This window comes from Sorex fumeus, unplaced genomic scaffold, assembly GCF_029834395.1.
Source record: "Sorex fumeus unplaced genomic scaffold, SorFum_2.1 ptg000009l, whole genome shotgun sequence".
Lineage (NCBI taxonomy): Eukaryota > Metazoa > Chordata > Mammalia > Eulipotyphla > Soricidae > Sorex > Sorex fumeus.
This window is the reverse complement of record NW_026606066.1, coordinates 35,363,712-35,594,085: the sequence shown is the minus strand read 5'-3', so window position 1 is coordinate 35,594,085 and position 230,374 is coordinate 35,363,712. Positions and strand designations below refer to the sequence as shown.

At 37.8% G+C, this 230,374-nt stretch overlaps 1 protein-coding gene and 1 pseudogene across 2 annotated transcripts; one reads left to right on the top strand and one right to left on the bottom strand.

The window, feature by feature from the left end:
• Positions 1–31,459: 31,459 nt before the first annotated feature.
• On the bottom strand, positions 31,460–188,176 carry PPP1R1C (protein phosphatase 1 regulatory inhibitor subunit 1C). Of its 2 annotated transcripts, none has more exons than XM_056110211.1 (5): positions 188,065–188,176; positions 186,412–186,472; positions 107,749–107,786; positions 105,543–105,603; positions 31,460–31,659 (listed from the first exon to the last, which is right to left on the bottom strand). In XM_056110211.1, the coding sequence occupies exons 1-5, from the start codon at positions 188,143–188,145 to the stop codon at positions 31,571–31,573; spliced, it is 330 nt and encodes a 109-aa protein (XP_055966186.1). In that variant the 5' UTR covers positions 188,146–188,176; the 3' UTR covers positions 31,460–31,570. The 2 variants fall into 2 exon arrangements, with proteins under 2 accessions (XP_055966186.1, XP_055966187.1); XM_056110212.1 differs by lacking the exon at positions 31,460–31,659 and adding an exon at positions 104,794–104,890.
• Positions 183,199–183,278, top strand: LOC130019856 (uncharacterized; annotated as a pseudogene).
• Positions 188,177–230,374: the final 42,198 nt, after the last annotated feature.

Genomic DNA, 230,374 nt, shown 5'->3' with positions numbered 1-230,374 from the left:
CTGGAATAGCATGGCAAAACCTGTTCTTGAAACCACCGGACCAACCTTCATCTGCCCCCAGGGTTTTGAAGCACTAATGCATCAACTTCCATAGGATCATCACAATGCAAGTCACATGTTATCTACAATCCAAGCTAATGAATGCTTTTAGCTATTGTTGAAGACAGACACCAAAACTGAGAATGGAATTTGCCATCTGGTGTATTGATTCCGTCAGGATATAAAAAAATTATATTATAGACCAAGGGATTTGAGACAAGAATTGTGCATGTATCAGAAAAACTTATGAAAATTGAAGCCCGCATTTTTCTGTACAGATAGCATTATTTGATGTGACTTCATAATTTTACTATAAAGCAACAAACTTCAACTCTTGGAGACTCTGCTTCCTTGTCAGTTTTTGCCTGAGCATGTGCAAAGTCTTTCCTTTGCTCCAAACCGAAGAACTACTTTTGTTTGTTACTAGATGATAAGAAAGCTCAAGCAGGGTTAGATGATATAAATTTCAAATGTATAAACTTGCCAATGATTGTGAGATGAAGTGAATTTGTCTTTGAGAGAGGTAGACGCTGAATGGAAAACTTCAAAAGTAGCATCAAAGAGTAAAAGTGATGGTACATACATCCTAATGAGTTTTCTGTTGCACCTGCTTCCTTCCTGGGTTCAATAATGCTAAGCAATATTTTATAAATGAATATAATCAGAAGCTTTTAAGTCTAAATTATGGGATTTTATAATTCATAACTTGGATTTCTTTTAAATGTAAGCCATATTCTGTTTTCGTATAGTTATGCATCATAATTTAAGATCCGTTTGTGAATAGATTGTGTATAAATGCTTTTAAATGTTCTGTGAAAAAGGTCCTTTGCTCTTGCTTCACCTGAATTTTGTGTAGAACTTAAATAGTTTAATTGTGTCATAAACATTATAATGCAATTGATATTTTAAATGTAAGCCGTAAAGATTAATCTCTAATGATATGCTAGTGGAAGATTTATAGATATTTATATCATGGTGATTTGTGCCCTTTAAAAATGGGCTTTTATTTCTATTTATGAAGAACCTATAACTACTATTTTTAGTGTCTTTTTTTAAAAGTAGTTATTAACTGGCTATAAAATATTCGCTTTAAAAATAGAATATACTAGGAAATATAATTCCTGTTGTTCTCATTTGAGCCATTGTCTTTTGGTGAAGTTATAGAATCTCTCTAGGGAGAAATATTAAAAGCAGCTTCTCAATGATCATAAAAACATTATCTACTTTGTTCAAATTAATACTTTAAGATCTATAGCCTTGTTAGTGAAAATATAGGAATATAAGGAGTTCATCAATTTTTTGCATATGGGCTTTTACCTAATTTTCAAGGTTATGTGATCTAAAGAGCACTGTGACTGAACTTCCAGAGGGAGTGTAAAATCATGCTCCATTTTTTTTTGCAAGATTTGTCGTGCTGCTGATCAACAATTTAGTTTCCTAATCGCTTTCTTCCAACTTTCATCCTGCTTTTGTCCGTCCCACTTCTCTGCCTTTTGATTTATTCCTTCCCTTCCTCTATGTGACACCCATTAATGAGTGTTAATGAGCAAAAATAAGAAAAGAGACTGCAATTGACCATCCCTTCTGCATGTTGAGTCCATTCTGAAGGGAAGAATTGATGAGTCAGGCTGCTGAACCTTGAATTTCCTACTTTGTATTTTTATCTTAAGCTACCCGACATTTTTCTTATAATTTCATATACATTTTCACACTTTAATTTTTAACATGACAAGATATAGTTACTGTGTTTTATTTGCTGTAGCTCTCTTTATTTCCTATTATCTATGGTTGTAAATAAATCATACTTGAGGATTACCATTGTGAAACACTTTGTGTCTGAAGTTATTTGGTTTTGTGGGACCTTGAAAATTTGGGTAAATCTTTGGGACAGGGTTTGGGGCTTGGAATTGAATCATTCCAAATTTGGTGGTGGGAAAGTGTAATGGTGATGGGATTGGTGTTTGAATATTTAATGTAATCAAATATTGTAAAATAAAATAAAACAGGTTTAAAAAAAGTTGGGGAAATCATGGACAACCAGTAAGTACACTGCCTGAAAATTCAAATGGGGCTTTGTCAGAAAGTGATTTTCATTTTACTAAAGGAATGTCCACAATATTGAATTTATTTGCAAGTTCCTGTCTAGATGCATAGCACATTTAGAAATCTAGAAGCCTAAATATTTCCTCTAAAAATTGCATATGGATGCTATAATCTGAATACAGAATAAACTAAATGCCACATATAGAAGTTAGCAAGAATAAATAAAATGTACCTCTAAGTAGTAAAGGAAGAAAATGATACTCACAGTTTCAGGGCTCCATAGGAAACTTCTTAAAATAAGTGGTGCATGAGTTGGTTCTTCCATGATAAATAATAATAGAAATTCATGTTCACTGCCTATTTCATGTGTACCACCTCTGAGTAAATATTGAACAAATTTTATCTCAGTAGCACTGTAGCACTGCACTCCTGTTGTTCATCGATTTGCTTGATCGGGCACCAGTGACGTCTCCATTGTGAGACTTGTTGTTACTGATTTTGGCATATTGAATACTCCATGGGTAGCTTGCCAGGCTTTGGCATGCGGGCAGGATACTCTTGGTAGCTTGCCGGGCTCTCTGAGAGGGGTGGAGGAATCAAACCTGGGTGGGCCGCGTGCAAGGCAAATGCCCTACCTGCTCTGCTATCACTCCAACCCCAGAGATATTGCATCCAGAAATATAATTCGAGAATTATATCTCTAATTCTCAATAATACAGAAAGACACATATTGATATGTATAAGGATTGCCCCGAGTTTCCAATAAAGAAACTTGTCTAAGACATGTCATTCTTGGTGCGGGGGCAGAGGCGGAAAGGAGGGGGCACACACTGAATTTTTTAGTTTCAAGGGATTTTTTTCTTTTTTATTGCTTTTATGTGTGGAAGGAAAACCTGGAGAAAAGAAGTCTCTGAAAAAGACATTGTGAATGTAAATCAGATAATATCTCAGTCAGGAAGAAGAAACAGAGGATTCAGTTAATTAAATTAAGAGTAATTGGGACAGAGCAAAGCCTTGTCAGGAGTGATTCCTGAAAGCAGAGTCAGGACCAAGCACTGAGTTATTGGGTGTGGTCCAAAGCCCCAAACAAAAGAGTAATTGGGACAATATGTGAAAAACTTTTTTAGGCTTTCTCTCCTTGATATCGTAATATTCCCAATTAAAATTTAAAATTTACCTAGCCATCTTATAAATTGTTGAAATGTTATAACTGATTTTAAAATGCTATTTAATGTGTTAAAAATCACATATTTCCTTTGGAAGGTATATCAAGTCTTATATATCTTCTGTTTAATTATCTAAATATTGTACATATCTAAATATTGTAAAATTTACTTGTTTACCAACAATTTGGCCTAAGATATGAAAACAAAAATTCAGGAGAAAAACATCTGATAATCTCTCACTTTACATACCTGTAATTTCTTTGGAAGTAATCCTAAATATTTAAGATATAAATTCTTATGTGAACCAACAAGAACATTTAAAACTATATAGGTCAATGTAAACTTTAGGCTGTTTGAGTAGTATCTGTGGTGGTTGAAGATCTTCCACTACATCTAGACTGACATATTTTTATATCTGATAATTATAGATAAAAATATTTAATGTTTATTCATCTAATTTTAGCCCCACTGCTGCATTACATTGATTTCTGATCATTTATTTTATGCCTTGATACTACTTTATGAGGAATTTTTGTCCAATTCTATGGATAAAAAAATAGACGAGAAAGAAAAATATAATTTATATAATATCAGGCAGCTGTAAGTAGACGATCCCAGATCTGAAAATCTCCCCAGAACCCAAGCAATATTACAGAAAGTAAGTGCTTGCTTTACATGTGGCTAACCTGACTTTGAGTCTCTGGCTCCACATATAATCCTCAGAGAACCACCAGGGCTCACTTCTCAGCATAGAGGGATAAATAGCCACCGAGTACTGAGTGTAGCCCAAATTGCCCGCCCCCAACCCTCCCCCAAATCTTATTTGGGCTGCAGAGACAATATCATGCAAGGCAGTATGTGCAAGTCAAGAGACTTGTCTTGCACATAGTGAATCCAGGTTTAAACTTTAGCACCACATATGATCTCCTGAGTACTTCAAGTGATCCCTCAGAACTGAGCCAGGAATAAACCCCAAGCATAGCTAGATGTGGCCTCAAAACAAAGAAATTCCAAACCATTAAACAAGACTGATTTTTATCATATTACATATATCATCTCTTCTCCATGCACCCTATTCACTTTCTTTTCTATTTATTCCATACGTTCCCTTGTTTCTGAAAATTACCATACCTAGAAGAAGGAATCTCCAGTCACCACTAGGAGTTCTGGTGGAACAATTGATAGATGGGAAGATAGGATTTAGTCTGTGCAAGATGAAGAGAGGGGTGGAGGGGATCGAGCAGAGAAAGATAAGTGATGGTAATAGACTATATCAGATATAAAAATGTTTCAGTTTAGATGCAGTGGAAAAAGCAAAACACAAGTCTTAGTTTATAGTAGTAAAGAAACTTCACCAGCCTTATGAGACCCTGCACAATCCGGGATGGTGGGTAGGGGGAGTGTAATTCAGCCTTATGTTGACCACTGAGCAAACTTTAGCTTTATGATTATTAAAACAGTAAATCAAAATTATGCTCACTGCTGCCATGAAGGTATATAGTTACCATGACAACCCATGCAAGTGGTTAAATATGATCAGCACGTCTGACAGTGTGTATTTCAATCCATTTAGGAGAGTTGAAAAGATTAGGAAAGATGAGGAGTCTGAAACCATTATAAGAGGCAAAAATAGGTCTTCCCCTCTGGGCCCCACTCCTTGTACATGTGGGAGTGTCTATTCTCCTTTCTCCTTTCTCTACTTTCTCACTATACTTTATCCTGAGTGAAAACTAGCTTTATTGTCTCCTCTCTTATTTTATTTATTTATTTACTACTTTTTGGTTTGGGGAGCCACACCCAGTGGTGCTCCGGGCTGTTCCTTGCTCTGTGCTCTGAGATCACTAATGATGAGCTCAGGAAACCATACACAGTGTCATGCTTGGATCAAGCCCAGGTAGACCACATGCATGGCAAATGCCCTACCTGTTGTACTGTCACTCTGACACCTATTTATCATTTTTTATAAATTCTTTAATTGAAACTTTGGTACATATACACAATGGAATACTATGCAGCTGTCAGGAGAGATGAAGTCATGAACTTTGCTTATAAATGAATAGACATGGAGAGTATCATGCTAAGTGAAATGAGTCTGAAAAAGAGGGACAGACATAGAAGGACTGCACTCATTTGTGGAGTATAAAACAACATAACAAGAGGCTGATACCTAAGAATAGTAGATACACGGGACAGGTAGATTGCTAATGAAATATCCCTAGCCCTCACCCACATCTCATCCTAATGCTCGCCATCTTTTTTTTTTCTTTTTTGGGTTACACCCGAAAAAGCTCAAAGGTTACTCCTGGCTTTGCACTCAGGAATCATTCCTGGTGGTGCTCAGGAAACCATATGGGATGCTGGGAATCAAACCCAGATCAGTTGTGTGCAAGACAAATGCCCTACCCGCTGTGCTCCAGCCCCCAACGCTCACCATCTTAACCATCACCCTCAACCTTATTCTAAACTTGACCTTCAGCCTAATCAGAAATTTAAACCCTGGCCATAACCCTAATGCCAACCTTATACTAAAACCTACTCCTATCCCTAAACCTTGCTTTAGCCCTCCTTTTTAGTCTAAATCTTATCCTAACTCTTACACTAATAATGATTTTAGTCCTCACCCTCAAAAATATCCTCAACAAGTACCCTAGTCTGAACCCTAACCATAATCCAAATTTATACTAACTTAATCTTAAAACTAGCCTTATCTCTAACCCTAGCACTAAACCTTCCATAATCCAACCAGTAATTCTAACCCTATCTATCCCTAACCCCACTTCTAGCTCTAAGCCTAACACTAACACGGACCTAAACCTAACTGTAACACTATCACTAATCCTGAACCTCACCTACAACCTTGATCTCTCTCTTCATCAAAATCCTAAACGTAATCCTAACCTGAACCATTATTGTACTGTTAACCACAGAAGTGATCCTAGCCTAGAACCTCCCCTAAATATAACCTTAGTAAAACAACTCGGAACCCACCAGACTTAGAAGTTTTTTACTTCTAACCCTAACTAACTCTAGCACTAGTCCTAAACCTAGTTCTAACCACAACAAAAACCATAACCCTCACCTAAACCCTAGACCTAATCCCAACTTTTATAAATGAGCAGGTTCTTACCCATCATAGTAAACCTAACCTGAACCCTAACTTCAAGGTAAAACTCTAACCATAATCCTAACTCTAAATGTAATTCTAACCCAGACCCTAAAGCTAAACTTAATCCTTATCCTAGCTTTGACCTAACACTAAACATTGTCCTAAACTCAATAGCGTCACCCTTTTTTACTTAACACTCTCATGGCAGAAAATTAAACTAAGCCTAAACTCTAACCCCAACACTAACCTTAACTCTAATATCTTAACCCTTTCCTTGCCTTAGCCTAATCCTAACAATTACCCTAAATTTAACATTCACCACGATAATAATTTTCACCCCAAATTTCTATGGCCAAATTTCTATGGTCAAACATCCACCTAACCCTAACCCTAACCCATGAGGACTAGTAAATCAATATTTTATATAACTTTCACCCTTTTACCACTTAACAAGTGTTGAGTTGAAAAGAGGATAGAACACATATTCTCAACATTTTATATGCATCAGCTTTACATGGGGGAGCTGAAAAATTTACAAATTATTGAGCCCAACATCTGGAGATGCTATACTAATACTTCTGAGCAGGTCCCTCGGTGATTCTGATTCTGAATACTTTGGATATCTCACATTAAGAAACATTGACCCACAGGAAAAGCTTATACTCCTTTGCATCAAACCCTTCACAGTATAGCCTCGGCTTTCTTTTCTTACAGCCATAACCATTCATTGCTTCTGTCATGTCTTTGCATGCAATAATACATCTGCATGAGGCTTATTATGCCTTAGTCACCTCCACCTGTCTCTTTCCCTATTCCTCTAAGTTTCAGTGCACAAGAAAGCCTTCCCACAAGCCACTTTTTGTGACTCTGATCAGAAATTTCACTTTTTTCTTTTTGGATAAACACTGACAGCTTATTTCTCTGTGCTGGAAAAATATCACCCTTTTGTACAGTGTTTGTTGCTAAATTTTAAGGTAAATAATTGAGTTCTAAACACTGTTATGTGTCTAGTGAGTATTTGTTGGATAAATAAATATAAATAAATGAATAAAAGCAAGAAAAACTCTTGTCTTTTATGTAGGACTGGATGACATCGTTAGTTAATTCAAAATGAGGCTCAATTTTCAGGTGCTTCAGATCTACATAATCCTAAAAAATCATTTGTGCCTTTTTCTCTAAATAGGCATGAGATTGCATTAATTCTTTTTTAAAATTTATTTATTTATTTTATTTATTTTTATTGAAACACCATGAGATTCAATAAAAAATTCAATACAAGCTTTCATGTTTGAGTTACAATCGCACAATGATCAAACATTCATTCCTCCACCAGTGCCTATTCCCACTACCAACATCCCCATTATACCCCATCTTACCTTCCCTTCCCTTGCCTCCGTGGAAGACAATATTCCTCATATTCTCTCTCTACTTTTTGTTGGACATTATGGTTCACAACACAGATACTGAGAGATTATCATGTTTGGTCCATTATCTAGTTTCAACACACATTTCCCATCCCTTCTAATTCCTTCAACCATCATTTTCTTAGTGATCCCTTCACTATTCCAGCTGCCTTCTCCCCTCTGCTCATGAAGGAGGCTTCCAACTATGGAGCAAGGATTGTTTTAATTCTCAATAGTGTACTAAAGGCAAACATCTCTTTTTGGGTTTTCTATAACATTCATGGATTATTAGTTGGAAACCACACATGTTTTATATTAAAAATTACCTCAACTCATATTTTGTATCTGGCAATTGTTATCTGTTAACTTTTATTTCTTTCTTTTATTTTTGTGTGTGAGGCATAATCTTGACTGTACTCAGGGCTTACTTTACTCCTAACTCTATGCACAGCTGTAACTCCTGGCAGAATTTGGGGAACCATTTGGAGTGGTGGGGATTGAACCTAGGTTTGACCACATGCAAAGGCAAGCACCCTTGCTGCCATATCATTGTTTCAAACCCAGTCTTTCTATTTCTTAACCTCTAAATATAAAGACTTTGATAGAATGTTAAAATAATAATTAATAATAAATATCTAGACAGATGAGGCATTAGTTCTATAGTAAATTAATATTAATCTTTATTCAGTTGCCATTATTTTGTTTATTTTTGGAAGGCACAAAGAAAAATTTGTGCAAATTGATCTTTTATCAACTTTAGACTATGCCACTTAGGTAGGGTCTTGGATATAATTCAGTTTTCTTATCTATGGGATGAATATAAGAAGTGTATTTTGTAGGATGGTTGATAAAATAAAATAAAATGGCCAATGCAACTTGCTAAAGAATTGAAACCATAGAACAAGCTAAAATAATATGAAATATAAATTTAATTTTCACTGGATCTCCATTCTTTCTTTGAACTTAGTTCATGCAAGAACATAGTGTTTTTGAACTTCAGTGGCAATATCCTAAAATTCCACATGATGGGGAGACTGCTCCATGTAAAGAGACCAGTAATTCTATTGTTACATTATTATCACTGACTTTTTAGCATGTATGTCTTTGTTTGATGAGCAGAGAGGCAAAACTACATATAGATATATTATACACATAATCACATTTACATTTATACATGATATATGAATATACGTTTGCGGCTATGTGACATCTTATTATCTAGTTCTTACTCTGGAGAACCTGGCTGGCTACTGAAAGTATCCTGTCCACACATCAGAGTCTGGCAAACTCCCCGTGGTGTATTCAATATGCCAAAAACCAGTAACAATGATGGGTCTTATTCTCCTGACCCTGAAAGAGCCTCAAATGTGGCACTTTCTAAAATCTCAGGGTCAGGACAAAGGAGAGATTACTGGTGCCTGCTCGAGGAAATTGATGAACAACAGGATGACATGATATAGTGATATGAATATACACAGAAAGATACATTTGTATATCACATGGCCATTTTGCTCGAGCAGGCCCAGTAACGTCTCCATTGGAGACTTTGTTGTTACTGTGTTTGGCATATCGAATACTCTCGGTAGCTTGCCGGGCTCTCCGAGAGGAGGAATCGAACTCGGGCCGGCCATGTTGGCCGTGTGCAAGGCAAATGCCCTGCCACTGTGCTATTTTAGGGAAATATTTTTTGTTCTTGCTTTTGCATTATACCCAGCTGTGCTCAGGGCTTGCTTCTTCTTCTTCTTTTTTTTCTTATTTAATCTTATTTTTAAAAAGCTGTTCACAGTAATTGATGACTTTATTTATTTATTTATTTTTTGCTTTTTGGGTCACACCTGGCAATGCTCAGGGGTTACTCCTGGCTTTGCACTCATGAATTACTCATGGCGGTGCTCAGGGAACCATATGGGATGCTGGGAATCGAACCTGGGTTCGCCGCATGCAAGGCAAATGCCTTACCGACTGTGCTATCGCTCCAGCCCTAACAGACTGAAGAAAAAAAAGATGATCATTTTAAAACTCAGCCACTGCTACAAAAATCCACTTTGACTTTCAGTGGTTTCTAAGAATAGAGAATTAGGTGAAAATGTGAAAAATAACTATAGTCCACTTTCTTAGACTACACTATTAATTAGTCTGCACAGTACATGAAAATGCATGCTATTCTGTAGGTAACTTTATTCCACATAAGCATTGTCAACATATATCAAACCTTGTCTTGACCTTAAGAGAGTTTTACCCACAAGTGTGAAATCTTCATTGTTTCTTGATAATCTTTATTGAGTGCTAGTACTATGTTAATATTTGGGGTTTTTTTTCCCTAGAAACCAATGTTCTAAGGATAAAATCCAAAGACAAGTATGTTCTGGTTTATTTATATTGTGGAGTAAAATTTCTTGCCAAGTGTAGTATGTGTTATAAGATCTTTACTATCGAGCATACTAAAGTCTTTGGATAGCTGCACTTTTATTCAGAGAGGTCTTAAAAAAAAACTTTAATAAGTATTATCAAACACTGTCCTCCCGTTGTTTCATCAATTTGCTCGAGTGGGCCCAGTAACGTCTCCATTTTGAGACTGGTTGTTACAGTGTTTGGCATATTGAATACGTTTGAGGTAGCTTGCCAGGCTTTGACGTGCAGGCAAGATACTCTCAGTAGCTTGCCAGGCTCTCCAAGAAGGGCGTACAAATCAAACCCGACTTGGCCGGGCTGGCTACACACACGACAAATGCCCTACCACTGTGCTATAGCTCCAGCCTAATAAGTACTGTAGAGTAAAATTTTGTCAAGCTAAATGAGACAGTGATTAGCAAATTGATTCCATATTCCTTGGGAGATCAAGGTGTGCTAAGTTCAGAAAATTAAATCTGTGAAATATGACTATAAGGAGTATATGTGTATATTGGGTAAAGGAAAGAATTCGGTTAACGTGAAGCTGATTGGTTCTGAAATGAAATAAATAAAAATTACTGGACAGAATGAATGTAAAGGAATATTGAGGTTATCTTTTAAGGAAAGAAACTGTATGGTCAAACTACTGTTATAAGAAAATCCTTAAATTATATCTGCAGAATTGTTCTACTATTTATTTGGAGAGGCCAATGAAAAGGGTCTTAGATGTACCAGACTCATGTTGTAGTGCTCTCAGAACATTGGAGACTTAAAAAACATTCAAGATTTTCAACATGGGACTAAATGAATTAAACAAAATATTTTTAAACTGTGTATACTACTTCTAGAGATTTTAAACTTCTTTTGATCCCTGACCCACAGCAAATGGAGTGATTGCATCTTATTGTGACCAAAGTGAAATATCTGTATTTTTCTCTTACCATACAAGCATGTATTAATGCTTCATGACACTACGTTGGTTGCATAAATTCAGACAGGAACTCTTTCTCCTCTCTGTTGTAGGATCTACCCTTCACACAGATAGGACACCATAAGATGCAGTTATGGGACACCAAAACTTTTTACATGGAAACAGGGTTAAAAGTAAGTTGGTTTAAACAACAGGAGCAGGTCCATTATAACAAGTTTTATTACAAGCACCCTACAAACATCATGGAGACCTTTTTTTAAAAAATTTTTTATTAGTGAATCACCATGAGGTACAGTTACAACCTTATAAACTTTCACGCTTGCGTTTCAGTCATACAATGATCAAGTACCCATCCCTCCACCAGTGTCCATTCTCCACCACCAATGATTCCAGTATCCCTCCCCCCACTCCCCCACCCCACCCAGCCTCTGTGGCAGGGCATTCTCTTCTGTTCTCTCTCTCCTTTTGGGTGTTGAGGTTTGCAATAGAGGTATTGAGTGGCCATTGTGTTCGGTCTATAGTCTACTTTCAGCACGCCTCTCCCATCCCAAACGGGTCCTCCATACACCCTTTAGTTGGTGCTCCCTTCTCTATCTGAGCTGCCTTTTCCCCCAGCATGTGAGACCGGCTTCCAAGCCGTGGAGCAAGCCTCCTGGTACTTATTTCTACTATTCTAATGTGTTAGTCTCATGGATGCCTTAAAGGCAGGCTAACTCAAGTCTGGAAATAGTTTTTGCTATGGAAAATTAAAAATGTTTGGATGTACAGGTCTGTAATGATCCAACAGCTTAGACTCTGCTCTCAGTGTCAAGAAAAGTCCTGGAGACCAGAGTCTCTTCACTCCTGGAGAGGGTTGGGATGGACTCTCTTCCCTCTGCCTTAACACTCCTATAGAAGTTGAGAGACCTGAGGCCACCTCCAGATTGTCACATCTTGGATGTGACGTAGCCTGGATAATCCTGACATGGCCAGTAAAAAATATTAAAGCCTTCACTAATGTTAGACAACTGCTCTGTTTTTAGCCAATCCCTAGGACCTCTCAGTAAATAATGAGATGCCCCAAATGAAGAGTTCTCAATCTTGCTGTGTTTATGCAAAAGAATAATTAAGGTATTTTAAGACATCTGGAAATTTTAAAGTGACGGTAGAGAGAAAACTATGTTTCTATAACATTCTTTTTCATAGAAATCATATTGTAGTTCTATAGAAGTGACTGAATAAATGTATAATGGTAAGCTTAATTTATCCCCTTGGCAATGATTTACTGGATTTACTGAAGGTAACAGCCTGGTTCATGAAGGGACTCAAAGAGGCATCCATATGCTGCCACTAGTGTGATCAGAACAGTGAAAGTCAGAGGTTTTCGAGGAAAAACTTCATCTGAAAAAGCAGATTTGTTCTGTCTTGAGCCTGGTAATAGGTTGAAGGAATTCCAAATAAATATCTGTCGTAGAATATAGGAGTCCATTAAATCCCTCTCAGAGATGGGAGAAATGCTGGTCTGAAGGACTTTTCCTGACACTGAGATCAGGGCCCAGGCTGTGGTCAGTCATTGCAGTTATGTAGAGCTTATATGGATCTGATTCTAAATATTCTTTGTAAGTTCTGTAGCACTGTAGCACTTTCCTCCCATTGTTCATCAATTTGCTCCAGCGGGCACCAGTAATATAGCCATTTCGAGACTTGTTGTTATTGTTGTTAGTTTTTGGCATATTGAATATGCCATAGGGAGCTTGTCAGGCTCTGTTGTGTGGGAGGGATACTCTCGGTAGCTCGCCAGGCTCTCCAAGAGGGGCAGAAGAATCAAACCTTGGTCAGCCAAGTGCAAGGCAAATGCCCTACCCGCTGTGCTATCTCTCCAGCCCCTTTATAAGTTTCACATATACACACGCAAACACACACACACACACACACACACACATATATATATGCATACATTTGTATATATATATATATATATATATATATATATATATATATATACCCGAATGATTTTTAACAGCTAAAATAATCCAGCAAAGTATGGGATAGAAATCCCAAAACTATTGAAGACAGTGCAGCCCTCAAAGAAATAGTTATACACTGTCATTTGGCAGGTCCTTTTAACCACAGATTTCTTATTGGACTCAAAGTTCAGCACAACCAAATATCTTGTTAATCAGAGACAAGTGCAGCAGGAAATTCAGGAATATGGAGATATTGTTTTGCCTCACCCCAAAAAAGAATTCCAGCCTAGTATTAGGGTCTTACTGACAACTTGGAAAGTTGGATTCCCTACAGATCAACTGTTACCTAAGTGGAAGGAACCTTGTCAAGTTATCCTGAGCACTCCCAAAGCTGTGAAAGTTAATGGAATTGCTAGTTCATTGGGCTGGAGCGATAGCACAGCGGGTAGGGCGTTCGCCTTACAAGTGGTCAGCATGGCCGACCCGAGTTCGATTCCTCCGCCCCTCTCGGAGAGCCCGGCAAGCTACCGAGAGTATTCGATATGCCAGACACAGTAACAACAAAGTCTCCAATGGAGACGTTACTGGGCCCGCTCGAGCAAATCGACGATCAACGGGAGGGCCTTTACCTTTACCTTTACCTTTCCAGGATAAAATCAGTTCCATCTATACCGAGCTGTGATAACATTTAGACAGAGAACAAGTCAACATATTCCTGTGAACCCAGAACTTAAAACTTCTTTTTAAGAAAAACTAGAAAATACTTCTCACCTAAAAGCTAAGCATTATGCCTCTTAATTAAAACTGATCTTAAGGATAATTACTATCATGCCGCTGACAGAAACAGGGTCTAACATATTTCACAGTGAGACCACCAGTGTGTAAAAGAGAGAAATAAAAATGATGCTGAGTTTTCTAAAGTAGCAAACAACTCTACCCTCCCGTGGATATACAAAAGGCTTTTATACACCTCCAGTTTTTTTTTTTTATCATGTTCTCATTTCTTTTCAGACTTTCAGACTGACAACTCTGAAACCCAATGAATCATTGCTTGGACCACATTTAAAACTAGGATAGTGAGGGATTTCGTCCCTTATTCAGGTAGAGTCTATAGTTCTTTGTCAGTATGGAGAAGCCCCCCAAAATGGACCTCTATTTCCCTGTTAAAGATTTAAAGTGGTGAAATCTCTAGTGGAGGATATGAAGCAGGTAGGCATGTAAACAGGGAGGGTCCCCCTTGATAATAATTTCTTGGGAAGTAATAAAACCAACATTCCAAAGGCTTAGTTCCTGTGGACTCAGGGACTAAGGCCTGATAAGACCTTAACCTGGAGCCAGCAAAGACCTGGAGAGGGCTGAACCTCTTTCGAGGGAATAAAGGCTGGGAAGGAATTATAAAAGAGCATCAACTACTTCCAACTCAATCCTGTGGCAACCACCTAGCAATACACTCTTACCTAGATAGAAAGCTGCATATAGGGCAACTCAGGAAAAAACCTATAAAAGTCAACTTGAACAAGGAAATAAACACATGTTCTGCCTGTGTCTGTGAGTTGATGCTGATGTGATTCACCCAAGCACATGTGTCTCCCACATCTCTCCTCTTGATATGTGCACTTTCATCTCTAACCATGGAGCATGTATGCATGTACTGAGGCTCTCTCTTCATTCTGGGGAAACTCATGTTCTTTCTTGAACACAATATTGCTCTCTCTCTCTCTCTCTCTCTCTCTCTTTCTGTGTCTCTATGTCTCTCTCTGTCTGTGTCTTTGTCTCCTCTCTCCCTCCAAAACTTCCTCAAAACTTCCAAATAAATTCTGTTATGCATTTTAAAAACATATATGAAATAGTAAAATGAAAACAAAAGCTTTATTGCTCTATTGTTCATTTTTCTACTCTGATGCTTAAGTCAGAAGTTTATATACAAATATAGACTGTAATGTAAACTTGTGAAATTAAATTGAATCAGGGCCAGTGGTAGAGATACACAAATAAACAAATAAATATGATGGAATTAGGAAAGCAATAAAGTAAATGTACTTGATAACCTCCCTATTGTAAGAGAAAGCACATATTTTAAATTAGAAAGCTAAAACTGATGCATAAAATTTACTCAAATGAAGTATCACTTTAGCCAAATGAATCAATTAATATTTCCCAAAAACATAGTATAATTGTCAGGTAACAGTATAATTAGAAAAAGTTTAATAAAGGAAAAGTTCCTATAGAATATGTCAATATTTATATATAATATGTGTAAGGAACTTTGACAGTAATCTAGAAGGAGAAAATAATACATTATGATAGAGTTGGAGGTGATGGTGATTGTGGTGTTTGCTTTGTGTTGGTATTTTTCCAAGTTCGTGTAGAAGCATAGCACTGACAAGTCAGCTTCTGGTTGTTATCAACCCATTTTGCACCTGGAAGAGGAAAGGAAAATAACTACTTCAGAACTTAGTGGAATTGTTCCAGGGAATTTAATACCATGTCACATAAATCTCTGTAAAGAAAAAAATCTGGTATGCAGTACTTAATAGTAACAAGACGTGTACTAGAAGACAGTAAATTATTCAATTACTGATTTGTAGAGGAAATTTTTCCTGTATAAACTTAAAATCTTTTTTAAAGTCCTTCAAAGAAGGATTGTGATATTGTAGATTATTTTTTAAGATTTGTAAGACAGAAAACATAACTGGTACAAGCTATTACATACACATATGCATATATACATACAAATAGACACATGGGTGTATATTCAACTCAAACATTTGCTCTGTTGGATTTTTCACAAGCAAAGATAACTCTCCCCTCCTTTTTTTTCTAACTCCAGATTCCCTGAATACTGCTTGTTTGTCTGTTTCCATCTTGTCTTTTCTTCTTTGTTATTTGCCTGCAGTTTCTGAAATAAAATCAGAGAAAAGAAACTTAGATCTTAGAGGAAGAAGGAACTTCGCAATACCATCTAGTAATTCCCTCATGGGATCATTCTTTCCATTTTTACTGATCATAAAACTGACCCCAGGTGTAACTTAAGAACTTGTCCAATGTTACATAGTTAGTATAAAGAAAGACAGGAGGACTCACTCCCTCTACTGCATCCCATTGTTTCATTTCCTTTCAGGAATTTATCATTCTCTTAAATAACTTCCCTTATTTTTTTTAATTAACATGTGTATTAAAGTAAACACATATAATTAGTCTTTGAAGATTTCAAAGATTATGATGATAGTGCATTTAAGAGTCCTATCTTATTAGTATCTGGATCACAAGTATTGAAAATATCCTGCATTCTCTAGGTATTTGTTCATGTCTATTAAATTAGAAATTAGAATATTGTTTCATTTCTTTTTTTCCCTTTTTTTTATTAGTGAAACACCATGAGGTACAGTTGTAGATTTATAATTTTTGTGCTTGGGTTTCGATTATACAATAATCAGATACCCATCCCCCCACCAGTGCCCATTTTCCACCACCATGGATAATATCCCCCCCACCCCCATCCCCCCATCCCCTCCTGCCTCTGTGGCAGGGCAATCCCCTGTGTTCTCTCTCTCCTTTTGGGTGTTGTGGTCTGCAAAAGAGGCATTGAATGGCAAACATGTTCAGTCCATAGTCTACTTTCGACATGCATCTCTCCTTCTGGGAGGATCCTCCAAACACCCTTTATTTGGTGCTCCCTTCTCCATCTGAGCTGCCCTTTCCTCTAGAATGCCCGGCTGGCCACTAAGCTATGGAGTAATCCTCCTGGTGCTGATCTCAGCTATTCTTGGGTATTAATCTCATATTTTGTTATTTTATATCCCCCAGATGAATGCAATCTTTCTATGTCTATCCCTCTCTTTCTGACTCATTTTGTTTAGCATGATACTTTCCATGTTGTACCACTTGTATGTAAATTTCATGACCTCATCCTTTCTAACAGCTACATAGTACTCCATTGTGTAGATGTACCAAAGTTTCTGTAACCAGTCATCTGTTCTTGGGCATTCAGGTTTCTTCCAGTTTCTGGCTATTGTAAAGAGTGCTTCAATGAACAAACAAGTGCAGATGTCACTTCGACTATACATTTTTGCTCTCTGGGATATATTCCCAGGAGTGGTATTGCTGGGTCAAATGGGAGCTCAATTTCTAATTTTTTGAGAATCGTCCATACTGTTTTCCAGAGGGGCTGAACCATTCGACATTCCCACCAACAGTGAAGGAGTGTCCCTTTCTCGCCACATCCACACCAGCATCGGTTGCTTTTGTTCTTTTGGATGTGGGCCAGTCTCTGAGGTGTGAGATGGTATCTCACTGTGGTTTTGATCTGCATCTCCCTGATGATTAATGATGTAGAGCATTTTCTCATGTGCTTTTTTGCCATTCGGATTTCTTCTTTGAGAAAGTTTCTGTTCATTTCATTGCCCCATTTTTGGATGGGGTTGGATGTTTTCTTCTTGTGGAGTTTAACCAGTATTTTGTAGATCCTGGATATCAACTACTTGTCAGATGTGTATTCGGCGAATATCCTTTCCATTCTATAGACTGTCTCTGTATTTTGATCACTGTTTCTTTGGAGGTACAGAAGCTTCTTAGTTTAAGATAGTCCCATTTATCTATCTCTGTTTTCACTTGCTCGGCCAGTGGCGTGGCATCTTTGAAGATACCATTAGCTTCAATGTCATGGAGGGTTTTGCCAACTTTGTCTTCAATGTACCTTATGGTTTCTGGTCTGATGTTGAGGTCTTTAATCCATTTTGATCTTACTTTTGTACATGGTGTTAGGCAGAGTTCTGAGCCCATTTTTTTGCATGTAGGTGTCCAGTGATGCCAGCACAATTTGTTAAAGAGGCTTTCCTTACTCCACTTCACATTACTTGCACCTTTATCAAAGATTAGATGATCATATGATTGAGGGGAGATGTCAGTGTATTCAACCCTGTTCCATTGGTCTGCAGTTCTGCCTTTGTTCCAGTACAATGCTGTTTTAGTTATTACTGCTTTGTAGTACAGTTTGAAGTTCGGGAGGTTGATTCCTCCCATATTCTTTTTCCCAAGAATTGCTTTAGCTATTCGTGGGGGCTTATTGTTCCATATAAATTTCAATAGTGTTTGCTCCATTTCTTTGAAGAATGTCATGGATATCATTATAGGGATTGCATTGAATTTATACAATGCTTTCGGTAGTATTGCCATTTTGACAATGTTAAGTCTACCGACCTATGAGCAGGGGATATCTTTCCATTTCCTCGTGTCCTCTTTTATTTCCTGAAGTAGCGTTTTGTAATTTTCTTTGTACAGGTCCTTTACTTCCTTAGTTAAGCTGATTCCTAGGTATTTGATTTTCTGGGGCACAATTGTGAACGGGATTTTTTTTTTCATGTAGCTTTCCTCTCTCTCACTGTTTGTGTATAGGAAAGCCATGGACTTTTGGGTATTGATTTTATAGCCTGCAACTTTACTATACGAGTCTATTGTTTCTAGGAGTTTTTTGGTGGAGGTTATTGGGTTCTCTAAGTATAGTATCATATCATCTGTGAATAGTGAGAGCTTGATTTCTTCCTTTCCTACCTGAATTCCCTTAAGATCTTTTTCTTGCCTAATCGATATTGCAAGTACTTCCAGTACTATATTGAACAGCAGTGGAGATAGTGGGCATACTTGTCTCGTCCCTGATCTTAGAGGGAAGGCTCTCAGTTTTTCCCCATTGGGGATGATGCTTGCTGTAGGCTTGTGGTAGATGGCTTTAATTATGTTGAGGAAGGTCCCCTCTATACCCATTTTGGCTAGGGTTTTCATCATAAAGAGGTGCTGGATCTTGTCAAATGTTTTCTCTGCATCTATTGATATAATCATATGTTTTTTATCTTTTTTTGTTGATATGATGGATTATGTTGATTGATTTCCGAATGTTAAACCATCCTTGCATCCCTGGTATGAATCCTACTTGGTCATGGTGTATGATCTTTTTGATAAGTACTTGGATTCTATTTGCTAGTAGTTTGTTGAGGATCTTTGCATCTGTGTTCATCAGGGATATCAGTCTGTAATTCTCTTTCTTTGTGATATCTCTGTCTGCTTTTGGTATCAGTGTGATATTTGCTTCATAGAAACTGTTCGGAAATGTTTTTGATATTTCAATTTCGTGGAAAAGCTTAAAGAGGATTGGGGTAAATCCTCTTTAAAGATTTGGAAGAATTCACTAGTGAATCCATCTGGGCCAGGACTTTTGCGCTTGGGGAGACTTTTTATTACCATTTCAATTTCCTTGCTGGTGATAGGTCTGTTCAGGTATTCCAGGTCTTTTTGGTTCAGCCTTGGGAGTCTGTAGGAGTCTAGGAATTTATCCATTTCCTCGAGGTTTTGATGTTCCATGGCATAAAGCTTCTCAAAGTACTCCCTGAGGATCCCTTGAATTTCTGTAGTTTCTGTTGTAAAAACCCCCTTTTCATTTCTGATTCGGTTTATTAGGGTTTTCTCTCTCCCCTTCTTTGTGAGTTTTGCTAGAGGCTTATGGATCTTGTTAATTTTCTCGAAGAACCGGCTCTTGGTTTCATTGATCTTTCAGATTGTTTTTTGGGTTTCCATCTTGTTAATATCTGCTCTGAGTTTTATTATTTCCTTTCTCCTGTTTGGGTTGTGGTCCTTTTTTTGGTCCTTTCCCAAGCTCTTAAGCTGTGAGGTTAGTTTACTTATGTGTGCTCGCTCCTCCTTCCCAAGGAATGCTTGTAGAGCTATAAACTTTCCTCTTAATACAGCCTTTGCTGTGTCCCATAAGTTTTGGTAACTCGTGTCCTCATTTTCATTCGTTTCTAGGAATCTTTTGATTTCTTCTTTGATTTCCTGTCTAATCCACTCGTTCAATAGCGCACTGTTTAATTTCCAGGTGTTTGATTTAGTTTTCTGTTTGTGTGTGTGATTTACTTCTAATTTCAGCACATTATGGTCTTAGAAGATTGTTGATACAATCTCTATCTTCTTAATTTTATGGAGGCATGTTTTGTGGATCAGCATGTGGTCTATCTTGGAGAATGTTCAATGTACGCTTGAGAAGAATGTGTATTCAGCTTTTTGTGGATGAATTGTCCTGTATATATCTACTAAGTCCCTTTCTTCCATTGTTTCCCTCAAATGAAGTATGTCCTTGCTAAGCTTGAGTCTGGTTGATCTATCAAGAGGTGACAAAGCAGTGTTGAAGTCTCCCACTAGTATTGTGTTGCTATTGATGTCTTTTTCCAAATCTATGAGTAGTTGTTTTAAGTACTTTGCTGGTCTCTCATTAGGTGCATATACATTTATTATTGTAAGTTCTTCCTGTTGTACAGATCCTTTGATCAATAAGAAATGGCCTTCACTGTCTCTTATGACCTTTTCACTCTGAAATCTATGTGGTCTGATATTAGGATGGCTACCCGAGCTTTTTTCTGGGAGCTGTTTGCCTGTAGGATTGTTTTCCAGCCTTTGACTCTGAGTCTGTGTTTGCTTTGACTATTGAGACGTGTTTCTTGCAGGCAGCAGAATGTTGGGTTCAATTTTCTAATCCATCCTGCCACTCTATGTCTTTTAATTGGTGCGTTTAGCCCATTGACATTGAGAGAGATTATTGTTATGGGATTTTGTCCCATTGCTCTGTTGAAATTTGGTGTATTTGAGGGGACTTTCTTGCCTTAAAATAGCCCATTTAGTTGTTCTTGTAACCATGGTTTTGAGTCTATGAAGTTCCTGAGCTGTTGTTTGTCTGTGAAACTGTGTGTTGTTCCTTCTATTATGAATGAGAGTCTCGCTGAGTAAAGTATTTTTGGGGAGGCATTTATTTCATTGAGTTTTTTCTCTATGTCCCACCACTGTTTTAGAGCCATGAGGGTTTCATCAGAAAAATCAGCTGTGAATTTTAAGGATGCTCCTTTGTAAGAGATTTCTTTCTTCGATCTTGCTGCTTTCAGAATTTTGTCTCTGTCTAAGGTTTTGGTCATTTTGATCAGAATGTGTCTTGGGGTATTTTTATTCGGATTTCTTCTAGCTGGTACCCTTCGGGCCTCCTGAATGTGGTCACAAGTTTTCTTCAGCTCTGGAAATGTTGTAGCAATGATGTTTTTGACAGTTTCTTCTTCATCAAGGTTTTCTTCCTGTACCTCTGGGACTCCAATAATTCTTATGTTATCCCTCTTGGCTTCATCACGATCTTCTCTTGCCATCTGTTCCCGAATTGTGAGTCTCTTTTCCATTTTCTGCTCTTTTCTGGAAAGTCTCTGACCTTCATCTTCGAGCTCACTGATTCTGTTCTCAGCAGCTCTTACTCTGCTGCTGAGGCCTTCCACTGAGTTTTTCAATTCGCCTACGAGATTTTTCAGGTCTGACATTTCCGATTGCATTTTCCTCATTTCTGCCTTCAAATCCTCTTGTCTTCTATTGGCGTTGCTTTCCATTGTTTCTTTTAGTTCCCTAAGCATCCTAAGTAGATCCCTTCTGAATTCCTTGTCAGAGAGGTTGTCTAACACTACAGTACTGTTGGTGTCATCTGGGCTAGACTCTTCAATAAGAAAGTTTGGTGGGCTTTTGCGTTGCTTTACCATTGTGAGAAGTGTGGTTTAGTCCTTCACGTTCACTGTTACTATTCTGTTTGATATGCAGTGTGAGTTAAGATAGGCTTATGAGTTATTGGCTACTGTGTTTCTAGTGGCTGAGCTAAACTAGAGAAGTTTCCATCTAAGAAGGTAGCTTATGGTTCCTATGGCATATGTAGTGGGAAAATATTTCGCGGCCGCATTAGCGGCCGCGACTCCGGAAAGAGTCTCTAGGACTGGGCGAGGAGTTGGGAACATCTACTGGTTGGAATGAGGAGCCGTTCAGCTTTGTTGCCCAGAGCTGGGCTTCTGTGCCCGTCCCGCTATTGTTTCATTTCTAAAGCGATGCTTATCATATAAACTACCATATAAAATAGTATAGAATTTTGGATCTGTATTACCATACTAAAGTTTTATCATAGCAATTACCTAATTTATTCATTTTTGGTAGAAAAATTATCAAGAAAGTATTGTTTTTCACTCTGTGACATGCATAAGTGGTCTGTACTTTTTTTGGATGCCCTGAAAAAAAAAATTCCTGAATTCTACTCATAGGGAAGCATATACTACAGTCCACTCAGTACATGTTCATGCTTCTTCTATAATTAAAAAATGAAAACTAGATTTTTATACATGGATAAAATATTTATTTTCCTTAACTCTTTTGAAATACTGTTTGGTCGTGAGACACAGCTCTGTCCCCAACATATTGAGGGTTTCTGAGGTGACTTTGCTTCTCTGCTATAGTTTTTTCTCTTCTCTTACACTTATTCTTTGCTTACTATGGACTAGATTCTCTTGGCATGATGAAGTTCAACTTGAAAATGTTAAGAAAAATGAAAAAAAAAACTTATTTACTAGTACCCATGAACCTCAATTCCAGTCCTAAACACTTTATTGCATGATATAAGCAAACTTTTACACTCCTGTTTGTTGAATTTTCTTATTTGTTGCCAAATCCTTGTTATGAAGAATAAGGAATAAATAATTCATTAAATACTTCTAGCATTGTGTTGCACTTAGAATTCTACCATATTAATGGTAGTTATCACATTATTTTCAGATTCACTATGATCATTCCCTCAAATTAGCATCATTGTTACTAGGAGTCAGAGATATAGAGACAAAATGCTTTCAGATTCTAGAATGGAAAACAAAATTGAAGATGAATCTAATATAATTTTAAACTATTTTTATGGACCTTTGCTTAATTTTTCATACTTTCAAAAATTCACCTATTTTTCTCTTTAATTTGTTCTGTTTATCTTTTTTCTATAGAGCAAGTAACTCTAGACTATAGATTAAGTACACATTATCTGTATACATTAAGTAAAAAATAATGTAATAGGCTACACCACTGTCTGTGTCCACAGAATGAAAGGGTCTTACAATATTTCATAAGAAAATTGTGTAGCTGAATGATAGAATCTCTCAAAATGCAACCAGGGGCCAGGGAGATGATAGTATAGTGGATAAGGTACCTGTCTTGCATTAATCTGACCTGGGTTTGATCCCTTCCTCTACATATGGTCCCTGGAGACCCTCAGTGTGATTGCTGAGGTCAGAGCCAGGAGTAAAATATGAAGAGTCAGGTTGGCTTCCAAAAACAAACAAGCCAGCAAAAAGAAGCAAGTAGGCTCTTATGCACACACATAGATATTTTTCATTTGATTAACACAACACTGAAATATAAAACTATTTTTCCCAGGCTATGGTAATTATGTGGTATGTTTTCAAAAGTTTACTCTTTAATAATTTATAATGCAATTGAAAACCAAAGATGTTCACTATTGTTTTCCTAAAATTCTTACTTTTGATAGTTAATTCTCTAGCTATTATGTTGTTATGATATTTAATTCTTGATTTTTTTAAATGAATTTCACATTTTAGCAATGTAGACATTTAAAATAATTACTATATCTACTGGAGCTTTGGGGATTGTTTTATTTGAATCAGGAGCAACAACTCATGATTACTTATGGACATCAACATCCTAATATAGTTGGCATATTTTTTCAATTATTCAGCTTTTACTTACATTGCTCCTATTCAATGCAAAGTAATATTTTGTTATTATTATTCTTCATTTGCTTGTTTTGGTACTCAGGGTTTATCTTAGCTCGGTGCTCAGGGATCGTGTGACGTGGGGGGTCATATATTGTGTCTGGAATCAAATAAGAGTTGGTTGTAAACAAGGCAAATGCCCTACCTATTGTACTATCTTTCTAACCCTAAGTAATGTTTTATAGAGTAAAAACCACGAATAAAATTTAATTACAATTTAAAATTAATATTGTATGGAGAAAGATGTACAACATATTTTATTCATATGTAGAAGATAAGGAAATAAGAAAAATAAACAACTGAAACAGAAACAGATTCTTGGGGCTCTAGTACAAATTACTGACTACCAGGAGGGAAGGGGGAAGAGGAGTGGTTAAATCAAACAAAAGGGGTCAATTATATGGTAGAGGATGCAAACTTAGCATTTGTTTTTTAAATTCAGTCACTGTAAAGTTAAAAAGTTACTTATGATTGGGTTCCAGGACTCTAAACTTTCAACACTGATCCCTTCACTAGTATTCACTTCCTCTACCAATGCTCTCCCACCCCTCCCACCTACCAGTCTGCTTCTATGAGAGGTTTCATATATATATATATGAAATAATGAAAAATAATAATATATAAACAATATATCTAATATATAAATGTAAGATAAAATAAATTATATAACATAAATTGATGCATAATATATACTATATATGCTGGAGCAATAGTATAGCAGGTAGGGCATTCGCCTTGCATGCGGCCGACCTGGGTCCGTTTCCTCCATCCCTCTCGGAGAGCCTGGCAAGCTACCGAGAGTATCTTGCCCACATGGCAGAGCCTGGCAAACTATATATTATGCATAAATTTATGCTATATCATTTATTATATCTTATATTTATGTATTAAATATATTGTTTATATATTGTTATTTTTAATTATTTCATATATGTATATATATATGAAACCTCTCATAAAAGCAGACTGGTAGGTGGGAGACAAATAAATATATATGTACTATATATATATTGTATAAATATAAATAAATACAAATAAAATACATGTTTAACTAATGTCTAAATAAATGTATATATGTGCATGTATATGTATATGCATATGTATATATCCTGCATATGAGAGAGATTATTCAGTGTTGGGCTCCTCCCTCTGGCTAACTATACTCAGCATGATACTCTCCAGGTTCCTCTATATAGCAGCAAATGAGGACACAAACTCAATTTTTATTGGTGATCAGAGCCCAGTTTTTTCATTTTATATTATATATATACATATATATATATATAAATAGTTTCGGTAACATGGTTAAAGTAGCTTTAACTTTTATGGTTTTGAAGTTGGGAAAAATAGGTAGCATTTAGTCATATACTTGAGACCGCTGAATGATATCATGGTGTTCTCATACCTAGATAATATAGGTAGCACTGTAACACTATCCTCCCATTGTTCATCTATTTTGCTGGAGGGTGCACCAGTAACGTCTCCATTGTGAGACTTGTTGTTACTGTTTTTGGCATATCAAATATGCCTTGGGGAGCTCGCCAGGCTCTGCAGTGCGGGTGTGATACTCTTGGTAGCATGCCAGACTCGTTGAGAGGGAAGGAGGAATGGAACCCGGGTTGGCCGCGTGCAAGGCAAACGCCCTACCCACTGTGCTGATAATATAGGTAAGTATAAATAAACACCATGAGACTCCACACCAGGCTGTGAGAGGCTTCCCCACCCCAAGAGAACCAGTCCCCGCAGCTGACCTCCACAACCCAACCACCGCCATTCTCCAGGCTGCTTTCTGAATGCTCAGGTCAAGCCTCAAGCATGAATGAAATCCCACAGAACCTTGGATTCTGGACTTGATGGAACCCAGGAACACAAATCCTCTGCCTGCTTCCCCCAGTTTCCAGTGACTCAAGGATTTCACCCATAAGCCACACCCTGCTTGAACCAGATAATCTCATTGGCCACCTTCCAGAACTCACAGATGCTCTTCTCAGACAGGAGTATAAGATGAGGCTTCCAGAACCATGCCACTGACTCCACGCCAGGCTGTGGGAGGGTGCAAGCCCTCCCCACAGCAAAGCGACCCAGCCCTGGCAGCCGACCTCCACTACCCAACCACCTCCATGCTCCAGGCTGCTTTCCGGACTGGACTGCATGGCTGCAAAGCGGCCATTTGACACATTATAAGACACTTTCTACCCATTTTCCACAATTATTATACCATATCTGATGGGGTTTAGACAGTAGGCAACAAATCATACAGAAAAATATATAAATATGTGCCTCTTGGTGAGCCCGACAAGCTACCGAGAGTATCCTGTCCACACGGGCAGAGCCTGGCAAGCACCCCCGTGGTGTATTCAATAGGCCAAATAAAGTAACAAAACAGGTCTCATTTCCCTGACCCTGAAAGAGTCTCCAACTGTTGGGAAAAGACGAGTAAGAAGAGGCTGCTAAAGTTTCAGAGCTGGGAAGAATAGAGACGTTACTGACGCCCTCTCAAGTAATTTGACGATCAACTGGATGACAGTGATATAGGGACAGTGAAATAAATAATGTTCACACTGAATCATTGGAGCTCTTTGGCTGGTTTGGATTGCACTTGCATTTATTCAAAAGTAAGGGAGAAGGACAGAACCTTGTCTATGATGTCGAAGAGGAGCATGCATTAGATAAAGTTTGGGCATATAGTCTCAGGTTCTTTATTACTCACAATAATAGGCACAGATTATCAAATGCTCACTGTGATTGGCTTATTATTTTAATGCATTATCTCACTTATTGTTCACAATAACCTAGTAGAAATGATATACACATTTAATAAATAAAATGATTCTAAGATTGGAGAGGTTAAAAGTGGAACAAAGTCTCAACGGAACTGGGAACTGGAATCCTCTACCCATGTGTCCCCATGTCTCTGGCAACTCAGCAATCATGCCCATAAGTCACCTCTGGCTGGCGCCAGATAATCTTGTCATTGGCCATGATCCAGAGTCACATGTCTTTCTCTCCCGGAAGGGAGTATAACATGACACATGTCATAACCATGTCGCGTGACAGGCTGTTTCACTCAGACTGTCCCAGAGTAGGGTGGGTGAAACCTCCCAATGCCCCAAGAGACCCAGCCCTGGCAGCCAAAAACCTCCAGAACTCGTTCTCTTCCATACTCATATCCACTCTCCACACCCTTGGGCCAAGCCTCATCCATGAGTGAACCTGTTACTGCACTGAAGCTATCATATCTCATACAACTAACTCATACCTCATACCACTCATAACTTAAGAGTACCACACCACATTTGATGGGGTTTAAAGTAGGAGGCAACCAATCTTAGAGGGAAATATTTTATATATATATATATATATATATATATATATATATATATATATATACACACACACAAGGCCCAACATTTAACAACATGTTAGTGATCTCTTATAGAAAGACTTAATTGCCCTTGATGAAATACAAAAATCTTCACACTCCTTTCTCTAAGGAAACTTTTGCAGCATTTTCAGTGGTTTTTCATAACAAAAAATACAAAATAACTTATTTCAGTTCTGCTTTGGGGCAGGGGTTGGGGTTCAGGATGGAAACATCCAAAATATGGTGGTGGGAAGATATAATGATGGTGGGACTGGAGTTCGAATATTAAATGTAATCAAATATTGTGAACTGTAGCACTGTAGCAGGGTCCTCCTGTTGTTCATTGATTTGCTCTAGCGAGCTCAGTAACATCTCCAGTGTGATACTTTGTTGTTACTGTGTTTGGCATGTTGAATAAGTCACGGGTATCTTGCCAGGCTTTGCCGTGCAGGCGAGATACTCTCGGTCGCTTGCTGGTTTCTCTGAGAGGGGTGAAGTAATCGAACTCGGATCGACCAGGTTGGCTGCATGCAAGGCAAACAACCTAACTGCTATGCTATCACTCCAGCCATCGTGAACCACTTTATAAAATTAAATTAAGTTAAATTTTTTTAAAAATTTAATTAAAAAAAAGTAAAAAAAAGTCAATGTGACTCAAAACCAATCTACTAACTACTATTAAATTATAAATGCAGGGGCTGGAGCGATAGCACAGCGGGTAGGGAATTTGCCTTTCACGTTGCTAACCCAGGTTCGATTCCCAGCATCCTATATGGTCCCCTGAGCACCACCAGGAGTAATTTCTGAGTGCAGAGCCAGGAGTAACATCTGTGCATTGCCGGGTGTGACCCAAAAGCAAAAAACTAAATGTATAAATAAATAAAAAATAAATTATAAATGCAGTTTGGTAAAAACAAAGATTTTATTTTGGTTTAATTTGCTTTTATCACAAAGTTTATCTGCCCACTCAGGCTACTTAGGCAATCCTTTTCTTGAAATGGATTTTGTTGTAAACTGTAATTGTGTTAAAAGGAAATGGAAAAGCCATTTTCTCAGGTGGTTTCCTTCAAATTTCTGAGATAGCAAATGCATTTCCCCAGGAAAAATTAAGCCTTTAATTGTCATCCCTGTGTATTAAGTGTTGATAACAGAAGAAATCAGCATTTCTTAAAGGAAACATACTTCGGATTTTGATTTATTTATGTTTTTAAGAATGGAGAACAGAGTATGAGTATTCCAAAATCTTGTTACCTGTGATTCAGATGATGTTACAAAACCAGTCAAAGTTTTTGTTTCTTTTTGTTTATGAGTACTTTAAAAAAATGTTTGGGGGTCTCACTTGGCTGTTCTTGGGGTTTACTCCTAGCTTTGTGCTCAGGGATTATAGGACTATATGTGGTTCCAGAAGTGAAACACCAGGGATAAGTAAGGCAAATGCCAGAGTTGTCTCTTTAGCCCTTCTAAGAGTCCTTTAGAAAAACTTTATAAAAGTTCTGTTTTCACACACTTTTCTCTAAGGAAACTTTTTTTGATCATTTTTAGTCAATTATTCATAACAGCAATACAAAGTAAATTATTGAATATCTGCCTTTGGGGGGCTGGAGCGATAGCACAGTGGGTAAGGTGTTTGCCTTGCATGCAGCTGACCCGGTCGGCCCAGGTTTGATTCCTCTGCCCCTCTCGGAGAGCCCAGAAAGCTACCGAGAGTATCTCTCCTGCATGGCAAAGCCTGGCAAGCTACCCGTGACACATTTGATATGCCAAACATAGTAACAACAAGTCTAACAATGGAGACATAACTGGACCCGCTCGAGCAAATCGATGAACAACAGGAGGACGGTGCTACAGTGCTACAGTGCCACCTTTGGGGCAGGCTTGGGTGGTGGTGGGTAAACTCAAAATAAAGGTGGTAGGAAGGTGTAATGACGGTGGGAATGGTGTTGAAATATTGAATGTAATCAATTACTGTGGACAGCTCTTTGAAAATAAAAAATTTAAAATATAAATAAAATTTTAAAAGTTCTGTTCAAGGAAAATTAAAAACAATTTTATCATTTTGTTTTATTGAGGTTTATATTTTTAGCACCATAGAATATCTCAAGGGGTTTCAGGATGTTTTTCAAACATAAATAATTAGAAATAATTTAAATACTTGCTTTAATCAAGTATAGGGAGGGGCTTCTGAAATAAACAACCATAACAAGTGGCCTAAAATCTCCTGAAATTTGGTGGTGAGACAGGCTTTAACAAAGAAAATAAAAGCAGGACAGAGAGAGAAAGGGAAAAAGGAAGAGATGATACAAAACCAAGAGAAAGGAAGGAATAAAGCAAAGAGGGAAGGAAGAGAGACAGAGGAGTTAGAAGAGAAGCATATTCTCTCATACACAAGATACTACTTATTCAAGCTTGCATTTATTTTCTTGGGGAAAACATGCAAGGAAAATTGTTGCCTCTGTTGCATTGTCTTTTAAATTTACCGGTTTACCTGAATCTGTCTTATGAAATTTATATTTACAGCTGGGGAGGAAAATAGCTCAGAGTTCTGGAGCACATGTTTTACATACAGAGAAGGCTGTGTTCTGTGCCCCAGCATTGCATGACTTCCACCATCACCAAAGACCCCTGAGGAACAAGCTGGAAATAGCCCTACAGACTACCAGCTGTGATCCACTGCCATCCCAAATAAATAAAATAAAAATTAGCATTCATAATGAACAAAATTTTTAATTATGTGAATCTAGATTTAAAGATTCCATAGTGGATTTTATACATGAAACTTCCCCTGTTTTCATTCTCTCTTAACTTAAATTTAAGAAATATTCTCATTTTTTTAAATTCATGAAATAGTTGAACCTCATTAACATCCATAGTTGTGGGAAACAAATTGGGTTTTCATGCATCCCCATTAAATTGTGTGATATAAAAATTTCACAATGGAATATAATGAGAAATCAATATAACCAAAGAAGTAATTTTAAATGACTAAAGGCAATATTCAATAAACATATATTTTTTAGAAAACCTTGCTTTAAACTCATTCCTTATTTCTTGGATATTTCTGTAGTGTAAAAGTTATATTTTCTTTACTTCCATATATCCCAAGAAAGTGCCTGCCCAGCGTAGAAGAAAGAAGACAAGATCTGGAAGTAGCATAGGGTCATGAAGTTTGGGATCCATTGTGGCATAGAGATAAAGTATCTGCAGATGTAGAAACCACTTAATATCCAATGTTACTTTAAGAATGGGAACCACACTACAACAATCACACTAAAACTTTAACTGTCGGTGTATAAGGCTGGGGTAGATGGGAGGGAATCTAGTATAAATGCAGTGAATGAATGAATGGCAGACAAAGGGTGGTGGGACTGGAAGGAAATATTATATGCCCATGAACCTACTGAAAACAACTATGCATGTCAAAGTTCTTAAATAAAAAATATTTATAAAATAAAGTATCTTCCTAGAGTTAAGCAACTGAAAAATAATTTCTGAATGAATGAATGACTACATGAACTAACAGGATTTCTAAGGGCTGGAGCGATAGCACAGCGGGTAGGGCGTTCGCCTTACAAGCGGCCAACATGGCCGACCCGAGTTCGATTCCTCCGCCCTTTTTGGAGAGCCCGGCAAGCTACCGAGAGTATTCGATATGCCAGACACAGTAACAACAAAGTCTCCAATGGAGACGTTACTGGGCCTGCTCGAGCAAATCGACGATCAACGGGAGGGCCTTTTACCTTTTACCTTTTATAATAGAAATTGTATAAAGTGCTAATGAGTTATTAAAATTAAATAGGAAATAGCTGCTATTTCAAATAGTAATTGAATAGTAGAAGAGAAGAGATTTGGCATATTTTATTTCAGATTAAACTTTTTCTTTTTAATAGCTAAAGAAATTACCAGCAAATATGCCTCTCAACAAGAAAATGAAGAAGATTCTTTGGTCCTTAAGTAATCAATTAAATATTTTGTTGAAAAAAAAGATGATTATTGTCTAAACATTAATGTGTTCTGGCCATATTCGTCAAGGAATTGGATATTTTGTTGTCATGAAAGCAACACTATGTCCTGCTCTACAGAGAGATGCATGGTAAAGTGGATCTTAACTTAAAAGTTCCATTAGATATTATTCTGTAAGTTAAAGCCATACAGACACTCATGACTAAATGTATTTATTTTTCACTTTTAAAGTGATTTTATTTAAACTTGATCTCAGAACGCAAACCAACAGTAGGATATCAGAGTTTAAGCTTGGCAGTATTAAAGTAGGAACACTTATATTTGCAAAATGTCTACATTATTAAAAAGAAAAACAACACTGGAAAATAAATGCTTGTTCGTTCCTTAAAGGTAATATGGATCAATTTGTACTTAGTTCTAAAGTTCAATCAATGATGTCTTCCCAGAGGTGCAATACTACTCTGTGTGTGTGTTTGTGAGTGTGTGTGGGTGGTGTGTGTGTAGAGCAGAATTGTAGAAAGCTTCTGGAAGTTGAGCAGTGATGCTTCATGGGAGATTCAGAAAAGTTAATAGTTCAGTTATTCCCAGGAAGCTTTCTTGCTGCAGACCCGAAATTAATGGTCCCAATGCTCATCTCTTTCGTTTACTCCTTCTTCTTCTTCAGGAAATGTTGATTCATTCTGGCCTTTCAGATGTTTAACCCCTGCAATTATAAAAATTATACTCAAGTTAAGTGAAATTTATTTTTTACAAACTCGCTGCTTTTTTTGCAAGAGACAAAATGAGTGCAAAGTTTTTCTAAGTGTATGTATACGCACTTTTCCTCAATAATTTCAACCGTGTAATCCTATTCATTGAAGAAGGAAAACGCACCCAGCCAAACTTTCATTAGAAACAGTCTATCTCTTATAATTAAATCTTCTCTATAAAGAATTGCATCACAGTCTATTAAAAAACCTGTTAACTTAAAATATGTTCACAAGCTCTTATTATAAATCTGATATATCATTTAGATCAGATATTTCTTTTGGCATCCCTAAACTCTTTTACAAAGAGAACCATTGAAACCCCTAGGAACAAAGGGGTATGTGTGCCACTTCTGTAAATTGTAAACAGCAGGTTCAAGAACTGTTAGTCTGTTTTAAGAATTAGAACATACCCATTTGATTATGAAACTTCTGTACTGAAAATTCTTCAATACCTTCTTCTACAACCCACGGAAAGGAACATACTGGCTTACCTTTCCAGCTGTATAGGTTTCTCTCATCTTCTCTATCTTTACATATTTGGCCTCATTTTTAAGCAGCCCTTGGTGCTCCCCCCTTTTCAGAGGAATTCCTACTTTAACTATGTAACTGACTCTATTATAGACTTATGTGATCACTTCAGGCTCCTTCAAGCCTCCATGCTTTTCTTCTTCATGTCTTGCTGCCAAATATTATCTTCCTACTCTCCTACTTGATAACATCCCACTAACTCTTCTAGTCTCAGCTTGCCCCCCGTGGGCAGGAGTCCCCTTAGCTTCTTAAGTAGCTAGACCTTGTTCCTTCTTTCCTCACTGTTCTTGGATCACTTTCTCTTGTATCAATTACCTTATAGAAACTTACTTATTTGCATATTTTTCGGATTACAAAATTTCTTGATGTCACAATTAGAAAATTTCATTTTGAGATCACAGTTCCTGGCAAAAATAGGCAACCAACAGCATTGCTGCATAAATGATAGATAGAAATAATCAAGCAATAATTCACGATATACCTATCTCGGTTCCACAAAAATGTATCTTGGGATTAAAAAAAATTAAATTCAAGACTGGAGTGGTAGTATCTTAGGTCGGGAGCTGCCTTGCACATAGCCTTCCTGGATTCAATCTCCACACCCCAAATGGTCCCCATACCCCTCCAGAAGTAATCCCTGAGCACAGAGCCAGGCCTGAGCATTGCCTGAGTACTGCTAGGTGTGGCCCAAACAGTAAAAACAAAAAAAGTTCAATCCATATTTGAAGGATAAGTTAGAAGCTAACTATTAAAACAATACTCCATTAACTGATTTTTATTTCACTTATGTCTATTAATAAAATAGCTGGTAGTGCTTAAGTGATGTTTACTGTAATTTTATATACATTTGATATTTAGAAAATAAATTTATATAATTTAGTAAGCAATGGGCTGGAGCGCTAGCACAGCGGTAGGGCCTTTGCCTTGTGCGTGGCCAGCCCAGCTGAGCGGGGTTCGATTCCTCCGCCCCTCTCAGAGAGCCCGGCACGCTACTGAGAGTATCTCGCCTGCACGGCAAAGCCTGACAAGCTACCCGTGACATATTCGATATGCCAAACACAGTAACAACAAATCTCAAAACAGAAAATGGAGACGTTACTGGGCCTGCTCGAGCAAATTGATGAACAGCAGGAGTAAGCAATACTGAAAACAATTCTAAATAGGATTGAAAAATTAAAGAAAATCACTACTAGTGTTTGCTGTGAAACTAAAAAACTGAAAAATAAAGTGCAAATTTATGTGCAGTGCAGTCAGGGAAACTCAGAACACTATTTGGCAAAAAATAACTTTCCTGAGCTTATTGAATCATCTTGAAAAATGATTCCATCAGTATTCCACCCGCACGGAAGAGCCTGGCAAGCTATCCATTGTGTATTCGATATGCCCAAACCAGTAACTACAATGGGTCTCATTCCATCAGTTGTAATATTTAAATACATTAATTCAATCTGAAAACATAGATCAGTCACAATTCAATTGAACAAATGGTAGGATTTATTTTTGCTACTAAGAAATGGAACTTATGTAGTTTATAATAATCTTATGAAAGGAAGATGTGTAGTAAAGTTTTATATAAAGAAAACAAAAGATTTAGCAGAGGCAGAGATAGATCAAAGTACAGTAATGCATGCCTGCTGCAATAGGCAGAGTCCCTCTCGGGCATCGCAAGATGCACCACCAACCCGAGAACTACAGCGAGTGGTCCCCAGTACTACTGGGGCTCAGAAGAAACACATCACTCAATCCAACTATCAAACTCTCTAGCCACACAAGTGGAACCAGTATGACTGGGAGTGAATCTAGGGCCTTCACAGACTAATTGAGTACATGTCACAACCGAAAGAAATAGATTCAAGTTCTAAGGAGAAAAGAATTCACTGAACATCCATCCAGTGACTCACTCTGCTAGAGACTAATAAGTCAGTTAGCTGCACAGAAACTCTGCAAGTACCTCTAGTATGAAATTTAGACTCTGAGAAAGTAAGTAAGTCATTCAAGATTAAAAGAACTTTGAAATTTTTTTTTGTCCTTTGGGGTCACACCCAATGATGCTCAGGGATTACACCTGACTCTGCACTCAGGATTTACTCCTGGCAGTGCTCAGAGCACTATGGAATTTCTGAGATGGAACCCTAGTAGGTCACAAACAATGCAAACGTCCTACCCACTATACTATCACTCCAGCCCCTAAAAGAACTTCTAAGAAAAATTTTAAAACCTCATAGTCCCTTAATATATATTAAGGGAATGAATGAATCAATCACGCATTAATTATCATTTTGACAAAACTTCAGCACATTTTCATCATTAATTTTTATACTTAGACTTTCCTATTATTCTCTAGGTTTTAGCCTAGGTTTACACCTGTGGGTATTTCTCTGAAGTGCCAATTTTTGGAAAAGTAATTATTCAATAAGTTGCTACTTTCTTTTATGAAATTGTCTGTACCTCCCTATGTTTGTAAAGGCTAATTAACTCCCAAATGTCTCTTTTTTAATACATAAGACAACTATAGAATGATAAAGTTATATTCAAAATGTGACCCCTAGGCTTGAACACATTTTACCTAAGAGCCCATTAACCCTGTTTTATTTTTTTTACAACCATGTGGATATAAAAACAAATACACTTAACTTGTCAACTTAAAAAAATTCTTGAATTTATTCAAGACAATTTAGTTTACTGGGTTGAATAATTTAATAATAATGCTATTTTATGCACAAGAAAGGTCACACATTTAATAAATAATAAACAAACCTCCAACTTATTAAACCATTAATGAACTATTTACTTTTCATAGTTGAATATAGATCACCTTGCTTAATTTATACACTTCACTTGATCACTTGACTGCCCGTTAATCATCGATTTGCTTGAGTGGGCACCAGTAATATCTCCATTGGTCCCTGTCACGAGCTAGTGTAGCCCAATGGCGTCTGTTTATTCTAGGAACATGCAGAGCCTCAAACCGATCATTCAGGGTCTGATGAAGAAGTCTGACCATCTGGTAGGTGGGCGGCCATGCGGTCTTTTGACATCCCGTGGAATCCAGTCAGTAACAGCTCTAGTTCAGCAGTCGTCTCTAAATGTCATTACGTGACCAGCCCATCTGATTTTTGATGCCTTGGCAAATGAGACAGCATCCCTGATTCTTGATTGTCAACGAAGCTCCGGATTCTTTCTCTCATTTGAGTGAAACGTGATATTCCAAGCATAGCTCTTTCGATTCCTCTTTGGGAGACCCAAATAGTGTTCTCATCCTGTTTGCGTAGGGCCCAGGTCTCTGAGGCATATGTTAATGCAGGAAGAACAGTGGAATCAAAGAGATGTGCCTGGAGCCGGAGGTTCTTCATCCTCTTAGCTATTTCTTCAACGTTCTTGAAGGCGTTCCAAGCCGCTCTCTTCCTCCTGCGCAGCTCGGGTGCCAGGTCATTTGTCATGTTGACTTCTCGACCTAGGTACACATAGCCTTTGCATTCGGAGATGGTCGTTCCGTTGAGAGCGAGTGGGGTGTCAGGAACGAGGGGCTGTTTCTCATAAACATTGTCTTCATAAGAATCAGCTGTAGTCCTACCTTTCCACACTCACGGTTGAAGTCGGCCAGCATTTGTGCCGCTTAGCTAATGTTTGATGTTATTAAAACAATGTCATCAAGAAAGCAGAGGTGGCATAGTTACCGACCATCTATCTTCACTCCCATTCCTTCCCATTCCAGTCATTGCATGATGTTCTTGAGGGTGGCACTGAAGAGTTTCGGTGAAATGGTATCACCCTGCCGAACCCCTCTCTTGACATGGATGATTACTTCTTTGTAGAATGGTGAGATCCTGGTAGTGAATTCGTAATACAGCTCACAGAGGATCCTGATGTATTGAGTTTGAATGCCTTGATTGGCTAGGGCGTCAATGACCGATTCCATCTCAACAGAATCAAAGGCCTTCTTTAAATCAATGAACATTAGACAGAGCAGCATCTTGAACTCCCAAGAAACCTCAATGAGCTTGGTTATCATGTGGATATGGTCAATGGTGCTGAATCCTTTGCGGAACCCGGCTTGCTTGAATGGTTGTCCTTCATCTAGTGTTCTGCCAATCCTATTTAGGATGACTCGAGTGAACAACTTGTAGATGACAGACAATAGGCAGATCGGGCGATAGTTGCCAATGTCATGAATGTCTCCCTTCTTGTACAGTAGTACAGTCCTACTGGTTTTCCTTTGGGACGGAACCTTGCATTCGGACAGGTAGTGTGTGAAGAGACGAGCCTGCGTATTGATGAGTACTGATGGCAGGTTCTTCAGGTGTTCAGGTCTGACCTTGTCTGGGCCGGTGCTGTTCGTTTCTTTACTGGTGAAATGGTGTGTTGGATTTCGGAAGGGAGAACATTGGGAACGACATATCTATCCTGTGGAATTTGGTATGTCGGCAAGTGGACATGGCTATCGAAGAGATTTGAGTAGAAGTCATGGATAATCTTCTCCATTGCCCTTCTGGAAGATGTGATAGATCCATCAGAACGTTGGAGGGCAGTCATCTTGGTCTTGTAGCTGGCGAAGGACAGGCAGGCGTTAAGAATACTTTCCCCAGCTTCTGCCACATCTACCAGCACTTCTGTTCTTCTCTCTTTGAGGTCTTCCTTGATTGCATCTCTGCACTGCTTTGCAAGCTCAAACGTTCGCTTTCGGTTGCCTGAGGCATGTGCCAAACCACGTTGGTGAATAAGCTCAAGAGTTTTCGAAGACAGGCATTTTTTTGTGGCTATCTCTCTCTTGGCGTTCCTCGCACAATCATAGAGGTGCTGAACCAGTTGATCGTATTCCTCATCAATGTTGTCAACAATGGCAACTTCTCTTGTTGCCGCAATAGTGCCAAAGAGAACATGTGATAAAAGAGGTGTCGGAGGCATCAGTGTCCTTGTTAACACAAACTTGGCCATGAGCATTGATTCATTCGAATGCTAACAACCCGAATCGAACATTTACATTTGAATAGATGTGGCTCACCGCCTGCAGTTTCTATCTTCGTTGTCTATGCACCAACATCCAATTCTGATGAAGGAGAAATTGAGAAGTTCTACATGAAGCTGGAGAAGTTCTATAAAGAAGACCACACCTTCTACAAGATCATTGTGGGTGATTTTAATGCCAAGATAGGACCGAGAAGATCAGCTGAAGAACTTCACATCGGGACCCATGGCCTAGAATGGAACGAACAGGCTGAGAGACTGTCTGAGTTTATCAGACCAAGACCATCCACGGTAACTCAAGATTCCAGAAGGCTGAATCTAAACGTTGGACGTGGGAGTTTCCCAGTGGACGATTCCACAATGAAATAGACCACATCATATTCAATCGACGGTTTTGCCTGACTGATGTCGCTGTAGTCCCAAAATTCCAAACGGGATCGGACGACCGTCTCCTTCGTGCAAAATTCTACTTCACAGAGTGGGGAGAAAGGGCTACAAAGTTTAGAAAGAGAACTCCCAGAACGACCACCAACTGGGAGCTCGTTGGCACTATTGCGGCAACATAGGAAGATGCCATACAACACTTAACAGATATTTTAATAAAATAAATAACAAATACACAAAAACTCTTTTAAATAACTCTCATTTTGAAGACCTTAGAAAGTAAATATTTAAACTAGATTTGGTTGGGACTTTCGCTATTTTGTAATGAATGTTTTAATGAGGCAACAATTGATAGCATGGTATTATCAAGATGGTCTATATAACATCTTTGCTAAAGCACACATTCTTAGGTTCCCAAAACAATTTGCACTAATCTCATCTTTTCAATGAATAATTAATTATTGGTTATTTTTGTTTGTAATATTATATTTTTATTATCAGCAATATTTGTTTGGTTACAGATGTAATAATATTGATATTAAAAAACAAAATCCGCCTGATCATTTCTTTCTTCTTATGCCCTATCTTATACCCACAAACAGATACTTTATGTTTAAATTTTATTTAAATCCTCATTTGACGCTTTATGATTTTGGAGATGTAGGAGATATATTGGTCCAAGGATGTTGATGAAATTCTCAGATCCTCCAACAGTGCCAAATGCTAATGAGCATTATGAAAGTACCTCACCTGCACAGTGGCAGATACTGGGTACAGACATAACTCCTGGAGCAAGTAGAGACTCGACTAGCCCTGCATGCAAGCAGAAGGCAAAGGGATTTCAAAACAATAAAATAGAAGTGACTTTTCCCAGTAGCAAAACGAACACACAAGTAAAGAGCCCAGATGAAGGAATGTATGTTGGAACATTATATGACTGAAACCCAATAATGAACAACTTTGTAACTGTGTATCTCACTATGATTCAATTTTAAAAAATTAAGAAAAGAAAAGATAACATATACAAAATCAGTGTATGTTGTATGAATATGCAAAGGAATGGTAAGAATAGAATTGAAAGTAAAAAAAACAAAGTAAGTAATAGAAGAAAACAAAATAAATAAATGTTGCCTCCAAGTAGGATATAATGCTCACGTTCCTCTCGATTCTGGAGATCAGGAGGTGGGTGATGTTACGAAGAGAAAGAATGATGAATTATAAATAAATAATTCATATAGGTAGACTTATATTTCACCAAACATGGGTCAATATGTTTATGCTTTAGTTTACAGAATAACAAGCTTATGAAATTTGTGAACCACACAAAATTAGGAAGAAAAGCACAACTAATGAATGACAAACCACAATTGTAAGAGATTACTCAAAAGATGACCTAAGCAATGCAAATTGGTATAAATAAGCTCTTATTTTAAAGATTATTTTATTTCTTGAAAATAGAGAATACATTTTATTTCTTGAAAATATAAAAAATAAAGCAACATAGATTGATAATGTTTGGGGGTTTCAAGTGACCTCAACATCAAAATGACCAGGCAGAGCAATCTGATTCTGTGAACAGAGATCCTGATGTCATTGGTAGCAGCAGTCATTCATTTAAGCCAGGGAACTACTCTTTCACCAGAAGTTGGTCAGAAACTAGAACTTTTATGGATTATGCAGCCAAATTCTGGGTTCTAGATTTAAAGAGTGTTATTGAAAAGGGTAATTGGAATTTAAAATAGTCAAAAAATCAATTTTCTAGAAATATTAAGTCTATAATATTTGGCATATAGAAAATTAACAGAAGACAAAAGAAGCCGACTTTAAACTCCTGAAATATTAGGGGCAAGGGGGCCTGTAGACATTCCAGGAGTTAAGTGCTTGCCTTGCTTATGGAAGACCATATTTCAATCCCCAGCACACGTTTTCTCAAACATCACCAGAAGTGCTCCTTGAGCACAGAGCTAAGAGTATTTCCTGACACTACCAGATCTGGCAAATTCAAACATTAGCAAACAAAACGATTGGAATAAAAGGTGAAATTGATCTATGTAGCCCCTGAGAACAGAAATAGGGTCAATGGCTGCAATATATGGAGCAGAGACAGATTACAACTAAATATAAAGAGTAAAATCCCTAAATTCTTTGCTTTTTCAGTAATAAACATGTAAGTGAGCACACTATCGCTGTATGTGTGTTCAAGTTGAAACTAAATTTTGATCTTTATTGTTCTTGGGAGTGTCCCTGTGGACTAATGACTTTACTGAGCCTGAGATGTTGTCAATGCACAAAGGAGATGCTCTGCTATACTGAAACATTTGTTCTGCCTTGAGAACCACAAACACCAAGAAATTAATTATGATCCCATATGACATAAGCAGCACCTATCCACATTTTAAAACTCACTCACTCTGAGAGTAACACTGTAGCACTGTCCTCCTGTGTTCATTGAGTTGCTCGAGCAGGTCCAGTAATGTCTTCATTGTTAGACTTGTTGTTACTGTGTTTGGCATATCGAATACATCACAGGGAGCTTACCAGGCTTTGCCGTGCGGGCAGGATATTCTCGGTAGCTTGCCAAGTTCTCCGAGAGGGGCAGAGGAATCGAACTGGGTCAGCCACATGCAAGGCAATTGCCCTACCCACTGTGCTATTGCTCCGTGCTATCGCCACAGAGAAGCCTTTTAAACAAAAGATGCTTGGAAGACTGGGGAAAGTAGCAGTGAAAAATTAAAACTTGATCCCACACCTTACAAAAAGGTCAATTCAAAGCGGATCAGAACAGAATCAAGTACACTGAAAAACAAAATAGGCCAAGTGCTCCAAGATTTGGACCTCAGTTGTCTTTACTGATATAACATTGGCAAAGGCAACAGAATCAAAAATAAACAAATGGGACACATCAAATTAAAGAGCTTCTGCAAGGCAAAATAAACATGGGTTTAAAAAATAAAAGACAGCTAACTAAATGGGAGAAAATGGGAGAAAATATTCGTAGTCAATATATCAGTTTGATATCTAGGATCTATAAGGTACTCAAAAAAATCAATGGGGCCTGGAATGATACTACAGTGGGTAAGGTGTTTGCCTTGCATGCGGCTGATCCGGATTTGATTTCTAGCATCTCATATGGTCCCCTGAGCACCACTACGAGTAATTCCTGAGTGCAAAGCCAGGAGTAAGCCCTGTGCATTGCCAGGTGTGACCCAAAAACAAAAAAAAAAACCAAACAAACCAAAAATCAACAAAATAAATTCAAAAACCCTATCAAAAAATGGGGAGAGGGAATGAGTAGGCACTTCTGAGGAAGACTAACAAGTTGCAAACATGCAAGTAAAAATTGTCATCACTTATGACTAGGGAAATCCAATTCAAGGCGACAATAAAATATCATCTCACACCAGTGAGAATGGCACATGTCAAAAACATGGGGAACAACCTCTGTGTGTGGGGATGTGGTGAAAAGGAATTCTTCTCCCCTACTGGTGAAATTTACGTTTACTATTCCATTTTGAGAGTAGCGAATGTAAATTAATTTTTTTAATTACATACTTTAGTTTTTACAAATCATTTAAAAACCCTTCAGAAAATCTTTGGTTGGATTTTAGAAAGATTTTAGCCACTTTAAAATTCTATTTATAGTTGCATTTTTTACAGGAAGGAAATTTCAGTTTTCAAAAAGAGATCTGTCAAGTCTCCAATCCTCAATTAATTATGAATATGAACCATAATCATTTAAGGAATAATGTAACTTGCTCAAATTCATGCAGCAATCAATGGCTCATCTGGGACATTAATCTGGCTCCTAACTTCTATTGAAGCTCTTCATCTGGGTGACTAATAATCTTTCACCATCACTGACCTTTTCCAAAGTTAGAATATGATTAGAAATTTTAAGGAGATGGTTTTTGTGTGTTTTTTTTAATTCATCAAATTATTTTTAAAAACCTTACAGAATGGATAAATTTAGATATGGATTTTAAAATTTGTTTTTATTAATAGAATTTGGAATTAGGTATATGTAGAACTTAACCTTGCACATAAACACTTCAATAAAGAACCGTGTTACAAAAAAAACATTTAGATTAATAGAAGAGGCAACATTTATTGCTTTTAGGCTTAGATTTGGACTGGGACTTTGGAAGACATGCAGTAATATATGGTTTAGTCTGAGCAAAGGGGACATAGAAGTCATCAAGTTGTTTGACTTAAATATAATAAATCCCCTACTGTGTGTTGAGCATGAGAGTAAAAACTATAAATCAGATAGGAATGTAATTAACAGATGATAGTTGATCGATCATAAATGAATTGAATACAGTTAAAATGTGCTATGAACAACTTTAACAAATAATAAATTTTTAAATTTCTGATATGACGAAGAAGAGTAGGAGGAGGAGATACTATGGACAGCAGCTTAATAAATGATTAAAATTGTTAAATTATCAGAAATAAGAACTTTGATTTTGATGTAGAAAAACTACTTGAAAATTATAAATAAGAGGTATTAGTTTTCTTTGAAAAGGCATAATTCTGGTATCTCTAGAAGGTTGCTTTCAACCTATACAAAAACGTTTTACAAAACACTACTTCAATAAATAAGAAAGGACACTAGGGAATTGAGACACATCCCTGCTCATGGATAGGGAGGATTAACATTATCAAAATGTCAATATTCCCCAAAGTACTATACAGATTTAATGAGATTCCCATCAGGATACCCATGACATTCTTCAAAGAAATAGACAACACACTCCTGAAATTCATATGAAACAATAAATCCACAGAAATAGTTAAAGCAATCCTTGGGATAAAGAAGATGGGTGGCATCATGTTCCCCAACTTCAAACTGTACTACAAAGCAATGGTAATTAAAGCAGCATGGTATTGGACTAGAAACAGATCAACAGAACAGAGTTGAATATTCTGTCACAGATTCTCAACTACATGATCTCTTAATCTTTGATAAAAGAGCAATAAACGTGAAGTGGAATAATGAAAGCCTCTTCAACAAGTGGAGCATAGCTACTTGCAAAAAAATGAACTCTGATCTCTGTCAAACACCAGGCACAAAACTCAGATAAAAGTGGATTAAAGACCTCACTATCAGACCTGAATCCATAAGGTACATGGAGGAGAATGTAGGCAGAATCTTCCATGACATGGAAGCTAAAAGCATCATTAAGGATAAAACATCACTGATCAAGCAGGTGGAAACAAACATAAACAAATGGGACTACATTAAACTAAGAAGCTTCTGCACCTCAAAAGAAACAGTGACTAAAATACAGAGAGAGCCCACAGAATAGGAAAAATTATTTACCCAATACTGATCAGATTGGGCTTATCATTCAGGATATACAAGACACTTGTAGAAAAAAAGCTCCAACCCCATCAAAAAATGGGGAGAAGAAATGAATAGAAAGTTTCTCAAAAAAGAAATTCAATGGCCAAAAGGCACATTTAAAAAATGTTCTACATCACTAATTATCATGGAGATGCAAATTAAAACAACAATTAGCTATCATTTCACACCATAGAGACTGGCACATATCAAAAAGAACAAGAACAACCAGTGCTGGCTGGATGTGGAAAGAAAGGAACTTTCTTTCATTGTTGGTGGGAATGCTGACTGGTCCAGCCTTTGTTGAAAACAATATGGGCATTCTTTAAAACACTAGAAATTGAGCTTCCATATAATTCTGCTATACCATTATGTAAATATATCCCACGGGTTCAAAAAAAAAAACCCACAGTTGAAATGACATCTGCATCTATATGTTCATTGCAACATTGTTCACAACAGCCAGAATCTGGAAACAATCCAAGTACATCAACACAATGAAATATTATGCAGCTGTTAGGAAAGATGAAGTCATGAAATTTTCTTATTAGTGGATAGCCATGGAGAGTATCCTGTTAAGTGAAATGAGTCAGAAAGAGAGGGACAGACATAGAATGACTGCACTCATTTGTAGAATATAAAATAACATAATATGAGATACCCAGGATAGTAGAGACAAAGGCCAGGACTATTGGTCCATAGTTGGAAGCTCGCCTCATGAGCTTGGGGAAAAGGCAGCTGGAATAGAGAAGGGTCACTAAGTCAATGATGGTTGGAAGGATCGATCAGGATGGGAGATGTGTGCTGAAAGTAAATAAAAGACCACACGTGATAATCTCTCAGAGTCTGTATTGCAAAGCATAATGCCCAAAAGCAGAGAGAGAGAGAGAGTATGGGGGAAATTGTCTGCCATAGAGGCAGGGGGAGTGGTGGAATGGCGGGGGTGATACTGGTGACATTAGTGGTGGAAAATGTGTACTGGTGGAGGGATGGGTGTACTATCATTGTATGACTGAAACTCAAATATGAAAGCTTTGTAACTATATCTCACAGTGATTCAATTAAAAATATATTTTTAAAAAGAAAGATGCTTTCTTGATTATTGAACCTGCAAACTTTATCAGCATAAGCATGCTAGATAAATATATGCAGTGAACATAAGTCAACCCATAACATGGTATAGTAAAGTCCCTTAATTAAAAAAATAACTCTTAGATTGAAAATGTTTTATATTGGCTCACTTATCCAGGTACCTGCCTGGTCGCAGGGCCCCTTCCTAGGGCTGCCCGTCTAACTAGATCCCCTGAGAACGGCCGGTTTTCATTACTCACTAATGTGGCCATGAGTTCTTCTTCCCCTACATATTGCATAGGAACCATAAGTTACCCTCTGAGATAGAACTTTCGCTAGGTTAGTTTAACCACCAGAAACACATTAGCCAATAATTTATTAAGCCCATCTCAATTAATTCCGTATCTTAAACAGAATAGTAACAGTGAGTGTGAAGGTCTAAACCACACTGGTCACAATGGTAAAGCAACGCAAAAACCCACCAAGCTTACTTATTGAAGAGGCTAGCCCAGAAGACACCAACAGTAATGAAGTGCTAGACAAACTCTCTGACAAGCAATTCAGAAGGGAGTTACTAAGGATGCTTACGGAACAAAAAGAAACAATGGAAAGCAATGCCAATAAAAGACAAAAGGATTTGAAGGTAGAAATGAGAAAAATGCACATAAAATTACAAATGGAAATGTCAAACCTGAAAAACCTGGTAGGTGAATTGAAAAACTCAGTGGAAGGCCTCAGTAGCAGAGTAACAGCCAACCCAGATTTGATTCCCTGCATCCCATATGGTCCCCCAAGCAAAGTCAGGAGTAATTCCTGATGGGGGTATGATGCCACCAGCAGCTCAATCTGTACCTGTGAAGCTAGTGCATCAGCAGCCTGATGGCATTGTCAGACTTTCAGATACCCCAAAATTGCTGCTGTGCCTTTGGCCAGACCCCAAAAACTTGGGGCAAAGTTTACCAGGAAAGTAAATGGCTAAAACTTAGGTATATGGGAGACACACCCACAAACCAACTCTGGCTCAGCTATATAATTAGAGGCATGGCCTCTCTGGTTCCCGATCGAACTGCTTAACAGCCATGATCCTAGAGACTCAGAAATGCGTCCTGTTCCGGCAGTAGGTTACTGGAACTGGGCCAATCCAGGTGAGAATAGGTTTTGTGCCTTGGCCTGTTCCCCCTGGTGGCCCAGTGATTGCCATCCTCCAGAGGCCACAGGATAGTCAGGTTTGGGCCTGCAGTGACAAGACAAGCAGGGCCTCACCAGATGGGGGTGAAACCGGCCCTTTCCTCCCCATCCCAACGAAACCCCTAGTTGCCACCTACAAATGGCCTCTCTGGTTCCTGATCAAGCAGATTAACGGCCATGATCCCAGAGACTCAGAAACAAATCTCGAAACCCAGCGGCTTTTGGCAGAAATTCATCTGGACCGCATACAAGGTAGCCACCACCTCAGAGCTTATTGAAAGCCAGGTATGAGCTGGTGGTGACGGGGCAACTGCGGTCTAATGGGAAGGGAGACAGTACCAGCTCGTCCTTCACACCCTACCGAGGTCACGAGTTGCCCCCCCCCCCCCCCCGCCCCGAGCAGGTCTCCGGCAAGGCCATGGCTCCAGAGGCAAAAGAACTTAATCCAGAGCCCAGCAACTTGCGGCAGAAAATTTGAATGGACCATGCGTTAAACTATGGCACCATACCTCCCCGGAGAGAAAGGGTGTTGCTCCTTTCTGCCTTTTTTCCCCCCAGCAGCAAGGTGGCTGCCACCTCAGAGTATAGGAAAGCCAGGTATGAGCCGGCGGTGACAGGGTAATTCAGTCTCATGGGAAGGGGGGCAGTACAGGCTCATCCTTCACGCCCTACTGAGGTCACGAGTTGCCCCCCACAAGTGGCTCTCTGGCATGGCCATGGCTGCAGAGGCAAAAGGACTTAATCCAGAGCCCAGCAGCTTGCAGCAGAAAAATGAATGGACCATGCATTAAACTACGGCACCTTGACTCCCAGGGAGGGAAAGGGTGTTGATCCCTTCCACCTTTCCCCGCCACCTCCCCACCCCCGGCAGCAAGGTGGCTACTGCCTCAGAGCAGATTGGAAAGCCAGGTATGAGCCCGTGGTGATGGGGCAACTGCAGTCTCATGGGAAGGGGGGCTATACCAGCTCATCCTTCACGCCCTACCGAGGTCATGAGTTGTCCCCCATGAGCAGCTCTCCAGGCACAACCATAACACCAGATGCACAGAAACCAATCTTGTAACTATCTGGCTCCTTGCAGAAATCCAAAATCATTAGATGACATTATATGATTCTCATACCAGCTATAGAAAACAAAGTATTATAATGCCTTTTCAGCAGTTCTGATTGTTGGGTGGGGGGGATTCTAAGCAATGATGGTGCTTCTTTTGTCGAAATAATGTAATCAATGTAGAGAAGACTTAAGTAGAAATCATCTGCCTCACAGGCATTGGGAGGGGAGGGAGGGGGGTATACTGGGGTTCTTGGTGTTGAAAAATGAGTACTGGTGAAGGGAAAGGTGTTTGATCATTGTATGACTGAGACTTAAACCTGAAAGCTTTGTAACTTTTCCCACAGTGATTCAATAAATAAATATAATAAGGGAAAAAAGGAGTAATTCCTGAGTGCATGAGCCAGGAGTAACCCCTGTGCATCGCCGGGTGTGACCCAAAAAGCAAAAAAACAAAAAAAAGCTGGGGTTGTCATCCTAGTATCAGACCACATTTATTTCAGATTGAAGAAAGTCAGAAGAGACAGTGAAGACCATTTCTTATTGATCAAGGGATCTGTAAAATAGGAAGAACTTACAATATTAAATGTATATGCACCTAATGAGGGACCAGCAAAGTACTTAAAACAACTACTCATAGACTTGGAAAAAAACATCGATAGCAGCACAATACTAGTGGGAGACTTCAACACTGTATTATCACCTCTTGATAGATCACCCAGACTCAAGCTTAGCAAGGACATACTTTAATTGAAGGAAACAATGAAAGAAAGGGATTTAGAAGATATATACAGGATACTTCATCCTCAAAAAGCTGAATACACATTCTTCTCAAATGTGCATGAAACATTCTCCAAGATTGACCACATGCTGAGCCACAAAACATACCTCCATAAAATTAAGATGATAGAGATCGTACCAAAAATCTTTTCAGACCACAGTAAATCACACACACAAACAGAAAACTAAATCAATCACCTGGAAATTAAACAGCTCACTATTGGACAACGAGTGGCTTAGAAAGGAAATCAAAGAGGAAATCAAAGGATTCCTAGAAATGAACAAAAATGAGGACACAAGTAACCAAAATTTATGGGACACAGCAAACGCTGTGTTAAGAGGAAAGTTTATAGCTCTGAAAGCATTCCTCAGAAAGGAGGAGTGAGCCCACATAAGTAATCTAACCTCACAGTTTAAGAGCTCGGAGAATGAGCAACAAAAGGAGGACAATCTGAACAGGAGGAAGGAAATAATAAAACTCAGAGCAGAGATTAATGAGATGGAAATACAAAAAAAAAAAGACAAAAGATCAATGAAACCAAGAGCTGGTTCTTTGATAAAATAAACAAGATCAATAAGCCTCTAGCAAAACTCACAAAGAAAGGGATAGAGAAAACCCTAATAAACTGAATCAGAAATGAAAAGGGGGTAATTACAACAGAAACTACAGAAATTCAAAGGATCCTGAGGGAGAACTTTGAGAAGCTTTATGCCACGGAACACAAAAACCTCGAGGAAATGGATAAATTCCTAGATTCCTATACCCTTCCAAGGCTGAACCAAGAAGACCTGGAATACCTGAACAGACCTATCACCAGCAAGGAAATTGAAATGGTAATAAAACGTTTCCCCAAGCACAAAAGTCCTAGCCCAGATGGATTCACTTGTGAATTCTTCCAAATCTTTAAAGAGGACTTACTCCCAATCCTCTTTAAGCTTTTCCACAAAATTGAAATATCAAAAACACTTCTGAACAGTTTCTATGAAGAAAATATCACCCTGATACCAAAAGCAGATAGAGATACCACAAAGAAAGAGAATTACAGGCCGATATTCCTGATGAACAGATGCAAAGATCCTCAACAAACTATTAACAAATAGAATTCAACGACTCATGAAAAAGATCATACACCATAACTAAGTAGGATTCATCCCAGGGAATCAAGGATCGTTTAACAGTCGGAAATCGATCAACATAATCTGTCAATCAACAAAAGGAAAGATAAAAACCATATGATCATATCAATAAATGAAGAGAAAGCATTTGACAAGATCCAGCACCCATTTATGATAAAAACTTTCAGTAAAATAGGCATTGAGGGAACTTTCCTCAATATAGTCAAAGCCATCTACCACAAGCCCATGGCAAGTATCATTCTCAATGGGGAAAAAACTAAAAGCCTTCCCTCTAAGATCGGGCACAAGACAAGGTTGCCCACTTTTGCCACTCCTATTCAATATAGTACTGAAAGTCCTGGCCATTGCAGTTAGGCAAGAGAAAGATATCAAGGGAATACATATGGGAAAGGAAGAGGTCAAACTATCACTATTTGCAGACGATCTGATACTATAATTAGAAAACCCTAAAGATTCTACAGAAAAGCTCCTAGAAACAATAGGTTGGTTTAGTAAAGTGGCAGGCTACAAAATCGACACCCAAAAGTCCATGGCTTTCTTATATACAAATAACAAAAGAGAGGAAATAGACATTTAAAAAACAATCCTATTAACAATAGTACCTCACAAAATCAAATACCTTGGAACCAGCTTAACCAAAGAGGTGAAGGACCTATACAAGGAAAATTATGAAACACTATAACAAGAAATAAAAGAGGACACTAGGAAACGGAGACACATTGCCTGCTCATGGATACGGAGAATTAACATTATCAAAATGGCAATACTGCCCAAAGTGTTGAATTTGTATAGTGCCCCAAGCACTATACAAATTCAATGCGGTCCCTATCAGGATACCCATGACATTTTTCAAAGAAATAGACAAAACACTCCTGAAATTCATATGGAACAATAAACCCCCACGAACAGCTAAAACAACCCTTGGGGAAAAGAAGATGGGTGTCATCACCCTCTCCAACTTCAAACTGTACTACAAAGCAGTAGTAATTAAGACAGCATGGTATTGGCTAGAGTCAGACCTGTAGACCAACGCTACAGAGGCGAATATTCTGTCACAGACCCCCAAATATTTGACCACTTAATCTTTGACAAAGGAGCAAGAAATATGAAGTAAAACAGGGAAAACCTCTTCAACAAGTGGTGCTGGGAAAACTGTATAGCTACCTGCAAGATAATGAACGCTGACCTCTGTCTAATGCCAGGCACAAAAGTCAGATCAAAGTGGATTTAAGACCTCAATATCAGACATGAATTCATGAGATACATAGAGAAAAATGTAGGCAGAACTCTCCATGACACTGAAGCTAAAAATATCTTTCAGGATGAAACAGCACTGACCATGCAAGTGGAAGCAAACATAAACAAATGGGACTAGATCAAACTAAGAAGCTTCTGCACTTCAAAAGAAACAGTGACCAAAATACAGAAATAGCCCACAGAATGGGAAAGAATATTTACCCCATACCCATCTGATAAGGGATTAATATCCAGGATATACAAGACACTTGGGTTGGCCATGTTGGCTGCTTGCAAGGCAAGCACTCTACGCACTGTGCTATCGCTCAAGGGCTGGAGCGATAGCACAGTGAATAGGGCATTTGCCTTGTGTGCAGCCAGCCCAGTCAAGCTGGGTTCGATTCCTCCGCCCCTCTCAGAGAGCCCAGCAAGCTACCAAGAGTATCTCACCTGCACGACAAAGCCTGGCAAGCTACTTGTGATGTATTCAATATGCCAAACACAGTTAACAACAAGTCTCACAATGGAGATATTACTGAGCCCGCTTGAGCAAATTGATGAACAACGGGAGAACCATGACAATGATATTAGTTCTGGTTTGGAGTGATAGCACAGCAGGTAGGGCATTTTCCTTACATGCAGCCAACCCAGGTTTGATTCCTCCACCCATCTCGAAGAGCCCAGTAAGCTACTGAGAGTATCTCGCTCGCATGACAAAGCCTGGCAAGCTATTCGTGACATATTCAATATACCAAACGCAGTAAAAAGTCTCAAAATGGAGACTGGGCCCGCTCCTGCAAATCGATGAACAACAGGAAGACAGTGTTTTTTGTTTTTATACAAGATACAAGAAAAAACCTTCCAACCCCATCAAAAAAATGGGGAGAAGAAATGAGCAGAAGTTTCCTCAAAAAAGAAATACAAATGGCCAAAAGGCACATGAAAAAATGTACCACATTGCTAGCCATCAGGGAGATGCAAATAAAAACAACAATGAGATATCATCTCACACCACAGAGACTGACACACTTTCAAACGAACAAAAGGAACCAGTGCTGGTGTGGATGTGGGGGAAATGGGACACTCTTTCACTGTTGGTGGGAATGCCCACTAGTCCAGCCTTTCTGGGAAACAATTTGGACAGTCCTTCAAAAACTAGAAATTGAGCTTCCTTATCTCACTGCAATACCACTTCTGGGAATATATCCCAAGGATGCAAAAAAGCACAGTAGAAATGACATCTGTACCTATATGTTCATTGCAGCACTGTTCACAATAGCCCAAATCTGGAAACAACCCAACTGCCCTAAAACAGATGACTGGTTAAAGAAACTTTGCTACATCTATGCAATGGAATACTATGCAGATGTCAGGAGAGATAAAGTCATGAACTTTGCTTATCAATGGATAGACATGGAGAGTATCATGCTAAGTGAAATGAGTCAGAAAGAGAGGGGCAGACATAGAAGGACTGCACTCATTTGTGGAGTATAAAACAATATAACATGAGGCTGACACCTAAGGATAGTAGATACATGGGACAGATAGATTGCTCCACAGCTGGAAGACTGCCTCATGAGCAAAGGGTAGAAGGCAGCTGGAATAGAGAAGGGATCACTAAGAAAAGGATGGCTGGAGGAATCGGTCAGGATGGGAGATGTGTTCAGAAAGTAGATAAAGGATCAAACATGGTAACCTCTCAGGTCTGTATTGCAAACCATAATGTCTAAAAGTAGAGAGAGATTATAGGGAATCTTGTCTGCCATGGGTGCAGGAGGAAGGTGGGAAAGGGGGAGTATACCAGGATATTGGTAGTGGGGAATGTGAACTGGTGGAGGGATGGATGTTTGATCATTGTGTGATTGTAACCCAAACATGAAAGCTTGTAACTGTCTCATGGTGATTCGATGCAATTTAAAAAAAAAGTAAAAAAAATAAAAATAAAAATAAAAAAGGAAAATATTTTATATTCCCCCAAATTTCTTTATATATAAAATGTTTTGTTATTCAATTATAATAAATAATTTTAAAATAGTATGCTGTGGATTACAGCTATTAAATGTTAATTTCATTCCAAAGCTAAACTCATGCTGTGAATTTACTTTATCTCTTTACTTGGAGAAAGTCACACATAGACTGCAAATTTACTCTTTGTACTAATATAATTACTGGACGTTAATATAAATTTTAAATCAACACATAATTATTTCACAATTCCCCATTACTCAGAAAGACAGTATAAAGAATATGCTTCTCTTTCTTATTGTACACAAAAATTGGGAATAAGGGCAGTACATTTATGAGTGTTTGTAAGTATTTACAAGTGTTATATATTTGTGTATGTTTTACCCATCATGAATTTGACTAAAGCTGTTGTCCAAGAATTAAGGTTAGGGAAATTTTTAGCAAGAAAGAAAGAAAGAAAGAAAGAAAGAAAGAAAGAAAGAAAGAGAGAGAGAGAGAGAGGGAGGGAGGGAGGGAGGGAGGGAGGAAGGAAGGAAGGAAGGAAGGAAGGAAGGAAGGAAGGAAGGAAGGAAGGGAGAAAGAAAGAAAGAAAGAAAGAAAGAAAGAAAGAAAGAAAGAAAGAAAGAAAGAGGAAGTAGGGAAAAGTACTTTTACACACTATTGTTTGAGGTATGAATTCAATTAAAGCCTTTGGAGAGCTATCTAATCTCACTTATCAGAATGTAAAGGGTCAAGACTTCTATCAGATAACTTTGAGGTTGATTCCAGGCAAAAACATATTTAAAATTATTTTTGCCAGAACCTTGCTTCTCAGCCTTTGATGGGAATCACTTTGATAAGCTGAGTGACTTTATTGCCTTCTGTAGTTAAGTGTTCTTCTAATATCCCGTTTTTCTTTTGAAGCTAATGAATTCCCCACGAGTTCAGAAGTAGAGTAAAAATTTTAAGCCTACACTAATGGAACTAAACAATGTTGGGCAATTTTACTTTAGAAAGAGACAGAATGGCTCCCTGCCCTGCAAGACTTGACTGCTACGGATTGAACACAAGAGCATACAGAAATAAAAGAATGCATCAATCACCAGGAGTCAGTGGTTACTCTGAAAGCACTAAAAAATAACAAAAGACGAGTAGCATTTAAAATCAGAAGCAAACGCTGTCTGTATTTTTTAAGTGTTGGCACAGCAAAATATACTTTATAGGCATTTTAGAAGATTGTCCTCCATGCAGAGTAATTTTCTATTGCAGCAATAGTCATTTATAGGCCACCATTGCCAGTGCCTAATCACATATTCCCTCATACTTTTATGATTCTTAGTACACTGAGAAAATGTATGATAACAGCAATAACTTACTCAAGAGTAGAGAAGATCATGAACAGACAAAAAAGAAGGAATGAATCATAGAGTTATTGAAGATATGATTGTCCCACGGAACTGGACATTACTTAAAATTACTTGGTTTGAAGCAGGCAGAGCATGATCAAAGAATAGCAATAAGTTAAGAGTGTCACTAATGAGAGGAATGGTGGATTGCTGTGAAGAAAGGCTCAAAGAGATTAAAGTAAGCATAGAAGAAAAGGACTCAGACCATTACTCTAAAGTATATTCAACGATACAATCCCATTGGTCAAGAAAATGGAAACAAAGATAGACTAAAGGGACTACATCAAACTAAGAAACTTCTGCACTGCAAAGGAAATGATGACCAGAGTAAAAAGATACCTCACAGACTGGGAAAAAATAATTGCATATCAGTCTTCAAGAAGCACTGGTCAAACTTTACAAAGGAAAAAAACCCCATAAAATCATGGGGGGAAAAAAAATTTAAAATAAACATCCTCAAAGAAAACATACAATGAACAGCACATAGCAGCAAAGATAAAAAAACGGCTGGAGGGTCACACAGCTCCTGGAGAATTCTCTGGGCCCCATCTAGAGCCGATATCACCGGAAGGTCCCAGATGGGGTAGGTGCTGTCTCCCTGCCTTCGCCAGATGGAATCCCAGTGACCACGAGCTTCTACAAGCATGGCTCTGGTATGGGGGTACCAGGACTGTTTTCCAAACTGCAATGGGGCTGCCCTGCCTCCCAGGCAACCTCTGATTCTGGAAGTCATGCCTACAACCTACCCTCAGCACCATCTTGCAGCACACAGCAGTGAAGAAAAAAATGGCTAGAGGACCCCACAGCTCCCAGAGAATTCTCCGGGCCCCATCCAGTGCCAATATCACCAGGAGGTCCCAGATGGGGTAGGTGCTGTTTCCCTGCCTTCGCCAGATGGAATCCCAGTGACCATGAGCTTCTACAAGCATAGCTCTGGCATGCAGGTACAGGACTATTTTCTGAACCATGTGGCTGCTTACACAGCCACGTGACATTTCCTGTTAAGTAAAGTGATCAATAGAAAGTAAATGATCTAGCATTTGTCCCTGAAAATCAGGATTGAGTGCTGATGGGAAAATCTGGGCAAAAGATAATGCCCAACCAAAGTACATCTGGACTGTTTATTTAACTATGTTGCTATGCCACCCGGGTAGGGGAAGGGTGTCTGTCCCTCCGCCTGTACCCCTTTGTGGTGGCAACATGGTGACCTGCATCTTTTAGAGCTTAATGAACAGCCAGGTATGAGACTGCATTGATGAGGCACGTGGGGCTTCATGGGATGGGGGTGGAATCGGCCCTGCTTCTCACCATGACAATGCTCCAGGTTGCCACCCTCAAATGCCTCCACTGGCTTCTGACCAACCATGATCCCAGAGGCACATATACCAATCTTGGAACCCAGGGGCTTCTAGCATTAATCACTCTGGGTTTATTACTAAAATATCAGAAATCCAAATTCACGTGGCTGCTATTGTGGCCACACGACATCATATGCTCTTCATAATCAGCAACAGAAAACACATTTTCTAATGATGTCTTTGTGGCACGTCTGAATGTTGGGGAAAATTCCAGATAACAATGTTGGGTCTTCTGTCGTAATATTGAATGTGATCAACAGAGAGAGAGAGAGAGAGAGAGAGTAAAGTGGAAATCTGCCACACAGGCGGGGGGTGGGTGATGGGGGTTATATACAAGGAAGTGATCATCCATGTCAAGAGAGGGGTTCAGCAGGGTGATACAATTTCACCAAAACCCTTCAGTGCCACCCTCGAGAATGTCATGCGATGACTGGAATGGGAAGGAATGAAAGTGAAGATAGAAGGTCGGCAACTACACCACCTCCGCGTTGCTGATGACATTGTTTTAATAACACCAAACATCAGCCAGGCGGCACAAATGCTGGCCGACTTTGACCGTGAGTGTGGAAAGGTCAGACTCCAGCTGAATTTCATGAAGACAATGTTCATGAGAAAATGACTAGTTCCTGAGGTTTCATTTGCCCTCAACAGAACAAACATCTTCAAATGCAGCAGTTATGTGTACCTACATCGCAAACTCAATATGACAAATGACCTGACACCTGAACTGCGCAGGAGGAAGAGAGCTGCATGGAATGTCTTCAAGAGCATTAAAGAAGTGGTTAAGAGGATGAAGAACCTCCAGTTCTGAGCACATCTTTTCAAATCCACCATTCTTCCTGCACTAACATATGCCTCAGAGAACTGGGCCCCACGAAAACAGGATGAGAACACTAATTTGGGTCACCCAAAGAGGAGTTGAAAGAGCTATGCTTGGAATATCACATTTCACTCAAGTGAGAGAAGGAATCTGGAGTTCTGACCTTTGTGAACAATCAAGAATCAAAAATGTCTTGTTTGCCAAGGCATCAAAAATCAGATGGGCCAAACACGTAATGTGATTTAGATATGACCACTGGACTAGAGCTGTTACCGACTGGATTCCATGGGACATCAAAAGAATGCATGGCCACCCACCAACAAGACGATCAGACTTCTTCGTCAAAACCCTGAATGAATGGTTTGAGGCTCTTTGTGTTCCTGGAGTGAGCAGACATCATTGGAATACAGTAGCACTCTACAGGGACGAATGCCTTTCCACACCTGGCACCTGCTCAAGCAAATCAATGATCAATGGGATGACAAAGTGATACAAGTGATACAAGCAAAAAGAGTGGCAAGAAATATTTAAAGTATTGAAAAGAAACAGACTACAATGTTAAATTCTGTACACTATACACTAGTCTTCAAAAAAAAAGGAAAATAGACTTTTCTCAAAATCCCAAATTTTGTTGAACTAATTTATAGCCAATAGACCTACCTTATAAAAGTATTGAATGCAATTCTTTACAGTGAATAGAGTAATATGTATGTATCAAAAACTCAGATCTACATAAATAATGATTAGTGAAGGAATTAATTGAAACAGGAGTTGCAAAAACAAAGTCAAAACATAAAATTCAACCACAATTTTGGTATAGGAGCTCTGTCCTTCCTTTTTTTGCAGTCACCTGTCAACCTTGTGATCACTAAATGTTTTGAGACTTTTGTTTTTGGACCACAGCCAGTGTTGTTCAGGGACTATGGCTGGCCCCGTGCTCAGTTCTGACTCATGGAACTACTCAGGGGACCATATGTGGTGCTGGGATTGAACAAGGATTGATAGAAGTGACTTCATGCAAGAAAAACATCTGACTGTCCTCCTTTATTTCTAAAATTATTTCTGAAGACTGGTCACTAAAAAAAGATGATCCACTATACTCAGTGCCACCAGGTTAATGGCAATAATGACCTCTCACTCTAGATATTTCTTTGCTTTGTATTCCCCAAACTGTTGCCCTCTGCTACTCTCTGGAAAAAAACTACAGGATGAAGCCCAATTTCCTATAAATGCAGTGCCTGAAACTGGATAAAGTAAACACACTGACAAAGTTTACAGTCATGTAGGAAACATTGCTATCAACTTTTAAACAGTTTTTAAGTAAATTTTAATCATTCCTGAAAGTTCTACTCCATTTTGTTGTCTAAGTTGTTTATTTTTCAAAGCTCAACCTGTTGGTGCTCAGCCAGGAATTGTGGAGCACAGGGGACAGGAGGGCAACAACTAGAAGTGCTGGGATTATTTTAAGAATAAGACTGAGGGACTGGAGAGATAGAACAGCAGTTAGTGTGCTTGTGTTGCATGGAGACAACCTAGGTTGGATCCTCAGCATCCCATATGGTTTGCCGAGAACCACCAGGAGTGATTCCTGATTGCAGAGCCAGGAGTAAATCCTGAGCATTGCCGGATGTGGTCTCTCATGCCCCAATTCCCTGCCTCTCTTCCCCACAAACAAAGAATAACATTGAAATGTTTGACCATTTGACCTGCAGGCATTAAGATGTTTTAGTTCAAGTTCTCTCTTCCAATGCTTCCCTCTCTTGCTTAGCCAAACTGATCTTTATACAGTGACCTTGTCATTCATGGGATATTCTCATCTCTGCTCTCCACTCAATTCCTCTTCCTCCAAGGGACCCAGACAGTTTATTTCTTTAGCTCATTTGCTGTAAGATCTCTCCTCCATACTATTTCAGAGAGCAAGCCTACACTTATTCCAAAACATCCCATGGTTCTTTCCCTACTCTTTTCACTTACCATGATTTACTTTATTTTTTTTCTTGCTTAAATAATATTTACTAGTCCCTAGAATTATACTTATTTGCAGAGTTGTCCTCCCGCTAGAATATTAGCTTTATAAATTCAGCCAATAGTTTTATTCAGACTAACAGAGCCTAAAATAATGCATGAGTTTAATTAATTCCCAAACATTTTTAATTAAAGAAATGGCTGGCTTTCATTTAAATTTTATTAAAAATATTTCCCCTTCAAAGTATAAATAATTTTCAACTGAGTTTTTAAAAAATATACACAAAGGAAATTTTGTCTTTTCACTTTGATTCATATCTATGATAGAGAAGTACGCAATAGTTTTAGTCTGTGATTCATTTATTCTCATTTTGTTTTTATTTATTAGCTTATTTGTTTTTGGCTTTTTGGATCATACCAGGCAATGCTCAGGGTTTATTCCTGACTCTGCATTCAGGAGTCACTCATGGTGATGATTAGGGATCATATGGGATGCCAGGAATCGAGTCCAGTTAGGCCACATGAAAGGCAAACTCCATACCTGCTATTACTCTGGCCCCTATTCTCATTTTCTTATACTAATTTAGATTTCTAATCTAGACCCATTTAGCAAATTACAATATGAAATTTAACCTGGTGCTAAAAACCTCACGTAATAAATTTTAGAGATGAAAAGAAATGGAGTGGTCTTCATTATATGGTATTGCTGTGATCCCCAAGCACAATGAATCAATACCAGTGAGGATATGCCTTATACAACACTGCTTTTGTAAGTGGATCTAATTAAGTATTTCAGACTCATCAGTGATTCTCCCGTTACTTCAAAGTTTCTTTGATTGAAAATTGAAAATCCCAATGAGTAGATAGTTACATGCAGTAGATTTCATTATATTTCGAATCTGTGTGTGTGTGTGTGTGTGTGTGTGTGTGTGTGTGTGTGTGTGTGTTTCCTGTTTTCTACTGCGGAGGGGCTCTGCCTAGTTTGCTCAAATGCCAGTTGCTCTGTTGTAGTCAACCTCTACCAAAGACCTTTAATTCACACTCTGAGATTTGCAACAGTTTTATGGTAACCTGGCTTTTCTGTTCAGGTTTCCTATTATTCTCTTAGGCATTCTTATTCACAGGCAGTTTATCCCGCTGGCCATTCTTTTAAATAATAGCAATTCATTGTACTGGTGAGGGACTCACTGACCTACTTTCTTCTTTGATTTGCAGTCTGACAGTCTGTTTTACTTATCTCCCATATATAAAATCACAATCTCTCTCATTTTTTTAACATAGCTCTTATAAAGTCCTCCCTTTAAATTGGCTAAAATTATTTCTTTTATTTCTTCTTACTCTTATTCAAATTTTCGCTTTATCATGAGTACTAGATGTAGGGATTGACGTGATAGTACAGCTGGTAGAGCGCTTGCCTTGCAAGCTGCAAATCCAGGTTTCATGCCAGGCATCTTAGATGGTCCCTGGAACACTGCCAGGATTGGTTCCTGAGTCCAGAGCTAGTGGCATCCCTTGAGAATTGCTGGTGTTACAAAACAAAAACAAGCAAACAAAATGAATATTTGATGCAAAAGATCAACAAATGCTCAGATTCTATAATGAGTAGCAATTTTGTATAGCTTACATGGAAAAAGGTATCAATAAAAAATTTTTGCCTAAAATGTGATATCCATTATTTCACCCTAACATTGTAATGATTGAGAAAAATAAAGCTTTATCTACCTCAGGGACTCCAGTGATTCTTATATATGTAGTCATGTAAACTAATGTTTCCTCAGTTCCTCAGTGAAAAGAAAACTAATTACTCAGTCAGCAAACTACCTTTCATGAAAAAGGAAATATGGAGAAAAATAAGTCTAAGAAAATAAAATTATAAACCATGTAACATTAAACATATACTTTTTATGTCAATGGTTTTTAGACAAGGAGACAAGTGATCAGCTGGGAATTTGGGGAATGATGAAGTTGACACTTACATGAGGGAAGTAATAATACACAGTGGCCTTTGATTCTCTTGTTTCCTAGGACTCAGAAGCGTCTTCCCTTTCCCAGTAGTTTACTTTTCCTTAACAACATAAGAAATAAAGCAATATTTCAATAAATTTGCCTATTTGCCTAAAGTAATTGAATTTGGATTTTGACATATGAATCCCAAAACCGCCTGTTTAATCTAATGTCGTTGTTTTATTTTTTTCTCTGAAATCTCCCTTTGCAATGGGAGACAACAAGATGAAAGGGATGGCCATGTGGATATTCCTTTTTATCCCCTTTAAAGGCTTACAGTTTTGAATGAAAGTTCTGAGGATGTGAGAGCCACATAAGATAGAGAAAGTTTCATCCTTTCTCTGGGTTATTCTTGAAAATATATCTAAAATTAGATTTATTACCAGAAAAAAAGTCATTTGAGATATTTTAGGTTCCTTCCCCACCCCCTAGCCCCCAAAGTAGTGATTATCTCCCTATAGGAGAATCACTCTTGGAAGGACAACTATCACAGACTTGCAGGTTAGAGATTAAAGTCTTCATCCATTGCTTCATGCTTTTCTTGGTTCTTGAGGTAACGATGCTTGTACTCAAAGCCTTGAGTATTTATGATCAGTTCTCATGGTGTGAATTTGAAAATAACCAAATAAAAAATGTGTTTGCCGGAAGAAACACTATGTTCACAATTGTCCCTACTTATAATGTTTAAAATTTGAGACTTTTTTTAAATAATAGGTTTTTTTCTCTAACAAGCTGTGAAGAAATTATAACAGATTTTGACATATATTAAAACAATTTCCCAAACACACTAGTTTTCTAAACAAGCTCCTTTTATTTACCTATAGAGGTATATTTTTGTATTGTTAATAGATTTATGAGACTTTTTGTATGTTTTATATATATGGTGCTACTACACCAAGCCAATAAATAAGCTAATTTCCCTTGATCACAGTACATTGGATACTCTCTACACTTTCAGCCCATTTCCTTCCCCTTTGATAACATCAGTTTTACAGTCAAGGTTTAAAAGTTTGTTTTGGGTGAATTTTGTTCCATCGCTTTGAGAAAAAAATTTCTTTGTTTTAATACCCCCAAAATTTTTTTAAGTTTCCTCTGACCAATTTATTTCAATTTGTCTTTGAACATACAAGTAAATGGGATTAATAATTATTGAAGCTATATATTTTTGGTTCATGCCTTTTTTTTCTACTCACCTTTGTGTCCTTGCATTATTATCAAAGCAAAACATAAGTAAAAATGAGGTTTTGTTTCAGCATGTGACTTACCCTGAAATCTACTTTAGGAATACCCATAGTTCCAGTAGAGGACTACTGTGCTAAGCTTATCAGTATTTAGGATTAATGTTATCATAAAGGGAACCACCTAAGCCGATTGTTCTGTTTTCCTGATTCTAATTCTATGACTCTATTTGATAATTAGTGACATATTATTTTGTTAGCAATGTAAGCTTGATAATTATATGTGGTACTTTATATGATTAAAATACTTTTCAATTTTAAGTCAAAAACATACATATCATAATATTATTAGCATAACTCTGTACAGTGAGGAGAACTGCTGCTATTTTTCTCATTTTATTGTGCCTGTCAATACTCAAATGAGAAGTCAAGATTTCTTGGCAAATCAAACAAATGTCAATCTAGTATCAAAAATTCAAATCAAACTAGTATCAAAAAAGTCAAACAAGTATCAGAACTCAAAGTTCCTGGGTTTTAGACTACTTGTCCCAATATGATATTTAATTTCTCTTTCCATTTTATGTTAATCTCTCATTATTCTACTACTAATTGAGAATGCTTCCCCATTGTATTGAATTCAAAGTATTTAATTTTAATGATTTTTTGACTGAAGAACAAAAATTCCCTACTTCAAATTGTGAGTAAAGTTAAAATAGTCATTCTAATTTGGATATCAATAAAGACCATACTAAACAGAGACAAGTCAAGAAATCAGAACTGTGTATCTCATATCACAGTATGTAGGTAAGTCCCTATTGTCTGCCTATTTATAAGACTGATGCTACTAAGACATATTTTTCTAGGGTATCACTAAATCTGCCTTCCACTCTGCACAAGGCTATTTTCACTTGGGGCGCCCCAGAGGGGGTTGGGCGAGAGCCTTCCCCACTCCAAGGAACCCATCTCCGGCAGCCAACCTCCACTACCCAATCACTGCCACATTTCAGGCCTCTTTCTGAACCTTGCGACACATCATAAGACACTTCCCACCCACTTTCTGTAATTACCATACCATGCTTGATGGAGTTCAGACAGCAGGCAACAAATCATATATATATCAGAGAGCCCAGCAAGCTACTGAGAGTATCCCACCCGCACGGGCAGAGTCTGGAAGCTCCCCGTGGAGTATTCAATATGCCAAAATCAGTAACTATAACAGGTCTCATTTCCCTGACCCTGAAAGAGCCTCCAATCGTTGGGAAAGACGAGTAAGGAGAGGCTGCTAAAATCTCAGCTCTGGGACGAATAGAAATGTTACTGGTGCCTGCTTGAGTAAACAGACAAACAATGGGATGACAGTGATAGAGTGATACAGTGATTACTAATTCTGAAGCATTTTTCCCATTTGTTATGGAAACATCCAAAGCAATCCAACATCTTCTGAACCACTTTCCGTACCAACATTATTGCAAAATCGCAAATGACCTTAGTTGCAAAGTTTTGTCTAGAAAATATTATCACTAAAAGATTGTACGAAGACATATTATATATGTTGAACTGTCAATTACAAGAATCAATTTTTTCATGTTTTTTAGGGTCAAATAAAATAGCTTAAATGTAAAGCACATAACTTGCATACAGAATCCTAGATTCAATCTCCAGCACTGTGTGTTCCCCTGAGCACTTGCTAGATGTGGTTCCAGTGCCCTTCAGCACACTACCCTCGTTCTTTGGACTGAGTAGCACTGGATATCTGTGCCAGAGCACTAACTTCTATATCTGGGGACCCCAGAAAACTGTTCAGGAGTCCCCACTTTGCTATAAAACCAAGCAAACATTTTTATGTATTTTTCTAATAATTCTATTTAAGGTAGCTGATAGCAATCTTCTGATTGTTTTATATACTTGTTCTTAAATTAATACTCTATGCAAATAACAGCAGACTAGTGCATATTAAGACAAAATAGCAAGTACCTTTTTGTTCCAAATTGAATGTCTTCCTAAGAAGCCATATCTAGCTAGCCTATTTGAAAAGCATCCAAAATTAATGAGCATGTAAAAAGTTTTTCCATTACTCATAAATTTCCAGATTTCAAAAAGATTTTATGCCCCAAAATATCTTCATTGGGCATTTTGAATTCCGTTTATTTTCCTATTAAAAAAGACATAAACGTGTGGGAAATTTTGTTTTATTTTCCTAGACTGTTGACAAAGTACCCAGAGGAAAAGATCTACATTCAAATTTTGATAATCTCATTTATACTGGAGGTTGGGATTTGGAGTTTTTGCTCTTAATTATCATTGAGGATTCAGAGAAAGAGATGGGTTATTAGGCATAAGAAAAGAAAAGAAAAGAAAAGAAAAGAAAAGAAAAGAAAAGAAAAGTTCTGCTTTTGTAAGAGAAACAATAGGAGGTGAACAGTGTTGAAGGAAGAGGGGCCTTAAGTAGGATCACATGCAGAAAAAAGAGATGTGAAAAAAGATAGGAATCATACGAATTTTCAGAGATTACCTAGAAATGTTTGATTTAACCCTGCACTCAGTTTATTTTTTGATATTATCAATAAATTCTACACTGCTATTTAAATCTGATCGCAACAAACTTGCCCAGAGAGACAGAAAGAAGAAAATGGAAGGGAAATAATCTGCGTTTTATGAAAGTTTTTTTTAGGAAGTCTGTAATGTGTTTTACATAGAAAGTTTTAGAAATATAAAATCTAACATGTTTCAAGTCAAATCAAACTGGCTCTATATCTGTGATCAAATGAATTTTAAGTAAAAGTAGGTGGTGCCAGAAACAATTTCATCAGATCTCACAGGCTCCAGGGAAAGAAGAAAGGGTGAATCAGGCACTTTGAGTCTTAAAGTAAATAAACTTTTATAACATTTTATCCTTATGTCAGTTCATCCAGAAATGGTGTGTGTGTGTGCTTGTGTGTGTATGTATGTCTATGTGTGCATCAGAGTGGTACCTATTTCTATATCTTATAATTTAGTATATATAGGAGCTAATGTGTATTAACTTTATCTATGTCTTAAGCTGATTGATTAGTGTTTTAAGTATACTAATCAGAACTAGAACTCCAAAAAATTAGAACTTGAAAGATTCTAATTGAATTTGCAACTATATTCTATAGCTGAACACTTATTGATTGATGTAAATTTCAAGAAATAATTTTTCTCCAGAAAAATGAGTGGTATTGGCTAGATACTTTGAATGCGTACCTTGTATTTGCATGATAATATTAAAAACACTATATTTTAGATTAGAACATAATGCATTCTTCAAACTGACTCCATGTGTAGTCTTTGATTTCTGATTCTAATTAGAAGTTTAAAATAATCTTCCTATTAAGAAGTTGTTCCTTTTTGCCTTAAGAAAACCTTAAGAAAACTTTATAGAAGTTCTGAGTTGGAGTACTTGAAAACACAGATGGCTTCAACTAAACTTGAAACTTTCATAATTCTAAGAGTTGAGAGAAGCTGTTTATTAATAAATGTTTGCACCTGAGGCAAAATTAGGAGTTCATCATGATTGTTTTCTGAAAGAAATATAGTGCAGTAATGGAGGCTGAAATACAGAAAGCAAATAGTCAAGAGCTTGGTATATTTAAGGAAAAGGAAGTGGGCCACTTAAGACAGAAATTGAGTGTTTTTATTTCTTATTTTCTTTGGCATTAGAACAGAAACTACGGAAATTGAAAGGATCATCAGAGACTACTTTGAGAATCTTTATGCCATGAAACATGTGAACCTAGATTAAATGGATAAATTTCTGAAAACCTATAACATCCTAAGACTGAACCAAGAAGATACAGAATACCTGAACAGACTTATCACTATCAAAGAAATTTAAAATGGTAATCAAAAGTTTTCCCCAAAACAAAAGGCCAGGCCCAGATGGATTCATAGTGAATTCTTTCAAACCTTTAAAGAGGACCTACTCCCAATTCTTTCAAGCTTTTCCAGGAAACTGAAGAGACAGAAACTTTCCCAAACAGTTTCTAAAGACAAATATCACTTTAATACCACTTTAATACCAAAAGCAGAGAAACCATGAGACAGAGAGAGAGTGAAAAGGAGAGAGAGAGAATTATAGGCCAATATCCCTGATGAACACAAATGCAAAGATACTCAATAAAATTCTAGCAAATAGAGTCCGACAACTCATCAAAAAGATTGTATGCCATGACAAAGTAGGATTCATTGTGGGGATGCAAGTATGGTTCAATATTCGCAAGTCAATCAACATAATTTACTGTATCAATAAAAGAAAAAATAAAAACTACATAATCATATCAATAAAAGCAGAAAAGTTATTTGACAAGATCCAGCACCCATTTATGATAAAAAATAAAACTCAACAAAATGAAAGTTGATGAAACTTTCCTCAAAGTAGTCAGGACCATCTACACAAGCCCACATCAAGCATTATTCTTAATGGCGAAAAACTCAAGTCTTTCCCTTTAAGATAAGGCACAAGACCAGGGTGCCCACTCTCGCCGCTCTTATTCAATATAGTACTGGAATTACTTGCCATAACACTTAGGCAAGAAAAAGATATCAAGGGCACCCAGATCAGAAAAGAAGAAGTTAAGCTTTCACCATGTGCAGATGACAAGATACTATGCTTAGAAAATCCTAAAGACTCTACAAAAAAGTTCCTAGAAACAACAAATTTGTAAAGTTGCAGGTTACAAAGCCAATACACAAAAGTCCATGGCTTTCTTATACACAAATAATGAAAAAGAATAAAGAAACATTAAAAACGTTCATACACACACAAAAAAAATCACAATTGTGCCTCATAAAGTCAACTACCTTGTAATGAGCTTTACTAAAGAAGTTAATGACCTATATAAAGAAAACTACAAAATGCTATTTCAAGAAATAAAAACGGACACAAGGAAATGGAGACATTCCCTGCTCATGGATCAGGAGAATTAACATTCTCAAAACTCAAAACTTCCCCAAAACACTATACAGATTCAATGCACCCCGATCTGTAAAGATACACATGACATTTTTCAAAGAAATAGACCAAACACTCCTGAAATTCATATGGAAAAATAAACCCCTTGAATAGTTAAAGCAATCCTTGGGAAAAAGAAAATGGGAGGCATCACTTTCCCCATCTTCAAAATGTAATGTAAAGTGGTAGTAATTAAAACAACATGGTATTGAAATAAATACAGACCTGCAGATCAATGGAATACAATTGAATATCCTGATACATTACCTCAAATATATTATAATTTAATCTTTGATAAAGGATTAAGGAATATGAAGTAGAGCAAGGAAAGCCTCTTCAACAAACTGGGAAAACTGGGAAGCTACATCTAAAAATATGGACTGAGACTTCTGTCTAATGCCATGCACAAAAATCAGATCAAAATGGATAAAGACCTCAACATCAACTTCAGACCTGAATTCATAAGGTACATGGAGTAAATGTAGGCAAAACACTCCATAACATTGAAGCTGAAGGCATCTTCAAAGATCAAATATCATTGACCAAACAAGTGGAAGCAAAGATATGTAATTGGTACAATAACAAATTAAGAAGCGCCTGCACCTCAAATGAAACAGTAACCAAGACACAAAGACAGCCAATGAAATGGGAAAGGTTATTCACCCAATACCTTTCAGATAAGTTGTTAATATCAGAGGTATTTAAGCCACTGGTAGAACTTTACAAGAAAAAAAATCCAACCCCATCAAAAAATGGGGAAAAGAAATCAACATAAGTTTCCTTAAATAAGAAATTAAAATGGCCACGAGGTACACGAATAAATGCTCTACATCACTAATCACCAGCAAGATGCAAATCAAAATAACAATAAGGTGGTATCTCCCACCACAGAGACTGGCATACATCTAACCAGTGCTGACAAGAATGTGGGAAGAAAGAGACTTTCATTCATTGTTGGTGGGAATACCAACTGGTCCAGACTTTGTGGAAAACAATATGGACATTGCTCAAAAAGCTAGAAATTGAACCCCCATTGACCAAGCAATACCACTTTTAGGAATATACCGTGGGGGCCCAAACACACACAGCAGACGCATATTCTCTACACTTCTCTGTTCATTACAGCACTATTCACAGTAATCAGAAACTGGAAACAACCCAAGTGCCCAAGAACGAATAACTGGATAAAGAAATTGTGCTGTATCTACCCAGTGCAATACTATACAGCTGATTGGAAAAATGAAGTCATGAAATTTTCTTATAAATGGATGGACATGGAAAGTACCATGCTGAATGAAATGAGTCAGAAGAATATTAAATGACTGCACTCATTTGTGGGACATTAAAACAAAATAGTATGAAGTGTGAGACTAATATCTAAGGCCAATAAAAAGGGTAAAAATGTAAAAAGTGTCAGGAGGACTGGCAATAGTTGTAAACTTGCCACAAATATTTGGGGGGTCAAAGGGCAACTAGGATAGAGAAAGGAATAGTATGACAATAATAATCAGAAATGATCACTCTGGACAAGAACTGAGTGTAAAAAGTAGCTAAAGAGATATATATGATAACCTTTTAGAATCTATATTGCAAACCTTATTACCCATGAGAGATAGAGACAGAGAGAGAGAGAGAGAGAGAGAGAGAGAGAGAGAGAGAGAGAAGAGTGCTTGCCACAGAGGCAAGCAGGGTAAGGGGGTTGGCAAGGGGGAAACTCGAATCATTGGTGGTGGTGGGAAATGTAAACTAATGAAGGGACGGATATTGGAACATTATATAACTGAAACACAATCGTAAAGAACCTTGTAACTGTGTTCTTCACTGTGATTCAATTTAAAAATCAAAAATAGAGAAAATAAAGAAAAAAAACAAACAAAAAATAAACAATGATTTAGGAAGTAAAACAAATGTAATTTTTAAAGACTTATGTTTCCTATTGCTTACTGTATTAGTAGCAAATTTTACCATTGAATCAGAATATTATGCAGCACAGTTATGATGATCGTAGCTAAAGTAAAATGCCATCTGGTTAGTTACCTTGAATATTTTTTCATGTTTGTAATACTTTGTGCATTACGAATACTATACAGCTGATTGGAAAAATGAAGTCATGAAATTTGCTTATAAATGGATGGACATGGAAAGTACCATGCTGAATGAAAGGAGTCAGAAGGATATTAAATGACTGCACTCATTTGTGGGACATTAAAACAAAATAGTATGAAGTGTGAGACTAATATCTAAGGCCAATAAAAAGGGCCTTAGATGAAATCTCATGAAATCGTTATGAAATCTCATAACGAATGAGATTTCATCTGTAGAAATAACTTTTTTCTGCTTATGTTTAAGTAAATTCTTACATTATATAAATTGTGAAACAAAATACAAAATCATGATTGTTGAAGAAACATATGAAATATTTATCAAAAACTGACAATTTTTTTAATTTCCTGGAAAAGATCTAGCTTTTCCAGCCAGAATGTACGTATATCTAGCAAATATTCATCATCATGCAAGCAACATTTGAAATACAAACATACTTTTGGTAGTTGAGCCAGCTAAAAGCAATTGAGAACTAATCTCTTTCTTTTGCTATCCTTCTACTGGTTGGGAATGATCTTTAAGTATTTGGCTTTCTACCTATAACATCACAACAGAATTTATTATTGAAAGTGCTTTCCTTGGACTATTTACTTGTACTTAGTTTGAGATAATCTAAACAGCTGAGATCTATTTCAGGATTCTCTGGCTCCAGCTGTACATACCTTTGAAAAGAAAGGAAGAAATTCTTGTTTAGAGCTGGATTTTCACTGTAGTTACAAATTTTAGTTTACAAAACCAAGACATAACTGGTATTCCTGCACAAGGCCAGTTTGGCCTGACTGTCTAGTTGAATAGAAAAAAGCTCAAATGCTTATAAAATCTTTTCCCAGAATATGGGACTTTCTCACTCTATTAAAAATGTCTAAAGTTTCAAATCAGGTTGTGTTAAAATACTATAAATTAATTTATTATTTTTTCTTTTTTTGTAGGAGTACTGCTATTTATTCAGCCGCTGATTAGCTGATTGAATTGTGCATGAACTCCACCTTACTTTTTTTTTTCTTTTTCCATTTTTTATAGCGATAGCACAGTGGTAGGGTGTTCGCCTTACAAGCGGCCAACATGGCCGACCCGAGTTCGATTCCTCCGCCCCTCTCAGAGAGCCCGGCAAGCTACTGAGAGTATTCGATATGCCAGACACAGTAACAACAAAGTCTCCAATGGAGACGTTACTGGGCCCGCTCGAGCAAAATCGACGATCAACAGGAGGGCCTTTACCTTTACCTTTTTACCTCCATTTTTTATAACTTTATTTATTGAATCACCGTGAGAGCAGTTACAAAGCTTTTGGGTCTAAGTCTCAGTCATACAATGAAACACCCGTACCTTCACCGGTGCCCATTCTCCACCACCAAAAATCCCAGTATACCCCCATCCCACACCCTCCCCCTGCCTGTGGGGCAGATGATTTCTACATTACTCTTTCTCTACTTTGATCACATTCACTATTTCGACACCAGACCCACCATTATTTAAGATTTTACCCCAACACTCAGATCTGCTGAAAAGGCGACAATAGACAATTTGTGTTCTATTGCTGGTTATGAATAACATATGATGTCGTGTGGCTGCAGTAGGGCCATGTGGTTTTGAAATTCTGAAATTTTAACACTTAAATCTGGAGGGATTTCTGCCAAAAGCCACTGGGTTTAGAGATCTGCTCCTGAGTCTCTGGGATCATGGCCGTTGAGCAGCTTGATGAGGAGCCAAAGAGGCCATTCGTGGGTGATGACTTGGGGTCTCACTGGGGTGGGGAAGAGAGACCCGGCTCCACCTCCCCTCCATCCCGTGAGACCCAACAAGTTTCGTCACTGTGGGCCCAAGCCTGACTGTCCAATGGCCTCTGGAGGATGACAGCCACCAAGTCGCCAAGAGGGAGCAGGCGGAGGGACAGCACCGATTCCCCCCTGGGGGGGGCCAGCAATAGTAACGTACTGCGGGGTCCGGACACATTTCTGACAAAAGTCGCTGGGTTTCAAGATTTGTTTCTGAGTCTCTGGGATCAAGCCCACAAACGGCCTCTCTGACTCCTCATCAAGCTGCTCAACGGCCTTGATCCCAGAGACTCAGAAACAAATCTCAAAACCCAGCAGCTTTTGTCAGAAATGTGTCCGGACCCCGCAGTACGTTACTGTTGCAGGGCCACCCCGGGGGGAATGGGTGCTGTCCCTCCGCCTGCTCCCTCTTGGTGACTTGGTGGCTGTCATCCTCCAGAGGCCATTGGACAGTCAGGCTTGGGCCTACAATGACGAAATTTGTTGGGTCTCACGGGATGGGAGGGGGGAGGTGGCGCCGGGCCTGTCTTCCCCACCCTAATGAGACCCCAAGTCATCGCCCACAAACGGCCTCTCTGGCTCCTCACCAAGCTGCTCAACGGCCTTGATCCCAGAGAGTCAGAAACAAATCTCGAAACCCAGCGGCTTTTGTCAGAAATGTGTCTGGCTCTCCCAGTATCTCGCCAGGACCCACACCCTCTTGCCAACCGTCACCCCCATAGCACTGAACCTAAGCTTTCCATCAGGAGTGTGGACCCCTAGCATTGCCCCCACCCCAACCCCACCTCCTGGATCTACCCGTCAGGCATATTTTTTAAGCCTCTAATCACAAAACCACGCGGATGCTAGCACATCTGCATGAAGAAGTTTCTTTGTCTGCACCCTGCATTTGAGGTGCTAGTTAACCCAGGTCTCACATATATCTATCAATAAGCAATGGCAACACACAAAGAGGGCCTAACTGTTGCGGCAAAAACATATAACAACACAAAAAAAACCTCCAAAATACAAAGTTCACTATGGTATAACAATGCAGAAACTTCCCAGTTGCTAGCCCAGATGAATAAAGCAGTAATAATGAACTCTATAACCTAACTCTCAGATAAGGAACTAAAATGAAACTTTTAAGGATATACAAGGAGCTTGAAGCAATGGAACATACTGCTGATAAAAAATACAAGAGGATATGAAAGTAGAGGTGAGGAAAATGCAAAAAAAAAAAATGCAAGCAGAAATGACAGGCCTAAAAAACCTAGTAGGTAAAATGGAAAAACTCAGTGGAGAGCCTCAGAAACAGACAAACAGCTGCTGAGGATAAAATCAGTGAGTTCCAAGATGAGGTGCAGAGACTCTCCAGACAACAGCAAAAAATGGAAAGAAGCCTCAAAATAAACCAACAGATGTCAAGAGAAAATCAAGATGAAGCCCAGAGGAATAGCATAAGAATCATTGGATTCCCAGGGGGATAGAAAGAAAACCTTTATAAAGAAGAAACTGTCAGACACATATTTGCTGAGACATTCCCAGAGCTGAAGAATCACATGTGAATATATTCAGGAGATTCAAAGGATACCGGCTAAAAGAAATCCAAGTAAAGATACCCCAAGTCACATCCTTATGAGAATGACAAAAACCATAGACAGATTAAATTCTGAAAGAGACAAAATCAAAGAAAGAAATTGCCTATAAAGGATCATCCTTAAGAATCACAGCAAACCTATCTGATGAAACCCCAAGAGCCCAAAAACAGTGGTGGGATATAGTGACAAAACTCAATGAAATAAATGCCTCACTAAAAATATTTTACCCAGCTAGACTCTCATTCATATCAAAAGGAATAACACACAGCTTCACGGACAAACAATAAGTCAGGAGCTACTTCATAGCCTCAAAACCATGGCTACAAGAACAACTAATAAGGTTACTTTAAGACAAGATAAGCCATACACCGAACTTTGGCAGAAAAATGGGACAAAACCCCATAACAATAATCTCTCTCAATGTCAATTGTTTTAAATGCACCAATTAAAAAGACACAGATTGACAGGATGGATCTGAAAATTGAACTCAACATTCTGCTGCCTGCAAGAAACTCATCTGAACAGTCAGAGCATACACAAAGAGAAAGGACGATAAACAATTCTACAAGCAAACAACTCTCAAAAATGCTGGAGTGGCCATACTAATATTAGACCACATAGGCTTCAGACTGAAGAAGGTTACAAGAGACAGTGAAGGTCATTTTTTAAAGATCAAAGGATCTGTACACCAGGAAGAACTCACACTCCTAAATGTTATGCACCTAACGAGGAACCAGTAAAATACTTAAAATGACTGCTCATAAACTTGAAGAAAGACATTGATAGCAACACGATAATAGCTGGAGATTTCAAGAACACTTTATCACCTTTTGATAGATCAACCAGACTCAAGCTTAGCAAGAACATACTTTATTTGAGGAAATAAATGGAAGAAAGAGGTTTAGTAGGTATATAGGCCATTTCATCCCCCAAAAGCTGAATACAAATTTTTCTCAAGTGCACATGGAACATTCTCCAAAGACAGACCACATGCTGAACCACAAAACATACCTTCATAAAATTATGAGGATAAAAATTGTATCAATGTTTTTTTCAGACCATGATACACTGAAAATCACAGTGAATTAAAAAGATAAGCAGAAATTCAAACCAAACACCTGGAAATTAAGTAACTCACTATTAAAAAAAAGAGTGGCTAGAGGAAATCAAAAGATTACTGGAAACAAACAAGAGTGAGTTACCAGGCATGAGTTACCAGAACCTTTGGGACACAGCAAAAGCTGTGTTAAGAGGAAAGTTTATAGCTCTACAAGCATTCCTTGGGAAGGAAGAGTGAGCCCAAATAAATAAATTAACCTCTCAGCTTAAGATCTTGAAGAATGACCAACAAAAGGAGCCCAAACCAGCCAGGAGGAAAAAAAATAAAACTTTGAGCAGAAATTAATGACATGAAAACCTAAAAAACAATTCAAAAGATCAGTGAATCCAAGAGCTGATTCTTTGAGAAAATAAACAAGATTGATAAACCACTAGCAAGACTCACAAGGAAAGAGAAAGAGAGACCCTTAATAAACAGAATCATAAAGGAAAAGGGAGACATCACATCAGACCCCACAGAAATTCAAAGGATAATCAAAGATTACTTTGAAAAGCTTTATGCCATGAAACTAGACAGCCTCTAAGAAATGGATAAACTCCTGGACTCCTATAGTCTTTCAAAATTGACTAAAGAAGACTTGGAATATGTGACTGACCTATCATAATCAAAGGAGTTGAAATAGTAATCAAAAGTCTCCCAAAAAATAAAAGCCATGGACTAGGTGGATTCACTACTGAATTCTTCCAAACCTTTAAAGAGGACATACTCCCAATCCTGTTCAAGCTTTTCCAAGAAGCTGAAGAAACAGAAACTCTTCCAGTTTCTATGAGGCTAATATCACCCTCATACCAAAAGTAGACAGAGACACCACAAAAAAAGAAAATTACAGGCCTATATCCCTGATGAATACAGATGCAAAGATCCTCAACAAAACACTAAAAAATAGAATCCAATGACTCATCAAAAAGATAATCCACCACGTCCAAGTAGGATTCATCCTGAGGATCCAAGGGTGATTTAGCATTCACAAGTCAATCAACATAATACACCATATCAATAAGAGGAAAGATAAAATATATATGATCATATCAATAGATGCAGAGAATGCATTTGGCAAGATCTAGCACCCATTTATGATAAAAACTCTCAGCAAAATTGGAGCTAAAGGAACTTTTCTCAATATAGTCAAAGTCACCTACCACAAGCCCACAGCAAGCATTATTCTCAATGGGGAAGAACTAAGAGCCTTCCATCTAAGATCGGGAACAAGATAAGGTTGCCCACTCTCACCACTTCTATTCAATACAGCAGTGAAAGTACTTGCCATAGCACTGAGTCAAGAAAAGGATATCAAGGGCATCTAAGTAGGAAAGGAAGAAATCAAGCTACCACTATTTGCAGATGACATGATACTATACTTAGAAAACCCTAAAGGCTCTACAGAGAAGCTCCTAGAAACAACAGAGTATAGTAGAGTGGCAGGTTAAAAAAATCAATACCCAAAAGTCCATAGCCTTCCAATATACAAATAATGACAAAGAAGAAAGAGACATTTCAAAAATAATCCCACTCACAATAGTGCCTCAGAAAATCAAGTACCTTGGAATCAGCTTAACTAAAGAGGTGAAGAACATATACAAAGAAAATTACAAAACACTACTTCAAGAAATAAAAGAGGACATAGGAAATGGAAACATAGCCCCTGCTCATGGATCTGGAATAATAAATTGTCAAAATGGCAATACTCCCCCAAAGCATTTTACAGATTCAATGCACCTCGATCTGTAAAGATACCCATGGCATTTTTCAAAGAAATACACAAAACACTCCTGAAACTCATATGGAGTAATAAAGGTAAAAGGTAAAGGCCCTCCCTTTGTTCATCGATTTGCTCGAGCGGGCCTATTGGAGACTTTGTTGTTACTGTGTTTGGCATATCGAATACGTCATGGGGAGCTTGCCAGGCTCTGCCGTGTGGGCAAGATACTCCCGGTAGCTTGCTGGGCTCTCTGAGAGGGGCGGAGGAATTGAACTCGGGTTGGCCATGTTGGCTGTGTGCAAGGCAAACACCCTACCACTGTGCTATCGCTCCAGCCCTGTGCTATCAGGCTGGAGTGATAGCACAACGGGTAGGGCGTTTGCCTTGCACGCAGCCGACCCGGGTTTGATTCCCAGCATCCCATATGGAGAAATAAAGCCCCACAAATAGCCAAAGCAATCATTGGGAAAACGAAGCTGGGTGGCATCACCTTCCCCAACTTCAAACTGTACTACAAAGCAGTAGTAATTAAAACAGTGTGGTATTGGAATAGCAACAGGCCTGCAGATGAATGGAACAAAGTTGAATATTCTGACACAACCTCTCAAGTATATTATCATTTAATCTTTGATAAAGGAGCAAGAAATATGAAGTGGTTCAAGGAAAGCCTCTTCAACAACTGGTTCTGGGAAAATTGGACACCTACATGCAAAAGAATGAACTCAGACCTCTGTCTAATGCCAAGCACAAAAGTCAGACCAAATAAATTAAAGACCTCAATATCAGACCTGAATTCATAAGGTATATGGAGGAGAATGTAGGCAGAATCCTCCATGATATTGAAGTTAAAGGCATCTTCAACACTGACCAAGCAAGTGGAAACAAATATAAACAAATGGGACTACATTAAACTAAAAAGCTTCTGCACCTCAAAAGAAACAGTGACTAGAATACAGAAAGAGCCCATGGAATAGGAAAAATTATTTACTCAATATCCATCGATTCGATTCCTCCGCCCCTCTCGGAGAGCCCGGCAAGCTACCGAGAGTATTCGATATGCCAGACACAGTAACAACAAAGTCTCCAATGGAGACGTTACTGGGCCCGCTCGAGCAAATCGACGATCAACGGGAGGGCCTTTACCATTTTTTTTTTTTACCATCCATCAGATAGTTGCTTAATATCCAGGATATACAAGACACTGGTAGAAGTTCACAAGAAAAAACCTCCAACCCCATCAAAAAATGGGGAGAAGAAATGAACAGAAACTTCCTCAGAAAAGAAATTCAAATGGCTAAAAGGCGCATGAAAAAAAATGCTCTACATTGCTAACAATCAGGGAGATGCAAAGAGTGAGGTATCATCTTACACCACAGAAACTGGCACACATCAATAAGAACAAGAACAACCAGTGCTGGCTCAGATGGGGGGAGAAAGGGACTTTCATTCATTGTTAGTGGGAATGCTGACTGGTCCAGCCTTTCTGGAAAATAAAATGGGCATTCCTTAAAAACTTAGAAATTGAGCTCCCATTTGACCCAGCAATACCACTCCTAGGAATATATCCAGGAGTGTAGAAAAACTCTGTGTTTATTTGTAACTTCTTTCTTTGTGCTCTATTGATTTGTAAATATTGTTTTTCTCTTCTCCTTAATAAGTCCTTTGCATAGTTTAATTCAGAGTAATGTCCTTTTTGTACGGACAGGAGAAGACAGTTAATACTGTGCTTTTGTAACTTGGGAGTTAATGACTCTGAGTGATATTTACCTCCTGGGCATCTGTTCTTTTGACATAAGCCTCATTTGCCCTTACTTCATAGCATCCCCAAAGCAGGGTCCAGACGAAGGACTGGATGGACCCAGGGCAAGAGGTGAGTTATGTGCTACTCTGGCATTGAAGTGGGCCTGGCCAAAGTGCCATCTAAGTTATGTGTCATGGGCAAATTCTGTCATGATCCAAAAAAGTAATAACTAGATTTGGACCCTGCTATGGTTAGAAAAGATTAATCTGGCCTGAGCACTGTAGGTGTACATTAATTATAGACCTCCATGTAAAAATAAGGGTTAACTGCAGTAATTGACATGAAATATAGCAAAAATAAGAATATGGACTCAATACTACAAACAAAAGAAAACTTACTGATAGTTTAAAGTTAACTATAATAATAATAAAAACAATAGTTGCAAGAAGTGGTTAAAAAAATCTTTGGAAAGTAGAACCGGTGGAATTCCTTGATAGGTTGGTACCAGAGGGATAATGCATGGGTTAAGGTGCTTACCTTAATCAACCTGAATCAATTCCTATCACTGAATATGGCCCATTGAGCACAGCAGGAGAAACCCCTAAGTACAGAGCCATAAATAAGCCCCCAAAAACACTGTGTTTGGCACCAAAAGAGGTCAAAAGGACAAAAAGTTTTGGATTAAGTGACTGGTGAGATGAAAATGTCATCTACTAGAAGGAAGAAGTTTATAAGAGAAGGGGGTTGGTAGAAGACAGGAAGAAACTATGGTTTCTATTAGGAACACACTAAATTTGAGAGCACTGTTTGATATCTAAACATTTCTTCTATTCCCATACTAGTTTAAAATGTGAATGTAGAATTAGGACATCATCTGAATTTAAAGTGTAGAAGAAATTACCAAGAGGATGAACATTGAAGATATGTTCTGTACTTAAAATTTTGTTTTCAGGGGCTGGAGCAATAGCATAGTGGGTAGGGCATTTGCCTTACATGCGGCCAACCTGGGTTTGATCCCCAGCATCCCATATGGTCCCCCAAGCACCGCCAGGAGTAATTCCTGAGTGCAGAGCCAGGAGTAACCTCTGATCATCGCTGAGTGTGATCCAAAAAATCAAAGAAATAAAATTTTGTTTTCATTAAAATACAGTTTTTTTCTTGAATTTGTGATTTGTGTCACTAAATGTTTGTGTCACTAAATGTTTTATTTGTATTCATTTCCCCATATCATATTCATAATAGATTCATAATTCACAATTTCAGCAAAAGATTTGAGCTTTTTCCCCTGAAAAGTTTACGTGTCATTTGAGCCACAGCTCTGACTCTCTCAACTTTAGATTTCAGAACTGTTATTTTTGGCACCCAATTCCATGTGAAAGAATCCATATTAGGGCATCAAATTTTTGCATGCTTCAGCTAACTTGCAACATTGCTTTCTGTAACACTGCTTGGCTGCTTTGCACCTGGGGGAGAGGGGACTTGGAAAGTGAACAGGGCATAACTTCTTTCTAAACCAAGTGTGACAGGATTCAGGTGTATTTACTGTTCCTGGAATGTATTGTCTCACTAAAGTACCCTGCAGACTTGGGTAACTCAAAATGTGGATGGTCAAAGGAGATTACCTAAGGCTTAATGGTTCCGGCTATAACCTTGCTTGTGCTGACAATTGATGTACGTAAATGCTGATCTTTGAATCTATAGGCTAAGGAGTGAGGTACTTTTAAATGGATTGGTTAAGAAAGTATATGTTGTTACAAATCTATTGGCTATGAAATGCGTGGGCTTTGCTGTAACGGCCAGTGAAGGCCTATATAAGATCTCCTTTGAAGAAGCTCGGGGCTCTCAGCCAGTGCCCACTCTGGGGTATGCTATGGAGCCCCAACATGCTGGTCTAAATAAACCCCGTTTTTACTCCTGCAGGAATTGTGTCTATCTGGTCTCTCCACACCTCCCAGGGCTAGGGAACTCCCGATCCCAACACATGTATGTTTGTTTTTTTGTATTTCTCATAAAATTCATTTATCTTCAAGCTTAAAAATACTAAAATTTCCATATCATCCAGAAAAAACAAAAACTAATGTATTCATTTGACCTAAAGAGTTTCTTTTGAAACACCATGAGGTACTGTTGTAGACTTACAAACTTTCATACTTGGGTTTCAGTTATACAACAGGGAAGCCAAACGGAGTTCCCTGTAGTGCTGGTGAACATTTTAGATAACCAATTTTTAGTAACTACCCATTTTTTTTACAGTTAAAGGATGAATATTTAGTGTTATTTTTATTGGTTAGTGGTGTTTGTTATTAGTGTGCTTAAGGAAAAATTGAAAAATAAAATACATAAGAAAACATAAATTTATCTTTAATACAATTATACTGAAAAAAAACTGTAGGCTCCTGAAAATATAAAAATTTAATCTTGATTTTGTGGTTTCTTTCCTGCTGAGCAACCTGAGGGAACGGAGTTGGTATTAGTAATACTACAGATCTCTATTTTAGCACTACATTGACTCAAATTTATTTTAAATTCCACATGTGGGACTGAAGATATAACACAGTAGCTAACGAGCTTTACTTGTGCACACCAACTTCAATGACACATGCACCATGTGAACTCAGAGCCAGACCAGGGGTGATTTCTGAGTGCAGAGTGGGGGTTAACCCTTGAGCATTGCTGAGTGTGTCCTTCCCCGGCCCCCCATGACCCTTTGATTTTGTTCCACGGTACTCAGGGTTTTTTAAGGCATAAATATGTAATAGAGGGTTTTATGTAGAAAAATGTATTCCAGATGGGCTGTACTGATGCTTTCTCACTGGGTGCTGTTGTTTCCCGATGGATGCCATCAAAGCTCTGTCCCTCTCCTTCTAATTCGTTCGACTCAGCATGCCATGTGTATGTCCATCAATTTTGAATTCTCCACCAAGCTCTACAAGTTCCCTTGAGGTATATTACTTCTCTGCTCCTCTAAGTGTTCCCCTATAAAGAGAACAGCAAGGCCAATAGGGCAAAATAGAAAATAACATGCTTTCTTTCTCTTGTCAGGATTCAATTGATTAAAATAAACACTGAGTAATATGCTTAGGCCTCAAAAAATTATAAATTGAGCTTTCATACAATGTAACAATACCACTTCTGGGAATATACCCTGGGGACCCAAAAACACACAGCAGAAAAGTCATTTACACTTCTATGTTCCTTGCAGCATTATTCACAACAACCAGAATCTAGAAACAATTTGAGTGCCAGAGAATAGATGACTGGATAAAGAAACTGTGGTACATCTACACAGTGGAATACTATGCAGTTGTTAGGAAAAATGAAGTCATGAAATTTGCTTATAAATTGATGGACATTGTGGTATCATGCTGAGTGAAACGAGTTAGAAGGAGAGGGACAGACAAAGAAATGTTGCACTCATTTATGGGATATAAAAAAAAAGTATGAGACTAAATCCAAGGGAAGTAGAAACAGGGGCCAGGAGGACTGGTACAGGGTTGAAAGTTTACCACAAGTTTGTGGGAGGGAGCAAAGGCAGTTAGAATAGAGAAGGGACACTATGACAATAATGACAGTCACTGTCACTGTCACTATTCTCCCGTTGTTCATCGATTTGCTCGAGCAGGCCCAGTAACGTCTCCATTGGAGACTTTGTTCTTACTGTGTTTGGCATATCGAATACATCACGGGGAGCTTGCCAGGCTCTGCCGTGCGGGCGAGATACTCTCAATAGCTTGCCAGGCTCTCCGAGAGGGGCAGAGGACAGTAATAGTTGGAAATTGTCACTCTGAACAAGAACTGGGTGCTGAATGTAGGTCAAAGAATATACACAATTTCAGTTCTTTTATTGCAAATGACGAAATCCAATTATGAACAACTTTGTAACTTCGTATCTCATGTTGAGTTAATAAAAACTAAATCAATTTAAAAAAATATATTGCGTAGGCCTTTAATGTCTGATAGTGCCTCTGTTGAAACAACTCTTTTTCTGGTGGTGGGGAATGTGCACTGGTGGAGGGATGGGTCTTTGATCATTGTGTGATTGTAACCCAATCATGAAAGCTTGTAACTATCTCACGGTGATTCAAAAAAATTTTAAAAAATACAATTACAATAAGTCTCACAATACAGATGTTACTGGTGCCCACTTGAGCAAATCGATGAACGATGGGAGGACAGTGCTGCAGTGCGTCAGTGCCTCTGAGCAGGAGAATGACTGTGTTAGAGAACAGTAGTCAGCAAAGACACAAGTAGTTTGTGTGAGTGTACTCAAATCACAACACGATATACAAGCAGGCCCTTCTTCTCTTCAATAAAGCACCTAAGCCTAAGAAAAGAAAAAAGAAAAAAAGAAAATAGAAACAACTCTTTTTTCTTAGCATTTCTTGTAGATTTCAATTTTTTAAACTCAAGTTCTTCTGGTACATAGACATAGGGCAAATAAAAGTAGAGCAGGAAAGGAGTGTTAGTGAATCAGGCCTCCTGAGCTCCAAGTCTTTCTCACCAGATTTGATCAGGAGATCTTTTCAACTATGATTTTTATACCACAAATAAGCAATTGTTTCTTAGTGACAATCCTCATACCTATAGATGGCCTAAATCCTTTTTTAAAAATGAGGACAGAGAGGCCGAGAAATAATACTTTGTGTAGGATACTTGACTTGATGGTGGCATACCAATATTTGACTCCTAGCACCCCCTATGGTTCCCTAAGCTTTCTAGGAGGGTTCTCTGAGTACAGAGCAAGAAGTAAGCCCTGAGCACCACCAGGTGTGGCCGAAAAGAAAAAAAAAAGAAAGAAATATGACAGAGCTTTTATTCTAGTTGTACCCATTTTGATCACTTCTCTAAATTCTAAATTCTATCACTTTATAAGCAAATGATTTCTAATGTCACTAAGAGGCATTGATATGTTGTTTTATAAGTGCAGTAGTGCACCTAGAAATTCCTAACTACTTAATAAGATTCTTTATAAAAAATATACATTGGTGTGTTTGATCTATGTGATGTCCTCATTAGTGGAAATACAGAACTGGTAGGTAAATGTGATTTATAACACTGTAGTAATCTTTTAAATTTTTAAAAAATTTTATTAAATCACCATAAGATAGTTACAAGCTTTCATATTTGGGTTACAATCACATAATGATCAAACACCCACCTCTCAACCAGTGTACATTCCCCACCACCAATATCCTGTACTAATCTTAATATAGTGAAAAGTGTTTTGTTGTAGTAACAACTCCTATTTTATTAATCTAATTAAAATGAAACATTTAATGAGGGATTGAAGCGATAACACAGTGGTATGGTGTTTGCCTCATGCACAGCCAGCCCCAGCCAAGTCAGGTTCGATTCCTCCACCCCTCTCAGAGAACCCAGCAAGCTACGAGAGTATCTCGCCCGCACGGCAAAGCCTGGCAAGCTACCTGTGACTTACTCAATATGCCAAACACAGTAACAAGATGTCTCAAAATGAAGACGTTACTGGGTCCGCTGGAACAAAAAATTGATGAACAACTGGAGGACAGGGAATGGGTTTAATTCACACCCCATAGTGCTCAAGTCTCACTCCTGGCTCTGTAAAGAACCCTATGAATGGATTTTATTTTTTAGAAGTTTTTTATTAGGTAAGGTAAGGTAAAGGCCCTCCCATTGATCATCGATCTGCTCGAGCGGGCCCCGTAACGTCTCCATTGGAGACTTTGTTGTTACTGTGTTTGGCATATCGAATACATCACGGGGAGCTTGCCAGGCTCTGCCGTGAGGGCGAGATACTCTCGGTAGCTTGCCCAGCTCTCCGAGAGGGGCGGAGGAATCGAACTCGGGTCGGCCATGTTGGCTGCGTGCAAGGCAAATGCCCTACCGCTGTGCTATCGCTCCAGCCCAAAAGTTTTTTATTACTCATCACAATTTACAAGACCAATTGGTAATGAGACTTCAATGCATTTCTATACCACACTGCCCACAAGACTGCCCATGTCCCTCCACTGTCTCGAGATTCCCTTCTCGAACTCCTCCCCACAATCTCCCCATCATGGTAGCTCAGTTCTGTAGATCAGTTCACAAATTTTGTTGCTTTGAGACATTTTTTATTAAGTCACTATGATTCTTTATATCCCACATGTGAGAGTGGATATAAAACAGGTTGGTCACAGATAAAAAATTAACTGGATGAGTTTTTAATAAAACAGAGTATTGGCTATTAAAATTGCTACTGAATGCAGTTTGTATTGAAGCTCAATACGTTTCTTTTGCTTAGTTATTTTTATTAAGGAGCCATGACTTAAAAGTCATGATGTCTTAATAAAGTTATTTGTAGTTGAGTTTTGGGCATACAATATTCCAACACCCATCCCATCACCAGTATCAACTTCCCTCCATCAATTTCCCCACGTCCCTCTTACCCCACCACCTCTAGCCTGCCTTCTTGAAAGGCAAGATTTTAAGTTTGGTTGCTATATTTTAGGTCTCAGGCTTTCAGCTTTATTATTCTGTAGTTCAGCGATATAGCTATACCACTAATATATCCAAGGTTCATACACCCTCCCCCTTTAACTTCCCATCTCCTTGTTCTTACTTCCCCCTCACTTTTGTTCCTTTCCTGTCTTTCTCAGTTCTACAATGTAGAGATCATGGTTATCTAGGTACCCCTTTGATATTTTGTGTACCCTTGTCCTATCATTCTATATATAACAGACAAGTGAAATATCCTCTATTTGTCTTTAGCTTCTGACTTCGCTTGCTATGAGAAGTTATTAAACTTCATCTGTACTTTATTATTGTCAGCATCAAAATTACTGAGGTTACTTTCCTTTGGGGGCACACTGGGATCTGTTCAGAGATTACTCCCTGGTTCTGTGGTAAGAGGTCACTCCCCACAGTGCTCAGGGGACTACATGCAGTGCTGGGGATTGAACCTAGGTTGGCTGTGTACAAGCACCTTTCCTGCCATATTTCTCTCCAGCTCTTATCTGTGTTTTGACCATTTTCCTTACATCTCAAAATAAAGGATATCACATTCACTTTAATGGATGAAAAAAATTCATCTAATCCAATCCATATACTTTATTTTATAATCTCAAAGTTTAATACATGCTGAATATATTGATTATTCTAGCATTAGAAGTATAAGGATTTCGAGCGTTCCTACCACAATATTCTAATACTTTATTCCAATTATCTCCTATATTCCAGGCACCATAATAGACTGCATAAACTCTTTAAAATAGAATACAGGAGGTTATGAGAACTCATTGATAGTCATCTAAAAATTAAGACCTAAAAATCCTTAGAGCCACTATTTAAGTGTTTTATAAATAAGGACACTAGAGGGCACTCAGCGCAGAAAGAATATACATACTTCCTGAGGATTTGCCAATCCCACTAATGACTCAGAATCTGTTTTTCTTAACAAATGCACACAACCCTGCTAAAAAGGAAACAACATCTAGAAAGACACTTTATTTTTTATTTTTATTTTTTGACTTTTTGGATCACCCCTGGCAATGCACAAGGGTTACTCCTGGCTCTGCACTCAGGAATTACCCCTGGCGGGGCTCAGGGGACCATATGGGATGCTGGGAATTGAACCCAGGTTGGCCGCATGCAAGGCAAACGCCCTACCTGCTGTGCTATTGCTCCAGCCCCTAAAAAGTCACTTTAAATGAAATAAACCATCCAACAAAACAGCAATAAAATAATGCATGAATTTATCTATAGGAATAGAAAATTTAAAAATCTTTGCAAAGTTACATTTTTGCTAATAAGAAAATTTTATCCAGAACATTAAAATGTTGGGATAGAAGCCATGTCAGTAACCCATGCCTTGTTTCACATTTTAGAGACTAGAAGTATGGTAAAATTGGTAATTTTTCCTACTTCAAAGCATTTTTTCTATAATAAATTTCACTTATATCACAATCACCAAATAAAGCCTTTGTTATAGATAATTCATATTTTATTGAATCATGGTGTAGATCTATTGCTTTAACTAAAGTAAATGTCATTTTTCACTATGTAAATCATGTGCATACAGATATGTGTGTTGTGAGTATAAATTCCTATTATATTCTGTGTGACTATATTATGTTATTTATCATCTTAGTGAATAAGAAGAGCATGACATGGAAAAGAATTAAGGTATGAAAAGTTAGTTTCTCTTTATATACAGATTTTAGAATGTAATAGTTAATTAGATGAGACAATGAAGAAAGAGGACCAGAGAGAGTGTCCCAAGAGCTGACTGCATGCTCTCCCAAGCTTGGTGGGCAACACTACATGACTCTTCAGACCACTAACAGTATGGCACAGGTAGCCTCCTTGAGCACTGCTTGAAGACCCCCTACCCCTCCCGCCAAAAAGAGAAGAAATTGTGAAAGCTGATTAAGTACTGAACCTTGGAAAATGAGAAATTGGTAAGTGAGACACTAACCGCCTTATAGGAATTGGGGAGGGCAGTAGTTTTTATTTTGGGGGGGAGGTGCTAAAAATGATGTCAGAGTGATTCGATGGTTGAAGTTTAAGAGTGAGAAAGACACTGAGGAGATCTAACTGGAAAATGTTCTTAATAGGGTATCTGGGACCTTGGAGTGAAACTGATAAAATATTAGAGGATGCCTAAACTCATTTCATTTCATTTCATCATCCTGTTATTCGTCCATTGGCTCGAGCAGGCCCCAGTAACGTGTCTTTCATCCTAGCCCTGAGATTATATTCAAGGCTCTTTAGGAGAATGAGACCCATCATTGTTACTGGTATTTGGCATATTTGGTGCGCCACGGGGAGTTTGCCAGACTCTGCCCTGTGGGCAGGCTATATTCGATAGCCTGCAAGTTTGTCCAGAGTAGGAATGAGATAATGAGATATCATTAAAAGATGTTCTGATAAGATTCGCGGCCGCGCGGTTCCGGGAGCTACATTTTGTAGTCTCTGAGTCTTGGCCGTTGATGGGATTACACGGCGCCAGGGGGCCAGATGGTGGGTGTGACCCCCGCCTACTGGAATTTGGAGGATCTGGGTGGAGGATGCTCGACTCCAATTCGAGTAGGCTCGGAGATCTCGGCCCCGGAACCCGCGTGGCTTTGTCCCTCTGCCGGTACCTTCATGTGACTGCTGCAGTCAGTCTCCTGCCCCTGAGCCTGGCTGTTCCTCGCCGGAGTCCCTTGGAGGGGAGCGGGTTGAGCTTTCCTCCCCACCCCGACCAGGGCTCCGGCAGCCGAAGACCTCCAGGACCAGCCACCACCATGCTGAGACCACTCTCCGCTCACATGAAGGTACCGGCAGAGGGACAAAGCCACGCGGGTTCCGGGGCCGAGATCTCCGAGCCTACTCGAATTGGAGTCGAGCATCCTCCACCCAGATCCTCCAAATTCCAGTAGGCGGGGGTCACACCCACCATCTGGCCCCCTGGCGCCGTGTAATCCCATCAACGGCCAAGACTCAGAGACTACAAAATGCAGCTCCCGGACGAGACCAGTGCAGTCAGTCTCCTGCCCCTGAGCCTGGCTGTTCCTCGCCGGAGTCCCTTGGAGGGGAGCGGGTTGAGCTTTCCTCCCCACCCCGACCAGGGCTCCGGCAGCCGAAGACCTCCAGGACCAGTCACCACCATGCTGAGACCACTCTCCGCTCACATGAAGGTACCAGCAGAGGGACAAAGCCATGCGGGTTCCGGGGCCGAGATCTCCGAGCCTACTCGAATTGGAGTCGAGCATCCTCCACCCAGATCCTCCAAATTCCAGTAGGCGGGGGTCACACCCACCACCTGGCCCCCTGGCGCCGTGTAATCCCATCAACGGCCAAGACTCAGAGACTACAAAAAATGCCTAAACTAAAATACTTTAATAAGGCATTGTTCTCCTGCCTTAACTCTCTTGTTTTGTTTTGTTTAAGTCTATACCCAGTAGTGCTCAGGGGCTATGCCCGACAGCATTCCAAGGTCGCTCCCAGTGGTGGTCAGGGAAAAATGTGATGCGAGTGATCAAATTGGACCTCCAACATCAAACTGGGGACTCCAATATCAAAATGTGCACTCTAGCCTTCTGAGCCATCTCCCTGGCCTCGACTGCTTTAATTATGGTAACTCAATTTATCTTCAACCTTATCCTATGACATATGTAGTGAGTCCAATAGTGCCCCTCTAAAATTTATGCCCAAGAACCTGAAATTGTGACATTATTTAGAAACGAACCTTTACTGGTGCAGCTTACTGAGGCTAAAGGGAATCCAGTGGCTAATACCCTCAATCCAATGATCAGTGTTCTCGTAAGAAGAGAGGACACTTATAAATATAAGGAAAGGACACATAAATAGAAGAAGGGAAGATATTTCAAGACAGAGACAAGGTATGAAATTATGCTGAGGTATGGTTGGAGCCACAAGAAGCTAAAAGAGGCAAGAATGAATTTTCCTGAAAATCTTTTGTGCTAACACGACCCTCCTGATCTTTAGATGCAAGACCGTTCACCACCTGAATGGTGATAGAAGAACAGCAGCCCTGGGAAAATGAAACAGAGTATTTTTTTCATACCCATTTTATAAACAAAGAAAGTAAATCACAGAGGCATCCTAAGTTCTCTCCCAATCCAGCTAAATAGACCTAGAGTACAAACAAATATTCTCTAATTTCACCATTCTGCATTTATTCACTGGCTGTATTGCCTGTATGATTTTTTTATTACCTGATAATAAAAGTGAACTAGCAGCCTGTGTACATAAAAGTGGAGACAGCACAGTCTTCCTGGCGGCAAACTGTTGCTCAAAACACATAATTGTTAGCCTTAAACCACTTTTCTTTATCTAGATATTTGATTATAACATCATTGCTTACTGTTCTGTCAAAACCTAATATGCTAAAATAAACACATTTAGTATATATATAGCAAAATAAAGCTACGTGGCCTTATTTATAACAATCTAGGGCAAATATCTACAACTCATTAGATAAATCCTCTCCATGAGAAAAAAGTTTACTTAGTTTCTTTTATAGCCCTATTTAATGATTTCTGAGACTAATAACTGAAGCATCAACTCTGTGTCTGATCTTGTTCCCAAACCAAAAAAAAAAAAAAAGAGTAAGACGACAGGTGTGATGATGGGGACTCCAAATCACATTAAGTTCTTTTGTTTGTTTGTGAACTCTGCTCAGGCCTTACTTCTGGCTCTGTACTCAAAAGTCATTTCTCGCAGGGCTTGAGGGCAATCATGTGCTATCAGGTATTAAACTCAGAAGCCTCATGCAAGGAGATGCTGTACTATCTCTCCAACCACATAGGTTCTTCTTAAATAAGCTGTACATTTGATTTGACTGAACATATTAAATGGTCACACCTTCACAATTTTGAAAGAGATATAGTTTCTCATTGATAGCCTCTGAGGGCTGGAGCGATAGCACAGTGCTAGGGTGTTTACCTTGCACGCAGCCAACATGGCCGACCTGAGTTCAATTCCTCCGCCCCTCTTGGAGAGCCCGGCAAGCTACCGAGAGTATTCGATATGCCAGACACAGTAACAACAAAGTCTCCAATGGAGACGTTACTGGGCCCGCTCGAGCAAATCGATGATCAATGGGAGGGCCTTTACCTTTACCTTTTAGCCTCTGTATTATCTGGATATCATCAGGGAGACAAAAATTTCTCAGGAAGAGGGTGAGTTATAATATATACCTGCTACATGCCAAGCTCAATACATATGTTATTTTAGTTAAATCTTACTATGATTCTCCGAGAAATTTATTTCTAAATTATAGACATGAACTAATAAGAGTAGAGACAAATATTACATAAATTTAAGTCATCAGATTTGAATGATTTGAATTTCAAGGCCATTTCTTCTACTCTTCTCTTTTTCAGCCACTTTTTGTCTGTACCAAGACTTACATTTATTTATAGTTTTTTACCTCTTTAGAATGAATTGAGATAATTTAAGAGCTGCTTATGGAGAGGTGGGGCTCTTAAAATGAGCTGCTAGAGTCATGATGTTCGCTTTGGTTAGCCTTTACCTTCCTACAGTTCAAGAATCTGCTTTGCAATATAAGATAGCAAAGATACACATAATATCCGAATAATTAAGACAGAGAGTGATTAGATTAGTTTAAATATTAAGAAATATACAAACAAAAAGATCCTCTGTGGCTTCTTTCTTTCGTTCAGCAGTATAGATTGCCTAAAATTTTTCTCCTGAGAGGCTCTGGTCAATAAACGTTGTTCTCTACTTAGAACACGTTAAAACTTTCTGAACCAGCAGAGGGAGCTATAGGGCCACAGGCCACTGATTTCTTTAAAAATGATGTAATAAGCGCTGCATGTGAAGCTTTTCTTTCTGGTTTTATTGCCAGTGAAGAAAATACGACCCCACTTGCCCGTATAGTGTTTGCTTAAGGGATCAAAACACTCCTAGGGGGATCTATTGGCCAATTACCAAGGGTAGAATGGAACATTATTTACACAGCACACACTGGAGCAGCTCCATGGGATCTGTTCTGGTCTATTGAGTAATTATACAATTATGTGAAAAAAATATTTATCTCAGAGATCAGAAGGATTAAAATGCCTGTCTGGAAAGCTAGAGATGCTTATATAGATGCAAAGAATTCTTTGGTTTGGCCTTATGAGTAAAACACAGGACCTGTGACGATGCAACAATTAATTAATCTTAATATCGTATTGAAAAATTTGGCATTGACAGCAAGGCCCTGAAACATTTACTATGAGAATATTCCTCATGCTAATTTCAGCACGTTTTATGTCAATTTAATTTTTTAATAAAAATTAAAATTATCAAGGCTTTTTTTATCTAAATTTTACTTTGAGAACCAGTGTCTTAATAAAACTAAACATCATTTAAGTTATTAAAATTTGTAGTCAAATTTCAAATGAAGACATTAATGGCCTTTTGTTTTAATTACAAAAGTTTGAAATACATTCTGCCATGCTTTGGGAATTCTGAAGGTCAGAAGCAAGAGTTTGTTTTCATTTTTGTTCAAGGAAATATTTGGGCTGTAATTTTTTTTATTTAAAAGTAGACTAGTTTTAGTTTTAAGTTTTCATCAAATCTAGGAAGCATCTGTACACTTAGTTATATAAAATTATAGAAATAAAATTGCAATTAGCCAACTATCTTTTAAGAAGGCTTAAAGTAAATTTAATCATTATTGCATTTCATAATGCTCAAAATGAATAACATTAGTGCAAAGGAGTACATTGAGATCTACATCAAATAGACTAAGATTTTTTTTTTGCAAACGAATCTCTTCAATATTTCATCATTCTAGGATTTTTAGGTATATAATTTCAAATCCACTGGATTACTTGATAACTGAAAAATACAAAACGTAAAGAAAATCACATAAACAAGATATTAAATCTATATATAACTAGTAAATATCAACAAGAAAATACTTTGAGGGGCCTGAGTGATAGCAAAGAGGGTAGGGCATTTGCCTTGCACGTGACCTACCTGTGTTTGATCTCATATAGATCCCCAGCACTGCCAGGAGTAATTCCTGAGTATAGAGCCAGGCTGAGCATCACTAATGACACCCATAAATGAAAAGAAAAGAAAGAAAGAAGGAAGGAAGGAAGGAAGGAAGGAAGGAAGGAAGGAAGGAAGGAAGGAGGAAAGAAGAAAGAAGGAAAGAAAGAAAAAGAAAGAAAGAAAGAAAGAAAGAAAGAAAGAAAGAAAGAAAGAAAGAAAGAATATTCTCAGGGAAATTATTGTACAAAGTACAGTCAGTTTATTGTTTAAAGGGAGAATTACATCAAGGAGATACAATGGGCTACAAGAATCAGGAGAATTATAATAGACTTTATTAAGCACAGGACTATGGTAAATCTACACTGAAACTTATATTAATTTATACAGCAGCTGACCTGAAACTCTTAACACATCTTGCACAGCAGAGGACAAAAGAACTGATAGTTTAGAGATAATAAGACACCCTCTGCAAGAAAAAAGTTTCACATCAGAACAAGGTACATTCTAGAAGCAGTTTCTGAGGTGCAGTTTTACCCCGAGGTACGTGGGTGGATTGCACCAGATACCCAGCACCCTAATCTATAGTTACATATTTAAAATGCAAGATAGGAGGCAGGAAACTGTAGAGGGAAAACAGAAAGGATGAAGTCACTCCTAGGACTATCTTGATGACCTCTGACAAATTCACTGATAAAAGAACTGATGGACACTATGTTGAATCTCACTCTCCTTGCTTGTACCCAAGTTAAATTTCCCTCTTCTGAAAAATTTCCCAGGGGAAAATCCCTGAGAAGAACTCCTTCTACCCCTTGCAATGCTAATTGGAAACTGAGAGATGATAAGTAACAGTGCTTACTTCTAGCAGACCCAGCCACATCTAGTTCACATTTGACTCCTGGAAAGCACCCTGAGTATCTTCCAGAACAATGCAAGTGAGCAAGCAAGCCTCATGCACTCTTGCCAGTTGGGTTCTATTCCCTGCCTGCCCTGGAGTCGGAGTGAATACTCTGTCATCAGACAGAACTGAGACCCCAAAGTCTTCTTAAAGCTGCACTTTATCATGGGTTCCCCACCATCCATCCAGTCTGGGGAGACAATAGGATTCTAGTGGATGCTGAGTCCTTGTGATTTTGAACCTCTGTTGCTCCCCAGAACTTGAAATTTGTACTGTGCCGCCATGTCCTTATCATATCAAATACTTATTTACCACTCACTTCCAGTGGATTTTACTATATTAAGGGACCTAGAATGAGCAGAGGAGTAGAGAGCTTGCTTCTGAGTTCAAAACCCAGTTCCCCCTCCCCGGCACACACACACACACACACACACACACACACACACACACACACACACAAGATTTCAACAAAAAACATTAACTATTTTTAAAATTTTTATTGTGCTAAAGGTTGAGTTTGTTTTGGATTTTTATATTGATGGAAATGTGAGAAATTTTTCTTAGAGCAGCTTGTTAGTTATTAATCCCTTTTACATGGATATATTAATAGAATCTTAAAATTTTTCTCAAGAATGCAGAGATCAACTTGTATGAGATACAGGGTCCAAACCCCAATGCCTCCATGAAAATAAAAACAAGCATAATGCAGTGAAGAGTACTTATGTTAAATATATACATATGTTAAACATATATTAGATAGAGAGATAGATTTGGCATGTATTACAAGAATAAGGAAATCAACAGCATAACAGCAATTATACCAGAAAGGAAGAGATGCAGAATAATAGTCATAAAGGCAGCTCTTACACAATTTTTACTTTCTGGACCTAGCAAATTTTTGAAATTAAATTTTAGACACTTTGATCTCTATTTGGTATTTTCTTCTCCTATAGAAAATACAAAACTACAACCTTCTATATCCTGACTATGGACTGGAGTGATAACACAGCAGGTAGGGTATTTGACTTGCACATGGCCAATCTGGGTTCGATTTCTGTCCTGCTCTGAGAGCTCAACAAGCTTCCAAAAGTATCTCGCCCAGCACAGCAGAGCCTGGCAAGTTCCCCATGGCATATTCAATATGCCAAAATCAGTAACAACTAGTCAATCGAGCAAATTGATGAACAACAGGAGGACGAGACAGTGCTAGAGTGTTATCCTAACTATAACCTGAGGATGCAATTGATGTTCACCCTAAGATGTTTTAGAATGTGGTATTTCATTGACTTAAGATAGCACACAGTTCAAATCTTGCATAATGTTCAAGTTCAATAAGAAGTAAAATGTAGACTAATGGCAGTGCAATATTTTTAGTAACTTATAACCAACACTCCAGAGTAAGACAGTACCTAGTCTGGCAAATTAAAATGTGTAATGTTTGTTCATGAAAATCTATTGGTATGGAGTTCATGCCCAATTCAATCAGCTTAATCAATGGCTAAACAAACAGCAGTACTCCTACATTATTAAAAAAGTAAATAATAAAAAATAATTTAATTTTTTTAAAAAAGAAAATATATTGGAAAAAGAATTAATGAAACTATTTCTGAGAAAATATTATAGATCTGTCCTTTTCGAGGTCATTTACAGACAAGACTATTTGGTTTGGAGACTGGAGAAATAGTACAGTGGGTAGAATGCTTGCCTTGCACGTGACTGAACTGGATTATATCTCCAGAACCCCAGGTGACTCTTAAGCCCCACTGGAAGTAGTCCCTGAATACAGAGCCAGAAGTAAACCCTACACAAAGTTGGGTGCAGCCCCAAAAGCAAAACAAACAAAAAAAGCATTTAATTTAAAAAGGAAAAAATGTTTAGAAAAGTTTTATAGACAGGCACAGTTTTTGAGAAAACAGTCTTATCTATAATTCACCCCACTAGGAAAAACAATTTCTTAACAGTTTTACATACATTATGTTGGATCTTTATTGTTTTGGGGGATAATATAATACATCACTAACTTCACAATTCATTTATCATTAATAAACTCTAAATATGTTAAAGAAAAAGCAAGCTTGGTGCTAACACTTATCTAAAATATGTACACATATATCTAAGAGCATTCAAAACAGGCATATAAATTGAGGTGAATAAAACCTAAAATAAACTAATCTTTAAAAATTAACTCTTGGGGTCAGAGAGATACTGCATGCCTTGCATTTTGCTCACCCTGGTGCAATCCCTGGCACCTTATGATCCCCTGAGTACCATTGGCTACAGCCCTGGAGAAACTCAGCAGCATTGTAAACACAGGTATTCTCAATGAATCACTTCTTAGCTGGCTGAGAATCGGTCCCAAACCCCCTGAGCACTGCTTGGGAGGTCCAAAATTAAAATTAACCACAGATCAACTTTATGTACATTTTCCCTTTCTTCTCAACGTTTCAAATCGACCAACGAGAACTTGCTATTATATACTAACCAATTGTAAAATGTGATCGTAAGTTCTCTGCTCTCACTGGTACAGTCTCAATTCTAAGCATATGGCACACAGGACCTCTGGCCAAGCGTCTCTCCAGGATTCTCCTTTCAGTCTCTGCCCCCAGTCCTCCAGTCCTCTGTGTTCACAAGTTTCACATGACCTTTCACATTTTGAACCTCAGCCTCCATTCAACGTCTTTGCTTGGAATCATTTCCTTAAGCTTCTCCATGTGCTCTTACTAACAGTTGAAGTTCAATTCTCTCGGTGAAGTTTTTGCCAACTAGGACCAGAAAAATTAGGAGCTTCCTACTCTGCATACACATGCCAAGTCCATATCAATTTACAGAACGGAAATTTTTAGGCGCAATTTTCTTTTTCAATTATGTTTCTCCCCCTGTGGTGAGTGACTACCACTAGGTCATTTTTAGCTAAACGGGCCTTATTATATAATCTAGCTGGTAATAAGTGTTTTACATATGCCTGTTGAATGAGTATTGAGTATCACTGTATCACTGTCCTCCCATTGTTCATCGATTTGCTCGAGCAGGCCCAGTAACATCTCCATTTTGAGACTTGTTGTTACTGTGTTTGGCATATTGAATATGCTTTTGCCATGGGGGTGAGATACTCTCGGTAGCTTGCTGGGCTCTCCAAGAGGGGTGGAGGAATCGAAACTGGCTCTGCCAGGCTGACTGTGCACAAGGCAAACGCCCTACCGCTGTCCTATTGCTCCAGCCCAATACACAAAAACGGATAAGTATAATGTATGCAGAGTAGCACAACTCAAAGAATTTAGAAATAGGGAAGACGGAGACAGGTCTTCTATGCAGATGAAGCTGCAGAACACACAGGCAGACGAGAAACCGGCTGTTATTTTCAAGGAACTAAATACAGCTCAGCTTGGCTGTGCTGCAGCCTGAAATCAGAGGAGAATGACAGGGGGTGGGGCTGGAAAGGTATGAGAAGTCAGATTGCAAACAGCCCTACACATTATTTCCAGGAACATATTCTAAAGGAATCAGTGCGCATCTGAAGGGTTATAAAACAAAAAGTCATAGGGTCAGACTTGTTTGTTCAGCTGTCAGGAACAGAGGGAAGATAGATTGGAGAGAGACAAGAGTAATGTCATATTGATTTTAATCAGTTTTAGTAGAAATTTATTATAACACATAGATCTATAATGTGTGCTTAAATTAAAAAAAAAACTTTAAAGTATTTGAGGCCTAAGTTATAGATCAAGTGGCCCTGGGATCGATCCCCAGAAACACATACCCCATCCCCAAGCCCTGCTGTGTGTGGTCCTGGTTCCCCTGGAGTCTCCTGGCTCCACCCTGCTGGTGTCAGGGAACCAGCTCTGCCAGAAGTAGTTCCTACAAAAATTTAATAGATTAAAAAATTTTAAAAATATATATATACATGCATATATATACACATATATATAGGTACTAAGCTGTAAATTATCTCCAGGGGTGGCCAGGGGGAGGCCCCTATGGATCTTTCTGTAACCTCCAACCTTCGGGGTGGGGCCCAGGCCGCTACCCCAGCAGGGGCAGCCTGAGTCATGGGCAGACAACAGGGGAAACTAGGGTCAAGCTGAAGGGTTGATCAGTTGCCTTTTATTCCATTCTCCCCACATTCTGCCCCAGTCTTTCCGAGCCCCCATTCTAGTCTCACACTTCCCCTCATTCCAATCTCCTTCTGTCTCTCCCGCTCATCTTTCCGCCCTCCATATCACAGCCTGGGCTCTCTCTCTCTCTCCATGCGTCTGCTACTGCATTCTTCTACATTCTTCTCTCTGTCTCCTTTGCTATTCTCTCCACACTCCATCATGCTGCCCTACTCTCTCCCAGCTCTCTTGTCTCTCCAACTCCCTAGCACTCTGGGCTGACACTGAGGGCCCACCAATTTCAAAGGGAACACCACCTAAGAGGTATTCCAAAGCCCTTCCCGACTGCCTCAGGCAAAATACCTCTTAAGGTGTTTTTCTCCTTTCCTCAGTCCAAAACTCTATCAACATCTTAATACTAGTTATTTTTGTATGGACGCAGTAAGAGATCACATTGAAGCTTGTAGGGCAGCTCTCCTGGGAATATCTTGCCACAAACTCAGACTACAGAGCTCAAGCCAGATTAATCTTTTCTAACTCTAGCAGGGTTCTAATCTAGTTATTACTTTTGGGATCATGACAGCATTTGTCCATGATCAAGCTCTTAACTCGTAGTTAAGCATTATCGCACTTTGGCCAGGCCCATCTGGATGCCAGGATAGCACATAGTTTACCCCTTGCCCTGGTTTCATCCAGTCCCTCGTGGGGACCGTGCTTTTGGGAGTGGTAGGAAGTAAAGGCAGTTGGGTGAGAGAACAGATGCCCAGGAGGAAAATATCACTGAGAGTCATGTAACAAAAGCATAGCATATACTGTCTTCTTGTGTCCATACAAAAAGGACATTGCTCTGAATAAATTATGCAAAGGACTTAGGGAGAAGAGGAAAACAATATTTACAAGTCAACAGATCACAAAAAAGAAGTTACAAATAAACACAGAGGAATGGGAGTACTGTGATGGAAGCAACTCAATAACCTTAAACTACCTGAGGCTATGCAGGAAGAACAAAAGCAGTGTTATCCTACATCAAGCATTTTGTCGAACTTTAGTATAAATGATCTTACAAAAACTCTTCCTGGAGTTTCAAGTTTGACTGATCTCTGGATTTTAATTAGGGCAAAGAGAATAAATGGGGGGAGGATGATATATTGCTACTCCAACAGAAAGCAAAAATGGCTCATGTCTCAATTTACTTTTTAATGGAGAGTGACATATAACAGAAGAACGTTATTTTTCTTTGACTTCATTTTCTCTAGCATGAAGAATCTTGGCATTCTACTGTAGAATCATCCACATTCCAGCTTGAAGTGTATTTATTCTTTTCTTTTACTTACAGAAGTCTCCCCTCTCACTTTTATATTTTCTAAATAAAACGATTTCACTTTTTAAAGGATTCTATTTATATAGTTTTCCATAAAAAAGTAGAAACATACAAAAACATTAACATGCTAAAGTACTATACAAGTATAAGGTATTATAAGTATTAGTTTAAAATGTGAAATTATTTTGATTAATACTGTGTTATAAAATTATGTTTTAGGTGTGTATCATTAAAATCAACCATTAGTATTTCTTTGCCCTAATAAATCCTTGCACATGCTTCCTCTACCAGGAAGTCTTCCCTCTTCTTATTAATAAGTACTAATTTATGTTATAGTCCAAAATGCTTTATAGTCCACATTGTTTTATTGTTTTATTCAGTTGATCTGTTTTCTCTACATTCTTTTTTGGTAAAAAGTGAAGAAGTAAACATTAGCTCTTTAAATCTACGATTTAAATAAAAGCAAGCTAATCCTCAAGGAAAGTACAATTTTATTACTAATTTCACTTCTTTAAAGGTGTGATGCAAATCTCATTCCAGGAAAATCAGGCAAAACTATATCATTATATGAAGTATTTGGTATTTTGTATATTAGATATATAATAATACATATTATGTATAACATATTATAGATGTATAATATTATGAAGACAAGTCCATAAGGATGAATCTGCCTGTTTTATGACTGTGCATATCTTTATATTTAACTTCCTGGTATTTCAAATAGCATTAATAAGAAAGGAGTGTGTACCTTTTAGCATACATTAACCCTGCAGAACACTAATGGATGCAAAAACATTTCTTCTGTGTATGAGATAGATTTCTCTATTTTTAGTAACTATATACCAATATAAAAACATTTTACTATCTCAAATGGAAATTAAAAATTTAAACTGTGGGGCTCTTTGCAGAAATGACTGATTGTAAGATTGGGTCAGTGAATAAAGAAAGGCGCTTCAAGTATCTTGATGTACCATAAAATAAGTTTATGCCAAAGAAAACAAGTGAAAATATGTTAAAGAGACAGAGGGTGCCACTGAAATCTGCCAATGGTAAAACTGGAATAACTTTGAAAAAAATAAAGCTTTATTGAGTCAAACTGAAAATATCACTATTCACGAGTCCATCTTGCTAAAAGTAAGTTATTAAATAAGAAAAAGGAAAAGAGATACATCTTTGCAGGGAACTTCAAGTTGTTTATGTAGCTAGCGTTCCTTTAAAGAGGTATAACATGATTTTTCATCAAATGTGAATTATACATGTGACTTTCTTTAGAGCTCAGCAAAGGGACCAAAATGCATATATTTGCAGTACAAAAATACTGATAAACACCACCTCAATCAGACAACCAACATCATTATCAAGAGTAAGTCATTGAGCCTCAAAGATGACTCAGTGGCTTCAAAAGTGCAAGCATGAGATCTGGAACTGGACACAGAAGCTACCTTATAGCCCCACTGGGGAAGGTTGGGGAATGCCCATATTGGGAAAAACTGAGTGCATATTGAGTTGAAAGAATGAACCCTCAATATCAACTGGTGGTTACTCTATAAGTGCAATACTCTCCCCAAAACTCTTAGCCTGAACTCCTAATGAGTAAATATCAGACAAAGGATAACAAAACATAATGAGGAAAAGGCCTGACCTATACTCTTCAGCACTGCCAGAGGCATAAAGAATTAGTGAAGTCTGAGACAGTGCCAGGAGCAAAAGGAGAATACAGAGACATGCTAGCTAAATGTGGAAACCTTAATGAGGTCCTAGAGTGGGAAAGCAGACATTAAAAAAAAAACTAAATACATACAAATAAAGTATAAAGTTAATAAAAGAACATCAATTATTTTAACATATGTACCAAACTTATTTAATATAAATCGTAGAAAAAACTAAATGCAGGAGATATGGGAACTCTATATACCTTGGTAACAATTGTAGGGTGATAAATCTGTTCTAAATTATTGTTTTTATTTAAAACATGTAATTTGAAATAAAACTTAGTGTATTTTAAAAGTAATTTTATTAAGAGGAAAGGTAAAGATGGAAACCAGAACTTTTTAAATGGAATCAAATACCCCAAGACTTCCAAGTGCTCTGTAAAGTGACATCTATAGTCTATAGTCCATTAGTGAAGCCTGTTTAGATTTTGCATGACAGCAAAGGTTTTGTGATGATCCATGCAGATTTTCTACATTACAGCATCATCTTAAATGCTTTCCAACTTTGTATGAGGAGAAGGAACAAAAATGATGAGCTGTGTATTCCACATTTTTAGGATCTGGTTCGCCTTACTTTCCAGACACATCTATAAACATGCCTGTTCTTTCTGGAATCTGAATGTGGTTTCACCCTCTTGTCTGCCAGGCCTCGTGTAGTTTGCTTCATAGTCCTAGATAAAACTATGGGACCCATTTTTAAAAAATTAAATCATGGTGAACTACACAGTTACTAAAATATTTATGATTGAGTTTCAGACACACAACATTCTAACCGATCCCTTCACCAGTGTCCACTACCATCTAGTATAGGTCAGAGTCAAATATACCATCATTGCTTAAACTGCATATGGAGATTTATGGATAAAAATCAATAGCCTAGGGCTGAAGAAATAGTATGAAAGTTATGTCTATTGTCTTGCATGCTGCTGACAATGTTTTAAAACCCCAGTGGCCCACATGGTCCCTGATCACTGAAAGAGATTACTTCTGAACAGAGTCAAGAATAAGCCCTGAACCATAGGGCATGGTCCAAAAACCAAAAAGAAAATAATAATTAACAGATGAACACAGCTAATCTATTACTATGTAAAAATGAGATCATCTGCTGATTATGACAAACTTCCATGATGCAGCCCCTTTCTGGAGACTTTTATTCACTAGAGACTAGAAAATGGATTTAAAAAATTAATCCATGGGGCTGGAGCGATAGCACAGCGGGTAGGGCATTTGCCTGGCACGCAGCCAACATGGCCGACCCAGGTTTGATTCCCAGCATCCCATATGGTCCCCCGAGAACCGCCAGGAGTAATTCCTGAGTGCATGAGCCAGGAGTATCCCCTGAGCATCGCTGGGTGTGACCCAAAAAGCAAAAAAAAAAAAATCCAAAAACTTCATCACAAATAACCAAACCTCATCACAAATAACCAAACCTCATCACAAGTAACCTAACCTCACCTGATGCTTTACCATCCCTTGATGGAACACACCTTGGGATTTCTCCATCAGTTCTGAACTAATGTCATGATTCCTGTCCTCAAATAAATTTCCTTTTGATTATGTAACAACCAAATTAGTTCACTTACAAAGACACTCTTAATCTCTCTGAAGACTAACCAACATGTGCTCTGCCGTTTCTCTATGTATTCCTTCTTTGAGACTGATCCCTGGCGACTAGGGACTTTGATCTTTGTCTATGAAGCTGCAGAAAATTAATGCATAGTGTAAGGTCATAGGTTATTTATGGCAGTTTGTTATTTATGCTCACATATGAAATTTTACCATTTGTGTTTTTGGGAAAGGCATGAAAAGACTGAGTCTTGATTCATCTGTTCAAATTTGAAACTGAATCCAAGAGTTTTCTTTTCCCCACTTCTAAGATAGGAAGTGAAGGATTTTACCTGAAGGAAATTTCAGTTTGGAAATTGCAAATTGGAAATAATCTCATGTGCTTCTAGTTACAATTTAAAAAAGAGACTAGTCTGTCAATTGTCTATCTATAGTGACTCATTTTTAATTAATCTACGTTGCTTTCTTGTGTACAATGATATACAACTTTAGACATTTTAAGCTAAAAAGTCTGTGACAATTCTGTAAACATGAACTCTCCCCACTGTGGCTCACACTTTCCTATTCTTTCTCAATGTTTTCATGAGGGACAGGGAAGAGGAAAGCATCTTAGTGATTTTCACTAAAGGTACATTCTCAGTTCAGTTTCCAATTAAAACCCAATGTATGTCCTCAAATATGAATAAAAAAGAGCAAGAAAAAATTTAGCAGTGATGTAAAAAGAAGTGATGTAAGTAGATCTGGAAATAGAAGCATGCTTGTCCCCCTCCCAAAAAATACAAAAAGAAGGAAGATTTGTATATATTTAGATTGTTCCTTGTTGTCTAAAAATCGGTTAAAATGTTTCTTGAGTTGCAAAATATGTCCCACCCTATACAATAAATAAATTGAGCCAGTACAAACAAAAAAGGACAGGATTTAGAAAGAACATGTGATAGAGACGTGGAGAACACCCACAGAGAGAAAGAAATATTTTTCAAGAAAGAATGCAGAGGTCAGAAAGATAGCTTAAAGGGGAATACTGCATGCCTTGCATGCTTGAAGCCCCAGATCCATTTCCTAGGCTGCGTGCAGGGCTTCTCCCCACAGGCCTGTCCTTGGTAGCCCCGGCTCCTTCAGGCCTTAGCAGCATCACATTCTGAGACAGCATAGTCTCATCAAACCAGAACTACTGGGGCTGAGTTCACTGAGAGTGGCCGCTTTAACTGAGAACTGCTGGGGGAGGTAGGTTCTCCTCCATCAGGCAGAATAATGAATACAGTAAGGTAGACATGGTTGGGTATGAAATAAAAAGATCTTACTATACCTCCCGCTTTGTCTCTGATTTATAACAGCAGTAGGTGTTGAGAACAGACTGATCTTTTACTCTTCCAGTGAATCATGAGACTTGAAACAGGAAGTGGAAATTTGTTGCAGATAATTATAATCTTTGCTACCTACATTGACTTGTTATAGGCTAAATTTTTAGAATGAGATTTTTTCCAGAGACCTTTGGCTAGAAATATTTATTGTAAAATCTTCTTCAGCAGCTCCAAATCACCATAAACCATCAATTTGGTTTTAGAGCTTTTTTGAAATATAAGATTTAATTTACATATCAATAAAATCTAATTGATTTTATTAAAATAAGAGTCCTTAGTTGGAAAATAAATATTAGGTATTGAGGTCAAGAGCAAGGTGAAAAGAATCAAAAGAAGTTTCTTTTTTTTTAAAAAAAGGACGTAAAATGTCAAGGACTAACCCTACAAATCTACGTGAGATTGGCCCAAATAAAAATCAAGTAAACATTACAAATCTTGTAATCCACAATGCTAATCATGACACCTCTAACTCGGACTGTTCAATTCTTGATGGAATAAGAAAACATTCTAAGAGACACTTCGCTGTCCTCTAAGTCCTCTTCTCCTCCTCTCCTCTCCCAGGCTTTCATCTTCATTCTGTAGGTCTCAGAGGAAGGGAAAGAGAGGTGCAGAAGCCAAGACTCACATAATTATCCCAAATAGTCTTAATATATGGCATATACTTATTCCAGGCATTCACTTTACACATACTGCTTCATTATGTTACTCAGCAATCCTATGTGGTAGGAATACACTGTGTTTTACCCATAAGAGAAGAAAGACAGAGCAAATTGATTAACTCGCTAAAGCAGAGCATTCAGTACGTGCATTTTAAACTCTGCTATCTCATCCCCCAAAGTCTATGTCCTTGTAGATTGAGTCCTACAAAATTATTATGTTCAATGTATTTTCCTGATTTGAAGATTATTCTTCAGTTAATATGAAATATCATAACCTTGCTTCTGTTATCTACCATTTTCAAAAAGCCATAGTAGCTCATTATTGGATAAACTTGATTTATTTCTTTCACAGTTTAGTCCTTATTTCTTTAATTGTTTCATTTTGAAAGGGGACTGAATTAAAATTAAATATAAAAGATCATAGCCGTCATCAAAAAAAAAATAGTAGGAGGTACATTTCCACAAGCATCCAAGGAAGGCTTGTTTACCATATTAGACGCACAATCTCTAGATAGGGAACTAGCGACAACTTTCCTTAAAAAAATAGAATAACGGAAGGAAGGCGTACTTCAGAGTAAAGTACATAAAAAAATCTGACATGGTGTGCATTAAAATTGGTAATGTAACACTAATAGGCCCTATCATACAAAACCGTTCTCAGTCAGCTGCTTTGTTTTATGTTCAGTTTCTTTTAAATCAATAGCGCTTGCTTTTCTCACTTAGGTTGAAGACATCTGCAGTTCAGCAAAACACATATACAAAATGGGGTTGGAAATGAGTCAGCCATTTCCTGTCCCAAGATTCAAACCTATTTTGCTTTTCTGAAAACATGATTCAAACTATCCAACAATAATTTAGTTTGCTGTCTGTAAATTATAGGGTTGGCCACCATATAAACACCAGAAAGTGTACACAGGTTCATAGTCAACTATTACTTTTCTGATAATCATCAGAACTCTATACTTACATAATTATATAACACCATATTTTAAAGGGACTGGAAAATTTTATACATTTATTGTTATTATATTAGAAATGTATATAGATAGTAGATCTATATAGATAAAATAAATTTTGTCAGCACAAGGTACCTAAAATACACCAATATAACAATAAGAGTGTTACTATACTAAGATCAGAATATTCTCTGATCTTAAGGAATGGTATACAGATATAAAAATCTATTTGATAACTGTTTGAATGGTGAAAAACAGGTAGACCAATGTAAACTAAAGGAAGATATATATATGTACATATATATGTTTATATATATAAAGAGAATATATATCGAGAGAGAAAAAGAGAGAATATATATAGAGAAAAGATAGAGAGAAAGAGAGTGGAATTGTCTCTTAGTCCTGTTTATGCATTTATTACAAGCATGGCAAAAATAATAACAAATAAAAGTCTCTCTAAACTGTGGATTTCACACAATTGAGATACCTGATAATAAACTGGATGACAGCAAATGTGAAATATTCATGTGACAGCGCAACTCTAACAAGAGGATGCTTAATTGATATAATAGCACTGTCTTGATTTTGTTTTCCTTTATATTTTTAAAATGAGAAATACAAGATGAATAAAGGTAAAAAGGTAAAGGCCCTCCCGTTGATCGTCGATTTGCTCGAGCGGGCCCAGTAACGTCTCCATTGGAGACTTTGTTGTTACTGTGTCTGGCATATCGAATACTCTCGGTAGCTTGCCGGGCTCTCCGAGAGGGGCGGAGGAATCGAACTCGGGTCGGCCATGTTGGCCGCGTGTAAGGCAAACGCCCTACCCGCTGTGCTATCGCTCCAGCATAGCACATTCATAGGGCATTTGCCTTGCACGCAGTCAACATGGCCGACCCGAGTTCGATTCCTCCGCCCCTCTCGGAGAGCCCGGCAAGCTACCGAGAGTATTCGATATGCCAGACACAGTAACAACAAAGTCTCCAATGGAGACGTTACTGGGCCCGCTCGAGCAAATCGATGATCAACGGGAGGGCCTTTACCACAAGATGAATAATCTTTTAAAAAAAGTTCTTAGAATTTTTGAATATATAATAAGCTTACTGTCATCAATATATAAGGATTACCAGGAAAAAAGCTAAGATTTTTGTCATATTATAGAATTAAATGATCTGGGATGAAGAGAGTCATGGGCGTAATTGAAATCTTCACTCTATTTTGAGCAGATTACACTTTATGTATTCGGCTTATTTTGAATAGTACACTTCTAGAATGATATAAGGAAAATTGAGCTTATGAATGTGTAACTTCTAAAATGTAGGTATATAGCCCATGTGCCAGCCTGGCTTATACCTAACCTCCCTGACAAAGAGTAAGAAGCCCTGCCTACAGACCAAGAATCCCTAACACGGTACTCACTATCTTGACCTACCTCCAGAATAACAGGATCTTTTTTTTTTTCAGTTTCCTCAGAAACTTTTGGATGCATTAGCAGCCACGTGATACCTACTCCTTCATATCCCGCAGGAAACACACTTTGAGATCTCACAATGAACTCACCCTGGAGTGACTTGGGTGTCTTCAAACACATCCTGCTAATATTGACTTAATCCTTCCTCCAATCACCTATTCCCACAGAATGTTACAAAAGTAACGATGATGATAAGAAATCATAGAACCCTAAACTACAGCCTAAGTACTGGCAAGGCCAAGGACACTGAAAATCTTCCTGGGATCCTTATATGAAACTCTTAAAAAGCTGGGAACAACAAAATTGATTGGGATAGCTCCAACAGGGAAATAAGAGAGAAACACTAAAGAATCAAATAACATTTTAATAAAGAAATTTAGTGAGTAGTTGGAAATGCAAGTTGGAACAAAACATGTTAGAATCATAGATGCAAATTTGGAGTTATCTTCATATCTGTCTGACAGTGTTGCTCTTAAAATGATAGATCTTCTGTATTTTTTCCTCCTAACTTTATATAAAGCCCTCATCGCAACAGATAACCTGAACATATTTTAGCTAAAGGTGAAGGATTTGTACAATCTGGAGAGAAACCAGAGGATGACCCGAACATATCTTCTGAAACCTGGTTCAGCCATAAGTACCATAGTAACTGCACAAGTGGGAAAATATAGAGTATTCTGGTAGCAACTGACATAGCACTGATGTGATGTTACATCTCTCCCTTCCTGTCATTTCAACTTCAGTACTCAGTAATTCTTTAGAACATAGTGAAAGAAGACAAGCAACTACTCTGAGTAGTTTGTTGCTGTTTGATTTTGTTTTGCTTTGTTGTTTCTTGTTTAACTAATCAGTTACTCACTAGATCCTTCAGGAAGTCCTATTTGGCCTTTCACTAGAGGGACTACCAAGAATTACTAGCCACATCAACTTTCTTCCTTCCTTCCCTCCCTCCCTCCCTCCCTCCCTCCCTCCCTCCCTTCCTTCCTTCCTTCCTTCCTTCCTTCCTTCCTTCCTTCCTTCCTTCCTTTCTTCCTTTCCTTCCTTCCATCTTAAAGATACAAGGCAAGTGCTCTACCACTGAGCTACATTCACAGCCGTAGAAAACTTTTTTTTATGAAACATGATAAAGATAATTCATATATAATTACACATTATATATAATGTGTATAAACAATCCCACAACATGAGTTGTCTTTGTTGTTAAAAAACTTTATTTTAGAAAGCATGTTCCATGGAAATTTGAGGAATTATACATTTCAAAGGTTATTGATAGTACTCTTTGCTAACTCATCTTCTGATTGAAGCTTCTTAATGTGTTCACAATGAACCATATGTTTCCATTGCTGAATATTCTCCTAAAACATTAATTTCTAGTCCTTAGGACAGATAAACGGAATAAAACAGGAGGATTTATTGCTTTCCTTTATTAGAAATAAGAGTCTTGTCTAAGTATTTCTTGGTTATAAATGAGGATGTTGATAGCTCATAATAATAGCCTGGAAGTGTCTTTTAAAAATTACTGTGCTTTAACAAGTCATTAACTTAAGACCAAAAACAATTATCATCTTGAAATTTTCAAGGATAGTAAGTTTATGTGTAAAAACACATAATGTGATTAATTTTAATAAAGGCAAATCCCATGTTCTATTCATATGATAGGATCATAAAGATCATTAGGATCACAAATTCTTATGATATCTGAAATTAAATATAATAAAACCATGAGCCACAAAGCCTTTTAGTTTAATACTCACATTTAAAATAATGGTATTATTCTCTAGAGTTATTATAACAGAATCATTTTATTCATCTGATCAAGTCCAAAATAAAACAAAGGAAATTATGAAGTACGTGGCTGTGTATCTTATAATTTATTTTCATTTATACCAAGCCTGGTGTATTAAAAGTATGAGCTGAGTGACAATAGGGAAAATACCTTCAAAGTGATTACATTCATCTTCAAAGGCAGATGCCCGATAGCCACGATAATTACCCTGAAATAAACTCCAGTGAGGATGACTGCATTATTTACTACCGTCTTATGAACAAGCAAACATTGCCGTTTTCATTGCTGCACAGGAAGGAAGCTTACTGAAAGTAGTTATTAATGTGTCCATTTACATTCCACCTCTGTGAAAGACCCAAAATCGAGAGAGAGAATACAGAGTGGAAAATTTCATTCCCAATTTAGACATCTCTCCAGACTCCAGAGGAAGCTGCCCAGCTGGCCTCTTCTGTGGCTGAAACTGAGCTGGATGACTGCATGATGAACCTCTGGGCCAACCGCCGGAGCACTAGACTGGAACACGAGCTACTGGATTGGATACACTCTGTCTCCTGTCAGGAACATTTGTGTGTGAGAAATAAAGAAGCTGTCCTTGGAACTGATGCTGGTCAAAATTCTGATACACTTAGAAGCTATTTCAGCAGTTCCAATTTGAGGGGGAAATTCTGGGGAAATGCCAGATTCCAAACTAGCATTCTTAGTTGTTACTGAAACAGCTGTTACTTGTCTAGCTAATAACTGTTTGATTGGGTTTCTTAGCGACATTCCTGACACAAGCCAATGAGGCAATACTTTACATTGAATTTGCCCTACATTTGCTATTCTCCTTTGCTTAAGATGAAAAAAAAATCGGGGGAGGGGGGACGCACTAATTATCTGCTAAATATTGGCAAAAACAGCATTTGGGAACAAGTCCTTTCAAAGTAAATAAATGATGATGGGTAAAAGAAAAATTATTATTGTTTTGAAAAATATTATTTTCCAGAATGAGATACTATCGTGTATCATCTGCAATATTTTCTTCAGCTATTTTGCTCTTGATGAAGCTAACTTTTTAATGGGCAATGTCTCTAACTGAAAGATTCACTGCTGGGCTGCAGAGCTGAAGTTAAATCCAACCTCTAACCAAGCATACGGTCCATGAGAGCAAACTGTTAGCCAGGAACTCAACACTCACAACCCAAATCTCTGCCTAAACAGTACCTTTCATGGCAGGTGGTGTGTACACACTCTGCTTCCTTTGCTTAGGGGATGCATTCTGTGACTGTGAACAAAGACAAAAAATTAAAGTACTATATTTAAATTAAAAGCAAAATATCATCATCTTATAAGATAAATTAATACTATAAGGAAAAAATATAGCCTAAGGGGGGAAATCAGATTTCAAAGGACATTCAAATAACCCCTAATGAGAAATTATATACCCTGGCACTTCAGTGTTGAGATATCTGAAGCTACAGCTACTATTTTTAATCATTTATTCAGCTCTGACATTGCTCTTTTTAATTTTTCTTCCTATAAATATTATTTTGTTTTTTAAAGAAAGATTGATACCAATTCTTCTATATGAGAGAAAATGTAAGTCCCAGGAAAAAGTAAAATCCATGGGACAATCTATCAATTCATAACATTTATATTGGTTCTGCAGGGATAATGAGACTCCTTGGTAAATAATAGCAATTCATAGCTATCTGGAATTTATATGTTGAATCTGGTATATTCATTTATTTGGGTGTATTATGTTTTGATAATATTTTCTATGATAAAAGACTTATTATTTCTTACACAAATTGATATTTATCATTCTTACCTAAGTACACTGAATTAGACTCAAATTATATTAAAAGGTATCTTTGCAATAAAATTTATTTAAGAATTGGACACAGAAGCATACTTTATTGTCAAAATCATAAACAATATATAGGTTTCTTGATATAAAATAGATATATTTGTACATAATTTGTTCATTATAAAATTAAAATTAAAAACATCTGTAATCTATAACAGAAGCAACTTTTGTTAAATACTTTTTAATAGAAACAATTAATATTTAAGTGTGGCATAGTAGTGGCCTTGATCAATAAATTTTACTGTCTAGAATAATTTTTCCCCTTTTTGTTACATTAATTTTTTTCTTCAGAGAACTCAAGTATAAATAGATACAATATATTTGGTGAAAGTTTTTCTAAGGTTTTTAAGCATTTTTGAAGAACATGATTTCGATTCTAACAAAAAGAGTAAACAAAAACCACAGTATCATTAGCTTGTAGAAAGTATCTGTAATTAGAATTTGTAAATTCAAGTATCTTTTCTTGTGTTTACTAACATTTGTTGTCAAAGGCATCTTAAAGATTTTGATATTTACCTGGCTTCAGTAAAACATTCAATCAAACTGTTTTCAAGTTCATCTCAAATAAAGAAACATAAGCAAATTTCTCTAGAATAGAACACTTGTATATCAGTCTCTTATTCAGAAGTGCAGGCAAGATAGGTTAAGTGCCAGTTAAATGTGTGGTTCATTTATTTCTGTTTATCCACAGCATTCAATGAAATCTTGGGAAGCAATAACTCCCAGAATTTTAATGTCTATTTCCATACACAAATTCAAAGATCAAGAGAAAATTAATTCTATTAAAGTTTGCTTGTATAGTAGCAATGGTTAGCATAGTAATTAATGAAATATATTAAAAAAGAATTATTAATTAAATCATTTCAACCTCTTTATGCTTTTAGAAAACTCTTAAGATATTAGTTGGTATTTCACTCTTGGTAATTTTCCCTTTAGTATTGCTATCACCTGCTCATGTGGTCATGGAAATTGATTCATAAGCCCACATATAACTTGTTCAATATTTTACACATTTCTGGGCACAAGTTTACTCACTTCTTTAATTTTATATATTTCACATTATCAGCTCAATGAACTCCACCTGCTTCCTATTTCCTATCTGAACTCATGTGTGTGTGTGTGTGTGTGTGTGTGTGTGTGTGTGTGTGTGTGTGTAAATCCGGCCTCAGAAATAAGATTTTGCTTCACACACCAGAAAATCCTTTCACAGGTACCTGTCTCCTAGATTTCAGTTCCAGGATACCAACACAGGCTACCCCAGCCTGTGGTAGCAGAACCAACTAGTCATTATATTGAAATGATAAATATCATATCTTGTCACAAAAAGACTATTTATTTTAGAAGTTTTTCAGGAGTTAGATTTTTTTCAGAGCTAGAAAATCAAATAAATATAGAAGCAAAGACTTGACACTCTCGTTTCTCTATTTATTCAATCAGTAAAAGTAAACTAAATAATTCTCATATCACTGTTTTTTTAATATCATATTTTATCACATCCTACCAATTTATTGTGTTCTTAAGTGATCTTACCACACATTTATTGAAAATATAAGGACTTACTTCTGCTTGTGTGTTGGTCACCCTCTTGTCATCTATTTCTGCAAGAGACATAGGTATATTATTTCAAAAATTTATGAACATTGTCAACAATATACACAAAAAATATTTAATAATTTTCTTATGTTTATCTAGTATCTGTGACTTAAGCTGGTCATTGAAAGGGACTGGAGGACAAAACGAACCTCTGTAGCCTCTGTTCCATTTCTCAAGTTTATCACTCAGCTTGAATCACTCTGACTCTAAGAGATGTAACAATTTCTTTTCTACATGACTGGAGAGAATTGGTTGCTTTGTCATATTGTCAATAGGAACGTATTCAGATAACTTCTAGAAAATCTGGGTAAAATGGATTGTAAGGACAATGTGAGAGCTGTGATCACAAACTCCAGTCCAACGAAGAGTTTAGATTTTCCTTCTTTCTTACCTACATTCACAGTTTCTGCCTGTTGGCTTCTTGACCCAATATACAATCCTGACCCTTAAAAATTGACCATGCTGAAAAATTGATGCCATGTTTCCCTAATTGAAAGAGTTCATCAAAGAATGTCTTCTTTTGTTTGTTTTGGGGCCACACCAAGCTATGCCCAGGACTTACTCCTGGCTCTGTGCTCAGGGTTCATTCCTGGCTGGGCTCAGGAAACCATTTGTGGCACCTGGAATTGATCCCGCGTTGGCTGCATGCAAGGGAAGTGCCTTACCCACTGTCTTAGCTCTAGCCCAAAGAATGCTTTCTTAAACACAGTATCAGAGATTTGTATTCAATGACATGAACATATACCTTATAAATAAAAAGAATTTGGAAACCATATGTATAATATTTTCTCTTACAAAGAATATATAAAAAAGCAATGATGTACGTTGCTTACACATCAATATGTTAAATATAGCTTCCAGTTGGTTATTAAATAATACATTCTGTTTTATCACAACGTCCACTGGTTTATTTTTATAGAAAACGTTTATTATTTTTGTAACATAAAATTATGTATATAGATACACAATACGTACACGCATACATGTATATTTATAGCAAAATTACTATGGAAATTCTCAACATATAAAGTCAAAATTGCCAAGCAGCTAAAAAATATTATTTGAGACTATTCTTTATTCAAATTATAACTATAGTCACTAAGTTTTAAAGATCCATAGAACCATTCAATGAAATTTATCATCCTTATATAAGATAAAGCAGACAAAAAATATTAGTTGAGAACCACAGTGGTAACTAATGCAATCTCTGGGTATATCTGAGACAGTACCAAAGTAGATGGAAATATACTAAATTTAACAATTGTATTAGTGTGAAAACTTTTATGATCACATTTGAGTAAATAAATATAATCCATTCTAACAAAGAATATTAAATGTCAGTGGTTTCTTAGTGTATTATTTATGTCTTAGGAGTTTTTCTGACTCAAAATAGAATTTGCAGTTTACTGTTTTGGGGAAAAGTGTTTTATTTATGCAGCTTTGTGTATTTCTTAACGTCTAATTATAATACAAACTTTGAAAGTCTCATTCCAAGTAAACTTCATGGACTTCACACATTGAATTAAGTGAAAAAGAGTTTTTTCTTCATTGTCATTTTTTCAGTGGGGCCATACCCAAAGGATCTCCGTGTTTACTCCTGGTTCTATGCTTCGGAATCACTCCTGGTGGGGTTCAGGGGAGCATTTGCAGCACAAGTCAAGTAACTTAAGCCCTGCATTATCTCTCCAGTCCCAAAGTTTTACTATTTGTGGGGAGGCCACACCCAAAAGTGCTCAGAAATTACTCCTGGTTCAGCTCTCAGGAATCATTCCTGGATGGCTTGGGGACTATATGAGATACCAGGGATTAAACCAGGGTTGACTGCATTAAAGGCAAGTACCTATCCATGGTACTATCTCTCCACTCCCTCGCCAAAGTTTTATTCTTAAGGAGTGATAATGACATAAATTTTTAAAGTAAAACAAAGATTGATGTACTAAAGTTCCTTTTGTTATTTGGCAGCAGATACTCGTGGAAATGGGCTCATTCCTTGTGATAACTCATTCAGCTCGGTCAGGCAATTCAATGCTAAGGCCCCAAGTTCTAGTGAGAACATGTCCCTCCAGGAGAGCTGACCAACAACAGTCACCACAACAATGATTCAGGGGTCAGGAAGTACTGAGGACAATACCTGAGTCCCGCATGTGTCTATGTTCCAGTTCTATCTACCCATTCTCTAATGTTCCTCTCCATTATCGACTTATCTTGAAATAGAAGAATGAAAATTAAATGACTTTGAAGTCAAATCTTAGAGGAAGGTACAGGCATGCCAAAAATAGATCATAGATTTCTTGAGATCAATTGAAGACACAAATATAAGTTGTTGCTAAATTGGAAAGGTTAATTTGCCCTCCAATCATCTCACATAAACAATTACACACACACACAAACACACTCACTCTACAATATCATTTGACTACATGGACTGGGACAACATACAGATACAACACAATGTGTCCTCCATTTTGTGCAAAAAGTGTGACATATAGAAAATTAGAAATATATTTTCATATCATTAGCTATTTATTCAACACAAAAAATGCCAAAATGGAATATGTATATTATTCGCCTTTTTTCTTTAAGGCCTGGTCTTAAATTACGAACCTATAGCCAATATTAGAAGGTTTAAGAAATACTGGTAGCAATTCAAGGGATAGAAAGAAAATAGTAAGATTATGATTAAAAAGAGAAAATTTTCAGTGAAAGTTATTGAATGCTTATGTGTGCAAACATTTATTAGTGGGAGGGAAAATGAGAACTAAAATGATTTTCAAACATGCCTAGTGATCATGAGAGCTCTTTAATTTCATTTATCTATTGATTAAATATAGAAGAGAAACAATGCATAAAAGAAAACACATGTATTATCTGTTAGTTTATAAATATTGCCAGTGCCGCTTTTTGTGCTCAAACCTATTAATGCTCTTTCTATCATAGTGAAAGTTATCATGGTTCAGAGATCTTTCCCGAAGAAAAATATTCCCAATTTGAGCCTTCTGTTCCAAACTCATTCTCATTTGCCTAATATTTATTAATATTCATAACATACATTATTGTATAGCCTTAATCATGGCCATGCATATTATGTCTCCTCAAGTAGCCCAAAAAGAAACGGAGATGAGCATCCATGTCTTATTCTTCCTCTGTGTTTAGCACAGCAGCATAACTTAGGCATCATCACTGCTTGTTAAATAAGTACATCCTAATGGCTATATTTCAGCAAGAAAGACTCTCTGCTGCTTCTCTACATGACAAACTACAATAGTAGTACAATTATTCATAAAAACATACAAAACATTAAATATTTTTAACTATTAATCATTTGACTTGAAAACTTCTTAAAATGTAAACTGTAACTCCTATTACATTATAACAATTCAGTAGATCCAAAGCACCAGAATTATTATAAATTTTATCTAAGTAACTCAAATGGGAATTAGGATCAGTAATATATTTTTCCCCTATTACTTGATAGCAGTTACAAAGTTACCTGGCTCAAGGACAATGTATATAACAAGTAAAATTTCTAAAAAGCTATAAAGTAGAATTTATTATTTTAATATCTATTAAACTCAGACAATGATAGAAACTGTAAAAATGCATTATCTTGGATATGAGCAACCAAAAAGCACTCACCTATAAATAGACTGCTAAAGAAAGAACCCATTTCTAAGAATAAAATCAAAAGATAGACTTTTGATGAATTTTGATAACAAAGGCTCACTTGAGTATTTACTTTAGGTAGTTATTTTGGAAATATGAGGGGAACAGTTAGTTTAGAGGAAACTGGAGTTCTTCCAAAAAAGAAAAAGAGCATTCTAAGTTCAGACTTTGAAGCTTCCTCTGCTCAAAAGCAATAGTAATAACAGATTAAATATAAAAAGCTATGACTAAAATGACACTGACACAGCACAGTCCAAAATAAGTCAAAGGTCTCTGGATCATAAGCATAAGTAGAGGAAAAGGCAATGCAACAAGCCACAGGGCTGAAAAATTTTCAATCTAGAAAGAGACAGCAGGAAATGCTTATCCTTGAGAGCTCGCTAGCTTCATGTGAAGGGCCTAAAAATAGACTTGCTCGAAATCACTAGATGCAGGGCTGTGTCGCTTATGTTGAGAAAGCCGACAACTTAAGACATATCACAATTGGGCTCCATGATCACATCTTCTCCATTCTTAATATCACCATGGATCAAGAACCCTGAATTCCAAAACAAGATGTGACGTGGCTCTAGATTTGCAGTATTTTAAGTCTAGGGATATCAGAAAGAGAACTGCCATGAACATTTGAGATCTTGAGTTTATTTTCTAGCACTAGCCCACAAGTACCAAGAGTTGAAATCTGGGGTCCTGGGCACCACAGCAAGCCACAAGTATGCAGTATGCACACTGTGTGATCACAGTTGAATGTGCTGGCATTGTGACCAAGTGTACTCCTCCAACAAACATCACAATTAAAGGTGGAGAAGCACCTAAACCAGAGAACGCAACTTACAGCGAAGAGCACCACCACTAAGTGTGGAAGTACCACAATCAAGTGTGTGCAATCTCCAATCACTACTCCAACAAAAAGGAGAGGAAAAAACTATTTTTTAATAAATCTGTACTATTGTGGTCTGGAGCAATAGTACAACAAACAGGGCACTTGCCTTGCGTGCATTTTACCAGAGTTTGATTCTAATCACCCCTATATGATTCTCTGAACATCTCCAGGAGTAATCCCTCAGACCAGAGCCAGGAGTAAGCCCTGAGCACTGTCAGTGTAGTCCAATACTAAACATCAACAAAAAGAATTATGCAGTAGTAAATAATGAAAAACTTGGGAACATTAACCAAAAAAGGTGAACACAGAGGAAGGAATTCTCATTCAAGATGAGTTGAAATTAAATTAGCATATTGAATCAGATAACATGCATTAAATAAATTTAATTAAAATCTCAAAACACAAGAGATAAAGAAAGGGAACATTTAAGAATGACAGTCATACAATACTGCAAGCAGCAAGGGCAAAGAAGGAAATCACATACAAAGGAGCACCCCTTAGATTCACAGCAGACCTAGCAGAGGAAACCCTCCAAGCCTGAAGGCAGTGGCGAGATATAGTCAAAAAACTCACGGAAATGAATGCTTCACCAAGAATACTCTACCCAGCTAAACTCTCACTCAAAATCGAAGGAACGCTACACTATTTTCTATATAAACAGCAGTTCAGGAACTTCATAGACTCAAAACCAAACCTAAAACAAGGCCTAAAGGAGCTACTATAAGACAAGACAAACCCTACAACCACAACACACCCGCACAGAAAAATGACGCAAAACCCCATAACCATATTCTCTTTCAATGTCAACGGTCTAAATTCACCATTTAAGAGACACAGAGTGGTAAAATGAATACAGAGACAGAACCCAACATTCTGCTGCCTATAAGAAACTCATCTCTGGCACGGCCACGGCCCCAGAAGCATAAGGACTTAATGCAGAAAACCAGCAGCTTGGAGCAGAAAAGCGAATGGACTATGCATTAATCCGCACCATCTTGCCTGCCTGGAGGGGAAAGGGTGTTGCCCCCTTCGCCCTCTCCTCTATGGATAGAAAGATGGCAGCTGCATGGGAGCCTGGTGGAGAGCAGGTCTGAGCCAGGGATGGGGGCGCGATGGGTACCTCATGGGACGGGGGCGCTCCGGACCATCCTTCACGCCCAACCGAGGTCACCAGTTGCCCCCCACGAGCGGCTCTCTGGCACGGCCACGGCCCCAGAAGCATAGAAACCAATGTCTTAATTATCTGACTCTCAGTAAAAATACTGCCAGGGTTAATAAATAAAATAGCAGAAATCCAAAATCTAGCGGCCGCGCGACATCATTTAATTCTTGAACCCAGCTGTAGAAAGCAAATCATTTCACAATGCTTTTTCAGCATGGCTGATTTGGGGCTGGGATAAAGTCTGAATAATAATGGTGCAACTTTTATCGAAACAATAAAGCTAGTCAAAGTAGACAGAGTGTTAACTAGAACTCATCTGGCCCACAGGCATTGGGGATGTTGGGGGGTGGGGGTTTATTGGGGTTCTTCATGGTGAAAAATAAGTATTGGTAAAGGGAAATGTGATTGATATTTGCATAACTGAGACCTAAACCTGAAAGCTTTTTAACTTTTCCCACAGCGATTCAATAAATAAATAAATAATTTTAAAAAAATTGGTGAATGAGACCAGTTGTAGTTACTCATTCCGCTTATCTGATGACATTGTTTTAATAACACCAAACATCAGCCAAGCGGCACAAATGCTGGCCGACTTTGACCGTGAATGTGGAAAGGTAGGACTACAGCTGAATCTTACGAAGACAATGTTTATGAGAAACATCCTCGTTCCTGATGCCCCATTCGCTCTCAACAGAATGACCATCTCCGAATGCATCAGCTATGTGTACCTAGGTCGAGAGGTCAACATGACAAATGACCTGGCACCCGAGCTGCACAGGAGGAAGAGAGCGACTTGGAACACCTTCAAGAACGTCGAAGAAATAGCTAAGAGGACAAAGAACCTCCGGCTCCGGGCACATCTCTTTGATTCCACTGTTCTTCCTGCATTAACATATGCCTCAGAGACCTGGGCCCTACGCAAACAAGATGAGAACGCTATTCAGGTCTCCCAAAGTAGGATAGAAAGAGCTATGCTTGGAATATCACATTTCACTCAAATGAGAGAGAGAATCTGGAGTTCTGACATCTGTCGAGGATCAAGAATCAGGGACGCTGTCTCATATGCCAAGGTGTCGAAAATCAGATGGGCTGGTCACGTAATGAGATTTAAAGATGACCGCTGGACTAGAGCTGTTACCGACTGGATTCCACGGGATGTCAAAAGACCTTGTGGCCGCCCACCTACCAGATGGTCAGACTTCTTCATCAAGATCATGAACGATCGGTTTGAGGCTCTTCATGTTCCTAGAGCAAACAGATGCCATTGGGCTACACTAGCACGTGACAGGGACAAATGGAGACGTTACTGGCGCCCGCTCTAGCAAATCGATGACTAACGGGAAGTTAAGTGATTAAGTGAAAAAAAATTAAAAGAAAAAAAATGAAACTCATCTCAACAGCCAGAGCAAACACAGACTCAAAGTCAATGGATGGAAAACAATCCTGCAAGCACACAGCTCCTTCAAAAAAGCTGGGGTGGCCATACTAATATCCGACAGCATTAATTTCACGTTGAAAAAGATTAGAAGAGACAGTGAAGGCTATTTTCTCTTCATCAAGGGATACGTACAACAGGAAGAAATCACACTCTTAAATGTATACACACCTAATGAGGAAACAGCTAAATATTTTTAAAAAACTGCTAACAGATTTTAAGGAGGACATCACTACCAACACAATAGTACTTGGAGACTTCTACATCGCCTTATCACCTCTGGATAGATCAACAAGAACAAAACCCAGAAAGGAATTATTGGCTTTGAAAGAAGAAATAGAAGAGAAAGGGTTTATGGACCTATACAGGGCTTTACACCCCAAAAAGAAAGAATACACATTCTTCTCCAGTGTACACAGAACATATTCCAAAATAGACCATGTGCTAGGACACAAAACATACCTCAACAGAATCAGGAAGATAGAAATAGTATCAGCCATCTTTTCAGACCATGACGAACTGAGGATAGAAGTGAATCACACAAAGACACGGAGAACCAAATCAAACACCTGAAAATTAAACAACTCGATGCTGAACAATGAGTGGGTCAGGAACGAAGTCAAGGGCGAAATCAAAAGATACCTGGAAACAATTGAGAATGAAGACACAAACTACGAGAACTTATGGGATGCAGCGAAAGCTGTAATAAGGGGAAAATTTATAGCTCTGCAAGCATATCTTAGGTCGGTAGAAACGATGCACATAAACAACTTGATTTCAAGCTCAAGACCTTAGAAAAGGATCAACAGAAAGAGCCTAAATCAGGCAGAAGGAAAGAGATCATAAAACTTAGAGCAGAAATCAATGACATGGAAAAAAAAGAAACAATCCAAAAGATCAATGAAACCAAGAGCTGGTTCTTCGAGAAAATAAATAAGATTGATAAACCACTAGCAACACTCACAAAGAAACAGAGAGAGAGAACCCTAATAAAGCGAATCAGAAATAAGAATGGGGATATCACAACAGAAACTAAAGAAATTCAAGAGATCATCAGAGACTACTTTGAAAGTCTGTATGCCACGAAACACGAGAACCTAGAAGAAATCGATAAATTCCTGGATTCCTATCATCTCCCAAAGCTGAATCAAGAAGATATAGAGTACCTGAATAGACCTATTCACATCAAGGAAATTGAAACTGTAATCAAAAGTCTTCCCCAAAACAAAAGCCCTGGCCCAGATGGATTTACCAGCTAATTTTTCCAAACATTTAAAGAGGACCTATTGCCAGTTCTTCTCAAGCTTTTCCAGGAAATTGAGAAAACAGAAACTCTCCCAAACAGTTTCTATGAAGCCAATATATCTCTAATAACAAAAGGAAACAAAGACACCACAAGAAAAGGAAACTACAGGCTGATATCCCCGATGAACACAGATGCGAAGTTTCTCAACAAAATACTGCAAATAGAATTCAACAACTCCTCAAAAAGATCATACATCATGACCAAGTGGGATTCATCTCAGGGATGCAAGGATGGTTCAACATTCGGAAATCAATCAACATAATCCATCATATCAACAAAAGAAAATATAAAAATCATATGATTATATCAATAGATGCAGAGAAAGCATTTGACAAGATCCAGCACCCATTCATGATGAAAACCCTTGCCAAAATGGGGATAGAGGAGACTTTCCTCTATATAGTTAAAACCATCTACCACAAACCTACAGCAAACATCATCCTCTATGGGGAAAAACTGAGAGCCTTCCCCCTAAGGTAAGGGACGAGATAAGGATGCCCACTCTCTCCACTACTGTTCAATATAGTACTGGAAGTACATGCAATAGCAATTAGGCAAGAAAAGGATATTAAGGGCATCCAGATAGGGAAAGAAGAAATTAAGCTCTCACTATTCGCAGATGATATGATACTATACTTAGAGAACCCTAGAACCTCTACCAAGAAACTCCTAGAAACAATAGGCTTGTATAGTAACGTGGTAAAGGCCCTCCCGTTGATCGTCGATTTGCTCGAGCGGGCCCAGTAACGTCTCCATTGGAGACTTTGTTGTTACTGTGTCTGGCATATCGAATACTCTCGGTAGCTTGCCGGGCTCTCCGAGAGGGGCGGAGGAATCGAACTCGGGTCAGCCATGTTGGCCGCTTGTAAGGCGAACGCCCTACCCGCTGTGCTATCGCTCCAACCCGTAACGTGGTAGGCTATAAAATCAATACCCAAAAATTCATGGCTTTCCTATATGCAAATAGTGAAAGAGAAGAAAGTGACATGAAGAAAACAATCCCATTCACAATTGTGCCTCAGAAAATCAAGTACCTAGGAATCAGCTTAACTAAGGAAGTAAAGGACCTGTACAAAGAAAACTACAAAACGCTACTTCAGGAAATAAAAGAGGACACAAGGGAATGGAAAAATATCCCCTGTTCATGGATGGGGAGAGTCAACATCATCAAAATGGCAATACTTCCCAAAGCACTGTACAAATTCAATGCAATCCCTATAAGGGTACCCATGACATTCTTCAAAAAATGGAGCAAACACTCCTGAAATTTATATGGAACAATAAGCCCCCACGAATAGCTAAAGCAATTCTTGGGAAAAAGAAAATGGGAGGAATCAACCTCCCTAACTTCAAACTCTACTACAAGGCAGTAATAATTAAAACAGCATGGTACTGGAACAAAAGCAGAGCTGCAGACCAATGGAACAGAGTTGAATATACTGACCTTTCCTCCCAAACATATAATCATCTAATCTTTGATAAGGGGGCAAGAAAAGTGAAATGGAGCAGGGAAAGCCTCTTTAATAAACTGTGCTGGCAAAATTGGACGGCTACATGCAGAAATGTGGGCTCAGATCTCTGCCTAACGCCATGCACAAAAGTAAGATCGAAATGGATTTATGACCTCAACATCAGACCGGAATCCATAATGTTTATTGAATACAAAGTTGGCAAAACTCTCCATGATATTGAAGCTAATGGTATCTTCAAAGATGTCACGCCTCTGGCCGAGCAAGTGAAAACAGAGATAGACAAATGGGACTATCTTAAACTAAGAAGCTTCTGCACCTCAAAAGAAACAGTGACCAAAATACAAAGACAGCCTACAGAATGGGAAAGGATATTCACCAAATACACATCCAACAAGGGGTTGATATCAAGGATATACAAGGTACTTGTTGAACTCCACAAGAAGAAATCACCCAACCCCATCAAAAAATGGGGAGAGAAAATGAACAGAAACTTTCGCAAAGAAGAAATCCAAATGGCAAAAAGGCATATGAGAAAATGCTCTACATCACTAATCATCAAAGAGATGTAGATCAAAACAACAATGAGATATCATTTCACACCACAGAAACTGGCCCACATCCACAAGAACAAAAGCAACCAGTGCTTGGCGCGGATATGACGAGAAAGGGACCCTCCTTCACTGCTGGTGGGAATGCCGGCTGCTCCAACCCTTTTGGAAAACAGTATGGACGATTCTCAAAAAATTAGAATTTGAGCTCCCATTTGAACCAGCAATATCACTTCTGGGAATATATCCCAGAGAGGCAAAAAGGTATAGTCGAAGTGACATCTGCAATTGTTTGTTCATTGCAGCACTCTTTACAATAGCCAGAATCTGGAAAAAACCGGAGTGCCCGAGAACAGATGACTGGTTAAAGAAACTTTGGTACATTTACACAATGGAATACTATGTAGCTGTTAGAAAAGATGAAGTTATGAAATTTACATACAAGTGGTACTACATGGAAAGTATCATGTTAAGTGAAATGAGTCAGAGAGAGTGGGATAGACACAGAAAGATTGCATTCATCTGGGGAACATAAAGCAACAAAAAGGGAGACTAACACCCAGGAATGGCTGAGTTTAGTACCAGGAATTTTGCTCCATGACTTGAAGGCCAGCCACACGTGCTAGGTGAAAAGGAAGACCAGATAGAGAAGAGAGCACCAAATAAAGGATGTTGTGAGAACCCACCCAGGGTGGGAGAAACATGCTAAAAGTAGTCTATAGACCAAACATGATTGCCACTCAATGCCTCTCTTGCAAAACACAGTACCCAAAAGAAGAGAGAGAACACGGGGGAATGCCCTGCCACAGAGGCAGAGTGGGACTGGGGGGAAGGATGGTAGGGGGATGCTGGGACTCGTGGTGGTGGAGGATGGGCACTGGTGGAGGGATGGGTATTGATCATTGTATAACTGAAACCCAAGCACAAAAATTTATAAGTCTATAACTGTACCTCATGGTGTTTCACTAATAAAAAAATTTTAAAAAAAGAATGACAGTCAAGGAGCCAGGGAGATTGGATTCCCAGGTTCCAGCCCTAGCACTTTCTGAATATCCACTTTTTGCAGGTAAGTTTGCCCTCCTCATTCCTCCTCCACCCTCACACCAACAAAAAAAGAATAATTGAAATAGAAACTGGAAGATAAATTACCAATGGACAAGATGAAATTTCAAAACAATTGGAAAGGTCTTGTAAACAAATCCGTGAACTCTTACATCAGGATTGAGGTTACCAAGCAGGGGTGTGGGGTAGAGTTAGGGAGAGACGGGATGAACTTTACTGCTAATGGTAAAGGATTTGGGGATTCTTTAGTCGTGGTTGTTATGCAGTGATTTTATGCCAGAAACATAAACAATATTTTTTCATCTGATATTGTAAACCATCATTACCATAATAGCAATAAAACTTTAAAAACTGAAGTGAAAACTATGTGAAGTCACACCCAGTGGTGCTCAGGGCTTCCTCCTGGTTCTCTGCTCCTGAATCGCTTCTGCAGTGCTCAGAGAACATAGTCAGTGCTGGGGATAGCACTGGAGTCAGCAACAGGCAAGGTCATTCCCTTGTACCACATGGTTTCATGAACATCACTGATATTGGTTTGGAGTTCCCTAAATACCACTGGGGTGGTCTTGTGGTCCCAGGAACCACAGTGCCCATGCAGTTCCACTTCCTCTGGCCTCAACTGTGCAATCTGATTGGCATAGAACCCCTACAGGATTTCCTTTACCAGAAACACACACGCACAAACACACAAACACAAACACACACATCAAAAACTAAAATGGAAGACTTCAGTCTTAACATAAGTGATGGCATTAGATGTGATTAGCCTACATACTAAATAAAAGACAGTCTTTGACACAGAAGATAAAGAATCTAAATAACTGCTACACATGCAGTAGAAAAAAACCTGGTTCAATCCCTGGAACTACATATAGTCCTGAGAACACTACCAGAAGTGATTCCTAAGCACAGAGCAGGGAGTTAGTCCTGAGAACCATTTAGATGTGGTCTAAATATCCCCTCTATGCAAATATAATTAAAATAACCTAATTATACATGAGGACAAGATGAGAAAAAGGGGAGAAATTGATTTCAAAAGACTAGGTATTACATGATTCCATTGTACACAGCATTCTTGCATGACAAATTTACAGATCTAAGGAACAGATTACTGGTTGTAGGTATATAGGTATTTTAAATAGTGGGAGAGAATGAGAGTTACCAATATGATGGGATAGCTGGAGGGAAATATTTTAGGTAATAGAATATTCTGTTTCTTGATTGTTAGAGGTAGCTACAGGAATATATACATGATAAAATACAATAAAACTATAGACATATATTGTACCAAAATCATTTTCAATTTTATTATTGAATTATTGTTCTATACAGTTACAGAAGATGTTAGCATTGGAAGAAGCTGTATACAGAATTTTCTTTTTTACAGATTTCTGAAATATCATCTATTTCTCTCTCCCCTATTCTCAAAGTGTGGGCAGTATCAGAAAAGGGAAACACTGAATTTAGAATTCACACATACCACTTTTTTCTAGTTTTTTTCATTTGAAGTCTTTTGTACTAACTGACAGAAGTTAAGTTTCAATTAAATGCCTAAAAATTATAGTCTTACACATTTTGTATATTAAATTTAGTGTAATAAAATATGATAAGAGAGAATGCTTATTTTTCTGTTTCAGTTCCCATCAAAAATAAAACAAAAATATTAACCCCAAGATTCAGTGAATAACTTCTTGTCCTCAATTTACAAAATAGTAGGTTGAAGCAGCAAAGTATAATCATGCTGTGTTGTTGAAATTAATACTGCATTTGTCTTACTAATGTGATGGGAGTGTCAGAGGAGATGGCAGTCTAGTCAATTATAACTCAGTCCAGAAAAATGCACTAAAAAAGTACTAAATTTCAAAAAAAATCACCATCATTTTGTGTGATAAGTCTCAAAAAAAAAACCAGTTTGATTATTTCATTTATCAAGGCATTTTTGGGGAATTTTACAAGCATAATTAATAGCTGGCAGTTTCCTCCCCCAGCGCCTGGCTGTTCCTCGCCAGGGCCCCTTGGAGGGGAGTGGGTTGAGCTTTCCTCCCCGCCCCGACCAGGGCTCCGGCAGCTGAAGACCTCCAGGACCAGCCACCACCATGCTGAGACCACTCTCCGCACACATGAAGGTACTGGCAGAGGGACAAAGCCACGCGGGTTCCGGGACCGAGATCTTCAAGCCTACTCGGATTGGAGTCGAGCATCCTCCACCCAGACCCTCCAAATTCCAGTAGGCAGGGGTCACACCCACCACCTGGCCCCCTGGCGCCGTGTAATCCCATCAACGGTCAAGACTCAGAGACTATAAAATCCAGCTCCCAGACGAGAACAGTGCAGTCTCCTGCCCCCGCGCCTGGCTGTTCCTCGCCAGGGCCCCTTGGAGGGGAGTGGGTTGAGCTTTCCTCCCCACCCTGACCAGGGCTCCGGCAGCCGAAGACCTCCAGGACCAGCCACCACCATGCTGAGACCACTCTCCACACACATGAAGGTACTAGCAGAGGGACAAAGCCACGCGGGTCCCCGGACATCTTATCAGGACATCTTTTTATGACATCTTATTATCTCATTCCTACTTTGGACAAACTTGCAGGCTATAGAGTGTAGCCTGCCCACAGGGCAGAGTCTGGCAAACTCCCCGTGGCGTACCAAATATGCCAAATACCAGTAACAATGATGGGTCTTATTCTCCTAAAGAGCCTTGAATATAATCTCAGGGCTAGGATGAAAGAGACATTACTGGGGCCTGCTCGAGGCAATCGACGAATAACAGGGTGATGAATGAATGAATGAATGAATGAATTAATAGCTGATATGGTTAGTGCCAAATATACCTCATCTAACAAGTGGAAGGAAATTGGTATTTTTCAAAAGTCCTTTTATATTTGGAAGGGGCTATAGGTGTGTTTACAGTGATATATGTTTTATCAAGCTACTTTAGCATGGGTTCAATATATAAACCCATGGGTCCAATATATAGAGAATATATAGAACATATATTCTAGTTGACCAAAATATGTACATATGACATGTCACTGTAAACGTGATTCATAATTGTTTTTTGTGGTGATGCAAACCAATTTGTTCACACCTTCATTAAACAACAGTGTGATAGATTCAGCTTACATAGTTTTTTCCCTTTATAGCAGTTATAAAAACTATTATTTAATCACTGTCAAAAAAAAAGGTTTAGGAATGAATATTGGAGTGACTTCCTTTAAATGCCTCTTTACCATCCACAGTGAGCTCTCTATTGGATTACCTCTCTAGATTTCCTTAAAAATATTCCACTTAATTCACATTCTAGTACATATTAAAACTCACTTAAAGGAACTGTTATAAAGCCAGGTGAAAATAATGTTGTCTGAAAAAGTTTTCTATATGGAAAATATATTCTAATTAAGTAAAAAGAAAGATCCCACCATGGACTCATTTCACCTGAAAAACTGATTTTCTCATACTAACAGACACTTGAATAAAAATTAAGTCAAACTTACTAATTTCCTGCCAATTGAATGTGTTTCTGTGGAGGCCAGAAGGTTAGCTCAATAGGTAAGGCAATTGCCTTGCACATATCTAATCTGTGTTTGGTCCCTGACATCACATTTGGTCCCTGGGATCTACCAGGAGTGATACCTGAGTACAGAGTCAATAGTAATCCCTGAGTACTGTCAGGTACGGCCCAAAAATCAAACCCAAAAATATCAAGTTAATTTTTTTAATTACCTTAAACTACACGGGTGAAAAAAGCCAATGTTTTCAATTATACTGCTGAACATTTTATTAAATAGTGCTAATTAATACCACAACTATAAAATGTATCATTAGAATATCGATGCATAAGAGATACTTTATAATTTTTAAATAAGGATATAGTATTTAAATTATATTAGTAGGTTGAAGCAGAACATATCATATTCTCACAAATAATATAAGTTTATAAAATAGTAATCATTTTCATTAAACCTATATCATTTAAGTATATTTGGAGACTGGGAATATATATGGAGAGGTCATTATTTGACTATAATCATTCATTATTTAAATTTATTGATAACATTATTTCAATTTCAACACAAAGTTGTCTCTATTTACTGTTGAAGGCCATGTGACCCACTAGCACGAGCTCTAAGAAAGCAGATATAAGAATACAGTTAATGGGAAGGGATGAACAGTGGATTGAGTGGATCCATATTGGTACATGTTGGGTGTGTTACAATGACATGTATTTGGAAGAAGTATGAAATTGTACCCTCCATTAAGTGACAAAGTTCCAACTGCTGTTATTTGTTATTAGTGGGGTTTTTTGGCTTTGGGGGGCAGACACAGAGGTCGTCAGGGCTTACTATTGGCTCTGCATTTGTGATTTCCTGGTGGGTTTCAGAGACCATTATGGGGTGCAGAGTATTAAACCTGGGTCAGCTACACACAAGTCAAGCACCCTGCCTGCTCTACACTCTGGTATCTCTTGGGCCCCTACAGGTTGATCCTTCATCTCTTCACCTCCCATAATCTACTAAGAAGAGAATAAATGCCATAGGCACACCAAATGTACACAATAGTCAGCATCCAAATACTTCTTGCTTTAGAAAATGGAGCGATAGCACAGCGGTAGGGCTTTTGCCTTGCACGCAGCCAACATGGCCGACCCGAGTTCGATTCCTCCGCCCCTCTCGGAGAGCCCGGCAAGCTACTGAGAGTATCTCGCCCGCACGGCAGAGCCTGGCAAGCTACCCGCGAGTATTCCATATGCCAGACACAGTAACAACAAAGTCTCCAATGGAGACGTTACTGGGCCCACTCGAGCAAATCGACGATCAACGGGAGGGCCTTTACTTTACTTTTTACTTAGAAAATGTTATTATATTTTTTTACAAAAATATTCATGGAATTGCACAATAAATGACTAGATGACAAATAATCTTTCCCATTTCTTTTCCTATACACAAAAGAACAAAAAATCTTCACCTTTCCCACATTAATTTTCTCAATAAAAGTCAGAGTATTCAGGGGAATAGAGAATAATATTCAAGTGCAAACAGTATGCTGGATCATAAAATGCTTAGTTGCTCTGGTTTTGGTTTTGCTTAAAAGCAGAATGTGCTCCCTTCTCTATGAGAGGCTCCTGTGAAACACTCAGAGAAAATATTTTCTGACTCATTTTTTGTTTTGTTTTGAGGTCACACCCAGAAGTGCTGAGAGGTACTTCCATCTCACTGCTCGGGGTTGCTCGTAGAGGTGCTCAAGGACTCTGCAACTCCGGGCTCACATTCGGCGTGAGTGTGCGCACCAGCACTTGGGCTTTCTTTCTTGCCCAAACTCCCATTTTTAAAAAATTACTCCAGATTATTTAATTTCTGTAATATAATCTGGTTGACTCTAGCAAAATGTATTTGTAGACTCAAACTTGGGTGCGTCTATGCAAAACATATCAAAATTAACAAATTGAGCGTACAAAATGGTCTACATTAAAATCCTTTAAAATGGCCTCTCTGCTTCATAAATGTTTTCTACTTACATTTATCATAAAAATATGTGATGACAAATGGACAGATATAATTATGTGAGGCATGATTAGCATGATTATTTTGTCACGAGTTTGGGAAAAATATATATATAATTTTTTATAAAAACAAGACAGTGGAATTCTATGGTGACATTTCTAGAGTATGATGCCTACATTTAGAGAGCTAGGTCAAAATGACCTTTGAGCAGGTCACCCAAGAGCTGTTCAGAGTAACACACACACACACACACACACACACACACACACACACACACAGGCTTGCAGAGCGTAGACTAAACTGCAATTGGACCAATTTTGTAAACCCTCCTCCCCAAAACCGAACTGGAAGAAAATCTGCACTGAGAGTAGAGTTTCTGAGAGACAATTCAGTCATAAAGACCAGAATCAGGATTTTAAGGTACATATGAACTCCAAGGGTCCTATAAAATGTAGCTGTCCTTTTGTGCTACCAGACCTTAAACCCAGAACACGGTCTCTGAGATCCTGAGCAGTGAGAGAACTTGGGAAAGATTGCATGATTATTAGAGAGGGTCACAGAGCTAGGAAAGTAAACAAAGGGAATAAAAACAACAGCTGCTCTAATACTAATTTTGAAGTCTTGCTTCAGTAAGATGAATACTTCACAACAGACTAGTGATATCACTTATCAGAACCAGAAAAACAAGGGAGAGTTCAGTAAGTATCTGCAAAGTCAAAGGCTACAACAGAGATCTAAGACATTTTAGTAAGAGGCTTGAAGCCCCTGTCAGAGTCCCTACAGGAGAATTAAAAATGAATGAAAAAAAAAGAAGAAAATCCAGAAGAGATACTGGCAAACCTGTGAGATTAGTCAGAAAATAAAAAGTTTAAGAGTTTCAAAAATAGAGTCTGTCTCCTTTTTAAGACATCTGAGCAATTCTAAAGTGATGCAAAGTGAATACATACTGAAAGAAGAAAAAAAAGCTTAAAAGGAGAGTATTAACATTAAGGAGACAACCATTTGTAGATTCTTCATTGAATGAAATAAAATCAATATAAAACATAAAGAAGCTGAGTCATAGAAAAATTAAAACCTAGCCTCACCCCCTATTGTATATGATCAGATTAAGTAATCAGTTCCTGATGCTCTCTGCCCAATTGAATAGGCTAACCCTTTAAATACTTGAAAAACCTGGTGGAGAGGATGGGTACTCGATCATTGTATGACTGAAACGTAAGCATGAAAGTTTGTAAGTCTGTTACTGTACCTACAGTGATTTACTGAAAAAATTTAAAAAAAACTTGAAAAACATTTCATAGTAATTTGGAAGCTTAGTGTTGCTTTACATTTTTTTAATTTTTTATAGTTGAATTTTATTTATTTATTTTTTAATTTTTATTAGTGAAACACCATGAGGTACAGTTGTAGACACAATTTTTGTGCTTGGGTTTTAGTTATACAATGATCCAGTACCCATCCCTCCACCAGTGCCCATTCTCCACCACCAATGGTCCCAGCATCCCTCCCACCCCCCATACCCCCATCCCATCCTGCCTCTGTGGCAGGGCAGTTCCCCCTGTTCTCGCTCTCCTTTTGGGTGCCATGGTTTGCAAAAGAAGAATTGAGTGGTAATTGTGTTTGGTCTATAGTCTACTTTCAGGATGCATCTCCCATCTTGGGCGGATCCTCCCAACACCCTTTATTTGGTGCTCCTTTCTCTATCTGAGCTGCCTTTACCCTAGAGTGTGTGGCTGGCCTCCAAGCCATGGAGTAAACCTCCTGATATTTATCTTGGCTATTCTTGGGTATCAGATTTCTATTTTGTTACTTTATGTTCCCCAGATGAATGCAATCGTTCTATGTGTGTCCCTCTCTTTCTGACTCATTTCGCTTAGCATGATACTTTCCATGTAGTGCCACTTGTATGTAAACTTTATGACTTCATCCTTACAGGGGTAAGTGTCCGAGCCCAGCTCAGGCTCCATGATGTCTGGTAGCAATCAGGGTCATTCCCATTTGCTAAGGATCAAACTCAGGAAATCAAAAGTGCTAGGCATGTGCTTTATCACTTGACCTATGCCCCCACCTCTCCAGTGTTTCTTCTTTAATTGCAAGTATTATTATTTTAGCCACTGTGATTTAAAATGTTGTTAATGATAAGGTTGTGTACATACAATGTTCCACCACCAGATCCTCCTACAGTGTAGTGTCCCTACCTTACAGTGCCTGTTTTCCTCCACCATCGCCTCAGAATCCCATCATCCACCTTCCCTCTTCGCCCTGTCCCATCTCCTCACCATAGTAAGCTGAGTTCCATTGACAAAATCTCAAGTGTTTCTTAGTAATAAACAATATTCATTGAAACTTACTGTGAAAATGAGACAGGAAATGACTCAAAAGAATGGAGCTTATGTTTTGGATTCAGGAGCCCCAGGCTCAATTCTCAGCACCACATGAGTCCCCTGAGCACCACCAGGGTTCTCCCCTGAGCACTGCTGGGTGTGTCTCCCCACCCCAAAAGACAATTACTAGTCACAAAGACAAGACTAATCCCTAAAAGAAAAGAAAAAAATAGAAGCAGATTCAAAGGTGATTCAGATACTGACGTAATCAAAGACTAAGCATTCAACAAAATAGAAACATTGGCAAATAGATTTAAAGACAATGTTAGCACAGACATTAGTCCATTTTTTGAGCTTTAACAGACAGGATAATAATTTAAGAACAAAATGGAAGGTTTTAAGGTTCTTGTGGAATGAAGTTTTAAGGGAGACGTTTTGAAACTAACAAAAGATTAAGTACACTTATTGAACTAGGAGCCAGGTCAGGATTTATTATTCTAACTGGCTCAAATAAAGAGATGTAAAATAAGAATTAAACAATAAAAAGATTGGATAAGGAAATTGCAATTATAGAAAATATATGCAAAAAAAAATATATATATATATGCATGTAAAAAGCTTAAGTATTTTGTTCCCTGCAGAATAGGGGAATACAAAGAGTTACAAACATTTGACACACAAAGTGTGTAAAATAGTCAAAGTGTGTAAATAAAATTTCAAATGAAAACCAGGGAGTGATAATAGATAGGATTGTTTTAAAAAGCAAAAATACCAAATGACACAAACTTTAAGCTTAACAAGATTCAAAGAAGATCGTAAATAAAAGAAAAAGAAAAAAATAAAAGTTGTATATAGGCATACCATAGCAAAACAAAAACAAAAACAAAAACCAGAAGGCCAGAGACAAACGACAAAGTTTTAAAAACAGGAATATTTGGAATATTTTGATGAGTTTGTTATTCGTTTTATGGTTGCACCCCGTGGTACAGGGGGTTACTCCTGGTTTGTTTTGATGATCAGGGTTGATCCCAGAACATGAGGCACCTGGTATAGAACTCATGGCACCAGAATGTAAGACATGGATTCCACACTTTGGAGCTATCTCCTGACCTGATACAGCCATCTTAAAGGTGTACCAAAATGTCTTCAAAAAGAAAATATAAGATGAATTAAAACAAAGGAATCTAAAAGATAAGCAAATGCAAAATATCTATCGACTCAGAATTATATTCCCAGTGAAATTATACTTCCAAAATACAAAAATAATAATAAAAGCATGTCTACCTTTGACAAGGGGTTTGCTTTTATTTTTCAATATATTCTTTTCTTCAGGTAAAAATTAAAAAATAATGGTAAAGCTTTTTAATTTCTAAATTGAAAAGATTGATTTATGACTGTTTATTAAATTGTGTGTATGTGTATATATACATATATGCATATGTATATTAACTTGTGTATACTTACATGCATATAAACACATGTGTACATATATACATATATATATGAACTTGAAAGTCTTAACTAGTCTCTGATTTTAAAATTAGGCATGAGGAGTGGATTAGGGGTAATGGGGAGAATAAAGAAGGAGGTGCTGAGACAGCGGTGGGTGGAAATGGGCATTATGGTAGAAGATTTGATGTTGGAATGTTGTATGCAAAATTCTACCATTGATAGTAATTTAAAATTATAAACCACATGGCTAAAATAAAATTAAAGAAATACTATTCATTTTTGGTTGATTCTTCATCAAGATAAACTTTGTGGCTGACTAACAGGAACTATACGCAGTGACTAACCAGAAAATATTTTCCTTTGCTTTTAAAAACTAAAAGTCTGATATGCAGGGAAGAAGACCTGAGTAGAACACAGGTAAAACCAAGCTTGATTCTCTGAACTTCAGGGCATTTTCTGGTCAAGCACTCTGATTTTCTTTATGTTCTGAATTTGGCTATATGGTTCCTGAAATATTTCTAATAAAATGCTATTTGCATAGCATCTTTAAAAATCTGGGCCAGAAAGATAGTACAGCGAATAAGGCATTTGCCTTGCATGCAGCTGACCCGGGTTCAATTCCTAGCACCGCAGATGGCCAGGAGTGGTGCCTGAATGCAAAGCCAGGAGTAAATCCTGAGCAATGCCATGCTTGGCCACAGAACAAGATCAAAAACCAAATAGAATGCTCTGCTATCTTTTAGGCTATATCCCATCCCTCTATTTAATAAGTGGGATTATCTGTCTTGTCAGAAAATTGAAATGATATTTAACATATTTTCACACAGCTGCCATTTTAATAATATGTTTCAGTACTCTACCAATAATTTATTCTGTAGAGGAGCAGCAACAGCGAAAAGTGACTTACATTCTATTTTTGAAGTGCCCTAGATATGTAACCACAAGGACAGGGTGCCATCTTTGACAACGTCAGAAGGAATTTGCCATCAGATCTCTAAAAGCAGCAGTGAAATCTCAGTGACCACATTTGAGTTGACTCTGTTTTTGTATCTAGCATAAATGAAGGCAGGACATCTTTCCATAAACTCAGTATCACAAATATTAAAAATATCATCATCTATAAGTTAATAGGGCAAGGGGGTCTAGGACAAAGGAAAAAAACCCCAGAGGGCTGTAAATTCCAGAATAATCACTGACTGATGAGCCCTCACAGCTGAGTAAGAATAAATAATATACAAATGAAAGAACCTGCTCTTGATTTTGCAAGTAAATGTATCATTCCTTGTGGTTTATAGCATTCTCACATAAAATCAGTCTCTTTAAACTACCAGAGAAATATATCACATATTTCTTACATATAGTAAGGGACTAAAATACTCTATTTCATTTTAGTAGTGTGGTGCAAAATCTCCTAAGACAGCTGTGCTGAAACTCTTCTTACTGACTTCATTATCAAACTCTTCTCTTTCCAAAATGAGCACTAGGCATATGCCTTTTTGCTGAAAGCATGTTGGCCTCTGTAGGAGGTCTGTCATTTGGGCCTCTAAGTTAACCCACTAGGCAGTGGTTTCAGTTGTGTTTTCTTTTGAACACTTAGATTTAGTCAAAACTGGGGTCCAAATTGAAACCACCAGAGCACTGAATTTTATATGCACCAGAAAGAGGGGTATGGGATTAAAAAAAGAAAAACTGTAGGGATAATTTGTTCTGCTATGCCAAGATTTGTACAGCTGCATTTTTCGTCTGCTATTATTCATAACTGTCCACCTTTAATTGGCGAAAGGAGGTACATAACCTCCTTGCCAAATGACTTTTGATCTCTGAATCCCATGCAAAGTGGTTCATTTTAGTGGTGGCTAATAAAACCCAAGTACAAAGCATTCTGCTTAAAATTATTGAAGGGGAGCTGAAGCAATAGCACAGCGAGTAGGGCATTTGCCTTGCACGCAACCGACCCGGGTTCAACTCCCAGCATCCCATATGGTCCCCTGAGCACCGCCAGGAGTAATTCCTGAGTGCATGAGCCAGGAATAACCCCTGTGCATTGCTGGGTGTGACCCAACAAGCAAAATAATAATAATAATAATAATACAAGGAAAAATCAAGCCAGATCGGCCAAACAAGTGAAAACAGAGATAGATAAATGGGACTATCTTAAACTAAGAAGCTTCTGCACCTCAAAAGAAACAGTGACCAAAATACAAAGACAGTCTACAGAATGGGAAAGGATATTCGCCGAACACACATCTGACAAGGGGTTGATATCAAGGATATACAAAGTAGTGGTTGAACTCCACAAGAAGAAAACATCCAACCCCGTCCAAAAATGGGGCAATGAAATGAACAGAAACTTTCTCAAAGAAGAAATCCGAATGGCAAAAAAAGCACACGAGAAAATGCTCTACATCATTAATCATCAGGGAGATGCAGATCAAAACCACAATGAGATATCATCTCACATCTCAGAGACTGGCCCACATTCAAAAGAACAAAAGCAACCGATGCTGGCGTGGATGTGGCGAGAAAGGGACCCTCCTTCACTGTTGGTGGGAATGTCGGCTGGTTCAGCCCTTCTGGAAAACAGTATGGACGATTCTCAAAATATTAGAAATTGAGCTCCCATTTGACCCAGCAGTACCACTCCTGGGAATATATCCCAGAGAGGCAAAAATGTATAGTCGAAGTGACATCTGCACCTGTTTGTTCATTGCAGCACTCTTTACAATAGTCAGAAACTGGAAGAAACCTGAATGCACAAGAACAGATGACTGGTTAAAGAAACTTTGGTACAACTACACAATGGAGTACTATGTAGCTGTTAGAAAAGATGAAGTCATGAAATTTATATACAAGTGGTACAACATGGAAAGTATCATGCTAAGCGAAATGAGTCAGAAAGAGAGGGATAGACATAGAAAGATTGCATTCATCTGGGGAATATAAAGAAACAAAATATGAAATTAATACCCAAGAATGGCTGAGATCAACACCAGGAGGATTACTCCATAGCTTTGAGGCCAGCCAGGCATTCTGGGGGAAAGGGCAGCTCAGATGGAGATGGGAGCACCAAATAAAGGGTGTTTGGAGGATCCTCCCAGGAGGGGAGATGCATGTTGAAAGTAGACTATGGACTGAACATGTTTGCCACTCAAAGCCTCTTTTGCAGACCACAATACCCAAAAGGAGAGAGAGAACACAGGGGATTGCCCTGCTACAGAGGCAGGGTGAGATGGGAGGGATGGGGGTGGGAGGGATATTATCCACGGTGGTGGAAAATGGGCACTGGTGGAGGGATGGGTATTTGATCATTGTATAATCGAAACCCAAGCACAAAAAATTGTAAATCTACAACTGTACCTCATGGTGTTTCACTAAAAACAATAAAAAAAAAATAGAAGACACAAAGAAAAGAACAAAAAAAAAATCAAGCCAGATCATGTCAATCTATTAAGAAGAAATTCTCAACCAGTAATTGTCTTCTGATAGAAATGAGAAAAATTCCCAACTACCTTTATGCTTGGGGCTGGAACAATAGCACAGTGGTAGGGCGTTTGCCTTGCACGTGGCCGCCCGGCCCTGCTAGGTTCTATTCCTCCGCAATTCCTCTACCCCTCTTGGACAGCCCAGCAAGCTTACTGAGAGTATCTCACCCGCTCGGCAGAGCCTGGCAAGCTACCCATGAAGTGTTTGATATGCCAAACACAGTAACAACGAGTATCACAATGGAGACGTTACGGGGCCCACTCGAGCAAATTGATGAACAACGGGAGGACAGTGCTACCTTTATGCTTATGTTTCATCATTTTGAGACCACTTCCAAACACAATAGAAAACAGAAAATCATGTCACTTAAAACCTCAATTTTGTTTCTCATTAGTAACTTCAATTTTTATAAACTGAGCTTCTTTTGTAAGACATATTTATCCTACCAGAATCAGTTCATTTGTGGGACGAAGAATTGTATCATCTTATCAATTATAAGGTTTAAGCATTGTTAAAGGATTTCTACCTAATTGGAGCTTTTGATTCCTCATGGACACTACTTCCACTACCCAACCGTAACCACACTCCAGGACGCTTTCCAGACCCGCGCGGCCGCTTTGCATGCATCATAAGACACATCATAAGACACTAAATACCCATCTTCCGGAATTGTCGTACCATATTTGATAGGGTTCAAATATGGTAACACCTACAAGGGTGATTAGAGGTTGCCCCAAAAGCCTCTATCCCTCTCGGAAAGACTGGCAAGCTACCGAGAGTATTCCGCCCGCACGGAAGAGCCTGGCAAGCTATCCGCTGTGTATTCGATATGCCAAAACCAGTAACTACAACTGGTCTCATTCACCTGACCCTGAAGGCTTCACCGACATGGTAGCACTGAGAAGGATGAGAAAGGAGAGGCCGACAAAATCTCAAGGCCGATGTAGGCTGCCACAACGAAGGAAGACAAAAATGATCGTCTGTACTTTCAATGCATGTACACTAGCATCCGATGCATCCATCGAGGACCTGATGGTACAAGCGCGAATAATCAAGTACGACATCGTTGGTCTGACCGAGACAAGAAGGCACAAATCTCACCATGCCGTTTTCGACACTGCAGAAGAATTGTTCCTCGGAACATGCGATAAAAGAGGTGTTGGAGGCATCGGTGTCCTTGTCAACACAAACTTGGCCAAGAGCATTGATTCATTCGAATGCCTAACAACCCGAATTGGACGTTTACATTTGAATAGATGTGACTCACTGCCTGCAGTTTCTATCTTCGTTGTCTACGCACCAACATCTCATTATGATGAAAGAGAAATCGAGACGTTCTACATGGAGCTAGAGAAGTTCTATAAAGAAGACCACACCTTCTACAAGATCATTGTGGGTGATTTTAATGCCGAGATAGGACCGAGAAGATCAGCTGAAGAACTTCACATCGGGACCCATGGCCTAGAATGGAACGAACAGGGTGAGAGACTGTCTGAGTTCATCATGTCAACCAAGACCATTCATGGTAACTCACAGTTCCAGAAGGCAGAATCTAAACGATGGACATGGGAGTCTCCCGGTGGACGATTCCACAACGAAATAGACCACATCATATGCAATCAACGGTTTTGCCTGGCCCCCTGGCGCCGTGTAATCCCATCAGCGGCCAAGACTCAGAGACTATAAAATCCAGATCCCGGACGAGAGCAGTGCAGTCTCTGCCCCCGCGCCTCGGTGTTCCTTCCCGGAGTCCCTTGGAGGGGAGCGGGTTGAGCTTTCCTCCCCGCCCCGGCCAGGGCTACGGCACCGGAGACCTCCAGGACCAGCCACCACCATGCTGAGACCACTCTCCGCACACCTGAAGGTACTGGCAGAGGGACAAAGCCACGCGGGTTCCGGGGCCGAGACCTCCAAGCCTACTCGAATTGGAGTCGAGCATCTTCCACCCAGATCCTCCAAATTCCAGTAGGCGGGGGTCACACCCACCACCTGGCCCCCTGGCGCCGTGTAATCCCATCAGCGGCCAAGACTCAGAGACTATAAAATCCAGATCCCGGAACCGCGCGGCCGCATTCGCGGCCGCGCGACATCTTATCAAAACTTTTCTTTATGACATCTTATTATCTCATTCCTACTTTGGACAAACTTGCAGGCTATCGAATGTAGCCTGCCCACAGGGCAGAGTCTGGCAAACTCCCCGTGGCCTACCAAATATGCCAAATACCAGTAACAATGATGGGTCTCATTCTCCTAAAGAGCCGTGAATATAATCTCAGGGCTAGGATGAAAGAGACGTTACTGGGGTCTGCTCGAGGCAATCGACGATTAACAGGATGATGAAATGAAAAATGATGATGTCGCTGTTGTCCCAAAATTTCGAACGGGATTGGACCACCGTCTCCTTCGTGCAAAATTCTACTTCACAGAGCGGGGAGAAAGGGCTGCAAAGTTCAGAAAGAGATCTCCCAGTATGACCACCAACTGGGAACTCTTTGGTACTATTGCGGCAACATGGGAAGATGCCATTGTTGACAACATTGACGAGGAATACGATCAACTGGTTCAGCACCTCCATGAATGTGCGAGGAACGCCAAGAGAGAGATAGCCACAAAAAATCGCCTATCTTCGAAAACTCTTGAGCTAATTCGCCAGCGTGGTTTGGCTCATGCCTCAGGCAACCGCAAGCTAACGTCCGAGCTTGCAAAGCAGTGCAGAGATGCGATCAAGGAAGACCTCAAAGAGAGAAGAGCAGAATTACTGGTAGATGCGGCAGAAGCCAGGAAAAGTATTCGTAACGCCCGCCTGTCCTTCGCCAAGTATAAGACCAAGATGAATGCCCTCTGACGTCCTGATGGATCCATCACATCCTCCAGAACAGCAATGGAGAAGATTATCCATGACTTCTACTCAAATTTCTTCGATAGCCATGTCCACTTGCCAACATACCAAATTCCACAGGATGGATATGTCGTTCCCAACGTTCTCCCTTCCGAAATCTGACACGCCATTTCGTCGGTAAAGAAACAAACAGCACCCGGCCCAGACAAGGTCAGACCTGAACACCTGAAGAACCTGCCGTCAGTACTCATCAATACACTGGCTCGGCTCTTCACTCGCTACCTGTCTGAATGCCAGGTTCCGTCCCAATGGAAAACCAGCAGGACCGTACTACTGTTCAAGAAGGGAGACATCCATGACATTGGCAACTATCGCCCGATCTGCCTATTGTCTGTCATCTACAAGTTGTTCACTCGAGTCATCCTAAATAGGATTGGCAGAACACTAGATGAAGGACAACCATGCGAGCAAGCCGGGTTCCGCAAAGGATTCAGCACCATCGACCATATCCACACAATAACCAAGCTCATTGAGGTTTCTCGGCAGTTCAAGATGCCGCTCTGTCTAACGTTCATTGATTTAAAGAAGGCCTTTGATTCTGTTGAGATGGAAGCGGTCATTGAAGCCCTAGCCAATCAGGGCATTCAAGCCCAATACATCAGGATCCTCCGTGAGCTGTGTTGCGGATTCACTACCAGGATCTCACCATTCTACAAAGAAGTGATCGTTGATGTCAAGAGAAGGGTGCGGCAGGGTGATACCATTTCACCAAAACTCTTCAGTGCCACCCTCGAGAACATCATGCGACGACTGGAATGGGAAGGAATGGGAGTGAAGATAGATGGTCGGCAACTACACCACCTCCGTTTATCTGATGACATTGTTTTAATAACACCAAACAGCAGCCAAGCGGCACAAATGCTGGCCGACTTTGACCGTGAGTGTGGAAAGGTAGGACTACAGCTGAATCTTACGAAGACAATGTTTATGAGAAACAGCCTTGTTCCTGACGCCCCATTCGCTCTCAATGGAAAGACCATCTCCGAATGCAACAGCTATGTGTACCTAGGTCGAGAGGTCAACATGACAAATGACCTGGAACCCGAGCTGCGCAGGAGGAAGAGAGAGTCTTGGAACGCCTCAAGAACGTCGAAGAAATAGCTAAGAGGACAAAGAACCTCCGGATCCGGGCACATCTCTCTGATTCCACTGTTCTTCCTGCATTAACATATGCCTCAGAGACCTGGGCCCTATGCAAACAAGATGAGAACGCTATTCAGGTCTCCCAAAGAAGAATAGAAAGAGCTATGCTTGGAATATCACGTTTCACTCAAATGAGAGAGAGAGAATCTGGAGTTCTGACATCTGTCGAGGATCAAGAATCAGAGACGCTGTCTCATATGCCAAGGTGTCGAAAATCAGATGGGCTGGTCATGTAATGAGATTTAAAGACGACCGCTGGACTAGAGCTGTTACCGACTGGATTCCACAGGATGTCAAAAGACCGCGTGGCCGCCCACCTTCCAGATGGTCAGACTTCTTCGTCAAGATCATGAACGATCGGTTTGAGGCCCTTCATGTTCCCGGAGCGAACAGATGCCATTGGGCTACACTAGCACGCAACATGGACAAATGGAGACGTTACTGGCACCCGCTCGAGCAAATCGACGACTAACGGGAAGTTAAGTGATTAAGTGAAGTGATTCCTCACATTTGCTCTGGGAAATAAATTTTGTTTCAAATACAAGGTTTTGCAGTGCTTTTTTTTTAAAGAATGACATAACTTTATACAGCCACACTTTCCCCGGAAAGTCCAATTATTCAAAATTCCATCACATTTGCTTCTCCTTTTTTTCCACAAAATTACCTGAATAATTGATGTTTACATTGTACATACATCAATTTTATATATTTATTTTTTAATTATCAGATGTTTCAGACAATGTGGACAACCAATTTGGACATTACTTAATAAGCACGTATTTTGCCAAGTGTACTTGATATCACTTTAGCCAAATAACAATTTCATTTGATAATTAGGATTTTAATAACTTAAGTTTAACCAATTTAAAACACTAAAATTTCAGGGCACAGACAGTTAGTAGAATAGGTGAGATGCTTGCCTTGACTTCATCTGACTAGTTTGATGCCCATATCACTAACAGTTGATTCCTGAACCAGGAATAATAGAGCCAGGAAGAAGCCCTGAGTACCACTGCATATGGCCTAAAAGGCAAAACAAACAAATAGAAAACCAAAAAATACTAAATCTTCATTGTTCTATATGTTACTCCAAAGTTATTCTTTTAATTAGTCAGGTACCCTGTAAGCAAAAGTTAGGAAAGTGATTGAGGTAAGTACAGGAAAGAAACTTAGAACTCAATCATTTGAATGGTGATGTTAAAGAATTTTGAGAATTCCTTCTTTAAGGCTGGACTCCATGATAATGGAATCAGAAATAGCTGCTTCCCCATATTTAAAACATTTTTGTATGCTTTCTAAACCAGAAGATATTTTCAGATTTTATCACAGTGGTTGTTAAAACTGATAGCAAATTATTAAACCTGTTCTGCAACTTATACAAGTCAGGAAAAAAATAAAAATTCTGTACCTAAAACATAATAAAATGCAGCTTTTCAAGACAGTAACCTCCCTTGAACACCTGCCTCTGTCTGTTTGTTTTTCCACTCTTAAAAAGTCTGTGTTCTCTCTTGAACACATAGTTCCTCTCTTTCTCTCCCTTCACATCTTTCTAAGCAAGTGTCATTTAATAAGAATCATCTTCGGACTGGAGCCATAGTATAGCAGGTAGAACTTTTGCTATGTATGTGCTGACCTGGGGGTCTATCCCTGGCATCCCATGTGGTTCCCTGAGTACTGCCAGGAGTGATTCCTGAATTAAGAGCTAGGAGTAACCCCTGAGCATATCTGGGTGTAACCCAAAAAGCCAAAAAAATCATTAATTCACTAAATATGAAAATTAATAATATAATAAAATGTAAAGGTGAATTGTCGGGGTCCTGGCCAGTCAACCCCTGGAAAACTGGAGCAGGAACTCCCAAAGTCAAAGTCGCTGAACCTACTCCCTAAAGGGGAGGGAGTGGGTAGGGGAGAAGCCTCTGCCCTGTCCCTCTGCGCACCTTGTGATTCTGGGATTCCTTCTGCAGCCACCACTGAGAAAGAAAGCCACAGAGGGGGTAAGTCTGGTGGTCAAGCAGTTCTCCATTTATTGGCCCCTACCCAGCAGTTCTTATAATACACTCAGTGAGGGGGCCAATATCAATCCCATGTACAGCACGTTTCTCAGGTAGGGCTCTTGCAGATGTCAGATTTACACATCCTGCTCTTAGGGCCAGATTAACAATATGGGTGGACAAGAATAGCAGAGTACCAGGTTTTAAGTACTAGGAGGTTTACTCCATGGCTTGGAGGCCAGCCGCACACACTGGGGGAAAAGGCAACTCAGATAGAGAAGGGAGGACCAAATACAGGGTGTTGGGAGGATCCTCCCAGGATGGGAGATCATGCTGAGAGTAGACTCTAGACGGAACATGACTGCCACTCAATGCCTCTTTTGCAAACCACAGCACCCAAAAGGAGAGAGGGAACAAGGGGGAATGCCCTACCACAGAGGCAGGGTGGGATGGGGAGGGGGACAGGAGGTGGGAGGGATACTGGGATCAGTGGTGGTGTATAATGGGCAATGGTGGAGGGATGGGTATTCGATCGTTATGTAACTGAAACCCAAGCACAAAAATTTGTAAATCTATAGCTGTACCTCATGGTGTTTCACTAATAAAAATCTAAATTAAAAAAACATGGGTGGGTGGGCACAGTCAATTTAGGGGTACATTTTATGCATATACTGAATAAAGTTAATCTTAAAATTAGGAATATCAGGAAAGTTGAGAATATGAGAATATTCTTAACCAGAGTGCCAGCCTGTGAGGAGTCCTTGAGTGGGCCCCCTGGGTCCTTATAAACAGGGCCAGCTCTTGCTTCTGGGGACAGGGAATTTGGTCAAAGTCTCAGGCTAGCTGCTTGAGACCCCAATATCGAATTTCTAAAATATGAATCTACCAAAATTTTAAATATTAAACATGATTGTCCTGCTTGAAATTAGAATTAGAACAAATTCTAATTTTAATTATTAATTTTAATTATTACTTCATAGTTGTTAAAAACAATTTAGGGGTACATTTTATGCATATACTAAATAAAGCAAATCTTAAAATTAGGATTATAAATTAGGATTATCAGGAAAGTTGAGAATATGAGAATATTTCATGAAATCAGTTCTAGTAAAATAAAATGTTGGTGATTTACAAAAATAATGTAGGAACAGATGGATCAAATTTACTTCCACTCATAAAAATTTGAATATGAGGTGGTTGACCAAATGCGTTTTTAAATCTAAATTTGAACTGAAAAAAATATTCTGGTTTGTGAGTTCTGTTACAGCACAAATATTTGACTATCATCTTTTTGGATGGGGGGGGGGGGGGGTCAGCACACCCAGCAGTGCTTAGTGCTTACCCTTGATCCTATGCTCAGAGGTCACTTTTGGAGAAATCAGAGAACAAGATAAAGTTCTGGGTACTGACCACATTCAAGGCAAACATCCTACCCACTGTGCTATATTGCTCCAGAACCCATCGACTATCATCTTTTACTGGCTATTTTTCCTTTGATTTCTCTGATGGTTCATTGTTGTAAATGCATATATGACTTTAAAGTAAGGGGAAAAGGTGTTTTTGTTTGGTTGTTTTGTTTCAGGGCCACACACCGCAGTGCTCAGGCTTACTTTTGAGAGTATTCGTTACTCCTGGCTCTATTCCTGACTCAGGGATAAACCTGGCAAGGCTCAGGAGACCATATGGGGTGCCAGGGATTGACCACAGGTTAGCCTCCTGCAAGACAAATACTCTACCAGCTCTATTATAACTCTAACCTCATTTATTTGTTCGTTCAGTGCTAGAGATGAAAAACACAGATCTCAAGCATGCAAGGCATAGATTCTACTACTAAACTATATCCTGGCCTCAAGGAATTATTTTAAATATTCTTTTAAAATTTTCTTAAATGTAACTATATAGCGGATGGTTTAAAAACCCTGTAGCATCTCTTTCTATCATCCCAACCAGTTACAGCTGCCATTCCAGAAAAACTCCATTTCATCTATGACTGAAATTCTTATTTGTATACTCCCTCCCTGTCATCTTTCTATTTCCCTCTGTATTTCTTTTTCTCTCACTTTTATTTTTGTTTGGTGCCCATACCCATTGGTGTCCAGAGGTCCTCTTGGGACATTCTTGTGTCTTCTGTTAAAACTCCTCCTTCCCCTTAGTCATGCTTATCCTTGTGATTTGATTTACACAAAGCATTTTCTGTTTATTCTCATTGTGTTAGGTTTCCTTTTAAATGCTACTATCCACAACTGAGCACAGCATTCTATATTAACGCATGAGATATTCTACTATTATAGTGAAGGACTATAATGTTCTCATTTTCTGCATTCCATATCAAAAAGGAATACTGCACTCTTCTTTATTTTTACCCTGGAGTTATAGGAAAACTAACTTTAGGTGGAATTAATGCTCTCAGAAGAAACTGCAATTGGTGGGGAATTGAGGCAGTGAGAGAAAGATCCAGTTTTTTGTCCTTCTGCTGGGCAGTTGTAGAAAGATTGTATTTATGTTTCTCTGGCGACTTCAAAGCAATCAAGCCCCATTCCCAAGCACTATGAGTGATTTGATTTTTGCTCTGTCTTTATTCCTTACATCATTCATTCGTGTTTTCCTGAGGTTATGTCTATACAAATCCTCTTCTCAGGTGCTGCATTCTAGAAAATCGAAATGAATTTAATTGTATTTAATATCTTATCCGTGACGTGCAATCATACATATTTGGACTTGATATGAAGAGAGAGGGACTGGAGAGATAGTCCACCAGGCAGATTGTTTGCCTTGTATGCAATGGACCTGGGTTCCATCCTGGCAGCCCATATCACATGATCACCAGGAGTGATTGCTGAACACAAACTAGGAATAAGCTCTGACTACCACAAGGTATGGACACAAAATTAACTATAACAACAAAAAAATCAAGAAATATTCATTCCTATTTGTTTATTGGGAGTTCAACTAATTTGTAAAGAAAAAATTATGATAGCTTATCATTATATTTCATGAATGTCTTCAGTGAATATGATTATATAGTCCAATTGAACATGAGTAAAATATTTTTAAGTACAGTTTATTCTGACAGGTATGTAGAGAAAAGAGATCAAATATGCAGAAAAGTAAAAAATGGAAGTGTATTGACTACCAGCAGTTCAGAAAAAAATGGAAAATTAAATAAAACACTGTGAAAAAACATGTTCTATAAAAAGATTATCAATAAGTGTACTATAATTTGAATTTAAAAACTCTAAAGTTGCCACAAATAGAACTAAATATAAACAGATTCTGTTGGTCTGAGAGAGGAAGCAAATATCAATACAGATTCATAGGGTGAAGGTAAACTATTAATACATTAGTGACAACATATCACTAATTTGGTCTTCTGCTTATAATTTTTTGATAATTTCATTTTATTTTAATTTTTGGCAGAGTCATTATTTGCTACAAATGATATCTTTGAAAAATTTTAATAAATCAAGAGCTTTTTATAAATTGTTGTGTGATTTTGATGATTAACTCTTTTTCTTAAGAAATTTTAGAAAACTTGGAAGTGACTGTTTTCTTTTTTAAAAACATCAGTGTATCACTACAATACTGTTTTAATGGCATACATATTCAGTAAACATTTCAAAACATAATCAACACATCCAATTTGCTACAATATTGAAATAGCCAATATAAGAAAAATGGAGTCTTTAATCAAAGTGCTGTTTGAGCAGTGCCATGTGCAGATTATTTCTGGGAATATTCAACAAAAACTTGTGATTAATGATGCAAGATACCAACCGAAGAAAGGAATTCAGAGTAGGCTCATAACTAGCTCGTGCTTCCAGAGCTAGTTGTAATACTGCTTCTTATAAATAAAACAGATTTGTATAAATAGAAACAATTGAATATCAGATCAATATTTATGGTAATAAAAAAGTAAAACATTTTAATCTTATGAACAAATAAAGAATGTAGAAATTTAGAGTTGGGTGGGAGAACTTAATGCTTACTCCAACTTGAGGAGCGTTACATGCTACATTATTGATATGGAAAGGTAGGAATTTTTTTACTGTCCCCTCACCACTCCACTACCACCACCACCACACACACATACGTACACACATACACACACACACTACACCAATTTCAACATAGATGAGAATGATTTTGAAAAAGTCTAGGAGTCATTAAAGAAATTCCTGCACACTGTAAGCACAAAATCAAATTTTCAACCAAGAATGCACACATTGAAGAAAGCTTCATTTAGTCTACATACTCCCTACTTTGAGAGATCTTGACCTCCTCACTGCAAGAGGATCTTAACAAGCAAATATCTTCCTCAGGGAAATGTGAGAACATACAAGTAAGCACCTGGCTCTCGAAGTTGCTGGCAAAGCACTACACTTCTTGTCCCAACTCACCCCAAATTCAAAAGTGCCCTGAATAAATAAAAGATAAAGCACAGTTAGGAGAACAGCAGCCAGGATTCTGGGATGGACATCGAAGGATGTTATTGATTAGTACTTTTATCAGGAAACCGTTCCACAAGGTATTAAGGATGCAACACCTGAGATCCTCACAGATGACATATAGAAGTCAGGCCCAATACTCCAATACCACACACACACACACACACACACACACACACACACACACACGCACGCATGCACGCTACCAACGATAGTAAAAGCAACCTTTTGCAGCTATTTATGATCCAACACAAAACGCTGGCTGGATTCTACGACTGGATGTAAATACACAAACTTGAGCTTTCAACATTGGTATAGAGAAATCAAATGGAAACTCTTAAGTATCCAGTTTGACCCTGAGAGATCTTGGGAAATTAAAATCTTAAGATTTCTGGCTTCCTCCTCCAAGAGGAAGAGCAAGTGTGTGGAGCACATAGACAAACAAAAATGAATGAGAAAACTTGTAGATAACTACAAGATTGACAAGAGATATTTCTTACACAAAGTTTACTTAATAATGAGAGTCTCTTCTCTGTCTGAGCTTCCTTTTCACCTAGCACGTGTGGCTGGCCTTCAAGTCATGGAGAAGCATGCTAAAAGTAGTCTATAGACCAAACATGATTGCCACTCAATGCCTCTCTTGCAAAACACAGTACCCAAAAGAAGAGAGAGAGAACAAGGGGGAATACCCTGCCACAGAGGCAGGGTGGGACGGGGGGGGTGGGGGGTGGGGGGATGCTGGGACCCGTGGTGGTGGATGATGGCTACTGATGGAGGGATGGGTACTTGATCATTGTATAACTGAAACCCAAGCACAAAATTTGTAAGTCTATAACTGTACCTCATGGTGTTTCACTAATAAAAAAAGAAAAAATAATAATGAGAGTCTCAGGATAGTAAGCAGGTTTGACAGAAGGCATATCTTACCCCAAATCAATCAGTAATGACTGGAGGAGGTGACTCCTTTTACAAATGCATAGACAACAAGGCAAGGTTTCAAGAAATGAGAAATTTGAAGACATGGAGTCACAAAATATGAAGTTTTTTAGTCACTGACATCACCAAAATTAAGGGCTATAATTTGCCTAATCAAAAATTGAAAAAATTGCTTTAAGGAATTTTAATGAGCTGCAGAACTTAAAGTAATAGGATAGATAATCTCTTGTTACTAATCTTATCTTCAAATGTTTTTTCTAATGTTTACAGTTTGTCCTACTGAGGAAAATTTTTCTTGTAGAAAATATTAAAAATACTAAAAATGAAGAACTCAGCATATGAGAAAATAACCTAATATTAAAACATCTTAACAACGGTGAATCTCCTTTTTTTATTCATAGAATATATAAAATCTATCTTATGTGTATGTTTTATAGTATTTTAGCTTCACGCCTCAACTTTAACATCATGGTCCCAAATATAACACTTACAAATCCATACAACTCTGAAATTTTTGTTACTATATACTTCTTTTTCATCTTTATACTTTTGCTGAAAACATATAAAAGATACTTCTTAGTAATACATTCCAACAGGTTAAAAATACATGTCTCAAGTGACTTTACCTAGGCCAGAGTGATAGAACAGAGGATAGGGCATTTGTTTTGCATGCGGTCAACTGGTTATTCAATCCCTGTATTCCTTATGGTCTCATGAGCTCCGCCAGGAGTAAATTCTGAGTATAGAGACAGGGGTAACCTCTGAGCATCACTGGGTGTGATATCCCCCCAAAAGAACCCCCCCAATAGTCAAGTGATTTTACCTTGAAAATGCAACATATTAATGGAAATCCTTAATACACATTTAATATTAAATATATACACACACATAAATAATGTCACTGTAGCACTGTAGCACTATCCTCCCATTGTTCATGCATTTTCTCAAATGGGCACCAGTAACATCTCCATTGTGAGCCTTGTTGTTACTGTTTTTGGCATATTGAATACGTCACAGGTAGCTTGCCAGACTCTGCTGCGCGGGTGGAATACTGTCGGTAGCTTGCTGGGCTCTCCGAGAGGAGCGAAGGAATCGAACCCAGGTCAGCCTCATGCAAGGCAAACGCCCTACCCACTATGCTATCGTTTGGGCCCAAATAATGTCAATAATTTTAAAATAACTTAACAGTGTCCATTATGTATCTATGTCAAATGCTTCATTATATAATTATGCTTTTCTTCTCAATAAATTTAAAAATTCTAAATGTTGATCGGCAAGCTACCGAGAGTATTCGATATGCCAGACACAGTAACAACAAAGTCTCCAATGGAGACGTTACTGGACCCGCTCGAGCAAATCGAGCAAATGTTGATAGTTGAATGCTTAGAAATATCTTATGGATTAGGGTAGGTCAATCATACAGTGGGTAGGGTGCTTGCTTGATTGTAGCTCACCTGAGTTTGATCCCTAGCACTACATATGATCAAACTCACCAGGAGTGATGCCTGAGTGCAGAGTTAGGAGTATGCCCTGAGTACAAGCTGGGTGTGACCCCAAAATGAAGAAATGAACAAAAAAATATAACTTAAGGATAATTTTCTGATAATTATACTGCAAAATATTACTGCAACTTCCAAAATACTAAAAATTGTATTAAGAAACAAAATTAAATACTAGAATTTCTGTGCAATAATTTCATAAAGTGCTTATACATTTTAAGTATGAATATGGACAAGAGGAGCGAATATTACTGCTTTGATAACTAGTATTTAAAGAGTATCTGCTTTACATCAGAACTATATTAAAAGTTTTAATATATTTTATCCATACAATCAATCCTTCAACAAAAGCATCAACACTTTTTGTTGTCTTCAATTTACAAATAATAAATTTTGAAAATCAAATATTGAATAATGAAATAGTGTTTTCAAATTAGGCATGATCAGTTGCATCCTTAATATTAAAATATGTTTGCGTTACAGTGTCTAGAAGAGGGAAAAGAAGTTGTGTTCTACGAAATAAATTTAAACCGAATTAAAATTTATTGTGTAGCTACACTCTTTTGATTTTTTTCTTGAACAGACTTGTTTAGAAGAATCTGTTCTCCCTTTCACTACTGAGTCATACTCCCTTTGTATATGAATAAACAATAAAGAGAAATGCTTTTAAAAGTACAAGGAAATGAGTGGGCACAATATTTTAGAATTAGTCAGAAATATATTAATCACCTTTTTGCCTAAAGGGTATTTAGAGTTGCAGCTCTAGTGCCAAGAAGTAAACTCTGAAGAAAAAGAAGTACGCATAATTCTTCATGTTAATTATATTTTATTAAATATTAAGGCACCATGATTTACATGTTTATTCATAGAAGAGTTTAGGATTACTGCACTGTAGCACTGTCCTCCTGTTGTTCATCAATTTGCTTGAGCGGACACGAGTAACGTCTCCATTGTGAGACTTGTTACTATTGTTTTTGGCAGATCTAGTATGACACAGGGAGCTTGCTAGGCTCTGCCTTGAGGATGGGATACTCTCAGTAGCTTTCCAGGCTCTCAGAGAGGGACGGAGGAATTGAACCCAGGAATTGAACATGCAAGGCAAACACCCTACCCGTTGTGCTATCGCTCTAGCCCTGAACACTACCATCAGGGGTAATTCCTGAGCGCAGACCCCTGAGCACTGCTGGGTAGACCTCAGTCAGGTGTGGGCCTGAGCACCACAGGCAGGGTGCAGCCCCAGGTGGTACCAGAGTCACTAGAGCAAGTACCACAACCATAACTGTGCTCCCCAGTAGGCCTGGCAACTGAAGAAATGCAAATTTGAATGAACAAACTCTGAAACCTGATGACACCAGGTGACCACCACATCCAGGTGTCATTGCAACAAGAAATAGTGAAAGGGGAAAAGGGGAGGGGAAGAGAACTTTAAATCTAATTTTATAGGGGATGAGGGCCATAGAGTTCCTCCTGGCAACTCTCTGATTCTCAGACCGCAGTTCAATGCAAGGGACAAGAAAGCAATTTGCTTGAGCTCTATGGTACTAGGAACTGAGACTTCCAGGGCTGCACCAGTGATGCCACAAATCAGTCAATAAGGAAAAGTAAAGGTGGAGGTTGTTGTTGAGATACATTTTGTTTAGTTTGGGGGCCACACCCAGTGATGCTCAGAGCTGACTCCTGGCTCTGCACTCAGAAATCACTGTTGGTGGAGTTCCGGGGACCATACGGGATGCCAGGGAATGGACTCCGGTCAGCTGCATGCAAGGCAGATGCCCTCCCTCTGTGCTGTGGCCTCAGCCCCAGCTGTGACATCCTTCAGGGAAGGGAAGGATGTCTCCAGGGGTACCCCCACCCCACCCCCACACCACAGCAGCTCTTAAAGGCAAGAACACATTTCAAAAATTCAACTCCCAGTATCAACTTTCCTCCCAACCCTCCAACCCCAGTCAGTCTCTTGGCAGATACATTTTTTAGTTTCATTTTTGCAGTTTACATCCCATGCTCACATTATTGTTATCTCTGTAGTTTATATATATATATGTATAAACCACACATGTACATCTATATGCCAATACTATACTTCTATACTGCCAATGATCTCATGGCATCTGATCCCTGTCTTCTGCCCTTCGCTTCTTACTACCCCTTTTGTTCCTTTTCTTCCCTATTATTTTCATTTCTATTACCAAAGGTCATGGGTAATCTGTATATTCACCCTTTTCAGCCTTGCATTCTCTCCTTTTTATATTCTTCTATAGGCCACCAGTGAGTGAAATCCTCAGGTATTTGTCCTTTGGGCTCAATTCACTCAACATTGTAATCTACAGTTCCATTCAAGTTGCAGCAACTTGCATGATTTCATCTTTTCTTGTAGCTTCATAGTATTCCATTGTATATATATATAACATTCTTTTATTATCCAATCATCTGTTATTGAGCACTTAAATTAATTCCATACCTTTGCTATTGTTTGGACTGTACAATGAACAGTGGTATGTATATATCCTTGTGTTAGAATATTTTTGTTGTCCTGGAGGTTGATATCAAGAAGTGACATTGCTAGTGGAATTGTTGGCAGCTCTATTCTTACTTTTCTGAGACACCTCCATACTGGTTTGCATAAGGGATGAAACAGGCAGCCATCCCACTAGCAGTGGATGAGAGTTTTTTGTTCACCACATCCATGCCAATATAGACTATGTCCAGTTTTTTAAGGCATACCATTTGTATTGGTGCGAGACAATACAGCTTGTATTTTTCTTTTAGCCAGGCAGAAACTTTTTTAGTATGATTAAGTACCTTTTGTTTACTTTGTGTCACTTTTGTTGCTCTTACCATGTCACCAAAAACATCCATAAATCCTGGTGTGTTCTGCCATATTTTCTTCAATGTATTGTACAGATTATGGTCTTCTCTCAGGATCTTTAATCCACTTTGTATTGACTTTTGTGTAAGGTGTGAGATATGGATCCAGTTTTTGTTTGTTCATTTTTATTTACATGTGGCTAGCCTGTTTTCCCAGTACCACTTTTTGAAGAGACTATCGTGACTTCACTCTATGTACTTAGCTTCTTTGTTAAAATATAGTTGGGCATAGATACAGAGGGTTGTCTTTAGGTATTCAATTCTCGCCTGTTGGCCAGTCTATGCTTCTTCCAGCATTATATTGTTTTGATCACTATAGCTTTATAGTAAAGTTTCAAGGTAAGTATGTAATGAGGTACCACTCAATTTCTTATTTCTCCTTATGGCTTTGGCTATTTAGGGTGTTTTATGCTTCCGTACATACATTATATGTATAGCACAGCGGTAGGGCATTTGCCTTGCAAGGCGCCAGCCCAGTTAAGCAGGGTTCTATTCCTCCGCCCCTCTTGGAGAGTCCGGCAAGCTACCAAGAGTATTTTGCCCACACAGCAAAGCCTGGCAAGCTACCCGTGAGGTATCCAAATGCCAAACACAGTAACAAAAAGTCTCACAATGGAGACGTTAGTGGGCCTGCTGAAGCAAATTGATGAACGGGAGAACAGTGGTACAGACAGTGCTACATACATTACTATTGGCTCTTCTACATTCTTGAAGAAATATAATTGGGAATTGGGCTAGGATTCCATTACCATATAGTAAGTTAGGTAGCATGGAAATTTTGGCAATAATTATTCTAATCCAAGAACATGGGCTATTGTCCCACTTCCTAAGGTCTTATATATTTTTCTACATCTTGAAGTATTTTTTTCTAAAGTTTTTTTTTTCATTTGGGGCCACACCTGGTGGTGTTAAAGGATTACTCCTGGCTCTGTGCTCAGAGATCACTCCTGGAGGGACTCAAGGCACTATATGGGATGTAGGGAATCAAATCCAGGTTGGTTGCATGTAAGGCAAGTACCCTGCCTGCTGTACTATTGCTCTGGCTCTCTTAAGTATTCTTAAGAATTCATGGTATATATTTCACATTCTTTGTTAAGTTTATTCTTAGGTACTTGTTTTTTGGACACAATTTTGAGTTGAGTAGACTCTGACCTCTCTTTTCTTGTTCATTATTTGCATATCGGAATGTGAACATTATTTTATGTTGACTTTATAGCTATCTACATTACTGTATAGGTTTATTGTTTCTAAAAGCTTTTAGTAGACTCTTTAGGATCTTCTGGGTATTTGACTATGCCATATGCAAATAGTGGTAATTTGACTTCTTCCTTTCAAGTTTGAGTCCCTTTGGTTCCTTTGCCTTTTTACTCATTGCTATTTCTAGGACTTCTAAAATTATATTGAATAATAGTGACATAGTGGACATTCTTGCCTTTTGCCTGGGTTTATATCATGAATGGATGTTGGATCTAGTCAAAACTTTCTTCACATCAATTGATAAAATCACATATAAATTTTTATTTGTCCTTTTATTGATCTAGTGTATTATGTTAATTGATTTGCCTGTGTTGAATCATTCTTGTATCCCTGGGATAAATCTCCTTTAACTGTGATGTATGAGCTTTGATAAGATGTTGAATTTGGCCAGCTATGATTTTGTTGAGTGTTTTTACATAAAAAAAAGTTCAACAGGTTCCCTTCTCCCCACTCTGACAAGACCCAGAGTTGCCACCCACGAACTGCTCCTCCAGCTCCTGAATGGCCATGATCCCAGAGGCACACAAACCAATCTCAGAAACCAGTGGCTTTTGGCAGAAATACCTCTGGACTTTATTACTAAAATTTCAGAAATCCAAAATCATGATGGTCTTCATTATCAGCAATAGAAAACAAATTATCTAATAATGCTTTTTCAGTAGGCCTGATTGTTAGGAGGAAATTCCAAATAATAATGGTGGGTCTTCTGTCAAAAACTTGAATGTAATCAAAGTAGAGAGCAAAGTAGAAATCATCTGCCACACAGGCAGGGTGAGGGTTGGGATGGAGGGTACACTGGGGCTCTTGGTGGTGGAACATGTGCACTGGTGAAGAGATGGGTGTTTAATCATTTTATGACCGAGACTTAAACCTGAAAGCTTTGTAGCTGTTCTCATGGTGATTCAAGAAAAAAAAAGTTCAACAGGTGGATTGTTCTAACATTTTATTTTGTAGTAATATCTATCTGGTTTGGGTAATCTTGTAATGGCCTCATAGAAACTGTTAGAATAAATTCCTGTCTCAATATTTTTGAAGCGCTTGTGGAGTAAAGATAGTAAGTTTTTGAAAGTTTAATAAAATTCACTGATGAAACCATCTGAACCAGGACTTTTGATATTGAAGAAATTCTTAATTACTGCTTCAAATTCATTGCTGTTATTCTGAATAACAGCAATACAAATACAAAGTGAATTTGTACAATACAAATTCACAATACAAATTTGTACAATACAAATTCACAGTACAAAGTTTTACAATACAAAGTGAAATCATGAGACCACTCTCTTAAAAAAACAGCTCATGAAAAAAAATCTTTGTGCAATAATAATTTTTTTTTCTGTACAAGAAGCCATGAGAATAAAGTTCAATCCAGCCCAATGCAATTTCATTGCATTTCTGATATGGGTAAATGGTGTGACATTTGCAGTATCCCTTGGCTAAACATCTCATTTTATTTTCCAAGAGTAACCTGGTAACATTTTAGGTATTACACCATATTTGGATAACTATGAAAAGATTTTAATTTGCTTTCTACATATAAGGTTCTACTTGACTCTTATTAATTCAAGTCATCTCTGTGACTCTATATCCTTCCAAGTAAAACATCTAATTTTAAATTAGCAAGAATAGGATTTTACTTAATTTGATTAAAGTACCTCTCCACAACATACTGGAGGCAAAATAATGAAAACAGTAATTAAATTGTATGAAATGCTAAATGATAAAAGTTATGGAAAAGAGCTGAGGAATAGGTTTGCAAATTTAAATAGGTCTAACTGAGAAATTTCCGTTAAAAATAACTTAATGATGAAGTTAATTCTGAGACTTTCTAGAAAGAAAGGCAATAGTTGATGTTCAGCTCTGAAAAACCCAAAATGTTATCTCCTCTCTCACTTCTTTTTCTTTTGGCTATGATCAAGTGTATTATCCAATATATTATGTCCTCATCAGATTGGATTCTTTAAGTTGAAAGGGGTATATGCCTCTTGAGGTTTGGCTAAACTATGAACAATTCAGAAAAACAGTTTATATGCTTATCTACTATAATATATTGGTTATTGCATCACTATAAACACAAGTTTAAATGTGAATGAGATCGGTTGGCCGTATACCAATTCAAAAATTAATCTCAAACTTAAGACGACATAGGGACTTCCCGAGAAAAGAGTAATAAAATTTCCAACATTTTCCAATAAGCTTGCCAACTTACTATTGGACTTGATTCCTGTATTCTATTTTTATAAGACTTTATTTTTAAAGCAATTTTAGACTTAGAGTAATATTCAGAAGAAGATTTCCCATATACCTTGTGTCCTCATATATGCAAAACCTGACACATTAACATCATTAATTGATAAAGTATATTTTTCTCTACTAGGGATTAACCTACAATGACATAACCACTATAATCCAGAGACAGTATTGTAAATTCTAAGAACTTGGTAAAGGATATAACAATATGTGTCCATCCATCATTATAATTACATCCAGAATATTTTCATTGCCTTAAAAATTCCTATGTTCTGCTTTTTTATCTATATTCCACTCCACAACTGGCAACCAATGATATTTTTCTTCTTTCTATAGATTTGCCTTTTCCAGACTATCATATAGTTGGATCAACTAGTACATAACCTTTTCCAGATTGACTTCTTCACTTATTATTACATGTTAAACTGTCCTTGATATTTTTGACAACCTGATAGTTATTTTTTGAGTGATGGGTAATATTTTATTGTATGGATATAAAACTGTTTTTTAATCCATTCACCTACTGAAGGGCATGTTTGATTGTTATCATGCTTTAGAAATTACACATGACATCACTACAAATGTTTGTGTGCATATTTTTATGTGATGATAACTTCTATCTCCATTGAGTAAGTGCCAAGGAGCATGATTGATAGGCGTTTGGTAAAAGCATGTTTAGTTTTGTACCGAAGGAAAACTTTTCTTTCTAAAGTAGCTGTCACATTTTGAATCCTCATCAGCTTCAAATAAGAGTTCCTTTTTGTTCCCATCTCCTTATCAAACTTGGCATTATCTGTGTTTCATATTTAGTCTGATAACTATGTAGTAGTATCTCATTTATTTTGACATAATATGTGGACAATTTTTATGCATATCTGCCATCTGTATATTTTATTTGGTGAAGGGTATGCTAAGGTCTTTGGGACATTTTTATTTGGGTAATTGGAGTTTTTAGTTTGTTTTCTTACTGTTGAGTTTAGAAACATCTTTCTATATTTTAGATAATAATTATTTATCTAGTGTAACTTTTGCAAAAAAATTTAAAGTGAAACTCAGTGGAGAGATATCTCCATTGAGTTTGACTTTAAATTTTCTTGACATTGTCTTTCTCAGAGTATATATTTTTATTTTATTTGGCCCACCTTAGAATTACTGTCTCAGAAATTATTCTTTTGGTACTGTATCTGAGAACCATTCCCATATGCAAGACCATTTAGGTTTTCCCTTAGATGTTATCACTCTTGTTTTACAGTGGCACATTTTCACTTAGTGATCTATTTTTAGTTATTTCATGTATGTAAGATATGTGGTCAGTGAGATGGTACAGTGGGTAAGGTGACTGCCTTGCACACAACTCATCTGGGTTTGATCCCTGGCACCACATTTGCTTTCCTGTGATCCATCAAGACTGATCCCTTCTTCTGTCAATGCTTGCTGTGTGCAGAGATATATGATGTCAGAGATCTAACCCAGGCTTTCTGCATGCAAATTATACATTCCATCCTATTGGACTCTCTTGCCCATTGCACTGTCTGTAGCACTGTTCTCCTGTTGTTCATCAATTTGCTCAAGTTGGCACCAGTAACATCTGTGACATTATGAGTCTTGTTGTTACTGTTTTTGGCATATAGAATATGCCTCTGGGAGCTTGCCAGGCTCTGCTGTATGGGCAGGATACTATCAGTAGCTTGCCAGGCTCTCTGGAGGAACAGAGGAATCAAACCCGGGTCAGTCCCGTGCAAGGCAAACACCGTACCTGCTTTGCTATCACTCTAGCCCATCTTGCCCATTAGCTGATTTTATTACATCTCAGTACCACAGTCTTATTTACTTTAGCCTTATAGTCAATATTAAAGTCCTCAAACACTGGCTGGTTTCAATATCTTGTTTAGTTTCAATATCTGAGTCTTCTGCTTATTCACATGCATTTTAGAATCAATTTGCTAATAAATTTCTAGGATTTTTATTGTGATTTAACTGAATCTACAGATGAATTCAGGAAGAACTGACAAAATCTTGCCAAAACTTGATTTTCCTATGTTTTAACAAATTCTTTTCATTTAGTTCTTTAATTTTGTTCACAAGAGTTTGTAGTTTCTCTTATATTGATTTTCTGTACATTCAGCTATATTTATAACTATTTCAATTATTTGGTGCTAATGTGAATGTATATCATTAAATTTCAAACCCTCTTGTTCATGCCAGCATATAAGGAAGCAATTGATTTATGTTCATTAATTATTATAAAATCTTACTATAAATAATTAGTTCCAAAAAATATTTTGTCAGTTCTTTCTGATTTTCAATACAGATCATGTTATTTGTCAACAAAAGACTGTTTTGTTTCTTCTTTTCCAATATGCACACTTTTTTCTTTTGTATTAGTAAGAAGTTTCCTTAAATGGTAAAAGAAGTAGTAACAAGGTAAATCTAGGTATTGTACTCTATTTAGTACAAAAGCCTTGAGTCTACACTATTAATAACAATGTTAATAAAGGTGCTTATAGTTTATTTTTCAAATCTAGAATGTTTTCCTTTGTATAGAGAGCTTTTAAATCATAGTTGTTTGATTCTATCACATATTGGGAGGATTATACAATTTTTCTTTCTTAATCTGCTGTTATAATATTTTTCATTAAGTTGGACTGATTTTTGAATGTTGGACTAGCCTGCAGACCTCAAATAAATCCAACTTAATTTTTGTGTACAACTCTTTTTTATACATTGTTTAATTTGAAAAAATTTCAAAAAATTGGTGTACTTAAAAATTTATGAAATATATCTTGTTGGTGATTTTATATGTTTATGGAAAGGGCATTTGCCTTGCACGTGGCCAACATGGCCAACCAGAGTTCGATTCCTCCACCCCTCTTGGAGAGCCTGGCAAGCTACTGAGAGTATCTCGCCCACAAGGCAAAGCCTGGCAAGCTACCCGTGATGCATTCTATATGCCAAATACAGTAACAAGTCTCACAATGTTACTGGGCCCACTGGAGCAAATCGATGAACAATGGGAGGACAGGGATAGGACAATGACAGTGACAGTGATGGAAAAGCATAGCCTGAAGTTTTCTTGTTTTGTATTTCAACAAAAGGTAATATTTGCCTGTATCATACAGTGAGTTGCCATCATTTTATATATTTAAGAATGTAGATGATGAGTAAAATAAGTCAGAGGAAGAGGAACAGACATAGAATGGTCACACTCATTTGCAAGATAGAAAGAAACACAGGAGAATAATATCCAAGATAATAAGAATGGAAGACAGAAGTCCTTAGTAGAAATCTTGCTACAATGTGGGGAGGGGGTTTGAGTCAGGCAAGGAACGACTATGACAAGGATAGTGGGAAATGATCACTCTGGACTAGAACTGGGTGCTGAAAGGACATCAAGTTATAGGGATGATACCCTCTTAGTAAGAGCATTGCAAACGACAGTGTCTAGAAGGCAAAAATAAAAAGTGTCTGCCATAAAGACAGGCTGGGGGTGGGGAGTTAACTGAGGACATTGTTGGATGAAATGAACACTGGCAAAGAGATGGGTAGTAGAAAGAACATTGTACTGAAATTATAGACTGAAACTCTATCATGAACAACTTTGTAACATAGTGATTTAATAAATATTTTTAAAAGGTAATGTAGAGAAATATTCATTCACTTACTCTTTGATAAAATTAAGCAGTGAACCCATTAGGGTATGGTGCTTTCTGTTTCCAAAGGTTGTTGACAATTGATTCAGTTTCTTTGAGGAGGAATTACTTAATGGTCATATTCAGTGACATTTGAAAGACATCCCAAGTAGTGTTTGGGGAACCATGTGGTACCAAAGATGGAACAGAAATAGATTGCATGGAAGAGGGATAAGACTAATATTCCTTAGATTCAATTATCATTGTTCCCTATTTTTCCTAGATTTAAATCTGTTACCTTTGCACTACTCCTAATTATCTCCAGTTTTTCTCTCCTATTATATCAATAATTGCACTTTTAGTTCCTTACTATGTTTCATTTCTGTTTTTAAATTATTGGTACCCTAATTTCTTGTGTTATAGTATTAAATTCACCATTTAAATTTTTAAATAACAAAGAGAATCAACGTACAGTGGATGAACTGTGTAGAGGGCTGACTGCTAAGCAGTTTGTGATGCTACTTCTGCTGCAGAATAAGGATTAAATATTTGAGCCTGGGAAAGCTACCCCCACTTACTGAGAGTAGCAGGAGCAGGGGTTACCATTTCAATGAATGATACTGAAAAAGAGAAATCACCCCTCAGAGAAAGGAGAGCAGGGCATAAAATTACAAAAGTCAAAGGTAGAAAAAGTTTTAAGATGGGAATTTTTAACATCAAACAAGTTTTGTTGATCATCAAAAAAACAAATGCTAAGAGATCAAGAAAGATAAGTACAGAGGAGAACTTGGAAAATCAACTTAGAGGGAGGAGTGTTAGTGACAGCCAAATTGAGTGGGCTGAGTGACTAATGAAAATCTAAATGCAAGGGTGGACTAACCTTAGAAAATTTGAGTCATAAAGACTGGAAGAAGTCAAGTAGAATCTATAAAAGATTGGCAAAGGTCAAGACAAGAGTTTTCTCCTTCTTGTTCATTTGATAAAACTGAAGGAAGAAGAGGATAAGGATTTCAGAGAGAATGGGCTGATGTGACAGAAATAAAAAGGCATCCAAGAATAGAAAAAAACTATATGTTGGGAAGAACTATAGTTTCTCCCCAGACTGCTAAGAAAAACATATCAAACTGTGTTCAGAAACAGCAGTCTCTCACTAGGTCTATTTTTTATACTTCAGTTTTCTTTAAACTTGTGCATTGGCCTTTAATTGCCTTATGATCAAGAAGATCCTTGTATGTTTTTCAGAGAAAAAAAATTCTATCAAGTTTTACAGCATAGGGGCTGGAGCAATAGCACAGCGGGTAGGGCGTTTGCACGCAGCTGACCTGAGTTCGATTCCCAGCATCCTATATGGTCCCCTGAGTACCGCCAGGAGTAATTCCTGAGTGCAGAGCCAGGAATAACCCCTGTGCATTGCCAGGTGTGACCCCAAAAAAAAGCAAAAAAAAAAAGATTTACAGCAGAAATATTTAGAAATACATTAAGGCAATTTATCAAGTCAAATATCATAATGACTTTAATTTAAATACACATAATACATTGTGGTCCTTTTAATCTTCCTTCCATTGGGGTAAGCATTTTTTCTAATCTGAAGCTATGTTTCTAATAACTTGAAAAAACATAAGACTTACTAAAAGAAATTTTAACCAGTTTCAACATGTTCATATTTTCAAAGAACTGATTTCCTAAGCATCTTGATTATTAATGTATTAGAGACAAAAACTTGGCAACTATTGATTCCTTACCTACTATCTTCCACTAGAATTTGTGTACTAAATAAATAGTCTTTGTGCTCATCATCTCTGTGTCTTCATATAACTAGAAGATGTGGTCTGTGTTTAATGCCTTTTTTCTATACTGTGAATGAAATTTAAGTTTAAGAAAATTTGTTTCAATTGTCCTATAGTCTTTAATATCAGCATTCTAGTCTGTAAGTAAAGCTGCATCAATTTATTTAGAATGGATGCAAAAATTAACAGCGCACAAAATTACTTTTCAGAAGTTTATACTTGTTTGATTAACTATGTCTGTTTTTAGTTAGGAGATAAAAAAAATGGTATGCTCTCTCATTCTAAAATTATAAGTTCTTCACTTAGGTACAAACCTAAAATCATATGGGAAAAAAACACTAAGAAGAATAAATTGCTGTGGGGACCAGAGAGATAGCACAGTAGATAGGGCTCTGGTCTTGCAAGCAGTGAACCCTAGTCTAATAATTAGCAACACATGTGGTTCCCTAAGCACCTCCAGGAATGATCCCTGAAAACAAATCCAGTAGTAAGCCTTGAACATTGCCCCAGGAAGAAAAGGAGGGAGGGAGGAAGAATGGGAGGCAGGGAAGGAAAGTATTATAAACTTAGTAGTATAAAAGATTAACATACAGAAAATTTTGATGCTATTGTTTCATTAATATATATATGAATAAATGGAAGTGTTTAAACTGTTAAAACAGATATATCACTCAAACATTCAGAATCCTTCAACAAAACTTAGAATTTACTTAGAGAAATTCTGGAGTTGTATACTTACTTTGCAGAAATTAGTTTTCCTTAGGTTTTTTTATACAAACATTTCCCCCACAGATAATCAGAATATTCAGCAAATAGTGCTCCAAAGAAAGATGAAGTAATTTTCATGTAATAGTCTTCTTTTGGCTTTTGGGAACCTCTACTCACATGCTCAGTTTTTCATAGTTTTTCTTTCAGCTGCCTCTCTCACAAAGTTATACTGATATATAATTGACAAATAAGAAGTTTTTCTTCATATCCACTCCATTTATTATATGTACCACATGCATTCAATCACAAATACATACATACACACATATTTATTAGCATGGTAAGATCATAAATGTTTTACACCTGATTTCAGATATACTCAAAGATTTTTACATTCTCCCTTATCTGACACTGGTCATACCTCAAATCTATTTTCTTAAACAAAATTCTAGTGTTTTTCTCATACTTATCTAGCATCTAAGCCTAGCCAGGGATCTAATAAGGCTTAACTTTTACTATACACTAGTGTCCTCTTGTCAAAAAACAGACATGTCACTCCACTTTATGTGTGAGAAAATGAATTTCTAAAAAGTGTTACTCTTAGTATATGCCTAGCTTATGCTCAGCTGTATAGTAAATTGGAAACAAACCAAGACTAGAGCTCTCTTAATTATATTTTCCACAAAATAAAAATAATTAACTCAAAACATATATAGCATATTTTGATTTTATGTATTATATGTACATATATATTGTGATATACACACATATATATATTCTCCAAGAAATGGAATTTTCCATAGGATTATAAATATTCCTTCTAAATTAATAAATTTATAATACATATATAAAGGATATATTTGATCCACTGGGAACATCTACCATTAGTTGAAACTTATAACCTGTCAGTCTACTTAGTACTTGGCAAAAACTTCAGAGAAGGTTGAAACTTCTCAAAGATGTGTAAGCCGTACACTACCAGGTATTTGTGATGATAAGAAAAGATTCCTTTTGGATTATGGATAAAAGTGAGATTAAAACTTCTGTTCTATAATGGAAAATTTGGCTATGAATCACACAAACTATTTTAGGACGTAGGTTACAAAAATGACACATAAACTAAACAGATGTCTAACAACTTTTAAGCAGTTAATAGTGGGATAAAAGCAATTGACCATATAATTAGGTACTCAAATCCTTATAGTTATGAGAAAAAAAGACAAAATAAAATACTTAGTTTAAATAGACAATCCCTATGGATTAAAGAAACTGAAATAACATATTTTAGCTATAAAAAGAGGGATTAGAAAAGAAATCCAAATATATGTAAAGTTATTATATAAAAATTTAAATTCACTTTCACATTTAGAATAAAAACAGAAGGAATCTCACATTTTATTTAAAAGCTATCATGTGGTCATAACTGCTTTATTTTATTTAACCTTCATTGAATATTTATATAAAGTGAGTGGTACTATATCATTTTCCAGCTAAAGAAACTGTGATTCGAGGAAATTGTATAATTTTTCAGGATCCTTAAATGTTGAGTCTTGGTAAAGATGATTTTATAAACCCGTATCTTTCTTATTCCCAGTTTTTATTATGCCCTAATGCCTTCAAAAATAAGGTAAAGGTAAAAGGTAAAGGCCCTCCCGTTGATCGTCGATTTGCTCGAGCGGGCCCAGTAACGTCTCCATTGGAGACTTTGTTGTTACTGTGTCTGGCATATCGAATACTCTCGGTAGCTTGCCGGGCTCTCCGAGAGGGGCGGAGGAATCGAACTCGGGTCGGCCATGTTGGCTGCTTGTAAGGCGAACGCCCTACCCGCTGTGCTATCGCTCCAGCCCTATCATAAAAACATATTTTCTAAAGATAAAGAAATATATATGGAGAAGTATAATAGTTGAGGTTCTAGCCTTGCATGCAGCTGACCATAGCTCAATCCATATCACTGAATGGTCCTCTGAGCAATGGGAGGGATTATTCTTAAGTACAGAGTCAGGAATAGTCCCTGAGTACTGCAGGTATGGCTTAAAAATAAACAAATAGCAATAACAACAATATAATTTTCTGTTTTTTGACTGAAAAACATAAATGTTAGACTAAAGATATTTAAAATAATAATAATAAATAAATAAAACAGTGAATGGGCCCAGAAGAATAGCACGGGAGTTAAGGAGTTTGCTTTGTACTTGACTGACCCAGATTCTATCTCCAACACCACATATAATTCCCCAGACACTAATAGGACCTCTGACTACAAAGCGTAGAATCTGGACAGGTACAGGCAGATTTGGTCCAAACATCACCAACACCAAAAACAATCCAATTAACATAATTATAAGGAATGCAAGTGGCAGGTGGGACACTGGGAACATTGATGATAGAGAATGGGCATGGGTGGAAGGATGGATACTTGAACATTGTGTGATTGAAACATAATCACGAAAATGCAAAAGTCTGTAACTATCTCATGGTGATTCATTAAAATAAAAAATTTTTTAAAAATTATAAAATGTTAAAAACAGTCCTTTGAAAATATTCAACTGTCCCTAAATATTGTGCGATGTGCTTTTAACAAAGACCAAAATGCAACTTGATACGTGTATAGCTGGGGGGTGCAAAGTGGGGCCCTGGCCTATATTATATATCACATAATTTGCTTGTAACTGCATTCTTGAAATTGTGAATACATCAGATTGAATTTCATGGATACATTCATTGCAAATACATTGATTTACATTTTAAATACTTTTGAGGTCCTATATTTTCAATAGATCTAAATAAATAGATAGAATCTATTCTACTATGTGATTCAAGGAAATCTCCTTACTTGTCCAGTGTAGAATCCAGATAGAATCCCAGCAGCGACCAAAAGCTTCCACAAGCAAAGCCCAGTATGTGGGATCCAGGACTAAACCTCCATGTCAGATGGTGGCAGAGGTGCTGGCTGTCCCTTCCCCACCCCCCCACCCCCTCGTTGGACTAGCTGTCACACTCACAGTGTGCCTCCAGGCAACATATTAGTGCACCAACACTTCTGGTCCAAAGACGCCCAATTGAATCTCAAAATGTATTTGTGCCTTACAGAAATGTCTCTGGAACCCAACCATCTACAATCTAGGACTCCAGAAGCGAGTGGCCACGGCACTCAAGATATTCAAAATGAGCAATGGTCAATAAATGATCTAGCATTTGCCTCTGGCAGGCAGGCTTGAATGGTGGTTGGATAATTCAAGCAAAATATAATGCCCAAAAGCAGAAAGAGAGTATTGGGGAAATTGCCTGCCATGGAGGCAGGGTGAGGACTGTGATGGAGTGGGGAGGATATACTGGGGACACTGGTGGTGGAAAGTGTGCACTGGTGGAAGGATGGGTGTTTGATCATTGTATGGCTGAATCTCGAACATGAAAGCTTTGCAACTGTATCTCACAGTGATTCAATTTAAAAAAGAAAAGAAAGAAAAAGTAATGTAGAGTTCATGCCCAATCCAATCAGCTCAATCAATGGCTGAGTAAATAGCAGTACTCCTACATTAATAAATAAATAATACATTAATAAATAAATAAATAATCATATTCCCCAAGACAATGCCTTTATTGACTTCTGTGGGTAAAAATGGCACTGGGAAAAGAAAGCAAAATGCCTCATCTAAATTACTTGATTAGAGTGAGTCAGAATGGAAGTCTCTATTGTCTAGTTTTCTTTTACTCACCATCATATGACTCAATATGGCATCATTCTCAAAAGCATAAAATTCCAAATGAAGGGCTGTAGAGGGCAGGTTTGGGGTCTACATTCAAGAAATCTGTTTGTTCTCGAAGGTAGTCTCTCATACATATTCTTAGAGGTATATTTCAATCGTATATTAAATAACATTTAGATTTGAAGCAAATTGTGACTAAGGTATTATTAATATTAGTATAGTACTGGGATTTTCTAAGATGAATCAGTCAGATAGTATCCAAAACATTTATGTAGATAGTCTCTGTGCATTTCAACATATAATAGTAAGACTGTTACATATCAATATAAGAAAAAGATTGAAGTTATTTATCTCATCAAATATTTTCATTTCATTGAGAAAATAATAATATAATAACCTATTCATTCATTGTTCATTTTAAACAAGAAAATTTCAACCCTACATCACCATTTTGAAGACCATAAGCACAGTATAAGCCATTATCAAGCCTTGAGAAGTAAGGTTAGCTGAATCAAGTCCTGATAATTCAATTATTCTTTGGCTATTTTTCATTAAGACTTTATGCTTCTTGCTATTTTGTAATACTTCAAACATTTCATTAATGATCCCAGTGTTTTAATCATTGTTGAGTTGGGTTTTAACTTACTTGTTTCACAGTACAGAGACATCTGGATTATTTGCATTTCTGCATAAATTTATGAGAGAAAGCTATTTAAAACCTAAGGCCACTATTAACAAAAGAAAACATTAGACAGAAAACATCTGAAATTTTAATTAATTAACACTATTCTATTCACCAATAACATTTATCTTTAAGTCATGAGAACCAGTATGTATCAATGACAAATATAATCAAGTCAACTAAAGAATAATTTAAAGTCTTCTTGGGACTTTAGAGTCCCATCAAAACCATTCAGGAGCAAGAGAGATAGAACAGCCTTGCAAGGGGCTGACCCAGGTTTGACCCTGTCATCCCATATGGTCACCTGAGCCAAGAGTAACCTCTGAACACTGCCGAATGTGCCCACCCCACCCCTAAAACAAATCCATACAGATCTAATTAAGTTGGCACATTTTTTAGTAGCTCATGTTATCCATCTTTTCTTTATTTTGAGGAGGAGGTGCTTCCAAGTAATGCTGAGGAAGTCTGGTATTCACTCAATATGATAATTTGTCCAGCTGTGAGGGTTGAATGGTTCAATGCTCAGGTCTAGTGGTTCAAGGCTACTTGAACCACATGGTGTTGTTGGTCACCAGGGCCAGTCCAGTGATGCTGAGAGACTTCCATGATTAAGTCTAATGATATTTGGGGTCTGTACATCATCCCAGACCTTTTGTGTGTCAGGCATGCATTCTAGCCTGTTGTGCTACCTCTTCAGACTCTAAGCCTTATTTTCTGATTAAGAAATTAAAAAAAAATGAGTTATGGAGATAGCCTTGCACACATGGGGACTCAGGTTCAATCCCCGCACCACAAGGCTGAGCACTGAAAGAGCGGTAACTAGGCACTCTGGGAAGGGCCCCAAAATTAATGAAAAAACACTATTTTAAAAGTTTTCATATAGTTCTCTTGAAGCTCGAAGTTTTAAAAATCCTAATAGTGACGGTAAGTCATTTAAATTCCCTTTCAATTGTTTTCAAGTTTCAGTAGTCTTTGGAGACATTTCATCCAATTAGTTAAATCACCCAGAAACATAACCAGTAAGTGTGACAACCGATTAACAATTGAGGAAAAAAAGAGAACTTTGTGTTTTTATTTTTGGGCCATACCCAGCTGCAATACTCAAGGCTTACTCCTGGCTCTGCACTCAAGAATCACTGCTAGCAGAACTCAAGGGATCATATGAGGTGCTGAAGATGAAATCTGGATCAGCTATATTCAAGGTAAGTGCCCTAACCAGATGTACCACTGCTCTGGACCAAATTTTCAAAACACCAATGATTTATTGCAATTATCTCTAACATTGTGATACTATAATGCCAAAAATATTCCCATTTACTATTTCACATTCAAAATAATACTTTAAAGGAGATTCACTTGTTATATTTTAGATGTGAGAAGACTGAAGCTGAAAAAGGTTAAGTAACTTGTTTAAAGTCCTTGAACTATTTAGAGGCAGAGTTGGGATTTAGCTAGGTCTTTCTAGTCCAAAAGGTTACAAGTTTATTTGTTTTGTCATAATTCGGTAGATAAAATTTTTTAAAGATCTAGGTGGAAGAGATTGGGGATAAGAAGTGAAAAGCAGAAATACAGCCAGACATTTGTTTCGTATCCAAAATAATGAAATAAATAGTACAAATGATAGAAAATAAGTCATATTTTTAGCAGTATAAAACAAATGTTACAAGTTGAAGATAAAAATAATGTGCTTGCTTCTGACATTACAAATCTATGTAGATCATTTGTGTGAAACACAATCTTACTTTTATAAATATTAAAAATATGAAACATAAATTTCATCAAATAATTTTGAAAGGCTGCTTTAATTGGACTTTGCATTCAAAGAATGTATTAAACTGAAATCATGCAATTTAAGATTAGCTGTGCCATGCAGTTCATGTATAGGGACTACAATGCAAAGCCAGGGACTACAATGTTGCCAGAGCTAAAATAACAACCTTGCCTGAATTTTATGTCTTATTAGTAACTCAGATAAGTAGATGTTAGTGACTAATCATAACCACTTAGCTAGTGATGTTTGTGTCAATTTGGCGCTATTTATAAAATGATGAAGAGCAATAATTGTTTTTCAGGTAGTTATATTGAGCTTATAGTAGATATATTACCAACATTAGTAAGGTAATAATTACTAGGTAAATATTTCCCTTTTATAAGTACATTGTGCTTGCTTTTAAAAGGTTCTAGTATATTGCTTAATACCACTGGCTCCATTATTGAGGCATTACTTCCAGGAACATCATAAATGTTTCATATGAAATTAAGACGAAAGCTATTTTTTCCATTATATCCAAAGTAATGTGTTCTATTCTAAACTCATCACCTTTCCCACTCCTCACCAAATGTGATCAGCTTTCTGAGTTATTTTCTTCTTTTGCCTTCTCCAAAATATTCAGCCAACATTATGACTAAAATGCAAATTTCAACTATTCTACTCAATGAGAAGGATACCTTACTCATTATTACATAACAATGGCATTATTAATTAAAAACCATAAATTCAGTTATATTTGCAAAAAGAAATTTTAAGCTTTTTAATCTTTTGTTATCTTGTTTTGTTCCAGTTTGCATATATTCCTTAAGAAATTAAGACGGTGTAGCGATCACACAATCACGACCATTCTGTTGTTCGTTGATTGCCTCGAGCATGCCCCAGAAACGTCTCCTTCGTCCTAGCCCAGAGAATTTTTTTAAAAGTGCCATATTCAAGGCTCTTTCAGGGTTAGAGGAATGATTGTTACTGGTATTTGACATATTGGGTACACCACGGGGAGTTTGCCAGACTTTGCCATGTGGGCAGATTACATTCAGTAGCCTGCCAGTTTGTCCAAAGTAAGAATGAGATAATAAGATGTTGCGTGGCCATGAATGCAGCCACGCATTTCCGGGAGCTGGGTTTTATAGTCTCTGGGTTTTGGCCATTGATGAGATTACACGGCACCAGGGGGCCAGTTGGTGGGTGTGACCCCTGCCTACTGGAATATGTAGGATCTGGGTGGAGGATGCTCAGCCCCAATCTGAGCAGGCTTGGAGATCTCAGCACCGGGACCCGAATGCCTTTGTTCCTCTGCCGGTACCTTCATGCATGTGGAGAGTGGTCTCAGCATGGTGGTGGCTGGTTCTGAAGGTCTTCGACTGCCGGAGCCCAGGTCGGAGGTGGGGGGTGGAAGGAAACTCAACCCGCTCCCCTCCAAGGGGCCCTGGCAAGGACAGCCAGGCATGGGGGCAGGAGACTCTGCACTGTTCTCTTCTGGTAGCTGGGTTTTATAGTCTCTGGGTAGTGGCCGTTGATGGGATTACACGGCACCAGGGGGCCAGTTGGTGGGTGTGACCCCTGCCTATTGGAATGTGGAGGGTCTGGGTGGAGGATGCTCAGCCCCGATCCGAGCAGGCTTGGAGATCTCAGCCCCAGGACCTGCATGCCTTTGTTCCTCTGCCGGTACCTTCATGCATGTGTAGCAAAGCATCCTATATCAATTTGTTTTATTCCAAAGTTTCAAGTTTTGTTCATATCTATTTTATCATAAGAAATTTGATACAAAAGCTTACAGAATTTTCACTGAAGAGATTTATAGGCTCTAAAACCAATGAGGTCAAATCCAAATTGTAGCTGCTGAACAGAAATAAAAAAGGAAGAAAAATCTTGATGGAAACAGGTTGGAAAATTTCTAAAAAAAAAATATCTAAAAAATGCCTAAGAAAAAAAAATGTCAAACCAACAAATAAAAAGAAGAACTAATACTTGCAAATGAGTTTATTTCTGTATAAAGTATAAGCAGTATACGAATTATGATAAACATGTTAATAAATATCCAGATATCAGAAATACATACAACATAATCCTATATGATTCAGTCAAAACATAATAAAACAGGTAGAATGTTAAAATATGTTGCTATATATAAAAATGTTTGAAAACAATTCACCAGGACCAGGGAAAGTTGTTTCTATTGTTTCCTTGTTTAAAATGTTATGAAAAGGAGTTTTAAGGTACAAGGTACACACTAAAGTGATTATTCTTGCTATCATCAAATTCTACTTACATAGAAACCTTTAATGCAAACTAATCAAATGTAATTTTAGGTTAAGTTGCATAATGAACTGATTTTAATTTTTTACTGCAGATTACTAGCTATCCCCTAATTGATTATTGCTTAGAAAATAGATTGTCTTAGGTGAAATACTAGTAATGTTTATTTCAAAATTCGGAGGAAATGAAAAGATATATTTCCCTCTTTATCTAGGTCCATACATAAAAGGAAAGTGAAGAGCCATTCAGTAGAATAAATCTGCTATTTGATGGTATTGAATTAATTTTGGTGGGCCTTATAGAAGGGGGTTATTGGGACTGCACTTGGCACTGCTTAGTAGCTACTCTTGGCTCTGTGCTATGGGGATCTCTCCTAGAGCTTCTCAGGGGACAAGGTATTGTCAAATATCAAATATTGGTTTCCAAAAGGATGTGCTCAACCTGAATAAAACTTTGAAACCCTGTATGTTCTAAAAAATTTCCAAATTAATTATATATACAGTTTTGCACCATCACATTTTATTGGCCTCTTAAAACCATATTTAAATACCTTAAAGATAGCACAATAATAAAAATGGTCATTAGACTAAACCTATAAGAAGTCCCCAAATCATCATTATACCTTTTATGTATTTGAGGTAACTGTTTGCCTGGACTGCTAAACTCAGAGTATATCTATGCGCAAATAATGAAAAAAAAAACCCTGAAACCATCTACATCTAAAATTTATCCTTGCTGAGATGACTCTAAGAATTTTATTCATCCTGTGTGCTATGCTATAATTGGCACTTGCTAATACTCTTGCAGGTATTTAACATAAAAATTAGCAGTGATACAATGGAGCATATTCATCAGCATTTCTAGATACCTGTATAACTGTGAGTACAAGGATACATCTTGTGAAATAATTAGATTAATTTTAATTAGACTTTACTTTTATCCTCCCAGAATAAGAGTTCCTCCCAGGTTCTCAAAATCCTCTTCTGTAGCCCTTCCTAAGTTTGGTGAGGCACTTTGGCATGAAAACTATGACTAGCCATAGTGGGGAGGACAAATAATTCTCAGGATCCAACCCTGAATTCTATGCTTGCCACATATGTACTTACTTTATTTTTTAGTGTTATCTCCCAGGCTTTCCAGATTCTATTACAGAGAGTTGGCTCTTTGTAAAAAGAACTCAAATCTGGTACAAAAGGAAGGATCTCATCACCTAATTTTTCTTCTTCCAACTCACATCAAAATTTATTTACTCTATAATCTATTTCTTTAGAGCATTTCTAGGTGACAGAAAATCAACAACCAGTACCATAAAGAAAGAGTGCTACTATATATCAGTGACTTGTTACTGATCCTGCCACAGAGATTTCCAGTTGGCGAAGTCAATGTTGATTTCCTGGAGGGATGGATATTTGATTGGAAGCCACAAGAATAAGACTGCTGTCTATAGGGGCAGGAGGAGTACAGTATAGGTACAAATCAATTACAGTCTAGTCTACTACAATTCAAATATCAACTGTTAGCCTTAAAACCAATGTTGTAAGGGTGTAGGTGTTGGAGAGATAGTACAGTGAGTAAGACGCTTGCATATCATGTGACCAATCCCAGTTCTGTGCATGGTACTACATGGTTCTCTGAGCACTGTCAGGAGTTATTCTCCTGAGTGAAGACCCAGAAGTAAGCCCTGAGCACTTCAGAATGTGGGTCAACAACCAAACAACTTGTTTTAATAAATGTACATAGATACTCAAATTTATGAATAAATTATAAGGTCATTTGTTACATATAAGGTTATGTATTAAACTTAAAATGAAACAGTAGCACTGTAGCACTGTCCTCCCATTGTTCATCTATTTGCTCAAGCAGGCACCGTAACTTGTCCATTGTTATATTTTTTGTTACTCTTTTTGGGATATCAAATACACACTGGGGAGCTTGCCAGGCTCTGCCATGCGGGAAAGTGAAATAGTAGGTGGAATTAATTTTCTGTTTGATTGTGTGATAATTTTTTCTTATTTGCTGAAACTTTAGTATTAATAAGTCTGAAGTCCTATAATCTAATAAATTATCAAAGAAAAGAAAAATGTATACAATTGGCTATCTAAGATAAATTCACAGTGAAATAAAAAGAAGCATATCTGAGACAGAGCAAATAAATATGCTTTTAAGAAATAAAGATGTCACTTCGACTATACATTTTTGCCTCTCTGGGATATATTCCCAGGAGTGGTATTGCTGGGTCAAATGGGAGCTCAATTTCTAATTTTTTGAGAATCGTCCATACTGTTTTCCAGAAGGGCTGAACCAGTGGACATTCCCACCAACAGTGAAGGAGTGTCCCTTTCTCGCCACATCCACGCCAGCATCGGTTGCTTTTGTTCTTTTGAATGTGGGCCAGTCTCTGAGGTGTGAGATGGTATCTCATTGTGGTTTTGATCTGCATCTCCCTGATGATTAATGATGTAGAGCATTTTCTCATGTGCTTTTTTGCCATTCGGATTTCTTCTTTGAGAAAGTTTCTGTTCATTTCATTGCCCCATTTTTGGATGGGGTTGGATGTTTTCTTCTTGTGGAGTTTAACCAGTATTTTGTATATCCTGGATATCAACCCCTTGTCAGATGTGTATTCGGTGAATATCCTTTCCCATTCTGTAGACTGTCTTTGTATTTTGGTCACTGTTTCTTTGGAGGTGCAGAAGCTTCTTAGTTTAAGATAGTCCCATTTATCTATCTCTGTTTTCACTTGCTCGGCCAGTGGCGTGGCATCTTTGAAGATACCATTAGCTTCAGTGTCATGGAGGGTTTTGCCAACTTTATCTTCAATGTACCTTATGGTTTCTGGTCTGATGTTGAGGTCTTTAATCCATTTTGATCTTACTTTTGTACATGGTGTTAGGCAGAGTTCTGAGCCTATTTTTTTGCATGTAGCCGTCCAGTGATGCCAACACAATTTATTAAAGAGGCTTTCCTTACTCCACTTCACATTACTTGCACCTTTATCAAAGATTAGATGAGCATATGATTGAGGAGAGATGTCAGTGTATTCAACCCTGTTCCATTGGTCTGCAGTTCTGCCTTTGTTCCAGTACCATGCTGTTTTAATTATTACTGCTTTGTAGTACAGTTTGAAGTCCTCTTTACAATAGCCAGAAACTGGAAGAAACCTGAATGCCCAAGAACAGATGACTGGTTAAAGAAACTTTGGTACATCTACACAATGGAGTACTATGTAGCTCTTAGAAAAGATGAAGTCATGAAATTTACATACAAGTGGTACAATATGGAAAGTATCATGCTAAGCGAAATGAGTCAGAAAGAGAGGGATAGACATAGAAAGATTGCATTCATCTGGGGGATATAAAGTAACAAAGTATGAGATTAATACCCAAGAATAGCTGAGATCAGCACCAGGAGGATTACTCCATAACTTAGAGGCCAGCTGGGTATCCTAGAGGAAAGGGCTGTTCAGATAGAGAAGGGAGCACCAAATAAAGGATGTTTGGAGGATCCTCCCAGGAGGGGAGATGCATGTAGAAAGTAGACTATGGACTGAACATGTTTGCCACTCAATGCCTCTTTTGCAGACCACAACACCCAAAACGAGAGAGAGAACACAGGGGATTGCCCTGCCACAGAGACAGGGGGGATGGGGGGATGGGGGTGGGAGGGATATTATCCATCGTGGTGGAAAATGGGCACTGGTGGAGGGATGGGTATCTGATCATTGTATAATTGAAACCAAAGCACAAAAAATTGTAAATCTACAACTTTAAAAAAAATAAAATAAAATAAAGGGGAAAAAAAAGAAATAAAGAGCCTACTTAAAATTACTTTCATGAAGAAGACGAAATAAAATAGCAGAGGTGTAGTGTACATTGAAATAAACAAAAATTTTATTAGTGTAATAAAAAGTACACTGACATTTGATAAGCAACACAAGTTTAGATTTCACACTATCATTTACCAGTCAGTTTTACCTTGAGCATCTCACCTATCATGAACATATTCATCCCACAGAGTTGTGAAATTGATATATTACAAGTGAAATATATATAATGCAAACTGTAAAGCTACCAAAAATAAGGCACATTACAATTAAACTCTCAGAATATGTCTTTCTGTTTATCTGATTATTTAAGTCGTTTAAGTTATAGCTAGAGAGCTGGAGGTATTCTGTATCTTTTATTCTGTAAATGTTCTTAAAATATATATTTAATATTTTCTTATACTTTAACCATGCATATAAACATGACAATGGGAGTTAGCTTGACTTCCGACAATGGCTTGAAATATATAAAACTGAACAATGAAAATATCTTTGGTCATCTCCAAGATCTTAAGCAAAATTTTTGCCTTAATTGTCACTGTCACTGTCACTGTCCTCCATTTGTTCATCAAATTGTCTAAGTAATGCAATAATTCTGGGCTCTCATCAAGTAAAATCACGTGTGGTAGAATGCAAAACTAACCAGTTTAGCTCAATCAGACATAGCATTTTATCTTAATAAAATGTGATGGTTAGTGGGTCTCTGGCTTTATTTCTCAAAAACCTTTCACTCACTGGAGACAACTAGACAGTGCTGGGGATCCATGAAGGGAGAGTAAATTTATGAAGGGAGTGTAATCCTTAGAGTGCTTTGAAAATCAAAACCAGCCTGAGTCTTTCCTGTCTGATCTTACATCTTCTCACATATTGAAAAGTTATTTGTACTGGAAGGTACCTACGGTAAATGTGCAAATTTCTGGTATTCTCTTTTGTAAGCCTTATAAGCAAATTCTCTTCCAAAAATAGAAAAAAATAATAAAGCAATACAGTTAACTACAATTTAATACAACTATTTTTTCCTTTTTTAATGTCCACTTCTCTCTCAATTAAATTCAGCTTTAATACAATTATTTAGCCACCTGTTTGATAAAAGATTCATAGACTATGGAGAAAATGAATCACTTGAAAAGAGAAACTGAAAGGAAATTCAGGTTATGAGAAAATATATGAGCTGTGCATGAGAAAAGTTCATGAACCTTATAGCAAATTAAAAGCTTTATAGGAAATCAGAGGGTACAAATACTCAATAAAAAATTATAAAATGTAAAGTTGCACTAGTCAATTACCCATTATATGATTAAGTCTGTTTAAAAGTCTTTCACAAAACAAGGGTAGAGAGTGAACAAAGCTTTAATACTTATTTGCCTTCCTCATGAAAGTAATTTTAAGCATGCTCCTCACTACATATTATTGCTAACACACATCATATTTCTCACTTGATTCCAGCAACACATCAGTTATTAGGAATTGCCATGATCTGATATTCATGGAGTTAGGAAAAAAAAAGACTCAGAGAGTTACTGCCATGACATGATTTGGTGCTAGGTCATGTCACATCCATTGGTTCAAAACTCAGGACACTTGGCTGACACTACAGGTAAAAAAAAGAAAAGAAAAGAAACCTTGCTTCAAAGTATTCCCAAGGAAAATCAGTTAGGAAGCTGCTGTGGGATTTAGAATAAAGTAATGTATCCTAAACTGTACAACAAAATATAGGATAATAAAATTTTCGAGACACTTGACCAATAATAAACTCAACAGACATGACAAGACATGACATTGATAGATTGAGGGCAGAGAAAGAAGAGTCAGACATAATTCTAAAGTTGTGCAAGTCAGCAATTAAAAAAGGGAGGAAACCACTAATAGTAGTTTTGTGGTCAAGAGAGAAAAATGTAGGAAATGTGGCTCCAGTGGTCGAGTTTAGGCCTTGCATAGAGCATAGGCTTTAACCCTGCATTGGATTCCAGGAAATCCATCCTCTGAACAGCACCTCTTGTGGCCCTGAGGAGCACCAAGCACTGCCAGTATGAGCACTATCAGGCTGACCACCATCAAGGATGGTCCCCACAATAGAAAGAGTAAATACTTATAGACTGTATTATACATTTTAGTTAGATGTAGACTTTTTTTCAGATGATGGGAGAAAGTATTTGTCTTTTATTCAAGAACTACGTTAACAAGTATTAGGAACCTATACAAATGAGAATATAGTTTTAAAGGAGTTAATATTCAAATTAACTTACTTTTAAAAATACCCTCTGACTTGAAAGGACAATTCTGGCCATTTGAACCATGCTGTAATTTCAATGCTTTTATTCATGATACTTTCAAATAATATTATGAGGTTTGAAATATATAGGCTAGAAAGAATCTGCTCTCTTCTGGCTACGCCTCAACTGCCTTCACACCCAACCTCCAGTATGCCAAAAGGCCTAGATCTACATCTCCTGAACTGCGTAACCAAATAAACAGTGACGTAATAACCCCTCACCAAATTTAATACTGCTCAGTTATACTTCCTGCCACTGAATGAAGACCAACAGGAAAGGAAAAGAGAAATTCCCGACCTAATGCCTTAGAGACTTCCAGGGGAGCAAACTGCAAAGATTCACCTCAGAACAGTGCGGCGGCGGCCCTCCTGTTGTTCGTCAATTTGCTCGAGCGGGCCCAGTAATGTCTCCATTGGAGATTTTGTTGTTACTGTGTCTGGCATATCGAATACGTCACGGGGAGCTTGCCAGGCTCTGCCCTGCGGGCGAGATACTCTCGGTAGCTTGCCGGGCTCTCCGAGAGGGGCAGACAGTGGTAACAGCAAAATCAATGGGAAGTAGAAGTCTTACTAAGTTCAAGGAATGAAAATAATAATAAAACAACAATAACAAAAACAATAACAAAACAAAAACAATAATGTACTGTTTTCAGTAGGCTCAACTAGCACCAAAAGCTCTGAAAAGTCACTGAGAATGACTTTAGTGACACCATTGAAATGATATATAATGAGTTCATAAAAAAGGAGGCTCAAAGGTAGTCAGCAAAATGAAAGAAATTATGTCAACCTAAGTGAAAATTTACAAATAGAAATTGTGTAAGATTGGGGCCAGAGTGATAGATAGTACAGCAGGTAGGGCGTTTTCCTTGCATGAGGCCAACCTGGGTTCGATCTTTGGCATCCCATATGGTCCCCTGAGCAACACCAGGAGTGATTCCTGAGTAAAAAGCCAGGAGTAACACCTGAGCATTGCTGGGTGTGACCCAAAAAGCCAAGAAAGAAAAAGAAAGAGAAAGGAAGGAAGGAAGGAAGGAAGGAAGGAAGGAAGGAAGGAAGGAAGGAAGGAAGGGAAAGAAAGAAAGAAAGAAAGAAAGAAAGAAAGAAAGAAAGAAAGAAAGAAAGAAAGAAAGGAAGGAAGAAAGGAAGAAAGAAGAAAGAAAGAAGGGGGAGGGGGGAGAGAGTATGGTAGGTAATGTCTAAAAAAAACTTTTTTTTAACTAAAAAACAAAAAAGATCCTCAATAGGAGCTCAGAGCAGCAGAATAACAGCAGCTGAGGAAAAGATCAAGAAATGCCAATATGAGATGAAGGCAGCCTCCAGAAAACAAAAAAAAAATTAGAAAAAAAATCATAAAAGAAATGAGCAGCATACCAGAGAGCTGCAAGATGAGTTCGGAGGAATAGTCTAAGAATCACAGGAGTCCTTGAAGAACATGAGGTGAATATGATGAGGGACCAGTAGTTATAGAAATCATAGATAAGAATTTCCCCGAGTTGAGGAGTAGAGGGAACCAAATAGAAAAGGTTCAAAGGTTCTACATAAAAATAGACTCAAATAGGAGAACTGTAAGATACCCTGAGCTCAGAATGACCAAACATAAAGACGGATACAGAATATTGAAAAAGTAAGATCAAAAAAAGACTTGGAAATTAATCAGCTTATATTGATAACAGTGTGCCAAAGAGAAAATCAGGAATCAAAAGATTCCTAGAATTGAGTTTAAGATATAAAATAGTGGGTAAGACACTTGCTTTGCAAGTGGCCCACCTGAGTTTCCCCTGTACTCCATACGGTCCCCCAAGCACTATCAGGAGTTATTGCTGAGTGCTGAGCCATCAGTAAGCCTGAGTACCACTAGGTGTGAGTTAAGAACCATAACAAAACAAAACAAAAATTCATGAAATGAAACAAGAATGAAGAAAAAATTTACTAGAACATAAAGAATACAGAAAAAGTGATGTTGAAGTAAATTTATAGGAATACAAGCATTCATTAAGAAGCATAAAAAGAGGCCAAGAAAGTAATCAAATAGTGCAGCTTAAGGAAAAGACCAACCAAGGGGAACCAATACAGAAGTAAGGAAATAATAGAACAAAGCAAATGCCAATCAAATTAAAACAAACAGCAGACAAAAATTAGTCCAAAAATCAATGAAACCAGCTAGCTCTTTGAAAGAATGAACAAGATTGGCAAACCATTAGCAAGATTCGAATCACAAATCACGACCATCCTGTTATTCGTCGATTGCCTCGAGCAGGCCCCAGTAATGTCTCCTTCATCCTATCCCTGAGATTATATTCAAGGCTCTTTAGGAGAATGAGACCCATCATTGTTACTGGTATTTGGCATATTGGGTACACCACGGGGAGTTTGCCAGACTCTGCCGTGTGGGCAGGATACATTCAGTAGATTCAGTAAGGGAAAAAAGCGAAGATTCTAATAAACCAAATCAAAAATAAAAGGTTGCTAAATAGATATCATTGCAATTCAAAAGATCATTAGGAACTACTATGAAAATATTTGTTCCACAAATTTAGAAACATGAAAGAGACTAATAAATTTTAGAACTTTCATACATTTAAATTTTGAATCAAAAGTAAATGGAGTACCTGAGCAGACCAAAAAACATCAAGAAAATTAAAATTGTAACAAAATATTTTCCCAAAAGCAAAAGTACACGCGCAGAAGGATGTACTAGAGATCTTCCAAAAATTTAAAGATAATGTATTTCCAATCCTTTTCATATTCTTAGAGAAAGTCAAAGAAACAGGAATCTCCCCCAAAAAATCCTGAGTCAGACATTACCCATATGACAAGACAGACAAATTCAATACATGGGCCCGTATCCCTGATAACTACATATACAAAGATTCTAAGCGAAATATTTGTAAACCAAAGCCTACCATACATTAAAACCAAAGCCAACAATACATACACCATGACCAAACATGACCAAATAGTGTTTATCCCAGAAATGGAATGATGGTTTAAAATACACAAATTAATCAATATAACACACTATTTCAATATAAGGTAAAGGTAAAGGCCCTCCCGTTGTTCATCGATTTGCTCGAGCGGGCCCAGTAATGTCTCCATTGGAGACTTTGTTGTTACTGTGTTTGGCATATCGAATACGTCACGGGTAGCTTGCCAGGCCCTGCCGTGTGGGCGAGATACACTCAGTAGCTTGCCAGGATCTCCGAGAGGGGCGGAGGAATCAAACTCGGGTCGGCCATGTTGGCTGCGTGCAAGGCAAACACCCTACTGCTGTACTATAGCTCCAGCCCAAACTATATTATTTAATTAGAACAGTCTCGGTCACGGTCCTCCCTTTGTTCATCAATTTGCTCGAGTGGGCCCTGTAACATCTCCATCGTGAGACTTCTTGTTACTGTGTTTGGCATATCAAATACGTCACAGGGAGCTTGCCAGGCTCTGCCGTGTGGGCAAGATACTCTCGGTAGCTTGCCAGGCTCTCCGAGAGGGGCGGAGGAATCGAACTCGGGTCAGCCATGTTGGCTGCGTGCAAGGCAAATGCCCTACCGCTGTGCTATCGCTCTAGCCCATTTCAAGAAAAGTAAAAATCATGTGATCATACCAGGGAATGCAGAAAGACTATTTAATAATATCCAACACCCATTCATGATAAAAACTGTCAGTAAAATGGGGATGGAAGGAACTTTCTAATGTAAAGTCATTTCCCATGAACCCACTGCTAATTTCATACTTAACAGAGAAAAACTGATATTTCCTCTACTATCAGGTACACAATTCAATACAATATTCAAAACCCTCATCATAACAGACAGAAAAGAAAAAGATAGTAGAATTCAAATTATCACCATTTGCTGATAGCATTACTCTTTACTTAGAACTCTACTCTAAGATATAGTCCTAAATATTAAACTTCAGGGTTATAACAACTGTGCAGAAGGTAGTCCTCCCCGCCCCCCAACTCCCATGGGGACAGTGCAGAAAGAGCCAGAGAGGGGCACTGAGTCAGAGACAATGTTGGAGGTCTCTGTCACGGGCTGGGCCTGGAATCCTGTGGCCTTTGGCACTGGTTGCCCCCACCCCTGCTCTGTGATGTGTCCTATCTCCTGTCTAGCTACACGGGTCAGCTGCTTCCCATTCATGAGTCCTGATATTCACCCCCACTTCTGCTCACTCCCTTTGGGATGGCTTCTAGGGGCAGAGTGCCATGGTTCAGTTGGGAAGAACAAGGAGAGTTTCGCCTACAGACAGCTGGGAGGGGCGGGCCCGCAGAAGATGACGTGGGTCCTGATACCTGACATTTGAGGGGGCGTTACTGTGTCTGAGCATCTGTTTTGTTGTACTGCTAAACCAGTAATCCCATCCCCTGGGTGAAGCTCAAGCTGAAGCATGAGAAAGGAAGAGGAAGTAGGACAGTGGGGAGGCGGGGAGCAGGGAGCATGCCTCACAAAGGCCCTCTCTTCCCCAGAGGAACCATGATGGGTTTTGTTTTTGAGCAGAGAACCAATTCAACAAAAGAGTGTGAAGACTCTAAAAAGAATTATAAATCACTGCAAAAATAAATAAAACAGCAAAGAAATGAAAACACATGTCCTATTCGTGGATTGGAGGCATTAATAGTGTCAAAATAATCCTACCCAAAGCACTATACAGATTCAATGCAGTTCCTATAAAAATAACCATCACATTTTTTAGCAACAGAGACAATTCTGCAGAAGTTTATGTGGACTAATAGAATCTTCAAGTAGCTAAAATAATCCTAGAGGGAGAAATAATTTCCTTTTTCCACCTTTAAATTATATCATAGTAATCAAAATAGTGTGGTACTGATAAAAGGACAGTCTTTCAGACCAATGAAATATAATTGAGAGTCTAGAAACAAATTCTCGGGTATATGGTCAGGTAATCTTTTACAAAGGAGTTAAGAGTATAAGTTAAAACAAACTAAATAAATAAATAAAAGCCTTTTCAACAAATTGTTCTGGGAAAACTGGTCAGTTATGTCTTAAAAATTAACTCAGACCCCTATCTCACACAGTGCACAACTGTGTGAGATAGAGGTCTGAGTTAAATTGGAGATGGATTAAAGACCTCAATATCAGACTTGAAATTATAAACAATGTCAAGAAAAAATATAGTCAGACACTTCATGGCTTGAATCTAGACAAATCTTTAATGATTCCATACCAAAGACTAGGAAATTGCAAGCAAAATGGACAAACTATATCAAGTTAAGAAGCTTCTGCACTGGAAAAAATTATATATTTATATATATAATTATATATATATGATATATATATAACTAGGATGAAGAGGCAACCACAGATTAGGAGGAAATATTGACCCTGCACTCATTCTACAATGGTCCAAATTACAAAATATATAAAGCACTTATAAAACCTAAATCTAAAAAATCACCCTTATCAAAAAATGGGAAGAGGAGATAAACAGATGAACAAAAATTCAAAATATATAGAGAGCAAATTGATATAAGAAAAATATTCTCTTCATCACTTAGCATCAATTAAATGCAAATTAAAACAATAATGAGATATTGCCTCATATGATTGAGACTGCCATAATTCACAAAGAACAAAAAAAACAGTGATGGCAGGGAAGTGGGGGGAAACGGGACCCTTATCCACTGTTTTTAGAAAAGTTGACTTGTTCAGCCACTTTGGAGGACAGTGTAAACACTTCTCAAAAATCAAAACAAAAACAAAAACAAAAACCCTACGAATTGGACTTCCATATGATCCAGAAACCCATTTATGGCAGCTATCCCAAGGTCCCAAGAGCTCTAGTCAGAAAAGATATTTGCTCTCTCATGTTCACTGCAGAAACATTATTCACAGTAACTAAAATCTGTAAAAAGTCCAAGTGCTCAAGAACAGATGACAGGGATGAAGAAACTATGACACATACATACAAGGAGATAGCACTTGCCCATAAGAAAAAATGAAATTATGTAATTTTTCCATTGCACACATAGAAATTCAGGGTATCATTTTGAGTAAAGTGAACCACAAGGGAGATATAGAATGATCGCTCTCATATGTGGGATGTAATGAAGCATACAAAAGGAATAACAAATGGTCAAAAGCTGCAGATTCTGAGAATTGGTCTCACTGTGGCAGGAAGATGAGAAGCAATTGAGTAGGGGGCGCTGAGTGGAGGGATGATGGTGGAGGGAAGCATACCCCCCTGGTGGAGGGTGTGGTGAAGGAGCATTGTATTCATGAGCCTATCAATCAAAATATTGTAAATCATAGTGACTAAAATAAAACTTACAAAAATAATAGTAAAATAAAAAATAAACTTGACATTTAAAATTTGAAGTATAGGCTGTTATTCAAATAAAAGCAGTTATTTTACTAAAGAAAATGTAGAGATATTTCAGAGTCTTATAATACTTAGAGATTTAAAGTTTTTTTTCCCAATGGTTACATTATATCAAAAGTTGACATTTCTAAAAACCAGAGCTTTATCTTTGGCTCATAGTTGTTCCAGCTGACTGGCTTTTTGGCTACACATACTAAATAGTGATTGGAAAATAAACCAATCAATTGTACAAAACTTGAGTCTCTAAAGCCCTCATATGTCACTTATCTTTAAATCATTCAGCATGGTTTGGCATTCAATACATCACAAAAATGCTAAAGGAAGAAGTAAGCTTTTCTGACAATTCCTTGAAAATTAATACCACTTAGTTATTGATCTTTCAAACTTAGACCTTCCTTTGTTTTTTAGTCATTAATACTGTCATTAAAATTAATGCTAAACAACCACAAAATAAATCACATTCACAAAATAAACTAAATAGATCACAAATAATCACAAAAGATATGGTAAACAATGAACAAGTACTGTGGAGCAGGCTGAATTACAACCACACTTCTAAAAAGAGGAAAAAACCTTAGAATTAAATAAAATTGTATAGGCTATGGACGAATTTCAATTTTCACTTGAATCAAAGACTTGATTTTAAGTCTCTGGATGGTAACAGGTATCTCTAGATCAGGGCTTGTTTGTGTCTGAGTTCTTCCTTATAAGTACCAAGAAATTCTTCAGTGTTATTCCTGGGAGTTCCTCTTTTGGTTCCCACAGCAATTTGACTGTATCTTTATTTTGTGAACTAGAGGGATCTCCTCTTTAACTTTGTTGAGCCTGCAAATATACCACCATTAGAAATTCCTGGAAGCCCTCTGTTTTGAACAATTCCACTTAAGGCTATCAATATTTGCAACCATCAAGCCTTTGCGAATTATAAATCCAGATCCTCAAATCACATTTATTCATCTAATTTAGTTTCGGCATATTAAAGAAAAAGCCTCATTTAGAAAACAATGTCACTAGCATCCTTCTTCATGGAGAAGGTCTGACTTCTTTCTTCAGTCTGGGGCAGAATAGCACTGTCAATTGGAAATCCCATTTCTTTCTACTGACTAGATTTACTCTAAAGACTGAAAGGAGATAATGTGATATTTAATCTATACGTCTCATATTATCTAACCTCTGAATTCTTTGCCATTTGAGAAAATGTACCCCAAGCCCATCTGTGTAATAAGAGTTTCACATTGTATTTCTGTTCTCACTTTCTAGATCTACAGCCAGCTCTGAAATCCTTCCAAACTCCTGGTACTTACCCAAATCTTCACTTAGCTCCAAACCTCTTACACTTCACTCATATTTAATAGGTATCAGGTCCATTATATTTAATGTAACTATATTTTAAATGGAAAAGAACACAAGCCACAAACTTCAATTTTCAGAAGTCCTGGTCTAGGCTGATATTTTACTGGAAGATTATGTCCAACTTAACTTTAAAGGTTTAGAGAAAAGAAAAACTTTAAAGGTTTAGAGAAAAGAAAAATTTGGATAGTTTGCTAAAACTCTTGTAGGAAATGGGAAATATTTACTCCAGAAAATAATAAAAAAGAATTCTTCTCGGTGCAGATATCCTCACTTTTTGGACATGCGCATTGTGCGATTTTGCTTTTACAGAAAATTTGCATTAGTACCTGTTTTCACTACCCAAAAGAAATTTTAAAAAAAATTTTATCATTGGCAGGAAAGGTTCTGATCTTTATGATAAAAGGAGAAAGTAAAAATTGCCTTCGTGTTTTTCACAGTAGCACCCATACCCACTGAGCAACAAGTAGGGCCAGTGGCACTGCCATGCTCCTGTTTAGTGATGTCTATGCATTGTTTTCATATCATTTCCATTTCTGCTCTACCTACATGTTAGTATTATTTTAGGGTTATGATATTTGATATGACTGCAGGCTAGTTGAGCGTAGAAGCTGGGAATGCTAAACATTTTTAAAATAAATTAATTGTAGTTGCTTCTTTAAGGGCTAGAGCAATAGCACAGCTGGTAGGGCCTTTGCCTTGCAAGTGGCCAACATGGCCAACCCGAGTTCGATTCCTCCGCCCCTCTCGGAGAGCCCGGCAAGCTACCGAGAGTATCTCGCCCACATGGCAAAGCCTGGCAAGCTCCCCGTGACGTATTTGATATGCCAAACACAGTAACAATTGTCACAATGGAGACCTTACTGAGCCCGCTCGAGCAAATCGATGAACAACGGGAGGACAGTGACAGCGACAGTGCTTCTTTAAATCATATCAGCTTAGGAAAGGTGTCATGGGACCCCTCTACTTTTGGGAAGTAGGGGGAAACCTGCATTTATAGAGGTGAATAAGTTAACATTTGATAAAGAGACCACATGGGAATTTACTTGCAAGTCAAATGGGACATTAATATGGTTTGGCACAAAAGTTGTAGTTTACAATCTCTAAAATGATCGGATCTGAGGCTGGAGCGATAGTTTAGCAGGTAGGAAGTTTGCCTTGCATGCAGCCAACCCTGGGTTCGATCCCCAGTATCCCAAATGGTCCCGCAAGGATCGTCAGGAGTAATTCCTGAGTGTGAAGCCAGGAGTAACCCCTCTACATCTCCAGGTGTGATCCAAAAAACTAAAAAAAATAAAATAAATAATTAAATGATCACATCTGGAATTGAAATGGTAATTATGAATTCTTCTGCAAGATACATGAACAGAGTGAGATTCAGGTACTTGGATTGATATGTATATATTTATATACATATGAACATATATATCAATTTATTATACATATAATAAAGTTGTGTGGTTAGATTATGTATTAAAATTCCTTTTGTAATTTTATATTTCTAATATGTCATCAAATATAGTGTTCTAATAATTTTGCTTAAAGACAAGTAATGTTTAAGTGAATCAATAATACAATTTAATAAATTGCAGTGTCATTGACATTTATTTCTATGGGAAATGAGTGCTCTGTGGTCACATCTCTGAATAGCACTACAAAAATCAAATCAGTTAACTGCAAATTATACATAGGGAACATTCATGGTGGAGAATGGGCACTGATGGAGGGATGGGTACTCGAACATTGTTTCACTGACATGCAATCATGAAAGTTTGTAAGTTTGTAACTGTATCTCATAGTGATCCATTAAAATAAATAAATAAATGTTAAAAATAAAAAAAGAATAAAATCACATAGCATATAATACAAAAATAAATAGCTCAGCTTCGGAGTCTCAGAAAATTTATCATATATAGGCCTTTAAAAAAATTTGAAGATGCAGAAGGAAAGCAGTTTGCTACAATGTCACTAACATCAGTAGTTCCCCCAAAACAAATTTTTAAAAGATGAATATCCCTGTTCCCACATTTCAGGTTTCCACTGTGTTTTTACTGCCATCTAAATCTTCAGTCATTGGTAGAAGCAAACATATCATTTCTGTCCTCTTCACCTCTTCACTCTCAACTATTTATTTTGGGGGGGGAGGTCACACCTGGCAATGCACAGGGGTTACTCCTGGCTCTTCACTCAGGAGTTACTCCTGGTGGTGCTCAGGGGACCATATGGGATGCTGGAAATCGAACCTGGGTTGGCCGCGTGCAAGGCAAACTCCCTACCCGCTGTGCTATCTCCCCAGCCCCTCAACTATTCTTTTAAGGTATGATATATTCAATTCAATTTATACCAGAGAGTGATATATTTGTAGCAAGTTATGCAATAAATTCCATATGGCCACTGCTTAGAACTCTAGGCCATTTGTTAGACAGGAACAAATGGAACAGTTGGTTGCCCCTAGAATTCACCAGTCATGACCTTCCTTATCACTGTGTTTGGACCAGCGTAGATGCACTAGCAAATAAGCAAACTGAATTTAAATGTTAAAAACACTGTACAGAATTTAAAGCAAAACTAAAATTTTATTTATAAAAAATAAAAAACCTATAACACTGCTTTTGAGGAAGAGATGAAACAATTACCTAGAAAAGATCTTGTGGTACTTAAAAGGACTTCAGTTTCTTTTATATGTTTTATTTTACTCGATATAGAGTATTCAGATAATATTTGAAACATAAATAGGACATCTTTTGTCCTATTTCCCATTTGTAAAATATAAACACAATGTAAAATATTTGTAAAATATAAACACAATGTATTTCTAAGTCTAAGATGAAACCATTCTTTAAAATACTATTTTCTGTTCACTATTTCTGTAAAAAAAAAAGTGTTATCTTAAAGTAAATGAAGTCAAATTCATTTAACAATAATAATAACAGGGCAATCTTATATGAATTAGAAATATTTGTTAATTATGTTTCTAAACTGAAAAAAAATTAAAATCCTTTGCTTCATTTATTGACAATAAAAAAGAATTTTCCGAAATTTGAATTTTAACAGTAGTGACAAGTGATTCCAAAAGTACTCAGTTGCTTTTTTGCATAATCTCAATAAATTGAAAATGTTTGTTCAATCTACAAGAAACAATCTTGTTTACTGTACAAAATTTAAAGCAAAACTAAAATTTTATTTATAAAAAATTAAAAACCTATAACACTGCTTTTGAGGAAGAGATGAAACAATTACCTAGAAAAGATCTTGTGGTACTTAAAAGGACTTTAGTTTCTTTTATATGTTTTATTTTACTAGATATAGAGTAAGTAAGTAAAGGCCCTCCCGTTGATCATCGATTTGCTCGAGCGGGCCCAGTAACGTCTCCATTGGAGACTTTGTTGTTACTGTGTGTGGCATATCGAATACTCTCGGTAGCTTGCCGGGCTCTCCGAGAGGGGCGGAGGAATCGAACTCGGGTTGGCCATGTTGGCCACTTGTAAGGCGAACGCCCTACCGCTGTGCTATCGCTCCAGCAGATATCGCTTCTCGGCCTTTTGGCTAAGATCAAGTGTAGTGTAGATATAGAGTATTCAGATAATATTTGAAACATAAAATATTATTGTATAAGGCAGAAATATTTGGTTCAGATGAGATTGTGAATATTCTTTCTTTCCCATTCAAGCTTAACTAAAATAGCATATGCAAGGTTTGTATTCCAGAACACATCAGCTAACATTTGTCACAAATTGCTGTTTTAAGATGTATTAACATTAATTCTTCCAATTTTGACAACAATCCTGTGAAGTAGGAAAGATGAAAACTGTAATTCATATTTTATAAATGAAAAAATGACAAAGCTTGGAGATTCTGACCCTTACCCAAGATTATGGCCAATAAATATCAGAATCAAGTACCAGTATTTGGGTTGGTTCGTATGTTATTTTTTTAGTGACTTGTTTTGTGTTCATAAGAATTTTCTTATTTCCCCAATAGTCACAATACTAGATCTTTGTGCAAACACTACATGAGCTCTGGGGGTTTTGTTGCAAATAATCCATCATTTATGCAAATGTCTCTGATTGCAGTATAAATTGTTACTAAATTTAACCAAAGGCACATCAGACCTGCATAACTATTTAAGCTCCCAAAACGGGAGTGAAGATGCAAGGAGATGACTTGACTAAAATGCAGTTTTTGTATCAAGTTCTATTCAATAATGATCGTGACCAGGGAGAAAGATGGAGTTAGAAAGGAAATAGCAAAATACTAGCTAATGACTAGAACATGAAGTAAGAAAAAAAGATTTCAATAGAAAAAAATAATTTGATTCAAAGGATTATCTGAATATTATTTCTAACCGAGAAAACTAAGAGGTTCAGATTTATTTAAAGCTTGGGTTTCTATTTAATAGAGTACTGAATGTCTAGTCACATATAGAGCTGTCTCTAAGTAATGAAGATTTTTGGGTTGACATGCTGCCAAGATGCACCACAACTAAAACAAGAATAAGAATTAAGTCTAAAATAAAATAATAGTTATCTGAGTTAAAATAAGAATTATCTGAATTTTCACCTCACACCATGCATCAAAAAGAGTAAGTGTTGGGGTGGATGCAGGGAGAAAGGGAACCTTGTTCACTGATGGTGTAAATGTCAACTAGCCCAGCCTTTCTGGAAAATAATATGGAAATTCCTCAAAACACTAAGAATTGAGCTCCCATTTGATCCAGCAATTCCATTCTTTGGAATATACCCCAAGCCCCCACCCCCAAAATAAAACAACAGAGAAAATATATTTGTACCACTATGTTCCTTGCATCTCTACACACAATAGCCAAAATCTGTAAATGTCCAAGAGTATAAAGAAACTATGGTACATATACACATTGGAATATTACTTGACCATGAAAAAGATAAAATTGATCAATTATCTGTTATGTGAAAAGTATCACGCTAAGCAAAGTCAGCCAGAGGGAGAGAGATTGATGCAGAATGATCAATCTCTCATATATGGGATATAAAGAAATAAAATGGTGGGGTAACATGCCCAAAGGCATTGGAAACAATGAACATGAGAAGTGGTATTCCGTAAGAAGCATGCCACTTGAGGGGCTGGGGATTGGAGTGGAAATATATGAGGGGGCGTTACTACACCAATAATGGAGGGAAGTATTAAACTGGGAGAAGGAGGGTGATTTCAAATGTAATAAAATATTATGTATGAAACCCTATTAGCAATAGTCCTGTAAACCACAGTGCTAAGAGTTATTTTTTAAAAAAATTTTTTCATAGAGTCAGACTTGGGGATGGGAAGGAAACAGTGAGGGCACTTGTAGAGGAAAGTGGACACTGGTGAAGGCATAGGTGTTGGAACATAGTATTCCTGAAACCAATTCATTACTTCGTAATTCACAGTGACTAAATTAAATTTTAAAAAGATATATCATCTGAGTTCTTTCTGTGGAATCTGTCATTTTCGTGAAGTACACTCAGCAAATATCACTTATTCATTGTCTTTAAGTATATAGTACATGCATCTTATTCAATCAAATGTCGGTAAATAAACATGTATAAATGAGATAAAAAATATTTGAAAATTATTTTGTAATGATAAAGAAATTTAGTGATAGATCATCAAATTCTGATTCATGATTTCAGCAAGAGTATATTTAATTTTCATTAGCTGAATAGTTCCCACAAGTGATGCTGGTGTGGGCCTTCTTTTCCTTATCTGTAAATAGCAAAGGCTCAGTCTCTGTCAGAGTTATGTATTTAAGCTCAATGCTCAATATTTCATTAGAATATTATATTCTATTATAATTAAATCTTATTATATATTAGAACTTAATACGTATTATTCTATGTGTTTCAATTTAGGAGCAATCTTTAATTCAAAGACTAGTTTACCCTGGCATTCTTAAAATGTATCATTTTATCTGATCTTCACTTATATATATATATTATGTTCCCACTATCAAACTCTTTTTGCCCATACTTATTGCTTTTACTTGCAGTCATCTCAGCAACAACTCTAGCTTGGTTACAAATTTATGTCATGACTTTTACTGTCTTTTATTTCTAGAAGCAGTAGTTAAATATCAGATTAAAATCATCCCTCTTGAATAAATAAATGTTTGTGCAGAGAAAATCATAGTCCTTTATCCGGAATAATAATGCAGCCTCTCTTTTTACAGGAAATTGAAAATAAAACCTCAACAAATGGATGCAACCATTCAGAATGACTCTCAAGTGGGCAGTGCTGAAAATTGATCTAGTTACTTGTCGATTGCATTATTCAGAGATGACATAAGCAGCAAAGCTAAAGTCAATACTGACTATTCTGGTGCATTGTCTACCCCATGACAACTTTTTATAAATTAAAAAAAATACTCTGAAAATATATAACTTTCTCCGGGCTGAAATTTGAGCTTCGATTCCTAATTAAACACCTTATACCAACCTCATTAATAGGCATAAAAACAGATTATGATAACACATATATATGGCAGCAAATACTAACAAAACATTTTGTAGCATATCATCATCAAAATGTCATTTTAGTTGAAAGCAGACTGTTGTCTGAGACACTTCCTTTATTCATTTTTGATTTGTTATGATCCACTTTAGGAAGTGCCTTGTTAGATTTTTGCTAGCTGAATTGAATTTAAATATGTTGACAATGATATACTCTCTACATTCTTCAAACAATTCTATTCTCCTCCATCAGTGTGAAATACATCATATTTCTTTACCTGGGGGGTTATGTTCATTGAGAATCACAAGTGATGCTGGTGTGGGTCTTCTTTTCCTTATCTGTAAATAACAAAGGCCCAGTCTCTGTCAGTGAGCATCAAACATAGCTCCATTTTACTTTCACGTTTCATCACTATCCTATGCTCATCTTTTCCTTAAAAACTGAAAGCATGTTTCTGAGGCACACATAGCTGGATTTCATTTGTTTTATTTTGAATCAGTAAAATTGTGAGATAGTGTTACTCTTCTGTGAGTGATAACAAAAAGCTACCTATCCACAGAAAAGAATGGTTCGACATACCAACTGATTCCACCGAAAATTTGTAAGTAAGGAAGTTATCATGATGACTTTATTTAGTTTTTATCATTTGAAAGAGTCTTTTTAATTATTCTCCTGAGAATCATTAGTAATATATTATTATATTATATCATAATATTAATGATTCTTTCAAGATGTGCCAGCCTTAATTCTAAACTGGGTAGTAGAAACATAAGAAACTAAAAATTATAGCAATACAAATTTAGTTTCACTAACTAACTTATTTTCTATCATAACATTAAGAACAAACCAACAAGTAAAGAAAGAACAAGGATTTTATGAAAAAAATGTAATTTTAAAACCTATAGTATCTGTGTTTCAGAATTTCCAAAGCATATTATGATTACAATCTCTAAAATGCTGTTTATTTCTTAAATATGAAGCTAAGTTTCCAAAAGAAATATAAGTAGAATAGAGGATAAAATTTCAAGTTTCAAGGTTGAAATCACAGTTCAAGTTTGAATTAATCTGGCCTGAGTTTCAGATGGTCTCTAATCTACCATCTCTTAGACAATTATGACTCTCAGATTCAATAATTATTCAAGCATTCTTAATAATTTGGTTGATGACCCCATAAATTTCTTTGGTTTTGCATTACAATTGTAGTTCTACCAAAAATGATCTCTTAAGTGTAATCCATGTATCAACCAAGAGTCTAAGTAAATTAGAATATGCAATGGATAGAGATGTAAACTAATTGAGAGAGAGAGAGAGAGAGAGAGAGAGAGAGAGGAAGGGACAGAAGTGACTATAATAGACGTAGGAAAAAGCCCATGAAGTAATAAAAAGCTTTTCTTAATCTCTGAAAAATATTTATAAATATATATAGACATACCATTCATATTTATCATTAATTACTTAGAACTATACTTACTGCTTTGGATACACAATGAAAAGTAATAAAACATTCAGACTACAATCTGAAATTATTCCAAGATTTGATGTTCTTATTATGAAATCGATTTTTTATTTTATAAATAATCAAAATAAAATGAAGCTTATTTAAGGATTATTTCAAGTTTCCCTAAATGTAAATCTGATATTATAAGCAAAAGCAAGCATTTTGATATACAAGTATGAATCACAAATAACATAACAATATTTTCATTACCAGTGCTAATTTTGTATCAAATGAAGTACTGTGTTTTAGACAATAGTTCCCCTAATGCAACTCATAAAAAATGCGTAGAAATAAAGCAACTTATACCTCACTTACATATCCTAGGAAGTCACAGTTAGGCAAATTCAAAGGATAAGGATGATTTCAATTAGTAATAAGCATCTATGTCTGAATTTCCTTAACACAGGAAAAATGTCATCCAATTCTGCTTACCTGTTCTGCTGCTTCGGGTGCAATCTGACTCTGGAATAGAGGTACAGCAAATTGTATCTTTTTGGGACTGTTGGGCTCCATGATAATGATAAGAATTAGTCTGAGATGTGCAAGTCTCAGGAAGACTAACCCCAAGTGGTGACGGGAATGTATTTCCTCAGCCACACTCCACCCAGCCACACAGAGTGCTTTGTAATAAATAGCTGTAATTCCAGAGCAAGCAAATGAAGATGCTGAGGTCTGAGTTCCCTTCTTCAACATCCACAGTGATGCCTGAATTGCCTGTTTCCCCACCAATCTCTTGGAACTTCTCAGCACAATAGAGAAAAGAACAATAAGCTAATTGTGTGCCTTTTTACTAATACACATGCCAAGTATTCACTCAGCAGCTAATTGAAAATGCAATGCTAGACTTGAAGGACCTACTGCCCTGGGATTTGAAAGAAAAGCTCTCTCCACTGTACATTACTAACCGACTGCTCAAAAGTGCAATGTAAGCTCCCTTCGAGTATTGCAGGGATGGTCCATTCATTATTGATGAACATAAAGCAGGAAGTTTTTAGAGTTGGGGGCAGGGTTGGAATATGGAGTCATTTCATTTCTTTCACAGCAACTTATAAGTGAGAAGACACCTTCGTTATTTCAACATACAGTCACCAAATAGATGAATGGCCATGGAACATAAACCACAACCAATAGCATGTTTATGTTGCAAAAATAATGGGTTTAGTAAGACTGATCATAGCAAGTGAAGCATACACAGCATATTGAGGACTGACTTCTTGATGAATGAGCTGAGCAGATCTTAGTACAAGTTCCATCTTTACTACTGAAAATCCCTCTGGTCTTAAGCAAACTAGAGTGTATGTCTAGGCCACCAAATATTCATCAGAACAATGAGGGGGTTGGACTCAATTACCTTTTATTCTGTTCCAAGGTTCTATAATTGTAGTTCACAGTTTTCATTAAGGAGAAAAGTAATGGACAGTTAAATTTAGCAAACAGCTTGGAAGTCATTGCTATTGCAGTGACCTCTATTTTATTTCCTGGAGAAGCTGGTTATATTCTCTGATTTGGAAGAATACAAAGTGACTAGAAAACATTAATGGAAGGCTAATGTTATCCAATATTGTGGTTTATTGTCAATAGGGGGATATATTTAAACATAAAGTGCCGGGGGCAGGGAAAGCCGAGGAGGGTCAATTTCCACAACGATAGAAGATAATGGTCAGATTGGCTCCTGGAGAAGGCAGAGGAAGACATTGGCTTGATTTTCACATCTGTTAATGTCAAAGGGGAGGTAATACCATAGCCAGATGGCCTTCAGACATTCAGTCTTTTCATTGTACGTGTGAAGGAAGTCTGAAAATGAAGCTGCTTTAATGGGGGATCAAATCAATCCTTGAGTTCTCTATTTGCATATTGAAATATACTTTTATGAATGTTAGATTTTTATTCATTCATTATTATTTCAGGTATTTACAAATGACTTTTTTTAGATTCTGGATTTATTCCAGACTCTCTCTTAATGATGTGAGTTTCAGTTAAGTCTATAGAGAGTAATATGCATTATTCAAATAGCTTTTCCATGCCCACTACAGCGAAAAGTTAATGAAGATGGGCTGTGGAAGCATTTCAGTCAGACAACACAGCTGAACAGCTACAATTTATGTAATGGGTTCATATTTGTAATGAATAATAAGTATACAAAATATAACTTATATTTTGTGTGAACACTTTACAAACTTTGCCAGAAAGAAAATTTGAAGTACTATCATTAATGAATACTTCTCCACCCAGACCCCCCATCTTCCAGTAGGTAGGTGTCACACCCACCAGGTGCCGACAGCACCAGATTGGTCCCATCAACGGCCAAGATGCAGAGACTATAAAACCCAGCTCCTGGAGGAGAACAGCGCAGTCTCCTGCCCCTGTGCCTGGCTGTCCTCACCGGGGCCCCTTGGAGGGGGGAGGGTTGAGTTTCTCTTCCCGCCCCCCCGCCCCGAGAAGAGCCCCAGCAGCTGAGGACCTCCGGAGCCAGCCACGGCCATGCTGGGACCACTCTCCACATGTCCAGACGGGCCTCATGCATGAAAGAACTGGCAGAGGAACCCAGGCATGCGGGTCCCAGGGCTGAGGTCTCCAAGCCTACTCGAATTGGAACTGGGCCTTCTCCACCCAGACCCCCCATCTTCCAGTAAGTAGTTGTCACACTCACCAGCTGCCGACAGCACCAGGTTGGTTCCATCAATGGCCAAGACACAGAGACTATAAAACCCAGCTCCCGGAAGTGCGACATCTTATTATCTTTCCTTTGGAGAACCTGGCAGACTACAAAAAGTATCCTGCCCGCACGGCAGAGTCTGGCAAACTTCCCGTGTCATACTCAATATGCCAAATACCAGTAACAATGATGAGTCTCATCCTCCTAATCCTGAAAGAGCCTTGAAATGGCTCTTTTAAAATCTCAGGGCTAGGTAGAAGGAGACATTACTGGTGCCTGCTTGAGACAATTGACGAACAATAGGATGATCGTGATCGTGATCACTAATGAAATGCTTTTCTCTGAATTTTTCTACAAATTACATTAAAGGAAAGCAATAGCATATTTCTAGTAAAGAATTAATTCAAAATTTTACATAGTATAATGGCTAAAAGGATGAACTTGATAACCTTGACTTCAAACCCTGTCTCAACTACTTAGTCATCTTGGTCAGTAACAGAACTTTCTCATGAAGTTTAGATTAATTAATTCTTTAGAACTCATTAACTGTATGGCTTGCGCATTAAAAATCATATAGCTATTGCTTCTTTTTGAATTAGTTTTTCAAAATGCTTAAGGGCGTATTTTTAATGTGAATTACTAAAAATATCCTAAAATATCCTGAACTACTAAAAATAAAATTGGAGTAATTTTATATCAGTTAGGACAAGAAGTAACAAAATAAAATCCTACATATAAAATCCTAAATAAAAATCAAATGGTTCACTTACCAGTTATTTAGGCTACCTAAACCAGCAATAAAATCATAAAGAGACTATTTGGATTTTAGGCTTCTTCTATAGAAGTTCATTCAAGTGCATTCTTCACCTAAGTATCAATGCTTCTAAGTAGTTTTTGTAGATTTATTCCGACATACATTGACATATACCTGTTTCTCCTGTGGTCACAAGGTAATGAGCTGGGTTCTTTCTACATAGTACAACTGCTTGCATACTATCTTTTAACTACTCAGCATTTCATATCGCCACGATTCACATAGCAAGTATTTTTTTAATATAATACATTCCAAATTATCCAAGGTCTTTTTATGTGACAGAAGAATAGAAATTTTATTTGAGATGTTATTTTCTTAAGAATTACTTTAAGGGCTGATGTGTGTTTGGTGAGGAACATTTGCCATGCAATTGTGAGATCCCGGACGATGCAAGAAAACAAACAATAAAAAAAATTCAAGAATAACTTAATGCTACTTAGATCTGAAATAATATAAAATGTCTAATATGTTTATATGTAGCATAGCAATAGTAAGTAACATAATTTCCCCCTATTAGAAATAATATCTTACTCCTATATATCAAGTATCAGACCTAGTCTAAGTGCTTTACCTGCATTAATTTATATATAAAAACTCTTTGAAGATTGCATTGACATTTTCATCCCTAATTTGAAATGAAGAAACTGAGAATCACAGTATTTAGGTCCCTTGTCTAAGACCAACCAGCTAATGTGTAACAGAACTACATCTCTTAGTACAATGGCTTCTATTATATAGGGGCTAGTAGAAAAGTCTTTGGAAGATACCAGAATCTCTACAGGCCTTAAGTGTACTATCAATCAGTGTTTCATGGTGAAATATCTGAAGATGACATGACATATGAATAAAATGAAATAAATTAACATGATTATATATATTAAAAATAAGACCAGTACGATCTAACATTTCAAATCAGAAATCAATTTAAAACGGAGACTCTAGATTGGGTGTTAGCTGTAGCACTGTCCTCCCATTGTTCATCGATTTGCTCAAGCAGTCCCAGTAATGTCTCCATTGTGAGACTTGTTACTGTGTTTGGCATATCAAATACATCATGGGTAGCTTGCCAGGCTTTGTAGTGAGAGCGAAATATTCTTGGTAGCTTGCCGGGCTCTCCAAGAGGGGTGGAGGAATCGAACTCGGGTCAACCCAGCCGGCTGCGTGCAAGGCAAATGCCCTACCGCTGTGCTACCACGTTAGCTACCCAAAGTAATTTCAAATAAAGGCAATTTTTCTTTTCATTTTCTCTTTTTAAAAAAAAAGTAGTAAAATTTACTGTTACATATTTAAAATGCTTTTTAAATGAGTTATATCTTAGTCTTTCTCCAAGGTAAGCAATATTGAGGGTAAAGAAGGTAAAATATTGCAAAATAAGTCATTAGACATCACCTCATAGCTTGCCAATCTGTGATCTCCTCTACATTCCTTTACATTATCGTATTTTATTAGGAATGCATTAAGAAGAACCATACAATAAGAAGGTGGTTCTTCTTATTGCACATCCTTTTAAAAATATATCCTATCCTCATGACAAGGAAGGTCTTGTCATTTTTCCCTCTTAGTATTTAATTCTGCTTTGTTTAATTTTTTTGTAACAATTTCTAAGTATTCTTTTTGTCATCCCTCCTAATGTTTCCTTTTCCATTTAGCTTGAATCTTAAAAGGCTAGATGATGGTCTTCTAATCATTACTAAGTAACTCCTTTTGGGTTTTCCCCAGAAAACATAAAGGGCTTCTGTATACTGAATTTGACCACAGTGCTCCTTTCAAATTCTATACCTTGCTTTCAATATCTTAATAATAACTTAAAATATACTCAACATTTCCTTATTTTTAAAGAGGACATTACATATAAAATATGTCACTTTTTAATTATACATAATATTTTCATAAAGGGGCTGGAGTGATAGCACAGTGGTAGGGCATTTGCCTTGCATGCAGCCAACATGGCCGACTTGAGTTCGATTCCTCCGCCCCTCTCGGAGAACCCAGCAAGCTACCGAGAGTATCTCGCCCGCACGGCAGAGCCTGGCAAGCTCCCCGTGATGTACTCGATATGCCAAACGCAGTAACAACAAGTCTCATGATGGAGATGTTACTGGGCCCACTTGAGCAAATCGATGAACAATGGGAGAACTGTGACTGTGACTGATTTTCATAAAGAATCAATTTTAGTAATCTTATTTATATGAAAATATCACCTAAAATTCACTGTCACTGTCCATCGCCTTACCCGCTGTGCTATTGCTCCAGCCCACACCTAAAATTATTTCTTGTTATTCTAACTGACCCTAAATGTCTTATAATAATTGTTCCTATATTAATTTTAGCTATTTCTACATAATGATTGCCAACAGTAATTTCTCGTTTTTTAATATATTATAACAAAATACCAAAGACTGTGCTTTATAAAAATTAAGTATTTAGGGAGCGGCAGGGACCTCATGGGAAGGGGGGCTTTGTGGGCCGTCCCCCACGCCCCACCGAGGTCGCCAGCTGCCCCCCACGAGCGGCTCTCCGGCACGGCCACGGCCCCGGAGGCACAAGGACTTAGCACAGAGAACCAGCCGCTTGGAGCAGAAAAGCAAATGGACTTGTGTTAAACCGCACCACCAAGCCTGCCCGGAGGGGAAAGGGCGTTGACCGGCCCGCCCGCTCCTCTCTGGAAAGAAAGATGGCGGCCGCACGGGAGCCTTGTGGAAAGCAGGTTTGAGCCGGGGCTGGCGGGAGCGGCAGGGACCTCATGGGAAGGGGGTCTCTGTGGGCCGTCCCCCACGCCCCACCGAGGTCGCCAGCTGCCCCCCACGAGCGGCTCTCCGGCACGGCCACGACTCCAGGGCACAGAAACCAATCTCTTAACTAGCTAACTTTTAATAGAAATTCTTCCAGGGTCAATAAGTAAAATAGCAGAAATTCAAAAACGCGCGGCCGCTATTGCGGCCGCGCAACATCATTTTATTCTTAAACCAAGTTGTAGAAAGCAAATCATTTCACAACACTGTTTCAGCATGTCTGATTGTGGGAGGTGGGTCGTAAACTCTAAACAATAATTGTGCATCTTCTATCGAAATAATCTATCTAGTCAAAGTAGATAGAGTATTAACTAGAACTCATCTGCCTCACAAGAATTGGGAGGGGTGGGAGGTGGGGGTCTATTGGGGTTCGGGGTTAAAAATGAGTATTGGTAAAGGGAAATGTGTTTGGTATCTACATGACTGAGACCTAAACCCAAAAGCTCTGTAATTTTTCCCACAGTGGTTCAATAAATAAATAAATTATTTAAAAAATTAAGTATTTATTTTTCACATTTATACAGGCTGGAAAGTCAAAGATGATGGCAAACTCAGGGTCTGGTGAAGATCTGCTCCCTAGCAAGTCGTTTTTCAATATAAATTCACTAAGCAGAAATGGCAAAGAGTGTTTCTGAACCCTTTTTTTAAGGCACGAATCCCATTTAAGAAGACTCCTGCCCTATGATCTAATCAACCTACAAAGGCCCCCCATGTCCTAATTAAATACTATGGAGGTTTGAATTTCAACATATGAATTCTGAGAACATAGACATTCAGTCCTTTGCATTTGCCAGACATAGAACGAATGTTTTACACTCAAGAAATAAGAAAAAGGGATAGGAGGAGAGTCAAGAAGTGGAAAAGGAGAAGTGTGGAGAAAAGAAAAGGACAAAGAAAACAATGTTTTTAGTTGTTAATGTCTTTCCCATTTAAATTTCTTGAATGTAGTGACTAGGATGTGTCTCAAGTGGTTTAGTACATGCATTGCATGCATGAGGCCATGTGTTGGATCACCATCACTGTATGTCCTCCCCCAGCACTATAGGATGTACCCCCTATTAAATATTTTTAATTTGATCACTTGATCACTTGACATCTCATTATTCATCGTTTTGCTCAAGCGGGTGCCAGTAACGTCTCCATTTGTCCCTGCCCCATGCTAGTGTAGCCCAATAGCATCTGCTAGCCCAAGGAACACAAAGAGCCTCAAACCAATCATTCAGGGTCTTGACGAAGAAGTTGACCATCTCGTAGATGGGCAGCCACGCTATCTTTTGACATCCCTTGGAATTCAGTTGATAACGGCTCTAGTCCAGCAGTCATCTCCAAATCACTTTATGTGTCTAGCCCATCTGATTTTCAATGCCTTGGCAAATGAGACAGCATTCTTGATTCTTGACCATTGACGGAGGTCGGAACTCCAGATTCTTTTTTTTTTTCCTATTTTTAATTTGTTCTTTTTTTTTTATTAGTGAAATACCACGAGGTACAGTTATAGACTTACAAATTTTTGTGCTTGGGTTTTAGTTATACAATGATCAAGTACCCATCCCTCCACCAGTGCCCATCCTCCACCACCACGGGTCCCAACATCCCTCCCACCCCCCATGCCCCCCATCTTACCAGGCCTCTGTGGCAGGTCATTCCCTTTTGTTCTCTTTCCTTTTGGGTTCTGTGGTTTGCAAGAGAGGCATTGAGTGGCAATCATGTTTGGTCTATAGTCTACTTTCAGCATGCTTCTCCCATCCTAGGAGGATCCTCTCAACACCCTTTATTTGGTGCTCCCTTCTCTATCTGAGCTTCCTTTTCCCCTAGCAAGTGTGGCTGGCCTCCAAGTCATGGAGAAAAATTCCTGGTACTAATCTCGGCCACTCCTGGGTGTTAGTCTCGAATTATGTTACTTTATGTTCCCCAGATGAATGCAATCTTTCTGTGTCTATCCTGCTCTTTCTGACTCATTTCGCTTAACATGATACTTTCCATGTAGTACCACATGTATATAAATTTCATGACTTCATCTTTTCTAACAGCTACATAGTACTCCACTGTGTAAATGTACCAAGGTTTCTTTAACCAGTCATCTGTTCTCGGGCACTCAGGTTTTTTTCCAGATTCTGGCTATTGTAAAGAGTGCTGCAATGAACAAACAAGTGCAGATATCACTTTGACTATACTTTTTTGCTTCTCTGGGATATATTCCCAGGAGTTGTATTACTTGGTCAAATGGGAGCTCAAATTCTAATTTTTGGAGAATCGTCCATACTGTTTTCCAAAAGGGCTGAACCAGTCGGCATTTCCACCAGCAGTGAAGGAGGGTCCCTTTCTCGCCACAACCTTGCCAGCATGGGTTGCTTTTGTTCTTTTGGATGTGGGCCATCCTCTGTGGTGTGAAATGATATCTCATTGTTGTTTTGATCTGCATCTCCCTGATGATTAATGATGTAGAGCATTTTCTCATGTGCCTTTTAGCCATTTGGATGATTCTTTCTCTCACTTGAGTGAAGCGTGATACTCCAAGCATAGCTCTTTCAATTCCTCTTTGGGAGACCGAATAGCCTTCTCTTCCTATTTTCGTAGGTCCCAGGTCTCTGAGGCATATATTAGTGCAGGAAGAACGGTGGAGTCAAAGAGATGTGCCCAGAGCCAGAAGTTCTTTGTTCTCTTAGTTATTTCTTTGATGTTCTTGAAAGCATTATATGCCACTCTCTTCCTCCTGCACAACTCAGGTGCCAGGTCATTCGTCATGTTGACTTTTCAACCTACGTACACAAGCTGTTGCATTCGAGGATGTTCGTTCTCGTTGAGAGCAAATAGAATGTCAGGAATGAGTCCATTTCTTATAAATATTGCCTTTATGAGATTCAGCTGCAGTCTGACCTTTCCGCACTCAAGGTTGAAGTTGGCCAGCATTTGTGCCCATGATTATAGTAAATACAATGGGTTTCATTTTTAATTTAGATTTTTTAATGTATTAATATTTGAATATATATTATATTAGATATTATTCTAACATTTGATTAGCTAAGTGAATATCAATCAAAATCAAGGCAGATATCATTAAGCATACCGACAGATATGTAGGACTATATTAAATGCTGGAAATCCTATTATAAGCGAAAGCAAATACCACATTCTTGTGTCCAGATAGGGGTAGTTGTAATGATTTCCAACCCTGATACAATGAATTTCAACATTCCATGTTCAACTATCCTTTGGTAGAAGTCATATTTGTGTAACACTCCTTCAAACCCTCCTTCAGTGATAGCTAGCTATAAAGCAAATCTATCCAGAATGTGAAGGAAATGACACTATTGAATTTATGTGAAATAAACTTAATCATTTTTACTTTAAATTGTTTGATAAGTTCAAAACTTTATTAGTAATATTATAAATTGATAGGAAACCACTGATGTCTAATCAAGACAAATAGATCTGTCTGGAAAAGCATGGTTCAGTGCTAACTAATTTAACTGAAATGGATAACTGTCTCCCAGTACTCACTTAAATTAAATTTTCCTAAAAGAATCATTAATCATATTGAATCCTTCAAAATGTCTACTAAAATCTTTCATTACTATTTAAAATTATATAACTTTTCAAATTTCTGTAACAAGATATTTTCAGACTAAGCTCACTACATTGCAATCATATAATAAAATCTGAATTCCCACCACATTTAAGTCCGAAAATGAATTTATTATTAATCTAATTCTAATGGGTTAACACCATTTTGTTATTCATTTATGTAGCATCAATCATATTCCTTAAAATTATTTACTAATTATTTTTTAATTAAATGTGTTTTTGTCTTCACTAACTATAACAGTTTTCACTTACTCTAGGATCCCAGATCAATTGATGTAGTGCATACAATGTGTGTTGGATTGAAGAATTTCTGCTATGTGATATAAATATTTGGGGTGAATTTTCTTTTAGCTACGGACGTATTTTATTTAAAAAATATTGTTGTGGATCAATGTGTTGAATTTTTGCTACTTTTTGAGGCAGGTTTGCTAAAGAAAGAAATTTATGAAGGACTTTCAGCACCCCCATATTGGTCAAGAGACTTGAGCAATAAATTTACATCAGAAAGAGAACAATGTCAGAGAATTGGCCTAAAGATTGTTCCAGCTACCCAAGGCAATGTGGTGCTTCATTGGCACCTGTGGGAAAGAAGTTCAGTGTCAGACAAAGGAGGGGTAGGAGCCAGAAGTGTTGCCAGAAGCAACTCTAGTAATGAAGGAGACTTTTAAAATGTTCAACCCTGCAGAGTAATAAAAACATCAGGGGCTAGAGAGAAAGTTCAGCAGGCAGGACATTTGCTCTGTACACTGCTGACTCATCCTTGATAGAGGCATCCCATATTAAAGCCCACCAAAAGTGATCCCTGAGCACAGATCCAGATCCAGAGGTAAGCCCTGACCACAACTGGGTGAGGCACAAAAAAAAAAAATGTTTTCAGAAAAATCTAGCAAAGACATAGGAATCATCGGGAAAAAAACAATGTAGGATCCATACTTTTCTCTGACTTATTCATTCCTCTTTTACTTGTTTTGATATGTTTCACTTTTATTCTTTTCTATACCTTACTTTTAGCCTTTCCCTGATATTTAATTTTAGAATTATGATAACAAATTTGAAGATTGTAATTATTGAGATTTTATAAAATTTACAAAATATTTTCACAAATCTTCCTCATTCACCCTATTCTATGCCATAAACATAAAAAAGATAAAATCCAAAGCTTCAAATAATATGCAGATAAGATAGCAAAACAGAATCCCACATAAGTAAGAAGTTAGAATCAGACCTACTATGATAAATAAGGCGATGGGGAATAGAAATAAAACTGGGTAGGAGGGTGGCAACTGATTGGGCAACAAACATTTTTGTTAGACAACTGAGATTTTGAAAAATTTAAATGACATTTTGCTTCTTCCCCTCCCAGGTCAGTTAACACGCCAGATTTCAAACCCGGGACTTAGCTTTCTCCACGCATGTGCCCCAGGCCTCCTCTAGGACCCTGGGACGCCCAGCATCCCTAAGCCTCTTCCTGTTCATTCCCAATGCAGTGCCGGTCTTCTTCCCCTCCCAGCTGTTACACCCCCCACACACACACCAAGTAACCGTGGGGCGTGGCCTCTTCAGAAGTGGGTGTGGCTTCTGTAGAAGTGGGAGTGGCTCAATTTTGGTCCAGCTGCTGATCACGTAGCCTCAGGTAGTTTAGTCATACCAAGGAATGTAGTGTAACATCTCAGCCCCCATACCTTCACGCCAACATGAAGAAACAACACAAATCCTCACCACATGGGGAGGACGATGAAAAGAGTCCAGAAGCTTCAGTAGATGCTAAAGGACCTCTCTGAGAAAGAATTCATATATGACTTCATGAAGATGTTCAATGAACTCAATGAAACAGTGAGACAGATACCCAGTAACAGGAGAGAAACAATCGAGAAATTAGGGGAAGAAATGAGAGCAGAAATTGGAAAGCTACACACAGAAATGTCACCAATAAAAGATTTCATAGATGAAATAAAAAACTCAGTCTGTGCCCTCAACAGTAGAATGACCACAGCTGAAGACAGAATCAGTGAGCTGGAAGATCAGCTGCACAGAGCCAACAGGCAACAACAAACAATGGCAAGAAACCTCAAAATAGCTCTAGAGCGAATCAGAGTTCTAGGAGATGATTCCAAGAGGAACAACATTAGAATCATTAGAGTACAGAAGGTCAGGGAAACAATCCCAATGAAAAAGCCACAGTCAAACAAAACATTGCTGAAAAATTCCCAGAGCTGGATAATGCAGCCCTTCAGATTCAAGGAGCCCTAAGGGTGGCAGCTAAAAGAGACCCTAACAAAACCACTCCAAGACATATCATAGTTAGAATGAGGGATGCTGCGGACAGAGTCACAATACTGCAAGCAGCAAGGTGAAAGAGGGAAATCACATATAAAGGAGCACTCCTTAGATTCACAGCAAACCTATCAGAGAAAATCCTCCAAGCCCGAAGGCAATGGTGGGATATAGTGAAAAAAAATTCTGAAATGAATGCTTTACCAAGAATACTCTATCTGGCTAAACTCTCACTCAAACTCAAAGGAATGTACATTATTTTCTGGATAAACAGCAGCTCAGGAACTTCATAGACTCAAAACCAAACTTAAAAGAAGGGTTAAAGGGGATACTGTAAGACAAGACAAACCCTAGAGCACAACAGATCCTTACAGAAAGATGACACAAAACCCCATAACAATTATCTCTCTCAATGTCAATGGTCTAAATTCACCAATTAAGAGACACAGAGTGGCAAAATGGATTCAGAGACAGAACCCAACATTCTGCTGCCTATAAGAAACTCATCTGTCAGAGCAAACACAGACTCAAAGTTAAAGGATGGAAAACAATCCTGCAAGCAAACAGCTCCCTCAAAAAAGCTGGGGTGGCCATACTAGTATCCGACAACATAAATTTCTGGTTGAAAAAGATTAGAAGGAACAGCGAAGGCCATTTTCTATTCATTAAGGGATACATACAACAGGAAGAAATCACACTCTTAAATGCATATGCACCTAATATTCAATGTTTTAAATATTTAAAACAACTGCTAATAGATTTTAAGGAGGACATTGTTAGCAACACAATAGTAGCCAGTAGTCAGAGACTTCAACACTGCCTTATCAACTCTGGATAGATCGACAAGAACAAAACTCAGCAAGGAAACATTGGCTCTAAAGGAAGAAATAGAATAGATAGGGCTTATAGACCTATACAGGGCTTTACACCCCAAAAAGAAAGAATACACATTCTTCTCCAGAGCACATGGAACATTTTCCAAAATAGACCATGTGCTAGGGCAAAAAACATACCTCAATAGACTCAGGAAGATAGAAATAGTATCAACAATCTTTTCAGACCACGATTCACTGAGAATAGAAGTGAATTACAAACCAATACGGAGAACCAAATCAAACAACTGGAAATTAAACAACTCAATGGTGAACAACGAGTGGGTCAGAAGGACGTCAAGGACGAAATCAACAGATACCTGAAAACAAATGAGAATGGAGAGGCAAGCTACCAGAACAATGGGATGCAGCTAAATCCGTGTTAAGGGGAAAAGTCATAGCTCTGCAAGCATTTCTCAGGAAGGAAAAAAAGGCCCACATAAACTGTGTAAACACACAAAAGGACTGGCAAAGGGATGGCAGCAGCCTATCTCTCCTGCCGCCCACTTACGGTAGTTTCAGGCCGTTTCCCCACTCCAGGGAGGTCGATGGTGATAGTCAGGCAAAGGAAGGAAACGAGGGTCAGGCTGGTTGGTTTTAGTAGCAATTTATTACATGGAAGAAATGTATGTCATGGAGGCCCCAGGATCTCTCAAGCACATGCTCCCCTGTTCTCTCAGGCATGTGATCCCCCAGAGAACCCTGAAATTTCCCTTATATAGATGACGTGTTCCCCCAGGGAGCCCTAAAATCTCCCTTATATAGATCATGGTACCTTTAAAGGGCGCAATACAGTGATGTCATCAAAAGGAGTTACAAAAAGAACATTGAGGCAGCAAAACATACATTGTTTCTTTAGGTCTGCAGGCCAGTAATCTTGGCCTTCAGAAAGAAGATACAAAACCAATACTGAAACCTTTCACAAGCACTTTCATAAGCTACAAGCACTTGGATTTAGATCCCAAAGACCAGTCTGCTAGAGCTTGGAATCTACATCCCAAAGACAATTATCTGAGCTTTGCATCCCAAAGACTAGCCTGGCTAGCACCTGAGATTACTGAGAGAAAAGGGGAACTGCCTCTTAGAATATACTGAAATTATTTACTGAAGGGAGTTTGAAGGGGAGAAATGTTCAGCCTCATCCAAACTAGTCAGGACACATGGGAAAGCTGCTGCTTCTAGGACAGATTCACGTCTATCAGATCAATGCACCCTAGAAGAGAATTCCCTGGGTGTGTTTCTCCTCTCCTTGTCCGACCAACATATAAGCATACATAATATAAATCATTTTGTATGGACACAGTAAGAAATACTTCAAGCTTATAGAATTGCTCTCCTATGGCCATCTCAATCTCAGACTGTAGTGCTCAGGCCAGATAGTCTTTCCTATTCCTAGCAGGGTCCTAGTCTTGTTGTTACTTTTGGATCATGAGAGCATTTGCCTATGATCAAACTCTTAACCTATAGTTAACAATCTTGGCACCTTGGCCTGGCCCATCTTGATGCCAGAGTAGCACATAACTTACAGGCTTGTCCTGGTTCCATCCAGTCCCTCGTTGGGACCCTGCCCTTGGGATGCTAGGAAGTGAGGGCAACTGAGGCTTAAGTTGAGAAGGCAGATGCCTAGGAGTGAATAATATTCAAAGCCAACTAAATCCTAAGTCATAAAGCATAATATTAATTGTCTTTCTGTATCTATACAAAAAGGAAATTGCATTAAAGCAGACTATTCAAAAGACATAAGGAGAGGAGAAAAGCAACATTAATTTACAGTACAAGTTCAGTGTCCTAAAAGGATCTGACCTTACAAATTGGTTGGGGAAGAGAGCACAAAGAAGTAGTTACAGACAAACGTAGTAATAGGAATGACTCAGGAGCACTATGATGTGTACAACCTGATATACCTAAGCTCCTTGTACTCCAACAATAAACAACTTGTCTTCACAGCTCAGGATCTTAGAGAAGGATCAACAAAAGGAGCCCAAATCAGGCAGAAGAAAAGAGAACATAAAACTTAGAGCAGAAATCAATGACATGGAAACCAAAAAAACAATCCGAAAGATCAATGAAAGCAAGAGCTGGTTCTTCAAGATAATATAGATAAACCACTAGCAAGACTCACAAAGAAAGAGATAGAGAACCCTAATAGACCAAATCAGAATTGAGAAGGGGGATATCACAATAGAAACCAAAGAAATTCAAAAGATTATCAGAGACTACATTGAAAGTCTGTATGCCACGAAACAAGAGAACCTAGAAGAAATGGATAAATTCCTGGATTCCTATAATCTCCCAATACTGAATCAAGAAGAACTAGAGTACCTGAATAGACCTGTTAACATCAAGGAAATTGAAACTGTAATCAAAAGTCTTCCCAAAAACAAAAGCCCAGGTCCAAATGGATTCAAAAGTGAATATTTCCAAACATTTAAAGAGGACCTATTGCAAGTTCTTGTCAAGCTTTTCCAGGAAATTGAAAACACAGAAACTCTCCCAAACAGTTTCTATGAAGCCCAATCTCTCTAATACCAAAAGGAAAGAAAGACACCACAAGAAAAGATCATACACCATGACCAAGTCATCCCAGGGATGCAAGGATGGTTTAACATTCGGAAATCAGTCAACATAATCCATCATATCAACAAAAGAAAAGATGAAAATCATGTGATCATATCAATAGCTGCAGAAAAGCGTTTGACAAGATCCAGCACTTGTTTATGAAGAAAACCCTCGCCAAAATGGGTATAGAGGGGATGTTACTCAATATGGTTAAAGCCATCTACAAATAAGCCTACAGCAAGCATCATCCTCAATGGAGAAAAACTGAGATCCTTCTCTCTAAGACAGGGACAAGACAAGGATGCCCACTCTCTCCACTACTGTTCAATATAGTACTAGAAGTACTTGCAATAGCGGTTAGGCAAGAAAAAGATATTAAGGGCATTCAGGCAGGAAAGGAAGAAAACAAGCTCTCACTATTCGCAGATGATATGATACTATACTTAGAGAATCCTTAAACCTCTACCAAGAAACTCCTAGAAACAATTGACTTGTATAGTAAAGTTGCAGGCTACAAAATCAATACCCAAAAGTCTATGGCTTTCCTATACGCAAACAGTGAGAGAGAAGAAAGCAACATGAAAAAAACAATCCCATTCACAATTGTGCCCCAGAAAATCAAGTACCTAGGAATCAGCTTAACTAAGGAAGTAAAGGACTTGTACAAAGAAAACTACAATGCTACTTCAGGAAATAAAAGAGGACATGAGGAAATGGAAAGATATCCCCTGCTCATGGATCGGGAGAATTAACATTGTCAAAATGGCAATACTTCCCAAAGCATTGTAGAATTCAATGCGATCCCTATAACAATACCCATGACATTCTTCAAGAAAATGTAGTAAACACTCCTGAAGTTCATGTGGAACAATAAGCCCCGACAAATAGCTAAAGCAATTCTTGGGAAAAAGAAATTGGGAGGAATCAACCTCCCTAACTTCAAACTCTACTACAGAGCAGTAATAATTAAAACAGCATGGTACTGGAACAAAGGCAAAGCTGCAGACCAATGGAACAGGGTTGAATATATTAAAAGTTCCCCCAAACATATGATCATCTAATCTTTGATAAGGGAGCAAGAAAAGTGAAGTGGATCAAGGAAAGCCTCTTTAACAAATTGTGCTGGCAAAACTGGACACCTACATACAAAAAACTGGGCTCAGATCTTTGCCTAACACCATGTACAAAAGTAAGATCAAAATGGATTAAAGACCTCAACATCAGACCAGAATCCAGAAGGTACATTGAAGACAAATTTGGCAAAACCCTCCATGACATTGAAGCTAATGGTATCTTCAAAGATGTCACACCACTGGCCAAGCAAGTTAAAGTAGAGATAGGCAAATGGGACTATCTTAAACTAAGAAGTTTCTGCACTTCAAAAGAAAGAGTGACCAAAATATAAAGACAGTCTACCGAATGGGAAAGGATATTCGCCCAATACCCATCCAACAACGGGTTGATATCAAGGATATAAAAAGTACTGGTTGAACTCCACAACAAGAAAGCATCCAACCCCATATAAAAATGGGGCGACAAAATAAACAGAAACTTTCTCAAAGAAGTAATCCAAATGTCAAAAAGGCACATGAAAAAATGCTCTACATCATTAATCATCAGGGAGATGCAGATCAAAACAACAATGAGATATCATCTCACACCACAGAGACTGGCCCACATCCAAAAGAACAAAAGCAACCCATGCTGGCAAGGTTGTGGCGAGAAAGGGACCCTCCTTCACTGCTGGTGGGAATGCCGACTGGTTCAGCCCTATTGGAAAACAGTATGGATAATTCTCAAAAAATTAGAAATTGAACTCCCATTTGACCCAGCAATACCACTCCTGGGAATATATTCCAGAGAAGCAAAAAAGTATAGTCGAAGTGACATCTGCACTTGCTTGTTCATTGCAGCACTCTTTACAATAGCCAGAATCTGAAAAAAACCCAAGTGCCTGAGAACAGAGGACTGGTTAAAGAAACTTTGGTACATTTGCACAATGGAATACTATGTAGCTGTTAGAAAAGATGAAATCATGAAATTTACATACAAGTGGAACTACATGAAAAGTATCATGTTAAGCAAAATGAGTCAGTAAGAGCAGGATAGACACAGAAAGTTTGCATTCATCAGGGGAACATAAAGTAACAAAATAGGAGACTACCTCCCAAGAATAGCTGAGATAAGTACCAGGAGGTTTACTCCATGGCTTTGAGGCCAGCCACTCATGCTGGTGGAAAAGGCAGCTGAGATAGAGAAGGGAGGACCAAATAAAGGGTATTGGGAGGATCTTCCCAGGATGAGAGATGGGTGCTGAAAGTAGTCTATAGACTGAACATGATTGCCACTCAATGCCTCTGTTGCAAACCACAGCACCCAAAGGAGAGAGAGAACAAGGGGGAATGCCCAGCCACAGAGGTTGGGTGGGTTGGGGGGATAGGGGGTGGTAGGAATACTTGGATCAGTGATGGTGGAGGATGGCCACTGGTGGAGGGATGGGTACTCGATCATTATGTAACTGAAACCCAAGCACAAAAATTTGTAATTCTACAACTGTACCTCATGGTGTTTCACTAATAAAAATTTATAAAAAAAATTTAAATGACATTTTAAAACATCAAGATAAAGGCATATAGCTTCTTGTAATAAATATAGTTTGACAATTCTGTATTGTTATATCCAAGATATCATAATCAACTTTAGCGACACAGAACAATGTTCTGTGGAAAGAGCAGTAACTTCCACACAGCAGCAGATTTATCTCCTGTGACATAGTGTGTGAATATCATTCACATGTACAATAGATTAAGTGAACCCCTGATTGCGGGGATGATAGCCATGACAACAGTGTACACCATGTACAGTTTACTGGAGACAAGTAGAACCAATGAAATTGAAATGGAATATTATAATTTGATTTATGTCTTAGAATGGATACAATGGTGTCTCTGTGAAAGACAGATTGAAAGGGATCAGGAACACAGGCTTGAAAATCTGGGGATGTTAGAATAACCTACTTAAGTGATGACAATATCTTAATAAAATTAATAAAAGAGATGGAGAGCACATTTATTTAAAGTAATTGAAAGGTGATAATGGAATAGAGAATTGAAATAACAGTTAATCCAAAAATAATGGTTAATTCAAAATAATTTTTTAAAAATTTTTATTAGTGAGACACCATGAGGTACAGTTGTAGACTTACATTTTTTCATGCTTGGGATAGGAGTTTGGGGGATCATTTAAGAAACAGAGGGAGTGCTGAGACGTGGAGCAAAAATAAATTATGTTTTATTAGATTTTTAACAATGAATATCATCTTAGTCATGTTTTTTAGATTCTTCACGTTACTAAAATATTTATTTTTAAAAATAAGGGTATATGTGTGTGTCATTTCTACAGTACCTAAGAGGATTTAGGTATATAATTTAGCACGAGTGCTTAGCACAGTATTTGATCATGTCAGCATTTTGTGAAGAGGGGTACAACATCTATAATGCACGTACTCTTCTGCAATGCCCCTCACTACTCTTTCACAAATGAGTCTAATTCTCTTTCCACATAAATTTTTCTGATTCAAAGCATTTATATGTAATCAAAAGATGTCGAGGAAGTGATGCTGCCTCAATGGCAAACCATATTTGGGGCATATCATAAAAGATCCTTTTTAAATTTGTACTTTCAATTGAAGTTACAGAGCGTTATAACAATATATGTTTCAGGTAACTGACATTGAACTCATTAATTTTATCACTAACCAGTTCTATCTTTGCCACTCATTTGTTCTCATAGTCTCATCCTCCACAACCCCTTCTCTTGTAGTACCAGATGCTTGGCTTTGTAGTCCAAACCTTTAGTATTTTTCCAGTTAGTTTTTACTAAAACAATATAGACTCCAATTCTCCTATACTATTGTTTTGTGCTTGCAGTGCTACTACCCATGCCCTGCATCAGTGTCAATAATCCTCCATTATCCTGAGGCCATAACCCCACCCTCATGCCTCAGTACAGTCTCAGTTCATTGTTTGCTGGCACTATTGAAAGGTTTGTTTCCAGTGAGGATTATCTATACTCTGTCTTTGTTTCTTTATAGTCCACATATGCTCCATATTTGGCATTTGTCTTTTTCCGTATGATTCACTTCACTTGGTTTATTTATTTATTTATTTATTTATTTTATTATCATTTTTTTTTCACTTCTCTTAGTTTAACCCCTCCAGTTTTGTTCAAGTTGCAAGATAGTCTGTTTTCTTATAACTGGGAAGTATTTCATTGTCTCCATAGAACCATTATTTACCCACTCATATGTTATGAGCACTTGAGTTGTTTATAGGTTTTGACTATTGTAAATAACACTGTGATAAACAGAGAGATGCATATATCTTGTGAATCAATGTTTTAGTGCTCTTGGGGTATATGGCTGAGGGGAAATGACTGGATCATATAGAAATTCTGTTTTAAATCTTTTTTTGCTTTATTGGGGGTCACATTCAGTGATACTCAGGGGTTACTCCTGGCTCTGCACTCAGGAATTACTCCTGGTGGTGCTTGGGAGACCATATGGGATACCGGGGATCGAACCAGGTTGGGCGCATGTAAAACAAATGCCCTACTCACTGTACTATCGCTCCAGCCCTGTAAATCTTTTTACATATCTCTTCACTACCAAAACTTGGGAAGAGGAAAACTAGAATGGTAATACAGTAGGTAGGGCCTTTGCCTTGCATGTGGTCAACCCAGTTCAAGTCCCAGCACCCCACATGGTCACCTGAGCACCACCAGGAGTAATTCCTCAGTGCAGAGCCAGAGTGCAGTGCAGAGCCTGATCATTGCTGGATGTGGCCAAAAAACAATAGTACAAAACAAAACCAAAAACAAAAAAAAAGGGAAAGAATAACTAAAAGGACACTTCCTCAAAGAGAATAAAAAAGATAGCCAGCAAGCATATGAACAAGATTATTAGGGGAATGTAATTACAATGAGAGGGCAAGAGTGATAGTACAGAAGATAGGGCACTTGCCTTCTATATGGCTGACCTGGGATCTATCCCTGACACCACGTATGACCCCCTGAGCACCGTTTGGGTGATCTCAGAGTACAAAATAAGGAATCACCCCTGAACAATAATAACTATGGAGCCAAAACAAAACAAGAGGAAAAAATGACAAGGAGTTATCATCTTTTCCCCAAACCAGAAAAGAACAGAAGTGACCAGTGCTGGAGGAAACGACATTCTCTGTGCATATGGAAAAGATTGTGGTAATTCTGTTTAGTTCTCCTGCAATATTTGCTCACTCGAGACTCCATCTGGGAGTCCTAGAAACTGACCATCACACCATGAAAAAGCTAGAGTCACAGAGAAGACCATGGAAACAGATTTGTAGAAAGCTCCAATTAAGCCTAGCCTTCAACTCATTTTATCACAGCTCCAGAAATATCATTCAAGATGCTTCCACACATTATTCAAGTCATGATTTGAGTCACTCTGAATCTTCTGAGCTGATGACATGAAAATGTAAGAAAAAGCATCCCACTCAACTTTGCCGACACTTTTATACTCCCTCTTTACACAGCTTCTTTTCAAAACACAGGTGGCATATAGTGAGAATCCCAAGTCGCATGGAGATAGCACATGTTAACTCTAGTCAACAATCTCAATGTAAACCAGCTTATGAGTCATCATGATCATCCCATAATATGTGAGGGAAGAGGCCATCAGATGAGTCAAGACTCATAATGTGAGTCACATCCACCTCCAACTGTTGTTTCAATTTATTTCTACCTCCAGTAGAAATAAGCTGTCACTCAACCCTATGTGACTTTTTTACATATTGAATTAGAGTATAAAAATTGATGACTGTTGATATCATTAAGTTTAGAACAAAAATATTAGTCAAAACTGATGTAACTGTTGGCTTTTTAAAAAATTATTTTTATTACAGATGGTCATTTTATATACAAGTTTATAACTCAGAAGAGAGATCTGTGTCAAATTAACATACATAAATGCATGAGTCGTGCCAAATAAACAATGGTACACTTACTCCCAACCCTCTTTAAGCTTTTCCACGAAATTGAAATATCAAAAACACTTCCGAATAGTTTCTACGGAGTGAATATCACACTGATACCAAAAGCAGACAGAGATACCACAAAGAAAGAGAATTACAGGCCGATATCCCTGATGAACACAGATGCAAAGATCCTCAACAAACTACTAGCAAATAGAATCCAACTACAAAACGCTACTTCAGGAAATAAAAGAGGACATGAGGAAATGGAAAGATATCCCCTGCTCATGGGTCGGGAGACTTAACATTGTCAAAATGGCAATACTACCAAAAGCATTGTATAAATTCAATGCAATGCCTATAAGGATACCCATGACATTCTTCAAAGAAATGGAGCAAACACTCCTGAAATTTATATGGAACAATAAGCCCCCACGAATAGCTAAAGCAATTCTTGGGAAAAAGAAAATGGGAGGAATCAACCTCCCTAACTTCAAACTCTACTACAAAGCAGTAATAATTAAACAGCGTGGTACTGGAACAAAAGCAGAACTGCAGACCAATGGAACAGGGTTGAATACACTGACATATCTCCTCAATCATATGATCCTCTAATCTTTGATAAAGGTGCAAGAAATGTGAAGTGGAGTAAGGAAAGCCTCTTTAACAAATTGTGCTGGCATCACTGGACGGCTACATGCAAAAAAATGGGCTCAGAACTCTGCCTAACACCATGTACAAAAGTAAGATCAAAATGGATTAAAGACCTCAACATCAGACCAGACACCATAAGGTACATTGAAGACAAAGTTGGCAAAACCCTCCATGACATTGAGGCTAATGGTACTTTCAAAGATGCCACGCCACTGGCCGAGCAAGTAAAAACAGAGATAGATAAATGGGACTATCTTAAACTAAGAAGCTTCTGCACCTCCAAAGAAACAGTGACCAAAATACAAAGACAGTCTATAGAATGGAAAGGATATTCACCGAATACACATCTGACAAGGGGTTGATATCAAGGATATACAAAGTACTGGTTGAACTCCACAGGAAAAAAACATCCAACCCCATCCAAAAATGGGGCAATGAAATGAAAAGAAACTTTCTCAAAGAAGAAATCCGAATGGCAAAAAAGCACATGAGAAAATGCTCTACATCATTAATCATCAGGGAGATGCAGATCAAAACAACAATGAGATACCATCTCACACCTCAGAGACTGGCCCACATTCAAAAGAACAAAAGCAACTCATGCTGGCGTGGATGTGGTGAGAAAGGGACACTCCTTCACTGTCGGTGGGAATGCCGACTAGTTCAGCCCTTTTGGAAAACAGTATGGATGTTTCTCAAAAAATTAGAAATTGAGCTCCCATTTGACCCAGCGATACCACTCCTGGGAATATACCCCAGAGAGGCAAAAATGTGTAGTCGAAGTGACATCTGCACTTGTTTGTTCATTGCAGCACTCTTTACAATAGCCAGAAACTGGAAGAAACCTGAGTGCCCAAGAACAGATGACTGGTTAAAGAAACTTTGGTACATCTACACAATGGAGTACTATGTAGCTCTTAGAAAAGATGAAGTCATGAAATTTACATACAAGTGGTACAATATGGAAAGTATCATGCTAAGCGAAATGAGTCAGAAAGAGAGGCATAGACATAGAAAGATTGCATTCATCTGGGGGATATAAAGCAACAAAATATGAGATCAATACCTAAGAATAGCTGAGATCAACACCAGGAGGATTACTCCATAGCTTAGAGGCCACCCGGGTATTCTAGGGGAAAGGGCCATTCAGATAGAGAAGGGAGCACCAAATAAAGGGTGTTTGTAGGATCCTCCCAGGAGGGGAAATGCATGTTGAAAGTAGACTATGGACTGAACATGATTGCCACTCAATGCCTCTTTTGCAGACCACAACACCCAAAAGGAGAGAGAGAACAAAGTGGAATGCCCTGCCACAGAGGCAGGGTGGGAGGGGGGGTGGGGGGATATTATCCATGGTGGTGGAAAATGGGCACTGGTGGAGGGATGGGTATTTGATCATTGTGTGAACGAAACCCAAGCACAAAGATTTGTAAATCTACAACTGTACCTCATGGTGCTTCACTAATAAAGAAAAAGAATTTTTAAAATTATTGGGCTAGATGCATAGCACAGCAGGTAGGACGTTTGGCTTGCACACCGCCAACACAGGTTCGATTCCTCCATCCCTCTTGGAGAGCACAGCAAGCTACAGAGAGTATGCCGCCCACATGGCAGAGCCTGGCAAGCTCCCAGTGGTGTATTCGATATGCCAAAAACAGTAACAAGTCTCACAATGGAGATGTTACTGGTGCCCGCTCAAGCAAATAGATGAACAATGAGAAGACAGTGCTACAGCGATACAGTGCTTTTAAAATTCTTAAAAGACGTTAATTTTCATAAATTAAAACATATTTTCACACTCAGTAAAGTCAGAGAAATTAAAATTAAAGATTTCTTCAATCATGTTTTGTTTTTTAATTAAGAATAATCTCTCTTGGGGCTGGAGCAACAGCATAGCAGATAGGGTGTTTGCCTTGAGTGCAGCCAAGCTGGGTTCCATCCTGGGCATCCCATATGGTCTCCTGTGCACCGCCAGGAGTAATTTCTGAGCACAGAGCCAAAAGTATCCCTGAACATCACCAGGTGTGACCCATAAAACAAAAACAAAAGAATAATCATTCTTGGTTGAGATTAAAGCTTTACTAATTTATCTCAACTAATAATGCTAAAGAATCCTTTGCAATATTCACATATTTACCAAGGAGAATAATATTACAGTAAAGATTGCAATTATATAAAAGACCTTCTGATGTAACCACTGATATGTGTAATAGATAACATGGAAGCTATAATAATAATTAAGAAAAAAATCAGGAAAATCTTGGTTTTCTAACAGTTTCCTTGGAAAGGTGATTTTTTTTTCAAGTTTAGCTCCATTCTTTCTTTAAGATTAAAACATCTTCAAATTTATTTGACTTACTACCCACATTTCAGGAAAAATAAGTACTCATTGCTCCCCTGAATATTTGCCTTCTTTAAATGAACAAACAGAAAGTGTCTTCCAATTGTACAGAGCTACTACTGCATCCAACCCTGATTGGTTCCAGCATTCTCTCTTGGGAGAAGGCAGTGATACGTGCCCAGTCTGGAAAACACTGTTACAACTATGAATTACAGAACATGACCTTAATTTTCCTCATAATTAAGTCAGTAGAAATGAATGAATGAATAGAAAAATGAAGAAATAAAAAGAGTTGAATTAACAGGACTCTTTAAACTTTGATGAATTCAAGTCTACTAAGAAGAAAAGTTAAAATGTAAATAGCAATATGTACAATAAAAAAGTGATCAGGCAAGTGTGAAATATATTATGGTGGTATTTGTCCAGCAGAAAAAAAAAACACAAATAAGCAAGTTTTCTTCAGATCTTGCCTAATCTTATTTTTTAAAATACTTTCAAAAATATTTTAAATAAACAAAATATTGATTTTTAAAAGGCAAAACACTAAATGTAGATTTTTTAATTATATATCATCAAATCACACATTATATAGCAATGCCTTCAAGATTTTAGACTCAGAATTTTTCAAAGCAGAGTATTGCAAACACCTAAGGTAAGTCCTTTATAACCTCCTTAGAATAATATCAAGAAAATCTTGTAGTCCCATTGTATTAAACATTGTATAGTTTTCACATTCTATGTTTCAACTCAATTGTTGTATATTATGTTTATCACTATAAAATCTAATTTCTTGGTGAATGTTTTAATAGTCATCTTCTGTTCAATTACTATTACCTATAACTATTACCTATATAAATGTTACTTATATAAATTCAATATGTGTTTACAAATAGAATTTATATAACACTGAGACATATATCAAGTAAAAAATACCTCAATGTATAAACGAAAGATAGCAATGCATGATTTAAATCAATTTTATTATTGCTTCAACTTTCTTTCCTTAATGACCTTTTAATGTAAAATTCTTGCTATGCATACACACATATGAACTATGAATAGAATTCTATAAAGCAGCATAATGACTTATTTGTTTCACCTTTTAAATTTAAATACTTAGAAAATTGCATAAAAGGCAAGATGCATGGAGGAATAAAAGGAACTTGTTTGTATAAGTTAAAAATTAATCAACCCCCTAAGATTGAAAATAGATATTAGTAATAACTGATTTGACACCTACTCACTCTTTTTAAATTAATTTTTAATTTATAAATTTAAATTAAGTCTTTTTGTTTGAATGTTTTTCTACAATAATTATGGTAGTGGGGCAAAATAATATGAATAATATATACATTTTTAAAAAAATTTTCAAGAAATCTATTTCATCAGAGCATTTCTGAATAAGAAAGTCAATTATTTTTTGTGCTCTGTGCCAAAGAGCTACTTTGCCAAAATTTTTTTTCCTTCGGACATATCTCAAAAAACTATTATTTGTTTGTTTGTTTGTTTGGGGACCCACACTCAACAATGCTGAGGGGTTACTCCTGGCTCTGTGCTCCAGAATTAATCCTGGCCACGCTCAAGGAATCATATAAAATGCTGAGGATTGAACCTGGGCAAGTAAGACAAATGCCCTTCCCTGTTGTACTATCTATCCAACCCAAGAAATGATTACTTTAAGTTGACATGAAGAGTAACCATTATGTCTTTTTAAATATGACTAGAAAACTTGACAAATAGCTAGTCCTCTTGATTTTTTTGCTCACCTCCATATTGGTTATACAAGTATTATTTATTCCTTCCTCTATGTTCACTTAATTGTAACTTTTATTTAAACAAAGTAAATTCTTTACAGTTTTATTGCAACTTTTGGCTACAGATTTATACAACCTGTAACTCCCGCTATTCCAGATGTATACAGCCACCTTGCCTCTCCAGCCTCTTTATCGTACTCTGAATAAGGAAATTAATGACGATTTTTTTAGTGTTTCCATGCAAAGTAGACTTAGTCATATTTGCAAATAACTCCCTATCTCCAGTTTAGTTACTTATGGAACATTAAAAGAAAAGAGGGGGGAAGTAAATTACTGATAAGGATGAGTCACTTCTAGTTAAAACAAACCTCTTAGGAAGAACATGAAGCCTTTAATGAGTATCTGAGGACATTTGTATTTTCTTCCTCATGTTGGTTCTTGTAATGACTCTAGTTGTCTCCAACTCAGAATTACTTATTGAACACTTTTCTTTCACAGAAACCTAAAATGGGGATCATCATCGCTATCACCAAGACATCTCTGCTGCTTGTTTGAACTATTATGAATTATTTTTAATGATTTCCTAATCACCCTATTTAAAAATATGTAATTAACATATGACTCATTGTGTTACTTATGTCATATAACATAATGATTTTGGAAGCAAAGAGATCATTCTTAATTTAAAATCATGAAATCTGTAGCTGGGTTATAATGTTCTGAATCTTATTTTTCAGTGCAAATAATGAGTCATGAAGTAAAACGGATAAGACTTGTAATTAAGAAAGCATGATTAAGGAAGTCAATAGGAGAAAAAAAATTAAAACCCTTACTTTCCGTACACATCTCAGTCCACACCCTATAATCACTATTGAAACTTATTCTATCTTGAGTCACCAAAGTCATTTCTCAATGTTGCACCATTTGTATACACGAACACTCTACTTGAAACAAATCTATGCCACCTTTACTACCTGAAAAACACCTGATCCTCTTGGAAGGAAATATCTTTCCATGATCGCTTGCATTTCATAGGGTTTCATGAAAATATTATTTTTCTTCTCTATTAAAGATGAACAATATAATAATGATATTAGTTGATCAATAAAATTGTCTGTATCTGCTACCAGATCAACAAAATGCTGAGCATATCCCTTTCCCCAGTTTTCACTACTCTAACATCATGAGACCATCTTTCAATATCTAGGCTTTTTCCCCTTTAATAGTGGTTTTCATTGATAATAATTTTTCTTTATTTTGCAATGCCAGGAGTCAAATCCAGTCTCACACATGCAAAGTGGGTGTTGTACACTGAGTCACAGCCTGGCAACAGTAGGTTTCAATTGTTCAATCTTCACTGACTTATTTGATATCCATTGTTTCTGTATTCCATTTCATCTTGAATTTTTTCTTGGTGTTATGTTCTTTGGTAAGTTTTTAAAAATTACTTTATAGATAGCAAACCTCTTTATGTTTTGGGTTGTTTTAGTTTCTTTTTTCCTCTAATTTAAAAATGCCAGTACTTATTTTGCCTGTCATCAGAGTAAGTATGACTAGGAAATGAATTCCAAGTTAACATATTTCTTTCAGAATTTTAATAATATTTCTCCTTTGCAATTTGCATACTGTATTGTTGATTTTAATTGTGATAGAACACTTTTATATGTTATCTGATTTTTTTCCTCTTGAGAAACATTTAAAATTTTATCTTTGTACTTGGCATTCTGAAACTACATCAGGTGTGTCTGTGTGGGTAGTGTTTTTCTTTCTAGTCATGCTACTCAGAAACTTTTTGGATCCTTTTAATATTTTTAATGACTCACTTTCTTTTATTTTTTTAAGTTCAATTATCTTTATTCTTTTCTTCCACAGTTACAAAGTTGCTCTTGATTGGGTTTTAGTCACACAATATTCCAATACCCATCCCTTTGCCAGTGTACATTTCCCACCACCAATGTCCCCAGTTTCCCTCCCTCCCTCTGTGACTCATTTTCATTTTGTTAAGTTTCCTTAATTCCTTTCTAGTTTGGGCCTTCTATTTTTATTTATGGTTGATTATCCCTATAAAAGAGAATTGTTGAAATGTATTTCATTATATCAAATAGAAACCATTTATTGTCAGAGAACATAAATTTTGAATATAGAAGCCTATATTGTCCGATTGTTTGGGAAATATGTATGAATATTCTCAATGTGGAAGTTGTTTCACACTAACAACCACCAACTCTGCAAACTCTGGAGAATTCTGTATTAGAACTCCTATTTCAGGTATGCTGCTAAAATCTGTGCTGCTGACAAAAGAATTCATGTCTAACCTTCCTTCTCCCTCTTTGATGTAGATTTGGTTCCTCTCCACTCTGTTTGGTTCCTCTCAGACTCTATTTATCTTCATGTCAGGTCCAACCTTCATACACAGGTCTCCACTAGAGCAGTAACGCTCTTTATAATCTCTGTTATAGTCCTCCAGTCTCTATTCTGGACAAATACAGCCAACTATTTCATACAGAAGACAGATATTGTGGAAAGATAGATAGTGTGGGATTAGAAATCAAACAATTGGCCCAAATTACTACTAATAAGCTTGATAACTGTCCCAAGAGCCCCTGCCATTCTGGTGTTTTCAACACGAGCTCTATGTTCAGGAAATGCTAAAACAATGTACCTCCTTTGCCAACAGAAACATTTTGATTCTAATTCTATATATTATGATTTCTCCAGCAAACTGATTGTCTCTGCTCTTCATTTAAAAAATTCTTTCATTTTTAGTGTACAGGATTCATCATTATATTAATTATATTATGAATCAATCACCTGATCACTTGACATCCTGTTACTCATCGACTTGTTCAAGTAGGTGCCATTAACATCCCTGTTACATGCTAGTCTAGCCTAATGGCATCTGCTCACTCCAGGAACACAAAGAGCCTCAAACCTTTCTTTCAGTAAGTCTGACCATCTTGTAGGTGGGCAGCCATGTGATCTTTTGACATCCCGTGGAATCCAGTTGGTAACAGTTTTAGTCTAGCAGTTATCTCCAAATCGCATTACGTGTCCAGTCCATCTGATTTTCGATGTCTTGGCAAATGAGACAGCATCCCTGATTCTCGATCATCAACGGAAGTCAGAACTCCAGATTCCTCCTCTCGCTTGAGTGAAGCCTGATACTTCAAGCATAGCTCGTTCGATTCCTCTTTGGGAGACCCGAATAGCATTCTCATCCTGTTATAGGGCCCAGGTCCCTAAGGCTTATGTTAATGCAGAAAGGACAGTGAAGTTGAAAAGATGTGCCTGGAGCTACAGGTTCTCCATCCTCTTAGCTATTTCTTCGATGCTCTTGAAGCTGTTCCAAGATGCTCTCTTCCTCCTGTGCAACTCAGGTGCCAGGTTATTCATCACGTTGAGTTCTCAACCTCGGTACACATAACTGCTGCATTTGGAGATGTTTGTACCATTGAAAGAGATGGAACGTCAGAAATGAGTCTGTTTCTCATGAACATTGTCTTCATGAGATTCAGCTGCAGTCAGACCTTTCCACACTCATGATCAAAGTAGGTCAGCATTTGTGCCACTTGGCTCATGTTTGGTGTTATTAGAATGAAGTAATAAGCAAAGCAGAGGTGGTGTAGTTGCCGACCGTCTATCTTCACTCCCATTCCTTCCCATTCCAGTCATTGCATTACTTTCTCGAGGGTGGCACTGAAGAGTTTCAGTGAAATGGTATTGCCCTGCAAACCCCTCTCTTGACGTAGATGATCACTCTCTTGTAGAATGGTGAGATCCTGGTAGTGAATTCGTAAAACAGCTCATGGACGATCCAGATATATTGAGTTTGAATGCCGTTTGGCTAGGGCTTTGATGACCACTTCAGTCTCAACAGAATCAAAGACCTTCTTTAAATCAATGAACATTAGACAGAGAGGCATCTTGAAATCCCAAGAAACCTCAATGAGCTTGGTTATCGTGCGGATATGGTCAATGGTGCTGAATTCTTTTTTGGAACCTGGCCTGCTCACATGGTTGTCCTTCATTTAGTGTTCTGTGAATTCTATTCAGGATGACTCGAGTTGAACAGCTTGTAGACGACAGACAACAGGCAGATCAGGCAATAGTTGCCAATGTCATGCATGTTTCCCTTTTTGTACTGTAGAATGGTCCTGCTGGTTTTCCACTGGGATGGAACCTTGCATTCAGACAGGTAGTGTGTGAAGAACCAAGCCAGTGAAACCAGTGTATTGATGAGTACTGATGGCAGATTCTTCAGGTGTTTGGGTCTGACCTTGTCTGGGCCAGGTGCTGGTTCGTTTCTTTACCAATGAAATGGCGTGTTGGATTTCTGAAGGGAGAATGTTGGGAATGACATATCCATCCTGAAGAATTTGGTATATGGGCAGGTAGACATGGCTATCAAAGAGATCTGAGTAGAAGTCATGGATAATCTTCTCCACTATCCTTCTGGAAGATGTGATAGATCCATCAGGACGTTAGAGGGCAGTCATCTTGGTCTTGTAGTTGGCGAAGGACAGGCGGGAGTTGCAAATGCTTTTCCCAGCTTCTGCCACATCTGCCAGCACTGCTGCTCTTCTCTCTTTGAGATCTTCCTTTATCGCTTCTCTGCACTGCTTTCCAAGCTCAGATGTTAGCTTGTGGTTGCCTGAGGCTTGCGCCCAGCCATGTTGGCGAATGAGCTAGAGAGTTTCTGTAGACAGGTGTCTTTTTGTGGCATTCTCTCTGCAATCCTCACACAATTATGGAGGTGCTGAAGCAGTCAATCGTATTCTTCATCAATGTTGTCAACGATAGCATCTTCCCATGTTGTCACAATAGTGTCAAAGAGCTCCCAGTTGGTGGTAGTTCTGGGAGTTTCGGGACTGCTCGGGCCAAGCCTCACTCACGAGTGAAGCCCCACAGAATTAGGTAAAGAGGAACTTTGTGACCTTGGACTCCAGGCTCAATGGTACCTGGAAACAGAGATCCTCTGCCTGCTTCCACCAATCTCCGGTGACCCAGGAATCACACCCAGAAGACTCACTCTGCCAGAGCCAGATAAAAAACCTCACCAGTCGAGCTCCACTACCTCCACTACCCAGCAGCCTCCGTGCTCCATGCCGCTTTCCAGCAGCCATACAGCACATCATAAGACAGTTAATACCCATTTTTCATTATTACCGCACCATATTTGATGGGATTCAAATATGGTTTGAACCATGGAAACACCTGCAAAGGCAATTAGAGGCCACCCTAAAAGCCTCTATCTCTCTCGGAGAGCCTGGAAAGCTACCGACAGTATCCTGCCCGTATGGCAGAGCTTGGCAAGCTATCCGTGGTGTATTCGATATGCCAAGAACAGTAGATACAATAGGTCTCATTCCCCTGACCCTGAAATAGCTCCCAATACTGCAGCGTTTAGAAGGATGAGCAAGGAGAGGCTGATAAAATCTTGGCCAAACGAGGCTGCCAAAACGAAGAAGGACTAAAATGACTGTCTGTACTTTCAATGTACGTACACAGGCATCAGATGCATCCATCGAGGACCTGATTATGCAAGCATAAAATATCAAGTATGACATCATTGGTCTGATCGAGATGAGAAGACATCAATCACATCATGCCATTTTTGACACTGGAGAAGAACTCTTCCTTGAAACATACGACAAAAGAGGCATTGGTGGTGTTGGTGTACTTGTCAACACGAACTTGGCCAGGAACATTGATTCATTTGAATTGCTAACAACCAGAATCAGATAATTATGCTTGAATAGATGTGGCTCACTGCTGGAAGTTTCTATCTTTGTTATTTACGCACCAACATCAAATTACAATGACGAAGAAATTGAGACGTTCTACTGGAGAAGCTGGAGAAGTTCTATAAAGAAGACCACACCTCCTACAAGATTATTTTGGTGATTTTAATGCCAGGATAGGATTGAGAAGATCAGCTGACGCACTCCACATTGGGACCCATGGCCTAGAATGGAACGAACAGGGTGAGAGACTGTCTTAGTTCATCATGTAAACCAAGACCATCCATTGTAACTCACAGTTCTAGAAGGCCCGAATCTAAACGTTGGACATGGGAGTCTTCCAGTGGACAGTTCCACAACAAAATTGACCACATCATATTCAATCGATGGTTTTGCCTGACCAATGTCGCTGTTGTCCCAAAATTCCAATCGGGATCAGACCACCATCTCCTTCATCCAAAATTCTACTTCACAGAGTGGGGAGAAAGAAATGCAAAGTTTAAGAAGAGAATCAATCATATATTTTAATAATTTTAATAATCAATAATTTTATCATTTCTTAGTATTACAATAGAGTTTCTATAATTCCAATAGCACAGATATGGTGCTAGAGAACAGGTCTTGGTTCAAAGTTGTATGAGTATATTGCACTGTGCTCTAGAATAATTGTTCTCTATTTACATAAGTGATACCCATAAAATAGTAGTTACAAAGCCTCCACTATTCTCATTTTCTGGTCCAGTCATCTGTGAGTAGAGCAACTACCTGAACAAGAATGAAGAAATTGCAAAGCTCAAGGTTCATGGAAGAGGAAATTCTGGCTTTTCTATAAGTATGAAGCACCAATAGAACCTGGCGATAAGTAACAGTTAAGTGTATGAAGCCTGTAAAATTCTAGAATGATGAAAATTTGCTTCACTGAAATTATTCTTGACACTTTTATAGGCCTCAGTTCTCCCATTATCAAAATAGATCAAGGGTACAAAATTACCAAGATTCTTTACCTATTAAATTACTGTATGAACTATGTAATTTATGAACCAATAAATTAGTTATTGGAATTAATAAGTCTTTCCAAGCCACCAATCTCCTCCCATAGGGTTTGCACTCACCATAAAATGAATAATACACAGTAAAATTCAAAGAACTTATTTTTTTTTACTTATAATGTCTCTTTTGACTTTAGAAAAATTCCAAAAATTATTCTTGATTTTCTTTTTCAATAACCAATTTCTGATAAGGCATTAAGTTATAAAGAAGATATTTGTTGATAAGGTCTAAAAGCAGAGAACCTCTCTACTGTCGGTGATATAAATACTGCATATAGAGTCTTGCCTTGGGTGTCCGGTAAGAGCATATGAATTATTAACAAATGTGTAAAACAATATTTATTTTTAAAGATATTTGGGGTTTTATGAAGATAAATGAATGTAAAATTACTTAATTAACTCTATCACAAAAGGTTATTTTTTATTTTGCCTTTTTTTAAAAAATTTTTACCTTTTTGGTTTCTGGCCACACCCAGCAGTACTCAAAACTTACTTCTGATTCTACACTCAGGGATCACACCTGGTAAGCTTGGAGGACCATAATGGGTGCCAAGGATCAAACCCAGGTTGTCCACGTGCAAGGAAAGTGTCCTATCTATTGTACTCTAGCTCTTGTTTTGCTCTTTAATTTTAGATCATAAGAGCTTCTACAATGACCTTTAACTTCTGACTCCAAATAATGATTTTCTAGAGATATAAATGATTGGCTATTGCATTTGCTCTAGTAATAGCACATTTAAGGAGACATACATCGTTAATGTTAGAAATGCAGAGTATAAGAGAGATCTTGGTGATTTGAACCTAAATGAACTAAAGAATGTCCTGTTGGGCTGGAGTGATAGTACAGCATGTAGGGCATTTGCCTTGCACACAACCAACCTGGGTTCGATTCCCAGCATCCCATATAGTCCTCTATGCACTGCCAGGAATAATTCCTGAGTGCAGAGCCAGGAGTAACCCCTGAGCATCGCCGGGTGTGCCTCAAAAAGAAAAAAATAAAATAATGTTCTGTTGAATAAATAATAATATTTAGCACCTTCTTGAATGTGAACACGGAGACACAAAATAGCATTTTTCAAATTAAAACCATTATATTCAATTAATACTTGCAGAATTTTTGTATTTTCTCTTCAATGGTAATTGTGTTAATCAATCCACTGATCCAGAATGGCTAAAGTCTCTCAACTAAGACAACCAAATACACTAATTACACAGGGCAACTGAATTTCTCAAATACTGCTATGAGTTAAATGGCACAATCCCTTAGAAAAACCATATAGTAATATTTACTAAAGCTTTATACACACATCATCTATGTAAGAAACTATTCTCAGATATTAACTAAACTTACCTCACAGAAATACTAGCTTCAGAATAAAATTACAGGGGCAGGAGAGATAGTACAGAAGGAAAGTACCTTGCCTTGCATGTGGCAAACCCAAGGATCAATACCTGACAGTACCTATGGTCCCCTAAGCACTACTGAATCCTGTGTAAAGATTCAGTAGCAACCCTTGAATACTAACAGATGTGACCCCCTAAAACACACATTTATTTAAGAAATTTTAAAGTTTTAATTAAACAACCCCAAACTGGAAAAAAATCAGATATCCATCAGCAGTAAAATAGTGAAAGTTATTTAATGCAATACACCATAGAAATGAAAAAGAAAGTACCACTAATATAATAATATTGTCTGTAGCACTGTCCTCCCGTTGTTCATCGATTTGCTTGAGCAGGCACCAGTAACGTCTCCATTGTGAGACTTGTTGTTACTGTTTTTTTGTTTTTGTTTTTGTTTTGGCATATAGAATACGCCACAGGGAACTTGCCAGGCTCTGCCGTGTGGGCAGGATACTCTCAGTAACTTGCCTGGCTCTCCAAGAGGGATGGAGGAATCGAACCCAGGTCGGCCATGTACAAGGAAAATGCCCTACCCGCTGTGCTATCACTCCAGCGATATAATAATATATAGTAATTATATAATTATAACAGATAATTATATAATAATATGTAACAATAACACTCTCACTATGCATTAAATTAAAAAGTTAAATACAGGAAAGTTGTCAGTATCTGAGTCATTCCATGTAGGCTCAGTTGTGACCGGTGCTCCACCTACCCACATCTGGCTTCTACTGCTGTAGAAATGACCAGGCTTTACAACTCATCTCAGAAATATGCTGCTACATGAATCATCCCCACTCCAAAGATTCTGGAGCCCTAGGCACATATGCACCCACACATGCAACATAAGCAGTAATGTGTTACCTTCAAGCTTCATGAGCTGACAGCCTAGAAGGAGCCCAGAAGTTCCTTATAGGGAGAGTCACAAAGAAGCCCACTAAGCTCAGTGAGTGAAAGGAATAACACAGCAGGCTCAGCTAGCACCAAACAGCTCAGTAAATCTTCAGACAATGACTTTAGAAGCATCATTAGGAGATATATGTTGTACCAAGAAATATAAAGTAATTTGTGCCTGCTAAGAGGGCCGTGTTGGAGAGATGGGTGGGAAACAAGCCACTAGACACTAATAGAGGGAAGGTCACATTGATGGTGAGGCTGGTGTTGGAATATTGGATACCTGAAACAATTGTTTTGTGGACGACTTTGTAAAACACAATGTTTAAATAAAGTTTCATACATTAAAATTTAAAAAGTTAGTCACAGGAAGCTGGAGCAAATTTACATACTTTACTTGGAAAACGAATCTGATCGGGATGTGAGAGACACAGTTATTAGACTACAGTGGAAATACAAGTTTTTTAATCACTTGGAGAAAAAAGGAAATAAAACAAGAGTCATAACAGATCTAAAGCATTTTGCACTGAAGCCAATCTAATAACTAGGACTAGCCCTGAACTTATTAATATTTACTAATTCTATATATAAACATTAGAATGAGTACATGCTATAATCCAGTAAATAAAACAGATTTATAACATTTTTAACTGATTGAGAATGGAAAAAACTGCATGTCTCAGATGAAACCCAGATGGCTTCATGATTTGAGTGGGGTTTCAAAGGCTTGCTAGATAAGAATTAGCACAGTTAACTAGTGGAAAAACACATCAATAATACTTATTCCAATTCACACAGCTGTTTTTCCTGCCCCCAAGAAAGTTAAGTTTCAACAATATGAGCAGCTGGTAGTATACATTTCAAAATAATTAGAGTGAACCAATAAACACAAAATTATGTAACATTTCAGATGTAAATTTGAAAAATAATATAAATATATAATTCACAATTTCAATGTGCTTATGGTACTTAAAATAACCTTCAATTGGTCTTTCAGCTGTATGAGATGTTGAAAACAATGTTAATATTACATAATTGACTTAATTGGAGTGAATAGCAATCAAAATTACCAAAAGAAACTATGTGACAAAAAATGAGATGAATAAATATGAATCAAACCTAAAAATAGTCTTAGACAAAAGGATTTACTGAAGACACCATTTCTACAGTATTTATTTCTATTCTATGGTGAAGAATCATTTTATTTTCTTTCAATAACCAGGAAGCTTGCTGACCACGAAAAAGATAATGTTCAAGACTGTCCCTCTAAATCAAATTTTCTTCATATAAATGCTTAAAGGGTGGATGTGACCTAGCATGCATATGCTATTAAGATATATTTCTATTAGATTTATGATTTTAGATAGAAAAATTTACTTTGGTGTCTTTAAAAAATGTATGCTGCCTAGAAAACATCATAAAACAAAATAGAACTAGTTTTGTTGGCTGAGATGATATTAGACATTTTTTTCTAACATATTGTTCTTTCCTGGACAAATATTGGGAAAGAAGAAACATGTAAACATAAGATTTACCTGTGGATAAAAAATTGCATTTGTGCATGTCTTCCCTAAATAATTGCTCAATGACCTCCTTGCAAGTTCTAAATGTCAACTAATTTGAAGATGCAGTAAAGGGAAATGAAAACTGGAACAAATTTCAGAGACAAGGCATAGCAGATGAGAACAGGATTCTTATCAAAGGAATTTTCAAGTATCAAGTTTTCATCACACTGAAAAGGGTCAGCTGTGAAACTGTGGGATGTGTTATCGCATACTTGGCATTTCCTGTGAGTCACACCTTTCCTCTAAGCATCTTAGAATATTTTATAAACTCGAGACCTCAATAACATCTGCATTATTTCCGTTGTTTTATAAGTGGATTAAAATGTCATCAAGAGCTGGTATACTTGGCAGTACTCACCTAGGGTAAGATTGATTTTTATATTTAATTTCTCCCCATGACAGCCCTCAGTAGGACCTGAGACCACCTCAACTTCCACTTTAACACATTCTATAATGTGAACTATGTCTGTAACTTAAAAAATATTTATTCGTATATATGTATATATACATATATATGTATATATACAAGGAAGTATATATGTATATGCAAGTACATGTGTATATACATATGCAATGTATACACACACCCATGCAGATAAATGTTAACTATCCATACAGATGGGCATATCTGTGCAGAAAGGATTCTGAGTATCCAGAGAAGTGGCAATGAACTCATAATAGACAGAGAAGTCAGAGCCTGGTTCCTGACCTTGAATATTTGCCTTTGTTTACATAGCTGAGAACAGAACAGAACGGGATGTCTGTAGGTAATAAATAAAGAGGTGGAATGCTTGGGACTGATTTTTTCTTTCTTCTCTTTTTTTTCAAACTTCTCTGTTAGTTGTGATGTTACTGTTGTCTCTTAATTTTTGTTCAATGATTCTTAAACTTTTCCTGTTTTGTGGGTCCCTGTTTCCCAGTATTTTTTTTTTTATCATATCAACAGACCAAAATTCTCAGTACTTCCAAACAGGATAATAACAATTGTTTTTATATCCGACAGATGGCGCTGAGTTTGCCTTATACATTTAAACATCTTTTGCTAGGGAGTATTCTGGGAGGGGTTCCCTGGAAGCTAGACTTTGTGGAAACCACAGTTAAGATCTTCCATGAACAAAGAGTGAGAACAGAACTGCCCTTGATAAACAATCTGAAAAGACATGAAAGTTATTCCAGAATGTTCATGAAAATGTACTTGATTCTGATGAAAATGTTTATTGCATTCCTTTAAGTAAAATTACCATTATGCTCTCACTAAAACACAGAAAAATTGGCTCAGCTACAAGGAACATACTGGAAGGCTTAGCTATCTCTTCGTCCCCAGCTGATCCCCCCCCCCCAAAAAAAAAAACCCTACAAAATTATAAAGCCTCTAAGTTACTTTATTTCGATTTTTTTTTCATTGCCCTTGACTCATTCTCCAATACACACAGTCTTAAGGATTGATCTCTGGAGCTTAATCACATCAAAAGAAATAAGATGATTTTTTTGAATAAATATTTGGCAACTTTTTTTGGAACAGACTTAAAACATAAGCATAAATGAAATATTTTCTGGGTCCCTGAAGGGATACCCCAAAGAGACAGTCCTCACACTGTCTCTGACAATGAGTTTTGATAGCAAACTGTTTTTGCATGTTAGATGAGAAATGCTGCATTTATTAAGATGCCTGGTCAATGGAACTGGTAGGTTTAAACGAATCTGCAGAAGGAAATTACAAGAGTAGAATGTTATGAATTGCAGTTTTCGGTTTATTGTGAACTGTTTCTCACACAAGCAATTCCAAGAAATATGTGTTTGGAAAAAATATGCAGGGATTTGTTTTTATTTTGCCTTTAATCAGTGATTATAATTCTCCTAAGCTGCATTGAGAATGCCAAGGAGTTTCTAATCAGATTCTGGAAAGCCCAAAATACACTGTTCAGAGTTAAATACACTTTGACTTTCTGTAAGAACCCTATTTTCTACATGCTAAGCCTCTGACTCTGATCTTCAGACAAAAATCTAACCAGACAAAAAGGCCTAAGATAGGGGGCGAAAGGGAATAGAAGATTCTTGCACTCATGCAGCTGGACCCCTCATGCTTAAGGACAACAGGAGGCTGTATTTTCACAACTCTAGGGTACAGAGGAAGTGTCAGGCAAGTCACTTTCCTCTCTGATCTCAATTTACTCTTTTTAAATGAGAGGGTTGAACTACATGATTGTTAAGCCCGTACGCTCTGATTCTAGCACCATATAAAGTTGACTTCAAAGTTGGGAAACAGTTGCAGCAACTGAAATAGACCTAAGGCTATAAACACTATGTTATCCAAAGCGAAATAAAGATGACAGACTACATACTTTAAAATAAACTCACTGTGGTTTCAAGTTCTCAATTCCAACCTTGAGTTTTATGAGTATTGATTTGCTAAGAAAAGAAAGCCTGCCCCACCACCTTGCTTAAGTACTTTTCTCGATTTGCTTTTCTATTCACTTTAAATAAGACTATTAAAATTTGTACAGGCCTAGTACTTATGACTTCCGGTTTCAATGTCATTCTTATTCTCAGCAAAAGGATCTATTCCATGTGCCTGATCACAGGTTTAATTTTAAACACATAAAACTTTAGGCTTGACATTTATTAAGCATTTATTTTAAAACCCTATCTTGCTTTGTCTAAAAAGAAAATTTCTTAAATGTGGTATAATTCACACATTAACACCTAGTGTCATTAAAAAAAATGGAAAAGGCAAATTTTGAGGGGACCAAGACCCAAGACAAGTCATTTTAAGTATCTGACTAATTTTTATTATTTATTTTTCCTCCATCCCTCTCAGAGAGCCCAGCAAGCTATTGAGAGTATCCTGCTCACACGGCAGAGCCTGGCAAGCTACCCGTGGTGTAGTCAATATGCTAAAAACAATAACAACAGGTCTCACAATTGAGATGTTACTGGTGCCCACTCAAGCAAATTGATTAACAGAATGACAGTGCTACAGTGCTATTTGTCCTCATGGTACTCGATAGAACAATTTTTCTGCTCTGAAAACTAGGAAATTGGGTTTCAGGAATAGTATATTTTACAATAGTAATGTGTAGGATAACACTGCTTTGTCTTTTCTCTCTTGCCACAGGAGTTTAGGTATATCAGGTTACACCCATCACAGTGCTCCCGAGTCACTCCTATTCCTTCCTTTATCTGTAACCACTTCTCTATGCTCTCTTCCCCAACCAGTTAATCAGCTTTTCCCCTTAACCAGAATCTGTTAATTTGTAAGGTCAGATCCTTCTAGGTCACTGAAATTGTATTGTAAGTTAATATTGCCTTTCTCCTCTTCTTACGTCTTTTGAATAGCTTGCTTTAAAGCAATACCTTTTTTGTATAGATACAGGAAGACCATTAATATTATACTTTGTAACTTAGGATTTAATTGGCTTTGAATATTATTCACTCCTGGGCATCTGCTTTATCTACTCAAGCCTCAGTTGCCCTTGGTTCCAAACACTCTAGAAGCAGGATCCAGACGAGGTACTGAATGGACCCAGGGCAAACGAAGAGCTACCCTAGCATCGAAATGGGCCAGGCCAAAGTGCCACAATTCTTAACTATAAGTTAAGAGCTTGATCATAGGCAAATGCTGTCATGATCCAAAAGTAACGATGAGACTAGGACCCTGCTAGGGATAGGAAAGACTATTTGGCCTGAGCACTCTGTAGTCTGAGATTGAGATGGCCCTAGGAGAGCAATTCTATAAGTTTAAGGTATTTCTTACTGTATCCACACAAAATGATTTCTATTATGAATGCTTATATATTTGTAGGACAAGGAGAGAAGAAACACACCAATGGGATTCCGCTCTAGGGTGGGTCGTCCTGCTGAGAGAGTATCTGTCCTAGAAGCAGCTTTCCTGGAGGGAAAGCATTCTACCCCTATTGATTGTGACCACACCTATGTGTAATTGTTACCCCAACCCCTCATGGTTTTGGGATTTAACTAGACTGTAAGAGTGGGCTGGGGGGAGGGGGGAAAGAGTGGGCTGGGGGATCAGAATCTAGGCTCCAGGGCAGAGGAGAAAGGGAATCGGGATCAGTATCCAGATTCCAGAGTCAGAAGGAGGATGAAGGGGGGATCGAGAAGGGAAATGAAGTAGCATGGGGGAGGAAGAAGCAGAAGGAGGCAGAGGAGAGAGACAGGAGTGGATGGAGAGAGGATTGAAATAACTGCAACTGACATCAACCAACCTGGCTCTCGTTCTTTCCTTCGCCTGCCTATCGCCATCAACCTCCCCAGGGTTGGGGAGCCGGTGTGAGACTACCGAACGTGAGCAGTGGGAGAGATAGACCACCGCTGCTGCTGTCTTTTTGAGTTTACACAGTAATGGATTAGAAACTAGTTCTCATGATCTCAAAAGCTGAGATGGAAATTTCTGCATACCACGTGGGATTCTAGCTTATCTTCCTTTCTTAGTAATGCTTTTCTCATCTCAGAAAGATAGAGGCAGTAGAAGAGGAGGAATAAGGGAGGAAGTGAGAGAAGTGCCTCTCAATTACTCAAGACATTGCTTCCCAATCTTTTTTCTTAGGATCCCTTTTCAACTTTGCTTCCTTCCTATAGCTCCTCTGCCCTACCAGTATGCTCTCTTGTCTCAATTCAGGGAACACCCTTTTAAGTGATCTTCACTTACAACCCTCTTAGAACACCCTAGGGACTCCAGAGAGACATTATGGTCACTGGTTGGGAAATGTTACTCTAAACCAGACAAATTCCTGAAATATAATATATTCAGCCTCGCTTCATCCTATTCTTCTCTAGAACAATCTTTCTCTTATCTCCACTTACTGAAAACCTATTTATTCTATAAGGTCCATTACCAAATCACTTGCCTTCTATGAGGCTGTTTGAGCTTCAATTTTTCCCAATTACTGAGTAAAGAATTTTTACTGAGATTGTTTCTACTTTGCAGAGTCATAAAATAATACTGTAGGGTAAAGGAGATGATGGAAAAAACTGAAGCACATGTGAGACTTGAGTTTTACTTCAGCAACACATGAGCTGTTTCCCAGCACTGGGGTATATAAAACTTAAAGCCCTGAAGCACTTCTGGGTATAGCCCTGGAGGGACATGAAAATTGTCAGCCAATGCATAGAATCTTCCAGCATAGTAAACCAGGAGTGGCCTTAAACTCCCTGAGCATAGCTTGGGAGACCTCATCCAGAAAACAAGATAAAATGATTATTTGACACTTCACTAATGATAAAACATAAGGACAAAATAAATGTTATTCTTTCTTAGTGTTAAAGATAAATTTCACCAGGTCCATATTTTTATTTCTTTTATATTATATTTGGCTTTCTAGTCCAGTCTAAATATTGGAAAAATGAAGTTTCATCCAGTAAAGAAATAGAATATCTTAATTTTTTTCAGTATCAAGCTTTCCCCACTAGAAGAACCAGCACAAAGAATGAAAAGAGGCTTCAAAGCTTCCTAGATTTGCCACTTGTCCCGCTGTGTAAGCCACAACATTGCCCTCTCCAAGTTCAGTCCAGGGAGAGAAGGTCTAGAAGAAAGGGGTAGGGCTACCTAGCTGTTAGGAAGTCATCTAGCCTCAGTGACTCTGTACTGAAGGTGCATTGCTGATTCTCCCTGTCAGACACCTGACTTCAGTCTCTCAATATCTCCAACAATGTTTCCTTCTTTTCTCCCAGTAGTACTGCTGAACTTCCAGAAACTCAACACTTCTTCATGTGTTTTCATCCATAAATCTGCTCTTTGGTAAGAAATTTTTTAACAC

Coding starts and splice junctions, on each gene's coding strand:
- PPP1R1C (XM_056110211.1), bottom strand. CDS start 188,145: ATGGAGCCCAACAGTCCCAAAAAGATACAATTTGCTGTACCTCTATTC. Junction 105,604..107,748: donor TGACCAACACACAAGCAGAA/GTAAGTCCTTAT, acceptor CTTTGTTCACAG/TCACAGAATGCATCCCCTAA. Junction 31,660..105,542: donor CACACCACCTGCCATGAAAG/GTACTGTTTAGG, acceptor TTATAATTGCAG/GGGTTAAACATCTGAAAGGC.